The sequence below is a fragment of the Oppia nitens genome, unplaced genomic scaffold, assembly GCF_028296485.1.
Source record: "Oppia nitens isolate AA-2021 unplaced genomic scaffold, nextdenovo-longstitch-racon4-pilon3 scaffold3_pilon_pilon_pilon, whole genome shotgun sequence".
Taxonomy (NCBI): domain Eukaryota; kingdom Metazoa; phylum Arthropoda; class Arachnida; order Sarcoptiformes; family Oppiidae; genus Oppia; species Oppia nitens.
The window spans coordinates 7,327,514-7,571,306 of record NW_026533221.1 but is presented as its reverse complement, the minus strand read 5'-3'; the positions used below and the strand labels follow the sequence as shown (position 1 = coordinate 7,571,306).

The following is a 243,793-nucleotide window of genomic DNA, read 5'->3' as shown; positions in this document are numbered from 1 at the left end:
TTGTCTAACAATATAATTAAATTTAATGAACAGCTAATTAGTCTCTACTCTAAATGTATATCCAATGTATAACTGTATATACATTACATCTAAAGTACACTTAAAAAGTGACTAAAATTTGAATACAAATATAAATTGTCAAACAACTATGATATATTAAGTATTTTCTAAAATATAATTCAAAAAATGTATATTTTAATAAAAATTTTCAATATTATATTTATTATAATTACATTATACATAACGATAAATAAATTTACATATAATGAGTATTTTGATCAATAATAAGCTTTAATATTCAATAATTTAACAAAAATACTAATATAATCTATATATAATATACTCTAAATATAACACAATTAGAAAATTAAAATTATTTACGTAAAGTGCCGCATAAATTAAAAATTAAATTTTTAGCCGAAAGTGGAGTTTTGCCAAATAATTAAATAATTTTGATATTTATATCTTTGAATGATATTGAGTAACACTACTAATAGTTGGCACAAACCATACATATATTACATATATATCTTTTGTCTACATTTCAACACAAGTATTGATTAGAAAGACATTGTTTCGTCTAATTTATTGAATGCTTTCACTTCATAAAGTCATCGCCCGTTATATTAATATCCGGTTTTTAATAGAAATAATTACCAAAAATGGACTAAAAAAGCTCAAAGAAATAATTATATTTTGAAACATCTATTTATATGTATTTGAATTTGTTATTACATACATGTATGAAATGAATCATTTATCTATTTTACAGTACAGTACTTCCAATTTTACAAAATATAATTATAGACTCCACTATTAATATGATGTAACAAATTATGATTAAATATAAAAAAATAAATTCTATAATAAAAAGTGTGTGTTTCTTGGATTGAAATTAAAATAAATTTACCCAAACTTTTGAATCGTTGATATGATAATTTAGTAATATAGTGTAGTATAATATAAACATTGATAGAATTGTCGCTCAGTTAGATAAGCTCAGGTAAATATAATATTACAAAAATTATAATATACTAACTAAAGCAACTATGATTAGAGAAATGTTTTATCATTTTTCTAGGAATTGTCCACATCATTGCTAATATTAATAAAATAATAAAAATAATTTTTTAAAATTTTTATTTTGGTATTTTTTATTAAACAAACGTAAATATTTTAATTATTTAAAAAAATAAAAAATACATATAAATTGGCACAACATCATAAATGAAACTTTACTTAAGAATGTATAAATATTTTTAATTTAATGTTTGAGCTAAAGTTATTAGAAATAAATTTTTAAATGGATATTAAATCAAAAATATTTATATTTTATAAATTATGAGAAGTAATATTTTTTAACAAATATTCACATTAATTTTTGACAATTACAAATTAATCGTATCATTACAATTAAAATTACAGTATTATTTAAAAATTATAAATGCATATTTATAAATACAATAAACTGTTAAAAATAATAAAATATTTTAAAAATAAAATGTATGAAACTATAATACAAATTGTTATGTATGTGAGTAATGAATAAAGTAATGCTAAATTAACATATTTTAAAATAACATTTCATTTTTATTTAATTTTAATGTTTTGTTTAAAATAAACAACTTTTTTTAAATAAAACGGCGAAAATATATTAACTATAATAAAAGATTGATTGACAGCTTAAATATTCATAACAATTCAAAGTGACTTCAAATGTCTAATTGGATTTAAAATGTTTAGAATTTATTTGCATAAGAATCTAATACTTAGAAAATCTAAACTATTGTTATTCAAAATATTAATTCAAAGCATTTTTTTCATTTAAAGTTTTGTCGATATATAAAATATTCTTTAATTTTGCAAAATAAAGCTCTATATTAAAGTCTTAAATGGAGTTAATATTAATATAATTTTTTAATTTTATTATATTTTTTTATTTAATAATATCAAAGTATGAATTAAACAAATGTGATAACAAACAGCAATAAATACATAGTATTATTACTGTAAATAGTAATTACATATAAAATTAACTAAAATATAATAATAAAACAATTTATACAAATTAGTTGATTAAAACAATTGTATAACAGATGACATCTATTGAAAATCACAATAAATATGACTTTTGTTCTAAAATATAAGTAATTTCGGCATTCAATAGATGGAAGTTTGCTCTCAAATCTATTTTTATTAAATTTCAATCGTAACAAACTTATAATGAAATAAATATTTATGAATATATAATAATTATAACATTACAAAATGATAAGTATTTTTAAACAATTATAATGAACTCAAAAATCATTATAATAGCATTTTTGATTTTTAAAAATTGATTATTTTTCAATAACTTTTTAAAGATATAATTTATATTCTTTAAGGAGTCTTTTAAAAAAATAAAATTATATAAAATTGAATATTTTTTAGAAATTATGAATTTCTTTAAAATCCATATTAAAACTATTTATAAAATTATTGCTAAAATCATGATTTCAATTATCTCTTTTTCTTTCCTAAAATATTAAAACTATCAAAAAAGCTGTCGCTTGAGGGGTCGTGTGGTACGGGTGTTGGCTTATATGGTGGCAAATGTACGCCTTTTATTATATCGGCCGCCTTTTCGGCGATCATAATAATGGGTGCATTAGTATTGCCGGACACAATCTTTGGCATTATAGAGCCGTCAACGACTCGTAAACCTTTAATACCTCCGAGTACTTTAAGCTCAGGGTCAACAACTGATGTGGGATCCCAGGGTGGGCCCATTTTTGCGGTACCCACCGGATGATAGATAGTTGCCGTATAGGTTCGGGCAACACAAGCCAAGTACTCGTCACTCCACATCTTATATATTTCACAGCCGGGAAAAACCGTTTCAAACAGACGGGCGCCTATATTCTGATAGGCGGGGGTCAGACCAACAGCTATTGATATCTTCATGGCGTCGACCATAGAAAGGATGTCATCCGGATGTGTCAAATATTTTGGGTCAATAATTGGTGGATCGTATGGATTAGATGAGCGAAGTTTGATGTAACCAATACTTTTTGGTCGCAACAGCACCGGATACATACTGAATGTATCATAAGGTAGATATGGCACATACACCTTCTCCCACATTTCACGGGTAAACCCCTGAACCCGACGAAATGTCTGTCCGTCGTCAGATGTCGGACCGCCGTTCAGCATATGAATCTCAAAGTCCGGGTAGTCGTCAGATTGATTAACATATTTAGTTTTTATGAAACCCAATCCCTCAACGCCTCCCAGTGCTGTCATTGGACCTATAATTAATGTAAATTAATTAATTTTTAGAAACAATTTTCTAAACTAACTATTAGAAAGCTAAAGCAATATAATGTAATTTATAATTTACATATACATTACAATACAATATAATACAAAATACATATACTTAAATATTTTAGATATAAATTGATTTTTAAAAAATAAAATGTGTTAAGATAAATATAAATGTTTTTTCTTATTATTTATTTATAATAAAACAATTATTTTTTCTAAAATTAATTTTTAAATATATGTAAGAAAATAATTAAAAGATGTATATCATTTTGAAAGTTATTTCTAAAAATTTTTAAAATATAAGTCAAAGTCATTCAACAAATTTAACAAAATCTACTCAACCAAAACGTTTTGCTCTAATTTTTGTCAAATTTGTATTTTAATGTTTTTATTAATACAATATTTATGTAATAGTCATTATTTTGTAATTAATATGAAAATACAAATGTTTTAATATTAAATGAGATTTAAAATGAGTTTATTATATAAAAATAATATTAAACAATATTGAATCTCATAAAACAAATGTATTTTTATATTAAGCTATTTAAATATTTATTAAATGTCAAATGCTATTAATATTTTTTATAAGAAAAATATATTCAAATTTATAGTAATGCTATTTAGAAAAAATAGATAATATAATAATAACATATTTGAATCATGACGTAAACAACTATTTTTGAAATTTATTAATAAATTAGCTTTTAATATATATATCTAATTTTATACTAAATTTTAATTCAAATTCAATTATTATTATAGTTTATAATTAAAAATAATTAAATCGTTTACCTCTTCCGGCAGAGAAATATGAGATAACATTAGGAAGTGATACAATTCTTCGTTGAATTAGTGAATATTTTCCGTCACACGTGAAGTGTACGCCTCCGGGATATATGTGGTCCTGAAGATTGAGACCAACCGGAAGATCAGCCAATACGGGAATTCCGTTCTCTGTTAAGTGATCTTTAGGTCCGATCCCGGACAACATTAAGAGTTGAGCCGAATTTATAGATCCGGCCGATAGTATTATCTCTTTTCGGGCATAAACTATATGAGTGAGTGAGAAGCGATCAAATTGGATGGCCTGTGCTCTCTTAAACTCATTGAATAATATTTTAGTCACGTATGCAAATGTAACGACATGTAGGTTTGGTCGATGTCTAGCACTTTGTAGGAAAGCCTTAGAAGTTGAACACCGGGCGCCTCTTCTAATGGTGCCCTGAGGTATGGCAAACCCCGTGTTTGTCGGACCATTTAAGTCTATATTGGGATATCCCAACTGTTTACCCGCTTCGGGAAATGCTGTGGCTATTGGACTGGCATCTGGAGGACTCGATACTGTTAGGTATCCACCTGTACCATGGTACCCTATTTAAGATAATTATATATTTACTATTTTAAATTCAAATATTTTCTGCATTTTTAAGTGATTTGCTAAACTTTTATTTTTGTTTATATACATATAAATTTATCAATAAAAATATTTGTCAAATATATTAATATGTAATAGTAGTCTACTTTATTGATAAACTTTATTTTAAATACTATAATAACATAAAATTGATTTTAAATAAATCATTTTTGTAAATATTTATAGGGAAAATATAACAATAGATTATTTTCAAACATGTTTGTGTTCAAACATTTTACGATTGGTTATTATCCGTGAAAAATAATTTATTTGTGTTTGTAATCAAACAGAAATATTGTGAGAATTGACTTCACATGTCGTTTGTAATGTTTTTCAATTATTAATTGATTGACTCTCCATCTCATATCAAATCAAAAGTATATTTAGAAATACCTTTAATAATGAGTACATCGAGAAAAGGATCTACAGATCTATGGCTCAGTTATTGTGTATTTGTGTTGTAGTTTTGATTTATACTATTTGTCACACTTATTAAGCTTCAAATCGATTTTGATAGCAATACTATTTTTGATGAATAGTCCTCTTTTAATATAACTATTTGTATGGCTATAAATAGAGAGTAGAGCACAGGGTCTTCAAAAATACAGGAGAGTCGACAAAAATTGCTCAGCACTTACATTCAACTTTGAAAATTAGATCAATGTTACCATCACATCACCTAAACACTTGTGTGTCAATAAACAATAGACTAAATAGGGGTTGTCATAGGGCTCACCAACAATGCAATACAATAGAAAGGATGGCAAAAAATCAGTCAAAAGTGACCATAAATTGTGATTTAAATCTTTTTTTTGTAACTTAACTTAAAAAATGAGAGAAACTAATAACTCAACGAAAAGTTAATATTAGTTATATAATAAACTAATTTCATTTTACTGATCTGACGCCTACATTATATGTGCACTCCATGTGCTCTCTATTATATATGTTATAAGACGTTCCCATTCACATGGACTTCGTATCTCATTTACTATAGTTAACTAATTTTCATTTAGTTAATATTAAAATATCATTTCTTTTATACATATTATTGATAAAAAAAATATTTTGGTTTCATTACATATAAACTAAAAATAAGACATAGATTTTATAGTTTACCATTGTATGCGATACCCGGGTCGCGGTTATCCTCTGACTTTATAAAATATGGCAACACCTCCTCCCACGACCACCCGTACGCACCGTAATCTCGGACCCAACCATCATAATCACGACTATTGCCTCTAATATATAGCATATAGTTAAGGACCGATGAGCCGCCGAGTACTCGACCCCGAGGCCAACGACTTCGCTGTTCAATAAAAAATTGTTTTGAAAACTTTTAATTAAAAATAATATGTAAATAGTTAATTAACTTAACTAATTAGTCGTAAAATCATTATATGATAAATGTCAACTTAGTATATGTTACATGACTTTTCAATACATAAATTTTGTTTTTATTTATTATTTATTAAATTTAATATTATTTTCATTAAACAAAACCAAATGCTTGTAAAGTTAATTATATTAATAAATTTACAGAAGTTTATATATATATAGTCGGGTATTAAAAATTAATTGAATTTTTACAGAACATTGCATTCATGTGTTATGTAATAGATTTTAATTTTGTGTTTAATCTGAGATTACTAATAAAAGTATTATTATTATTATTGACGACTCACGCGATTAATGAGTCCAAAACAGGAGGCTTCTTGAGGTTCCGTTTGATAGGCCCAGTCTATTGGTGTCATCTGTAGAGTAGCCGCTGCTATCGGTATATCGCTAAATACATTTTCAGACCCTCCGGCCTCTAAAAGTAACACTTTTATTGCCGGGTCTTCAGATAATCGATTAGCCATTACAGCGCCAGCAGATCCAGCACCAACTGTTTGTTTTATATGACAACAAAAAGTGTTAAATCATAATAATAATAATAAAGTAATAAATAATATTTTATTAGAAATTATGATTTGGGAAAAAAGAGAAAATAGTACACAATATAAAAAATGACACAAACATTATAAACATTATGTTTAAGGTCAGGGTTGGTATTGATGTTGTTTAGGTCTCCTATTTTTAGATATGTTTTGCCACAACTCTGGCTATAATTATTGTTAGACTGTTTGCCGCATTTTTGCACAATTTTTTTTCACAATCATTGCTATTCTTAGTGTGAATATTACTAAAACTATTAACCATTTAATATATAATACTGAATAGCATTATATTATTAAAGTACTTGTCATTCATTTTTTAATTTAATAATAATTGAACAAATTTTTCAATTGTCTTTTTTTCGTTAATAAAAAATATTTTTACGATTGAATTAATTATAGATGCACTCCTCCCCTCTTATTGTGACCCAAATTAAAATAAAACAAAACTATTATATATTTTGAAAATTCTTGTAATAAAAAGTCATATTTGTTTATAAAAAAACATTTTGTATGAATTATTTAATAAGAAAAATAGTTTTTATTATTGTCGTTAACTTTTATCTGTAAAACGAAACAGCATTTTACGCTTAATAACGAATAATAGGTAAAAGGATATCAAAAAGGATAAAAGATTATTATATTTGTGTTTTCAAATGGATAGACGACAATAACTTTTGTATTAAATATATCTTTAAATATTTATAAATTTGACTAAAATTGATAAATTAGGTCAAAAAATATTAAAAATTTAGGAATTTTATACAAAAACTTTCATTTTATTTTAAAACAAACATCACGTATGCATTGCTTGTAATTCACTGCATGTCTAATGACCCGATTTGTTGATGACTTTCCCCACAAAATAGAAAATCCTATAATTAACTCAATTTAACGCAAAATTGCAGTATATTTAGTTTACTTGCAAATAACTATTAATTTAAATTTAATTTAGTATAAATGCTAATACAAAAAAAAATAATTGTATACTTTACTTCAAATAACAAACAACTGTACATATAATCATAAAACATTAAATACTAAATGATAAAAATTAATAAAACAAATAAATTAAATGATATGACTTACCAATTATATAATCATATTCTTGATCCCAGTTATTACGAGATATAGATATTGAATGATCGGCCGCTCGTATCCATAAAAGTGTGGCCAACGGTACTAATGCTGGTAACAGTGCGGGCACTATATTAGTGACCATTGTCTTAATGGCGGCACAATTAAAATATAATTGATTTATAATAAAAAAAATAAAATAAAAACAGGTGTCATTAAAATACTCTCACTTTAATATTTGAACATTTATGCAAACTGATATTTAAGCAAACAAACAACTACTATATTTATTTTATATATTTATCTACACATTAGTATATAAAAGTTTTATGGTTATTCTGACACATAATTTAAATTAAAAATGATACTGAGTAAATATAAAAGTATAACATTTAATATTAGCACAAAGATATAGTAGCAGTTTGTGCTTTAAAATTAACATTTTCATCAAAAGTAACGATTGAATGTATTTAAGGCATTTTATAATTTGAGTCAACTGTAAGGCCATAGGATATACGCTATAGAGTTAAGCTGCGTTCACACTAATGCTTATCCAAGTAGACTTGACTTGAACTCAAGTCAAGTTTCAAGTAACATGTGTTCACATTGCTACACTTAAGTTTATCTAATTTTATAAAAATTAATCAAATTATTGAAATTATTTTATTAATTTTGATGTTAATTATAAAAATTATACAAAAATAATTAATTTTTATTTATTAAACAATTTAAATGTAATATTTTTGCTAGACAGCTAAGCAGGCATTTAAAACGTAATAATATTTACATATTATACTTAACACTGATTGGCTAAGTTTATAAGTCTCGTGTGTTCACACTGTACTTAATGAAGTAAACTTACTTAAGAAGGGGTCACTACTGTACTTGAGTTAAGTCAAGGTAACTCAAGTAAGTACATGTGTGAACACCAAAACTTAAGTCAAGTCTACTTAGATTTTGTCCGTGTGAACGCAGCTTTAGGGATGCACTTGACTGACTGAAACAGGTTTTTAACTGTATGTGTCTTATGAAATTCATAGTCAATTTCACACTATTTCACAGATAACTGTATAACTGTATTAATTTTAAGCACCAATACCAATACCACCACTACTACTACTAATACTACTACTACCGAGGTCATATGTCTACTTAAATACTAATAAATAAAGACTATATTTAAATACTATATAAAAACATATTAAATAATGAATTTTCTTTAACTTTCTACTATATAGATCAAGTATTTTTACATGTCCCGTTTATAACTAGCTCACTTAAGTTTTATGATAGCCAAATAAATTAGCCAGTTAGATTATTTTGTTAAAAGTACCATAATCAATTTTATTTAAAATACTACTAAATATTTTTTATTCATTAAAAAATTGTTTATTTGTTGGAATTTGCGTAAAAAATGTTTGATATTTATTCTATGGATTATAGGTTTACCCTACATATGTTTATCCTAGATATTAAACTTATTAGAATTTAATTTAGCCGTCTAATAAAATATACTAGCTTAAATATTTTAGCAATACTCATATACTGTATTTAATTGACAAAATATGTTATATATCATAGAAATTATAATACAGTACATTATTGATAATAAATTGCAAACACTAAACTACCTAAACTTAGCTCACATTATAAAAAATAATATTAGTTTAAATAATATATTTATTTAATAATAAATTAACAATTTAACAATTAAATATTTTTTATATATTAATAGATAATAATTTATTATAAAACAAATTATTGAATCTTAATTTTGTGTTTTAACATGCACAATTCTTAACTTTTAAATAATAAAAATTAAAGTATTTTTTATATCACAGCTACTAAATTTTATAAATAACCCAGATGAAAATACTATATAGCATTACCAAAACAAACATTTATAAAGTATATCTAATTGTTGTATCTGAACAGTCTATCTTATACACACTTTATTTTTAACCCATTCATTAACTTAAAAGATGGTATCACCATTTGCCACAACTTATTACTTAAAAAATATACCCACCTACTCACCCACTCACCCACTTTATTAAAAAAAATTATTTTTAAATTTAAAACATATTTCTTTAAAACAGGATATTAATTTTTCAGTCAATTTTAATGACACTAAAGACACTAAAATTAATTCAAATAATTAACTATAAATTTATAAAAAAATGTTTATTTAATTAATTATATATAATATTAAAGTATTTTTTTAGTACTTCTAGTTTTATTTTTCTAAACAGTATTTTATATTTTCTGATATATTCATATACCATGTAATTTATGTTATATAAAATAGTCACACAAATTTAATTTTTAAAATAAAATTATTAATATTTAGTAAACAATAGTTATTTAACAATAAATATTGTAATAAATAAGAGATTATTAGAATAAAAATAAATTATAAATATTGATATTAGGAAAAACTATACACATTTTATAGTAAATATTAATTAATTCATTTATAATTTATGAAAATGTTTCTCTTACTTTAAAATTGTATATCAATTGTAAAACTAAAGGTAGACTACAATGTTAAAGTATCAGGAATAATTTTATAAATTGTTAATAAATTAAGTAGTTTACTATATGTTAATATATTTTTGACTTGTTTTTCATGTTTATTATAAAAATTTCACAATTATAAAACATTATGTTGCTAAATTTTATTTAGTAAATATTTTTTTTTAATTTATAAAAATTAAAAGTATAGATTGTACCCATAATATTAATATATATAAAATTCTAACCAAGAAACTAAAAACCTAAAGCRTAAAAAACTGTAAAAACTCAATTGTTAATATTAAAATCACAACCAGATAATTATAGTATGACTACAATATTAGTTTATTTTGTATTAGTTAATATTAGTTAATCAATGTTATTTTAATGAGTTTTATACTAATTTTAAAATTTAAAGTAAACCAAAACCTATAAATTAAATCAAAAATGTTTGACTGTTTTTGGTTAGTCTTTCTGAACTCTTGTTTAATTTATTTGTTTTTATTTGTTTACATTATTTTTAATGAAATATCATTATATATTTATAAAGTGTAGATAAAATAAAAACTTTGCTAACTCGAGACTAATTAAATCTATTAAAAAAGATTTTTGTATTTACTTTTCATAGTTTTATGTTTATTTATATATCATATATCAAATTGTTATTTTTTAAAATTAGATTCTTTTATTTAATTTAAATCATAATTAAAAATAACTATAATAATTAAAATTTATTAATTTTAGTATAGTTGTTTTTTGTGGTCACAATCAATATTAAATACAAGTAATTTACAACAATTTTTATGAACTTCAAACATTTATCATATTTTATAGAATTTTTCCGAAACTTACATTTAATATACTTAACGCTTAAGATTAAAAATTGATGTTTTACTCATTGAATTACAGGCTTTTTTGTAATGTAATGTATAATAAATAAAAAGCTAAAGTTTATTTCTTTAAATTAATAATAATATTTATTACAATTATCAATGTCAATTTATTGTGCTTAATTTAACAATTTTTTAGTGTTATTATTATCATTATATAATATAAAAATAAAAACAAAAATCTTTTTATTGATAAGAGAAAATAGATTATTATTATTTTATATTAATAAAGTATTTTTATTTTCTTGGAAATTGAAAAGAATTTATTTAATAATATTTCTCTGGGAAGTTATTTAAACTTTAATTAAATTAATCTTAACTTTAATACAAATAAATATATATTACATTTAGCTAATACATTTTGTTATTTATAAATTTATATTTTTTATTGTAAACACTTTGTAATAGATTTAATAATTCAAAACTCATTATGTGTTAATCAAATATTTCTAATTTTAAAAAACGTGTACCAAATGTCTGATTTTATATATAATTGAGTACTGAAATTACAGGTATATAAAGAATACAATGAGAGAATAGGGACAGTTATGTAAAGAGGAGAGGGATATGTAATAATTAGGCAAATGTGAATCATTAATGTTTTGTAATAGTCCGACAAAACACCAAATTTAGCTCAAATTCGTGTCTCAATTTGACTAATTAGTAATAGTAATAATAATATTGTAGTATTTTTTATTTAAATAGTTTTATTGTATAACTTATAACTACGTGAATAAAGTAGAAGTAATAGTTTTGTTATACAGTATATGTTAACAACACCTACGCCTGTGTTGTCATATAAAACTCAAACCTTTTCTCTCTCTCCTACCTATCAATAAGGTTATACCTATCAGTGGACTGCGTTTAGTCATAGAATGCCATCCCATCCCTATTCTCGCACACTCTCCTAACGATGACTTTTCTCTCAATATTCAAACCATACTTTTTTAGTAACAAATAAAATGCAATATTTGTCTTATTTCTCTACTCTTTCTCTTACTTTCACTCAAAGAGATTAATAAATGAATCTTTAGATTTCATGTTAAGTTTGCTTCAAAATAACTCAAATAGTTTTAAAAATCTTTACTATTAATAAAAAAGTTTATAAAAAGTAAAAATCATTATTTCTTGAATATATTTCTAACATAAATATAAACTATCACTTAATATTTTAAACTTATTATTAAATATTGATATTGTTATTTTGCTATTTTCATCATTAGTTAAAAAAATAATAATAAAATAGATTAAATAGTAATATTTGATAGAAATTGATGAAACTATGAAATCATTTATATTCACAAAGGCTTCAAACGTTTATAAAATAAATGTAATTATTGTATTAATTTGTTGTATAAGAATCTGCAAACCAAACACGTTGTTTGATTTGCTGACCACCGATGGCTTGGCCTCCGATAAATACGGACTTCACTCACTTTTTGAGAAAAACAACAATAACTTTAGTATAGAAGCCGAGGATCAGCGCCAACAAATGGACAAAGAATGGTTCCGACGATTACCGATCAGACCGGGAATGGTTCAGTTTTCGGCTAAAAAGCCCAATCATTTGCCACGACTTGACCCGACGGTAACGCACGCGCGCCGCAGTAAACGCAAATCGGAACGCTTTATGACTGAACTCGTTCAGGATGTTTGTCCGTCGGTTTCCGATTGGGTCGCCCGTCAGGAAGCACTCGACCCCTACGGTAATCGTCTAACTATTGTTCAAAGAATTCCCATTAATGGCACTGTTATTAATCAATACTTCTTTGAGACTTTTTGCTCTCATAATCTCGAAAATAACCAAAATATTGAAAATAATAATCTCGACTATAATTATGGCTTTTATAATAATTATCAAAACAACTTTAATATCCTTAATAATCAATACAATCCTCTAACTCAATGTCGCGGAATTGATAAAAAGGTATTATTAAAAAATTGTTTTAAAGTATTAATTTTTAATTTAATTATAACCGAATTTATATAATAAGACAAATAAAATAATATACTAAAAATTTATTTTTATATATTTACAAATATATTTAATGATGCAATTATTTAATAGTAGCCTTTGGTATATACTGTATCATTAACTATTATTTATTAATTATATAGTGTATCTATATATAAATTTATGTATAATATATACAGTATATATTATATATTTATGTATACATGATATTGTACAATCATCTAGATCAATATTTACATTAACTATTGAATTTTGTTAAGATAAACTGCAAAAAGCTTTCAATTCTATTGTTTATTAGAAAACATTGTTATAATAATTACAAATATTTAATCAATAGTATTATTATTAAATTGTTTGCTTTATATTTTCGATGCCATAAGACTTATGACATCAATTCATACGTAAAATAATTGACAAATTAATTTAAAATATAGTCTTTGATAAATTAGTAAAACAATTGATTAATAATCAAAATTACACTAAATTATATACATCTATATTTGTATTGTTTATTTAAAGTTAATGTTTATACAATAACTATATTATATTTAATTTATATTTATAGTTACTATTGTCTAGTCTATTTTAATTACATTGTGATAATTTTGTTACAGCTATTTATCATTATTTCTTACTAATAATAAACATATTTTACATTATATTTAGTAATTTATTGTCCATAACAAAAATAATATTTTATTTTGATGTTTTGTAGTAATCATTATTGTCAGAAAGTTAATTAAATATTGTTATTTTGTATATTAGTAGTATAAATATATATTAATACCTCTATATACCATATAATATTTGTATATTGAAGATAACAATAATTTCAAGCTACTGAAATGACATTATATCATCAATAAATCATTTTTGTTAATAATAATGATAATAATATATTAGTATTATTATAATGTATTACATTAGAAAATGACACTAACTTAGATATCATTAAAATTTATAAATTATAAGCTAACTATAGAGTATATTGTAAATAGTTAATGTATTTTGTTATTAATGGTATTAATATATAAAATTTAATTTCAAATATGATTATTAATGAATTCAAGCAAACCTATCTAATATCTTGAGTATTATCTATATAAATAATTTTGAAAGACTAAAATTACTGGATTATTATAATATATATGTACTGTATATACAATATTTAACTTATTTACTGTGGATTCTTATTAAATTATAAATTAAATATTTATAAATTAGTTAACTACATGACTTAAATGCCACGAATTATCTTAATAATAATATTTAAATTTGATTTTGCATTTAATCATTAATAATCGATGTTGTAATTTGCATATAATCTAGATCTATAGTTAAATTTACTTAAAGTATATTAATTTCCTTATTATTATTTTATAATAACACAATTGAAACATAATTGAAAACAATTAATTAAATTATAATTTAGTTAATTAATAATGGTTTCCCCGACAATTGAAACTAATAAAACATTAATCTAGTTAATACCTATATTATGAATATTATGATATATTGTATTATTTCTACAAAAAGTTTTAGTTGTTATTTATATTCTGATAGATTTATATTCTGTTTGTTATATAATTTCGTATAAAACAAACTTAATAATAAATYATCTAATAGCTAAAATATAAAAATGAAAATTATTAATTTAAATAAAGTGTATGATATAAATATAATTATTATTGTTGTTTTTTTAAATAAAATTATTAGAGGTAAATATTAAATATTTATAATTTTAGAAAATTTCTATTAAAAATTGTATAAAATATAATATCCATTTTTGTAACATTATATTATAAATAGAATAATAACTTTTAACACGATTAGTAGTATATTTTATAAATGTTAATTATATTAATTTAATATAAATGTAAACTAATATGTTTATTATTCAGGTTTTATTAATTCAGTCAAATGTCAAATATCATAATAAACTAAAGTAAAACAAAAGCTATAATCAAAATTATTTTACATAATGTAGTCAGAGTTACTTCATTTTGTTGTAATAATAAAATATGTAATTGAATTTATATTTTTAGTTTATATAGTTTAGACATTTGTTTATATTGTCTAATTAGAGGAAAATTATAAATTGTGAATAATATTATTTTAATTCTTAATTAATTTGAGTTTTTTCCTCTAAATTTAATATATTTCATATTGTCATTCATTAACTTATATTAACATTATTGTATAATTTATTTCTTGAACGACAGTATTGTGAATTTAAGTATTTAAATAATACAAATACTTATTTATTTCATTATATGAATCTAATAATGAGTTTATTTACTATATGTTGAGATAATATTCTAATAAATTTCCCTAAGAATGTTTCTAGTAAATTTTTCAAGAATAAATTTCTAAGTTTTACTTTATTATTATACTATGTGATCTCAATATCTATTATAATACTACTGTAGGTATATTATACACTACACTACTATACAAATGCGATCTCTATATTTAAAATTAATATAATTATCTAATTATAATTAGTTTTGTAAAATTTTATTCATCATACAATTATATTTTAAATTTAATGTATTTAAATAGATTTATAATAATTTTGAAAATTAATTAAAATACTAATAATAGTTAGTTATTATTTGTAAATATTACGCATAATTAAAAAACAACAAATATAGATATACCAAAATTAGCATGGACAAAATTTTTTTTTAGAAATCTCTCTTTTTTGCCAACTCTAACTATATGTCAGTTATAAATATTGATTGTGTGAATATATTGTATATACTGTAACTATATTATATAAAATTGTCTTATAATCTTTTTAAATATTAATGATATTCAATTAAATGCAAGTTTTGATTTTAATATAAATAAAGTAATAAATATATAATTTTGATAAATTATGTATAAAATGAATTGTTTATAGATGTGGTCGTCTCGATGTCGGGAGAACTACATCTGGACATACGGTAAAGTGATAACTAGTACGGGAGATATCGGTTGGTCTGTGATTGCTATACGTGGGTCCTGTAGTTGTGCTATTTGGCCGAAAACCAATGATGTGGTCAATGGTAGGGGAAGGAGAGTCAGTCCAAAACATGTCAACAAAGAAGATAATCATTTATTAACGGATCCATTCTTTTGATGTGCTTTTTTGTCTTACTTTAATAACTTATAAAACCACATATAAAACCTCATAAAAGATTGTAAACAACTTTCTCTAACTTTCACTCATAAAATTACACTAAAAATATCTGCTATTTAATTATAATAAACATTATATTACTTTTTAGTTTATTGGAGTCTATAGTTTTAGCGATTTTGTCATTAAATTCATAATTTAATGAAATTTTGCTAAAACTAATGTTTATTTATTTTATAGTAGATGAGTATTGTTTTTGATAAAATCATTAAAATAAAATTATTTAATACAAACGTTAAGACGTTTAAATTAATTTACAAATATATTATGAAATTATTTGTTAAGTTTGTCGTAATTAAACAATTTAATAATTTATTTATTATTTTATAAATATTTAATGTTTGTTGTATATGATATAAGTTAAATATATCTTTAAAATGTTATATAAATTTTAGTGTTTGATTATATGGTTTTATTATATGATTAAAATAAAAGTGATTTTTTAAGAAGTTTAACAAAAACACAAATATTTAATTTTCAATGTAATAATTCTATATAATTAATTATTTTAATATAATTAAAACATTGAACAAAAATACATTATTAATATTGTATGGATAAATTGAATTAAAATTCATTTGATATTTAATAATTACAATATTGTTGATTATTTATTAATTAAAAACTATTTATTACTTTATATTGTGTTTTAAAACACTTCATAAGTATTTTAAATTTAAAAAATTAACTAAAGTAAGTCTTCACATAAAGTTATTTGATTTGTGTGAAAAAGCTACAAAATGATAGTGCATTGTAAGTACATTGTAATTAATATTTAAAGTAACTATAAATATTATAATTAATATATTGTGAAGTTTTAAAGTTTTAAATATTGTATAAATTTTTTCTTTAGCTAACATCAAACAATTGCTTTAATTGCATCAAACAATTTATAAGAATAGATCAAAATAATAATAATAGTTTTAATATTTAGAATTTTAACAATATTGTGATACAAAAAAAATAAAAAAATTCACTAAAATAATTGAATTTATGCAACTTTTATTTAAATAAAATGCATAATTTATAATACAAAAATTATGTTTTTAGTATATTTTAGACATTTTAAAAATATATTTTTTATAATTATAATTTTTAAATATTTTTTTATGTACTTAAGTAATAAAATTTTACAATTATATTTTTTAAAAAGAAAACTAAATAGTATATTTAGCTAAAAGATTACTAAACATCAACATAAAAATATAAACAAAAATTTAATGCATTTTTTAATTGATACTAATTGCAATAAAACTTTAGTATTAAAATGATCAATTGTGTGATGACAATGATCTAAAATAAATTAACAAAATTAAGTATAATGTACTGTATTATTATAACACTATCATATAGTAAAGTAAAATAAAGTACAATTTATATTAATTACTATAATGCACTAAAACGGGATAAAAATCAATAATATATAAAATACATTATAATGTTTTGTAACGTTTGGATATCAAGCCTTAGGTTATAAGATATTAATTAAATGTTATTAGAGACACATTGAATATAATAATTTGTGGTATAATTAATCTGATGTTTGTTTTGATAAACACTTTTTTTTAAATAAGACTCGTCTAAAAATAATCATAAAATATATACAGTATTTAAATAAAGTATTTATGGAATATATATATAACACCAAATAATTATCAAATAAATATTAACATCTTATTCAAACATTATAATCAATATATAAATTAATTACTATATTACTATTATAACACATTTATTTATTTAATGATGTATGACAATATTGTATGTAAATTTTAAATAAATAATATTTTAATGTTTAAAAATAAAATTATTAATTTTAATTAATCTTATACAAATATTACTTAAACTATTATATACTAATATATTAACCTAATAGCATATAAAAAATAACAATAAAATAAAACTATCAAAATATTTATTACGATTAATTTTTATGTTTTAAGTTTATTATTTATAAATAATTTACTGTATCTTTATATTAACTTTATAGTGACAGATATATAACAAAATACCATCGATTAACACATTTTACATTAATTGTATATTTGTTTTACATTAATAATGCTAAACAATAAGTTAAACAAAATGGTTTATATGTATGAAATAATAATTAATGCATAATAATAATAATATTTAATGGTTTGCATAGTATAAATAAAAATTTTAATAATGAATACAATATAATAGTGAAAACAATGTTTTCTATGATTTATTGGAAAATCATGCCTTTATTTACAATAATGTTAACAATTTTGAGGACAGTTTTCTCAATGGATTTTCATTTATTTGGATTGTGTGTACTCTTTAGAGAAATGCTTTTCATATTTTTTGATGAATGAATTATTTGTAAATTACTTTAATTAGAGATTTTGTTGTAATATATTTCTAGAGCCATCAAGAAGTCAAATAAAAATATGATGACCAAGGTAACTTATTTTATATATTATTATTGTTTTAATAACTATTTTATCATTTTATAAATGTCTAATAAAACACAATTAATGAAAATATATTGTTTTTGATGTCTTGATTATCATTGAATTAAGAGAATTGTATTTTATAGTATTTTATGGATTATAAAAATATACAAATCACACGTAACACAAATATTATACATTATATGAATAATAATATAAAAATATCAATATTAGTATAATAATAGTTACTGTTTTTTACAATAAAATTACGCATAAAATATGGTTACTATAATTTAGCAAAAATAATCTATTTTATTGTCGTATACTAAAATAATGAGGGACAGTTTTACAATTAATAATTTTTGTCTTAATTTTTACATTAATATAAAAACTGTCAAAAACAGTAGTAATGATTTATAATTAAAAGTTGAAAAAATATTTTGTAAATAGTTTCAAATATTTAGATATAATATTTAGTAAAACTACTTAAATATTTATCTATAATTATAAAAATATAAGCTTTTTTAATTTAACAATCAAAAAATATATCGTAAAATCTTAATTATAAGTCGATCTGGTGTTTAGGTCACAAGTCGTTTATTGATAAAAAAATAATAATTTTGTTGAATAAGTCGCACAAATTTTTAATAAACTGTAACTCATGTCATATGTAGTCAATTGTTTGTATGCATCAAAAGTGTGTTGAATTGTAGCAATTGTTTGATATCATTAAACAAAATGTGAGACATTTTTACACAACAGCGAAGAAGTTGGAAGTGATTGCTTTTGCGGAGACGAACGATGACGGGAATAGAGGGGCTGAAAGACATTTCGGTATAAATGAGAAATTAGTCAGAGATTGGCGTAAAATTAAACCAATACTTATGGCAATGAATCCAAACAAAAGAAACCGAAGAGGAAAACAGTGTTTTTGGCCCGAAATCGAGAGAGAAATCAAGACCTGGGTCTTAGATCAAAGAAAACAAGGATTTCGTGTAACATTAGTCAACATTAAGTTAAAGGCCAAAGAGATTGCTATCAATAAGTCGATTACGGGTTTCAATGCCAGTGACTGCTGGTGTAACAGTTTTATGCGGAGAAACAAGTTATCGGTCAGAGCTGAGTCCAGTATTGGTCAGAAATTACCACAAAATTGGGAGCTAAAAATGGCTGAGTTAATGGCTTATATGAATAACAATAGAGATGGTGTTCAATACCAACACATCGGTAATATGGATGAAGTACCGGTTAGTTTCGATATTATTGGCAATTTCACAGTTGATTCTGTTGGTGCAAAAGAAGTTAAAATAAAATCAACCGGAAACGAGAAAAACTTTTTCACAGTTGTGTTGTATGTCACTGCCGATGGCGGAAAATGTGATCCTATGGTAATATTGAAACGTAAAACGATACCCAAAGAAGATTTTCCTAAAGGAATAATAGTGAAAGCAAACCCTAGCGGTTGGATGACTGAAGAAGTATTCATTGAGTGGTTGTCATTAGTTTGGAAACGAAGAAAAAACTCATTTTTCAATAAAAAAAATCGATTCTTATTTTCGACTCAATGACAGCTCATATCACCGAAAATTCGAAATCGGAGGCTAATATGTTGTCGACTTTGGCGGTCATACCGAAAGGATTAACTAAAAAGTTACAGCTATTAGACTTAACTATCAACCGGTCATTCAAATCAAAATTGAGAAAAGAGTGGGAGAAGTGGATGATTGAAGGCTATCATACATTCACTAAAAGTGGTTCAATGAGAAGAGATTCTTATTGTGAGATCTGTCGTTGGATTAAGAAGTGTTGGGACGCAGTGTCTGTTGATTGTATCAAAAATGGTTTCAAAAAGACCGGTATTTGTGATTACAATCATGACGTTACTCAAGAGGTGACAGACATCGTTTGACTTTAATTAGTATTAAATTATTAATATAAATGTATACTTAAGATAAATTGTTAAATTTAAGTAATAAGGCGTGGTTCACATATTACGTTCGCAATTGAGGGGAGGGGGGTTGGCCAAAGCGAACTTTTGCGAACGAAGGGGAGGGGAGTGGTATAGTCTTTAAGAACGTTCACATTTAGATATTTTATTTCTTGTGGTGGGGGGGGTAGCGGTTAGGGACATGCGAACGAAATTTTTTAAATGACTACATGCGAACAATTGCGAACATAGGGGAGGGAGGGGGTCTAGATTTCTTAAAAAGTGCAAACGTAATATGTGAACGACGCCTAATTGAGAAATAAATGATTTTTGATAGATTTAAAGTTCTGTTGAAATTATGATTTTTAAATATATAAAAATTATGTATTATATATTTTTTAAATATATTTTATGCATTTTATATTCATTTTATTTTAAGCATTAATGCTAAATGTATAAATAAAAATGTAAGTTAAAATACTATTACATTAATATAAATTTAGAAACATTTTAGTAAAACTAGCAATAATTTTATTTAAAAATATTAAATTTTTGTTAATAATTATTATTATTGAAAATATTGCACTTTCTTCACATTTATTATATATCAAATACTTGTCGACACATTTATTGTGTCAATCTTTAAGCTTAACATTAATTTAAACCTTTATATTTGTAATGACAAGTAGTGCACAAAACAATACATTAATTAACAATTATATTTTAACAATCATTTAAATTGTTTAATGAATGTATAATAATTAGTAAAGTGTTCATCAAATATACATCAGTCAAACCGAGTCAACAATTAAGTTATGAAATGATAAGATTGAATGAAAAAGTTTTTCTAGTATTATAATCTTTAAGTATAAAATAAAAATAATTTTATTATTAATTAACTATTATTTATTTATAATCAAAAATTATAATTTTTAAACAATTTTTGAGAATATTTTCTTGGGAGAATTTATTAGAGATATCTATTACCCATTTCTACTAATATTGGTTAAAATAAAATCAAAGTTTTATAAAAATAGCTGATAATTTATAACAATATTTAAAACTGATATTTGAATTATGATTGTCAATTTGTTTAATTACAATAAAATTATTTTAAAGTAAATAAATTAGTTGTTAAAAATATTCGTTAATTTTTAAAATTTTAGTTTATATTTAATTAAATTTATTCAGGTAAATATAATGTACTATATGTTATCTATAACATTATTTATTACTTATGAATATAATAAAATATAGGATAACTACAGTATTTATAAAACTATTTTTTATATAAAACTATAAGTGTATATCACATGAATTGTGTGGCAAATGTAATAATTTTAGTAATATTTTAGTCTTATTAGTAGTGATATCACATTTATTATAAAATTTCATATTCAATAACAATCTCTGGTAATCAGATTTAGCAGATTATTATTGATATAATGGTTAAAATAATACTCTAATTATTAATACAGTATTATACTATTTGTAATATTTAATATTATATATTGTATGGAAAATTTAAAAATAATTTTTAGATCAATTCAAAAAAAAAAATTGTCAAATGTAATAAAATTAAAGGTTTAAAAGAACAGCAAAAATTTATATATTTTTATATTATTTAAAGTCGTTTTATATAATTTTTAATTCAGTTTACTTAAAAATATATTGAAATAAATTTATTATATATTATAATACTGTAAATATATGTTGCAATCTTATAAATAATAAAATGTAATAAACAACTCCATTATTTATTTAATTAAATTTAGATATATATTAAATACATATACTATTATAAATAAAATATCATAATATTTATAGATAAAATAGATAAATTTTTATTAATAATTTAATAATATTATATAAAAATTAATAAATAAAAACCTATAAATTGCATAATTATAATTTTCATTATCTAAAAAATAATACAATATATTATTACTTCAATACATTATTTTCCTTAATATCTTTTATAAGTTTTTATAATTTTCTTCTTAAAAAACTAAACTATATTTTATATAAAAATGTTAGTAATTGATACTTCAACTATAATTTATAAATAATTATAAATAAAATCTTGAGTTTGAATTACTTTATTTTGACAAAACATCATTTTTAATCATGTTTTTTAATTAAGTATTATATTCTTTAAAAATGAATGCATTTATAAGAAATAATCTTTAATTAAAAATTCTAAAAATAATATATATTGAATGAAAAAATATTAACTATTGTAAGTAAATAATAAATTGTAAAATTGTACGATTTTTATTATTATTATATCGTAGTTATCTGATATTATACTGTATTTGATAACTAACAACAATTTAAAGATAAAACAAATAAATAATATGTTTTTCAATATTTTATAAATAATAAAATTCTTGTTTACTATTTGATAAAAAGACAATATATATATATATATTATAATATTCAATAATATCTATAATTTTATAAATTCTTTTTAAACTAAACGGATGTTATTTATATTTAACTATATATTAAATTAATGTCTCAAATGTCTAAAATAGAATTATATTTAATAAAAAATTTATATTGAATTCTAATAAAAGTAAATAATTTTTTATTTTTAACAATTCTTTATAACTAATAAATTAATTTAAAATTTAAAGTTATTTATAATAATTTTTTATGTTTATTATGCTATGGAAAATATTACTAATGAAAAAATTAGGTGTAAATATGCAACACTATAAATACTAATTGATTATATAAAAAGTAAATTTTATGAATATTTGTTTAATTATATAAAGAAATTGTAATTAAAAATAATTCAATAAAATTGTGATTTACTATTTATATTTAAAGTATAAATAAATTCTATATTACAATAAATTATTCAATAAGTTTTGCTCTAAACTAGAATTTGTTTAATTTGTAAAATTAATATTTTTTATAAATATATAATAAAAACTATTTTAATTATTCTAAAATATTTGAATTTATAAAATTATTTTGATTAAAAAATTATACTAAAATAACTTTCATATTAATTTATTATCTATTTTTTATAAATTAAAAATATGTTTAGTATATCAAATAGTCATTTAAATATTATATTTCTGCAATTTTACATAAATATTTAATGGTTATTATAAAATTGATATCAAGTCAATATTTAAATCTTATTGTATATATAATAATACGTTATTCGTAGTGTAATAAAAAACTAATAATATTTAAAAATACTGTTTGTATTAAATAAAATTTGTATTTATAATAAAATAATTAATAAATTAAAAATTACATGTTTAATATTTTTTTATAAATTCTATAAATATATAAATAGACATAAAAGTCTATATTAATTAATAATTCTCTAAATAAACTAATCATAAGTTTTTTATTATCAAAATAATAATGTGATTTATAGTTATTTTAAATAAAATTTAAAATCTAAAAATTCATTTTTTAATCAAAGTCGCGACAAAATGTTAAAAGTTATTCAATATATTAAATTAAATTTTAATATAAATACAATACAGTAAATGTATATTCAATAGTAATAAGACACACACAATGAGTCTCTTTTAAATATTATATGACTAAAAGTTATTTTAATTTATAAAACAATATTCAATTTAATAATTGAGTAAAAATTGAAGTGTATTATTATTAGATCAAGTGATGGAAACATCTTTTAAAAACTTTGTAGTTTTTAATCAAATATACTATTTTTATACACTATTAATTTAAATCAAAATCTAATTATTCATTAAGTTTACAATTTATATTTATTACAGTAATATTATTCATCTAAATCGGTAAATTAACTATTATTTAAAAATTTCAATAATTTTCAATATGTTTTGAGAAAAAATATTGATGTGAATATCTAATTTAGTCATAATATTTTCATGGTTATTATTATATCTTTTATAAAAACACAAATATTTTGATGTAATTCAAATGAAAATAAGGAAACATGTGTTTAAATTAAGCGATTTATCAATAATTGTATTGAAATGATATGAATATATTAATTGATTGGAAGCTTTAGTAAAGACTTTAGTGGGCTTTGAAAGGACTTCAAAGGATTCCTTATTTATTCAATTATTTAACGACAGTTGAAATGTATTGAGTCTTATGTTTAGACAGAGTTTGACACATAATAAGGAGATCTCATAAAACTAAAAAATAACTAATTTTATGAATAAAAAATATTATTCATTTTAGTTGTAATAACAGTGGGTTCTCTATTTGTTTTTTAAAAATATTAAATTCAAAACATCAAACAAATTTCAAATTTAACTAAAGTTAAATATTTAATTATTTTAAAACTGTTTTTAAACCATTTTGGATATTGTATTAGAATTTACTTAGAATTAATAATTATATTACAGTTACCTAAAACTGTTATTCATTATTATATAAATTTTTAATTTTCATTTACGATTTGTTTGTTAAATATAATAGAAATTAAATAAACATTCATCAAACCAATCCAAAACTAAAATTGTGTAACAAATTTAATCTTAAAGTTGATCACCTTAATTAATTGACGTCAAAACTGTTCAAATAATAATTTTAATGTATTTATTAAAATAAATATTATCAATTATTGCAAACAATATGATAATTACTTATATTATAGGATTACAGTATCTTATCATAGTTAATAATATACTATTATATTGAAAAATTGTTTATAAAAGTTTTGAGATTACAATTATAATACAAAAAGATTATGTAATACTAATTTAATGTATATTAAATATAATAAGTGTTAATAGATGTAAGAAATAACATAAAATAAATTTATTAATTTTTATACAATTATTAAATTAAGTATTATATACTTAAATTTTATATGAATTTCACTAATTATAAAATATAAATCTAACAAAAAACAAAACTTTTTATATTAAATAAGCCATTAGTTTATACTTTGATTAAACTAATTATAAAAATATATTCATAGACTAACAAAAAGTCTAATATAGACATCAAACCAACCTTTGATTTTAAAAAACTATTATTTTTAAAATTTAATTTTTAATTTAATTTAATTTAATTTAATTTAATTTAATTTAATTTAATTTAATTTAATTTAATTTAATTTAATTTAATTTAATTTAATTTAATTTAATTTAATTTAATTTAATTTAATTTAATTTAATTTAATTTAATTTAATTTAATTTAATTTAATTTAATTTAATAATAATAATAATAACAACTATAATAGTTTACTTTAAAAAATATATTTAATGAAATATAAGGTAATCAGTACATTGAAAATCCGGAACAATATTTTGTTGACTCATTTTTTGTATTTAAGTTTGTATGCAATGCTTTAAAAAATATTATTTTATTAATTATATTATTTGATTTGAATACATTTATATAAGTTTTATATGATATTCAACAAAAGCTAAACATAATTGAATTATCATTATCATTGTCATTGCCATTCAATTATTATTGTAAATTGCTTCAGGTTTAGACTATAATTATTATTTATATATTTTTAGATATGTTAATAATATTTTGTATAATGTTGTCAATTGATATATATTTTTATCGAAGTATTTTATTTGTGATATATATATGACTTTATATTTATTAATGTGAAAATTACAAATGAAATACTGTATATTACTGTATATTACTGTATATCTTTATATAAGGTTAATTCAATAGCATGTACTGTACTGTATATTATACTAACTTTTAAGCATTAATACTAAATTGTGTTTTTTTATTTTATATATTATAAACAACAGTCATTTATATCATATAAAATCAAATAAAAATGAATAATTCAATAAAGCAAATATTAATTTATAAACTAATTTAATTATACAATATATTAATTTTATATCTTCTTGTATTTTATCATACAGTAGTACAATACAGTACAATACAGTACAATACAGTACTATATAATTGGATAATCTTTGTTTGCATATATAGACCGTTAGAGGTATTTGTATTTAATATACAAACATTTTGAAGACAACACTTTGATGAGAAGGTTAGTACACTTACAATAAAATATGTATAAAAATTTAACCCAAAATTTGCGCACTTTTACACACAATAATAAAATTTTGTTAACTTTTTATTTAACGCACGTATTGTATGCTTATATTTGATGTAAACATATGATAAATTTAGTAATGAATTGGTATAACATTTAGTCCTAAACTTTCTCATCAAAGTATTCTCTTCAAAATATTGGTATATTTAATACAATAGCAGTCATACAGTATCTGAGATATAATAGCAATTCAAAGCATTGGAATATAGTTTAGTTTATTTATATATACATTAAATACAGTAATAATTGTATAATTATTGTTATGTTGCGAGGCTTACATCAGGTTTAGTTAATTATTGTATGATTAGTATAATGTATTATACTGTATATACTGTATATACTGTATATGTAGTATTAATTTTATGATTATATTGATGTAATGCCATCTATTGATTTCATACTTCGTGAATGTGAACCCCATTTACTCTATATAAGAGTCTATCAATTCATTTACTGATTATTAGAAAAATGGACACAAAATCACTAAAAGAAAATTGTGTGGATTGTGGGCGATATGTATTGTATATAATCAGAGATTTTTTTATTTGAAATAAAGGAAATGTCGTTTAAATGATTGAGTGGGTGTCATGACTTGGGTTTTAAAACTTAATCTAATTATATTCATTTAAAGCATTTTTTATAAACTTATATAAATTTAATTTAATTTTAGAAGTGGTTTAGTTAATACAGTTAATATAGTATTTTCATTGCGCTCTAATAAGCAATTTTAAACACACATTTAAAACTTTCATTATATTATTTAAAAATTTATTAAATATTTTACTTTAAAACTAGTTTACTTTATTTATTTTGTTTTCAAAAATTTAATAACTACAAAATATCGCTAAATCTAATTTAAACTTAAAAAATTAAATTGTAAATAAAATTATTTATAATATCTATAAAAACATTTTTATTATAGAAAATTATGAATTGTAAGCTTGTTAAAAATATAATAATATAATCACGCGATAAAATCTAATTAAATATCATAAATAAATTCAATATAAACCTAACCACTAAACACCCACTTATTTACCTTAAAAGCAAAAACATTTGAAAATCTATTGTATAATTTATTTATCAAATACAATACATATAATCTTAATACTTAATACAATTTATATTACATAGTATTAATATATAATCTATCAAATGCATAGTTGTTATGTTAAATACTGAATGTATGAAACAAATAATAAGTTATAAATCTTTATGTAAAATATGTTACGTAAAATAATTGTCATGTTATGCCAAGTAAATAATATTTTAATAAAAAATAGAGTTTTATATTTCTTAGTTATTTATTTTTAAAAATATTTGATATTATAATTAAAAAATTATTTTCATTGATTAATAAAGTTAATAAATACTGTATTAATATATTTTTTTGATTTTGTTTAAGTCTAAAATCTATGTATATTTTTGACTTCTATTTTAGGAAAATATTTAAATTGAGATAAAATCCCAAAAGAATTTTAAAGTTATGTAAGATTTTTTTGGAAATAAAATGATGAGATAATGCATTAGTAAGTGTAGTATTCATTTGCAAAATACAATACAATAACATTCAAATGGATTACATAGTTTGATCAGTAATGTCGTGTTATCCCATTTCGCCTATTTTGTGTTAACTGTTACAATATTATATGAAATAATAACAACAATTTATTAATTAACAATTATTATTATAGTTTAATAAATTATGACTCATAAATTAATTTGTAGCATTATTAATGAATGTTGTTTCATAATTAAAAATTAAATGTTTGCTAAGAAATAAATATTTTTAAATTAAAATTATGATAAAAATAATATAAGTGATGGTAAATTAACTTTTAACTCTATATAAGTTTATAGTAACTTGTTATATTCTTAAATTATAGTTTAATTTTTAATCTACTTTTTATATATGTTTATATATAATATACTAAATTACTGTATATAATGTAATTAGTGACACAAGAGATTTGAATCATATAACAAACAATATATATTAGGTTAGATGGGATAACATTGATTGCATAAAACAAGAAGATTAAACAGCAATATTATCTGTTAAGTGCATAAAATTTTACAATATTCAATGCAATATAAAAAATAATCAATAAATTTGATAAAACATTTTTTTATCAAAACTAATGCATATTTTCTCATAGTTTTTCTATATATAGCATTCTCATAGTTTTTCTCATAAGTTCTTTATTATATTATTAAAATAATTTTTTATGTCTATCTAATTATTCAAATTAATAATTAATAAAACAAACAATATGTTAACAAAAATTTTATTTTTAAGTGCTTTATATAGTATAACGTTGGCTGAAAATAGCGAACCATTGTTTGCATTTGAGGATTGCGGTCAGTTATTTATATTACATAATATAACTATTTTTTAACTATTGTATTATTTAATATATTGTTTTGTCCTACAAATTATTAGCTAAAAATGTGTTTGACAAAATTAATTTTAAATGTAGTTATTATAAAACTAACTAATATCAAATATCAAATTTATTTAGCAAATGTTAGTTTATTCAAATTAAAATACAGTACATTTACTGGCATAACATTACAGACATAAGTTAATAAAAGATAAAATTGGATATAAAAATGTAAAATAAAGTTGATTCACACTTTATCTTTAGTTATATGAATCAAATGTTTGAATTTGTAATTTAATATAAATTTATTATATATATTGTATTTAAAAATTCATTCAATATTAATTAGTGATATTTATTATTTTGATAATTTACAATAAAATATTATAAAAACTATTGAATTTTTATCTGACAAAATATGTTCACATAAATAGGTGGCACTCATCTAAAATTCAATAACATATCAATCAAACCGTTACCAATAAAATTGAGCAAAACTGACAAAATTTATTTGACGGCAAATGTTGATGTCATGAAAGACTTGCCATTGGATGCCATATCGGACTTACAATTGACAAAACTGGTAGATGTAGGCAACGATACGATGCCGATAGACATTCCCTGTTTGAATGACATGGGGTCGTGTAAGCTGCCGGTGTGTGACCTGTTTGCCAAATGGTATAATAGTGTCATTTGTCCATTTTTCACGCGCGCACACGTGCCGTGTGAATGTCCCGTACGGAAGACACACTTTGAGGGACAGGACATACAAGTGGAGGTGCCGTTTGATAAAATCAAAGGAATGATCGCTTATTTAGCTTCGGTTGGCATTTATTTTTAACAATTCATTTATCGCTATAAATAGAAACACATTTTTACAATACATTTGCTTTTATTATAGAAATTACTAAAATTATAGAAATTAATGTGTGTTTGAATTTGTATGAATTATGTGCAAATAAGTAGTCAGTCATTAATGTATAAATTATTAGATAATTAGTGCCAATGTTTTGCACTGTTATTTGATGGGCTCATGACTTAGTCATTAATCCAATTTAATCGGTTAGTTCCCAATGAATGTTATTATTAATAACTATCATTTAAAGTTTTGCATTATATATTACAAACATTTGTGTTTTAATCATATAAAGCAATAAAAAATATAATCAAAAAAACTAACAAATTAATAATATAAATTTTTATAGCAATTAATAATAAATAACATGTCATAAAATAAGTTTTAAACAGCAGTTATTATTGTAATTATAATAAATATTTTGACATTTTTAAAACATTTTTAAAACATTTTTAAAACATTTTTTAACATTGTTTTGCTGTCAATCTTTAGGGTCAATACAAAGTCGAGTACCGAATCACTGATGGACTGAAAAAAGTAAACTATTCTTGTCTTCACATCAGAGCCTACGTTGACGTCGAGAAACAGTAATTTAATTCAATACTAACACTACTTTATCTCTATTGTTAAAAACAAATCAAAAATTATCAAATTGTAATATAAATTAAATTGAATGAATGTATAAAGGTTTAAATTTTAATATTTTATATATTTTATATATTTTATATATTTTATATATTTTATATATTTTATATATTTTATATATTTTATATATTTTATATATTTTATATATTTTATATATTTTATATATTTTATATATTATATATTTTATATATTTTATATATTTTATATATTTTATATATTTTATATATTTTATATATTTTATATATTTTATATATTTTATATATTTTATATATTTTATATATTTTATATATTTTATATATTTTATATATTTTATATATTTTATATATTTTATATATTTTATATATTTTATATATTTTATATATTTTATATATTTTATATATTTTATATATATTTATATATTTTATATATTTTATATATTTTATATATTTTATATATTTTATATATTTTATATATTTTATATATTTTATATATTTTATATATTTTATATATTTTATATATTTTATATATTTTATATATTTTATATATTTTATATATTTTATATATTTTATATATTTTATATATTTTATATATTTTATATATTTTATATATTTTAATACAGTATATTTAACAGTTATTTTTGTTACAGTAGTTTATAATGAAAATCAAATAAAATTTTAAATACAATTTTAAACATTGATCAATGATCATTCATAAATTTTATTTTTTATTTAATATAAATAATTAAAATTTTATAAATTATTACATAATTTCAAGTATAAAAAAATATCAACACAACAGTATATTTAGCATTATTTATATTGTAATTAAATTACACAATATATATATATATTGAATATAATTATCTGCAAAATGAAACAATAAGCTATCAATAAATCAAATATAGTTTGACAAAATAAATATATTTGTTTTCCAATCGTATTTACTTAATGTCATTATATAAATAAAACAAAAAACCAGAGAAACTTCTAAAATAATCATTTGTTTCATATTATAATATTAATACAATATTAACAAATATATTGGGAAGTAAATACAAAAAGAAATCAATTATCAATTGGTAAACAAACAAAAATTTCAATAAATAATTGGCATTTTTATCTTTAATATATGAGTGAATCCATCAAAAGTGGCCGACATATGACTCGTATGAATCAAAATGGGCACAAATATGTCTAATTGGTATTTGTCTGCATTCAAAACAATACGGTCTTCTCCAATGTCTAATACAATTTGCTTTGTTTTGACTATAGAGGACAACATCACATGTGCCTCAAGACAATTGTCAAACACATTCAATGATAATTTATATCTTGGATTTAATGTTGTTGTTATTGTTGGCATCGATAAGTTGTCTCTAAGATGATAATCGTTTGATTCAAATTCATCTTCATTATGGCTAAAATAATATAAAAATGTTTTTAAATTATTAGAATTTAACATTTAAAAAATATTTTTCATTTAAAATGACAATGGATTAAAACACCAAATGCTTGACGTAAAGTAATAGATAATAGTATTAAATAAAAACTTATTATATAATGAGATAAAACTTACCCAAACAATCACAGGGATGAATATACTGAATATATGAATATGAATATATATATATATATAGTATATGTATTATTAAAAATATAGAAAATGATTGCTATAAATTGTTTTAAAAATATTATTATTTCAAATAAAAAATATTATTATATTATTCAAAATTCCATCATATTTTGATAGTATATTAGATAAAATAAAAATTTCCAATAATAAATATCAACATAGTTTGTAAATGTCAAATTAGTACCGTTTACTGTAATTACAAGTAATCTGATTGTAAAAATGATAATTATAGGAAAGTGATAATTTTATGTGACTAAAAAAACATGATTCAATTTACACTTAAATTTTTATATAATACGACAAATGTTTAATGAAAAATGACTTAACAGATATAACAAATCTACAATAAGTTTGCAAATATAGTAAAACTATTAGTAGATATAAATAAAAAAAATAAAATTGATAGAAATTATATACTATGGATAATTGTTTGTCTATTATAATTTCTCATTTGTTATTTTGTGAATAAACTGTCAAAAAACATGGTTTGATAAAAACATATAAATTTAAGTCTAGCTTAGATTTTAGGCTAAATCTAACCTAATCTATGTTAACCTTAATCAAACCTAACAACTTTTTTCAATTGAATTATCCTAATCTGACAACTTTTATAAAAATATTTGATTATAGTTAAGTCAATAGACTTGTTGCCGCTTAATTGGGTCGTATGTGCGGACCTTTCCGTGTGTATGAATCCCAACATGAGTTTACAGGATGTGGGCGCTTGTTATAAATTTATATATAGTTATATACAGTATATATTTGCAAATGATATGCGAGTGCAGGTACTGTAACGCGTATTGTGTGTTTGTCAATGAGTGAGTGAGTGTATGTATGTGTGTGTGAATGTAGTCAACTGCATATCATTGCATTTATTGTGTATTTCTATGTATGTGTATATACTAGTTATAGACAGGTGTGTGCATACATAGGGAAAGGTGTTTTGAGTGCCATTTTTAAACCTCCTTTGGAAGGAGGCTATCGTTCCAGTGTTTGGATTAGTCTAAACATTAACTAAAAACAACAAACACTATGAAAATGCATAACTTGAATATTGTGTCATATATTATACTAATAGCAATCATAAGCCAAAGTTATACAGTGGCTGTCGATTACTTCAAATATGAGTCTACAGCCCGACAGTCCAGAGTTGATAACGATAGCCATCGGACACCGTTAGCCATTCATGAGAAACGATCAGCTAATGTCTATAACATTAAGTGTCCAAAACAAGAGTATATTCATCCCTGTGATTGTTTGGGTAAGTTTTATCTCATTATATAATAAGTTTTTATTTAATACTATTATCTATTACTTTATGTCAAAGAACTCGATAAGAGAGTCGAGTCAGAGCTTGAAAGCAGTGGTGACGGCGAGTCTGACACCGGGACAACCGGCACACCTACTCTTGACCTAACAATTGATGATAATATTCATCCGGATTTGATAGAAACGGTGGCCTTTTGTAAAAATATTAGGAATGTCCAGGTCTTGACTGATGCCATCAAAGGATTTCAAGGTATAAACAACTCTTAAATACTTGTTTTCAAAGTCATTGAAATATTATATTAAATTTATAATATTTTTTTTTAAAAACACAAAATTGTCATCTAATTCAAGGCCATCGAATAAATTACTTTGTTCTGGACGGTTGCAAATTACCTCCCTTTCCCAACAGGTATTGTCAATAATAACAACATTAGATAGTCATATAGTATTTACTAAAATGTCATTTTGATAATTTCAAGTTAAAGTAATTGTAAAAACATTATCATATGATAAGATTTTTAACATTAGAGAAAAACTAATTGTTTTTGTATTGTTTTCAGTCTCTTCAATGATGTAAACATACTGTGGATGGAAATACTGAACTCTACCCTTCAGTTCCACGAGAATTACTTCAATACAAATCACTGTCCATAGCATAGGACTAACACTTATGTCAGAGACATTATAAGTCATATGAGAAGTACAATCAGTGACTGAAACTAATTAACACAAAAAACCGTTTTTTGACCAAATATTTAATTTAACTAACAAAATGCTACAACTATTAACTTATTTTTAAAAATGCCTTAAAAGCATAATCACAAGTAATCATAACATATATTACTGTATAATCATAACATACCTATTATTATTGCCAATGATTTTAGTTTTCGGTCGTTTATAACCACTGTCTTTTGTGGTATCGGATTTGTGGCCAATGTCTTCACTTTTATTTGTATTATTAACATATTGAATGAGTTTATTATTATTAACACTAGTTTTAACAAATTCATAATTTAATTGTTTGTTATCATCAATTTCATTACCATTATTAATAACATTACTATTTAAGAGAGCACTCAAATCATTAATTTCATCACCTATTTTATCGTAATTAATATCCATTTTATTACTAATTTTCTGATATTTTTTGTTTTTAAGTAAAATCCAATTATTTTTCTCGATTTGTATTTTATGTTTGCTTTCAATTGTCTCTAAAGTAACAGTAATTAAAAATGTCTGAAATAGTTTGCTATTTCTAATCTTATTTTTATAAAACTCTGTATTTATAATAACATCTAACACTTGTGCTTTGGATCCGCTCTTATCTAACGATGGTTTAAATTGTGTTAAAATGAGTGGAATTGTGAAACTGTCGGCTTCTTCGGTGGCCAACAATTGTTGTAATTCTTCTTCATTTAAGTCTAACGTCGGAGTCTTCATCTAAACAAAAGAAATAATTACAATATTTTTTCAAATAATTGAGAAAAGCGTTTAAAATTACAAATCATTAAAATAATTAAACCATTAGTTTAAAAAATGTATAGTATTTAAAATGAATTTTAAATATATTTATATAACGGCTGTTGTATAGTATAGCTGCCACTTGTTGTTCACGCGATTAATATTTAATACAATTTTAAAGTTAAATATACAAATATCGCGTTAATTACAATAGATTTTATTAAATATAAATATATTATTATGAAATAATATTTTACATTGCAAATTAATATATATATACCTGTATATACTGTAATTAAAATTACATTAAAGGGTTGTATAATTGTTTTATACAATCAATAAAAAAAATAAAATTATCTAAATTGTTGTGAAGTACGTGTCGGCGCCAAAGATATTCGGCTAAATGTAGATAAAGGTTATCTTGTGGTATACCCCCTCTTAAAAGATATATATATATATACCGGTATGTGATTGACAAACTCTTTCGAATGATACAGTAAAATGGACAAAACCTAAAAATTAAAAAATTAATTAACTTAATAATATGTTTTATCTATCATTTATACCATTGTCTGTTAGTCTATAATATCCAGCCCAACAGTCAGACACAATAGTTGTCCCAATTTTTACATGCTTACGTATCAAAGGTAAAAGAGTGTCGGCATCTCTTTTATTTAGGGGACATATTTCTAAACGAAATCTACCTCCACGTCGACAATTAGCTCCTATTTGAATCTCAACTAAACCTAAAATCCACGTCCCATCAACTAGTCGACCTCTATTGTACTTTCTTTTACCAACTTTTGTTTCGTCAATTTCTACGACAACTCCTGAATTAAAAGTTATCAAAATATTATCATTATAATTAGGTTTAGGTTGCGGTCGGAACTCCAGGTTAGGTAACAGAGCAAACACTAATACACTATCAGTTTGGTATTACCATTATAATTAGGTTTAGGTTGCGGTCGGAACTCCAGGTTAGGTAACAGAGCAAACACTAATACACTATCAGTTTGGTATTACCATTATAATTAGGTTTAGGTTGCGGTCGGAACTCCAGGTTAGGTAACAGAGCAAACACTAATACACTATCAGTTTGGTATTACCATTATAATTAGGTTTAGGTTGCGGTCGGAACTCCAGGTTAGGTAACAGAGCAAACACTAATACACTATCAGTTTGGTATTACCATTATAATTAGGTTTAGGTTGCGGTCGGAACTCCAGGTTAGGTAACAGAGCAAACACTAATACACTATCAGTTTGGTATTACCATTATAATTAGGTTTAGGTAACGTGCATAATTAAATATGTATCATATACTACCTTCTCCTCCTAAGAGATCAACTGATTGATATTTTTCGACCCAATCAAATACCACTTCTCGACAAAAGTTAAGCCAATCACTTATAGTGTTATGAGATGTTGTTTTAGTTAAATCACTTGTTTCTCGTTTAATGTCCTCATATTTTGTTGTGTCGACCGAAAACAGGTACGTCAAGATTATTATGTTTTCAATGCTAAACTTTGATCCAGAAAACCACGTATTATTCAAAGCACTTAGTCTATAATCATGAGGTTGTCCATGCTTTTGGTGGCACCGGTACGATAATTGTTTGACAATTATCTTCTATGAAAATAATTTTTTAATGTATTTTTTTGCAAATTAATTATTTACCATTTCGTTGTCACAAATGGGACACTTTTTAGTTGCTAATAATAAACCCATTGTTATACACCAGTTAATCATTGTCTCCTGTGAGACAAGTATTAGTCTAAATAATGTCTTTAGATTAATCATTTTGTTCACTAAATTTAAGTCATAGCTTTCAAAAGAAACATAACTTTCAAGAAAAACTTAACAAAGAAAATATTCTCTAATTTACAATAAAATTAATAGTAATTCACGAGACATTCATATATTTATCTTTAAAATTGTATTAAATATTAATCGCGTGAACAACAAGTGGCAGCTATACTATACAATACCCTATATAACTATAAACAAAAAATATAATTTATATTTATATACAAGATTTTAAATTATGTTTTATGGCTTAAGTAAGTCTCGTGTAAAATGTTTTTGAAATTATATATACAATATTATATATATATATATATATATAAATATATATTAAATAAAATTGTATTTTTAGTAAAATCATTGAATTTGAATGTTTTACTGTTTATAATATAGTGTATAAAAAATCTTAATAATAATAAATCATTTTAGTCTAAAATCATTGAAATGTTAAGAAAATAAACAAATGTTTAAAATATAACATAAAAGTTGAGTTAAATTTGAAAAAAGTAATAAAAATAGTAAATTGATATCAATATCAATGAATACCATCGATGAATGACAAAAATTAATAAATATTTTCTCTCCGGTCGTCAGGTCTCTGGTCTTCAAACAAAATGCCGGATCCTTTGAGTCTTCAATTTCTTGTTGTGTCTCAGTTCGCAACCATTTGTCATCTGATAAGATCTGTTAGCAAAACAATAGTATAAATAGTTATCATTAAATCAATTGTCAATTAAAAATCAATCATTAATTTAATACCCGTTTAAACACCGACTCAAAGAGTCTATCATTTCTTTTACTGTCATTTATCTCCAGATAGTTGTCTGACTGTCCGCTCATAATAGCCGTATAAATGTCACTACAATTTGACCACAAATTTATCGATAAATATATTATTTATAACAACTAAATGACACATAAATAGTAATAATAATAATAAATGTTTGTTTGAAATACTCTATAAATGTAAACACAATTATAAGTCACGTGTTTTAGTAATGTTTTAATGCATTGCAAGTCTAATAGGAGACGACTGTTTAGGTATGCATTCAATTCAATAGTTTTATAATACATTACATGTATTACATGATATTTTTAATAAAACTTATGATTTTCAACTTTTTAAAGATTTGTTTGTATTAACATTTTCAGTGCATAGATAAACAAACATAAAAAATACATATAATTTTAAAATGTTTGTTTCATTCAATAATAAGAAGAAAAGCAAAACAATAAATATTAATAAAAGTTTAAATATAAAGTTTATTTTGAAACGATTTTAACGAAATGTATTTTTAAAAAAGAAAACTAGATTTTTAATATAATTATCATAACATACATAAGTGTTTACTCTTTATTTTATTTTAATGTTTTGATTTAATGCATATATGATGTACATATACAGTACTGTATATAATTTACTATATATGCAAATTATATTTATAATATTTTGATAATAAATTTAACTTTCAATTGAATACTTGTTAACACAGTAACAAATAATAGAAAAACATTATTCATATATTAAATATTAATATGATATATAAATCAAACAATAGTTTACTAAACAACTTGTCTTATAAACCATTTTGGATAACATAGATGATATTAATATAATTAAATGTTAAATAAATTAAGTCATAATTTAAAATTTATAGTTGTAATATAATTTTCTTTCAATAATAATTGCAAATTTGTGAAAATCTATTATATAATAAAGCGTAAACTATATCTAACATTATACATGTAGATTACCAGTTGAGAATGCTAGAAATCATTACATATAATAAACTTTAATTATATAAATTACTCCACACATGCATTACTAAAATTAAATAGTCGTTTAAATCATTATATTTTAAATATTTATACTATTTTTTAGTTAGTATTCGTCAAAATATTCTTTGCTGATAACCTTTAGTCAACATTAGTCTTATTATAGATTACATTACATTTTAAAAATCAATTGTTATATTTAGAAAACAGTATTATTACCATATTTATGAAAACATAGATAAGTACTATAATAGACAATTATATTCTATATTTTTATGTTCGATCATGTTTTATATGAATTCAAAGTAAAAATTCAAAAATGATTTATTTTATATTTTGGACGCCATTTTGTTCATGTTCCTGATGAGATATGTAATTATTTATACTGATCCGCAATACATTATTTTTGATGTTCTAACTTAATTCTAAATAAGAATGTCTAAATTCGCAAATGGAAATGCGATACATGTACGGACACACACACACAGACACATACATACATTCCAGAAAACAAACTTTGAAAAAGTTTGTTTGAAAAATATAATAAATATTTTTTTTACTATTTTAAACAATTTATTAGTAAAAACTTTTATTAAAAACATGTTTATTATGAAAATGTGGTCTACTTTTTAAAAGGCGTTAAATTTTTATTCAAAATTAATATTTACTACAAATTTTCTTCTTTTTCTTCTAAAAGTATATTTTTTCTGATTACTAATGCATTGATTGTTAAGTTGTTTTGCATCAGATTTATTATATATTATTTATATTTGATTAAAAAATAAAATATTGTTTTATAATATAATATAAATGCATAATTTTCATACAAAAATGGGTAAGTGATTTATAGTAATGTTTAAAATAAATTTTATTTATTTATATAAATTAGTATAAAATTAGTATATTTTAGTTGCGAATGACTGTTAATTAAATTTAATTTGAGATCTTTAGTGTTGTTAAGATTTAGCACTTATATGTTTAGCCTTATATCATATAACCTGATGACCTAATCTACAGTTTTATAAATGAAGACAAATATGTCATAAAAGGATTATTTTTGAAAAAGTGATTGCATTTCAATTTTTTTTTTATTCAAACATTCATCGCTTTATATTTATTTTTGTAACACATACTGTACGGTACATTAAATACAATATTTTATTTAATAATATTATACTTCATATAAAATTTTTAGTTTCAAAAATATCAATTTCAATTATTTGTTGTCTTCAATCAAGCAAACAATATTTAATACTCACCACAAACAGCATTAATATGAGTACCTGTAATGCTATTTGTAAACTACAATATAAATTATATAAAATATAGTTGATTTATGTAATTAGATATCTAAACTTAAAAATTAAAAACAATAATTTAAAACTTTGTCCCAAAAAAAAGATATCTAATTACATAAATAATATAGTTATAGTTATGTGAATAAATATAGATAGATAATCTTTTTTATAAAAACATATTTATATAATTTATTTATCAATAAATAACAATATATAATGCAAAATATTGCTATCGATGTACTCTAATATTGTATTATTAACTTTACTGCAGTTTGTAGTCAGTGATTGAAAGTTTGTAATATTGTATTATTAACTTTACTGCAGTTTGTAGTCAGTGATTGAAAGTTTGTAATATTGTATTATTAACTTTACTGCAGTTTGTAGTCAGTGATTGAAAGTTTGTTAGTTTGACGACAAAAATAGAAAAATATACATTTAATTTATTATTTTTCTAAAAAATATTTTATATAATCACAAATAATTAAGATTGTAATATCGATTATTTATATTACAACAATTAATTGAAAATAGTAAATTTTGATAGTTTTATAATTATGAAATTTAGTTTATAAAATATAGTCATAAGTACATCGTTTAGTATTTTTTAAAATATAAATGATTCATAAAATACAAATAATATAATATGTTTATCTTTTTCATGACTTATAAATCAAGGTTAAGCAAGGTTTTAGATTTTAGGGGAGTGGTATAGGGGGTCAAATGACAAAAATCTTGAGCGAGAATATAGAGTGGGGGCGTAAACTTTTATTGCATTTTTAAACAGCAAATCAAGGGGGTCAAGAAAAAATTGCATATAAATGGGAAGATATTTCAAGGAAATAGATATATATTTCCAATAAATTCCGTTATTTCTCTAAATATTTTTTATAATTAATAAAAACTTAGATTTTAGCTAAATTTGTTTTAAAAATATAATAATTCTGCATTTTAAAATTAAAAATAATCAATAAAACATTAATATATACACTATGAGTTAATAGCATAAATCTTTAAATAATATTTTACCTGTTAATGTTTAAGTTTTTAGTTACATATTTTTATTTTACAGAATACTAATAATTTGACTTAGTTTTAGTTAAAGTTTTAATTCAAGTAATTATAAAATAAATAATACTTATATATTTTTAACTAAAAATTTAAAAAATTGTTAATAAAAACAGTATTGCATACAATATATATGGTTTTATTAACTTTAATTATCTTAAAATCATATTATAATTGTAGTATAATTAAATTAATTCATCAAATAGTTAATTTTTAATTGCATATTCTAATGAAAATAATTTTATATTTAGATTTGTTTTAACTTAGTTTTAATCATTTTCACTCAATAATTACATTTATATAAGTTATAAAAACATAATAACACTTAATAAAATATTATTAATTAAAATTATAATTTTGATAAACTTTAAAATGAGATTCAAAATTTTAGGGGGGCTATTTCTCATCGTTACTAAGCAACAATTTTATCAAATTGGCCAAAAAATTGAGGGGTAAAATCACAAAAATCTCGATCTTAGAGGGATCATTTATCTTGACCCCCCTTACTTAACCTTGATTTATATGTCCTTATTATTGTACAACTTTATATTAAAATGATATTGATAAATATTTGAAAACACAGTTGAATTTTGTATATTTAAATAATAAATAAAGTTTTTTTTACTTTAATATATTTATGTGATTTCAAACGTTGAACAAAATAGTTAACAAATTTTTTAATTTTATATTTACAACATTCTTTAGATAATTTTGTTATTAATTTATACAAAATACAATATTATGTATTTTTGTATTTCTATTAATGTGATAAACTATTTGTTTTAATACTTGTTAAGCAAACAAAAAGTTTGTTTAAATAATAATTTATTCCGAGTCATGATTTATATACAGTTATATTTTTTCTATAACTTTATGTATAAATAATATATTTTCATGTATTATATAAATACAGTAGTTTTAATTTAGCTGTTGTTATAATTTTTATAAAATATAACTCGAAATTAAAACATTTTTTAATAAGTGAAATAAATTAAGTACAAGTAGTTTATGTAGTAGTAATAGTAAGTTGGTTGATAAAAAATAAATTTTAATTCAAATACAGGTAATAATAATAGTAATATTTTAAGAGAGTTAATAAAACCATTAACAAAACAAAGTTGCAAACATTTTTTATTTAGGTTTATTCAACTTAATATGATATTTAACTTTAATATTTTCATCGGTGTAAAAACTAATGCATTATAAATGAATGTTTAGTCAAAAATATCACGATTTGGTGGGAACGGAATGTAACGGCTTTATAATGAAATTTGTTTTTTAAACTGTTTTTATTATCATTTTTATTATTATACATCATTTATATATTAAGTAGTACTACATGTATATATATATAAATTTATTATAACATCGATAAAAGATAATCGATTACTTGTGTATTAGAAATTAATTACATTTAAATAAACATTATATACAGGAGTTATGATTATACAATATATATATATATATATATATATTATATATACAGTATAATAAATTCTGTTGATATTTCTAACAAAAACTTTATTGGTTATAATAATAATGAATAGTTATAAAACATTTTACTTAAAATTATTAAATATTATCATTAAGTTATCATTTATTTAGAGTAATCTGTAAGTGTAATGAATTAATAAAATGAGTGATAAAATTAAGTTTAGAAATCTTTTTGAGTTATAATTTAAAGATATACAGATTTATAACGTATATCTCTAATAATAGTTTTTTAATTTAAAGTTAAATTTTATTTTTAGGCAAACTGAAGATTACATTGTATTTTTCCTATAAATCATTACAATATATACTACAGTATTTATTATCATCAATTATAAAATATAAATATTTATAGTTATTTATACTTTTATAAAAATACAGTAGTATTGTATTAATTATTAATATTGATATTATTATTTATCTTTCAATTGGTGATCCAAATACCTTATTATTAAACAAACTGTTAATATTATATTACTCATCATGAAATTTATGTATTAAATAGATATCAATCTCTATTGAAATATTAAACAAACTGTAAAAGTTATTAAACTTAAGCTACATTTAATCAAAAGTATGGATACCTGTTATATACTAGTAATATATAAATATAAGACACAAAAAATAAGTTATAGGACTTATAGGACTTTCAAGTTCTCGATCAGTGTTTCACTGGAGTACTGGACTATCTATTTATAAACCATTAGGAATCCAGTATTTTCTCAAATAAATTCCTTATATAATATACGATATATACAATAGTATATATTGTAAATCAAATATACTGTATATTATATTACATAATAAACGTAGAATTTATTGAGCCTTTTATATGTTTGGATATACTCTCTAAAGATAACTCTCATTCACAACCAAATTGACGACCTTTTTGTTCCCAATTTTCTTTACATCACTTAAAGGCTCTGTATTTTTGCCAAACATCGAGACCACAACTACAGCAGTACTCTTGTTGTGTCCTAAATATAAAGACTTTTCACAGATTTTCATCCAAAATAATATATATTCCTATTTATCGCTCTCTAAACAACATTCAGTTTCAACATTCAAGTTCAACAAACATTTTGTGCTTAAAATTTTGGTAATCAATACATAGTTTAACATTATTAAGATATAACAGTCTGTCATCGAAATCACTATCAATTAAAATAGTATCAAATCGTATTCCCGTTCACTTATTTTCTATGTATAATATTTATAAAAAATATTTGAATCAAATAAGTTTGTCATTAATTCACTGATTTTCAATTAGTGGGAGAAAGCATTGCCTTAATTTGTTTAAATTGATGAATTAATTTTATAAATGTTTTTTTTAATTATTGGTTACAAATGAATATATTTGTAATACTCGTGTATCTCTTTTATCTTAAAAAATAAAATAATTAGTTATTGTGAATGTTTTGTTGTTTTTGGACAAACGTTTATGAATTGAAAATATATTAAGAAGACACCGATAATGATGTTTGAAAAGACAATTGCAATGTTGCCGGCAATTGTGCCGACACTTATGTTTCTCATGTTTAAGGGATATCACCGACAAATCCCATTCACTACCGAACATATTGACAAAGAGTACGACTATATCGTAGGTAAGATATTTGATACAAAAATCACTTTATTTTAAAATATATTCAAAAAAAATTTAGTTTTTTAAGTACAACATATTTATTATTTTATAAACTTTATTTTATCTAATTGTAATGTAAAGAATTATTTTTATAAAAATAAATAGACTTTAAATAAAATATTTTCAAAACATAAAATTTTTAATCCGTCTTTAAATAACATTTATTGAATGAACAATTATTTTTCTTTAAAATTATATATTATTATAAAACAAGTGATTTATTATTAATTGACAAATTTATTTCATTTGATTTTTGTTTAAATAATTATGTTAACAACATTTATAACAATTTCTTTTAAAATCATGAGTTTAATAACCTCTTTAAGGATTTTATGTTTTTATTTAAATTATTAAAAAAAAGTCATTCACTAATTTTTATGTAAGATTATATTGCTGAGCAAATAATTTTATTTGTTTTATAATTTTGATTACATTTGTATTTAAAAATTGCCAGTGGGTGCCGGTTCGGCCGGTGCAGTGGTGGCCAGTCGTCTAAGTGAAGATCCTCACGTAAAAGTGTTATTACTGGAGGCTGGAGGTCATGAAGTCTGGCAAAGCGAGATACCAATGTTGGCGGCCCGGCTGCAGATGTCTGAATATGACTGGCAATACAGGACTGAACCGCAAAAGTACGCGTGTCAGGGCATGAAAGAGCACCGATCAAATTGGCCGCGCGGTAAAATATTAGGCGGGTGCTCATCTATTAACTATATGTTATATGTTCGCGGAAATAAACGAGATTATGACCACTGGGCCAGTCTTGGCAATTATGGTTGGGATCATAACTCAGTGTTTCCTTATTTTATAAAATCTGAGGACAATCGCGATCCCGATATATTGAAAAATGGATACCATGGTACGATTGTATTTATTTTTTCTAATTATATTTTGTTATGTATACTGTATATTGAATTACATTTTTAAATCATATACTTTTTATTTATACCTTACTCTATATTAATAAAGTTAATTAGGAAATAAAGTTTTTTAATATCTTAATTGATGAGACACTTACTACTGTATAATTAATGTGGTTTCAGTATAAAATAGTAGTGTTTAAGTGTATGTATAAACAGATATCAATTCAAAATCAATTGGCATATATGTTGTTATTTTTAAGGTCACGGCGGGCACCTAACTGTGTCAACAACTCATTATACCACTCCAATCGGCGGTGCTTTCCTACAGGCGGCCAAAATGTTTGGTTATCCTAATATTGATATAAACGGTGTCCAACAAACTGGTTTTGCCGTTCCTCAGGGAAACATACGCCGAGGCGCCCGATGTTCGACATCAAAGGCATTCATACGTGATGTCCGCGGACGACACAACTTTCACGTTGTAATCTACTCACACGTAACCAAAGTATTGTTCAACAAATACAAGAAAGCTGTTGCCGTCGAGTTTGACCACAAGGTTAGTCCCAACAACACCACTGGCACTAAACATAATATCTTTAACATACCATATAATTATGTCATTTATTATATGTTATATAACAGTATTATCATTAATCTTATTGTTACTGTTATTGGCTTCTAAATAATATTTAAAAGTTAATTGAATGTTATTATTAAAATAAACATTAAATATTTATTTTGATTTTACTATTGAATATTGAAAAATATTAGAACATTTAATGAAAATTATATTTAGATTTCTATTTATGACCCAATTTTTTCGCAAAATAAACATTTAATATTTAGTTAGAGAGAAATAATTATTATTGCAATTTAGTGTTACTCTCGTTTCTCTTTAATAAAAGATATCTTTTATATCAAATCTTTTATTATTTTTGAAATTTATTAATGAAAGCGTTCGAAAATCTTATTCAATATTTATTTAGAAAATCTATATTCACTTTAAAATATTTATCTAAAATAAATTGTAAACCAAATAACTAGTATTAAGAAAATTTTAAGAAAAAATTGCTTTTAATGTTTAATAATAAAGAACAACTTAAATATTGATTTCAACAATCAAACTATTGTATTGAGTTTTTATTATACTATAATATTTTACTATTGATATAACTTTAAAAAGCAATATTATATTTATATCTAGTATTATACTTAAATAATATTTAACTAACTTAACAAAAGATGTATTTATTTATTTATAAATCAAACAAAGGGTTTAAAACATATTGCATACGCTCGTCGAGAGATAATATTATCTGCCGGTGCTATAAATTCACCGCAACTACTGATGTTGTCAGGCATTGGCCCGCGATATGATTTAGAAGAGTTGGGAATTCCGGTTATAGTTGACGCCCCCGGTGTCGGTCAGAATTTGCAGGATCACATTGGAGTGGGAGGCTTGCAATTTCATGTGAACGCACCGGTATCTGTTGTACAACCGAGAGTATTTGTGGCCAAATCATTCACACAATGGAGTACTTTAGGTATCGGACCGTTGACTATGTTAGGAGGTTTAGATGGCATTGGTTTCATAAAAACCAAATATGCCAATCAAAGTGATGACTGGCCCGACGTTGAAATACATTTCATACCTTCCTGTGCGTCATCTGATGGCGGAGAGACTATCCGTAAAGCTATGAACCTTAAGGACGAACTGTTCCGCAAAATATATGAACCCTTTCTATATGACGATTCATACGCTTATTATCCGGTTTTGTTAAGACCAAGAAGTGTCGGTTGGATGAAATTACGGTCAGCCAATCCATACGATCAGCCTATCCTACAACCTAACTGTATGTCACTATTGCATCAAATTTATTGTTTTTTATTGTCATTTGATTTTTTAGTATACAATACAATACAAAATTACATTCAATAAAATTCATGAAATGATTTATATTTTATGATTCAATATTAGATATATATATATATATATATATAACAATATACTGTATATAATAGTAAAATAAAGTAATTACCAAAAAATTGTTACAAAACTTTGTCCTAATGTTCGTGACCCTCAACTTAACATAAATTACTATTTTTATGATTACTTAAAATGACAGCAATTTTACAAAACTTCTTTAGAGAATTTCTTTAAATAAAACAAACAAATATTTCAAGTTTTTTAAAACTAATTTTTTTGTTTACACACATTTTGAATTTCAATTGAACTTATTTGTTTATTTTCCAATTTATTTATATAATTTACAGTACATATAGTTATAGATACAGTATATTTAATTAGGTATATCCCAAAATTATTGAAGACAATATAAAATAGAAATATTTATAAAACAATAAATTTTATTAAATTCTCTTACAATAAAATTTAAAATTATTATTAATTTATTAGTTTTATAAAATATGATATATTATTATGCTATAAATACATTTAAAACTAATAAAAACATGCATTTATTAACAGATCTTAAGGATCCATACGATACTAAAGTATTAGTAGATTCTCTAAAGTTATCAATAAAGATGGCTCTATCGGAACCATTTAAGAAGTTTAAGACAAGAATTTGGTCGCAAACGTGGTATGGATGTGAACAACACAAGCCATATAGTGATGGATATTTAGAGTGTCTGACCCGTTCATATACGGCCACAATCTATCATCCCGTCGGTACCGCCAAAATGGGCACCAAAGACGACCCAATGGCTGTCGTTGACCCTCAGCTCAGAGTTTATGGCGTGTCTGGTCTGAGGGTAATTGACGGCTCAATTATGCCGACAATAGTTTCAGGCAATACTAACGCACCAATTATTATGATCGGAGAGAAGGGCGCCGACATGATTAAGGGTGTTCTCAAATCACCCCCAATAAAGCCCGGAGAGGCAGCCATTCCTTATTATTTAACACTTCCCCCAAAACAACAAAAAGAGTACGCAAGGGGTCCTATGAGTCAAATCGGGAAAATATTTGGAAAATTGGGAATTAGTTGAATATTTTAACACAATTTTATTTCATTTTACTACTCATTATTTTTATACATTAATTAAATTTATACATCATTTGTACATTTTTCAAATTACTATTAAATTATAAATATAAATTTAATTTGTTATTTTGTTTGTTTATTAAGTGTAAATTATTTCACTTATGATTTTTATTGTATATAATTATATTTTAATTTTTAATCTAATAATTAAAATAAAATAAAATAATAATTTTTGACATAAAGTAATCTAAATTTATGATACATTATAATCGATTTCAATCTATGTGTTTATACCACAATTTAATGCTGTAATTAAATTTAAATCAATTTTTATTACATAACTACTATGTGACCCAAATTGAATCAATTTTTATAAATGATAAAACATGGGTCACTCTTTTGACAACAAAATTACTGTTTTTATATATTTTGATTATATTTTATTATTTACACTGAAGGGTATATTTATTGTATATACACTGCATATACTGGTATATATCTATTGTTTGTTTAAATCACAATAAATTTTGCTAATATTTATAAATGTAATGTTATGGCCTATAACTTATGGGTCATATCTTAATCGTCGAGCTTTTAAATATAAAATACAGAAATATCTATTTTTATTAACAATTTTTGTATAAAAATTGATGTAATGATAAAATTGAGTAAGAGATTGACAAATGATAATATTATATATTTAAAAAAAATAATAATTAATAATCTAGAGAGCAATTTAAAGAAACTAATTAATGTCAATGCAATATATAGAAACTTTATGATTTAAAAAAATTAATTACATTATGTTTTTAATTTATGTTTTAAATGAACACATTATATAAATAAAAACTTAATTACTCACACAATTTGTAACATAAATTTTATTGACTTTTTGTGCCTTAAATGTGGAAAAATTATTAAAATACTTGTTTCCGATAGCATTTGTCTTCAACAATATTTGTCAATATTAGTGATAGAAATGGGCAAATAGAAAGTTTCTAATAAATTTCCCTCAGAAATTTAACTTTATTGTTATACTATGGGATCAACATATCTATAGCTATTGTAATACTATAAATATATTAATGAGACATAATACTATACATATAATATTATACTATATAATGTAGATTACTGTATAATACTATTATACAAATGGGATACATATATAAATAATTATAATTATTTAATAATAATCAGTTTTGTAAAAAAAATTTCATAATTTTATTATATCATAGTTTAATATAATTAAATAAATTAATTTTTTATTTTAATTAATAATTAAAATACTAATAATAATATTTAATTATTACTTGTAAAAACAATGTAAAAGATAACAAATATCGAGAAAACAAAATTAAAATGGGGATCCCATAAATAAAAATTTCTTTTAGAAACTTTCTAGAAATTTTTCTATTATTTTATGAATTTCTCTGAAAAACATTGAAAACAATTTTAGTGTAAAAATAATTTTTGAATAATTATTTCATTAACATAATATACCATTATAAATATATAAATACATTATATATTACATATATATAATATACCATAATATGGTTCAATACAATTATGTGGTATTTAACAATTTTACAGATATGAGATTAATATTTGTAAATTACAAAACATTTTGAATTAATATAATTTAATTTTTAAGCTAATCCAATATGAAAACAAGTTATATCATATACTGTATAATATTATGAAAGTATGTTAATTAATTTAATAATGTAATTGATACTGTATTAATATTTTTAAATTTTAAGTTAAATCATAATTTTAAATTTAGTTTACAAGTTTAATATATTTATTGATTAAAACAATAGTTTATTAAAAAGAAAATACATATTTTATGATTTTTATTATACTGTATTCAATTAACAGTTATTCGTTTAGATTTTCATGTAATAAATTTTTCAATAAAATCATTTTTTTTATTAATAACATTATAGTTTCATTTCATTTATTATTAATGTAAACAAATAATAAAATATATACTTTTATTATTTAACTATAAAGAAATGAAATAAAAGCTATTTTAAATAAAAAATGATTTTTACTTAAACGAATAAATTATTACATAAAATTACAATAGATTGATAAGACAATTATTTTTTTAAATTTTATATTTGTTTTATACTTTTTCTATCCTATTTATTCTATAGTTATTGCAAATTAAACTTTTGTTTTGTATTTGATACTGGGCAGTTTTTAAAATAATAAATACTGAAAAACATGTGTCTGAAAAATATCAATTATAATTTAATATCTCTTTTAATATTAAAAAAAATTTAGTGAACACATTAAAGATAAAAATATTATATTTTATACAATATTATACATTACATGAAATATAATATAATATTTATTTTTAATTAATTAATTAATAATTACTATAGTAAATAGCATAAATAGAAATCTACAATATATTCTGTACACATTTTAGTTAACTTGCTCAAATATAACTTTTTTTGTACAGTATATATTTATATTATAAAACAGATAATTAATTTAACAATTTGTACTATTTTTTATTTTTATAACATTTTTAATAAATAATAAAATCAGATAATGTGTTAATATGTTTAAACACATTATGTTATTAATATTTGTGAAGATATTTGCTTTTTTGGTGACTTCATAAATAGAAAATAGTTTGAAAACTTTTTGATTTATAATTATGTTAAATAAATAAATTTATTGATTGTTCAGTGATTTTCCTATCAAATTAATTTTTAAATATTAATAACAATTACATGAAATATAAATATATATATATATATATATATATATATATATATATATCTTACCATAAAATTTGATGAATCGGTTTATTAATTAAAAATAAATTGTCAATATATAATAAATATAAGATTTATATTAATTGTCAAATAATTAACAATATTATAGACCATTAATAATATTAATAACCATTTTATTTATATTTCTAAATAAAAGAAAAATTAATTAAATAATTATTGTTGAGGTAATTCACTTTTAATATATTTATATATAAATATTTAAAAATTATATACAATTTAGATTTTAAATAAAAATTAATTAAATATGAATTTAAATTCATTATTTAATATTATAAACTCTAAATACATTTAATTAAAACTTGGCTTATATAATAATCAACTTTGACTAAAAAATTATGTTTTATATAATTAATATCTTTATAGTATATAATACTATTTAATTTTTAACTTTTATAATATATAAATTTATTTAAACTTAAATTTTTAGTAAAATTTTTTAAAAAATCAATATATATATTTTTAATTACTTTTAATAATACCGGTAATAATAATGTTTTTCTTTAATCTTTAAACTATATTTGTACACTATACTGTATATCATATATTATCTATGTTTTATTTTACAACACTAACAATATAAATTTAAATTGCAATCAATTTAATGCAATGTTTAGTCACATAATTTACTTAAATTATAAAAATTTTTATATCTGTAATAATAAAAATTATAAATAAAATAACAAAACTGAATATATTTACAAATAATAAAATTATAACCAATTTGCTAAAAAAAGTTATATAAAAAGTTAGATATAATAAAATACTTATAAAAGCAGGTCTCAGATTAAATGTTTTGATAAAAAGTTTGTAAATCTGTTTGTTTTAAAATCTGAATATAAAATTCGTAAAAATGGGAATTATTTTATAAATGTTGATTATATATGAGATAAATTGCAAAATTACGACAATCTTAATGAGCAATGTTTAGCAACTTTTTTGCACAGTTTTCCGGAAAATATTTTGTTTGGAGAGATTAAGTGATGGCGAGGTTGACATCAATGAGGATGTGATGCCATTGGACTTATTGGTGATGTGTTGAGAACTGTGCAAATAATTGGGATAACGGCTCTTAATTGGTTCAGATGTTGGTCTGGGAGGGGTTGGAGTGGGAGTAGTAGGTAATGAGCTATCCGTATGTGAGCCGATGCCAGCTATGGATGCCCTATGAGTTAGCACTGGTTTACGGCCAGTGGTCGCCTCAGAGGCTCGCCGTCGCCTTCGAGTTGTTGGCATCATTGATGTTGAATTGCCGTTACAACCGGCCGATGATGAACTATAGCCACTGGATGTGCTCATCCATGGCTCGGGACTCGACAATGAACTGCGACGACTGACTGGTGTTGAGCTGATATATCTACCAAATGTTGGTGTATTGGGGGATACAGTGGTTTGTGCTGTACTGACTAGTGGTGCATAACTACGGCGACGGGCACTCACACTAACGGTTCGCGTCTCCATAGGTAACAAATCGGCGGCAGATATCTCTTGATTAGGATCTCCTCCGTGACGCTCAAGAAAATGACTGAGTGTTGTCCACCCACCTGTCCATACAATTATAAATTATATTAATAATATAAATATAATCTACAAATATAACAAATAATACCAATTCATTTTAAATTAAATATATTATTTTGTTTATAAAAATACTATTCATAACTTAATTTATTTGTTTTATATTCATATCATTCACTATTTAACTAAATATATAAATAATTCTAAAAATATATTTAAATAATTAAAATTAATTTCATCATAAAGTGTATTAGCCTCTCAGTGTAATCTCGATTAAAAATCTATTTTATTTTTAATTTAAATTAAAATTATTGCAATAAAATAGCAACTATAACTATAAATATATATTACAAAAATGTCACATAATTTTAATACTACATATTTCTAACTAAAGTATAAAAAGTTTTCATCACTAAAATTATAACCACTATTATTTTGTTTTGTGTAATAATTTTGATAAATTTTTGAGAATTTATTGAACTCAATAGTGTAAACAAATAAATTGTTATTCATATTTATAATTATTTGTTTTCAACTACACTATAGTTTTGAAAAAATAACTATAATCTTAAATGTACCCAAATTTGATGATTAGTGTATGATTTTATGGGAAATATGTTTAATATGTTTCTCAAACACTTGAACTGAGTTTTTTAAAATATTGGTATCATTTGTCATATATATATATTTATAAATACGGGCCATACCTCCTACTCTAACCATAACGTGACGGGCTTTGAGTAGCTGTAAATAAAAGTTAGTAATAATTATTAATAATATATCATAAATTTTATATATACATCATTTAAATTAAAATACTATTTATTTTAAAGACAAATAGATAATTTTAAAAATTATAGAAATAATAATAATAATACTGTAATAATAAATTTTTAACAAAAAGTGATGTTTATTCATGAATAACAATCTTTAACAATATTTTATATTTATGAATGTGTAATTAACTGCCTAATAGGGGAAAGGGAGGAATGGTATACACAGGAAACGACAGGACATAACTTAGTTTAAATGACTAACAATAAAGATAAAAATGATACACAATTAAGTCTTTTTTATTATTACTTAATTGTATTTTATTTGTTTGTTATATAGATTTTGTAACTATTATACACTTTGATTAATTAAGTTTTTATAACAATAGGCTAACATTTTGTTTTACTTTATAATTAATTGAAAATAAAAACAATCAACAATTGAGATCTTTTTTTTTGTTATAAGTAATGATGTGTGCAAATGAATTGACACAATCATAAAAATATCTTTAAACTAACAACTTATGACTTTAAATAAATATTAAGCTATTTATGAAATAAAACATTTAATTTAATTTATGTATAGTTGATTTAATTTATAAATAAATAATAATTTACATAAAACTATATACTATTTTAAAAAACAATGTTTGTCATATATTATTAAATTACTTATCCTATTTTTATCAATAATTTTGTTACATTAATACTAGTAGTTATCTAAGCTAATAGAAATTAAGATAAGAGTCATCATTTATAATCATTTTTTATGAATATATATATATATATATATATATATATATATATATATGTCTTTTATTCAAATATAAATCAAAAATTGTCTAAAACTTATATAAGGTTATCATATATTTGCAAAATTACTAACAGATAATAGGATTAGTAGTTCTAAAGACTATACAATATTCAAATTATACGAATGAATATGACTAATAAATAGCTGGTGAGGAACCAGGAGGTGAACCCGAGTAAACCCAAACCCCGTTAGATAGTTAATGAGGGATATCTGACTGATTGTCAGTCGCTTTTGAGACTTTATGTGTGTGTTAACTATAAAGTGCCGATAATAACAAATACAATACGGAAGTTACTATTTATAATACCAGACAATACAATGTAGCAATAATATGACTGTAGTATGACTATCAATATATTAGTTAGTCTAATAGTTATGCTAAAGGGTCATACATTTTTGCACCTACATTACAGTTAAAAACAGTTTACCCGTAAAAACTATTTTTCATTACAATAGCTATAACGTTTGTAACTGTATTACCAATTGAAAACATGCAAAAAACAATCATTTTACTTATAAACGCAACATTACAATGATATAAATGCCTTTAAGTGTATTCCCATTATTGCTAAATCAAAGTTAATAAATGCTTTTAAATATCATCTCTCTCTCTCTCTCTCTCTCTCTCTCTCATCTAAAAATATAAATATAAACTGACAATTCAGACAAACGGCAATCTGTTAGTACTGTAGTTTGTATTTATTTAGTTAGCATTTATTAATTTAGTGTATCATATATATTGTGTTTCCCGATTTAGTTTTTTAAAAACATATAATCCCATTATTGTGAAAACCATTAATACAGTGTTATTACTATTCATTCACTCATTTCTTTAAATAATAATAATAAATTAAATAATAAAAAATATTACTGATAATAATTTTTTGCAACAATTACAGTATACAATAGAATGCGAAATTAATAATAGGATTGAAATGTAATTTTAGCAAATAAAGAAGCTTTAAATTATTAATATAATACAATATATTCAAATATTAGTATAATAAGATTGTATTTTAATATATAAGTTTGTTTTGATTATTTGCAAGTAGAGAAAGAAAGAAAGAAAGAAAGAAAGAAAGAGAGAGAGAGAGAGAGAGAGAGAGAGAGAGAGAGAGAGAGAGAGAGAGAGAGAGAGAGAGAAATCTAATATTTAAAATATTTAAGAAAAATGTATAATAAAATATATTTGTGTTATTTTACATATAATATATTAATATATTAATATGGGTTAAACTGTAGGGCAATGGCATTCTGGCATTTATGGTATCGACATATGTGTAGTGAAACCTTAAGAGAAAAACTGGATATTTATGTGCAAAAAGAAGGCGTTTCACAACTAAATACAAACATTTTCAAAAAAAACTTTGAAAAAGTTTTGTTTTCTGAACTATACGAGCCTTTTTGTGTGTGTGTGTGTGTGTGTGTGTGTGCGTAGCATTTTTTTTGCGAATTTTGAAATTCTGACTTCAGATTCGGTTAGAGGACTACTAATAATGTATTGAAAAGTTTAATTAAAATTTTGATATCTCTTCGGGAACATAGACAAAATGGCGGCCAAAGTACAGAATTTTTTTTAAAAAAAATTTTAAGTATAGATTTGTATAAAGCATCAAAAACAAGCATAAAATATATGCATTAAAATTTTGATATCTCTTCAGGAACATAGACAAAATGGCGGCCAAAGTACAGAATTTTTTTTTAAAAAAATTTTAAGTATAGATTTGTATAAAGCATCAAAAACAAGCATAAAATATATGCATTAAAATTTTGATATCTCTTCAGGAACATAGACAAAATGGCGGCCAAAGTACAGAATTTTTTTTTAAAAAAATTTTAAGTATAGATTTGTATAAAGCATCAAAAACAAGCATAAAATATATGCATTAAAATTTTGATATCTCTTCAGGAACATAAACAAAATGACGGATTAATAAAAAATACTAATAAAATCATAAATATTTTATTGTTTAAGATACAAAAATAGAAAATTTTTTATAATTTATTTACTAACATACAAAATATAATAATGGTAACTTTGTACCTTATTGAAAAATAAGGTAAATATCCGACAAATCTATTTTTTAATAAACCTAAAATTAGAAATTGTTTATAACTCAGCCATAAACAGATATCTAATGTTTATATCAGTTAATATTATGTCAATATTAATAATTGAGAACATTAATAATTGAGTCAACATTAATAATTGTCAACATTAATAATTGAGTCAACATTAATAATTGAGTCAACATTAATAATTGAGTCAACATTAATAATTGAGTCAACATTAATAATTGAGTCAACATTAATAATTGAGTCAACATTAATAATTGAGTCAACATTAATAATTGAGTCAACATTAATAATTGAGTCAACATTAATAATTGAGTCAACATTAATAATTGAGTCAACATTAATAATTGAGTCAACATTAATAATTGAGTCAACATTAATAATTGAGTCAACATTAATAATTGAGTCAACATTAATAATTGAGTCAACATTAATAATTGAGTCAACATTAATAATTGAGTCAACATTAATAATTGAGTCAACATTAATAATTGAGTCAACATTAATAATTGAGTCAACATTAATAATTGCGTCAACATTTAATACCTTATATAAAGTGAAATTATTATTTCAAGCCTCAGTTCAAGTCGAGCCATCGAAGAGACAACATGTAAGTCAAATTAATTTTTTACTTACATTTAATTATTTCTAATACATAATATTAATTTTTTATTTGTTGTTTGTGAACTTAATAATTGCGTCAACATTAATAATTGCGTCAACATTTAATACCTTATATAAAGTGAAATTATTATTTCAAGCCTCAGTTCAAGTCGAGTTAACATTAGAAGAAGTACACAATCTTCAAAGAGACGAAAAGTTATCATTAATAAGACGTGACCCTGTAACTTCAAGCAGATATTTTGAACACAGATATCGAAATTTCTTCAATTTAATCATAAAGCCTGGAGTAGCATTTGGAAATAAACGTGTTATCAAAAGTTATTATCGCGTTGAATTTCAGCATAGAGGTTCGCCACATATTCACGGTCTTCTTTGGCTATCTGATGGACCAAAATATGATAAAATTAATGATAACAGCGAAGATGTAATTAATTTTATTGATGAAATCACATCAACATCCACAACAGCTTATTATGAAACGGAAAACGAAGAAGATACACAATGTGTTGATGAGGATACAACAAATCTCATTAATACGTTGCAAATACATCGACATAAAGAAAATTGTCTTAAAGTAAAGAACACTTGTCGTTATCGATTTCCTATGCCGCCAATGAACAAAACAAATATATTGAAACCATTGGATGAAAATACTTTAGATAAAGACCTAAAGAAACATAAAGATAACTTTAATTCTATTCAAAAATTAATACTATCATTTGATGAAAAAGAAAACAAAAATATTATTAATTACATGTCTTTTGATGATTTTCTTAAAATGTCCAATTTGTCATATTCTGATTACATTGATGCCATAAGATCTTCTATCAATCGCGAAGAGATATTTTTAAAACGTCTGCCTAATGCTGTTAATATTAACGCATACAATAAAATTTGGCTTAACTTATGGCGTGCTAATATAGATATACAATATTGTCTTCATCCATATGCTTGTGTTAAATATTTATGTGCCTATATAAGTAAATCAATGCGTGGTATGTCGCTATTATTAAAACAAGCATCAGAAGAAGCAAAGAAAGGCAACAAAACAATTCAAGAACAAGTACGACATTTAGCAAACACTTTAGTTAATGGAACAGAAATATCAGCTCAAGAAGCGGTTTATCACGCTTTAAGTATGGATATATCTCGGATGTCAAGAGTTACAATATTTATAAATAATGGCCCACCAAATGAAAGATTTCAAATGTTGAAATCCCGAAAAGAATTAGAAGAACTGCCGAATGATTCAAAAGATATATCAATTAAAGGACTTATAGATCATTATATGGCAAGACCAGTTTATATTGATCGAGTTAATAATTTGTGTTTAGCTGAATTTGCAGCATCATATAACTATTGCAAGTCAATATCTTCAAAAATACTCGAATCAGATAAAATTGACTTGATTGATGATGAAGAATCTAGCGATGAAAGTGATATCAAAAGTTCATTACCTAATATTATAACTCTTGAAAATAATATTGGATTTATGAAAAAAAGACAAAAAATGAAAATCATTCGTTACAAAAAATATAATAAACAAAATGATCCAAGTAATTATTATCGCTCAATGGTTATGTTGTATTTTCCTTGGAATGATGAAGAAAATGATCTTCAAGAAGAGAAATGCAAAGAAATATACGAATCAAATATCGAAATAATAAAAGAAAATTTAAAACTATTTGATCCACAATTATTAGAAACAGAATTATTTGACGCCATCAATGCTAATGAAAAAGAAAATGATGAAAATGATAAAAATGAAAGATCAAATGAAGAAGAAATATCTAAAGAACATGATATTTTAAATATTAGATCTCCTATTGCTAACATTTTTGATGAAACAGACAAATCAAAAGAAAACACATCCAAATCTTATATTGAAAAGATCTCTGTTCCAAAAATAATAGATGAAGAAGAATATAGAAAAATGATGAGATCATTAAATATTGAACAACGCAATATTACTATGGATATTCTACATCGCTTTAAAACGGGAAAAATTCCATTTAAGATAATATTAATGCGATCTGCTGGTGTTGGTAAAAGCCATGTTCTCAAATGCATTTATCAATCAATACTTCGTTTTATAAACACAATACCTGGAACAGATTTGGATTCAATTAAAATATTGATAACAGCATACACTGGTAAAGCAGCATGGAATGTTGATGGAATAACATTACATGCGGCATTGGCTTTTCCACATCAACAGATATCTGGTGGAAATTTAAATAAATTGTCTGCCGATGCTGCAAATACAATGCGCTACAAACTAAAAGAATTAAAGCTTTTAATTATAGACGAAATAAGTCTTTGTAGTAATAAAATTTTTAATTGGATCGACAAAAGATTAAAAGAAATATTTCAAAATACGTTGCCATTTGGAGGAATTTCTATACTTTTAATTGGAGATTTACATCAAGCAAAGCCTGTTGGTGGTGGATGGCCATTTAAAGAATCAAAAGATGGCTATAACGCAATAATCGGTCCTTATTTATGGAGAGAATTCAAATCTTATGAATTATCAATAGTGATGAGACAAAAAAATGACATTGATTTTGTTGATTGTTTAAATAGACTTGCAAAAGCTGATTTAATTGAAAATGATATCATTTTACTTAAATCTCGTTTTAATATTAAAGATTCTTACAAAAATGAATCAGTTTGTCTATATTATACTAATAATGAAGTTGCATTGCATAATACAAAAGCAATCGAAGAAAAAGCTGGCGAATTACTTAATAATAAAGCTAATGATGACATAAGAGGATATAACAATATAAGTGATAGACAAAAAATTGTTGAGAAAATTGAAAAAATGACATATCAAGATTCAAATGGGTTAATGAGTGATATAAATTTCAAAATTGGATTAAAATATATGATTACATGCAATGTTGATGTCTCTGATGGCTTATTTAATGGTGCTTATGGTACATTAATGAGAATTGATAAAGATAAATACACTGCAAATATTAAAACAATATGGATACAATTTCCAAAAAATTCTGGATTTGAAATTCGCCGAAAGTACAAGGAATATATGAAACAAAATTTTATTCCAGAGACTTGGACACCGATTGAACAAATAAAGAAAGATTTTCAAATGGGTGGATTCCTTAATGTAAACGTAACTCGTACACAATTCCCATTAGTGTGTTGTGAAGCCATGACAATACATAAAAGTCAGGGATCAACATTTGAACGAGTTATTGTTAATTTAACTAAACATTTGCCTCGAGAATTAATTTATACAGCATGTTCTCGAGTAACATCAATTAATGGATTATACTTGGATGGAGATTTTAAATTAATTGAAAATCTGAAGCCAAAACAAAGTGATAGAGAAATCTTCAATGAAATACAAAGATTACAAACAGAAGCAAAACTTCAATTAATAATTAAACCTTTATCTCTATCAGTACGAAATGATTATGCAATTTCTTACCTAAATGTTCAGTCATTTAGAAAAAACCATTTAGATTTACAAAGTGATGACAACATATTGGCATCTGATTTGTTAATTTTAGTAGAAACAAGAAAAAAGTCAATACAATTTATTACCTAATATTGGAGAACTGTCAGCTATAAGCCATGTTTATTCAGATACTTCTACAATTGCAAATGGTGGCGTTGCTATATATGCTAAGAAGTCTATTAATGCAGCAGTTTTATGCTCACTCATGGATAGTAATGACAAATCCATTTGGCATTATGAAATCTCTTGTGTCAAATTTAATAACATTGCAGTTGTTGGAGTGTATTTATCATCTCGTCTTCCATTTGATACGCTCAAAAATATACTTAATAATATTGCTAATAAGACATCTAATTTTCAACATATAATAATATGTGGCGATTTCAATATTGACTACTCAACTAAAAGCGGACAAACATTAGTTAATTTAACTAATAAAACATATAATTGGACATATTTAATACCAGATGATATGGTTACAACTAATTATAGAAATCAAATTGATTATATTTTTACAAGTAATAAAAATGATAAAATCTATCATTATGACTTTTATGGAAGCTATCACATACCATTTTGGATAGATGTTTGCAATAACAAATGTGTTACTGACGTTAGTTCTCAATCAAGTTACTCATCAAATAATGAAGAAAATGATCTTAACACTACATTAAAACCAGTATCACAACAAAGTCATTTTGTTGCTAGATTTGAAGACATTCAATTAGATGATATCAAAGAGTCTTCAGTACTTCTTACAAAACTATCTCAAGAAACAATTGAAGATTATTTGAAAGTGAAAGATACAAAAGTAACTGCTTTAAGACTATCTCAAGAAGATATAGAGAAGCACACACAATTACAAGATTATCAAATTCATCATAATATTTGGCTTTCAAAGACAAATTATAATTATTTACATGAAGATCTTGTAACAGGTGATATAAGATTACTTGATGGATCGGAAAACAGTGGTTGGCTAAATGATTCACTAATTACAAATGGAATGTCTGTCATTTTTAATAATCAAGCAAATAATAATAATTTACTCAATTTTCAAACTTCTTATCGGTTTCAACAAAATTATCCATATTTAAAACCTAAGTATTATTTTACTAATGTTGGACAAGAATTACATCATATTGTTAACACTAGTAATCATTGGATTTACATCAATGTTCAATATACATCATCTACAACAATTACTTGTAATGTTTATGATTCGGTTAACGCATTAACAGTTAGCGAATTAATTGTACGCGTCGCAAGTGCACATATAAGACAACTCGACATAACACCTCAATTAAATTATCAATTTTGGCGAGTAACCAAACAGCCAAATTCTAATGATTGTGGAGTTCATGCTTTAATGAATATGGCATTAAATATTTCTGGTATTAATCCAAGTTCAAGAAGACTAACTGAAAATAGTTTCAATTTGCGTCAAAGATTACAAAGATGGTATGAATCTGGACAAATTTCAAATTTACACCAATCCAATTACACGAAATACCGAAGCAAAATCCAAATACATAACAATACCAACTCTACATTGTTTGTGTTCAAAATCATTTAATAATAATATGATTCGCTGTATACAATGTGGTGAAAGATTTCATCAAAATTGTCAACCGGATAATAACACAATACAAAGCAACTTTGTTTGCACAAAATGCGTTGAACCAAATCAAGATATTTACGATGTTTTATAAATTATATGTATTACATTTATTATATCATTATTAAAAATAATAATTTTGTATTTAATATTCGATTTTTTAAATAAAATTTAAATTTTATATAAATGAGTTTTTTATTTTTTATAAATAGTTTTTTCTTTGCGAACATAAGATTTCATAACGTCAAAGTTTTTTTTCTGATAATGCTTTCTAGCATTCTTAACTGGTTTTTAACTAACTTTCTCTCATCTCTTTCTCTCTGAAAATATTTTACAAAAGTTTAAACAACATTAATAAGAGTTTGATTTCAATCTACAAACATATATCTGTTTGATCTAACATTTGAGGCGTGCAATAAATATATTTATTATTATTATTAATTAAAAATTTATTAAAATTACTATAAAATAAAATATTAAAAATAAAAACATGTTTTAAATACTTACTCTTACAAATACTATGCGATTTGCAATACGATATTTGCCTGAAACATGAAAATATTACATTAGATCTCAATAATAAAATAAATGATATAAATATAATTTAAGGTTTGAATTATAAATTAGCAATAAAAGCAATTATTGATTTTTTTAAATAGTTTTAATTACAGTACTCTTAAAATATAATGTAAGTACAATCCTTTATTATCTTTTTATAGTATTCAGTAACAAACAAAATACCGGATTTATTATATTTAATAAATATAAATGTTTATGATATTTATTTGCTATATAATTAAAAAAATCTTTAATAAAGTTATTTTTAAATAAGCGAAAATTTATGGATAACTTTCCACATAACAAACTAGATTTTTATTTTTTATTTATTTTTTGAATTTCTAATATTTAGCACAAGTTAGTAATGTTTCAAATACTGTATATCTATCTATATATAACAATACTGTATTAGCAATAAAATAATAGTAGAATAAATTAAACAAAATAGCAAAAAAATTAAATTAATAATTGTTATTTCTGTTATATAAAACAAAACTTAATTATAAGAAAATAGTGTTTTGAAAAAACAATAATGTATAATAGTAATAGTTTTTTTCGTGATATCCTAACCAAAAATATTAAAATATAAAGTATTTAAGCCATTTTGTTAATATTTTTGAAAATTTTTATCATTAAATTTATGTTATTGTTTTTAACATTATTTTTTAAAAATTAATAATTAAATTGAATGTAATCAATAAAATTTTGTCTTATTACTGGTAATAGTTTTTTAAGTATAAATTTTATTAGATAAAAATTATAAACTTTGATATTCAACTAAATTTTTTTAAAAGAATAAATATTACAATATATAAACTTTTTTCTTTTTGGTTTTCTATAAAATATATTATTTTTTTAGTTTTAGTAATAAATTTATATTTTTTTAATCTGTAATTTTTAAGTCTGTAAAAGATTAATTATATAATATAAATAAAATAAAATAAAATTTGTGAAAATATATTTCCTTTTAAGTTATTGTATAAAAATTTAAATAAAATAAATAACTGATAATTCATGTTTGACTTTTTAAAATGTTTGAATTATTTAAAATACTAACTCTATTTATAATAATAATATAAAAATGTTTGCTTTTATATAAATAAAAAATTAAATTAATATACCTTCAGATAGACGTTGAATGCCTTGATGTGCTTCCCTTCCGTAATAGGATTTTGCAATTAACATAACCTATTGATTGATATATAGACATATAAATATAAAACAATATATTATGCATTCTAGTAAAAGTAAAATATATTAATGTTTTAAACCAAATGTTTAATATTTTATCAAATATTATTGACATATTTAATAGTACAGTAAAATATAATATGAATATATTATATACACCTATATATAAACTGAGATATAAATTTAGATTTCTCTTACTTATCATTTCAATAAATAGTTTTTTCTAAGATATGAATGAATAATGAAATTTCAACCTTTTTTCATAAGAGTATTCAAGTGATACAAAACTATTGCTATTGATTTGTATGGGTTTAGTAAAAGTCTTTTGAATGAAAAGACAGCTGTAGTACAGGTATTGGGAAATAATAATAATAATAATACTAATCGTATAAATAGAGAGTATGTGTGACATTGTGTGCACCTTATGATCCAATTCAGATGTCATCAGTTTTGTTGGTGTTGTCGATGCATTTGTACTGTTGACCGATGAGCTGCTGTTACTGCTATTGAGAGAGGAAACAGATGCCATACGAGGTGTACTACTATTGCCTTCAATTTCATTGGCAGGTGTGTCCGTATCGCTTCTATAGCTTATATTACACTCGTGTGATATTGACGACACAGACCAGCCATCGATGGTTTCATTTTCCAATTCATCGATCTCTTGCTCGAACTGAACCAAACCGGGCGCCGGACTGAAGGAGTGTTTAGTACATGCGATTCGTGCGATTTCTAACAAACACAGGACTACATTGCGAGGATTCACGTGTGACACCAGGTCTTCACTAAAATAATACATAAATCAATGAAAGTAACAAAATTTTAATATAATTATATGTATATATAATTTATATTTAAAAAACAATTATCATTTGAATTTTAAAAACTGCAAGAGAGCGCTCCGTTACCTTTCAAATAGTAGGGCATCTCTGACCCCAAACTTTCGACACCATTTGATAAAATTGGAGACATTGTCGCGCGCGTAAAACGACTGACTCTTCGCATTTTCCCAACATTTTGTTGTCACCGCTGATGACTGTCTTATAAAGCCCTTAAAATTGACTCCATTTATGGGAATTTCCTGAGGGAAACATATATCAAGTGATATAAAAACAAAAAAACTTGATTCAGTCAAGTGTTGACTCGACTCATAAAAAGTATGGATCCAATATAAAGTGCCATATAATCTAATATCAATATATACAGTACAGTACTGTATATACAACAATATATTTATATATCTATTATCATTTAAAATAAGTATATTTTCTAATATATTATTTTAAAAAACATTTGCAAGTTTCTCCCGTTAGACTAATTCATTGAGTGATTGAATGGCTCAGTTAGCTTAAGGCATAACTTCATTAGCAAATTAAATAAAGCATAAAGTTTTCTAACCTCTTCTAAGGCAAGACTTAGTTTGCCATTAAATGCTTGTTGTGTGGCATCACATCTATCCTGAATCAATTTGGCTAATTTGCATACAATCACACCGTTGTCCAAACGGGTCATAAAGTTATCGGCTGTTATATCATTAGTATCTATATTAGCAACGATTTGAAAAATTACAAAATTAAAACATTAATAATGAGAAATATATATTAATTAAAGATAATAAAAAGTTTTCAGTAATCTATAGTTTTAATGTGTTTTTAAGAAAAACTGTATTCTATATATTATATAGTAGTTATCAAAAACCTAAATCAATTGATGCATAACATCGTGAAAACGGATTTTTAAAATAAAAAACGCTTTGTTAAGTGACAAAATCGTTACTATTGTTGTTTTTTTAAGTCAAAAACCATATAAAAAATATTTCAAAAATTTATCAAACTTTGAGGACCTGTTAATAAATTATATACAAAGAGTTTATTGTTATCCACAATGTAACATAATGTTATAACAATAAATAATTTTCTAAACTATTTGTATGGAAAAAATATCATAAAAAGCCGTTTGGGATAAAATAAATATTTTCGAAAATATTTTAATTTGTTTAACATTTAATAATAAAAGTTTTCATTCAATGCACATTAAGTTACTTAAAAGCTAAACGTCAAATAAATTCAATATAAGATTTTTAAGTGTCGACAAAAATTTATAATAGTAGTCTAAATAAAAAGCAATAGAAAACATAAATTGAGTTAACAAAACGTGAGTCTAAATCTCAGTATACAAATGATTTTAATGAGGAAATTGATGTAATGATGTTATAATATACATATGAATATACTGTACTGTATGTATAAAATATTCAAAATTTTGCTTAATATCTATGCGGTTGGCAATCATTATTACTACACAACAATAGAAAGTCATTTTTTGTCGACAGGTTTGTCATATCTAATAGATGTATAGAATGTATTGAATATAAAAATTATTTTCGATATATAAATTTATATATAACAACAATTATTTGTTAAATCTAATGATTGAAAGTTCATAAAATAATTATTATAAAATTGTTACATAAAAAATATAAGAAATTGATAGATTAAAAATTACATATAATATTAATATTTAACGTATGTATGTATGTATGTATGTATGTATGTATGTATGTATGTATGTATGTATGTATGTATGTATGTATGTATGTATGTATGTATGTATGTATGTATGTATGTATGTATGTATGTATGTATGTATGTATGTATGTATGTATGTATGTATGTATGTATGTATGTATGTATGTATGTATGTATGTATGTATGTATGTATGTATGTATGTATGTATGTATGTATGTATGTATGTATGTATGTATGTATGTATGTATGTATGTATGTATGTATGTATGTATGTATGTATGTATGTATGTATGTATGTATGTATGTATGTATGTATGTATGTATGTATGTATGTATGTATGTATGTATGTATGTATGTATGTATGTATGTATGTATGTATGTATGTATGTGTGTGTGTGTGTGTGTGTGTGTGTGTGTGTGTGTGTGTGTGTGTGTGTGTGTGTGTGTGTGTGTGTGTGTGCAAAGAGAGGGAGATAGAGGATGACCGGAACAATTGATGTAATTATTACTTCTTAATCATTAATATATAATCATATTTTCAAACTAGACGTGTGAATCAAAATGTTTTTATTTCATAACAATTGCCATTTTATAATAACTATTGCCTTTTATTATTGTTGTGAATGACAGCAATAACTTACAAATCTTACAAATATATAATCAGTTAACTAACACATTGTTATTATTTATAAATCATAGGTTTTGCCAAAAATCTCATTTCAAACTATTCTTATTTTTTTATTTATTTCTTAATTCTCACAACAATCAAAATTTCAAATTTAATATTTAATAGTATGTTAATGTAATGTTGTTGTTGTTGTATTTATATAAACTAATCCCTTATTATAGTAATACTAAAAATATAAACACAGCCCACATATGCTCTTTCATGTCTTAATTTTATGATTAATTAAATGCAATGATATTTAAAAGTAAAAGAAAACTTTCACAGTTTTTGTCATTTAAATTAATAAATATATTTAACTGTAAATATATGTCAGAACTTGTCTATCATAAAAAATAATTTTTAATAAAAAAAAGTACACATAGTTTTTATATAACCAATACAAAAAACTTTACAATTGTAAGTCTGATAGATATATATAATATAAGTTCAATAAATTATTAAAAACTTCCCGATTTTCTATCACTTCCTTTAACAGAATATTTGTAAACTACGATAACATATAATTGTAATGATTGCTGCATAGGTTACATAAAAAATAGTGTTATAACAATAGATATAACAAAATTGAACACCAATTATTGATTAAATTATAAAATTGCTATTCAAAATATACAATATAATATAAAATCAGGCAATCTTTAGGCAAAAATTAAATTTTACCTTTTAATTGCACGCATGAGTTAAATTATATGTAAAAATACTAAATTTAAAAATAGTCCAAAAATATTCATTATTATTTCTATTAGTTTTATTAATTTAATAATTATTAACATTATTTTGATAAATTTTGTAAATATTGTAGTATTAATAACAACATTAATATATAAACATTATTCATGTTATGGCAATTAAATTAAATAATTTAAAATACACACTGAAATTGTTTATTGATTGGATCGAAACCTATGCTATAATATTAAAAATAAATGTTTTGAAGCGCTTCAATAATTGTTATAATGTTTTGCATAATTATAATTTTAAATTTTCTCTTAAACTTTCTTTTCATTTCATAATCTCATATAAAAAACAAACTACATTATATTAATTCATTAATTTATTTTGTTTTTTTTTTCAATTTTTAAAAAGTAAATATCAATTTTGCGTGTTATGTTTGCTATATTTATTTTAGACATTACTATTATTACCTGTAATATCTATTTCTAAAAGATTTTTTATTTTTGTAAATGATAATGACAAATTTTCATATATATTAATAATTGAAATTATTATTATATCTTTATATTTATTCAATTATTTTTTATTAATTTTATTAAATATTATATATTTAAAATACAACTATTTAAAAATATCATTTTAACATAAAATTGTATTCAACTATCAATAATATCTGATCAGTTTTTTATGATAAGTTTATAAAATTTAATAATAATTTATAAGATTGCTGTCAAAAGCCGTGTTTCAATCAAAACTACTGTCTGTTTTGACTTCATAATAATATTTATTATATAAATGTTTTGAGATTTAAATTTCCTGTTTTAACTAAAAATAGTTATTTTTTGTGTAATTAATATAAAATAGTGAAAGAGGATTAAAAATAGTGGAAGTATGAGTCAAATATAATTTAAAATTAGTTTTTGATTACATAACCACATAAAACACACATATTTTATATGTATTATCAAAATTAGAATTATTTTTAAAAAATAATTAATTGTTATTAAAGTCAGGTTTTATATCTCATTATTCCTCTCTTAAAATAAATATATCATTAAACATATGGTTTTGCTATTAATATAACATTTTTTACGGATTACACCATTTATAGTTTAAATTATTTTTGAAATTTCTAAGTGGGAACTTTTTATTATTACAGTAAAAATAATAATTTAAATAAATAACAAGTGTTTGATAATAAAATAAATTAATGTTGTCAATCAAATACTTTGTTTCTTTATATAAAATTTTCTATACAATATACCGTAAATACTACTGTATAGTATAGTATAGTAACTATATATTAAATAAAATATTAAACAAACTTAAACAACAAAATCTATTAGTGTACTCTAAATAATGAGAAAAATTCAATTTATTATTTTGACAATAAATTATTTAATGAGAACTAATTGAAGACATAATTGCAATGACAATACATTGTATTAAATATGAATACATGACTTAATGACTTAATGACTTAATGACTTACCCAGTATTCTGTTGAGCCAATCTGTCATTTGGCAAAATAACAAACAAATCAAAACATTAATCAAATTTTTATTAAATCATTTTCAATGACATTCAAATATATTTATATCTTTTTGTAATGTCATGTCTGACACTCACCGGACAGATCTTCCTTTAACGGTATCAGACTTTCTGACTGTAATCTTGCGATACGATCGGCATATTCTTCCTCAGTCTTCGGCGAATAACAATTAATATCGTTTGTCTCCTCGACAGCCATATTATGGCACTAATAATAATAATAATAATAGTTTTAATCACAAAATATTAATATTAATAATAATAAGTTAAAGTAAATAAGGAAAAACATGACAATGACTTTCAAATATAAATATCAATATATAAATTAATGAATGACTTGATAGAAGTGTTGCTTTTATTATTATTATTTAATGACTTAATTCAATGCTATGAATAAATTATTTTTGTTGTTTTGCTTTTAGTACTATTTATCATTGAAATTGTATAAGTAATTTGTGATTAATTTTATTTAATGACTATTTTTTACCTTCAAGTATGAAAAACGCTGACAAAATAGGACTTTAATTGTTTTAATTAAAGAATAGGTGTCTATAGACTATAGTATAGTGTTTGAGACCTAACTGTTCTAATTAGGGATTAATCTATTTCTTGTTTTTTTCAAAAAATGTTTATAAAATATTTAGATTATATTATATACAATGTATAATATTAAGTATATATCAGTGTGTATAGTATACACTCTATACAATACTTTGTTGACACTTTTTACAACCAATTATATAATTATTTCGTAATATTATAAAATTTATTTAAAATTATAACAAAGTTTAAACATTTAGCTTATTATATAATATAAATGCATATCATGTGAATTGCGTGAAGAAAGTCTTAGTTGTGAAAACTAGAAATTAGGACACAATTTTCAAAGTGGTTTTTAAGAGCAAATGTTCAAACATTAATTAATACTCTATTGTATTGTATGTATTATATATTATCGATATATGTGTTTACTATTTAGTTAGTAGTGTTATAACACATGCCTTTGATATCATACATAAGCTTCAAATATAAACACACAAAACATAGTATTAAAATTTAATATTTAACATAAAATAATATTTAACATAAAATAATATAATTTTATTTGGAATTTATAATTTGTAAAAAATAAGTTAACAACTATTTTGTTAAATCTAAACTTACTTGTAATGCAAAATTCAATGTGTATTGCAATTTGTAAATAGTTTTGTTGGGCACAACCTTTCAAATAAATTGATCCCAAAAAACAACATCAATAATAAACACCCAATAATTGTTAGATTCTTTATAACATTTTGTTATTATTATTAATTTGATAAAAAATAAAAACAATACCCAGATTGCTTAATATTGATTATTTATTATCATTTAATATATTTATAAACTTTATTGATACTATTTATCACTGTATTATAAAACAATGAGTTATTTTATAGTTAAGTCATATTGAAATAAAAATAATTTTAAAAGCGATGATTATATTAATCACATTTATGAAGATAAAAGATTTTTTGAATTGTATTATATTATATCATAGTTTGGGTGATGTCTGTTACGGCAATAATAACAATAAATAAAAGTAAAACAAAAATAATAAAACAAAACGTTGCTCTCATTTATCTCTCATTGAATGTGTCTATCAGTTATTGATGGCTTAAGGGGAGGAAAACACAACAAAAATTAATCGATACATAGATTTTGAATAAATTAATAGTATATTTATAATGTTGAAAATTATGACATATTATCACATATATTGGAAATAACAGCACACATAACACTCTGGCCCTACATTTATATTACCAGCCATTCCTCCCCTAAACAAAACATTTTGTCTCAACAAACATGTGTTAGTTTTTGAATTTATACCATTTATATATTATTTGTATATATATGCTTGAAATACCAGTAATATTACTGAACGGAAAACTAGGAGAGAGAGAGAGAGAGAGAGAGAGAGAGAGAGAGAGAGAGAGAGAGAGAGAGAGAGAGAGAGGAAAGCAATAGATAAAAACTGGGGAACTATTGAAACAGTTAGTGAATGCTGGGATGGGGTCCTCCTCTTATGAGTTTCAACACAAATCTTAAGGAGAGAGCGATACCCTTCCCAATGCATGTAATGTTGTGTATGTAGTATATACTGTACTCTACTTTTCATATTATAACATAAGATTTGTGTTGAGTGTAACATAAATATAGACTTTCATTGAGTATTGAGTTTTTAGCAAATACTACACTAAATATATTTTAAATTGAATACAGAAAACAACTTTTTGTATGTTTATCTTTAAGAAAAATCTATTAATTTTATTTGGGTTTAAGCTAAACATTTTAAGATATGATAAGCAGCTGATAGTATGTTTGATGTTAGGACTGATGTAAGGGCTGGTTGTTTGCCTCCCATTTCATGTTCAATCGTGATCCTTAACTAACATTTGCATTGCACTGACATTAAGGTTAACCCTCTTTTCACTGTTGCATCAAATTAACCACTAATTTAAGTTTTTAATGAATTTAATGTAAGAAAAATAAATACATATTGTATGAAAATTTACAAAAAATTAGTACATAAGTTATGTAACTTAACATTTGTTTTATTAATACTCTCTCTCTCTCTCTCTCTCTCTCTCTCTCTCTCTCTCTCTCTTCAATGAATTGCTATTGATTGAGTAAATTAAATAATAGTTTTTTACTAATGAAACGTGATGTGAGAGGACAGACATATAAATTACACCATATGTTTTTCGTGTGTAAAATGATCCCTATTTTGTGGCACAAAATTTGATTATCTGTTATACAGTCATAGAGTGAGTCATACAATAGTTATAGAGTGAAACTAAAACCAAAATTTTATGTTTAATTTTGCTATCATTAAAATGTTGATTAAACCAAACACTTGCATGTTATCAATGATAACTCATATGACCAGATGTTTGCTAATAAAAATATTGTATAGAAATAGCTTTTATAAAAATTTGCTGTTATTTTCCCAAAGTTGTCGATATCTCGTGTGAACTCTACTCTCAGTTCATTCAATAGCTAAATGTAAACTAAATATTCATTATCTACGATAAAATTGAAATAAATTAATAATTGGTCTATTGAATGACACAATTTAAAAACATTAACTATATTTTAATTATTATATTTTTTCAATATATCTTCGGCCAAACCTAACATTAAGACACTTTGCTTTATATGAAATATAGATTTATTATACTGTACTGTATATATGGCACACACATATCACATTAAAATTGTACTTATATTCAAAACATCAAATTATTTGATTACACGCAATGTGTTGTAATGCCTCAAAAAACACCACTAACCCTGAATACCTTGATTATAGTTTAATTGTTTATTGAGGTACACAAGTATATAATATTAGGCATTCATATCTTGCACTTAATATGATGGATGTTGTCGTACCAAACGGATAATACAGTATAATAATAATATAGTAGTAATATTAGCATTGGGTTAGGGTTTGGGTCATTGTATAACTTAATGAAGGATAACTACATCAACCAAATGAAACTTTTTTGTTCAAATATTTTGTTGCGAACAAAATATTAATACAAACGTTAAAAAATAATTAAAATATTTTATACAAAATATAATCTTTTATATAAATGGTATATAATCTCAAGTGATTTACAAATAATATATTTTTTATATATGATATTTATATGTGTATAAAGCAGTGAATACAATTTTTTCGTATATAAAATCAAAAAATAATTATGTCTTATAAGATCATTAATAAGGAAAATACTGTAAATATATTTTCATTGAAACATAGTTTCTCATAAATATTAACTAAAATATTTTTTAGTTTGTAGCTTTACATTATATATAAGATAAATTACATTGTATAATATATATATTTAATTTCAACATATGTTTGCTATAACTTACCTAAAATTAATGTATTAAATATTAAATTATAATATATATATATATATATATAACAATAGTAGTGAAGGCACTGTTGAGTTATTAAGTTAAATATGTTGTGGTATTTCACCGAAAGTAAGTTTACGTCAAATGATTATTACATTGAGATAATGACATCTCTGTCCACATTAATGACATTTCATGTATTATTCAAATTATTAATATTTTCAGTAGTTTTATTACATTAAGACATGTTTTTATAGCTTGTATGGTATGTATGATCATAGTTAGGGAAACACATAACAAATAACAAGAGACAACTGATGCCAATACCACAAGTGCTGCACAACTGCTCTCTGATGATGCAGTGATGACAATACTGTTAGAGCGTTGGGATCTCTGAGCACTGAATCTCACTTTCAAAATATATATCATAGACGATAGTGTACTACAAATAACTGTCTCGAGTTGAAGGAACTGTAGTGTCGGTGAAGAGTAACATAAATAAACTGAAGATTTTGTTATTATTTATATTTTTGACGAACAGTTATTTGATAATTGACTGAACACTACAAAACATAAGAGCTCTGGTTGTATGGCTCAGGCATTGAGGCATACAATGCATGCGAGTGTCTCACTATGTGTGTGTGTGTCTGTGTCTGTGCACACATTGGAACTGGAGTTTTAACGGTGAGAGCAGAGACACACATCTGATTGCATCGAGTCTTGTATTCTTTGCTTCGTCGGCTCACGAGTTAAGGGAACAGTTGTTTGAGGAAAGAGAGGCTAAGGCGTGGTTAAGCTTTTATGCATTACTATTGACTACAACTAAGCTAAATGTGTGTCTTATCGTGTTTAAGCATTGCATTGTTAACTATACAGCACTGACACCGTTAGCTTTACTATTGTCGCTCCAATGTCTTGGAATACCAGAGCTATTGCTTTAACATTTATATTGTTAACTATGAGGTTGTGATCATATTTGTCTCAACACTCTATCGATGCCCTCTATGTGAGAGTTGGCATACAATGTGATTGATTGGTTAGGTATTGATGATGGAGAGAGTTAGGTTGAGATCTATATTCATAGTGCTAGAGATGGTCTTAATTTAAGTCTACTGTTTTGTGAGCAGATCTGTAGATCAGTTTTACAGCCAATTCAAACTATTCTCCATTTGAAACCATTGACTACTGAGCACTGGTAGAGCACTAGCGTAGTGACAGTAAATTGTGAGGAACGGCAGTCAAATAATACACAAATATGATACAAGTGATGATGAGAAGGGCTGTCTCCACAACTAATACAGTGACTTTACAATTGCTTTTCAGACATACATATATACCAATTGATACACTACTGTACGGCATATAATATCACTGATATCGATGGTTTCACTAGTTCTCAACCAATAATATTAATTGTATTACATATGTGGCGGCTGTCAAACAAGTGATACCATTGCACCAGTTGTTGGATTTACTATTGTATTATACATTCATACAGTCTATTATAACTACTGCTATCTAATAGTTGGTTAAGCTTTGTATAAAAGACTCATTACCTCAAAATAAATTTATTAACAATAATAACTTACTGTCTATTATTTAATCAATTATATAACTATTAATCTATTTGTTGATTATTATATAAATATAGTATGTTATGTGAATCTTAATGTTATGTTATGTTAAGTCATCGAATTGTTTTTCTCATAATCACATCAATACTAACAATAATATAAATACAATGTATTTATCAGAATCAACAAAAAATTAGGAAATATTTTTCGGTATTAATTTATTAAGATGTTCAACAAAACTACATAACAATAAACACTATTATCTCTCATGAATCTCTCTAAGAGGAGAATTTATTTCCATTTAATTGGCTTTTATAATAATAATGGATAAAAATGATATCATAACTGATAACATCATAGACAACAATGAAGAGGATGACAATGAGAGAACTAAGATCTCATTTCCCAATTCAAGTGATGGCAACAACAAGAATCATAAGAAACCATTGACTAAATCCTCAGGTGGTATCAAATCATGTCAGGTATGTATGTATTATAAGCATAATGTATGTAATCTTTTGGGTAAACATTTATTTTAATTATTTTAGTTTTTCGTTTTCTTGCATTTTTTCGTGCAGTAGTTTCTCTCTCTCTCTCTCTCTCTCTCTCTCTCTCTCTCTCTCTCTCTCTCTCTCTCTCTCTCTCTCTGTGTGTGTGTGTGTGTGTGTGTGTATGTGTGTGTTTTACTTTGGTTTTATCACATGAGTTACTGTAATATTTTGAGTACATATAATACAGTATTATATAATAATATTGTTGTAGAATAATTTGTAACAAATCAAATACTGAAATAATATTGTAAAATAAAATGTTTGAATTAAGTTAAAAATAATCTAATTTTATTATATTATTTAAATTATTGGTAGTAATAGTTATTTGTTGGCCTAAAAGCCTTAAACTCAACTAATCGTTTATTTTAGATACAATATATGATAATATACAGTATAACAATACAACGTTTTACATTAATTATAGACATAGAGACAGAATATTCTTATAAAACATAAAAATATTGATCGCATTATAATAACAATAATTTTATTACTATTTATATTATAATAATTTTAATATTAATAAAATACTAGAAATGGGAACAAAATAAGTAAATATTTATTTAAATGTCATATATTAAGTATATATAAAATTAATAATTGATTGCATTTTCATTATATGATATATTTTTATAAATCAACGTTCAGTTGGATTATTTGGTGCATCCATTGGACAGGAATATTGCCGGAATTTTTATACTCACCCTTTTCTTTACATTATTGGCAATAATAAGTGGTGTACCAATAGTTTTATGTCTATTTGTTTTGGTGCCGTTGACTGTCCTCATCAAGCGGTTCAGTGCTTGTGATGTGGTGTCTGATGAAAAATATCAAAAGATAGCACCAATTGATTCATTTTGGCTCAATTCAGGACACATCACACATTGCCTTCTTTATATCGATAAGGGCTTATCCGTCGATCAATTACGGGATGTCATTTCAACACGACTTCTTAGTCGACCAGAGCTCAGCCGATTCAAATCAAAGCTGGTTTATAGAGGCATTTCTCGGACACCTTATTGGAAAATTAGCAACAATTCAGACACATTAGAGGAAAATATTGTTGAAGACGAGCCAATTGTCGATCGAAAGTGTTTACGACAACGACTGATCCAATTGATGTCTCAAACTCTACCATCAGATAAGCCTTTGTGGCAAATCCGCTATGCATTCGCCCAATACTGCAATCAAGTTGTGCTTATCATTCGCGTTCATCAGTCTCTATCGCAGTCAGGTTTAGTCACAATACTCGTACAATACCTGTCCGATACACCGCCTCCACAATCCAACATAAAAGCACGTTTTGGTGGTTCCACGCTATCAATCAATATATTCAGAGCAGTCATCGTAGGTCCGCTCACTTTCTTCTTATGGATCATTTGGGCGTTTACTCGAAGACATAATAATTATCTTAAAAAACATAAAAACAAGTCATTTAAGTCCGTTTATTGGACAACCATTGATTTGCCACGAATTAATCGAGTCAAACAAGTGACCAGAAGGTATGACCGCTATTTTCTCACACATATTTCAATTACAATTTAAAAAAAATATTTTTATTTATTAATTATGTTATTTAACATCATATATAACTTATTTTATTATATTATATATTGATACTATCATATAATACATTTTAACAACTCGTTAACATTTTATTTATACTTTTATTACAATTTTTATTTGTTTATATCGTTTGAATTTATTTTTTAAATCTTCAAACCTTTTTTTCTTTTTAATATTGCAAATGACCTGAAGCTATATTTTTGTTAAAACTATTTTATTAATAAGATTTGAACAATAAGTAACAATAAAATTTTATTAAATTATATAATAATACAATTATTATATAGTACATTGAATGATTTGTTGATATCAACAATATCGGGATCAATACGAGCTTATTTAACTACCGGAGCCAGAATCTTGAACCCACCCGATCTCAATATATCGATGCCAATAGACATTTGTCCAAATAATCACACGGAGTCCAGTCTTGTTGGTGTTAACTATGTTTTAGGTATTAAAACATTTCATTTTTTCATATATCGTTTGATATTTTTTTTAAATTATGTAAACCTATAGAAAGTCAACTTTGAATGACTTCTCATTAAAATTTGAAATTAAATTTTATTTGAATAAATTTTATACAAAATGCTTTTAAAACTAATATATATATTCATTTCAATCTATCCCTTCTCAACAATTTATGAAATCAGTCACATCTCCGATACCAACAAATACTGAAGGTTTGTGTGCATTGAACTCATTTAATATGCATTTTGCTCTCAATTTATTTATATTTAATATTTATTTTTTAAGTTATATGAGTGTATATATATATATATATATATATGTGTGTGTGTGTGTGTGTGAACATATTTTTTGACTATATTTCAAATCATTTAAATAAAATTAAAAAAGAATTGAATATTTATTTAATTAATTAAAAATTTGATGCTTTAAAATATGCTATAAATATATTGAAAATTTTAATTTTTAATTTTAAGGAGCTATACCCCGACTGTGGGAAGTAAGACATCTGATGGAAGAGCTCAAGACATCAGCTGATACAGCCGTTATGTATGGTATGTTGAAAATGAATTAAATGATTAAATAATAGTATGTATTTGTTGACCATTGAAGACCATTGAAATGTTTGTTCCTTATAATAGGTGCACACTATTTATTTAGTCGTTTACTTCCACTATCAATATATAGGTTTTTAGTAAATATAGTGAATAGGAATTCCTCATTATATGTGAGTAATATTAGTGGTCCGGACACTAACCTAAGCATCGGGTCCTACCGTCTCAACAAAGTTTTATATTTCATGTCTGCGCCGTCTTATTGTTCACTTGTATTCAATGTATTTTCATTCAATGGTAAACTCTATGTATCGATTAGCTCGACTTCACAACTCATACCAAGTGCTAAACGATTGGCTAAACTTTTCAAAGCACAGCTCAACCGACTGTCGGGTTTGTTAAGTCGTCGAAGAGTTCCGGGAGAGTCAAGACGTCGTCGAAAGAGTCACATTCCATACGAATCACCGCTTTATATCAACAATCCATCGCCCGATGGTGTCATCGACTTAACCAACAAATTACATGAAGTACAATACGAATTGCATAAATTGTCTGAACAGTTCAGTTCAGGTGAACCAACTTTCATCAAAAGATATGAAGAACTCAAAGATGAATTCACAGGTCTTTTGTTTGAAATGAGAAGAAGAAAGTCGATTGCAGACAAAGGCACTAATATTCTCATTAATATTGAGGTTTGATTACTGATTTAAATTACCGGTAATTATTGATTTCAAATACTATAATAATCTATGATTTAGGACGAAGACGATGACGACAACGACGGCGAACTACGCCCACCACCGCCCCGACGGTTCTCAGTTGTCAGTTATGGTCGCAGAGCGAGTGCTAGCTTTGTCTCATCGCTGCCAACTTCATCATCTCGAGTGACGCCACCAATTCTGTCCCGTCGAGCGATGGCCACTTCACCGGAACCGCCGAGTAGTCCTGAGGTTGCGTTCAAAAGTGAAACTGAATGTTAATGTTGTTAATTCAATTGATTTTTTAATAAGTGATACTAATTATATGTCAGTCATTTAAACGTCTAATAATAACTCTATTTGCAATTAAACACATATTTTTTATTAATTTTGATCAAAAACACAAATGTATTTGTTATTTAAATTAATTCTTAATAATTATTGTACAAATTAATATTAATATATATATAACTTAAATATTTAACAATTAAAATATTTTGATGTCGAATAAATATTACAAAAAACGTTATTGTTATAAATTGTATACATAATTGATTCACTTAATAATTATCATAATATAAATTTAATGTTCAAATATAAATAGCACTCTTATGGCAAAAAAACCGTTTTCTAATTTCCTTATAATAAGCCTTCATTTGATGTGCATATTATAGGGGAAAATAAAATCATTACAAGTAATAATAATAATATTAATAAATAGCTAACATATAATCAATAAATAAGATCTATCAATAAAAATACATTATAATAATGATGTTGAGCCATCAAAATGATGAAACGGTAGGTTTAGTTCAACATAGTGTGCTTGTCGTAGATGTTCTTACGCTGTTCCTGAACCTGTTTCTTCCATCTGGTCTGTTGCTGACCCACTCTATTCAGCATATTCTTGGGCGGCGGTCCTCCAGAACTCGTTGGACTTCTAAATGACATTAAATAAAAACTCATCAAAAATTCAATTTTCGATAATACTGTAATAAAAATAATCATAATGATAATAATAATTTTTATCATAACAATTACGTTATTGCAGTTATTTATACATTTGACTTAATAATAATAATATATATCTAATAATAAATTCTGGAAAAAATAAGTCATTGAAACAGAATAATGACTTTTCTATTGCTTAATAATATTGACAATCATTTAATATAACGATCAGCTTATTATTATAAGTGATAAATTGTAAAATAATTTAATATTAATAGTAATAACAGTAATAATAGTAATTGTTTTATTAGTCTCACATGACAGGAGTGGTGGCGGCTCTCCTTCGGGTCACACCATCGCTGTCCGACACTATCTGTTCATCCATTGACACCTCTTCGTCGATGTGTTGTTCATAATTACGAGTGACAGCTGTTAATGATAGACTCATATAATTAATTGATTCATTTACTCAACATTTTCATTATTTATTACAAGTTATTATTCAAACAAATTTCGTAATTTAATTATAAAGTTAAACATAATATCATATAATTAATTATTAACTAAAACTAAATATCATAAATCAATTTGGACTACAAATTATACATATAGTACATGTAGTACTGTATATGAATAACCAAAATATATTGTATATAAATGTAAAGCTATTATAAATTAAATATCAAACTTTTTAATGCATTAAAAATATTTTCAAAACTAAATAAATTTATAAAAAATATTTTTAAATAAGTTTTATTTTATATTATAAAATGATATGAAAAATGTTTAAAAATGTTGACAAAAATAACTTTAAATAATGAAATCATTAATTTAATAAAAATAATTAAGTATTGCTTACAATGTTTGTGAATCAATGGATCCAATAGTGACAAGAAGGCCATATAGACGACGAGGAATGAGATGATACCGATGATGAATATGACGACAAATCTGATGGTCGATGTATTTCTTGATTCATACTTACATTCACAACGCGGACAAAACTCTTTGGCCTTGTCCTGCATTGTTGCGTCCAATTGCGGTAATACAACGTAATCACAATTACATCGATTCGGACTAATGTTCTTAATATAAAGTTTTCGGTTCGACGCCTGAGACCCGTTGTTGACCACTCCGGTCGACGGACACACACACTTGCATCGGAAGTCTTCGTATTCACACAAACATGAAGACAACATCACCGCTAATACGACAATCACTCTGAATGAGGTCATCGACAACTCAGACACCACACAACATGTCTTTGTTTCCGACATTATGTCCACTAATTGAAAGCAATTATTAATAATTTAATTATTGTCTTAAAGTAAACACAAACCAAATGATTGTTTAGTCAAACACTTGACTGACATTTAATTTGTTCCCTAAATGTGATGATTGTATGCAATTGTATACAAATTCTATATTATTTTCATTCATTTAATAGACACTATCGTTCAATAAGCGTAACGTTGTATGCGAGCGACTCATTAATTAAATAGGAGTTTTGTGACAACAATTGTATTGCGTTTTTGATATTAATAACACAAATCATACAAATATAACGTTATATTATTGTATTAAATGCGACAATAATTCCATCTATTGTTCAAAAATAACACATAATTTCGAACTTTTATTCGAACTTTTAATATAATAATTGAATACATAGTTAGTGTTGATTACTGACTGAACTGTGAGTCATATATACTGAAGAAAGATATGTAAAAAACAATTGTTTAAAACAATAGTGTTTTAAATGTCATGTTATTTGTCATCAACTGATTGATTGACTGATCCCAAGACATCTGTGACCACAATGACAGACAATAAACTCAACGATCAGTTTTTTAATGTAAAATGTGTTGAATTGAACAACGAGTTGATGATTGGTGTGACAGCACTACACCTATCGGTGATGAAGAATGAGATGAATCAAACCAAACGATTGTTGAGATCCGGCGCTGATATCAATCTTAAGACTGGATCAGTGTCTACAAAGACGAGTCAAAAAATGATGAAAGAGTTGTCACTCGAAGGACACAATATTATCCGATACTCACCGTTACATTTGGCTGTTATTATAGGTTCGCAACCAATGATTCAATTACTTATTGACCGCAAAGCAGACATCGAGGCCACTGACCATAACTGGTTGCGACCGATTGAACTAAGTGTGAGTCTAAAGAAGCCGAAAGTGACCGCTTTGCTCATCAAAAATAATGCTCAATACAAGAGTTCATACTATAATCACTGGCCACTACTGTTCCGAGCAATTGATTCACAGGACCGCCATTTGGTTGCATTGTTTGGCCGATTACAGACACGAAGTCTTTACTATAAGAACGAGACACCCATTGAATACGCGATGAAAGTATTTCCCGAATGTGTGACAATTCTTATTGATTTTGGACGACAATTGCATTTTCCGAATGACACGACTGGAGAAACACCGCTTCACTTAGCAGTTCGTTACAAACGTGACGATTGGGTGAAAGAGCTTTGCTATAATACATGTAACCCGAATGTGGCCAACAATGATGGCGATCGTCCGCTACATTTAGCCGTCAAATTTAGATGCGACTCTCAAATGCTATTAATATTACTCGGTTTCGGTGCGGATCCAAACTTCAGAAATTATTGCAATCATACAGCACTGAGTTTGGCCATCGAGTTGAACAACACTGAAGCCATTAGTTTGTTATTAAGATATCGAAGCAATTGGTCGCCACTAAAGTCAAAATTGTCTGAATTGGAGCATTCAATTAGATTCCATTATTTTAATATTACTTTTGATATACTGAAGACTATTAATCAAAAGATAAACAAACTCTTTGAAGACGAACCGCTCATTTGGTTCTTTCTTAAGCATTGTGTTAACGCTGTTGACAACGAAATTATGGTAAATATCATTAAAAGAATAATTGAAATGACAGACGATATCAATACTTTGCATTGTATTTGGGGAACACCTCTTCATTATTTAATTTACGCCAACATTTGTAAACCTAATACTCTGTATTTGAAATTATTCAAAGAGTTGATGGCATCACAAAAGTGTGACATAAATCAAAATTTTAAACCAAAGGATGCCATTTATAATGGAGAGACTGTAGAAGTAGACAGAATTATGGCGAGTGGTTCACCACTTTCTTTTGCATTGCAAATGAATAAATGCGGTGACTTTGCTGTCTATCTGATCAAAATGGGAGCTAATTATGAAGATATTGATTGGGAGAACATCTACTTCGCTCCGGACAACACAATGGCATTCAAAATGTTAATAACAATGAACTGCAAATTCCCAAAAAATTTTAGTACTTATTCTGATCCGCGTCACGACGAGTCCGTACCCGACGATGAATATGATTATTATATTGAAATGTTTGATAAATTTATCAAATGGATGAATAAACGGCTTTCTAAACCATTGACACTAAAAGAAATAACTCGTAATTTTATACGTAAACAATTTGAGACCGAAAAGTGTCGACAACTTATGACAAACAGTGATCGACTGTTTGCAAACCAATTACCAAAATCATTGATAAATTATCTCAAGTTTTTTAATGACGATATAAACTAATTATATAAATTGTCAACACTTTTATAATTATTTCATATCATTTTAATAAATATCATTTGGTTTTTTAATTTTTTCTACTAATTTTAATTATAATTAATGTTCATAATTGTAAAAAGTATTGATTTTTTATGATATTTATCAATACTGTATGCATTCTTCATATTATAAATCTATTATTATTTATTTTAATACAATATATTATGTAAATTATATTATTATACTTAATTTATAATAAAAACTGTTTGTTTGATTTTATGAAAATATTTGTATCATTTTTAATATATTAATATTAAATTAATTAATAATTTAATATATTAAGTACGGTATTTAACGGCAATTTATTTAATACTTATTGAATCCGTTATGTGTCAGCTTAACAATCAATATACAGTATTTACAATAAATAGCAATCAATAAAATAGATTATAATTATAGTACTAATTTGTTATATTGTAGTCAATTATTACATAGTATTTAAGTAATATACAGTATTATAAAAATATAATTAATTTTTTAAACTGTTTGAATAGCAATTTGTTTTCAAAATCTAATTATAACTTATAAATCAGTAATTGATGTAACTATTAATTAACAAGTCGTTGGCATTGTTTACGGAAATATTTATATAATTATATATAAACTAATGATAAATACTGTATATGAGAAACCATGAAATATAATAATGTATTAAAAAAATAATATTTTCCGGTCTTTTGAAAAAAATATTTGGTAAGAATTATGTTTACAAAGATATGTCTTTTATAGAGATTTCACTAATGATTTGAGTTTTAAAAAGATTTGATATTTTCAACAAAACAAGTGATCGTTGAGATTATGATATGTTTAGCATATTTAGACAAAACAATAAACATTTTCTTAATCTATTATATTATCTAAATTTTATATTGCATAATATATCACTTAAATTTTCGTAAATATAGTAATTTTATAATTTTATTTATTTTTTTTTGTACATTTTAAATATATTGAAATTTTTACAAGTTTATACTAATTTTAATTAGTTTGAAGTATAACTTATATTTTTTTAAAAATATATATTGGATATATTTGTGATAATTTAATTATTTTTTATTTGTTGCATATTTTTCAATTTCTATTTTATGGATTGCTTTTCAATTATTTTCTTTTTAATTTTTATTTTATAAAAATGATATTTATGTACCAAAAAGTGTGAGCAATTGTTAAAAGTGTATCCAAAAGCTAATCAATTAAATTGGATGTTATGTATAGTACAGTATTTGAATACATTTAGGCCACAAATGTTTTCCTCAGTTCTACTGTTTTAGACTAATATTTATAAAGTTTTTTGAAGATATATTTGAATTGAAATGAGAAATATTAGTCATATTTTAAAGATTAAGACGTGTTTCCCACGATCTGACGGTGCGATTCAACTTATGGTTAAGCCGTCAACTGGTTTGCAGGCGGAGACCATTGAGACCTTAATTTGTGATTCATATATGACTTTCTGTTTGAGCCCACAGTCTATATGGCAAACAGGTATATGACCTTAACATCACTGCCCATATCTCTCTTATCTATAAAAAACATAAATCATTTTTAAGCAAATGTCATAAATATTCAAAAGTTTTACTAAATATGTTATATAAAAGAAACAATTTGTTTACAACAAGAAAAGTGAAATATGTTTTTTGTAAATAAAAAAAATCTTATGTAATGTCATTCTTAAGAATTGTATGTTATTTACTAATAAAATACAGATTCAAATACATGTATAATAAATAATATAAATAGATATAGTATTAGGAATTTATGTTATCTCTAAAAACAAGTTGTCTATTGAAACGGTTGTCAAAAGGCAAAACAAAATAGTCTGGATTATTTTATCAATACATAATATATCTCACATTTTTTGACATATGCTAACTTATTATTTTATCCATAAACGTTATTTAAAACATTTTTAAAAACATATACAGTATATACCGTATAATAGTTATATATATGATATACTATAGATATGAACATAAATATTAATAATTAATATTACATAATAGCATACAGTATATAGCAATAAATATCTCATTATAGGCAAGAAATTGCAAGAATCCAGAGTTGAATAACTATTACAGTATTGTTGAGATTTAGCTATAATTGTGTGATATTGAGAGATAGATAGAAATTGTGTGATAAAAAAACATTCATTAACTACTGTATGACTTTTACTATTTGGTTATTTTTATATATAGTTGTCATAAATGAGTTGCAATTATTATAGCGACAAAACCCTACATTCATTGATGTACTTCAATAATAGTCTTACATTGCATTCAAATCTTTGTGTCAATAATTTCTTTTCTTTGCTTTAATTTACTGTCTCTTCTTCTTACTGTTCATTCTTTACCAAAAATCTTCTCAAAAAGTAAAATCAATAACTTATAGATTCAGTTATTTTGATATAATAGAAGAGAGAGAGAGAGAGAGAGAGAGAGAGAGAGAGAGAGAGAGAGAGAGAGAGAGTATAGGATAACATAGTTATGTGTTGTTATATAAAATTATGTCACTTTTGTCTCTTGTGTTTTATATTTTCATACGACAAATAAATATTGTAAATTGAAAATATAAAAAACAAACAAAACAATCATATAATAACAATATATATATATAATATTTCTTTACATTGTTTACGAACTTTAACATAATAATCTATTTTTATTTCTTAGTTTAAAATAAATGTTTATAACATTCAATTAAAAATATAATATACTATTACCTCTTACTCTATGATAAATATAAGTTATATATATTGTAAGTATAGTAATTATAGTATTACACAATACATATATTTATTATTAATTTTATCAATTGACTAGAGTAAGTATTAAAAAAAATAATTACAGAAATGAATGCACTAAAATATAATTTTTTATATAAGTTTAACCAAAATTTTCTTATTAATAAAATGTAAAATTTTTAGTTACTAATTTATTGTAAAAATGTTAAAATTGATTAAATTTTTATAAAACTATATTTGATTATTTATGAGTTATCAAAAACTTTTAAAAAACTAATAATTGTTTAATTGTAAACTACAGTAAGTTATGATATAAATGAATATATCATGAATTGATGTATAGTTTGTTAGCCATTAACTCATTGTTTGGATAGTAGGGTTGGTGTGATGTCTGAATCTCCACTTTGAAGTTCATAGAAAAATCGGGTGCCATTGTATGGGTGTTCACTATAACAGACGCCGTCATCAAAAAATGTCGGATGCATTACCTCTGGAATCCATTGCAGACTTGGATCACATTTCATTTGATTGTCTATTGTTGTGTCCATTAATATTAGTCAAGCAAAAGACATTTGAATAGATAATAAATTTTTGCATTAATTTTTGTTAAATATTACAACAGATTTTCAAAACTTACTGTCGACCCATAGTTCGTGCAATTGATGCCAAACATTGACAAAACACTTGTAGTTTAAAGTTTTCAATGAATTGCTGTCGAGTCTTAGTTTTGTGAGAGAAGGCATTCCCGTGAAAAAGTCTTCTTCAATATTAGTGATCTGATTATAGCTTAAGTCAATGGACCAGAGCTGAGGTAGTGTTTGTGAAAACCACTGTCTATTAAGTTGTTTAATGTTATTATAAGCCAATGAAATCATTTTCAAATTTACCCATTTGTTAATAACATTGCTATTTATTGACTCGATTTGACAGTTTATAAGAGAAAATGTTATAATTTCTTTGCTAATATCAGATTCGTCTTTATTAACATAATTTACATATATTTTGGAACTAATGAATGAATCCCAACACTTCATATAGAAATCAGTTAATCGGAACAGTTGTCTAAACACTGGGCCCCAGTTTTTATCATTTTTAACATATACATCAATCAACTTTATTGATAGCAATGAGTCTTTTTTATTAATAATATCATATATTGTATTAATTGACATCAGGTTTAATGTTAAATGACTTAATTTTGAGATATCATTCAAATATTGTTCAATATTTTCAAGTCTTTGTAAACAATTTTGTTCGTCACACTCTTCAACCATAGATCCATCACATCTGATCTCTAAGATTTTGGTTTTTTAATATATGAGATAAAAATAAACATAAATTATCTATTTATTATTTAAACAATTAAATATAACAATTTTATATTATTTAATAAATAAAAAGAGTAAATAATTAAATAGTATAATTGTATTTATGTGTTTTATAAGCTTTATAAAGCAAAATTAAAAACACTATTATCACAATTAAGATTGAATTTAGTTTTTAAAGTTAAAGTAATTCATAATTAATTTAACATTGTATATCATTTTTCCAAAAAATATTTTGTCATGTAAACAACTACTGTATCTAAACAATTGTATTGTAAATTATAACCATTGTTCTGATAATAATAAATTAAAAAGTTTTTATTTTTCCAAAATTTATTTAATTTAGACAATGTATTCAAGGATTTCTAAGTTTTTAAAAAGTCATTTTAGTTGCGATAAAAATAAACCATTTATTCTTTACTTAATAATAAATGTTTACAGACCATCAAAATATTATTTTTATACTTTAAATCATATAAAAAAAATTAACTGTTGGCCACTCCCTATCTTAAACTATCTCTTTAGAAATATACATATTATTATATTTGAAGAGATTTTTTATTTGATGCATGACTTTCAACATTATTTTATAATTTTCAATATATTAAAGTTATTATTTAAATAAACATACCTTCAATGGTTTGACCGACAGTGCATTCGTAGCAATAATTAGGGCATTTAGTTTGTTGTGTAGACTCTATGTAAACCAATAGACATATAATTGTGTAATAATTATAATAACTACACATTTTTAGTGAATATAATTAAATTATGCCAAATAAAATTTTGATTTAAAAATTAAATTTAATGCTACAATTTTTTCTAAAAAATTTTATGACTTAATTTTAAAATATTTTCAAAACAATATTAATATTTATGAAAATCACAATCTATTTCTCTTCCTATTTATTTTGAAGACCTCAAGTAATGTCTTACGCGATATTTCTCAGCAAATGTGACATTAAATATATATATATATCTTAAATATATTACTTATGTATATCAGAAGTTCACACAAGACTTTTTTTGAAAACAGTTATCTAATTATGTTTAGACCATTGACTGTATATTTACATCAATTAAATAAGTTATGCCTGACGAGTCAATTTCACATATTATATTATACTATATTAAAGTATTTGTAAAATGTTTTTTAGCAGCAAATATTAATAATAATTATTTATTAAAATAAAATATCTAATACTGACAACATATGTTTGTTAAATTAATTTTTGTATTTTTTTCGAGAGTTTATCAAATGGTTTATAAGTTTATGTTCAATAAAATTGATAACAATCTATTATTTCTAATTAAATATAAAAATATAGACATAATTTGATCGTAAAAGATATTGCTAGTATAATACTTAATCACATATAATACTGTATATTGTTATAATAATAGAAATAAATATTTTATTCATAATAAAATCAATAAATAACAAATACTGTGAGTATAAATCCAATAGAGAGCTAAGCAAACATTAAAAAACAAAAATTGTTTTATTAAAAAATTATATCTTTTACCACATAATAATCTCATATGTAAATTAAGTAAAACTATAAGCAATCAAATCAGTCTAATCCAATAAAATTGAAGGGCAACTTTGATTTAAAAAAATAAATTATAATTTTTATAAAACTATTTTTCATGTAGTTATTTCGTGGATAATACATGTACTCAAAACAAATTATTGTTATTTTTAAATCACGAAATTTATCAATTTCAGACATAACAAATATTAGCATTTATAATATAAATTTTATATTATGTTAGACTTACACTAAAAATAACAACATAATTTACATATAATATAATCATTTAATAATTTTTTCTAAAAAATAAATATTTAATTTTATTAATTTTAATCGTAAATATAAATTTATCATTTAAAGAAAAATAAATATAATCAATTTATTTACAATAATAATTATTAAATTTTTATTTATTGTTTATTTTTTAATAACATTACATTGATAGATTATTAATATTTAATGTGTACAGAATTTTTAAAAATTATAAAATTCATTAACAAAATATTATATTTTAAACAATATTTAATTAACTTGTGATCAATGTTGTAAATAAAAAAATATTTTATTAATAAAATAAAATTAATAAAAAAGTAATTATTTAAACTTATTTATATTTTGTGATATTTGTTGGCACATTGCATTAAATGAGATTTTATTACTTTAAATAACTATTATTTATTATTATTTAATGTTTTTGTGATGTTATTTAAAAATCATGACATTTTAAAAAAATAATGATTGCAATAGATTTTTATTTAGCTCAAGGATTACCAATAAAGACATGAGATTTTGAAATACATATATCGCAGGGATTTCTGAAAGCAAAAGGTTTTTTAAAAAGGTTTTCTTAAATCTTAGATTACTATACTATATATTGTTATGTTATGTCGTGAGAAATAATTACATGTATTTTGATCTATAACTGACAAATATATCATAAATTTTCTTATAAATAAAAATAAAACACTTTTAAATAATAAAAATAATTATAATATTTCTAAGTTTTGTAAACAATTTTTAAACAAAGTATAAATAAAATGATTAAAATTTTTGTCAACATAATAAATGATTAGAAAGTAATTATAGTTTAATACAATTTATAAAGGCTTTAGTTATTTATTATTAAGTATAGACATAATAAATTGCAATTGAAACTTATTTAATGTCATATTAAGAAAAAAAGTTTAAGTCCTTTTTATTAATGTAAAATACCTTAAAGTTAAAAAATGAGATTTTCAAATAAAGTTATAAATGAAAGCATAAACAACATGAAAACATAATTGAATTTAAAGGTTGTTTTCACTAAATTAGATTGAAAGTCATTGAAACCTGAAAACAATAGGACTTTAATTATAGGAGTATTTTAATAGTAGGATAGGGATGAAAACTAGAAAAAATATGGTAATTATTTTCAAATATATATATTCATATATTTATAATACAATATATATGCATATCATAGGCATACAGATCAGTCAAGGTTTAGCTGACTAAACAAAGTAACAATAGTTTACATTACAAGATATCTGTTTTCATGTAATTAGAGTATGTAATGAATATTAAATAGGTTTAACATTTTATTGACAATATGATTGACAACACATAACGTGTACTATATTTGCTTCACATAGCTTTCACTAAAAAATATGTCTCGATATTGGATTTAATAATAAATTTAATATAATTAAAATATGTTTAGAGTGTTGATTGACTTTAACATTAGCATTGATTATCTATTATCCTATAGAGATGTATTGCTCATAGATTCAGATGAAATTGTCGATACACTGGTAGAAGTGGTCGGTGTGACTGATGGTGTACTGCTGTGGTATTGATAGTGATTGTATGGCACAGTACTGGATAATGAATAAAGTTTGTCGTAATCACTAACTTCAACATTAGTTATGTGTTGGAAAAGACAGGGAGAAGAGATATCACACTTTTTCGGTAATTTATATATCGTGGAGTTGGATGTGCTCACAGACTTCTTGAGAAAATTTAATTTTTTGCCCGACTTTTTAGGTCCGGTCAGTGCTATATTTAACGGATCAGCTGTCAGTGTTTCGATGTGTTCGTGGAACTGATTGGCCGCATAGGGAGAGTCAAAGCTAAGTCCAGCCATTCTTCGGTGATCACATGACAAGTATAGTGTATGAAAGCACGGGTGATGTGCAGAATAATCGCTCAAATTATCGATTATGTCTTTCCATAACACAAAACCCGTTCCCTTTTCAGCCAAACAGATCTGTAGTTGTCTTTTGTCACGAGCTCTAGTCTCTCCCTTATCAAAGATAATCACCGGAACACCTGTTCTCGAGAGTTCCCACTCATGTATTCGGGGTTTTGAATTGCGGCCGCCGTTAATGAGATCTGTTTTAGTAAAATACAGATTTACGAGACAACGGCCTACATATACATGTGTTTTATGGGCGCGAAAAAAGTTTTCAATTTGTGAGCTCTCACTTTCACTCAAGAGGTTTGTTGTTTCATATGTGGGTGCAGTCGTCAGATTACCCAACGATTTGGATGATCTAAGAGCTGTTTGATGGTAATGACTGGATTGGATTCTCATGTTTTGGTTATTATTATTATTGTGATAATACACAGGTGTGTCATATTTGTCGTTGAAATGTGATATCATGGCCTTCCTCAGGACAGTTGGCTCGTCGTAATCACATTTAATATTTGTATTCATTTTTAAAAGAAATATTTATTAAAATCACTCATTAAATCATTAAATTATTAGATTTAGCAAAATATTTGTTGTAATTTCCGGAGATTATTCTCTCTGATCACTTGTACGTCACGTTTCTGTCACAACAGGGATGTAATAGTTGATGATCTCTAAGAAAATAGGATATAAAATACAACACATAAATTAGTATATAATGATAGATACAAACAAGTCATAAATCATATTTAATAATAAGGTTTAAATAACTTTTTTTGTATTGTCTAGTAATATGATCTCAAGTTTTATAAAGCATTTTAAAAATATTTAAAAGTGAAAGTATATTTCCATAAAAAGGATTAGTTTTATTAAAATTTATAAATTTGTTATCAAATTTTATGATACCAAAAAATCGTGAGTGCAATAACTGGTTGCCCAACAAATATAATACTATATACCAGTAAAATATATTCAAATAAAACGACTGCATATTCAAATTTATATTTCAAAAAATCCTCAACAGATAATATCTAAATATAGATAAATATCTTAGTTTAACTAAACATAACATAAAAATATAAAGATAAAAAATAACACAACATATAAAAATTTATAGCAAAAAAATACAAAATAACAACAAAAATTTTAAAAAAATTTCCAAATATGAATAATATATTATCTATTACAAGGAAATTGACACAAAAAGTGAATCATTCTATTATTAAATAACTAATTCAATGAAATACCTGTATTATTGTCACTAATATTAAATAAAAAATTATTTTATTATAATACAATGATGTTATTTTTAATTGTTGTATTTTTTACTTTTTTAATACTTTATTATTTTACATAACTTTTGTATCACGACTTAAAACATAACAAACAAATCAATTAAATAGTAATCATCATATCATAGAATATGTTAGCAATTAAAATAGTTATAATAATTAATAAATATAATTTATAATTGCAATATAAAGATAATTCAAGGATATTGTTATTAAACTAATTATTTATAAAATTGAATCAAATATTCTAAACATGAGTTAGTATTAGTAGTTAACTATGTATTTTCATCCACATTATTTATCAATCATATTTAATAAGATTTATTTTTTAAACGTGAAATTCATTGATGCAATTCAGTTATTAATTTGTTGCCTTATTATTAAAATACTATTTAATCTATTTTGTTGTTAAAAATACAAATTTTTAATACATTAGCCGTCAGTCAAAATGTAAGTCACATTAACTACTAGTCGTGTCAGTGGTTGTGATGGTGTGGTGTCAGTGGTCACGGATGAGGTGTCTGACACCGGAAGGAACTCCAATGGCGTACAAAACGCAACACAAAACATACTTTTTATCTATTTATCTCAACTCCTATTCTACTCTATTATTGTTTAATATTATTATTATAGATGAGTATATTTTTATGATCTCCAGCAAAATTTTTTAATAATATATAAAATTGTTTTAATATAAATAGAAATACTTAAATGACTTATTGTATTGTTTGTAATGAGTTTTTAGAACTTACATAACTATATACTATAAAATGATTGATATCTCACAAAAAATGACTAAATTATTGGTTAAAGTATTATAATAAATGAATACTAAAAATAATAGCACTTTTGCTGAACTGACGACAATATCTTAAACTAAAACTAAACACCAACTGAGCTCTCAGTCGACGACTCTTTCGTTTTATTTTATAACAAACTATCGCTTTTCGCACAAACAATCTTTAGTTATTTGCCGATTGAAAACAAATAAATAATAAAAAATTATAAAACTTTTTACAATACAAACCATTCATTTTGTAAAAAAGGTAATTCTCATAAAAACATAGACAAAGTGTACTCAACTTTTTATTTGCAATGTATTTATTGCTTCAACTTTTTTTGTTATCATTAAATACAATCACATCTCACGACACAATAAAAAATTACTTTAATTTTTTTCCCACTTTAAAGTCTTTATCAATTTTATAAAATAATTGAAAACTTATCATTTTGTAGTTTAATCTTAGCATTATATCTAAATTTATACAATGTCTGACAAATATATTTTATTTTAAGTAATAAAAATCAATTTTAAATCGATGAACGCTTATAAAACATCCCACACATTAACACTCATTTATTATTATTTATATTTATAAATATAATAATTATAATTGGTTTGTTTCAGACAATATTGTTTGGCATAAAAATACACAAAATTAATTAAATGTTGACAATTATTTGTATTTTTAAATGAATTAATTTAGTATAAAACAAACAATTTAGCGTTTTATGTAAATCAAGTGAATAATGTAAACTACAAGTCATTTATGTAGTAATTCAGTGTAATTAAGTATTAATTATTTAAAATTAAATAATACTATCAAATATTTTTCGATGTAATTAATCAAATAAGGTTAGTAATAATAAAATATTTTGAAATGTTTGAAGTTATAAATTTAGATCAAAGTATAAAAATTGAAATTAAATTGTTTTGAAATCTTTTGCCTTATTTTTATTGTAAAAGTATCGGCAGTTTAAATAATAACTGACAGTAAAATATAACATTAGTATGTTTTTATAAAAGCAATTACTTTACTTAAAAGTTTCATCTCTTAATGGTTTATTGTATTATTATATGAGAGGCGGTTATCATGTTTATGGTGACTGGTGTGTGATCTGCAATAGACTGCAAGTGAGGTCAGGGCTAATATATAATGAATTTATGTGTGACTTCATTATATTACATGGATTTTCATTTAAAAATTCAAATACTCTTTAACTCTTGAAATCCCACCTTTGAATCTCAAAACAACTAAATACTAGACATTCCTATGCTATGAGTTGGACAACCATTTGAAAATCACATGCAATTGTAATGATGACAGTCATGCAATAGTTGGCAATCAAATATACAGTACCAGTATCTCAAAGTGCTGTTTGCAAACCATTATATTATATAGTATTATGTATTGTAAAGTAGGGTTAATAAAGAATACAATAAAATACAATATAATAATAATTTCAATGACTTTTCTAGTTTTAATCTTTTGCTCAAAAATACAATATTATAAACCAATGTTTCGGCTGAACTCTCTTTTTAAGTCACTTTTTTCATTCATATAATTTATATTAAAATCACGCAACTCTTCAGTGTTTTTTATGAGTTATATTATTAGTTTTATAGCCACTGAATATATTTACTTTTTTTATTAATTACATCATCGTTTGTATTGCCAATTGTGTGAAAGATCATAAATTATGGGCTTATGTTTTACTGAGAAAAATCATCAAAAAATAAAATAGGGAGAGTTTGAATAAATATTTTATTAGTGTTTACCTCATAGTGTGTCAAAATAGCAATTGTTTAATACATGTGAAATTTCCAGACATATAGTATACAATTATACAATTTTTTATTAATATAAATTTCAAGGATAATATTGTATAACATATTGACTACATTTTTTATTTATCATATAAGTGCTAATAAATATATACTCATACAAAACATTTTAAAAGTGTGAAAAACTATTTTGTTTAAATATAATAATAGTTTACTATGTTATTGATAAACAGTAAAAACAATTTTAAATTATTCAATTTTGTACTTTTCAAACCTCAAATTTGTATAATAACTTAATAAAAAATAATTTATTGTAAATACTTACAAATACTTAATTAATATGCAAAATTATCAATAATTTAATTAAGTCAGTTAAATACTATTACATTATTTTTTATTAAATAGTTTAAAACTAAAAATAACTTCAAATAAATAATTGTAATATATGTAAGATATAATATATGTTAGTAAAACTGTCAAATAATAAAGTTTTACTTAAATTGAAAAGTTTTATAGTTTCTTTATAATTAAAAAATAATGTGAAACTAAAATTAAATAATTATTCTAATTTTCAAAAATTAATACTTGTTTAGCTATTATAATAATATATTTCTAAATAATAATTAAATTTTAAATATTATTATTATTACTATTAAAACATAAAATATACATAATTGATTTTATTTATTGTTGTGATTATTATATTATAATATCATAATGAAATTTTCATATAAAAAATAATTAAATTTTAGTTATAATTTATTGTTGTCCTATTTAACAATCATTCATATATTCATTCACTTATATGTGAAATATAGTGTATTTATCAACTGTTAACTCATGTTACGTGTATTTGTTGTTAGACTTACATAAGTATATAATAATAACAAATAATAATAAAACTACAAAATATCTCTGGATTTCATTTATCGTCAAAATAAGGAAAACTTTTCAACAAATGTCTGAACAGAGGATTATATAGAAAATTAATGAATGAATGTATTATTTCTCTCATTCATTGACTCAAATAAAAAGTTTTATCACGAAATTATAATTTAATTTTTTTCAAAAAACCACCGAATCTTTTTTATTTATAAAATAACAAAATTAAAAAAACATAAAAATTGTTTTTTTAGTCAAATATTAATCAAATATCTAACTAATACTGTAAATAATATACAATTTTATTGTTGTGCTTAATTACAAAAGACACCCAAAAAGCACTTTCATTTATTTAACTTTTTACAAAAATTTATATTTTGTTATAAATTAAAGAGAATATACAATAAAAAATTATTTTTTCTATACATTGTCTGTAATGTATTTTATTTTTTATGTATTTAAAAATTATATAGTATTCAAACTATAAATATATTGCTATTATATCAAAATATTTTTTTTATATAAGTTTTATATGAATTATTATACTATATATATATTATATGAGACAATAATTTAAACTTTTTTATTAATATATTAATGGACAAAATAACATAAATATGTACTTAAAATTGTTGAGAAGTTTAATATCAATAACGTTTTATATTATTTTTGTGTGTATAATATTATATCATAAATAGGTTTCTTCCGCATAATTTTATTAAACCCATTTTTGCTGATGTTTTTTATCTCAATAATAAAAGATATGTTTTGGCGCACGACTTGCTGGTAATTATCGTCTCATATAATTAATGATATATTTTGCAAGATTTAATTGACTACTTTTATTTATAATATCAATAATAAACAAAATATTTTTTTAAGTTAAAAACATTTTTTATAAAATGATTTAATATAGATATCTAATAAATCAATTACATAATAATGTTAACCCATACCTATCGGTTATCCTCTCTCTCTCTCTCTCTCTCTCTCTCTCTCTCTCTCTCTCTCTCAGCCTAAAGATGTTTACTAATATTTAATATATTATTAAATAATTGACAAACAAATCTTTAAATAAACTCAAGTGAGTTAAATAAGAGAATTGCTGAATGATTTAATTTTATATTTATAATATTAAATAAAAAATGCAATTATTTAAAAATAGCTGATTTGTCAAATACAGGCTTTTTTGACCCATACCTCGGAGTCAAATAATTTTTATGAACACAAACACACAAACATTCACTTAAAGATTATTGACAAAAAGTATTTCTAATACTGTATAACTAGTTTTATAAAAATATGATAAATAAACAGTTAATAGTTTTGTGAATCTCTTTTACTGGATATCCATAATCTCATTCCCAAAAATTCATTGCACTCACACTTATATAACATTAGAATTATTAATTGCTTTCTCTATATAAAAGGTAATAATTTTTAAATAAATGCTTTTAAAAATAAATTAAAAGCAATGAACTTTAATGTATTTTGGAAAAAGTGATTTACAAAAATAAATATTATTAGACAAGTATTATATAAAGTATGATTTCTACAATACCTCAAAATGATCTCAATTTTTTTTAAGTATAGATTATTTATGAAGTGATAATTATTGATTACTAAGATTATCCATTCATACACTAATAAATAAGTATTGTATAACTCGATTAAGTTTTATTATCGAAAACAAATTATGCATTTGTTTTGTTTAATAACCATTAAGTGGTTTTCATTTTATTTTTTTACAAAAAATGATGCCCTCATAATAATATTTGAGTAAAGATTGCCTTAATATTAAACAACGAAATTGTGTTGTGTTTTGTAATTTTATTTTTATTACATTTTCCTAAATTTCACACAAAACACAGCATTTAGTAAATGGTTTATAAACTCAAAAATCAATTATTATATAATTATTTTATCACTTTTTTATATTTTTATTACTCACTAGTTATTTATCATAAGTTATTATTTTTAGTTTTAATTTTTATTTAATCAATATATTTATTTTTATTATGATAAATTGGTATATAAATATACTAAATTTGTAATAAATATTAAATCGTGAATAAAATAATTGAATATTAAATTTGTTTGTTTAAAATTATTTCTATAAGTTATGTATTGCATATATAAGTTAATAATCTAAAATTGAATGTATGAATATTTTTTTAGATTAATCATTGCTTAGTAATATTAGTTATTAAAAAAATATTTTTCGCTCCTATAATTAGCTATTTATTCACGTTTTTATAATAATAGTTAAAATTAAAATAGCGTATTGATGAATAACAAAATATTAATCTATAATTACTACAATAATATTGTATATTATTATTATAACAAACTGTGTGTACATATGATGGGAAAACAGGATGTCATTGAATAGATATTTTTATTTCATATATCATTTTATTTCTCAGTTTATAATAAGCAAATATTTGTTAGCATTCAAAACTATTTATATATAGTTTGAAGTTGATTTTCAATATACAAATACAAATTATATAATTAAATCGCCTATTTATTTAAAAACAATAAAAAAGGCTTATTTAATAAAATATTTGAAACAAATAATCGACATTTGGTTTACTCCCAACTTTCATAGACTATAAAACAAAATTAATTTCATTATATATACATAGTATAAAAATGATTTTTTTAAAATGACTAGTATTTGATAAAATTATAAATGCAAAAACTATTAATGTAAATATTGATTGGTTTTGATTATACGTCGTTATAAAGTATTGCAAGTCAGCACTTAATATATCAATTTTTAATTTTATTTTAATATTTACTATTTTTATAAATACGAAAACCCCTATAAATTAAACTACTAAATAATATTTCGATAAGTAAAAATTTTCCATATACTAAATTATTAAAAAACAGTTTATAAATAAAAAATGATGATTAAAATCAAAGCATTATAAGATTTATTAAACTGGGATTTCTTACACTTTATTATAAACATTTAAACACTAAATTAAAGTTTTTATTTTAAATTAAATATATATATAAATCTCAGGGTTTTTCATCTATAGAAAGATGAGGTCATTTCATGATAACTTAAGACAATTTCATTAATTATTTGACTTTATTTTATTGTTAGTCTTTAAATAAGTATTTATTTAGATTAAGATAATTAATTGCCTCAAAACATCTAAACATAATATTTGTTTGACTAACTAATTTAAAATTCTGTATATTGCTTATCTATTGCATCATATATTTGGCACTTTTATTTTATCATTATCACATTTGAAATCACATTTTTATATATTATTATACAATTTATTAAATAGCAATTCATATTTTTCAAAAAACTATCGATTGTATCAATACATTAATTATTGTCTGACATATAGCCTTACATAATATTTTTTCAAAATAGACTATCAATTATTTACAACATTCATAGATTGGTCAATAGCTAATGTACAGTACACTCAATGATGCGTTATTTAACTAATATTATAAAAACACAATTTAGTTTATTATCAAATATATACTTCAATAAAGCAATTAGTTTATTAAAATCATATTTATAATGTCTTTTAATGTATATTTTTATTTAAGATGTATTAATAAACAAACAAATACAGTATAAATAAATTATCGTTGGGTATTGTATAAATAAAATAAATTATAAAATTTTAATTAAATTAAATAAATTCAAATTATTGGAAAATAGTATTATTATAATAATTATTAAATTAATTTCTGATTTTTAAAATAATGACATTTTAAATTGAAAAACTTTAAATAAAACTCAATTCATCTGAAAAAAGGATTTGATATTTAACATACAATAATTAAAACTTAATATAGCTATAGATAAATCCTTTTTTTAAATTATAACTAAAAAAATTTGTTTAACAATAGGAATTATATTTTGTAATATATTATATTTACAAATTCAACAAAAAGTTTGAATTCTATAATTAATGTAAATATTAATTATATAATTTTTCAAAATGACAAAATCTTGATCAAAATTTTAATATGAAATATAAGGTAATTAACCATTTAATTATTATTATTGTTTAAAAATAACTTTTTTTATGATATGACATAAATTCCGATTAACATTAGTAAATATGGTTAAATAAATAATTGTTAATTACTTATTAACTAAAAATAGTACTTTTTTCTATTTATAATGAAAACAAAATCTTATTATAATAATTTGATTATATTTATAAATTATACTATTTGGTATAATATAATATACATTAATTATTTTTATGTAAATATAAAATAACAAAATTAAGGTAATCTTAATTATTGGTTAGATTAGGTACAGTATTTAAACTGTTTATTAAGTTAAAATATAAGTTAAATATTATAATTTTTAATATAATTAAGATATTTATTACTATTATAATAATAACTAATTATGGGTGATTCACATATTTCGTTCGCACTTGAGGGGAGGGGGTCGGCCAAAGTGAACTTTTGAGAACCAGAGGATGGGAGGGGTAGAGACCTTAAGAACTTTCGTATTTAGATATTTTAATTCTTAGCGGTCGGAGACTAGCGGTTATGAGATGTGAACGTAATTTGAGAAAAGTGAGAAAATAGTGGAGAGAGGGTCTAGATTTCTTAAAAGGTTCGAACGTAATATGTGAATCGCCCCTTTATTGAAATAAAATAATAATTTGATGTATTTAACTTATAGTAAACTTAATTATAATTAATTAATGATAATTCCATAGCAACTAAATATTAAATATTTTACTATTATATAATGGATGAGAATTACATAAACAATTTATAGCATCGCATTGTATTGTAAATAAAAAAAATCTATAAATTGATATTTTAATACTTCATTTTGATTGATTTTAATTATTCAAATAAAAAAATCTAATGTAAAAACAAAAAATAAATTCCTTAAATAAATAAAACTATGTTGACTTATAAGTATAGTATAATTTTTAATATTATTAAAAAAATTACACCCGCAAATTATAACTAAATACATAAAGTACAGTATATTACACAAACTATATATATATATTATATTAATAATTTAAAAATACTGTAAGTGCTGGTAAAAGACCCTCATTTCAAATTGTTTATTTCAAATATAATAATACAATTTGACCAATAATTTGCTAAACTTTCAATTGTTTTAAAACAAAATAAAACACAAACTTAATAAATATTTTGCTGACATTTTGCTTTTGGTTTATATAAAATGACATTAATTGCTCCGGAATTCAACAATAGACTAATTAGTTTTTGACCCAATTTTAAACATTATTATTATAATATATTTAAATGTATATTTGTTTGTAGCCATTGTTTTAATATTAATTTATTTATATATTTACACCAATGAACTCAAACAAATCCTTTACGGTTTGTATGATTACCACTAAAACAACACCAAAAGGCACTAAAATTTATATTTAAAAATATGTAATCAAATATTTATAGATTTTATGTTTTAAAAATTATTATATAATTTTTTTTGAGAAAAATCTTACCTTTAAATTTATAATCAATCATTTTATAGTAATACAAATGACAATCACAAGTTAACATAAAAGAGTAATTTATGTCAATTAAAATTATTATTTATTTATTTTGTAAATTCAATATTTTAATAACAAAGATAATACAGTAATAACTCGTTTTAACAGTAGTAACATAAAAAACAAAAAATGTAATTTTCATCCTTATTATTACATAATCATACGTATATCTCAATAATAATTTCACATAAATTATAGGATTGAAGACAAATGTTTAGCTAAACCACAATTAAAAGTCCAAAATCGAGTATAAATTTTATCAATAATTAGCACAAATATTTTTATATAATGCTATAATAAGATACATATTTATAGTATACTATAATTAAATAATAATTTAAAACTTTTAATTTATCATAAAATATAAACTCAAATTTTAAAACAGAGTTAAATCTTAAATCCTTAATCACTTTAAAAATATATCGATAATTTGTAATGTGTATTAATATTTAATTAAATATAATATGAAATAATTTTATTTAATAATTAAAAAAAAATAAATTGCATTATGTATTACAGTTATTTGTTTTTAACTAACTGGAAAATGCATTTTTATTATATTTTTTACTATTAAATGTATAAAGTATAATGATTAACAAAATTGTATGTAAAAATTAATTATTATAATAATAAAGTTATGATTTTCTACTATTATTATTATTATTATACAGTATTGTATTGAAATAAATTCAATTTAGTATTACCTCATAGAAACTAAATTTATATAATTACTGTTTTAATAATAATAATTTAAACAAATCACTGACTTTGTAATATATTTATGAATATATATTCATTCAATTAAAATAAATATAAAAATTAATAGGTGTTTAAAGTCTGAAATTTGCAAAATAATAATAAAATACAAATGATGCTAATTTATAAAATGTAAAAATCATTTTAATTAAATGTAAATTTTTCTACATATCTAATAATCTCTATTGTTAGTTTTTTATAACCTATTAATAAATTTGTTTAATTCAATATTTTCTAATCAATTGTATGCATAATATGATAATTGTTATTATTATTATTACATCTTAAACTAATTTTATTGGTAATGTTAAGATAGAAATTAATATAAACAATTGAGGATACAGTAAGAAATTATTGAAATATAAATAAATGAAAACATAGCTTAAAACCTGATAATCATTTAAATTTTATTGAGTTTTAACAATCAATTGTTAGTAAAATCTTTCTTTTTTGAGGTTATGTTTTGAATTTAAAACTTTCAAATTATTGGAATAAATAACAAATACTTTTTTCCTATTTTATTAAAAGGTTTCAATTAAATAGCCATTAAATTTATTATAATTTTAAAGATAAATAATATAATTGTTTGCAAATCATGAATAAAGAAGTTAAAGTAATATTTATTTAATATAATTTATTTTTCTCCCCAATCTATTTAGACATTAAATTAGTGAATTATTGAACAAATTATACAATTAATAATTAGTATAAATGATAAACTATATGTTAATAAAGTCATAAATCTAAGTTTAAACAAATGTGTCTTCAATTTATTGTTACAAATAAATATAATAATTCTAATAATAAAAATTATTGCAATATTTAGTTAGATAATAATTATAATTATTAGAATAAATATTTAAAATTATCAACCTGTTATTAATTAGAAAGTTAAAATTAAAATTTTTCGATATATTTTCATACGTAATAAAAAAAATTATTTTCCCTAAATATTTAAGTTTATATTAAAACTTTTATTAAATATTTAAATAACTAGAAATAATTTTAATATTAATGATCACTTAATAATAATTTATTTGTATTTGCAAACATTTGAGACAATATAATTTATTTGTCTTACCTTTGGATTTTGTATTAAATTAAATTTAAATTAAAGTATTAACCAATTATTTTTACAGATAATTTGATATAAATGTTGGCCCAAACACGAGATAATGTTCACACAAATAGCATAATACTGTTTAAGACAATAATATAAGTTAAGTTTTAAAAAGTTTTTTTTTAATATATGAAATCAGTTAATAGTTAAGTCTTTAAACGATTACTTGTTATACGATATAATTTATATGTATAATACACTTATTAATGATAACTAAATCTTTGTTGTTGTTATTTGAGTTGAATTAGATCTCATGGATTGTAAACTGGTATATCATATAAACCAAGTAAAATGTGATTTTTTAGATAAATTTTTTTTTGAGACATAAAAAGCACGTTTTGCTATATTTCACTATTTTTTCAATAACTTTCGTTCAAAAGTTTATTAACACTTTTCACTTTTGACGCTAACAACTATTATAACTTTGAAATTCATTTATTTATTGCATTCAAATAACAATTTATTGAAAGAGTTGTTGTATTCAATAGTTATGAATTGATTTACAAACTTTATGTATACTGTATAACAAATAGATTGAGTGATAATATTATTGCATTAATGCGTGCAATCAATAATTAACACATGTATTCATCGGATACACTGTTTGTCATATAAATGCTTACAAATACCAGTATCTATGATATGATAGACATTTGATTACTACGACCACAACAACTACACTACCAGTTTTGAACAGGTCTTACACCTCAATGATGAACAGCAACAGTAAGTTTGTCTGCAATACCATAAATGCTTAATATTTTATATGTATATTAATTATACTGAAGAAACTACTCTACAACCGGTTTTATAGTTAATGTGTCGCCAATAGCTCTGTAACCACCGGTGCCACTAAAAAGTAGTTATTTTTCAAATAACGTTCAATTCATTACTCAAAATCACAAACAACTTTACAAACAGCAGAATATTTCTCAGAATTTATAAAATAAGACTAAATTTATTACATATTTTTGTTATTTATTTTAAGTAATTTACTATTTGAAACAAATCCAAAAATAATAGATTAAAACAATTTTTCAATAATTGACTGGAAATATAAAAGATGCTTATAATAGAATTTAACATTAAAATATAATTTAAATTTGTTTTAATTTATAAATTTATAATTTTAATAATATTAATAAGTTTTTAATAATTATGATTACAATTTTTTGTTATAAAAATTTTCAATAGACAATACACTATCAATCATAATATTGAATAATTTTATTTATTAACTAACAAATTAATATAAAAAGAGTGACAAATATTAATCAAAAGTTTTTAATGAAAGTTAAAAAATATATAATCAAAGAAAAACAATAATAATATTTGCAATTTGGTATCCTTTATAAACTTATTTTTCTTTAATTTAGTATTAAATACAAAAATAAATTTTTAATTTAAAAACATATTCGGCTATGAAATAAATATTACTAGCAATGTATACCAAAAATATTTGTTTTAATAAATTTAATAAAAATAATTAAATATGATTAACGTTATTATTTATTAATAGCCTCTATATTATTCATCTAAATTTAAAACACAAATATTATGAATTACTCTCTCTATTATGAATTGAAATGTAATATTTATAATTGTTTCACAAACACTGATATTGTCGTCAGTTAAATAATTTTTTAATTACACCGTATTTTCATAACAAATATATGAATAAACATTATTATTATTAAATGTTTTATTATATGAAGTGATTCACTCTTTTATTAAACAAATTCAAAATAAAATATTTGCTTCCTTTAATATTTTAAATAAAATCTGTATATAATTTATAATAAACATATGCAATATATGCTAACAATATACTGGTTTATATATAGAGATTAATAGAGTACTTAACATCAATTAAAATAATAAACTCAAAATTGATATTTTAAATAATTAGAATAATTTAAGAATTATAATGAATTATAATTATGAATTTCTTATCTTAAAATAGTTTAATAATTATACTATAAATATAACAAATTGCATTTGCAAAACATATTGCATAATAGAAGATGATCATGCTAAATATTTAATATTTACTTTAAAAATGATCATTTAAAACTTTTTGCAATTTTACAATTTTCTAATTAAAAAATATTGTTGTTTTTCTGAAAATAAATACTGAAAAACAATATTTAATATGATTTTGTGTTTATGTTAAATATTAAATAAAAAAGTTAATTAATAATAATATAATTTAAACCACAATAATTTTAATCATAGTATAGTTATGTATTGTTGTCTGAAATACAGTATAACACAAATAGTTTTTGAGACACAAAATTTTAAGTTTATATATTAATATATTGAAAGTTAATTCTATATAAACTTACCGTAAAATCGTGTTTTATTTCACATATGAAATTTTAAAAAAATGAAAAATAACATTTTCATACAGTAAAAAACTTGAATTTTTTACCACCCCTAATAAATTAAACGAGTCAGTAGGGAAAAGTAAAATTGGGAAATAGGAAACTGTAATGACCGGTAATTAATTAATTAGTTATAACAGTGTTTAACAATAAATGACATTTGTATACATTTACAGTATTTTCATATACTATAAATCGGTAAATAGATAGCATATTCAAAGAGTTTGAAACAACTAGAGACGTCCAAATACAAGGGGTGGGAAATTATTATTCAAAGTAAAAAACTATATTTTTCATGATACAAAACTCGCATTATTCCCCATGACTTTGATATTTCCATATGGGAGAGAAAACACAATTTAACGGTATATTTTTTTTTTAATACTTATATTTTAATAACTACATGTGTATAACTACTGTATGTTACAAAAAGTTATTTTAATAATTTTGATTCAATTTACTTCACAATATTTGCGTGTATTGAATGTCATATTCAATATATTAAATTATTTGATTTAATAAAAGATAATTATAATTTTTAAAACATTTCAAATGTAAGAAAAGATATTTAATTTCCATAAAATTAATAATAAGTTTTTATTTTTAATTTATACTTATTTTCATAATTAAGATAAGTCATTTATTTAAAATAAATATACATTAATAATTTACGTATAGATTTTTTTTAAATTAAAAAATATCAATAACAATACTGTAAATAAAATAGTTAATTTATTGTAAACAAAATTGTAAACATTGTAAATCAAAAATAAAATTACTTAAAGATATTAAAAATTAATTTATAAGTTTTCATTGCATTAATTATTTACACTTTTTGTGAAATTATTTATTAAAATAAAGTTTAATCAAAATGACAATAAATATACACAATTTTATTATAACATAATTATTGAGGACAACTACTTTAGGCTTTATCCTCGTTTATTAATTGGCTATTTTACATGTCATAAACTATTTGTTATATTATAATAATTTATTATAACTTTTGTAAAAATTATTTATCAAACTAAGCCCTCAGACTTTTTTTTTATTAAATACATATTTAATATATAAACTATCATTTGAACGAAACATTTTTTTTTAAGTCACAACTTATTATAATATTAAAGAACTGTTGTAATAATTATTATTATAAATGTTATTGAAAATTACAGTATTTATTGTAGAAATTTATACAATATAATTGTGTTTAATTAACAATTGATATACAAAATTATTTTACAATTAATTACTTCAACTTTTTATAAAACTTGAATAAAAATAATGTCAAGAATGGCATTTAGTGAGCATTTAATGGTCATTGATATCAATATGTCTGAAGGCTTTGTATTTTTTGTTTATTAGATAATGGCCTCAAACGGACTAATTTTGTCAGAAAAATATAAAATAAATAATTTTGTTTATGTCTGGAATTTAAGTCAAATTATATTATAATTTACAAATATATTATTTAAATTACATAAATATATTAAATAAAGTTGTACTCTATAGAAAAGATACTATTTATTGAAAAAAGTCAAAAAGTATATTATATTATGTGTTAAGCAATCAAATATTTGCTGAGAATTTCTAGTAAAATATTTAATGCAATAATATTAATACCAAACAGTATTTGTGATAAATTTTAAATCAAACAACACTTTTATTGTGTTTATATAAAACTAGGAAACAATAAATAAAATTAACTGGGATTTGCATAATAATTATATTATACAGTATAATCGTATCGTTTATATTGTTTTATTGTATATTACATTCAATTGCATCGTCTATATATTAATACAGTATAATTGTAGGACAATAAAACTTATAATTATAACCATAGAAACACTTAAGCAAACAGTTACAGCTAATTATCTCATGTTATTACAGTTTATTATTTTAATATAATTTATAATACTTTTATAAACTTTTATTTAAATATCTTTAGAATAAAAACTACTTTTAAAATCATCAAAAACAATATTGTTTTATAAATTCACATTTATAGCCATATTATATACTTATATAATGTAAATATTTAAAAAACTTTGTTAATTACTGATAATAAAACTTTAAAAACATGAACTATTTTTAATTGTACCAAGTGTATTTAGATAAATACAAATTGTCATTTATTATTTATTTATTTATTATGTCAAAATTTGTTATATAATTTGTTAATAATATTCATTTCGTAATTTACAAAATCACAATTTTTAATTTAAAAATTTAATGTCTATTTTAATTAATAAATTTGTTAAAATTTATGAATAAATTTAAATAAAAATTAATTGTTAAATACATATCAAATTAATCAAATTAAAATATCAAATAAGTGCTTATTTGTTTGTAACATTTACTAAAATTTTATTAATGTGTTTGTTATAAATGAGTAAATTAAATTATTTGGAAATAATTGTGGGCGGATTATACTATCTATAGATTATTTCAATTTATTAAAAATGGTTAACAATTTTTATTTATTCAACATTATATGAAATGAAATAAACATTTATTACATAACATATATGTATATGAATTTAATATTTCTTATTTAATATCACATTTTTATTTATTTAATACAGCAACAATTTTAATTAAATTTATTTAAATACATAAAAACAAAAACAAACATTTAAAATTATTTTATAAATAGATAAATTAAAAATTAAACTAATTTATGCATTAATTATTGTTAATTATGATATAAGTGTTATTACACTATAATAATAGCAACAACAAATGTGATAATATTTAAAATATTAAAAATAATTATAATACAATTTTTGAAGTTACTTACATTTTACATTTATTTATTATTAATCACACATTTTTAATTAATTATGGATAACTATTTCACTAAAATAATTTTATAATATTTAAAAATTTCTAACACATTACAATAATATTTTATCACTTTAATCTAAAAATTGTTTCGATATTTTAATTTGTATTACAAAAGTGCTAAACTATTTGAAACAAATGTTTATTATAGAATTTATTTATGTTTAAATCATATGTAAAAATATATAATAAATTAAAAATTAATGTTTGGGTTTGAGTTTGAGTTTTAAATACAATGTGAATAATTTTAATATATTGAATAGATATTTGAATTGTTCACTAATTTGGTTAATCAAACATAAATTGTTTAAATGTGTAGTTTTGTCTCAAATTATTTTAGAATATATATATTATATAAATATGTAATTTAAATGATGTTTAACCCCATCTGAAAAGCAATTTTTGTGACTAAAATTAATATTAATAAATAATTTATTATTATTATTAGTGTTGTCAATAATAACAAGTTTGCAATTAATGTATAATAGATTATCTCATTTCAGTTTACAAAAAAAAATTCTGAAAATTTGATGCTTCGTCAGGTGCTGATGATGATGATGATCATGGTGATGATGATCATGGTGATGATGATCATGGTGATGATGATCATGGTCAGTTTATTGTCAATTTATTGTTAACTAACCCTAATGTCAATTTACAATAGGGGCTATCAAAATATATGATATACTACCCTGTTTATATACTGTAATTTATTTATTGTGCAAAAATCAATTGGACATCTACATATTATAATGTGTAGATAAGTGAATTGTCTTAAAACAAATTAGTTTTATTTAACATTTGTTAAACAGTAAATTAGACAAATAAGTTATATATTAATAAAAATGACAATGGTACTCTATTGTTTATGTTGTTGATTTATATAACTTTGCTCATGGTCACTTTTATAACATATATGGTTGACCAATTATTGTTATGATTATTTTAACAAAATGTTATATTTTATGTAAATATTATAATAAAATTGTATAAAATTAAATTTTTTATGTTATACATTTAAAGAGAACTAGTAATTGTATTATTTTATTAGTGTATTGCAAACTTTAGTATCATTGATAAGACTAGTTATTTAAAAAAAATTAGTTGTATTACCTTTGAAGTAAACCTATGCGTTTGCACCGACAGTTTGTACCTAAAATATATTTTAAAAAATAAATTTGTATTATATTCTACACAACATATTATTCCGTATAATACAGTACTACTAATAAATTTGATTGAATTATTATATTGTTTATTAAATTTATTGATTATATTGTATTGAACTATAATATGATTGACTGACTGACTGACTGACCCCATAGATTACATCGACATAAAGCACTGGAACAGCAATCATCAGGTCTGTGATCACAAGACATCCCTCTTTTTAAACATCTCTTTGAAAATCTCGATCGTCTGATAATTAGACTTTTGGTTAAAAATATATAGTTTTTAATATAATTATATAATTTTATAAATATTAACTTACTTTGGGTTACTATAAAAGTTGCGAACAAGACTATCGGTGTAATCATTTAGTAATTCAGTTGCGATGTCGTTGTCTATCAATATTATAAATTGTTTCAATCATTTACATTAGATTTATAATATTAAGCATTTAGTAATATTATAATTATAAGTAATATTTATTTTACTTATATTTATAATTACTTTTGTTATTTATTTTAAATAACTTCAATCGATAACTATAAAAGTATTTCCACACTACTATACATTTCTATAGTACTGTAGTAATATTTTTGTATTCAGTAATAATTATTTGCATAAATATAATAAATATTAAAATCTTTAGAATTAAAATATAAGAATTAATAAAATATTATTTTACGTATACTGAAAAATTAATAAACTAAATGTAAATTAGTCAATTTAATATTATAGTAATTTACAATAGTCGCTAAACTTAATTTAATTATTAAAACAATAACACACTTATTGATTATAACCTATTCATTAGCCACTAGTTATTTGATTATTATACTGTATTTAAATGCTATATTGTTTATACTTATATAGAAAACTCATACGTTTTCTATTCTAAATTTAGATCTAAATCTAATTTAGATTTTAATATTTACTAGGGTTGGAAAAAATATAAGGTATTGAATTGTGACTTTGTATAATAAAATATAATACAATGTATTGCATGTATTATATATTTTAAAAACTTATTTATATTATGTTAAAAATTATTTAATGTTAATATAATTGTTAGAAAACTCGTTATTTTTATATTAATAGTTGTTTTCTACGAATAAAAATAAAATAAATTAAGATAAAAAAATTATATCATATATAAATTTATTATACAACATGTTTATTTTTGCTTATATCAATGGTTTTGATACTAGGTGGCGCTACTTTTGTATTGTATGGAAATGTTGGTCATGTATTATACATTCTAAAATTATGTATAATACACTTTGTATTATACAAAAATGTCTCTGCCAACACTAACATTTAGTTTACATTATATAGTACAGTATAATATTTAAATATATAATTATATACATTATATTAGATTTTTAATTAAACTGTTTAAAATATAAATATAAATTATATTTGACAATAAATGATTTTTAAAAATGTACTTAAATTTATTATTTTATTAAGATTAATAATAAAATATATATAATATTATAATTTATAGAAAAATAAAATATAATATATTTAATTTATAATGATTTTTCGAAAGTTTATTTTATTATAATTTTGATTGCATCATAGTTGTATAATTAATTATAGATAGGTTATTTAGTAAATAGGTATTTTATAGGTAATATCGTATTTATTTCACCATTTATTTGTTTTTATTTATCTGATTATAAATATTAAATATATTTTATATAAAAATATCATTTTTATTTTGTATAATTAATTATATAACTTTTAACGATTATATAACATGCAAATATTAATAAACTGAATTAAGTAAATAAAGTACTGTAGAGTACATAATAACTTAAAAGTAAATAATTAAAGCATTATTTGATTATCACTTACCACTTGTACTGTAATATCTAATAGCATATGCTTTGAATGACATTAATATCAACAACAATGCCATCACTAGTAGTATAGTATTGGTTGACTTCTTAGTATTCGTTGATATTGTTAATGATATTACTTTTAATGGCAATTCAAACGCAACCATTTCTCTATACTTATAGAGAGTCATCTAATTATTTTCACTTTTAAATTTTATCTATAAAAAAGTTAATTAAATATTCAAGTATTGTATTTCAATTAAAATTGATAAGATCTAAAACAATTAAAAGATTTTTTAATTATTGTAATTTAAGTTATTGTTGTGTAAACTTATTTTTGTTATTTTACTCTCATTTACCAGTATAATATTTATTATTATATATTATATATAATACCGCCTTGTATAGTTTTAATTATTGAAATATACTAACTTATATTAATAAAAAAATCATTTTATTGATTTATTTGACTAATATAATTGAAATCAATATTTTCAAAGTTTTCTTTATAATTTATTCAAATTATATTCTTAAGTTAATTAAATTATTTTATTTTTAATATTTTACAAATTATTTAAATTTAATTTATCTATACTTTAAATTATTCACAAAAAAATAATATTTATATTATCATATATTAAAAATATTATAGACTATTTATTAATGAAAAATTTATAAATTCTACAAATTAAAATACATAAATAAATCTTATATTTGGCATTTGAAATATTAACTTATTAATAATTTGAAAAATAATAATTAAAAAAAACTAAAAACATTTTATTAGTAAAAATAGATATCATAGATAATAATATATAATAGAAATCAGTAATAATTAATATATATAAATACTGTAATATAATATATATTATTATTGTATTGAAGAAAAAAAATTTATAGAGAAATATTAAATCAATTATTTCGTAAAAATAAAGTAGAAATACTAAAATTAGTATTATTTATTATCGTATAATTTTTCATATTTTAATTAATAATTTATGTCATAAATTAATTAAACTAAATATTAAGTTTCAATATTTATATATACGTATAATTGAAATATTTTTGTATAACTAGACAATAAACTTATGCAAAAATTTGTATTTGTTTTATACAAATATCCAATAATTTACAACAAATGTTAAGTATTTTAATTTAGTATTAATAATAATTTATTTCAATAATATTCAAGTATTGTAATATTTCTTGTTTTACTCGATTTAAAATTATTTTATAACATTTATATTTTAAAATAAAAATCAATATATAATAATATAGCTTTTCATTTGTAAAATATTTTAAAGATATATTATAGCTATATTTTGTTGAATTTTATTTAATAAAAATTTAATAATTATAACTACTTTAATACTGTTTATGATATATAAAGAGACGTTTCATTAATCTGTGACGACGTATATTTTGAATAACTCAAAACTAAAAGAGATCATTTAATTCTGTAAAAACTATATTAAAGTAATATATTTGTGTGTTTTTATATATCTTATCAACAGATTTTGATCACATGATACAAGAAACATCGAGACATTTTCAATGATCTACATATCAAACAAATGCAATGTATTGATGACAATACAAAATTTTAGACAGAGTAGTAGTTTAATATAAAAAGTATAATCAAAATCGAATTAGTATTCTTATGGTTTGATAAATTTGTAAAAATCACATTTAAAGTCAAAAATAAAATTGACGTTATTTATGAAAGTATGAAATATACACGTCATAGATTAATGAAACGCTTCTTTAAATTACATAAATTATTTGTATAGTACTTAATAGTTAAGAGATTTATTTAAAAGGTATCTTAAAATAAATTGCAAAATCTGGTTAAATCTATTAATGCTTTCTATATTATATTTCACATACCTTTGCTTCAAAAAAATAAATTTTATTAATTATTTTATTAAACAATTTCAAAAAATGATGTAATATTTTATATTTCAGAAACTTATATAAATCTATTTTATTAAAACCAGATGTTTATAATGAAATTTACATTTAGATTAAAATATAGTTTATTAAGTTATAAAAACATAGATTATTGTGATTCTTATCAAATTTAAACTATTATCCAAACACTGATAAATAACAAGTTAAGTTTATCAGTATTATATATTAATAATTTAAGTATTTAAATAAATTATTTATTAATTAAATATTTAAAATTTAGTTTAATTTGTAAATTAAATTTTATCACAAAGTCGTCAATAAATTTGTTTGTGTCTTTTAAGTTTTTTTTTATTTTTTGTTTTAAAATTAAATTTGGATATAGTATCAAAAAATAGAATAGGAATTAAAAAATTAAAATTTTATATAGAATTTTGCTGTAATTTAACTTTTTATTTTCAACCAATTTCTAATTTTTAAATTAATTTTAAAGCTTAACTCAATTTTTTATTCTGAATGTAATTTCAATAATAAAACAATTAACATTAATTATTAAGTGTTATTATAAAATGTCAAAATATAAAACTAAATTAAGTTTAATTCATAGTTAAGTACATATAAACATTAATTTAATAATAATAATAATATAAAGTTCATACAATTTAAAAATAATTGTTTTTCTTTAAATAATTCACAAAAATTTGCCAAATTAAATTAAGTCAAAAATAAATTTAAGTTTAATATTTTGTTTTTGTAAATCTGTAATAATTTACACCATTTAAGCACAAATATCATATTTAATAAATTTACTTTTTTATTTACAGATAAACCTATACAGTACTCAAAAACAAATTATATGTTTTTATTGTTATAGAAATAGTTATTATCAAAAATAAATAAAGTCTAAAAGTTTAAAGTTATGTATGAATATACTGTATATCATTGAAAATATTTTTTTTTTGTAAAAGTTTGAATTTTAAATTATCTCAAAAATTGGTTTAGCACTTATTTCAAATTTTTCTTATCACATATAATGCAAACGTTATATATTTTAACAGTTTTTGAGTTATATATATATAAATTTATATATATATTAGTGATGTGTTAACAACATTTGATGTCTGTTTGCAACTGATTTGAACTGAAGTATTGCTAACATTAAATTGAAATAAAGTTTTGATTTATGAGAAATAAACATTTAAAAAATTAATCATCAATATTACTTACATAATAATATTAAAAATATTATTTGTATTTTATACTGTATATATTTAGTGTATAAACTATTTGATACAATTTACGAACATTAGTTTCCATTAAAATGACTAAACTAATATTTTAAGTCCAAGTTATATTATATGTCCATTAAAATTTATGTATACATACCAGAATAATTTTTAATGTGATTTATATAAATTATATTTGGTTGAATCACTTTTAATAATAAGCAATAATCAAGAAAATTAATTATACAAAATATCTCAATTAACAAAACACAGTTCAATTAACAATGTTTTTGAAATAATTTTGTTATATATTTTTTAAATATTATTTAACAAAACTTTAAAATCAAAACAAAAGTTTGCAAACTATTTTCACACAAATAATTGTCTTTTTAGATATAATGTGTTGTTATAGAGTAGTATATAATATACTATTGATTATACAATATTACGGTTTATATAAAAATCAACGCTTCAGTGCTTTTTACTGCCGGTGCCCGATGTGTGGCAGAGAAGTACTATAAGACATGTATGAAATCAATGAATTTTTGGCGCATTCCTCGGAATAACGCATGACTGCAATGCAACCCATTGTATGACAACCAGTGTATGACTGTATGACTGTATGACAAACCACTGCAAGAATATTCTGAATGTGAAAGTCTTGAATCGAGGCTTTAGTTAAATAAATTTCGTTGATTTTGTGGCACCGATTAGTTGGGCTAATAAACTCTACATTTAATAACTCAGATTATCAACAATTTTATACATTTATTAGTATTTATAGTTATTATGAATTAAGAATTTTTCAAATTTGCTATAATTTAGTTCAAAGTTATCTTAATCCCACTGAACATAATAAGAATTGATATAAATATAATATAATTTTTTTGACATTTAATATAAATATAAAATTGTAACAAAATGAAAATTAACAGAAATATTTGGATATTTACTATTTTGTTAGTAATTGCGACAATATCTCACGCTAATGAAGGTTAGTTCAAATTCAAACATTAATTATCTATATTTTATAAATATTATTTTCTTATATATTATAAATGTATTATATTGGTGCAATGGTATAATGTGATAATATATTTACATTCAGTATTATTGATTTTAATACAATTATTTCAAAACTACATATATATTCTAATGATTGTCAATCTTATTATGCAATACTATATAACTTAAAAATCATAACAAATTTATTAAAGCATAATTAACACGCTATCAAAATGTGTAACATATGTTACGTTTCTTATAGTTGCTAATGTTTGACGATTGCAATGAAATCATTATATTCAAACAAATTATTATTACATTAATTTTTTGATTTCATTTATTGTAATAAATATGTTGTATTAATTAATGTTACTAAATTATTAGAATTATTACGGCTAAAATATTTTTGTAAATTAGAAATTATTATTTTTTGGTTATAGCCTATAACTTATAGGTAATTATTTTTTTTATAAACTGACTATAAATAATAATAATAATAATAATAATAATAATAATAATAATAATAATAATAATAATAATAATAATATAATAATAATATGTACTAAGTATTATAATTTACGCGTATGATATAACATTAGATTGATATAAAAATAATTATTTATCACTTATAAATTAATTTACATAATAACTAAATGAATAAATAAGGGGATGATTGTGTAACATATTGTACATTGATTTAAAATGTAATATAATATACTGTATAATATAAAATATAATACAATGAATATAATGTTCACAAAAAGCACGAAAAAGCTTTTATGAGAATTCAGCAAATATTTGATTAGAAATTGATCGACATTTTCAACAGTTTGTTATATATTGAACTAAACATTCATTGAATACAATGAAAAACAATTATAGGTTACAAAACTTGTTGGTTATAATACAACAGTCCTTTTGAATTAATATTTGGTTTTCATTTACTACTTTCTATTTTACTGACACTTTATTGTCAATTTTCTTATTGATTATATGTTAGTTTAAGTAAATTATTTTTTAAATAAAATATCTGTTAAATATTGATGTCTACAGAGTCAGACTCAATGGATGACTATTACGGCTCAGTCATTGAAAACATGATTCAAAGTCAGCCTAATATCGCAAATGATAAGCGAAGTTGTATCCGACGCAACCTATCGTGCGATCACAGGCCTAATGATTGTTGTCCCCGTTCAGGTATATACACTATTAGCATATGATAAACAATAACCCTTGACCTTTGATCTCAGTGTGTAGATGTAACCTTTGGGGTACAAACTGTCGCTGTCAAAGATTGGGATTATTTCAGGTTTGTATTCAAATTACTCATACAATCTATAGTATATATATATATATATATATATATATCATGTTATTTACTATAATTCGTTTGCAATGAAAAAAATGCAAATTTTTATTCAAAATCGTTATTTTCTAATTTTTACCAGAAATGGGGAAAACGTTAGGAAAATCTGCTATTATTTTCATTAAGAAATTCAATTATCTGTTTATTTATATCAAGAAAATGGTTTCTGAGCTCAAAACTATTGATTGTTATTTGTATTATAATATATTTATTATGTTTTAAATTTATTTTTATTATTTAAAAAACTAATTTTGTTCGTAAAAAAGTCTTAATCCTAATATATAAGAATATTCTTTATTAAATATTTTAGTTTGTATTTTACGCTATCTTAATATCAAAGATATTATTTAATGTTAATGTATATAAAAATCTTTTTGGTGGTTTTTATATTTCATTTAATAAAATTATGTTAAATTGGTATAAATTATATATATATTTATATATTTATAAATCGGACGTCTTGCCAATTAAATCTTACGTACAAATGTATTTTTTAAAATTAAACAATTTTTTTTAACTTTTACTATTATTAAGATAATTTACTTAAATTTTAAGAAAACATTTCACAAATATTAAATTATATACAGTATTTATTATCAGCTTAATATCAGATGCAAATTGTTTAACAATATACAGTAAATGTAATGATAATACAGAAATTATGTGAATATTAAATAACAAATTAACAATTGATAATTAATAATAATTATTATTATAAATTTTTAATTTATAGATAACATCTAAATGTATAATTTATTTTAAAAGATTTCTAATATAAAATAATATTATGTTAATTATGTGTAGATTTTAATTTAATTACATATTTTGCTATATTGACAAATCCCAAAATATTCTATCAAATTATGTTACTATTGTTAAAATGTCAATTGTGGCAAATATGCTGTCATTGGTAATAAATGTCTATAATTATTTAATATATATAGCATTGTAGTATATTATTCAATATATTTATATGTGTGATGATATTAATTTCATAAACAATTAATTAAAATATCAATTTCATTCAGTATTACAAAATAATACCGGTATTTGAATTATATGACAAAATTGCAAAATTTAAATGTTTTTATAATTAAAATAAATTGAAATCTATATTATATTATAATTTATATTTTAGTGTATTTACTTATATAATTGTGATAACTTACTGCTTTTACCGTTTATAAAATATTGTCACAAATATGTATACTATAAAACGTTAAATAACATCTTAACTAAATTATTATATTTTAATATTATTTTAATGATAAATATATTACTTGTTGTTTTCAATTTACTGTAATTTTGTGTAAAAATAAAACAAACTTATAATGCATTCAAGTGTTGTTTTTATTCTTTTAAATCATTTATATAAATGTATAGATTTTATTAAATTGCTAAATGTAAGTATTTTTATCTTAAATTTAATGTTTTATTTAATATATATATACTGTATTTATTATTGTAATTAGATAACAACATATTGTAGATTTGACAAAATAACAAATTATTTATATCTACAAAATATTTAGTTTTATTATTAAAAATATACACAACTCATGATTTTGTTCATATACTGTATAAAATGTTGTTTATATCTAGAGGTTTTATATCTATAGATCACTAAGAAAAATAATTTTTTTAAAAGTTCATAAAATTTTTTTAAAATATCCGAGTCATGAATCAATAAAAAAACATTTTACTTAAACTAAAATTTTTAATAAAATTAATTTATATTTCTGAGATACCATAATATTAATATATACCATACAATATAATAATAAAGTAAACATTCTATTATATAAAGATTTTATCAAATAATTTGTTAAAATATTTTAAGAAATTTGTTATTTGACTTTTTTAATTGTATAAACAGTCAATTAAAATACATTGATTATGCAATTTGTACTTACAGTATATAAGGAAAAATCTAAATTATAAATTAATTATTTAAGAAAAATTAAAATCAAAATTTATGTATTTTATTTTATTAAACAAATTACTTTTATATTGAGAACAAAAACTTTTGTCAGTATACAGTATAATCTCAATATAATGAATATGAAATTTATTATATAATGACAAAAGCGTTTTTCCCAATTTACAAGTAATCTGTTTAATATATTGTATGGAAAAATTATCAAGCTGATAATATAGAATAGAATCGATTGGTTTACAAAATACCAAGATGTTTTTTATTATCATTCATTATATTCAAAGTTTTAAAATTTAGATATATTTGTATTTTTATTCAAAAAGTAAAAGATTTTCTAAAAAATCCTAAAACACGTGTCCAATGAATTTGTACCTAGTATATTTTACAATTATTTCTAGTTTGATATCTTTTATAGTTTTCCAGGTTTCTCATCAAATTTTTAATGATTGTCTCAATTATTTGTTGAAATATTTAACAAAAACCAGTTCACACCATTCTGTCAAAGACTTTATTTATATATAATTATTTGTAAAAATTAATATATTTTATAATTAATTACTTCACTATCTATTAAAAATTTATTTATTTAAACAAACTTATTTATTAAAAATTTTATATTAATGTAAAAATTTAACAATAAATAATTACATGAGTTTACTTGTATTATAACTTATATACAATATGTACAATATATAATAGTAAAACTGTATAACTAACTAAAATAATACTAACATATAATAATATTTGTATAAATTATATAATATATAGGTTTTTCCACATGAAACAACGTATTTTACATAGAAATTTATAATTTGCATTATAAGTCATCAATTTTTGAAAATTAATATTAATTAGAGTAAATTAAATTTCAATCTAATTATAATCACATAAGTTGGTCCTACTTTTCAAATAAATTTAAATCATTGTATAATTCAAACTTTGTACATACGTTCTTAAACGTAATAAATTGTTAATATTATTTAATTAATATTAATTAAACCAATCTAAAATTCAAACTAGTTAATATTTAATATGTTAATTTAACATGTCTACTTTATTAAAAAAAATAAAATTAAAATGTATTATACATAGATTACTATCCATAATCACTCTTTTAAATTGTACGCCAAAAAACGTCGATTCATATGAAAATGTTTATTAAATGCTAAATGTCTTATAAAAATATTTTTACGGTAATTAGGAATCTATAAAAAATTTTGATGTACTATATATTTAAAAAATATTAAATACTGTTGTATTAAAGTATTGAATAAACATAAACTCTTATATTTGATATTAAATAAAGTATCAAATCTTATATATTGATTACTGAAGACAACTTTGTTAATGAAAATAAAAAGACGTAAAATTTATGCCTTAATTGAAATTTCAAAATATTGAATCAATTTGACATTACATTTGTCTTTAAGTAAACATCAAATCTATCACACATTTGACAATATCGACTAAATTTGATCAATATTTGCTATATTTGCAGTTTTCCGACCATTATTTTAATATACAGTTATTTCTTTTATACAATTTTTTCTAATAAATTTTTGTGTCATTTTTAATTAAATATAGTACTTATTAAAAAGTTTGTTATCTATAAATTAAGTAATATTTAGTATAATTTATTTTTATTATCTTAAATATTAATTTAAACAATAATATTTAACAAATAAAAATATTTTGCTATAAAATTCTATAATTATTTTATTTAATAAAATTTTATATTTAACAAAAATTAAGAATAATATAAATTAAAAAAATTGAACTTAATTTAGAAACTTATTTAAACTAATGAAAGTAATTTTGAATTACATTAATCTCACAAATGATAGATTTGTGTTAAACAAGTAGTGGCAGTAAATGTAACAGAATTGACATTTAATTCATTTATAAGACTACTAACAGTAAATTCATTCATTAATGTAATGCTTTAGTGTTATGTAATTATCAAAAAATAATATGAAAGCAACTTTGAGGTATACCTTATACAGTATATACTTATTTAATGTCATAAAAGTATATCTCTAAGCGATCATTATTATAAAGAAGTGATGGGATTTAGGTTTGAATATTATCACAAACTGACACAACATTAGCCTTCAAATGTATGCCCAATAATATTATGGTATACCGTATTATAGCACTATATTTATATAAATAATATAACAAAATATAACAAAAAAGTATATATAATAAGAGTTTGATATTAATTTTATAAATGATATGAAATTTCTTTAATATACTGTATAGTAAATTACTATTAGTAATACCTGTAGTTTATCATATGATCTTTGTTTACTCATATACTAGAAATCAAAATTAATATTATTTATATTAATACCATTACAATAAACTTACCGTAATATATATATAAGTAAATTATATTGCCATAAATACCGTATATTAGATAATATAATGATACCTTTATAATATTATCCATATATATCGCAATATACTAAATATATCATATAATGTCACTTAAATAAAATGTTAGAATAGTTATGACAAATATTTGAATATAATTTATTTTATGAGATTTGTAAATATATCGTAAATGTATTTTATTTTATTTTTTATAAATATAACACAAAAATATTTACTTAATATCATAAATCTTGTTGAACATTGTTCATTTACATTATTATATAATACAATATCAAAGATATACTTAATTAAATATTAAACAATTTTAATAAAATATGTGTAAATTAAATGTTTTGCGTTAAATAATTAAATGTACTATTTTTGCTATAAGAAAAATAAATATTTAATGTATATTATTAATAATGATAACAATAACTTTACTATTAATTTAATACAATAGTTGTATACAACTTAATACAGTTTAGTATCAATATGAAATAAATTTTAATATATATTTTTATTTGATCTAAAATATATCAATTAATTAAACTTATTTTTTGCTTATATGATGATAATATTTTGTAAATACCTGTATATTATCACTATATATATATATTACTAAATACATTCTGTAGATATGTATTTTTAAATAAATATATTATACTATTTATAAGCATATGTTATGTATATTTATATAAATATTGTAGTTTAATGTATTGGATGTTATTTTATTATTAATAAAATCACAATAATTATGAATAATAATAAATGTCATCAATATTTTGCTGTATATGTTATAAATGATTTGATTATAATATTAAACAATATTAGTTAATACAGTAAATTAATTGTATTAATAATTATGAAATATATAGTGATAACCATTTAATGCCATCTATTGATGTCTAACGTAATGATCAAACTTATGGCGATTTCAACAAATCTAATGTCTTTAACAAACAAATAGTTTTTGATTGAAATGTGTTTACAAATAATTGTTTTATTCATTCAAATGATTGATTGGTCACTAATTTAGTGAACAAATCAATTGATTATTATTTTATTAAAGCATTTGTTGATTATTTTGGTTTAAATATATATAGTGTTTGTGTTAAGACAAGTGTCATAAATGTTAAGATTATATAACCATTAATGGGCTCTCATTTGAGCAAAAATCCAGAGACTTATCAAAACAGAAGTAAAGCCGACCTCAAGATCAACACTCATACCAATAGCCGACGTAAGAGTTCGGTCGACTCGGTGTCCACTCCCGACTTCATCACATCGCAACACATCAAAGCAATTGGCGGCCAATCAGACCAAAGACAACAACAAATTGTTGGACACAAAAGTGAAGCAAAGATTTGGATTCCCGCCGAGATTGTGGTCGTATCGGACGCACCAACTGATAGTGAAGATATTATTACATTTCCGCCGACATTTAAACCATTGATTCCCATTGGATACGAGTCATTGTCTCAATCATATCCACAATTAAAGCCCGAGTTTATCATCAATTTAGGTCTCATTCTTGAGAAACATCTTAAGACAAAAGCCGAGTTTGTTGCTCGAGAACAGCTAAAACTGATTGATTGTGTCAAAGACTTGGACTCAAAGGTCTCATATCTGTCCAATCAATTCATTGTTGAGCGACAAAAACGACTCATCAAAGTGTCAGAAAACTTGTCAAAAGTGACTGAAATTTCTTCATTGATTGAGAAGATTGACAAAGATTTAGATATTTGTGTGAAGAGTTTAGATAAACTCAACAACTTTTTACCCCAAACTCTTCAGTTAGAAAAACTTGAGTTAAATCAGACGACAGTCTATTCTTAAAGACTTAATTTGTTTAGTGTTTAAAATATTTTAGTTTTTAATATCAATCATTACATCCATAATGTCGAGTCCATCTCCCGGACCACTGGCCAGTGGGCAGTCATTAATAGGTTCTGTTCCGACACGAAGAGTGAACAATAATAGCTTTGGGGGACTGTCATCACTGGGCCAGAGTGTGGGTCAACCAACAGGACCAGTGACACCACCGCTGCCACAGCATTCACAACACTCTCCCAATTCATTTTTAGCTGGATTTTCATCGCGACTCATATCAAATCGTAACCGAATGCCTGATCTCATGGACATTACCGGTGGCGGCACTTTCACCAACAATACGAGTCTACTAGGAATGAGTAATAGAAATTCAATGCATACTTTTGGTGTGGTTGGAGGTTCAGTTGGGGGTCCGCCCGCACCTTCATTAGACATGACTGAGTTTCCTACACTTGGAGGAAGCAATTCCAACAGTGTATGGCATTTGTAATTATTTATAAGTGATTTTGTGTTAATTGTTTGTTTATTTTGCAATAACTTATAGCTTATAACCCAAAACTCATCCTCTTCTCGACAACCCTATGTAGGGATGGTTAAGGACAATGTGACCAACAATTCAACATCAAATGAATTTAATATACAGAGTGAAGACTTCCCAGCGCTGCCCGGATCTAATCCAAGCATCCATTTTGGAAGCAATCATAACGACGATTCTTCATTAAGTAGTGCGTCCACAGCTATGTCTTTAGGAGCAAATAATATGCAAAATATGGGCCGAACTTCGGGAGGTATCATCAGTAGCAACGGTTCAGGAGATGCGAGTATGAGATATAAAAAGGGAATTCAGACCAACAAAGAGGGTCGAGTCAGTAATATTCCTCATGGAATGGTTACCGACCAGTTCGGGATGGTTGGTCTCTTGACTTTTATACGCGCCGCTGAGGCCGACCAAAGCTTAGTTTCATTAGCGTTAGGAACAGATCTAACGACTCTCGGACTTAATCTCAATTCAAACGAGTAATTATTATATTGTTTTTTATAAATATAATATCTTAATTGTAAATTAAATTAATATTAATAAACGTTTTTATTGATTTAGACCGTTGTATCAGACATTTGCTGGTCCCTGGAGTGATCAACCTCTTAAACCCCCTGAAATTGGTTTAGTAATTCATTTTTTTTTTCATTAATATTAAATAGCAATTAACAAGTTGTACTCAATTGTAGACTATCCCGTTCCCACTGAATACTTGATAAATGCGTCGATCAGAGACAAGTTAGCACCACTTAAGCTCAACCGTTACGGTGACGACCTTTTATTTTTCCTCTTCTATATGTATGCCGGAGATATTATTCAAATTTTAGCCGCTAGTGAACTGTAAGATAATTATAACATTTAAAAAATGAAATTTATTTAAAAAACATATAATAATGTTATAGTTATGTTCGCGACTGGAGATATCATAAAGACGAAAGAGTTTGGATAACACGGGCTCCGGGAATGTTACCATCAGATAAACAGCCGACTTATGAAAGGGGAACCTATTATTTCTTTGATCCACACAATTGGCGTAAAGTAGCGAAAGAATTTCATTTAGAGTACGAGCGGCTCGAGAACAGGCCGGCCGCCGCCGCCTTTTCTAACGCACCGCTTAACTCATAAAATTGAAATTGCGATAAGTTTTCAATCATTATTATTATTATTATTATTATAATGTATTTAAAATATTCATTTTGAATAAAATTTTTAACTATTATTATTTTTTATTTATGATAATTGTATTTTTTATTTTATTGAAACGATTGATATAAAATAATTTGTTTGAATTTATGGACAAAATTTTTTGAGATCAAACTTGTATTCTCTCAGCTCTTTGTTGATAGTCTTTAACAATGGACTCATTATATGGCAACAAATGCCGTTAAAGTCATCCAAATCAAGTGCCCAAATCATAGCACCGCCTAAATTGTTGTTTTTAATAAAATCAGTTTTTTGTATGATATGATCTCTATCATCGTAACCGACCCACTGATTGCTTGTATAAGAATAAGGACCAGTTATCAAAGGGTTTCCTCTTAAGACATAAGAATCCGTACGCTTAGCCCAACCCTTTTGAAGGATATTCGCACAAATCTCATAATAGGCAATAAATCCATTTTCTTTAGTATAGATGCCCTGATCTCCCGTTCCATTAACTGGTGAACCAAAATCATTAATCTCAGAATCAACTAATTTAAATGTACGTCCATAGAAAGGAATGCCTAAAATGATTTTATGAGAAGGAAAACCTTTTTTGATCCAATAGTTGACTGAAAAGTTTGCATTCAACACCTTATTGTCCATATCTTTAGCGTTTGGATGACTATATAGTTGAGAGTGATGTGCAGCTATAGGACTACCGGTAGTGTAATAATCATAAGACATCAGATTTATGAAATCCAAGTTAACCATTAATGAGTTAATTTCATAGGCGTTGTCAACAATATGTTTGGCCGCACCCACAGCTGCTGTTAATAATAATGGTTTTGGTTGTCTATTGAAGGCTGTCCTCAACTCTCTAATGAATTTAGCAAAATTTAATTTATCAGACGGTGTCCCTGCACTACAATCCGATTGCCAACATTGAGGATACTCCCAATCTAAGTCCAGACCATCAAAGTTATGTTGTCTTATGAATTCAATGGCTCTCTCAATAAAATTCATGCGATTTGTATAATTTCTTACAAGTCTAGAGTATTTGTCACCTTCACTATCAACCCAACCGCCCAAAGCAATTAAAACTTTGAGTTTTGGATTTTTTTCTTTTAAATCAGTCACTCGTTGATAAAATCTATTGTCAATATCCGTACATTTATCCGATGACTTCATGGTTAGGGTTTTATTATCGAGAATAGCAAAGGCATATATAATATGAGTACATAAAAATGGGTTTATATTATTTGGTGTATATTTTGCTAAATCTGACCGATAACGGGACCAATTGGTGAAATAACAAACAATTTTATAAAAATCAGTTATTTTTGACATATCATTAGATTTATAGTTTGATAAAACCGTGTGAAGTCCCGCAACACTATCTTCAACAACACACGATTCTGTACTCTCAGTATTTGTCGATATATATGTCGATTCCGTAACTGTTGTTTCAGTCAATGTTTCATTTTGAAGGATTGTCTCTAAAACTGGTAATACTATACTATCAATAGTTGTTGGTATTACTGAAGACAATGTTATCGATTCAATGTTTTTAATTGTTGTCATTTCTAAAGGAACTTCTGTTGTTGTTATGATTGTCGTTGGACTGGTTGTGGCAATAGTTGTAGTGATTATAGGAATAGTTTCATTGTCTTTGTCTTCTTCATATATAACGAAAGAATTATTCAATGGTTTTATAAATCTTTCTTCGTATTCAACAAATGATTTGTTAAGTCTTGGTTTACTTTCTTCTTCGTATTCAACAAAAGATTTGTTAAGTCTTGGTTTACTTTCTTCTTCATATTCAACAAACGAATCATTTATGATAATCGAGTGATGTTTTACAACTCGTAAAGATCTTTCATTTTTGGGATCAGAAGTTTCATTAGAAGGGGTTATAGTGATGTCTGTGTCGACATTATGTGGAGTCTCTGTGTTTTCAATGTCATGTGTTGTATCATAGGTCGGAATGAAGACCCGACTTTGTCGAAACAAATATGGATCGACTTGTAATGGGACTGCTTTTGGTAACTCATATCTGGGCTCTTCTATACTGATAGATGAGGGACTAGTAGTCATCTCGAGTGTGGCTGAGTTATGACAATTCACATACTTTGGGTCATCACATGATTTAGTTATATCATTAAATACTTTTCCTTCACTACATGTAAATCTATGAGTGATTTTGCCATTTGAACAGCGAATCATTTTAGCACAATCTGATTGATCTCTAAAATATCCATTTCCTATATTTTAATAGAAAAGTCATAATAAAGTTAATTATACTCATTAATGACAATTAATAACAATAAAAATGTTTTAATTTTTAATGGTCTCTAAAAGACTTATAATTAGTGATTATAAAACATATAATTAGAAACGTGTTTTCAAAATATAATTTAAAAAAACTTCCGCAAACTGATTGTGAATTTAATATTTTACTTTCACTTTGATATATAAAAATAAATTTTACAAAGTCTTCAAAAAAAATTTAATTTACAATACCTGTGCATTCAAAACACATGATGCAAGAAATTAGAGAAGAAAATAAAATAATTTTATACATTTTTATAAAAAAAATTCACTATAATTTCATGAATTGTATTTAAATAAATAAAATAATTGACACAACAAATTGATAGACAAATTGACAACAAATTTACTTTAAAATTAAAGACTAATACTTAGAGACAACACTTTTGGCAATAAACGAAATGACAAATGCGAGTAATTTATTATTTATTTGCTATTAGTGTTTAACTTTTATTAACGACAACTTCAAGCATATGTAAGATTTGTCGGTCTCTTTGAGTGTTGGCCTCAATAATACAGTTATTGGCAGCTATGCTATGACCACAACCACCACTGCCTCCACAACCAACCCCTTCAACCTGTTAATCAATGGTGACCTCAATCAATGCTATCAACAATGTTTTAATTAATACTCTATACATATTTGAATATAAATAGATATAGTATAAGTCATCTTATTTATGATGATTTTATTTTTAATTGTTTTTATATAATTAAAAATTAGTTTTATATAAAATTACATTCATTTGTATGCTATTTACAGTAGTATACTGTATAAACTAATTGTTATATTTTCAAAATACCATTTCCTAAACACCTACTTATTTTTAAAATAAATAATATATTTATTAAATTATAAATTATGATTATTTCAAAAGATTGTTTTAAATATTGACATTGTAGATAAAATTAAAATCAGTATATTATATAAATATTATATAAATAAACATCTTGGTTATTGCTATTCAAATACAAATATAAACAAAATCATTTACTACTAGTAATACATACAAATTATTTGACTAAATTTATTAGAATATATTAAAATTGAAATTATATCTAAAATAAATTGCTTTTAAAAATAATTAACAGATTTGGCAAACTTACATAATATAACAAAATAATAGTAATTAATATTTTTATTTTTAAAACAAATAATTTATTTTCAACAATTTCGATTAAAACATTAAAATAATTATAGCTTATATTATTAATTTATATATTAACTAGTGTTAAAATTAATTGATTTATATTGTATCCAGACTAATCTCTTTAAGTAACATTATTAATAAAATAAGTTATGTTAGATATTTTGCATACAATTTGAATGTTGATTAATACAGTATGTTTAATTACTATTAGGATTATATTATTTAGTTCAAATTTTTTATATACCGTATTTCAAGTGTCGATATATAAAAATTTACAAAATATTTATGTAATTTAATCACTTATTAAACAATCGGTAATTATTGTGAAATTACATTTGTGTCTCATTATAATTTATTAGTTATTTGTATTCAATATTAATTAAATCAATAATATTTTTTTAATTATAAACTAATTTTGTAAATATCTAAAATTCTCAAATAAATTAAGAAATTATAATTAATATGAAATTTGTTTTATTTTAAATATATATATATACTGTATATAATATATATTTAAATTAATAGTGACTAAGATGATTATTATTTATTATATTCAAATATTAAATACATAATTTTTTATCACTGATTTTATGTTATTAACTTTGTTATAGTATTTTTTATTTCAGTCATTATCAGTGCTATAATTACAGATTAACTGATAAATAGCTATTATAATTGCATAATATATATATATATATGATGTAAAATTGATTTATATTTATAAAAATTAATTGTTTATTTATAAATATATCTATTATTAATTCATTTTATACTACTGTACTATACATTTGTTTTTTATATTCCGTGTCAATTCAAACAAGGATTCATTGATTTAATAGTTTGATAAGTTTTGTTTCAAAACTAATTTCAACATAATTACGAAATTATCATCTAATGAATTGTTTATCTTATTTTAACAAAATTATATTTCAAACATAATGTATTGTTTTATTAACAATTACTATACAAATGATTTAGTTTTATAGTCATTGATATACTGTATTATTATAAAGTTTATAAATTAATTTGTATGCCGGGATAATTGTCCCATTTGTCATTAAAATTGTTTTCGTAATATAGTTTTAATTAATTTACTTTAATAATTAAAAGACCTTCAAATTAAAGATTTAAAATCAAATAAATTACATTTGTTGAGAAATCCTGTTTTAAAAAATCATTAAAATTATTATTAAGTTTATGATATATCAATCGTACGGTACATTAACTATCAATTTGATATTAAATTGAGATAATTAGTTATACACATAATGTTATTATAAATCCATTTATTTTAATTAAAAATTTCATTAAAGTGTTTACAATTACATCAAATTTTACACTAATTTATCAAACATTTTAAGTGAGTGTCTCATCAATTAAAATATAAATACATTATTATATAATTATAAATATGTAGTAAATTAAATAAATAGTCGTATAAATAGTTGATCACAAAGTGCTTATATTATTGATAGTAATAATAATAATAATAACTAATAAATAATAGTTAATTAAGATTTTCATAATAAAAGATGAGGTCATCGATGGTTAGCGTTGACATTGGCTTCGAGTGAAGCCATTCGTGTGAAGAGTATTTGTTGTCTAGACTTGAGGTCAACCAAAGCCGTCATAACTTCTTGTTGTGGCAAACCATTCAACAGCTGCTGATCCACCAAAACAGTGTCCACTGATGTCTCACTGTTGGCCTTATTGTTGGCCTTATTGTTGTCGTAAATGAGTGGCATTTCATACATATTTGTTGACAAAATAACTGATTTATTGAAGTGTTTGCCATAAATATTGGGTAATTCATAAAATTTAATATAACTGTAAATATCGTTAATTATATTCATTGCAAAAACAATTGTCTAATCAATTGATTTCCAATTACTTTATAATGAAAAACGTGTTCAAAGTATTGACGCAATAACTCAATCAATGAATAATACATTTCATTACAATTCAATACAACATACAGTACTCTACAATACAATGTATACAATGCTTTTGCGCCAATAGACTATACATTTAGTGATGTACCGATTGCAAAATGCGCAATTGCATTGGTCGGAAATTGCATGAAATTGCCGCAATTGCAAAAAGCTCGATTGCGAAAATCGCAATTGTAACATAGAACAATTTATAATTTTTTAAAAATTAACAAAATTTGAATTGTAAAGCAATATGAATAAAAACATAAATTAATTATATAAATTTTAATTATTTTATCATAAAATGTTGCCATCTAAAAACCATGTAAAAATAATAATAAATTAGTAAATTATCTTAATCTATAGGAAAACAAATTTTTAACGTTGTCAAGGTTAATTTTTATACATTCCCTCATGCGCGCAATTTCACCCAATTTTCCGAAATTGCGGCAATCGAAAATTGAATTGCGAAAAATTACCAACACTATATACATTTAATAATTTACGTTTACTACACATAATTTTCCCATCACTTAGTATACGATATTATATGATATGATTGATATTAAAAATTGTTTAATTGATTGCATAAAAACTATATTATTACAAATTGATTATTACATTTGAATGTTATGTAAAAACATTTATTATTGTATTATAATATTAAATGTAAATAATAATAAAAAAAGAAATTTGATATAAAATACGGGATCGGGAATCGGGAATCACACGAATCACGAATCAATGCTTAATAAGTTACTATTACTAACATAAGTGTGACTCTCTATCTGTTGAAAAGCATGCCTTCATTCACATAACAAGTGATAAAAATGAATACATTTATGTAAACAAAGTTATCAAACAATTATTGTCTGAAGAAATGGCAAATCATGTGTTAAATGTATTGTCTTTACAAAAGAGGATCAATATATTGTCAAACAATATTTGTCTTCGACTAATACGCTATAATTCAACCCAAAGTCAGACCAATGAAGACAAACACAACTCTGAATTGACATCCGATAAGAAAGAGAAGACAGACTTTTTACCACTAAATCTGATGCCACAGAAAATGTCCGCAAGGATTGAAAGAAAGAGCTATTTTGGAGAGGTTTGCACCACAAGACAAGTTTAATGACATTTACTTATTGATTATTATATGAACAGATCCGAAGTCCTAGATATAAGAAAATGAAGACGAATCAAAAGTGGTCAGACGTATGGCCTGCGGCCAGAGTTTTTCATCCGTCAACTGTTCCGTTGCCTTTACATATGGGATATACGAATCGAAACTCAGGGGAAGTGCCGAGTGGTAAATACCACAATCCGGAACTATTAAAAATACCCAACTTTTTGCATTTGACTCCACCGGTCATACAAAAACAATGCGAAGCATTGAAACGTTTTTGTACCGAATGGCCAAAAGGTCTCGAAACGGATGAAAAGTGTGACAAACATTTCCCGATTCAAATCAAGACGAAAGAGTTTGTATTCAGCGGAACATCTATTCGATGGCCAGACTATCGTATCGTTGAATTGCAAGTAAAGATGTCTGCATTGCCTCTCGATTATCATTTAAAAGACAAAATGAAACGATTATTAACTGAAAGATATGATGAAAAAACAGACACCATTACCATAACTGCATCCAAATGTCCTCTAAGAAAACAGAACTATGAATACGCCTTATATTTATTGACTGCCGTCTACTTTGAGTCATTGGTTTGTTGTTTGAAATTATAGTAAAAGTTATATTAAATGATTAATTGATTGCAGAAAGTAGAAGAATGGGAGACAGAAATAGCAGAATCTGATTGGGAAAAGTATTATTGGAATCAAAGCAAATCCAAAGAATCGATTGTCTCATACATGAAACGAGTCAAACCTGATCTCAAAGAGGAAGACATTCTTAACGACCAAAAGGTTAAATCATTTGCGGAATCAGTTTGTAAATTGTTTGACGAGAAAAAAGTGAAACAAAAGAAAACAAATACAGATAATTATAAGCAAAACGTTTTACAACTATTGTTCTGAAATTCATTTCAGTAACCGATGTCTTCATTAACTTTTTATTGTAATAATTGGTTATAATTTTTTTTTTGACAATTTGTATATAAAGTAAATAAATTAGTGATAAATTTAGTTTATATTTAGATTATTATTATTATTAAAAATTAATAAATAATAAATAATTTTGTGAATTATATTTACAGTACAGTACTGTATGCTCTATATTATGAGTCTATAACCTCCCGGAGCTATACATATGATGACGTTATTGATGACAAATATTTAATGACTCAGTTGATCGCCATTTTGGTAAACAATCGGCACTAAAGTGTTGACCAAACAAACAATAAGACAAACATTTATTTAGTCCATTGTTTATAAATTAATACAATTGTTTTACTACTGACCACTAATGGGACGCAAAAAGAAGAAGCCGTCAAAGCCGTGGTGTTGGTATGTCTTTGAAATGCATTGTTGTTAACAATTGTTAATACTTTGTTGTTGTTGTTGTTGTTGTTATTGACAGGTATTGTAACCGTGAGTTTGACGACGAGAAGATACTTATTCAGCACCAAAAAGCCAAACACTTCAAGTGTCACATTTGCCACAAAAAGCTGTATACGGGTCCCGGTTTGGCCATTCATTGTATGCAAGTTCACAAAGAGACGATCGATAAGATACCAAATGCATTACCGAATCGAAACAATGTTGACATTGAGATCTATGGTATGGAAGGCATACCAGAAGCAGATATTAAAGAGCACGAGAGGTCCAAAGGAAATGACTTTAAACCACAAAACGATTCAAAACCTATGCCTTCTGTGTCGACATCAATGGCACCGATGATACCAATACCGGGTGCCGTTACGGCTCCCATTCCAGGTGTTATGGCAATGCCAGGAATGCATTTTGGTTTACCACCAAATCCACAACAATACGCTAATTATGCGCCTAATATGGTAGCCACTAGTCATCCACCATTAGGTCCGTACGGTACTGCAATACCTCCGCCACCATCATTAGCTCCTCCACATACAATAGTTGGTGCCGCCCGTACACAACCACCGGGTGCACTAACATTGCCTCATCATAGACCTCTATTTCCATCTGTTAGTTCAGCGCCAACAACAAACCACAACTCATTAGTTGGTGCAGACTTCAGACCATTAGGTTATAATATGAGTGCTTATATGACAACCCATACGAACTCAACCAATGCTACAGTCAGTGCTTCGGCCGTTATATCAAAGCCGGCCTCGTCTGCCATTATCGGGACATTGAGTGGTACATCACGTATAATACATCCAGAAGAAGATATTTCTTTAGAAGAGTTGAGAGCTCGTCAAATGAAATACAAACTGATTGCCGGTATTTCCCAGCAGTTGCCGCAAACAATGAATGGTTTAAATCCAAGTGCTGCCGTTTATTCTACACCAATGCCTCCCAATATGTCATTACCTCCACCGCCGCCACCAATGATGGCGCCCAACCCTATGTCCACTCATCCCTCATTTCAACCAACTTTTCGTTCGGCCTTTTGATGAGACAAGTTGTGAGATAAGTCTTTTAGTAAAAACAAATAAATTTTCGTTTAGTTGTCATTTAATTAATTATTATTATAATTGTCTGTTAATATTATTGATTGACTTTGAATTAATTCAGAGAATCAATGACTCCTCAAAAATGTAGGCTTTAATTGAAAAGTCAGGTATTTTATCGGTTAGTCTTAATCTCACTTTTAATGTTTTTATATAATATATTTTGTATAATTATTTTGTTAACAATTTATTTTCAATTAACTAACATTTATTATTTAAATGAACTTTAAGTTTGAGATTTCAATAGCGACTATTAAATGACATAATAAATAGTAAGTAATCTATCGATTGGTAAGTAATTTAATTAATTATCTGTCAATTAAATCATGAAATGTATATAAATTTATACCACTTATTGAGTGACAAAATGTTAATTATTTCTATACTACTTGTATCACAAAGATAAGTAATATGAATTGTATTATAAAATTTATTATTATTTATAAGATATTTGATTATTATCTTAAAATTGATTTATTTAACAATCGAAACAATCTGTAAGTACTTATCATTCGAGCGATTATTTTGTTATTTATTATTGTTTATAAAGATTGTAATTAAACAAAAAAATCTTTGTGTCATTTGATTTGTTTTTTTATCGAAATTAACAATTCCTTACTTTTAGGAAGTTTTCAGACGAAAAATCCGATTCTTAATATAAAATTGCAATTCTTTTAAATTTCTCTGAAATGGATTTAAGATAAGTTGGGATTCAATTCATTAAATTAAATATCGGATAAAATTCAGACAAATATATTTTATTAAATATAATTATAAATCACATGTTTTATGTTGTTTATCAAATATATTGTAAAAATTCAGATCATATATGTATTGAGAAAATTCATTAAAATTATTACTTTCTGGCGACTAAATAGTTTTGTTTAAACCATTGAACGGTCTCTTTAATGCCGATTTCTATTGGCGTGAACTCAAAGTTCGGTAAATATTTGCGAAGTTTTGCATTATTAGCTGTTTTCTTGTATTGTCCGTCGCTATAATTAATATCAAAATCGAGTTCAAGTTTGATTTCATCGGAGAAGGCATTGGCCACCAATTGAGCCGCATTTCCAATACTGATCTCTTCTTCTTCGCCAACACTCAATATAATTGGTTCTCTTTCTTCATAGACCTTCAGAGTCCATACAATAAGTTTTGCCAAATCTTTTGAATATATAAACTGACGCATCGGTGTACCGCTTCCGTAGACCATTAGCTTTGCACTGTTAGCTCCTGTTTGCAAATATATTATTCAAATTATGGTTATTAATCTAATTGTTGTCATTGAGGTAACTATACCTTTATGTTTGGCTTCTCTAACGGCATTAAATGCTTTAACAATAAGGCCGGGAATGACGTGCGAGTGTTCAATGTTGAAGTTGTCATACTTGCCGAAGACATTGGTGGGAACCACTGCCGTAAACAGAGTTGAATTATTGGCACTACTATTGTATGCCTTATTGAGGACATCAATCATCCTTTTGGCGTATGAATAGCCAAAGTTTGAATCGTGCTATCAATCAATCAGTTGATTCAGAAAATGATTTATCACTTGAAAGTAAAGACATACTAACCGGTGGTCCCAAATGAATCATTGTCTCGTCTATCGGGTAAGTCGTATGGTTCGGGAAAATACAAGTCGACAGACATGATATACATTTCTTTACTTTCATCTCGTGAGACATCAACAGAACATTATCATTGATTTGTAAATTTATCCGCAAAAACATAAGATTGTTATTTTGGTTATGGAAGAGACCGCCGACCATTGCGGCCAAATGTATCACATAATTGGGTCTAATCTTTTCAAATAAGGCTCGAGTTTCATATAAATTTGAGAGATCCGACTCTTGGGAACCAATAAACACAAACTTATATGAAGACAATTCATCGCAATTTTCATTGACAACCGATTCAATAGCTCGACCCACAAGACCAGTACCGCCGGTAACCAAAACTATCTGTTTGTCGGACATTACTTCAATTGATTGTAACAAACGTTTCACAGTATTAATCAATTGTACATAAAATGTCTTAAATATAACTAAATGTAAAAATAAAACCTCTGTTTTCGTTAAGTTTTATAAATCATTTGACATTTTATTTGACTATTGCCTTAAAATAAGTATTTATAGGTTTTTTGATAAGTAATTGGTTTATAGTATAAACTTTATACAGTATTTGTTGATATTAATAGATATTAATAGATATTAATAGATATTAATAGATATTAATAGATATTAATAGATATTAATAGATATGTTAATTATTTAAAAATAAATTGATAACAAAGCTATAAATATATCATTTTCAGACATTTTTAATCATAGTTTCTATTAATTAGTAATTTAATATTAATTTAATTTTAAAAACAGTTTAATAGTTAAAACGTATTGAAAAAAGTTAGCCATAATTAGCGGATTATTTCAAAAATTGATTTAAAGAGAAAAAACAAGACTTACGAAAATTATATTTTTATCAAACAATTTATATGAATTTCATATGTGTTTGTTTTTTTTAAAAATTATTTATGTATTATATTATGTGATATTACCGGTAATATTGTAATATAAATATAAATTTACTGTACTTTATATTATTTTTATTCAATCAAATGACAATTTTCTATAAATACTGGAATAATACTAAAAAGTTTTAAAAATGTTTACTAAAATTTACTCAAATACAGTATTGTTTTTCTTAATCATATTTCTAATAGAAATTTATCTAAAATACTAAACAAATATTATAACAAACCCTAACTACCGGTAATTTATGCATATTTTGTGCGCAAGTCTTTACACTTTTAAAAGTATGGGGTTTTTAAATATTTTATTTGAAAATACGATACAATAAAAGTTAGAAAAAAAATTGTATTATAAACAAAATGTTTGATTAAATACTTAAATGACAAACTAATTCGGTCTCAGTTTTATCAATAGTTGCTATAAATGCCAACAAATTATCTTTATTTAGATAATCAATATTAGGCACAAAATAGACTCCTTGTCTATAATGTCGGTTCCAATTGACATACTTTCCACACACTATAGGTTCCATAGGTCCCGAACTCTCCACTAATTTATCAGTTAAATAGAAATCAATCCAAAAAACAATTGCTATATATTTTGTGTTTAATTTTGGTAAATGATTACTAATATCAAACTTAACGAAAGCTTTGGCAACATTTAGACTATCAATTGGTTGATTGAAATTAAATGAAAACAATTCATAAGGTTTCTCAGCGATTGCTTTTCCCGGATATTCCCAAAGAGATTGCGATTCAATGGATGAGTCGCTCATAACTTTTGCTTCTTTAATCAATTGGTCGTAAATACTTAAATCAAAACCCTCGACATTATCTCCAACTTCGGCATTGATTTTCCATAAATTGTCGAATTCTATTGGAATCGCTTTAATAACAGCTTTGTTGGGCATAATAACGACATCATGAGTTAAGATGTTTTTGGGAATATTATGGATCAGATGCCAGAAAGTCAAGTGATTCCACGGTAAATCACTTTTGTTAAAATATGGTTCACCTAATACCAAACCAACGCTATCGTCTTCAATACAATCAAAATCATGGATCAGTTCAATCTTATCTTCACATCCGTTAGTCTTTGAATAACATGTAATAAAGTCGTCGGTTTGTTGATCTCTCGCTAAACAGAAAACTTTTTTAATTTTCTTGTGTTTTGTGGCAACAATTGGCAAATGACTGAAATCGCCAATAAATAAAGCATTCGTTGATTCAGTTTTTAAATTGTTATTAATTTCTTCAATGGACTGATTGTAAAGTTTTAGACGTGAGATATCGTTAATCATCGATATTCTGGTTCGGCTTAAATACATATGAACTCCACATTTGCAGAACTTGTTAGACTTGTCTTCTTCATTATAATCGCTAAACCAAAGACTATACTCATCGCGATTGGCATTCAATTTAAATATTTCATTGATTTTTATATCATAGACTTTCTTGTCTGCTGACAAATAATACACGGATTGCATCCAATGGTCTCTCCACGGAATGTTCTTTGCCGTCACTGTATTGTCTTTGTATGTCCAATAAGGACCACAACTCAAGACAATTTCTCCATCAAAATCCATATCCAAATCCCACCAAACAAATAGCACAAGTGAACCATTTATATCACAAATTGGTTTAAATTCAATTGTTTTACTAACATTAGATTCAAGAGTTGTTATATCATTGAAATTAAATTCAAACACTACTTCAGGCTCTGTTACAATAATAAAGTCATCGTTTGGTTTTAATTCATTAATTTGAATGTCGTGTAAGACATTAGTTCCGGCACAAGATTTAATGTTTTGTGGCGAAACAATAGTAATATCGTCATTAACCTTCATTTCATTACTAAACTGATGATAAGAAAACAACTTATCCGACTCAACCAATTGGCAATAAATACGAGCTCTCGATGGCACCAGAAGTGCTTCCGGAGATAACAAGTGTTGAACGGCATGTCTGTACACACCTATAGCTCCTTCGCCTATCAATTCGGTGTCAAACAGTTCTGCAACCAATAAGTCTGCTTTTGTGTGCAAATCGCTAGTTTGAGTCCCAATTGTCAAATCAGATGAATGTTTATTAATGACTTTTATTTGATCGGAAAAGCCATTCTTGTGGATAATATTTTGGGCGCATTTGACAATCGGTTCTGAGATATCACACGCTTTATAAACAATGAAAATAATTATTGTCTTAAATTATTGACAATTATTGACAATTTTACCAACAACTCGATGAGCGCCACTCTTGATGGCCATCATTGAAAGCAGACCAGTACCGGTGCCGATGTCCAGACCGAGTATCTCTTTGTTACAACTTTTCAATTGGTTGACTGTCTTTTGTATGGCCTTATAGTACAATTGATTTCGATGGCCATCGTTGACCATATCGGCGAATGCACTTCTGGCCAAATCCTGCCAATAATCAAATGATTGCATTGATTTCTTCTGCCATTCAAATTGACCACTCATTGCATTGTATTTCTGAACAAACTGTATGTTGTTTGTGTCGGTTATCATATTATTATTAACGGTTGACATCAATCGGATCAATGTCTTAGATCTCATGTAATTAAGTCAAACAACTTTATCAATCATTTAATTATTGTTTACATTAATAGAGAGCACGTGTTTTGTTGAATAACTCGATAACAATTCTATTGCTTTAAGTCAACACTGTTTTAATAGTTATATAAATAGTTTAATATTTATACAGTAGTATTGTATACACACTGTATATAAAAGCATTATACAGTACAGTATGTGTTATCAATTAGTAAATTTTACAATTTATTTAATCACATTTTTCATTGATTGAATTAATATCATAATTAATTTAGTTAATGTATAGTATTCATAATATAACTTACAGTTAGGGTATAATTTTTAACTAATATATCATAATTATTTTGAAGTCATTTGGGCTTTAAATAAATGAGCATGATCAAAATAAGTTATACAATTATAAAGTCAATCATTTAGTTTTATATTAAATAGATGTAATACTGTATATCAATAATATTAGTAATATAACCATAACTACTGTACAATAGTTAAATTAATAACAAATTAAAATTAATTTTTGTTGATAAATAAAATTTATATAAAATATTTTATAACGAATAATAAAATTATAGAAAACTATAGTAATATTGTTAATACAATAATATTAAATATTTAGTAAGGATTGAGTCGTTTCTTATCCTTTCTTATAATTTTAGACTTTCCTGTTGTCTCTGGTTTTTCCCTTTTATTTGTTCCGGTGGTTAACAATCGATTCCACACACAAATACAACTGTCTTCACCACCAGAATATAACACATCATTATCACTATCTTTAACTATAGTCCGAACCATTTTGTTGTGTCCATCGCTAAGAATTTGAGAATAAGGATACGATCGGAGGTCACACTTGTATTAATGTCAAACATTTTGATACAATGACCGCTATCTCCAACACAGACAACTCCTTCATTACCTAATGTGCCGACAATATAATCAAAACCAGAATTTAATGACAAAGAATTGAAATTTGATTTAAGAAGTATGTCATCGATATTCCACAACTGAATACTTTCTTCACGAGTTAAACAAATCAAATCGTTTTCGTCAGATTTAGTCCAATGAATCCGATCGACGACTGATTCGACATTTAATGTGGATATTAATGCCTCGTCCTCTTCAGTTTCATTCAAATCAAATAAGTTAATCAGTTCATCACAACCTCCCGAACAAATCAGATGTCTTTTTTGTGGATGAAATGCCACATCTGTCACATCATTTGTATGCGACTCATAATAAGCGCCTAAAACTAGTGCCGGTCTTCGGATGTCCCAAAACAAGAGGTAACTGTTTTTATCTTTTTCTGATACTTCAGTTCCAGCGCACAGATATGTGAAGTCACAGTTTGTGTCAAAACATGTCAAATGAATATCAGAGATGTCAAACAATCTGTCGCCGCTTTCTTGAGATATATTAGCAATAAATTGTTTTAAACTCTTGTGACACTTGTCTCTTACATCATACAAGTGAACCGCTTCTGCCGTACAAACCATCAATTGGTTCTTCTCTCGTGAAGAGTATTTAATCAATGAATTCATTGAATCCAAGTCTTTAAGCTCTTGTATTGTCTGAAGTGTCTTCGCGTCGATTATTTCTATCGATTTGTTGCACAAATTGACCGCCAATTGGTTTTTGACACAATTGAGGTCCAAATCTATAACAAAACAATCATTTCTTGTATCAAAATGTCGTGTATTTGCCAAATGATATGTCATTGTTGTCACTATCACTGAATCGCATCCAATAGTCACTCAGTATTGCATCCAATCATTGAATTTAATGTAAACATCGGTTTATTTTCAAAGTGACGCCACTTTCTAACTAAACCTTAAGCCTGAGTCTGGGCTAACAATTGGGGGTTTGAATACAATTTTGTTGATATCATACCTTATATTCAATCAAATGCCAACCCGTGGCCACATATTGTTCATACAGTAGTGTATAAATAGTATCAAATGTTTAGTGCCTTTTTGCATAATTCAGTTTATTATTATAAAAATTTAAATATTAAAATCATTTAATTTATATAAGTTTAGTAAAATTATTTAATCTAATCTAATACTGTATCAAATCTATATTACCATAAATATAGTAAAATTATGTAATTTTAGTCAAATATTATAATTTATTTTTAATTTATACACATTATTGTATAAAACAGTCATTATATGAAACGGCATTACAGTATAGCAATAGATTATATTTCACAGTATTTATGCTTTTATTTCTATTTATTTGATATTACGATAGCTTTAAGTCAGTTATAGTCACGTGTATTGAACAACAGTTTTAATTGAAAATCAGTGATAAACTAATAATAAAGTTATTGTTATACTGTAGAAGACATCACCATTTAGTTGGTCCACATATATCATGAGTAAACGTCAGACTCCTAGTGAGTTCTTGAAGCAAATCATTGGTCGACCGGTTGTCGTCAAACTCAACTCTGGTGTTGATTACAGAGGTTTGTGTTTTTTGTTGTTATGGTTGGACTATATATGACATGATATGATCTTCAGGAGTGTTGGCGTGTCTCGATGGCTATATGAACATTGCATTGGAACAAACTGAAGAGTATGTCAACGGACAACTCAAGAATAAATATGGCGACGCTTTCATCAGAGGAAACAATGGTATGTCTTGTGATTAAGAAATTCTTACGATTAATAATACAATATATTATCAGTTCTTTACATAAGTACACAAAAGAGAAGAATCCAAAAGTGAAACAATCATTCATTACTTGAAAATTTTGTCACAAATCGATATCATTTAATAACATTTAATAACATTTTTATTTAAATTATAAAATGATTAAAACATTACTTTTTATATAATTATTCTTATTATTAAATGTTATATTTCTTTGACTGATTCATTGTATTTCTCTTTAATCTAACAATAATGATAACATCTTTTATAATTTCAATTTTTTCGATGTCCTCGTCATTGACATTAATGGCACGTTTGACATCGTCTTCTGTCCAATCGTTGAGTTGACTTCGAGAAACTTTAATGCTATCACTCGTTACATGTCTACCATTTTTATCGGTGTATGTAAAGAGTAATTTGTGTTGAAACGATTGGTCATCAATTTCAGGCCACTTCTGTTCAAACACTGATTTTGTTAAATCATATTCTTGAGAACAGTTCGCATGAGAAGTAAATCCCTGCCAACATTCCTGTGCAAAGTGTGGAACAAATGGTGATATCATTATGAGAAGAGCTGCCAAACATCTTTCGTATTCAATAGTTTTGACAACATTTGTACGAAAATACTTTCGCATTGCTTTTATCAGAATAAATATAGCCATTGTTGAACTCTTGAGGTTATAGTTATATTCAACATTATATATCACTCTTTCAATCGATTCATTTCTTGTCTGAAGTAACTCTCTCTTCGCTTTCTCTATTGATTTGTTGTCTAACTCTTTGACTTTATTATTATTTATAACAGTTTTTCCAGATTTTATATCACGAAACTCTTCGATTGTCAGTAGAACTCTATGAAAAAATATAATAGACGGAGAAAACTCTTTTTCTTCGGTGTCCCAAAATCTTTCTTTATCAGTGGTTCCATCAGCTATGAGTGTCCATCGAGTTGCATCTGATCCATATTTATCTACTAAATCTTTTGGATTGACACCATTTCCTTTTGATTTAGACATCTTTTCGTACTCAATGATAACATTACTATAATTTTTAGCTTCATTTACATCGATATATTTGCCGTTTAATTTATAAGTCTTTCCTTTGACTATCGACTGCATTAATAATCGATCAAATGGTTCTCTGAAGGGACACAAACCCTTTTGATGGAGAAAATGTGTTATAAATCGGGAGTAAAGGAGATGAAGTGCCGCGTGTTCTTTGCCGCCTACGTAACAAAATGTTGGCAAAACAGATGTAGAGTCAAATGGTTTGTCTAACAATGGTTTCGACGCATATCTCAAGAAATACCACGAAGAGTCAAAAAATGTGTCACATGTCTCTGTTTCTCGTAGAGCATCATTTGAACCACAATTAGGACATTTAGTGTATAACCTGGTATTGAAAAAAGATAAAAAAAAATTAGTTTAAATTATTTAAGTCGATAATATAGTTAGAGATATATATAACAAACCAATCATTTGGAGCACTATTTTTTATAGGATCTGATATATCACTAGATTCTGTAGATTGCATTTCAAATGATGTCAAAGATGGCAAACGTACGGGTAATTCACTTTCAGAGATGGGTTGTATTCCACATGACTTACAATAAACAATAGGTATCGGTGTTCCCCAATATCTCTGTCTTGATATAAGCCAATCTCTAAAAGTGGATGAAGTAAAATATCCACCGATTCCTAATTCTTGTGATTTATTTAAAATATTATTTCTGATCTCATTATTTTCAAATGTTTCTCTCATAACAAGTAATGTCGCCTGAGTTGACTCAGGTAGCTGTATATTGTCAATAATCTGGACATTCATGTGTTTATTGGTAAAAGGGTTTAAAACTTTGAGATCATTCATATAACTATTATTTAAGACTAACCAATGTTTTGGTGAAATAGCAATAAATGCTTTATCACTTGTAAACAGTTCTGGATATCGAGTAAACACTTGTATGATATCATTACTATTAGAAAATCTCAAATAAAACAAATATCCATTTGGTTTCTTCATCCAATTCCTTTGATAGGCCAGTATTTGACCCCAATGTCCACTGTTTTCAATATCAGACCCTTTGTATAACTCATTTACTAAAGAATTAGTTTTAATAAACCATTGTTTATGGAAACGTTTCTCAACTTTGGCACCACTTCTCCAGCTTTTTCCTTCACTATCGACCTGTTCATCGGCTAAAACTGTTTTATCAATTGGATCCCAATTAACAAATCCCATGCTTTTGTATGCGAGACCAGACTTGTATAACTGAAGAAATAGCCATTGAGTCCACTTATAATAGGTATCATCACTGGTACTCTCGCGCCAATTGAATTGAAACCCCATTTCATCTAATTGTTGTCTCATTTGATTTATATTAGTTTTGGTCCAAACATTTGGTTCAATGGAGTGTTCTTTGGCCGCATTCTCTGCCGGCAAACCAAATGAGTCAAAACCCATCGGATGTATTGTTGAATATCCCTGAAGATGACTCATACGATATATGACATCTGATGTCGTGTAGATCCTGACATGACCTTCAAAATCGATATTAAAACATAAGTTAAGATCAGATATGACAACAATTGTGGTTAAGACAACTGCAACCTAAATGTAAGGATCCGCTTGAATAGGGAAACATTGATAAAACATAACGACTTGTCTTTCGATGACAACTCGTTGATATCACTTCTCTCCAGTATTTGTCAACAAATGGTTTCCATTCGGTCTCAATATTCTTGAGAATTGGTGGCAGATATGTGTGACTTATTTGTTCAACAATACGTACTCTTTGACTCTTTGCGCTGAAGACCGACTCTTTGCGACAAAAATTTTTATTTATTAAATAAATACTTGTTTTACGTCTGAATAATATAACAAACATTTGTTCAATATATGAGTGACCTATTCATCTGATAATCAACTAAGACATGAAACTTTCAAAAGACAAGACACAAGTCATGTGTTGACATCTAAATAAACAGTTTGTCAACAAAAACATGTGTTTTGTGTTAACACGTGATTCACGTATTGTTTATTGAAATCTTATTTAAAGTACTTTACAATCACTTTAGTATCACTTTATTGATTGATCCGTTAAATTAGTTATATTTTGTGATACATATTAATAAAAGAAATGTCTTTAATGTCGGTTATTAGTGAAGGCGAGAGAAAATATATCTGCGGCGGTATTGATGTTAACATGAGATCCGACGGTCGGAGTTGCGATGACTATCAGCTGATCACTATTGAGAGGGATGTGACCAACAATTGTGATGGTTCTGCACATATCAGATGTGGTAATAATGATGTTTTAGTTGGCATTAAATTGGAGATTGAATCGGTTATAAAGACACAAGAATGGGATCAAAGAGGAAGAATTGACTTTTCTGCTGATATCACAGCAAACGCTTCACCGATGTTTGAGGGAAAACAAGGCGAAGATATGACCAATATTTTAGTGAATCTATTCTCGGAGTCCATTCCACACTATATTGATCTGAAATCGCTGGTTGTGGTGCCTAACAGATCCTTTTGGGTCATTCATATAGATATTGTGGTTCTCGAGTGTGGATCTCTTCCGTCTCTTATTGATTGTGCGGCCTTTGGCATCAAAGCTGCTCTTTTTGATACAAAGTATGTCCACAATTAAGTTTTAAGAGTTTTATTGTGATATCCATTATATTATACTCAGAATACCAAAAGTGAGTATAGTTTCGGACGATTCCAATGATTTTGTCGTATCTGAAGATGAATTTGAATCGACAAAACTGGATGTCACACGAGTGCCATTGTTTGTGTCGGTGTCCAGAATCAGTACCCGATATGTGGTAGACGTTACTCGTGAAGAGGAAGAAGCCAGTATTGCCAGCATATCATATGCAATAAACTCATTTGAAGGAATTGTTTATATGAAGAAACTCAAGTCTGGAAGTCTACATCCGGAACCGATTAAAGATATTTTTGAGGTTTAACTCATTTAGCGGTAATAATATGTCTGAGTTTTAAATAATAATTTTATTTATTACTTACAGAAAGTTCAAAATATTGGTCACTCACTAAATGAATGTCTTATCTCTAAGTTAACTGATTCACAAAATAAGGGAAAAATTAGTTTTTTAATGAATTGATATCAAACATAATACCAATTGACTCATTATTAATAATATCATTCATTAAATATTCATTAGTAAATTATTTTTTAAATATTCATTGAATTATTTTATTATATTATCAATACAATTATCAAATCAAATAGATAAATCCCATATATAAAAACAAATTAACTAATAATCTAATTAATCTATTAAATGAATAACAAATTATTTACCGGTAATCAGATTAATAAGTGGTTATAAATAAATAAGTAAATGAAAAAATCAAAATGAAACATTTTTTATATACATATCACCGAAACATTTATTGCTTTATAGTTATGTTTGAAATATTTATTCAGATTACCGGTAGATAAGAAAATATTTATTATTTAATTTTTATTAATCATTTCTTTAATGAAATTCTGTCCAAAAATATTTGCTTCTGTTTTAAATTGAAATCAATAATCATTTGACAATCAGTTGCTTTACAATCCATTTGATAATCTAATTGATGTAAAGAGACGAGTGGTGTCTTGCGATGAATAGTCCAAACATTGCTAAAGAATCGGTTACCAATTGCTTCTGCCATTAGATAATCATATGAATCAATAGATGAGTTATCTGTTGGCAAAAAGACTGAAACTAAAAGACATTTCTTATTATTCTTTTGCCGGCAATTGTTAGCAGTATTGATGAGAAGGGCTGACAATTCTGCCATCAATTCTTTGTAGTCTTTGTTATGGCTTTTGTGTCGTTTATTACGTGGTTCGTTGTCTTCACTTTTTTCAATTTGTTGATTATATTGTTTGACGAAATGAAAGATATTGTCGACAACTATAGCTATCGGTGAAAGTTTTGACGATTGAATACCTAACAAATGGTTGACCAGTGAGTCGTAAGTGTCTAAGTAGTAGATCTTAAGGAAATTAAGAGCTGATCCATTAGTAGTATCAATGATAGGCATATCATTGATAGCAATTGGTATTTCAGTAATGACTGTATTTGTGATATAATGGACTTCTTCATAATGATTGGTCACAACAGATACCATGAGTTGAAAAACAATACTTGATTTGCATCGCATGTGATTTGATATCAACAATAGACTATTGATGTCGTTGTTGTTACCATCGATGACATCACTTGTTTTGGTGATCGACTTAATGGGAAATACGAGTGAAAGCATTGTCAACACATGGGATCAACTCTTGATTTATAAGTCAATCATAAGGCAAACGTTGTCTATGAGTCACTCAATCAATGCATACAATGCTTCACATTTGGCGCACATTTAATACAATACTTAAACACAAATCATATGTTTGTTTGCATTTAAAGCTATAATAAACACAACAATCACTATAAATGCAATCACTTGTCAAAAGTGTATCTCATTGTGTAATACATTATATTTACGATATCTTTATTGTTATCTATGTTTTAATTAATTTATATAAATATCTAAATAAACAATTTTTATCTGTTAATATCTAATAAAAAGTTTTTATATATTGTGTTTAACCAGTGATTTATTAAATATTTACAGATTATTGTTATAATATATATTAATGTATGTATGGTATAATTGATCACAAAATAAATACATATATTTTATTATAAACCTATAATTTGTTATTTTTTAACTACTGTATAACAATTTAATTATATATTAAACTTAAATATTTTAAAAATAAGTTATTGATATATAGTTTTATTGAATATTATAGGATCATTGAAAATGCAATTAAAAATACTATTAATTCTATATATTATAGAGTATATCACATAAAAAATACTTTACTATATAAACAACAAAAAGCTATAATTTATTGATTAATAATTATATGACAGTAGAAGTCTTAGTACTGTATAGTATAGCATATATTATATTTAAAATTCAAAGTCTTATTATTGATATGAATGTCAACTGAATAAAAAAATATTAGAAATTGAAAAATATTTTTAAAAATAAATTTAAAAATTAAATGTTTTTAATTAAAAAAGTATCTTGGCAAAATAGTATAATAATTAAAGTGACTTGTGTTTTTTATTAAATATTTTTTACAAATGTTTCAATTTATTGTTATATATAAATATATATAATATATACATAAATAATATGTATATAAAGTGAAATAATAATAGCAGTAAACTTGAAAGTCAAATATAATGAATGAAATGATATATTTATCATATAATTGTATGAATAGACTATTAATGAAAGTAAAAGCAATGTTACTCTTATAATAAAAAATAATAATAATATTAATACAGTAATAATTGCTCTGTCATTAAGCTATACGGCAAATGTCGCCGCAATTGTCATAAAATGTAATGAATTAATCAAATGATAAAATGGTTGGTCTCCTGAATCTCAGACATAAAAAATTTGTGTTATTTTGATAAATCATTTTGTTTTTGTAATACAAAGTCAATATAATTAAGTATTTTTGTTTTAATATTCAAAATATTCTTACAAATGCTTGTAATGATTCAATATTCAAAGCAATCAATTAATGCATTTATTGGCCAACTTTTCCTAATAATTGACTTTATTATGAAAATGATTTTTATATTTTAACATAAGTATCAAATAAATGAAATCAAAATTTCATTAAAACAAATGTTTGAATTATTTCCATTGTTTTAATCATAAAAGGAAACAAATTTTTGATTTAAATATATATATATTACTGTTATATACACTTTACTGATAAAATTGATGAATAAATCATCAAACTATTTGTAAAAATGTCATTAATGAGTGCATTAGATAGGGGTACGGCTTCTATAGGTATGTGCTATTCATTTATTATACTGTATATTATATATATATATTTTATTAATAAAATTTTGTGTTAAAGATTGGTGTGAATCAAACTACCGATACTCTCCAATAATCGCCGAATTTATAAATACTGTACGATATATCCTATAATTAATGTTTATAAAGTTTTAAAATATGAATTCAATTACAATTTTATTAAACCTATGTTTTATCAATAATATTAACAATAGGTTACAAATATATTATTTCTTGTATTTCCTGCACTATTGAGCCAACTGTTCAAACAATACGCCCAAACCGTTAACCGAGGAGTTTATGTCATTTGGTTTTTGTTTGCAACGGTAGGCATCTGTTCGGCCTATTTTCACGCAACTCTTAGTCTTGTGGGACAATTGCTCGACGAGTTGGCCATTCTATGGCTAATGGCGGCCGCTTTTGGCATGTGGTTACCCCGTAGACATTACCCGTTATGGCTAAACAGAGACAGGTATCTCTATAATGATTTACTCAATAAATTGCAAATAACATGTTTTTATTGATAACTTGCAGAAAGCAATTTCAATACCTAATGTTTAGTCTAAGTTTGTTTGGGTCAATGATATCGTGTTTGTATCCCTGGTTTAACTGTATAGCACTCATGTGTTTAGGAATCCCCGCATTTGTATTCTTGGGGATGGAATTAAAAGAGTAATAATTGTTAAAATTAATATAACATGAGTTGGATGTATTTGGTCTCTATTTGTCGACCTACAGGTGCCGTAACTCAAGAGTAAAAAGGTTAGGACTGCGATGTTTCCTCTGTTGGATCTTTGCAATGTTCAGTTGGATATTTGATCGACTATTTTGTGATGTATGGTCTGCCGTCAACTTTCCATATCTTCACGGCTTATGGCATATATTGATAGCCATCACCTCATATACGATATGCGTTTTATTCGCCTATTTTGATGCCATTAAAGAACACGAAGAGAAACAGCCGGTTCTCATGTTTTGGCCGCGAAATGAGTTCCAATTAGGCGTTCCTTATGTGGTCCTCAAGAATGCCAATTGATTTACTTATTATATTCAAGTCTTCCTCTAATATACAACTAGTCTTAAAGCAATTCCATTACTGATTATACAATATTAGTGACAATTAATATATTACTACGATATGACTGACAGTTATTAATCATTTCCTTATTAGACATTAAGTGAGATATTTAATAAAGGATTTACTGTTTATTATTATTTTAATAGAGATATATAATGTTATATTAATAATTGGTTAACAAATTAGATATTTTAATATTCATTAAAAATAATTTTTAATATAATACAAAATAGATTAACTTTTATTAGAATTTAGTATAAATATATTAATTTATAGTTTATATGATCTGAATTAACTCTCAACTATTATAGCAATACTAAAAATAACTAGTTTAGTCATTAATGCCGGTATTGTTATTATGTATAATATGTATCAAATTTAAACATCAAAACAACGACATTTTATGCACTTTTGAACAAATTGTTAATTTATAAAATTAATTTATCTAGAATTTAAAGGTAATAATCGGACAAATAATTTATCTGATTTGTTGTAGATAACTATAGATAATATATTTTAATTTCCGTCCAAATGTTTTCAAATAAAATACTTTTAATTTTAACTTTGTAAATCATAATTAAAATGATAGCAAATAAAGCAATATTTCAAACTATAGTTTTTTAAAAATTATTACTAACTTAAATATGGGTCGTATTATTGCACCGATAAATTAATTACCGGTAATTAATTATTAAAAATAAACATGGTCAAATAAATCATTAATGCTTATAAAATTTTTTATTAGAGTAAAAGATAATTTGAACAATGATTTTTAAAATACAAATATATATTTTTAGCAAATTATGAATTATCTTTTAGTGATTCAAAATTAGATGCTTTGTATAATAATCAACTATTGGGCACATTATTAAAGCTTTAACCTTTTAATTCAAAAATATTTTTATCAAAACTCAATCATTTTAGACCCAAAAAAGAGTACCGTTAATTGTTTGGTATAATTGTAAAACTAATAAAAGAAATTTTAAATCTAAATATGATTAATATATGGCGTAATATATATATAAATATCATAAATATAAGTATTTTTTGATTTGTTTTGCGTGTGTGTTACTATTGCATCACATTATGGCACACCTTTCCTGAGCTCCCTGGCCATCCACCTTACAATAAAAATTAATATTATTAATAAGAGTAATCAATTTACAGTCAAAACCGTTTAGTGTGAACAAGCTTCGGGTGAATACTCACAAAATGACACATTTTGTACATTTCATAGGTTTAACATATGGACATAATTAACATTTTTAAACGATTTTTATGGGAAAAGAAAAGCTAACATTTTTAAAAATGTGATACAATATATTAGTTCACAATAAGCGGGTTTTACTGTACTTACTTCTAATCAATACTGGATTATTAGCAAACCTGTTGTGATCTCAGATAACCCTCTGAGGAGCGTTGGGCTGAAGCACTGACCAGTCGTTTAGATGTCTTGCGAGTCGCCATTTCCTGGATAAATCAAATGTCAATCATTAATACCTAAATAATTAACAATTTTTCTTTAACTAAAACCTCTCCATTATTATTAAGTAAAGTTGTTTGCATAGCATCTGATGTAAACCATGTCTGACCCTTCATTACGATATCATTTGGTGGACTATGAGCTGCATTGCTGTCCGAACTCCACACAGTGATGGTTGTATTGGGTTTAATAACAATCGATCGGTGAAACTTGAAGTGTGTGTCCAAATCACCGGCATTTCGAATGAGTTGCCAACCGCTGAGAGAAACTTCTTTATCTCCTTTATTGAATAACTTGACGTATTTGCCCTCATAGTCGTGATCTGATATCTCAACATCAGATTTCGAGTTCGAATTAACCACAATATCCACTGTATTTTCCTCTTCTTGTAGATAAACAGTTCGCTTTCTTTTAGCACTTCTAGGTGTGTAAGTGCGCGGAGAAACTACTCGACTACCAGAGCTGATCACTGGTGATGATTGAGGAGTAGATATATTAAGGCGACTTTCTTCTCCTTCCAATAATTTTCTATACGCACTAATTTCCATATCCAATGCAATCTTAATGTCCAATAAGTCGTGGTAATCATTTAACATACTTTTTGTTTCATCTCTTAATTGTTTGATTTGATCGTCTTTAGCTTTCAATGCATTTTCTTTCCATTCCCTTTCCTGTTCAATAAGTCGTTCCAAGTCTTTAATTCGGTTATTAAGCGATTGATTAACAGACTCGAGTTGAGTCAATTTAGACACATTTGTCTCCAATTTGGTCTTTAATTGTGTCAATTCATTGTTCAACGCATTTGATGCGTTCATTTTGTTGTCCAAAGCATTCTTCAGATCTTGAAATTGCAGGTCATATCTGCGTTCAATGTCTTCTCTATTCATCCTAAGCTGTGAGTCGTTCTCTTCTCTTAATTCTTTGAGTTCATCAGCTAATCGTTGTTCGTATTGTTCTCTGATCTGGTCGTTAACCATTTCAGTAATTTCTGTCTCCTGAGTCACTTTCGTCTCTTCCAATTCTCTTTCATGAATCTGTTGCTTGAATTGCATCTCTTCTTTCATACTTTGAATACGATTCTCAAAGTCAACTCTCAAAAGTGTTTCTTCTTGTAGTTGTTTGCGAATCGCTTCCAATTGGTTCTCCATTCGATTGATATCGGCTTTAGCTTCTTTAAGGTCATCTTCGGCTCGTTTACGATCAGAAACTGCTTGATTAAGTCGAGCCTTCAATTCGTCAACATTTGACTCCAGATTATTGATTCTTTTATCAGCGTTTGATAATTCCTTATCTTTTTTATTAAGCCTAAAGTGTGACAAAAAATATAAAAAAAATTTATATCATGTATTTCACTATAAATTGTTTAAATGATGACATCACAAGAATGTGTCGATTCAATGATAAGCTCTGCTAATAATTACAATAGTAATAGTAATTACTTTATATATTTGAAAATAACTGAGATTTGAGGCCTAAAATGTGCTTTAAATGGCAATACAAATACTTTACAAACAATTCAATCAAAGTTATTATTATTAATATCATATATTAATAGTAGAAATGCATGTTTGAGTACAATTCACAACACTATTGTTAACATTATTATTAAAACTATTTTAAAAACCACTAAATCTCATAAACTACTAAATGTCTAAATCTGTCAATAATTATGATTAATAATAAACCATTAAAATAATCAATTTTACCGATTGTTAATTACCGTAAATGAAATGGTATTACAAATAACATTAATAAAAATAAAATATATTAGAAATAATATTAATATTAATATGAAAAACAATAATAAAGATGTATTACTTGAGAGAAACATCTTCGACATCGTTCTGCAATTTGTTTGCCTCAATCTGAAGCCGAGCCTTGTCTTTGGCGGTCTCGTCAAGCAATCGTCGGGCGTCTGCGATCTCCTTCTCGTATAATGTCTTAATAGAGTATACTTCTCGAGTGACCGTCTCTTGACTGGACTGGACCTGAACGGACAGTCGACTGTTTTCCGACTCTAGATGTCTGACTCTTTCAATATAATTGGCCAATCGGTCATTCAGTCCTTGGAGTTCAGTCTTTTCCTGAAGTCTTGATAATCTCGATGGCGATTGAGGACTGACAGGTCTTTCACTAGAGCTCACCTGTTCTCCCGAAGAAGTGGTGATTGTTGTGGTGGCCAAAGACTTCTTATGTGATTTAGTCGCCATTTGTGGTCAACTAATGATAGATATTAAGTAATTAACTATAAAATCGATGCAAATTTAATGTTAATACATATAAAAGCAATGAAATACCGGTTATTATAGTATTAAATGTTTGATTGAAACACAACTCAATGCTGTTGTCAAACACCGCACCCAATGGACACCCAATGGACGCCCCATTCATACCCTTTAACACCGATTGCAGCGCCCATTGGATCACTACATGTATCACACTTTTAGCGCTATTTTTAATTCAATACAATACAGTGTATAATACAATGTATAATACAATGTATAATACAATGTATAATACAATGTATAATATGTGTATAATATGTGTACCGGTATATCATATTTATCTGACATTTCAATTAACTGTAAATTAGTTTTGTTTGATTATTATTATTATATAAATTCTTTTAAAAATTATTATTTTTTAAAATAAATTTTCTGAATAGTTTAATATTATTATTAAATATCAAATATACAGTATTTGTTATACAAAATATCAATTATACTTATTATACAGTATTAATTAATTAATAAAAATAATTATAAAAAATAATAAGTGAACTTATATTATTTAAAATAATATTTATAAAAAATTATTTTTGAATCGATATAAAAGTTAAGTAATCGGTCATTTGTTAAATAAATTTATATTTATTACATATTATATATTTATTATTATTAAATTTTGTTATCTAATTAATACACTAATAAAACATTTTATTAACAATAATAAGTAAAAAATATGTTTTTATAAGTAATTTGCAATTTCATAATTTTTTGTAATAAGTATGTAAATAGTAAATAGCAGTAAATACAATATTTTTTGTTGCAATTCATTTATGATATAAAATGAATTGACAAATATATTAAATAATAACTGCAGTACTTTAATATTATTATGAGAATCATTATATCTTATATTCAAAGATAACAAAAATCGGAAAATACTAAAAATAATTCCTAGTGTATATATTAATGTTTTTATTGATTAACTTTATATACAGAATTTTTAAAATTTTAGTTAAAATTTAAGTTTTTATTAATTTTAAAAAATATTTCTGGGAATATTTACCTATTTTCCTGGGAATTTACATGGGAATTTTAAGAAATTTACATGGAATTGTAGGAAATTTACATGAGAATATTCGTGAATTTTCTATTGATTTTGGATTTTAGAATAAATTGCCGATTAAAAATACAATAAAAGTATACACTCACTTTATATCTCCCCAAGATTTTTCGAAATTTTTGTCATTTGACCCCCCCCCTAGACCCCCCTAAAATTAAAAAGTTTACTTAAGTAAATTTAAAACAATTTTTGAAAAATAAATAAATTTTAAATAATAAGTTAAGTATAATATTATTTTTTAGTTAAATATAACTAGAATATTTGACTATTAATTAAGAGAAATATTTTTTAAAAAATTTAATATAACAAAATAAAGTTGTAAAATAATTACAATAATAAATTAAAACAAAAATTATATTTTTAATTTGTTTTGATTTTCTCAGTTTTCCCTAAATCTATGAGTTATAACAATAATGATCGTAATCTCATATTATTATCATTAATATATCGCTTGCATTGTATTGTATTGTTTTGTAATAATTATTTCCAATATTCTTGATGTGAGTCAGCATTTGATCTTAAAATAAGAAAACATTTTTATTATTGAATTAGTTAAACATTGAATTTAATTAAAATTATAATATAATTATATTATCTTCTTATAATCTATAATTAATATATAAAAATATATTTTATTTTATAAAACAATAAATTAATAATTTTAATAGAATATATCAATATATATATATTAATATATAAAAAAACACAGTCAATAATTTACATACTGTATAAATATTTTGTGTATTTTTAATATATTTCATATTAAGTACATTACACTGATGTATAATAAGATATACATTGTATATATATACAGGTAATTTATATATCGATATGATGAATATATAATAAAATAAGTGTTATTATAAAAGTTATATTTAATTAGTTATATTACAAATAGATTAAATGCAAAAGTTTTAATATATATAATAAAAGAGAATCTTTATATTTATTGAGGAAATGTTATGTGAGTTGTATTACTCGGCATATTATGCATCGACACATTTGCTTAGGTTTATCGCCAATATGTTTGCCAATTCACGCACTGACTGTCTGTGATATCAGCAAAAAATAAAACATAGAAAAATGCATTTCATTTCATTTATAATTTATATAAAATAATGTGTATATAGAGAGATATATATGAAATATTGTTATTTTACTGAATTTGACACAAACTGCTTCGTCACCTACAATGAAATGATATATTTTTGTAGATATTATCTCAATATATGTTACTTTACTTTGTTTTCATTTGAATTAAGTTATAAAAAACAAATGACAACTTACTTCACATCAAATACTCAGTTGATTGCATTCATTGAATTCATATGGGAATTGATTTTATAGTATTTATTTAGATATTTACTAATGCTATTGTATTGCTATTGTATTAAATTTAGAAAAATCAAACTTAAAACTATATTATTAGTTGTTTCGTAATTTTCATTATATTCGTTGGTTTGCAAAACAAAAAAAGTCACTTTCAAAGTAAGTAATATCATGATATATTTTTGATATATTTTTTTGAATATTTATATAATTTATTATATTATTTTAATAACTAATTATTAAAAATTTTATTAGAAATATAAATATTATTAATTTAAATGTAATTTTATACAATATAACATTAATTCGAAATAATAAATATATTTACAATACTAATAATCAATATTTTCACACATTTTGAATTTTCTGAAAATTATGTTTTATAATTATATTTTATATTTTATAAACTTTACTTTTAGATTATTAATATTCTTACTATTAGATTTTACATTTGCAAATACTATTGTATAAATAATTTAGTAATTGTGCAATTTATTTTTTTTATTTAGTACATTGTTTAAAATAACATATTACCGTATTTTTATGCTAGATTAATAAAAATATGTTAAACGTTTAGTTTTGTTAGTCACAAATAATTTTTAAATTATTGTTAAATATCAGACAAATATACAGTATATATATATACCTGTATATATATATATATTTATTTATATTTATATTATATAATTGATTGACTTTTTGACGGTCAACGACATCGCGACAACATTTAAAACATTAGTTTAAATTCAATCGATTTTTAGACCAGTTCTTGAGGTTTTAACATTTATTTAATACAAAAATATCTAATTTTTTTGCATGTATTATCGATATATAAATTTAAATTATTTTTGTTTATGATAAAATAAAAATGATTTTATAATATACAGGTATTTTTGTATTTATTTACATATAATATATATACTGTAAATATTGTTTTTGATGTTAACTTTTATAAACTTTTAACTCAATATAAAACTTTTATCTGAACTAAATTTTATTAAAGCTTTATCTAATAAAAATTATACAAACTTAACAGTCTAACAAATATGTTTAATGATAATATTTATATTTATAGTGTATTTTTATATGTTGTCTTTTAGTAAATATAAACAAATTATATTATGTGTAATACACATTGTGTATTATAAAAATATATTAAATAGTAATTGATTTAATATTTAGTACTAAATTAGGAGGAAATGTAATTTTAATTTAAATATAAAATAATTTTGTTTGTCTGGTCTTTTATTTCTCTAATAAGATTGTTTAAAATTATTTTTACATGCAATATAAGTTAGTATAAAACCACTTGAATATATATACTGTATATAGTATGTCGTACAATGTGGAGGGCACAGGTAGGAGCACAGGTGCACGTATGACATGCTTTTCATTTACTGCAAGTGCTTTTGAGATTCATCATTATATATAGTATACTAACTTATATATATATATATATACCGTACAGTATATCTATTGAAGCAAATATTGTTGTATACGACTTAAGTTAAATAGATTTAAGACTATATAACAACTTTAAGGTCAATCAGATTTTTCTCAGCCTTTCAGTAGTCATCTCTATCTTTCTCTCTCAAAGCCCTTCATTGAACTGAGAGAGAGAAGAGAGTCATACTATGTGTTAACTATTATACAGTATTTAGTGATTTTGATGGCAGAAAATATTTAAAGAGCAAACTGGTTATGAAAATGTTTGATAGAAAAAAAAAGTTTATTTATTACTAAATGAGGCAAAAACATTAAAAAGTTGTTACCACTAATCACTAATAATACTAAAGATGGTTAAAATTCTCGATTTTTCTCATTTTCTGTAAAATGAGTATCAATTTTAACATAAATGTAATGTAATGTTTGATATAATGTTTAGTAAATTATTTAAATGTTTTTACTTATAAATTAATTTTATAATAGTATACATATAGTTATAAATTTCTAAACTTTTCTTTATGTAACAATAAGTTAACTTAGTTTGTGAAACTGCTTTTATTGTTTACAAAATTTAGATTATTATTTGTGCCAACAATTAAAATAATTGTTTGGAGAGTTGGGGCCAATGTCTGAGTGTCTCAGCGGGTGTGCGGCGATTGACTGACTGAGTGGTGAGTTTGTATCCACATATTTAGCTCCCAATTCAATATTTATTTATCATTGTCTTTCTTATTGTCTATTTATAAGTACAACATTGTGTATATTACCTACAGAAACATATAGGAAACATCTAAAACTGTTTTATAATATCAATGTATTTTTAACTTAAGATATATTTTCATATTTTATTTAATTTAAATTAATAAGTTTAAAAAATAAACAACAAAATTATTAATATTATTTAATCGTATTAATTACTAACAAAAAATATTAAAACTTCATAGAAATATACATAAATCAATGATATATTGTAGTGCAGAGAAGATAAAGTCCTAAAGTTTAGTATGAGTCCCAAGTTTGGCGATGAATTGCTTGGGGCGCCGGTGCGCGGGCTGTGCTAACTATGGCCTCAGTCATCGGAATGCAGTCTGGACCACATGCCATACCATATCATACCATTCCACTACAGGGCCCGATATACTGGTTCTGCGCTCTACACACTGCACACCCGTATTAGTGACTTGAATGTAGACTTAGAGTCACTGTTAACTCGAAAGTCTACTTTGATATAATCTTTTGGTTAAAGGCTCTCTCATTTATGGGACAGGTATTTGAATTTCTGATAGAATCGCCAATCTTTTAGCTTATGAGCGCACATCACTTCAATACATGCCTGTGCTGTGTATGCCCATCGTCTTTATACCTGTGCACTCAATACTCTGCCAAAACCTTTGAATGAAAGTGAATGCTATACTTTCAGTCGAAGTCATATATATTTAAATATATAGAAAAATAAGTTATTTATTATTAATAATTAGTTATTTATAAATGTGCAACTTTTTCATCTATTTATAACAATATATATTCTAAATCAATATTTGATTATATTATCAAATTGTTGTTCAATTAACTTTACAATTGAAAATAATGAAATGTTTTGTAGTTATAAATTATTTTTTAAAAATAAATAGTTACTAATTTATGAAAAGTTAAGCAAAGCATCGACTCGAAGGGCAAGTATTTGTATTTTTCCTTTAATTTAAAAAATTGTTAATTTCTATAACATTCATATAACAAATGTTGAAATACCTGTAAATTGAGTGTTACTATCATTGATGGTGTGCTTGAATTCCACAATATATTTGATGAACAAATATTTAGACACAAACATCAATGTGTTGCTTGTTTTATGTAATATATTTATCATTTAAATTGTGTATTTGATATACAGTATTAATAATATTAATGAAAATGTTTATAGATTTCTTTGTACATAAAGTGTACCAATAGTTTCAAATTTAAAATATTGATAACACTGTTGATGTATACTTATTACACGAGATTACAATTTGGACTCATTTTGAAATAAGTATTGAATGGTGTGGTATGTATCTCGGAATAAAATAATTATAACTTTATTGGCATTATTTAAAATCTACAATTTATAATATACAGTTATATTGTATTTATATGGTTATAAAACAGAGTCTATGATATTAAAAATAAAACTATTAATTAAGTTCTAGCCGTCTGTATATTAACATTATATTTGATATCAAAAACCTTTTGAAACTATCACTTATATCTCATATTTAAAAGATTTTAAATAAACGCCTTTTTTCTTTGATTACATGGTTTATGGTCTGAGAAATATAATATGATTTTATATTATAAGTACACTATTATATGTTTGTATTATTTTACTGTTTGTTTCTGTTTTCCCACAGAATAATTGGCTTTAAAAAAATCATAATTCAAGCATTTATGTGAAAATTTGCAAATATTTCATAAAATGGTTGGATTTTCGACCTTTGATTTTGTTTAATAAACTTATACGCAATATATTGTATTTTAAAATACTGTATATATCTACTAAATATATTAGTTATAAATTGTCAATTGAGGAGTTGTTATTTTCTTTGGTTATCTAGCTGTATGAGTATATATGTCGACATCATAAAGCTAGGTTACCAAAGTTAACAACAATTCTCAACTCATCCCTCATAATAATACCTATAATACCGGTGCCATTCATACTATTTAAATCAACATTTAAGTCAATCATTTAACAACAATATTACCATTTTTTGTTGTTTATTACTTTATATGTAAGTTTAATCATCACTTACTCATACATACCATTAATGGTAATAAATGATATGTTAAAGTATGTGAGTATATGGTGTTAATATAGTATAATAAATAATTATTATATTTTAAATATATTGTCATTTCAAATTAAGTTTATATATTAGACATAAATATATACATACTGTAGTTATGCAATTGGCCGGTATAATATAAATAACTATATATATATATAAATTATGTTATATGTGTTTATAATTTAGTAATTTTTTAATTTGTAGAATTGTAATGTAATATGTAAAATGTAAATAACTATTTTTTATTTAATAATATAAATATATATAATCTAAAAATTTAATTTAATATACTTTAAATCCTGGTCTCAATGGAGAATCGGGTCATAGATTTTGTATTCTAATTAAAGGAAAATATTATATAACTTAATAATATTTTGCATATTATTCCTTAAGCGAGTGATAAAATGAGACAAATATTTACAATCGTTTTTTAACCAAAAACTTGTTTTTAAGTAATAAATTATTTTATTTTATAGATATGCGACAACAAAATAAAAATTCAAAAGTTAGTAAAATAAGTTTTGACCAAAAAAGTGATAATATATAAATCATACATAATTTGTTGATATTTTAATATTTCAAAACTCGTTGTTTGATAATTTATATTTATATAACTAGTGGTTTGTATAAATTTATACTGTAAATTATACACTATGTATTAATTGTGATATTCACTAAACATAATTACAACATTATACTTGTATCAACAAAAGTTGATCTCAAAATTGCAAAATAAAAAATATTATGATAAATGATAAAAACAAAAAAAAAAATCTAAATAATTGTATTTTAAAAATTATCTAAAAATTATTTCTAAATATGTAAACTTTATATTATTATTTTATATTACTTTACGATTTCAGTACATTATATACTTTTTAAAAGTGATAAAAACTTGCATTACTTATAATTTAAAAAATTTATTGAAAAACTTAATTAAGTGGTTAAATCAGGAAATGCTTGTAAATATTAATATATAGTGAGAAGTGAGATTAAATATGTCAATATAATTTATTATTTTAAATAAATAAAAAATTTAATAAATAAGTTTTTACCCAAAGTTCATTGATGCTATTATTAATAATGTTTTTATAGTTGTTTATATTAATTAAACATTTAGTTCATATTATTTTAGTAAAAATTAAATTTAAAAATAAATGTTTTCCAAATTTATTTCCTTATTTATTTTACTATTATAATATATCATACAAAATGTTATAACAATGTGATATTAATTAAAATTAATAAAAATTTCAAAAATACAATATAACGTTAAACAAATATCTACGAATTTTATTATATAACAAATAATGAATTTAAATATAAATTATTTTAAACTTATTTAATAAATAGCTTTGCAAATAAACAATCATAAGATGCGATGTCTATCAGTGAAACTTATTGTACCCGAAGTGGTCGATCCAATATCTTGAGCCGTATTATTCAGTTCATCCATAAATGATTTAAAATTATGAACAGTAGTTCCACCCAAAAGTATTTTTACTCCACTAAATGTTCGGTTGAGTTCATTAACAACACACGATTCCTCATAAGTAGTGCCGCCGATCATAAAAACGATAATCTCTTGAGGTTTATCTCGTAATTGAATTGTTCCCAAATATGGATATAAAACTTCTTTAAGTTTTCCTTTTATCAGATCTTCGAGAATCTCTTTGAGTACCGGCGAGTGCTGTGTATATATGTTTTCCACACCTTTTAAACCTTTTATCATCTTTTTGGTAAAAGACTTGACGTGTTCTGTACTCAACAGTTCTGTGGCACTAATAGTTGTCTGACGTTTAGTTCCGATAAAGTTTAATATGTGAGACACCAACTGTTCATTTAAAATATCAATTATACAATCAATTTATATTTAAATAAAATTAAAATAATATAAATATTACTTTTATTTGCTTATCACTAATCCCTTTCCTTTTAAGCAAATGAGTAATTTCTTGAATATCTTCACTATTCTTCTCAAATCGTATGGCAAACAACATCGCAAGTCTCATAGCATCCAAATCACGGATTTTCTCACTGGATATTAATCTTTTGACTTTCTATGCATTTAAATAATTAAAATATTTGTGTCTATTATAAATAAATTATTTTTTAGAAATTTACTTTTAAAGATTCCGATCGATCAGATTGACAAACCAACTCTTGTTCAGCTTCTGATACTTCAAAAATATTATGAAGTGAAACCAATCTAAAGAGTTCATCGATTAGAGTCACATGTTTTGTAACAGTTCCAGACATCTTCTTAAACTGTGGATACGTCTCAATGAAAGACTTCATGTCTGCTATTGACTCAACTTTTTTCTGGCTTTTCGTTTTAATTTGAAATTCATCCATCAATTGCTTAATATTAGCACAAATTTCACCATAATTTAGATACATATTCTGTAAATTAAATTATTTGTCAATTAAGTTAATTAAACTTATTTAATAAATAAATGGTATATAATGTGTACTTTTTGGTAGAAGTCGTCGTGTTCTTGAGATAAAACCACTTCTTTGATATCTTTAACTCCGGGAACATTGGAAAGATTGATGCGATTGTTGTTAATGTTCAGCAATTCATGTAACTGTGCCTCATATGTCCACTAAATATAATCAATTTGTTAGTATAAGTAAAACATACAAAAAAAGCTTAAATACTTGATTAAGACATGGAGTGATTGGATCCAATTTTCGATCCAAAATCAGTAAAACTGGTGGAACTGTCGGTTCATAAGTATTGGAATGATTTAATGAACTCTTTCTAAAGTCAAACAATAGTCCCTCTCTTGCAATGGTTTGTCGTATACTTTCGGCCAATCGTTTACATAATTCACTGTTTGATTGGTATCTTATCGTTGGATTTCTCTTCAATGCTAACAAAACACTGATAATGGCTTCAGAACTGCGCTGAAGAGCTGTTTGGTTCCAACTCTTCCATCCGTGATATGTATTGTTAATATTAATGGAGAACAAGTGAGGACTAATAGCCAAGAAATCGCAATAATATTCGTTGACATCTTTTACTACTTCGCACTCATCGGCTTCGGCTAAACACTTGATATCTGTTTTGCTGATAATGTTGGAGAAAAATATGTGGTATTGACCGAAATGTGGTCGACTTAGCTCTTGTCGCAACAAATCAATATTCACTTGTGTTGGTCTCACAAATGTAATGCACTTCAAGTACTTCATCGGTTCCGACAATCGGCTTAAGTTATCCAATGTCTCAAACAAGTAAACCTCTTTTTGTAACATTTCTGATTGTAAATATACTAAACTTACGATTGATATCTTCGGAGGCAAACAAAGTAGACATCAATTATATATCATATTTCTATAACTTATTAATCACTTACTGTTTGTCTATCCATAAGAAGTACTTTGAGTCCAATACCACATTCTTCAACCATACGATTCAAGTAAAGCTTAACCGCTGCGATCACATCCATTGTCATCAATGATAATATCTTTCAAATCTATTTACCATTAAATCGATGACAGAAGTGATGACTGAGTTATGCATCGAAAACACAATAACGTCAACACAAACATTGCTGAAGACATAAGCAATGTATTAATTATTATAACTATTTTTAAGTTTTATTATCACTTTATTATCTCTTTAATAACCATTAAGTTTAACATTTAATTAAAACCATTTTATATAATTAATTAGTATTTGAATAATATTTGTCATAATTAACACAAAATTGTGATTACAATTAAATGCAAATTTAAATTAATTCATAACATTATTGATGACAAACACTATTATTAATGCATTAAAATCTTTTAATGTGTTATTAATTTAATACTCAATATATTTGTTTATCAATTGATTGTCAATTGTTTGCAAAATCATTATTTGATTATTTATTTATCAAACTATCAAACAATACATAACAAGTTTTACATCATTGGTTATAATCACTTGTTTTGAGGTAAGGTCTCTACTATTGAATTGTATTATAAATATAATATATTTAATGATAATTACTTTATCACATATTTATACAAATATTTATGTAAATAAATTGAATATAAATTAATTGTTTAATACTATACTACAGTACAGTATTAATATTGATATTACTATACATTAATGACTTAACAAACAATTTTGTCAAATCATATCCTTTGCAATCATACAAACCTTTTTCATACAATACTTAACATCACTAATGAAATTAGTGTCCATTAATGGGATTGAATTCATCGAAAGCTATGGAAGTTAATGATTCAGTGAAGAAGTTTGTCGACTCTGTTATATCGGACAACAAAGTTGTGGTCTTCTCAAAGATTTACTGTCCTTTTTGTTCAAAAGCCAAGAAGGTATTAGAAAAGTATCCCATTCTTGACAATCAATATGTTGTCCTCGAGATTGAAGATAGAGACGATTGCAATCAAATTCAAGAGTATTTAAGACAATTAACCGGTGCTTCTTCGGTATGATATGTTTGCCCATAAAGTTGGTGACAATATATTAGTTTATACTGTATGTCTTAATAGGTTCCCCGAGTCTTTATCAATGGTAATTTCATCGGTGGTGGCGACGATACGGTCAGACTGGACTCAAGCGGAGAACTCGGTAAAAGACTGGAGGAATGTCAGGCTTTGAAACAAAAGTTATGAATTCAATAGACGTTTGGTTTTAATATTTTGAATTTCTCAGTAGTTTTCATTTTTTAAATTTTATTGTAACAAAATTTTAATATCTATACAAATTATAATTACGGTAAATATACTATTACGGTAATAAAAAAGTTTTTCAACAGTTTTTAGTAAAAATTAAATTCAATATTTACAGTAAGTTTTTGCTTACTTTTATGGTTGAAAACACTTATCAATCACTAAAATAGTGAATGTGAACAATAGTTTAGTTATTGATATGTGTTTTCAACCATAAAAGTAAGCAAAAACTTACTGTAAATTTTATTAAAATTGTGAAAACAACTAAAAAGTTATGAGAAATTCAATATTTTTATATTAACAATGTATTAGTTTAATAGTTAGTAAAAAATATAACTCATATATTACTGTAGTATCAGTCATGTATTTTGTCAGTCTATAACTTATTTATTTAATTTACACAAAGATTTTGTAATTGTCTACAAATATTAATTAATAAATTTTATTAAAATAATGTTAGCAATTATTTATACAAAACTAATTTATTGGAAAATATGTAGATATTTTGTATATTTATCAATATCTTTACACAGTTTTTTAAATAAAATGACCATACTCTTATTTTACTAAAGTAAATACTGTATTTATATTATGAATTTTAATGTTAATAATTTTAGAGTAAAATAACACGATTTATAATTAATGTTTTGATTTCAAACTAAAAAAATAATTTGTTGTTTCAACGCTTTAGTTGACACTTAGTATATCCACTGATAGACGTTTAATCAAATGGACTCTATTCCCGTAGTTTTATTATAAGTATAAATAACTATTTGATGGGTTAGCAAAAATACAAAATATTAATTACAAAAATTATATACTGTAATACTATAAAATGTTTTTAATTCATATTATTTTTTGTTTACAAGATAACAATAATTTGTATATTTGTGTACATTTTCTTTGTAAATATTATGAAAAAGTATAAATAATAAGTTTTATCTCATTTGCAAATATTTAAAAAATGAATAACTATTTCAATAACTATTTGACTTTTTTTAGGCTACTATTATAAAAACTAATAACATATTTTTTCTAAATTAAAAAATATAAAGCCTAAGATTTTATGAAAAAATTAAAATATTATTTTAACCTCCAAACTAATCTAAATTAATGTAATTATTTGCAAATTAAAAAAATAAATAACTATTTGAATAACTATTTAGCTTTTTTAAAGAAACTATTATAACCACTATTTTATACTGTTTAAATAATTAATAATCAATACATTACTTATAATAATATGATAAATGTCTTTTTAGTCAATAAAATTATAGAAAATGATTACAGGTCAATTTTAATATTTCAATAAATAATAATTCAAATAAAGGTTTTTAGTGTTATATACTGTATAGTCAATGATATTATTAATATATATATATATAAAATAATAATAAATGCTAATATTTTAACAAAACTATAATCAATAAATTAGTTTAAATGTTTTTTTTTGTCCAAAATTTATGAATATTTGTTTATTTTGATTCAAATGACTATACAATACATAACTTAGTATTCTTAATCTATTGAAAGATTTTGATAAATAATATTCAATACTTAAATATTTTGAATGTTTCTAGTTTTTACAAAACTTTTGAAAAAATGATATATTAAAATATAATATTAACTTGTGTTAAATTAAGATAATAAATTAAATTTAATTCATGTACTTTAAATTCTACTAAATTTATTTCATTAAATCTATTTTAATCTTTAATAAATTATAATATATTACATAACTTATCGTATGGACAGAAAACAGACTACTAGTAAAAAAAATTTTATGAATTAGAAAAATATTTTGTTTTTATTAATTTATAATCTATTATATATTATGGATCTATAAATAATTTTAAAATATCTTTTATAATTTAATTATTACAATCTTATATAATCAAAAATTTAAATAGTTTTAAATAGTTCAAATAGTATTTACCACTATAGTACTGGTAAATTATTTTTACAAATCTATTATCGTATTTATATATATTTAAAACATTTATTAATACCAAAAACTGCATCAATATTATTTGTACCTTGAATTATCATTATTAAAATTTTTAACGCAATACAAAATCTATATAATTAATATATAAAAGGTATAACTAATACAATCATTATTTTAATAAAATAAAATAAATATATTGATTTATGTAATGTCTAAATTCCAGTTTAATTTGCAATTAATATATTTTATATGTCTGTTGATTAGTATAAAGTGCCATTGATTTGAGGTATTATTGCTATGACTTAAAGACAATTGTTGTTTAATAAAAATCTTTTCGGACTCTTTTAGTTGAGTCGACTCATTTGCAAACCATTGATCAATGGAAACTAAAATAAATCTTCTGTGAATAAATAGTGATTCCTGATCCGTATATAAGACCAGCAAATCGTTTAATAATTTCAACTCTTGTTTAAGAAGTTTATGATAATTGCTTTTCACTTCATTGGACACAACACCAGAATTGTTGTCAGTAATCGAAATGAAGTGTTTGTGAATGTATTGAAACAAGTATTGTCTGTATTGATAACAACTATAGTCAGAAACATGACTTTCTAACCAACATTTGGTTATCATTAGTTCACAGTTTAATTTCTAAAAAATACAGTAATATATAATTTTTTAAAAATATAAATTAAATATAAAATGTAAAGTATTTACATCAAGTGAATTATTAAACAAATTTTCAATAATCCAAATACGATGACTCCATGAATGATAATTTCGATGATAACGACTGGAAGTGTCTAAAGTGACTCTTAACTCATTTGTTATCAATTCATCGGAAAGCGTTTCAGATTTCATAAAATATTTTAAAAGCCATTGACTAAAAATTATAAATGTCTTAATAAATTAAATTATTGATTAAACTGCAAAATACCAACCGATGGGCAAAATTATCAGCCGATTTGGGTTTTCTGGTCAGTAATACTTCAGAAAATCTTAATTCAGTTAACACTTTAATGAAACCATTTTCTATCAATTCTTTGCTATTATTAAAGTAAAACAAAATAAAATCAATTAAATACCAATAATAATGACATTTACCGCGCGCTCCAAACAGTCGTCAGATCGGGATTTAGTAGAAGTAGTGTTCGCGTCCATTCATTTATTTGGTCGTGACCTACAAGTAAAATAAATTTCGGTAAATATTACTATTAATTGAACTACCATTTGGTTACCAATTCGGTTGTTGGCTGTCCTCAAGTCGACAAACTTATGATAAATGTATTGATATAGATGTCGGACACACCAACTTTCGAGACCCAATCGGTGATCGACGTGAATGACTGGACTCTTGTTGGACACCGAGTCCTCAATAGGGATGATATCAAACTCTAAACTATCAACAATTAAAACCAAAACATTACCATAATTTCAATTATCATATGTCTTAAGCAATGTATCCATACATTTGTGGATCTCTTTTAAATATGACATTCAAGTCGTGCAAAATTCGTTGACATAACGACTCGTTGGTCGCAGACATCACCGCAAAAGTGGTCACTCAATAGCTAGTGGTTCACATAAATGCAAACAATTTGACTATAATTTTAAAATGCATTTAAATATTAATATCCTTTCATTGGCTTTACTATCATATACTGTAGTCTACAGTACTGTGAATATCATTGAATTAAATGTATTAAAAATTTTAATATAAATAACAACAAATCAAATGAGGGATCGATTAATCAATGCAAACATTATTTGTTTTTAATTAGTTTTTGTTTCATACAAATGTCAATCAATTTTATTTATATTACAATAATTTTAATTATTATTGAAGTTAAATCAAAAAGTTATGTTAAATAAATAGTAATTTTCATTTTATTTGATTTAAAAATTATATTTCTATATTAACTGATAACTGATTTATATAAACAATAATATGTTTGAATACTAATTGATTACTTTATATCCAATTTAATTGAATTATTATTAATTTATTAATATTGTTATAAAATTAAACTATAATATTGTTTTAATAAATATAATATCAATGAATACAAATAGTTTACGATTAGATTTGGAGAAATTTATCAATTGGTTTGACAGTCAATACAATTACATTCATTTTAATCATCAAAGCGATGACCAATTGGAGACCAATCAATGCAAACACCATTTAAGTGATAATCTGAAAGACTTTGAGACAACTAAAAGACAGAAGAAAAACAAAGCTGTGGTCAATATTAACCACTTTAGGATACAATTGCAATCATTTTTGAAACTGTTGTCTCAATTCAAGAATTTGTTAAATGAATTAAACACTTGTATTGATTGTGAAGACGACAATAAATGGTTATCATTAGTGAATGAACTGAACCAACAAAAGATAGTAATAAGTGACCAATTGGTGACAATTAATCAAATGATTCCCAATGTTAAGTATAAAATTAATAAAAACCGAAGAAAAAGACAGCGAAAGTCAAAGGAAAAAGAGATACTGAAAAATATGAAAATTGATATAAATATTAATAGGAATCAAATTATTGGTGAATGGATCCAATCGTTGAACAATTCAAACGAGAAGTCAGATGATTACGAAAATGACTTAAAAAGAGAGGCAAACAAAGCCTTAAATGATGTGAAAAACAAAATAATGTCAACAAAAAAATATTTAAAAAGAGTGAATGCTTTAGAAAGACTAAGAAATGCACTGAAGAATAGATATCAACAACAAAGTGGTAAAGAAATGACTCCTCAAAGTGAAGAACTATTTATTAAAGAAATGAATCGATTAAAACATTTATTAAAAGATAGACTTGAAATGTATCGAAAAGAAGATCGAAGAATAAAATCAATGGTTGAACAACAAGAATGTGTTGAACAACAAAAAGATAATAAAAGTTTGTCTAAAAGTGAACTTTATTTATATGAATGTCTATTTGGCAACCAATCTATACATGACTTGAAAAGTGGATCTCAAAGCTTACAGAATATGATTAATATAAGGAATCGTTGGGACAATTATATTGATATACAATCGGGAACTCATATACCCATACATTGGGTAATACCTAATTGCAGTTCAAATGATGATTGGATTAAATATCAAATTCATTAATATCTTTAATTATAATACAATTCAAATATATTTGCAATCAATTGATTTATTCGTTGATTTTTATTGAAAACACATAAATTAAAGTTACAAATATTGTTCAAAAAACACATTTAACACAATAAATAATATATATTCATAATATACGTGTATTTGTTAAAACAATTTTTAAGTAAAATAATACAAAATTAAATAAATTTACTAAAAATGAAAACTTATTACAAAAAAAGATTGTCTAAAATGTATAAATAAATTGAATATTTATTATTAATTAAACTGTAATACAATATATAGACAGTCCCTTATGTTTGTTGATATAGTGAGCCATTGATATGAATTGTATGTAAATTATGATTCAATTGATTGACTGATTGATTGTTTACATGAATAACATTTCATCGATTTGACAGAAATGCCGGAAAAGAAAAGCAAAAGTGAGTCCAACGGCTCTGTTAACCAAACAATCGCCGATAAATGCAAAGTCAACGGTGAGACCAATTGTGGTCACAATTCAGGAAACACTTTAGTATTGAATCACGAAAGAGGAAGAAGTGCTTTCTCTCCCTATCGGGTATTGATTTGTTTATTATTAAATTTAATGAATCAATTGGTTCAGTGATTATAATTAAGTTTTATATGTCAGCCCTCAACTGTATTAACAAATCTTCAGCGCGGAAACATCCAAACGCAGACACCGACCAATTGGCCCGAAAGGACTATTCATGAGTTGGCAGCGATGGGAGAGTTGTTTGTTCAAAGTTTAGGTCAGAAATTATTTTATATTATTATATATATCTATAAGTAAATGAATGTCGTGTTTAAGATATATTTAATTATTAACTAAATTAAAAATTGTTGACATTTTTGATGTCATATGGCTTATGATAGGATCCTATGGATGTGCTATATATGGCCCGACTATGATATAAAAATGTCAACAATTGTTTAATTTACTTAATAATTAAAATTATTTTTTATTTACTGTTTCTTAATCACGACATTCACTCCTATCATAGATTAATATGATATCTGATTATCAAACAATAGACGGTGTGGTCATAGATGAGTTGGATGATCAAGGATTTAGTCCACTGCTTTGGGCCGCATCTTATGGTCAGTTGACGACAGTTAAGCTGTTGATATCAAAAGGAGCCGATATTAACATTTGTGGCAAACATGGAGAGACTGCTCTACTATTATCTGTGGCTAACGGACACATCCACGTACTTAAAGAGTTGATTAACAATGGAGTTAATATCAATGACACCGATGAGGTTTGACATTGAGGTTCAACTTATTTAAGAGGTTTCATAATATAATTAATTTGTTGTAAAGGATGGCAACTCAGGCCTTATGTTTGCTGCCTTTGGAAACCACGCTCTCTGTGCTAATGAACTTTTGAAAGCCGGCGCCGATATTACTGTTGAAAACAGCTTTTTGGACACAGCTTTCACTATTGCCATCAAAAAGAAGAGCAAACAGGGTTTGAATTATTTTAAACAATATATACAGTACTTTGACTTTATTTTCAATAATATATTATTTATTTATTTTTAGTTCAATTGATTCTTGAAAAACATATTCTTCAGCTCTTCAATTAAGTTCAACCGATATTTAATGTATTTTATTTTATAAATTTTAATTTATTATAAGTTATATTATTATTTTTACAATAATTGTAATATTAATATTAATCATTTTACCTATTATTGTTATACACTGTATAATACAATACTGTATTTATAATATTATAATTATTAATTGTTTTGGTAAGTAATGTAAGATAATATAATTAAATAAATAAATTGATACAAACATAGCATTCCTTACTGTATGTTAATTATTATTGTTTAATCTTTTAATCACCAAATAAGACAATTGAATGATGGTATTTATAGAAGAAATCATTAATACAACAATTGGCTAAATTCTAGTATACGATCCATTCAATGGTCCATTGATTAAATGCAGTTTTTAGTAACGAATGTCATTTAATTATAGTCAAAATAGTTTTTAACCATAAAATTTGATTAAAAGTAACATTAAAACTAATCATTTGATAGTTTCATTTCCATTATAATTAGGTTTAGTTTGTTGAGGCCAATACCAAGTTAAGTAACGCTGCGGTAAATATACGACTAGTTCTAGTATTAATTAAATTCAACATAATTTACAAAATTTAATTTAATAAATACAAAAATAAAATTATTTTTGATTAAATAATATAGTTGACTATAAATAAATGATCTTGATGCTAAAAAAACATTTATTAATGAAGCGTTTATTAGAGTAAAGGCCAATAATTAGTAGTAATATATTATACCAAATATTTGGCAAATACTGTATAATAAAAATTATTTCATTAATTATTGAATCTTTTAAAAATAATATTATTATTATTAACATTTATTTTTCATAACTAAAAGACAATTCATTATCAATGAGATAATCAATCAAATGATGAGATAATAATATTAATCAAAAGTTTGATTCAAAACTGTATTTCCAATTAAACAGTTATGCACTTAATATGCAACCCCTCAATGTTTAGTGTTGTTTGCATTGATTGTTAAAATATGAAAGTCAATGTATTTAAGGAATTGTGTTAATAAGGAATGGATTTATAAAACAATTAATTATTTGTTTATTTGTTAATCAATTTTTGTCATCAATAGCTCATCAGTGAGCTATTGATATGCCCTCTAATAAACAATTGTTAAATTAGTCAAAAAATTTGGCGCAAAAACACAATTTAGTCACAACTAAGACAACCACCGGATCAACACAATTGGGAACGAAATCAACGGTAAGTTTAATTACATTTAATAATTATATTAACAATTAATTAAATATTATTTTATTTTTTATCATTAGATTAGACATCAGTGGACACATTGACGACAACAATGGCTTCAAATAAGGTTTGAATTGTTTTTTATTTAATTTAGTAATCAATGGTTTACTGATTTGCTATTAAGGAATGCATTAGTAAACCATTGATTCACACATTTTTAAACATAAATAATGTAATAATAATATAATTTATTATAAAATAAAATAAATTAATTTATTATAAAATAAAATAAATTAATTTATTATAAAATAAAATAAATTAATTTATTATAAAATAAAAAAAATAATTTATTATAAAATAAAAAAAAAATTAATTTATTATAAAATAAAAAAATATAATTTATCATAAAATAAAAAATAATAATTAATACCGTATTACCAACAAATAATATATTTTTTCAATTATAATGTGTTTTTCCAATATGTACCGTAATACCAACACATATTATGTGTTTTTTCAATTATAATGTGTTTTTCCAATATGTACCGTAATACCAACACATATTATGTGTTTTTTCAATTATAATGTGTTTTTCCCATATGTACCGTAATACCAACACATATTATGTGTTTTTTCAATTATAATGTGTTTTTCCCATATGTACCGTATTACCAACACATATGTGTTTTTTCAATTATAATGTGTTTTTCCAATATGTACTGTATTTTGGTAATACGGTACGTTTATATATTTAATAGTTATTTTAATTAAAATATTTTATTTAAAAAAATTTTTATTTGAGGTAATACGGTATCATTTTTATATTTATTTTAATAAAAATATTATATTTTTTTAAAATTTTATTTGAGGTAATACGGTATCATTTTTATATTTATTTTAATAAAAATATTATATTTTTTAAAAATTTTATTTGAGGTAATACGGTATTTTTAGTTTATAAAATATTTTTTATAATAATATATTATTTAATAATATAAAACAATATATTAAATATTACTAATTATTTATTTTTTTAGTCACGTTATTGATGTCCATTTTGGTTGATATTAGTATTTTCTATTCTTTATATTAAAATTAATTCATTCCTTAAATACATTGTTTAACATAGTTGCTATAAATTGAATGTTTAATTAAATGAATAATTAATAAAAAGTGTAACAATTGGTGACAATTAAGTTATAATAATAAGCAATAAATAATTGTAATTAAAGTTACAATCAATTTGATGCCATAAGTCATGCGACTAACTGTCCGACTATTAGCCAGTTATTCAAAACTACCGAAGCGTTTCTCTAATTTTCCCGAAAGATATGTCAAAAAGCAGACAGAGTTTATAGAGTGGCGGACACCGCGACTAATAAACTATAATCCGAGGACAGTTCGGTGGCGGAAACGTGCCTATTATGATATGTCGAGGCCGTGGACCGATGAGTTTCAGCAATTGAATGCACCAAATGTGGACATTCCCACCATTTTTGTTGAACCCATCAAAAAGTTTTATATATTCAGAGGAGATAGGGTTGAGATATTGGTCGGTAAAGATAAGGGCAAACACGGAATTGTCAACTATGTGGTCAATGAACGCAATTGGGTTTGTGTCGAGGGTTTAAATCTTAAGTTTGAATACCAGAGTAGAGATGATAATTACTACGGAGCACTTCTTTCCATTGAACAACCATTACTTGTTCCCAGAGATGTAGCTCTTGTAGACCCGTCTGACCACAAACCGACTAAAATTGAATGGCGTTTTGATGAAGAGGGCAATGAAGTTCGTGTCTCAACCCGTACGGGACGTATTATACCGATTCCCGGGTTGGCCGAAGAAACTCGGGATTACAAAACACCGACCACTTATCTAGAACAGGACAAAGACACCCGACCCGACCAACTGAAGAAAACTACTTTTGTTCCCAAAGTAAAGACATTTGAAATGGATATTATGGACGATATGGCCATCGAAGACGATAGAGTTCCATATCCTATGTTTTGGTATTAGTTTTACACATAAAGTCATTGTATTTGTAGTCATTAATTATGGTAATAAATATTCAAAATAATATTATTCAATAGTAAATACATTTGTATTTATTGATTCATCAAAATATGTTTAATTTATTAACCACACAATAACACAATTTACAAATAATTGATTTGTAATACGAGGTTAATAATAATACACTATATTTTAGTTTTAATAATTATTTTCTAAAGTGTTTTAAATTATTTCTACAAATATTTACAATAACTTCAGAATCTTTTAAAAGCATATAATTTAAACAATAAAATAAAACTAAAGATTTGCAATAAATTTACTTTCGATACCACATCTGGTTGTGATTCATACGTTTGATTTTCTTCTGTAACTGTAATATACCATAAAAGAGCGCTTCTGCAGATGGAGGACAACCTATTGGTGATAATATTAATTAAAGGATATGAATACATAAAACAATTCATCGGATGAATACCCGGCACATAAATATCTACGGGAATAATTCGGTCGCAGCCGCGGACCACTGAATACGAATAATGATAATAACCGCCGCCATTGGCACAACTACCCATCGATATGACCCATCGGGGTTCGAGCATCTGGTCGTAAACACGTCTCAATGCGGGCGCCATCTTATTGGTCAGAGTTCCGGCCACAATGATAACGTCTGCCTGACGCGGACTCGCTCTGAAAACGACGCCAAACCTGTCCATATCATAACGGGGGGCTGCGATGTGCATCATTTCGACAGCACAACAGGCCAGACCAAACGTGAGTGGCCATAAACTGTTTTTTCGGGCCCAATTCAACAAGTCGTCCACTCGGGCCAATGCAAACTCCGCTTTAGACGTCGGCTTTGGGAACGGAGAGTATTTGCCTTTTCTATCCAAAGGAAGTGTTGACGGATTCTTTCTGATCTCTTCCAGATCTTGTGACTCAATATTTCGGACCTGAGTTGTGGTCAAAACCAAAGAGTTTTGTTTGCATTCAAACAAAGCCCGAGTAAGTGAACGACCGATTCGACCGAAACTCACTGATTGGACAAAACAGTTGATGACATTCAAAGACATATCAATCATTTAAAAGTGTTATCAAATTGAGTGACAAAACTCACCTAAATTTGCCATTTCTTGGTCTTCACTGATATTATGATATCTTTTGATGAATTTATTGTAAACAATGTTTGCTTTGAAATCAATTTCAACACAAATAATGACTAAAATATGTTTCAATAGTTAAAGCATTAAATGATTGGAAAACATGTGCTATAAGTGGATGTCTTGTGAAGACATCAATTGATTATTACATCTATTATTGAATTTAATTATTAATACAATGATGAAGAAGAGGAAGTCAAACACATTTATCATCACTGATATGACTGACAATGAATGTCATAATAAAGTGGTAAATGAAGAACTAAAACAAATGACTGAAAAGCCAAACGTTGAGAAATCTTTGCAAAAACCAAACAAATCACAGAAAACGAAGAAAAGACAATCTGGTGACCAAAGTCTGGACATTAAACAGACAGAAAATAGTCGTTTAGAAAAACCGTTTAAAATAAATAAATTTTGGGAGAAATGTATGGAAAAACGCAAAGAAAAAGGTTTTACAATTTTGCCGCAAAAAATTGAAACGAAGATATATCTGATGAAAAAAGCTTTGAGACGTAAAAATCTATCCGAAGATGAAATCAGAGATATTGTACGCAAAAGACGTCGTGATGAAGAAATGAAGTTTGCGAAGAACTCGAAGGTATGCTTCAAATGTCGACGATCTGGACATATGGTCGCTGAATGTCCACAAAACAACTCTCCGGATGTGATCAATATATGCTACCGTTGCGGTTCAACGGAACACAATTTGTCTGAATGTCGTCAAAGTGGTGAACATTTGCCGTACGCCATGTGTTTCAAATGTAAAGAGACGGGACATATATCTCGTGATTGTCCACAAAACGAAAGGGGTATTTACCCGAAGGGTGGCTCATGTAAGGCCTGTGGATCTGTCAATCACTTAATCAAAGATTGTCCGATGAATGAAAAAGGTTTGTATGATAACTAAATTTAATTATATTTATTTTAATTAAAAATCTTTATTGATTCAGATAAAAAACTTGAACAAGAGATCACTTTAAGTACATTAGACACTCATCAGAGTCTCGACGCAGACTTATTGGATGTGAAACCTTTGGACATTAAAATGGAAAAGAAAAAAGTGGTTTCATTTTAAATAAATAAATAATATTTTAGTTTATTTTTATAGAAAATTTTATTTTATTTATATTCAATAAATTGTAAACTCTTTGAAACAAATACAGTATAAAATGATTAATTGTATCTCAAAAAATGCAAAAATTTAGTAATAATAATACTGTATAATGACATTACTGTTAGTTTGTTAGTAATGGATATAATGATTTGAATATTACGATTAATATTTATGACATATTTTTCATACGATAATAAAATAATGACAAACTGATTGATTCCCATTTGATAATTAAACATCTCATGACATTTTATTATCAAATTTATAAAAGATTTTAATTAATTATGAGGTATATTATAGGTTTATTTGATGGTCAAATTGAAACAATTGCATTACCGGAATTTTTAATTTAATTGTACTATTTTTAATTTATTATATTATAGGGTAGTATTATAACTAAATTTGATATTTTTTGCATTTTTATGAGAGACACTCTTTCAATATACATAGTGTTAGGTTATAATTAAATTATTAATATTTATAATAACAAATTAAACTTATAATAAATATTTGTACATAAGTATCAACATTGTTTTAATTAATGTATACTAAAAAATGATGATCATATTGTGCATCCCTTATATTATATATACAATATATTAAATATTTTAAATACTGTAAATTGATTTATCAAAAGATTGCATAAATTCATAAAAATATATATCAATTGAATTTTGTGTTTAAATAAGACGACGGCATTTGTGCGGCGTTTGGCTCAAACTGACAAACAGATTGCCAATTGTGGCCATTATTGCAACAGTCGGTCTCAAATAGGGAACAACAGACACACTCGGCGGTCGGTTTGTGAGAGTCGTCCACATAATGACAGCACTGATTGGGCTGACAGTCGACTTCCAGTTGCTGTTGTTTATCAAACATTGTATTCGGAAGGCTATACCTATGGGGCGACTCATTGGGCGATTCCAATGCATCCCTTCCTTTCATATCAATAATTAGCGTTTGCTTTGCATTTGTCTTACATTTTCTATTTTTGTGGACAATTGAATAGTAATCAGAGATTTCCGGTTTAGGAATCGACACGTATTTATATTTAGTGTCTTCTTTGCATTGGAAGGAAGTTGTCATCGATTCCGTGCTTTTGTTGAAAGCCTTAATTCTCAAGTGATCTTCAGTAGAGTTAAGACTTGTCATTTCAGCTGAGGTCATATCCATTGGTTCAGAAATTCGTTTACCATTTTTGTTAGTATGAATTAGTGCTACTTTTCTAAATATATTATCCGTATGTCCCGGAGTACGATCTTCAGCGGTATTTTGATTGAATCTCTTTTGCATTGCTTTATATAGTATAAAGACGGCCAAAATGCCGGCCAATAGCAGTATTACAGATATAACAACAGTGAACACAATAGGAACCACTTCGTTCTCTTCACTGACATTGTTGTCCAAATGTTCAACTGCTATGTGAACCGGTGAGTGACCTGATATATGGTAAACATTGTTTGGTAAGCCATAGGGATCGATATCATACTCAACAGCTGTAGTTCCGGCGCTATTCTTCATAATTACTTTAATTTTATAGTTTTTATTTGGTTTAAATTCACTGATAATAGCTGTTTCAAGAACTGAATTAACAAATAAAAGATTCCATTGATTTGTTTCCATTGGTTTCCACTGAACGATGGGATGTGAAGTGTACGGACATCCGCCGTCCTTCCAGATGTTGAGATTAAGCTTAACTGAAGTCGAGTTAATGCGATTTACGAATGACTTATATGGCGGTGATATCGGTTCCCTTCCAAGTGTCCGCACGTTTAGTATGTCTGATGGACTACTTTTACCATAACTATTGACATTAATCACATATATTTGATACAGATTTCCACACAACAAGTGCTCGATTGAAAACGTCTTATTGTTGTTTAGGTTCTCATCAGTTATGATATAATATTTCCATTCTTTACTTACACTACTTCTAAAGTATACCTCATGAGCCTTAACGGGTAGCACTTCCTGACCCCTTAATACCCATTTAATGATTATAGAACTGGTGGTAATGTTAACCACTTCAACAATTGGAGACAATGGATAATTAGAATTGGAATCTCTTCTAATGTTAAGCTCATAAGTGATTGCATCAAAACCATGAATATTGGATACAAGACACGAATAATTTCCGGAATCGTTAAGAGTTGTATTGGATATTCTTAAGGAGCCATTCATCAAATGTTGAAGTCTTGGATTTTTTGTATGACTAGTCATTTCAAACACAATACCATTTACTTTCCATTTAATTTCTGGTTCAGGAATACCAACTGATTTACAGAATAGTTCTACATTTTGTCCAATGGTTTCTTCAATTTGATCATCAAATGAGACTATTCTTGCAGAAACTTATAAGAATACAAAGTTAGTTAGATATTGATAAACATTATTCAAGAAATCTTACTTTTAGTGGCCATAATCACACTAACAATAGTACTGCTTCCTCCTTCACCAACAGATGTCCAGGCGGTGACCCAAAAGTTATATCTATAACCTCTTATTAAATTTGAAGTCTTATGGTAATTGAGATGTGAAGGCACTGTAAAACTATTGACCTCCTCTTCATTCGAGCTCTTCCTATAAATGGCATACTTTCTAATGACACCATTTGGTTGTTTTGGTGGTTTCCAACTAACGACAACAGAGTCGGGTCCCGATTGAAATGCTTTGATAGTGTCAACTAAAGCGGGCAAATCTTCTTGAGTCTTACAGAATACTGTGGTCGACGGCGAATCTCCGACATTATTGAAGGCAATGACAGACAGCGAATAATTTGTAAACTTTCTTAACCCATAAAGTGTTAGTTTGTTTTGTTGAGCCGTTACTTCATTTTTCATTAAATCTTTGGTATCAGAATCAGTTGGTCTATAATAAACTCTAAATCCCTTCAAAACTCCATTAATGTATTCGTCGGGCAAACTGTTCCACGATATAGATATACTTTGAGGTGAAAATGAATCACATGAGACACCTGTCAGAGCACTCGATGGTATACTTTCTCCGGTTCGCACAGTTATCTCATCAGATCGGGGACCGGCGCCCACATTATTATACGCCTGAACTATCACTAATTACATCCATATATAAAGTAAATAAAGGAATTAATTTTATATTATTATCACATTGAATGCAATCACAAATATAAATAAGTTTTAATGGGAAATGCTATTTGATTTAATGCTTATTAAAAGGTTTGTCCATTAAATAGATACCTGAATAGTATGTGTAAGGCCTCAATCCCTGTAATATTAGTGAGAAAGCATTGCCTAAATCCGGATTGCCTTTTATTTGAACAGTTTTATAGATAAACGGATCGTTTGTATTGAGAGCTTTATATCCGATATAAAATCCTTTCAGCTCTCCATTGATTTGATGTATTGGTGGTGAAAACCAGTCAACCTTAATGCTGTTGGCATCGATTGCCATCAATTGGACGCGTGTTGGAGGACCTGATGGCGACTCTTCTTCTGTTTGAAACTTAATTTCTTTTGATGGTCTACTTTTGCCAACACTATTAATACCATACATTACAATAGTATAGTGAGTGGACGGTTGAAGACCTCTAAGAACAGTTGAGCTAATGTTGCCAAAGATACTGTGATTATGCAATCGATGTAATGTTTCATTATCTGTATTCACATATTGTATCACATATTCACGTATCTCATCGTTTCCATCATAAGGCCGTTTCCACGACAGTGCTATTGTTTGGCTTGATTTAGATATAATGCTAATATCTTGAGGCGCTTCCGGAGGCTCTTTGACTATCACTCGAAATGTTTTGACGACTGGACTTTTCAAATATTCATTAATAACAATACATTTATAGATTCCTGAATTACTGTGCGATACGGACTTCAATTGTAACATTGAAATGACTCCCTCTTTATTCACTTCGTCTTTGATTAAATAATCAGAATTATGTGATAATATTTTGTGATTATTGAAAGTCCATTCAACGCTTATTGGATGATCTCCTATAATATTAGACACCAATTCAAGTGGATGTTCTTGAATGACACTTATATTTGTTAAATCTGACGACTCTTTGAATTTGGCCGGAATGTGAACAAACAGTTTGACTAAAGTACTCAAACCGGAACCGATGCCATTAGATCCTTGACATAGATATTGACCTTCATCTGCTTCTTCAACATTTGCTATCCTGCAAAACCAATTCAAAGTTTTTTAATATAAACTTATAATCGATTTTAGCTAATTATAACATTAATTAATACTGTATCATCCTATTAATGTCAGTTTTTAATTTTAGAAAAAATGTTATCAAAAATTAAACTTAAAATGAAAATTATATTATAATTTGATTAATAGTTAATAAGATTATGATTACAATTTTAAATTAAGTTAAGCTTATAATAATAAGATATTTATTGTTTAGAAGATGTTTATTGATGTAACAATGAATTGTATTTTTAGTGATTTATAAATATTACGATTAAACATAGTATATATATATTAAAAACCAATAAACTAATATCTAAGAGATCAAAGTAACAGACAATACATTAAACATTAATTATTTTTTATATTTGTTGGATAAGTTGATGGTATGGTATATAACTTACTTAAGCGATCCATTTTGGAAAACTTGATATTTAGGTCCACTCCTTATCAGGAGATACTGTTGATGGACTGCCATTGTGTTGGTTTCACCATTAAACGAGTCTTGCAGTCGTTTCCAAGTGATCTGAACAATGGGAAAGCCATCAGCAGAACAGTCTATTCTAACAGCATTTCCTTCAACTGTGTCAGTATTTTTTGGTTCAATTATCCACTTCGGAGGCACTGATAATACAAACGATTAAACATTAGTTTTTCAATAAAGAAAATACAATACACAGTCTCATCATCTAATGGTATGACTTGTAATGCATTGTAATTGTTATGAACTTTATTTTGTATTTCAATAACGTTTCTTAATCTATAAGAATGTGTAATTTTCAACAATATTTTTCAATTTCTAGTATTGAAATCTCAACTAACATTCATTTGAATATAGTTTACATTTGAGAATTGCATACAAATTTATTTGACAAGTTTGACGGCAATATAAGTCAATGGTTTACTATTAATAAAAAATATTATATAGAGAATAGTGGTTGATATACAATATATTTTTATATTATAAATATATTAGATCTACAAAAATTGGTTCAATTTTTCTAAACTGCATTTCAATTGGCAATGTTTTAATATAAACTTACAGAAAAAGTGAATTTAAAATTCACAGTATATTTCAATATTTTGTGAATATTTTTTATGTTTTATATAATATAGTATAACATGTTAAATGTGCATTCAATTGTAAACGCTATACTCTGTAATATTAAAATGTACTGTATCATATGTAATACTTATATATATATATAATCTACAATATACAGTATAACTGATGTTAATAATAATAATAAAAGATATATCAAATAAAAATGTCTGAAAAGTAATTGAATTAAACTATATATAGATTTTAGTGTAAAACTATAAGTAGAAATTCATAAATTTTGAGATATCTGAAAATTGATAAAATATCTTTTATAAAATTTTCATCAAATTATTTGATTTAAATAAAAGTGACATGGTCAACTAAAAAATTAATGATACTTAATGTTGTTTTTACATTTATATTTCTACATACACATTAGACTTCTTATAATTATAGATTGTAGTATAGATTTTTAGATTATAAGTTTTATAGATTTTTCAAAGTAACTAATCAATGTTACTTTATTAAATTAATTACAAATTATCTAAAAATAACTAATTATTGTTTGATTATTATTATATTAACACATAATATTTAGAATATATATATATATATATATATTAGATAATAAAATTTAAATAATTTATCAAATTTGAATTTTGTTCAAATATTTGTCAAATATAAATAATGTTATAATGAAATAGTATTTATATTATTAATTTTATAATAATTTGTTTTCATTTCATTAATTAATTCTCAAGTGTTTTGAATACAAATAAGAGATTGAATTGTAGTGAACTTGAAATCTTATAAATTTAATTATAGCTCTCAAAACATTTTAACAAGAGATCAATGTTTTTCTAATATTATAAAAGCATACAAAACTTAATTAGATATAAACTGTCAAAACTTTATATTATATATAAATTTTATATTATAGATATGGGCAGCAAAATAATGGATATAACAAAATAGCTCTTAACATAAAATAGGCTTATTATATCATATTAATAATTCATAGTAAATATAATAATTTTAAATAAAAAATAATATTAATTAGCATAATTATTATAAAGGAAATTTAATTTAAATATTAATTAATATTATTTTTGCTATTTGAAGTATTGTCTCAATTAATTTTAAACAAATGAACTGCAATTATGAATTAAAACATAAAAATTATTAATATTAATATTATTATTATTTGGTAAAATTTAGAAGTAAAAAGCTATAAAATAACATATTTTATTAAACGTTTTACTAATACTATATTACATAAAACTAATCAATAAAACGTTTTCTCAATTGTATTCAAAAATATATAGCAATTTTGTCAATATTCTCATTATTACTCTTTATTATGTATGCAAACATTTTTATATATAATAAGATATACATTTTTAAATGTATTAAAATCAATTTTTTCTATTTTCTTCAAATATATCTGTTTTTCATATTTGGTATATATATGTATGAAATGAAATATTATTGATATATAAATCTGCACCAAATAAGACTTATATGACTTTTTATATCAAACTTAAATATCGGGTTTTCAGCACATAAAGTATTGTACATTATATTATTGTATTGACTATTTGGTAAAAATATGAGAAATCACTTGAAATATAGTGTGAATTCAAATCAAATTCTTTTAGCGTTTATTTTATTCATTTGAGTGCAAAAATAAATAGTGAAATACAGTGAAAGTTTCAATACTTCGGCACAAAATAAACGAAAGTTCAAAATAATTTCAAACTTTTGTTGACTTTATATAAAAACACACAGAGAGTGAAATCCATGAATTTCATCAAATTTAGATTAAAATTTAATGTATAACTCATTTAATGTGTGTTCAGAGAAAAAGGAAAATATATTTTAGAAAACTAATCATTTGACAAATATATGATATAATTTTTTAAGTAAAAATATTTAATATTCTAAACTAAACTTTAAATTTTCATTTATTTTTATATATCACACATAGAAATACTTTATCTGTATATCATTTTATCAAATAAAATAAATGCATAATAAAATATAGATAGAGATAAATAATGTTTTGAAACTTACCATTGACTACAAGATATGAATTGTAGCTAACAGTGGCCGCTTCATTGGATGCCACACAACTGTATTGATTTATATTATATATAAAATTTAAAAATGATTAACAGTTATATATATTATATATATATTCAGTATACTGTATATAATTAGTTAAAAAAATTAATTTTTATATAAAATTCATCAGTAAATGAGTCAAAATAATAGACATTAATGTTTGTCATATATTACTGTAATATATGATTGCTATGTTATTCTGAAATTATTTATAGTTAAATTAGTTTTGCGTTTTAGTGTTTCGTTTAACTTTAAATGCATAAAAGGTTGAAAATCATAAGCTATGATTAGGGTATAAAAAATAGACTATAAGTGTATTCAAATGTGACGAATGGGATGACAGGTTTAAACCTAAATTATAGTACCAGTGGTTAAGTCTTTTAATGCCTTACCTATAATTCCCATTATGTATGGCTGAAAGGTTTGCTATGGCGAGTGACAAGGAATAGGGATCCACTTCTTGAACAGTTATGCCATCATCTCGAGCACCAGTAGATAATAACTGTTCATCTTTATAGAACTTTATGCTAACCGGCTGATCTCCCTGTGCAACATTACAGTAGATCCTAGTTCTCATTCCAGCCTCTAATTTATTATTAAAACTAAAGCCCTCAATGACAGGCGGTACTAATGAGAACAACAAAAATTGATTTTTCAATTTAATTTATAAATATATTAGTTTTACTGAGAAATCATAAATATTTTAAACAAATAATATTTGAATGCATCGCAAAAATAAATAACATTTATCTAAACAAACCTTTAACTTTCATTTTGAACGACTGCTTCACAATATCGGAGTTTTTCTCACCGAAAGCAATGCACGTATATATGCCTTCAAAACAAACATTTGGGAAAAAGAGTTTAACATGAATTTTACGGCTAATTTATTTTGGACACAAAAGTATAAACATTTATATAGTTTTTATAGTTTTTGGTTGACAATTACCGGAATCACTTTTGTCCAAATGTTGGATCTCAAGAGTTCCGTTTGCCTGAACTCGATGGCGATGATTAAGCGGCAGTTTTTTGTCATCTATAGGTATTTACAATAATATTTTTAAATATAATTTTAATGTTAAATTCAAAAATTATATATAAATAAATAATAATAATAAAACTTGTTTTATAATAAAATTATAATAACTTGTTTTGTATATCGAAACTCCACATTTAGTACAGTATTGTATTATATATAATATAATCCTGTATACTATGTATACAAAAAACTAAATGAATGAATGAATAAAAATGTGAATAATTTGAATGAATAGCTTTGAATTTCAAATAAAAATACAGTAACTTATAAATTGCATTAAAATTTCTCTCTCTCTCTCTCTCTCTCTCTGATCCAACATTTCTTTTTAAGAAAAATACCACAAATTAGAGTCAAATTTGACGTTTCATTTATTATAGTCTAACGTTCATTGAATGCAATTCTCATCTCATTTACAGATAGCGAAAAGATATAAATATAAAATTTAGCGAACAATACAAAAGATTTTATAAAAATGGAAAACAAATGCTTTTAAAAAGATAACAATTTTAAGATTTATTTGTTGACAACTAATACAAATGCTTTAAAACAATTATTAATTGCAACGATTTTGGTTAAGATATTAAACATTGTAAAAATGATATCTTTATTCACAAGTTTTTTCATCTTTTTCTACTAAAAAACAATGAAGTTTTAGTAATATTTAACTTTTAAACAATTAAAACACATTTGTGTACATTTATTTAATATTTAGTATCTAATAGTATAAAATATGCAAACACTTATTTTTTAAATATCTTCAAAAAATATCTTTAAATTATTTATAATAATCATTATAATAATTTTTATAGAGCTTGTGATTTTAAAAAATAATAATATTTAAATTAACTTAATTTAATAAAGTACTCAATAGTTATTATTAAATACACTTCAAATAAATTAGATTGTTAAATTTTTCAATAGTTATCAACATAATTTTAATTTATAATATAAACTATGATAGAAAGAATATTTAATTTTATATAACTAATTTGATTATATCATACTTTTAAATACTTAATTAATTGAATTTTTATATTAAAAATATTTTCTGTATTTCTTGACTCTAATTATATCTAAGAAATGTTTAATAATTCATTATTAAAATGTAAATTAATTTTAATTGAGTTATTTAAGAAAAACGTGTTTTGAGATAGATTTTATACTTCATAATTAAATATAACTAAATTATCTAAAAGTCATTTCAATTTTTAAATTAATTTCTTTTAACACAAATTATTTTTGTATTAAATCTTTTAAAAACTTTAATAGTGGGTAATTGATTATATATTTTTAAAAAATTTTGATAAAATTTTTTATTTACATTATATAGAATACTGTATATTGCAAAACAATACTCAATAATAACTTTTATTTTTAAGCATATTTCTTCTAAAGATTGCCTTTCACTTTGAGTTTAATTTTTTACTTTTATTTTTTTAACAAAAACTATTATTTTTTCCAATCTATAAATAAAAACTATACTTTTTAAGAATTTAAAAAAATAAATGTTAAGAAAGATAGTATAGACTTCAAAATCAATCACAAATTATTGGAATTTATGTAAGTTTTGGATGACTTCTCATGGCTTCTCATCCATCAATTTAACAACAAAACGGACCTCAAAATCAAATTTAAAAATATGGATAAAAAAGAAATGAATTTAAAAATTTTTGAAAAATCATCAATTGGTTTAATGTATTCAATAAAACATCAACAAAGTATATATAATATTATTAATTTATTAAATTCAATGATTTTTTTACTTCAAAATATCTTTTTTATTTAAATGTTTACATCATTTAAAACTCGAGTTTGTTATAATAAAATGTCTACATTTTGCATATTAAGTGTTGTGTGAATTATAATACATTCTGTAACACATTTTTTCTTAACATTTTTTTACACAAAATATTAAATCAACAAATATGTAAAATAATGTTTAGTTTTTAAAATAATATTTTAAAAAATAATTTGCCTAAAATTAAATTAAAAAGTTCATTTACTGCATTTGTCGTTAACTACACATTTTTTTATATTATAGTTATAATAAATTAAAAATTAAAAAAATTATAGTTTTTATTTAATATACGGTATAATGGGTGCTGTTTTTTACACTTTATTTAATTAAAATAAATTTCTCGTTTAGTTTTAAAAAGTGAAAATCATTTAAAATGACACGAATTTCAAAAAATTTCATCAATTAAATATTTTTTCTTTTATAATAACCATTAATATTGTAGCTGTTTATTTTGATAGTTATAAAAAATATTGTGTAACATATAAATCACTTAAAATTAATGTTTGTATTGATTTCTAAACTGTTTTATGATAAGTCAGTTAAGTTATAACAATGCAAAACAATAATATTGCAAACCTTTATGCCATTCAATGAGTTTGGGTTCATCACCGACTGTCGGACAATTAAGTTTGATATCAGTCATTGCCGTTAAGTTTTTGTTATACATGGGTCTTATTTTTGTAGGTCCGGCTACTCTTATGTTGGCTGAGTGTCGGGTGACACCAGCTTTGTTACTGAGGACACATTGATAGGTTCCCCCGTCAAACACTGATTGGACAGTAATGTTTAAATAACTAACAATCCTATTTCTCTCGACGATATATTCATCAAACTAATAAATTGGAAAATAAAATACTTATTAACTAATATAATAAAAACAAATTATATATTTAACGAGTTAGTGAGTAAAAGTAATAGCAATCAATCAATCAATAAATTTAGTTACCAGTGCTTTATGTAGAGTATATGGTTCTTGTTTTCTATTGTCGAGTTCAGTATTATCGACAAACCATGTAATCATTGGGATTGGATGTCCTGTGCCGACACACTTGAGAGATATCTTATCGTCAATTCTAACGTTGTGATCGTCAAACAGTTCAATAAAATAGGGTCGAAGTAGACCTATATATTGATGGGTTTGTGGGATGGATGTAGTGGTAGGGATAAAGATGTCTAAGTAATGAGTTTTAAATAACATTTACTGCAATACCATACCATCCATACCATCAACAATTAATTGAGTGCTATCTATAGCCGACTCTTCACCAGAATTTAATGCCAAACACTGCCAAATGCCTAAACAAGAAATATATATTATAGCAAACAATCTAATGATTGCCTATTTATTTAATGGCAAAACAAAATCAATGTTTTTCTTATTACAATAACTACAGTAATACTACAGTAATATCACTAATATATTAATTGTAATTTATGTCTTAAAATATATCATTTATTAATGTTAACAGAATGTCATAAACTAGTATTATAATAATAAAAAGTTTTATAGACTGTGATTATTGATTTTATTTGACATTAATATCTTTTTAAAAATATAATTGCAGTACATAACAAATTATGTTATTATATTATATATCATAGTTTGCATTGCATATACTGTAATTGTAACTGATATGTGATTAATATAATTAATTGTTAGGATTATATAAACAATCACATGTAAGACCATTTTCAGGAGCCTTATAATCATCCCGTGGGACAACCTATGCCTTATATCTTGAACCTAACTGTGCCACTCATATACGGCTAATCCCTAATAAAAATCCAAATAAAATGTGTAACTAAGCAATGATGTGCAGCAATACCACAGTCAGGATTGAGTTTGAAATGTTGATCATCTTTGAATTACTTCAATAGACTAACGGTGTCAATGCATTGGCAATAATAGTGTAAATGTCAGATACAACTACTATTAAGTTGATATATACTTGAAATGCACTCTATATATATACAGTGATGCTGTGAGGGCACACATCATAAGCTTTTGATAGAGAAACGTATGATTGTTTGGTGTACCCATTCATGGCATTCACATCACTATAATACCATTTACTCCATCAATGTCTATACTATGCTGTTTATACCGTACTATCAATATCTACACACAACACACACACACACACACACACACACACAAGCTCTCACTCACTCCTAGCTATCAATACTTGTATAACAATTTACTCCTTTTCCCAATAGGATAACTATTTATGTAATAAAACTAAATGTAAAGTAATGTTGGCTAATGTCGGACCTTATGCTTTGCCTTTTAAGCTAATAAACATGTAAAGCATTAGATGTTTATAAGTCATACACACCCACCCATTCATTTATTGCTATCATTTTTATCCAATTTTTTGTTGTATCATTTCTACTGATAACACAAATGTTGTTTCAAAGCAATACAATGCAATAACTATTAAATGCCAACTCTCTCTCTCTCTCTCTCTCTCTCTCTCTCTCTCTCTCTATTACTTGCTCACTCACTCACTCACTCACTTATTTATTTGCTGACTCACTCACTCACTCCCTCTCTCACTAGAACTTTTCATTGCATTCATTTTGATTAATAATAGTTGCGTGAATTGACAATTTTGTATAAAAAAGTGTTTGATGACATACCCTCACACATATATACTAAGTTACTATCTATTGATATGTCGTTTTGTATTAAAAAAAAAATTTCAAATGAGATTTTTAGCGTATGTTTATTACAATTGAAGCATTAATTAAGATTTAAATGATTGCTTTGAAAGTTTCAGTAAACGAGAAGTTTTATGCAAAAAAATAATACAAAAGAATTGAATTGAAAGAATCGATTGAATTAAAGTAATCAACAAAAGGCTTACAGTTATAGCCAAATGCCGTCACTTTTTACCGAAGGCTTTATTCTAATTAATTTACGACAAAATATATGCATTTAATTCTACTATCTATACAATGGTCTACACTATACTATATATGTATAAATTTTATTGAAACATAATATGTTGTCATATATTGGCAAACGATGAGAATAACAAAGACCCGGTTCACGAATATACATCATATATAGTATATATGCTTATTGTATATTATATGCTATCTATAAGTTATATAAAATTTAGTATATATTATACTTAATATGTGAAATCCATGAGCCGTAACTATACATCTCCTTTGTGTACATCTCTATTACGACCATTTTTCTGATTAACTATTATTAGTCAACAAAACACATGAATCACATTATAATAGAGTGAGTGAATTACATACAACTGTTGTACATATATTGCACTAAATTCATCAGATATGACTGTCTATTATGAATATTTACTCATATATGTTATATAATATAAAGTATAATATATAAATGAACATAATTGAAATGTTGCTCTATATTGCATATAAAAAGCCAGTCATATCCATCAGGTTCACTGCCTAACCCCTAAAATTCATAAATATCTTATCAAACTCAGGGCATAAACTTTGATATTATCTTTTAAAAGGGCATAAAATTCTAATATATATTCCCCAAAGCTGTAATATTTAATATATATAAAAATATATATATAAACTTAAATATATAATATTTTAACTTAATTGATAAATTTATTAAATATATTTTTATTAGTTATGAATAATAGATATAAAAATAGTAAATAAATTTAGACAAAAATCCCTTTAATATAACTTATAATATACTTAATCTTTTATTAAATTTAATCAATCAGACACATCACTTAGTATATCATCTATTAATTTCAATATTAGTACACTCTATATATATATATATATATACCTGTATAATACAGTATAAGATTAAAATTAATAGTTAATAAAAGTTAGTAAATTGTGTTTGTGTGAGAATAAACAAATATTTAATATTATTAGTTAGTTTTAACAAACAATAGAATAATAAAATGGTTTATAATATGAAAACTTGAAATTTGTTAGAAAATTGTAGAGTTGTTGAGTGATTTGAATTCAGATCACATGAGGAACTCCTAACATCAATGATTGTCTATTTCAGTCCTCACTTGTCACACATTTTTCCCTTTATAATCAATTGGATGTCTTTATCTATCTGTGCCAATACTATTCAATAACTGTGTTTTTTGTTGTTTTTTCTTTCTCTAACTCTATTATAATGTTTATACGTATGTATTAACAGTTATTTCTCAAACAATTTATTAGACAAAAGTTAACAGTTATTCATAGATCGTCTTATAGTTTATATTTGGTGAACATTTTGGAGCCATAGTAATGGCATGAAGTGTCAAATATTAATATTATAGTTGACTTTCTCATTAAAAGCCATAGAAAATGCTGAGTAAACAAAGACACACTTTGTGTAACAAATACTAATATTACATATAGTGACCGTTTTTGAGACCCGTTATGTAATAAATGTGTTTTACTGTAAAAATAACTGAATGTTAGCTAAATATATGTCTTTTTTCATTGACATTCATTGTGTATAAAAAAACTAAACAAACACAATATCAGAGCTAAAATATACTGTACTTTATTTGAGTCTATAAACAACTATACTGTATATATTGTAAATACAATACAAAACATTTATACTGTTATAAAAAAGTATACACAGTATTGTCCTAAATCAGCACTTTTTGGACCAACAAATACAATACACATTTTCTCCATTACCTATTTGGGTGATAAATCTCAGATACGATTGTCTCTTCAAACTCAATGATAGACAATATACAGTATGATATGTCTGTATATAAACGGTATAAATCAATGTATATACAGTATTATGCAGTAGTATGCAATATGTACTGTATATAAGACTGTGTTTTTTAAATCATATCTCAATTTCTCATTTATTTTCAATACACATTACTCTGTATTATATTGATTTCTATGAAAATTGAATGAAAATATATCTTTTTATGTTTTAAAAATTATATACTATTGCCTCAAATATTATACGCTAAAAACGTTTTTTAGACATTTTGATAATGCAGAGGACGGTCGGGTCTTGAGAGTGACGTTTCCATCAAAGTGTTATCAGTGAAAAATTATCGGTTTGCCTCAACTCACTAACAAAACGTGTTTGCATCGTATAGTCAGTCGTACACAACCAAAGATATAATAGTCATCCCTTTCCCCACACTTTTCAGACTAACAGACAATATATTATAATATTGCATATAATATAGCAGTTATCCTCAGAATGCATATCACTTTATAAACTGTTTTACAAAGAAATCAATGCCTTACTATATAAATAATATTATTGAATCATTTAGACAACAACTTAAATGTTTTTTTCGTTTTATTATATATTTTCAAATATATATATATAACAACATTTGCATAATTTTCTTTAAATATTCTCTGCATTTCTCACTATAAGCTTAATGTCATATAGTATTTGGTTCAATGCAAATCCAATATAACATATTAAGTATGTATATGAAATCAGTGACAAAATAGGAGGCAATAATTTTTTAGTAATAACTTCTCTGTTAAATGGAATATAATAAAAGTATTTTAGTCTTAATTGTGGTTTTTGCATCAATACATTGTTATATAATGATTGAAAATACCGGTATGATAAGTCAAGGATGTATTACACTATCAAAAACTATGAAATAATTAAATTATATAATCGGAAAAATATATTTGTTAACAAAATGAATAAATATGTGTATTGGTAATTTAAAAATTTAATAATTTAACGAAAAAAAAAATAAAAATGATCTCGATCATAAATAAATAGTGTATTTAACATAAAACAACTTATTTATTTAATATTATTTAGAATATTAGAAATAATTATTTTCTTTGTAATAATTGTCAGTTATTATAATTAAGATCATTAAATATAATAAATATTATTTAATGAATAATTATAAGAGTAGTTAATTATCGAAAAATCATTTTTGCCTATTTTGAATCAAATGTTATTGTATTGATTGTATGTACTGTATATACAGTATGTATTGCATAACTTGATATCCATAGTACAGTATAATCATATATTTGAAACATTGAATGCAAACTACTTGTTCTATTGCAGTAAAGTGTCATTTCAGGTGTCGGTGCCCTTAGACTACATTGACTTTTGTTAACTTTGCGTTTATTATACTGTAATACTCTATACTTATTCCTTACTATTCACTTAACTTTGATGTCTAACAATATTAATGCAATAGACGTTAATGTATACAACAATATTGCAAAATATATAAGTTGTTAGTTACTAATGTACAAAATGTATGTTTTACTGTAAATGTCTTAAAAATAATACTAATATTTAAATTGAAAATTCTAAATATAATCCAGACTACTGTTTGTGATAATAATAAAATATCAATAATTATTTTTATTGCAAATGTCTAACAATTGATGACAAACACAATGTTTTTACTGATCCATTCATGGATCTGCTTTTTAATCGACTCATATGTCCATTTGGTAACTAAGTTACTTACAATACAAATATTAATTTAATAATACAATATACAGATATTCACATTATATATCAAATAATACAGATTATGGTCTGTTTGTTGAAAGAGTTGGTATTATATGTTTGAATATGACATTAATTGAAGTTAGTATTAGTAATAGAGAAAAACAAATGGGGAATAATGTATAATTCAAATTTCACACACACACACATACATACATACACACACACACACACACACACACACACATACACATACACACACACACACACACACACACACACACACACACACACACACACACACACACACACACACACACACATACAYACACACACATACACACACACACATACACACATACACACATACACACACACACACACACACACACATACACATACACATACACATACACAATTATATAACTTACCAAAATAATTGTATTAATACATTTTTTTATTTATTTCTAATGTAATTAATTATAAATTTTATACACAATTATTTATGTCACTTTACATATAATTTTTGATGACTTATCAGAGTTTTAAATTACATTTTTCGCTAACTCTATACTAATATTTTTTTTAATAATTTATGTGTGTATGTGGGAAAAGCTTAAATTTATTAATTTAAATAATAATTATTAGCTAATTGATATTAAATATTTACCAGTAGCATAAATAGTATGGGGAACAATATAAAATTAATAATTTTAATGTAATCATAATTTATTTAAAAATATAAAATAAATATTTTAAGACAAATACTATAATACAAACCATTATATTGGGCGGTAATATAGAGAAGAGATAAAATAAGCATAAATATCTTATAAATATTATAATAATAATAGACACAACATTTGTGACACATTTTTATATATGTATTTTTGGTTTATAGCAAAAAATCAAGAAACGTATATTTATGTAATCTTATATTATATCAATATTATTTTTTTTATAATTTTGTAAAATACATTTTTGAAAATAAATTTGCACTAAAAAATAAATACTTTAATATCTATTTGTTTGTTATGCATATAATATTATTCTCACATTTAGAAAGTGAATTTAAAAACAAAGAGTTATAAATTTAAATTTTTAATATAATATTGAATATAAACGGTTATCCCAGTGCTTAACCCACAGTTTTCTCATATAAATATCACGAATGCTGAACTCATAGTCCCATTACTCTTGATTCTGTCCGTCCTCTATATCTGTTGCAGATTTACACAGGTATGTCACTTGTATGCCACTTGTATGCCACTTGTATGACACTTATATGACATTGGTCATCTACAATAACACATGTGATACACGTTTGATTCATAAATTTTTGCGACAAAATTATATGACACATAAAACAGTAAAATAATACTAAAAAATAGTATATATTATTATATGTTTACGCAAACTGTGAGTACCGTTGGCTTTGAGATCAGAACAGTGTGTGTTTGTTAGGATGAATGGGAATCGTTAGTAACGATACAATCAGTAAATACTAGACTACAGTCAACTGTAATGTCGAGTGCGCTGACTCTCTGATGATGTGTGAGATGACTGCTTATATCACATACCGATTCTCTTATTGCCTTAAAAGCAAAGTATACCAACTGTTCTTATGGTAAACCATATCTAAAATAATACTGTTATGAAAACTAGATATCAAAAAATGCCGTTATGGCCCAAACTCTAACCCAGGCCTTAATCATAAATAATCATCCCTACCATTACATCACTGAAGGTCTAAAATTTAGTTTTATATATTTAAACTTTATATTTTATATTTATTAGTTACTAAGGATAAATTAAAATTATACTTTTTTATTTGTAATTTTAAAAATTATACTGAAATTTTGATCCAATGATGATTCAATTGTTATGTCTGGTTTTAAAAACATAACTATAAATTATATATTTTTACAAATAATATCATGTTTATTATAAATAGACAATTATTTAATTAAATGTTAATTAATTATTATTATGCTAATTATAAATTTATATAAAAGTCATAGTTTCTTATCAAAATATTAATGTTATTAGATTTGATATAAAAGTGAATTTTTTATTGATAAATCTTTTAATTATTTAATATTAGTACAATAATGGTTAACATTTATATTTATAATATATCTTTGTAAAAAACATTAATATATAGTTTTTTAATCCTAATAATTCGACACTATTTTGTAAATTATGAAAATAAATAGCATTAAGACTATTTAAAAAATATATTTATGTTTAAAGTACAAAGAAATTTAATTAAGTAAACATTATAATTATAAATAATTGAATAAAAATATTTCATAATAAGTTTATAAAGGCATTAAGTTGAGTGTTATATGAATTGTGTATAAATAAGATGATTGTATAACAAAAATGATATACAATTTCTATATATATATATAAAAGTGTAATAATGGGTGACTTGCTATTGACTAAAGCCCTTAATAACAAAGATATTATATTAAATGTTAAGAAAAGTCATTTGAGAGTCTCGTTAGACTTATTTGACACAATCTTTTGCTCAAAACAGTTGCAATACTCATAGACATTGAGTTTAGATAACGAGTAACTCACTAATGGCCACATGTTCTGACACTGTTCCACAAACAGCACATATACTATAACCTAACTGTGCGACTGTGGCCACACTATGAATTGAAAACACAAATTTGTATATAAATGGCATTAAGAGATACACAACATTTCGATAGAAGAATGCATTGGTTTACGTAAATTTGATGATTATTTGTAGGGATTTAATAAATGACTACAAGATATGCACATTCATTGGTCTTCACTTTCATTGATTTTATTGAATTAATTCTTTAATTCTCTCGATTCTGTGATTTACTAAATTACTTGATTTACTGATATCACTAAATTCAAGTAAATTACTTGAAATGCCAATACAATTAACTAATAATATTAATAATATAAATACAACACAACTAATATTATGTTTATTTTACGCTCATATTTGTGTCATTACATTGAATGCTAAAGAAAATGATTATAAAGAGAAATGAATGAATGAGTGACTGAAGGCATAGACCTCATAGTGAGACAGTGGTTGAGCCGATCACTGATGCAGAATATGTGATACCATCCGCACAGTCATCTCAACCATCAATGATTCTAAGTCTCTCTCTCTCTCTCTCTCTYTCTCTCTCTCTTTCTCTCTCTCTCTTCTCTCTCTCTCTCTCTCTCTCTCTCTCTCTYTCTCTCTCTTTCTCTCTCTCTTTCTCTCTCTCTTTCTCTCTCTCTTTCTCTCTTTCTGGTTAAATACAGTCAAAATTGTATCGGTCTTTTGTTACACTCTTTATTTATACCAAAATAAACTATACTTTGCTGTTAAATGAAGGCTTCAAAGAAAGCCATAATATATATATAGTTTACATATATGGCATTTGAGGAGTGAATATAGACATGAGATGATGGCGTTAAATAAAAGGCATCACAACTGCAATATAATGGCATCTTTGCAGTGATGTGGCAGTCGTCAGAAAAATGATCGCCCGATAGGCCTACTTATCACTCGATGAAACACCACTTCTAACCAATTCATAACTCTCTTTACTTGATCTTCTCATTCATGAATCGCTGAAAACCAAAGCCTTTTTCAACAATCAAATTGAAAGCAAACCATAAAAACATTTATATTTTATATTATATATTACACACATATGATATATAATATAAGAATAAAAAATATAAGTTTATAAATGAAAGATTTCATTGCTTTTAACGCATTCATAGTTATTCATCAAAAGTAATATTTTTATTTGTGAATACTGATTATATCATATTATATTATCTCATAAATCATTAAATCGCTATTATTAAACCATCAAATAGTATAAACATCAACTTTTATAAATTTAACACATATTGTTTTCAAATTTATATATTTAGGTTTTTTTTATATTCTGGATATCTATGATTTTTAAAGCGATAATAACTAACATAAATGATTTAATTATATTAGTTGTTTGATTAAAAAAAGGTTTCTCATGCCATCTGATTGTTGTCATATGACTAGTGCTTTAAGATTATTAAAAGTGTTCAAAACAAACAAACAATGAAAAAGTAAAGACTAAGTTACAGACAATAATTGAAAGCACATCTAAAATATCAACAGAGTTTGTGAACAATAATTTGTCATTTGGTCCATAATCCTCCAGAGAGTCCAAAAAGGAAAGGCATTATATGTTATGTTGAAATGCTGTACAACACCACTAAATGATGTGTCGTTAGTTATAGGCGGATGACTTCTCATCTTTCAGGCATTACATCACTGAATGAACACATAGATAACAGCTTTCTATACAGCTTCTCTCTCTCCCTCCCTCTCCCTCTCTCCCTCTCCCACTCACTCACTCTCTTCTCAATATAAAACTAAGCAATTCCTCTAATAATAGGCAGAAATGTGAATGAGAGAGAAGAAAAATAATCATAACTTTTTTTTATCTCACTTTTATCTTTACCTTTAAAATGAGTCAAACAAAATAAAAGATATTGTATATCAAAAAAAAATCTTATTTTCTCATTCATCACATAAATTCTAATTTTTCATTTAGATTTAGATAATTTAGTTGACTTCAATATGAATCAATAGGCATTCAATCCAATTCAAATAAAATTTACTACAAAATAATGAAATAAAATACTGTACATACAGTAAAATACAACATTTACAAATAAAAATTGAGTTTTCAAAGTAAACATTAATATATTTGAACTGCAAGTTTACATAAGTATTTGTTAGTCAAATATATTCAGTTAAAATGGTTAATTTTTAATAATTCAAAATTTTCAATTTACTTATTACTTATTACATTATATAATATATATTATCTAGTAATTATAATTTTGTGTAAATACAGTATTATTGTAACATTTTGACAACACATGTGATATTGATATACAGTATATATATATTTATTTTATCAGCTATACATATGTATATTATAATTATTAATGTTTAAATAATAAATTCAGTTAAAACTATAATAAATTATATAAAAATAAACACTAAAATGATTTTGTATGTAATGCAAGATATATAATTTATTTAATATATTTGTGATAAAAAATTAATTAATAATGAAAAAATAATATCCGAGAAAAGTTAATGGGTTTTAAGTGTATTATTGCACTGTATTATATCAATTAAATGAAAACATTTGTAATACTATAGTAAAATGCATTAGTAGTGTATATTACATAAGCTTAATATTGGATATAACAAAATTTAATTTTATGTTTTATCAAATATAATAAATATTGTTAAAATATAATTGATTATAAAATATAATTTTGTAACAAATTTTTCTAAATATGTCACCAAAATTTGATGGTTGAAGTACTAATGTGTAGTTTAAATGTTATTTTAAATGTTGACAACATTTTTATTGCATTATTTCCTGTGGCTATAATTCACTAAATCACTCATATTATATCATATATATTTATAGTAGATATTTATAATAATAATTTATATACAGTAGATATGCAGCTCAAGATCCTGTCCAAAGGGAAGGGATTTAAAGTTAAGTAAAAGACGACACATATTTGAAACTCAAAAACAGAGACTCTGTTCTCTCTGTTATTACTATTGATTTATAAACTATTGATTTATGAATTATCACAACAATTGTTGTAATTTTTATATTTGAAAGTAATCTGAAAATAACTGCAGTTATGCCGATATTACATTAAATGACAAATGTACTTAACTTAAGCCATCAAATAATTATAAATTATTGTTTTTAAGGTTAAACTATGAGTTGTAAGAAAACAATTTTTAATTATAATATTTAATTATATATATATAATATAGGGACAAAATAGGCGGAACTAATATTTTTGTTATATCTCAAAAACTAAAAGACCTAGGACAAAGATATTCAATATGATACTATGGCCTCATGGAACCTACAAAATAGTGTGACCAAATTTTTTATAAAATTTTTAAGATAGAAATGATCAAAATAATTTCATAACATAAAATCTATAGTAGATAATGATGATCTATTAAATGTATAATTAACTAGATAAAATATAACTTGACATGTGTTTCAGTAGTTTTTATAAATTTTTGAAAGAAAAAAATAAACTACTTTAATTAAATATAAAAAATATAATATAATATTTTACAAATAATATATTACTTTTCTCTTTCAAAAATTGATACTAACTTTATTAATTATTTTTTTGAAAATTGCTGAAACACGTATTAAATTAATTTTTATCTAGTTTATTATACATTTTATAGATTTTCATTATCTATTATAGATTTTGTGATATGACATATTTTTATCATTTCTATTTTAGTAATTTTATAAAAAATTTGGTCTCACCATTTTGTACGTTCCAAGAAACCATAGTTGTTTATTAAATATCTTTGTCCTAGGTCTTTTAGTTTTTGAGATATAATAAAAATATTAGTTCCGCCTATTTTGTCCCTGATTTTATATATCAGTGGACAGGACGGGAGCTAACATTACTATTTGATAAAAAATTTTAAGACTAATATAAAGTTTACTCTATATTATATTTTATTTTACAATATAATCATTTTTGTGACTATTGCCCATATTTTATAGTGAATTACTTTAGCAAAACTAATTTTTAACTTTAAAAATATATAATTTTGGCAATTGTATTGGCAATAAAAATGAAGGAATCGATGTTATAGCAAAACATGAGTTTTTTGAAGTATTATTTGTGCATATCTTACGTTAGCCAATAATTCAGGAAATATTATGCTATAAAAACTGATTTATAGTCTATAAAATATAACAAGTTTTGAACAAATGTCAAAATTGAAAAATATATAAACCTTATAATAATAATATACTGTATGTGTTTTTCTACATTTTGCTTAATATTATAAGAGTTACACTAATATTAGTGATATTAAACAAAATAAACGATTGTTTTAACTGACCTTTTGTTTGAAAATATGGTATTTAACAGACATTTGTACTTAAGTTATTAAATATACTCTTATTTTATTTAAGTCAAAATCTGTATCAAAAGCAATAAAAGCATATTATGGAGTCTTTAATAAAATGGATTTTTATGGGGAGACAGAAATATAGTAAAAGAAATAGTAATAATAGTGTTGTAGACGCTATCCCTTGCATTGTTATGAATCGTATGATAGGATAAAATGTGATACATATAAGTGTTGAGATAGTCTACTGTATAGTCTATAAATTGAAAGTTAGTCTCTATTTCTAACATCTTCTAAGTTTATCCTTCTATGTGTATCACTATTAGCCGGGAGCTGATCCTAATATTTTGTGTTAACTTTAATACTGAATGTTCATTGAGTTGGATAACAACGAAAAATATTTGACGCTTTTCTGCCTTTTAGCCCATTCTCTACACTCTTTCATAAAACATGAGTTTCAATAAAAAAGTTTTCAATATTTTTTCTCTTTTTATACTGTTTTACTGAATCGTCAATTTACCGATCGTTTCACTTATGCTCCCTTTCCCTTTCACTCCTACATCCTGTAGAGTGAAACAATCATTGTATGTATTTTATATTATGTATTAAAATTTAAATTAAATTTTTTTCATTAACAACATGTGGAATTTATTTTTTAAAATAAGATAATACTTTGTATAATATTGATTATTTTCTAATACATTCGTTACTTAAACTAAGCCTATTTTTCAATCAATTTATATATATATATATATATATATATATATATATACCGTACATATATTAATAAAAAAATGCATTTACCATAAAGTTTATTGCAATATATTATTTAAATAATTATTTTATGAATTATAGTAAAGTTAGAGTGAAAAAGAAAACAAACGATTAATAATTGATTGCCATTGAGTTCAACGAAATGCAAAACAACTAAATGGCTTAAAGCAAATGTATTCAATACATTCATATAGCGTTTAACATGGCTTTCATATGGCGTTATGATATTTGATGCAATTGTGTTGAATGTAGTATTAGCTCAATATATTTAGGATGGCATCGATTGGTTAGTCCGGAGACCGGCTGTCCCTAACATAAGGCAATGCCAGCAATCGATCACTTGTGAAGTCTGATATTTAACGCATTCAATGTTTACTGATTTGGAAAAAATCATCGATTAAATGATTTTTGAAACTTTTTTCAATTAATAATAGAGCCATAAATTATATTTTTTGAAACGTTGGTCACTCTATCATATTATTGATTGTATAAAATGTCTATAAATAGTCCTTTTATCGAACAAATGAGAGTAGAGTTGACATTACATTTCAAATGTATTATTTAAATTATATTACATTTAATAAATGTCGACAAAAGATAGCATCGGATGCATAACAATAAAAGCATTAATTAGTGAAATTCACTTTTAATGGTTTGTTTGATATAACTATTGTTGGAAATATAGTGCAAATAATAATATACAGTAATGTATTGCATTATTATATGTTATGATTGTTTTATTTTCATTATATATATGACTAAGTTTTATGACATAAAATACTTATGTTGTATTATAGAAGTTGTATATCAATGAACAGCTATGATTCAACTGTAGTGGTGCTGATCTCCTCTCAACTATACTCTTGAAGAGCCTATCGTTTTGGGACTATTTATTGCAAACAATTTATTGTCAACACTAGAGAGTTGAGTGCTCTCTTTGCCTCTCTTTCTCATCCAAAGAGTGCACAAATGATAAAAAGATTATTTATGAGCGCCGATAGATAGGGAATCGGCATTTCAACTCACATTTATAGTATATAACACACTCTTTGTATCTTATGGTATATGTTTGTAGTAAATGTGCCAAAGAAATGAAGATAACATATGTTTCTATGGTATATACATCTATACTATACTATATATATATATACAATATATGAACAAATTTTGGATTTTCATTTGTGTCCAACAAATCTATAATTTCTAGGATTTCATATTTTCAATGCTTTTCATTATATGAATTTAGACTCATTTTCCACTTTTTGCTTTCCACTCTTGTGACTCCTATAGATTTTGATGTATGTCCTCATTGCTGTACATATAATAAATTGAAACGATTGTAAAGTTATTTTATTGGGAAATCCGAGAAATATGAAATAAAATAAAAAATGTAATTATTATTAGAATCGATGCACACATTTTCACTACAAATTTATTTCATAGGCTTTCAAAAGTGTTAATAACATTATTGTTTTCGAGAATAAGATTTCTCTATGTTTTAAAACAACTTTTATTATTACATAAAGTTAGAGAAAATAAGAAATTGGTAAATAAGATAATTTATAGCTACTATAAGCGTAACGGTCCTCAATCTAATAGGGAGTCAGTGAGTGAGTGAGTGAGAGATGTTGTGTATGTGTGTTGTTATAGTAGATTCACTACTACTTACAGTTCCTACTAGTGGTGTGTCGACCGCATCGATCGTTAGTGGAGTTGAGTTAACTGCAGTGTAAGACTCATAGCTAGTGTTTAATGTGAGTCTACAATACACTGCAGTCACTAACGTATTCATCTAATGATTTTCAATGTAAAGTTATTTTTGCAAAAATGTGATATTTTCTCAATTTTTAACCGATTATCATTTGATATGACTCTAAAGTTTTAACACTTTATTTTAATCTGGTTTATAAAACTCATAAAACTTAATACACTGTCATTTATAATATTATATATTTATTATTTTAGGTTTATATATAAATATATACAGTATTGACTAAATTACTTCATTAAAGAATCAGAATATTCTCTATATATTTCAAGAGACTACTCTACATATGTCATTATATCTGTTTTATTATTATTTTATATTATATATTATATATTTTCTATTTTATGTATTTGGTTATATTTTATTACCGTATAATTATAATTATATTCTTATATAAAATAAAATGTTATTCAAAATTTTTATATATATAACAAAATAACAAATTGATTGAAGAATATAAAAACTAATAGCCTTAACCAAACCCATATTTTTCGGTAGTCTGAATAAACTTAATGTTAGTAAATATATGGCAATATTGGGATTCATTTAACTTTGGGATCATTTCTGAATGTTTACATAGTTGTCTCATAAGAGAAAACCGTTACTATAGTACGGCAATCACCCAAACATTGCTTGTTAAATGCCGGGATCACACACACAAATAGAGAGAGAGAGAGAGAGAGAGAGAGAGAGAGAGAGAGAGAGAGAGAGAGAGAGAGCAAATATCGGGTCATTTCAGTCTATATTTTGTATCGATTTCTAAATCTACACTCTTTAGACTATTAGCTCATAGAATAATGTTATGTGTTTTACTAATATATTTCTAAATAGTGTACATCACTATTGATGCTGTGATACAACATTAGCTGTTGAAATAATGTTATATTTTTCTCTTTATTTTCTCTCACTTTTTCAAATATGCAGCTATTATTGTATGAACTCAACAAATATATATATATATATAACTATTCATTAAATATAATTCAAAAAAGACTAACGAAAATTACTTTAAATGCAATTCATTATGAATTCTCATCTTTATTTTGAGACTTAATTATTTCATTTTAAACCATAATATAATAATAATTTAGTTTAATAATATTAAATAATATAAAAACATAATTATAATTATAATAATTTCTGAGTTTTTAAAATCTTTATTATTAAAATGATAAAATAATTTAAAAATTACTTCAGTAATAATATTTAATTAAAATACTTAGAAATATCAATATTTATTTATTAAAAGAGATTTGCAAAAATAATTAAATGCTTCAGTTCTTTAAATTAAATGTTTTTTTTAAAATTATTTAATCAATTCTGTGATTACTTTAGATAATTTTTACAAAACACTGATTATAATTAACAGTTAATTTAGCATTCAGTTTGTATAATTAACACAAATATAAACTGAAATAAACAAATACTAACAAATTGTAGTTTGCATGCAATAATATAAATTCATGTTTTATAACTATATATATTCAATACAACTTTAAACTAACTAAATATTTAAACATAACACTGATTTTAATAAAGTTTTTATACATTCAAAAAACATGACTAAAACTCAAATAGACATTATATTTTGTATATAAAATAAGGCAATGTTTAGATAGTGAAGTGTCGGTCCAATAACAAGTTTCTCAAGAGATTTGTATATTTGGTATGTATTGATAGTATGTGTTTTAAACGATGACAAAAATGCTATAAAATAATTCAGACAAATATTTTAGTAAATTCAAAAACTTTGAAAATATTTATCAAAAATTGTGATTTGAGTAGAAATGTAGGCAAACGTTATATAAAATTTCCCAAAGGTTTATACAATACCTCTATATATCTATTATGTTGTTTGAAAATCATGAAGAAAGCCATCTCTTGTTTTGTCTCTTTAGGGCTTTTTATTAACAAATTTATGATTAAGAAGTGTATACTCTATACACGTATATATTGTTTTTATAATAAAGATTACAATTGATTATATGATTGATCTGTAGATAACATTGTGAATCTCAAATAATTTTGTTTAATATTTATCAAATAATATTAGGTGAATAACATTTATTATTTGTTTTAATATAACGATTTTTGTACAAAAAATATTACCAATAAATTCTAATAACAGCTTTCATTAGCATTATATGAGTTGTCTTTTGCTATGAGAAATGTATCGATTATTTGCCATTTTATTACCAAAAAAGTCTCCCATATTTTATATATCATTTTAGCAGCATATTCAACATTATTGAACATTATTAAATGTGTGCAATATTGTGTAATACTGTGTTATTATACTTACCCTAAAAAAGTCACATTTTTATTTTTATAACAAAAATATCATTAATGGTTGTGTCAAATGATAAAGAAATGTTATAAAGCATGTTTAAAAACAAATTAATTTTAATATATAGTATATAATTTATAATTTAATTTTAATATTTAATTTTTATTAAGTAATATAAACTATTTATAATATACATATAATTTATGCATCTTTTAAAACTTAAATATTTAATATAACAATATCAAATTTTAAATTGCCAACAAATTACACAATTTTAATAACCATATAAATTAATTTAAATATTGGTTAAAACTATATATATAATTTATAAATGATTTTTTCTTGATATTTATTAATATTATAATCATTAGTTGGGATATAACTTATATTATATTATTAAACATATAATATAAGTTAAAATTAACATTAATTTCTATAAATTTTATATATGTAAACATAAGTATGATTTTTTCATTTTGCAAATTATGTAATTTGTTATACGAATAATAATAAAATTATTGTATTTATAATAATAATGAATCAACTGTTGAGTGCATACATTGAAATGATATAAAACTAATATTTAGTTAATTCCAAGAAAACTATTCATCAAAAGGCACTCTCAGGTATTGTTATCTCATATCTAACATGTAATAAATGATGGGAAGTCATAATTTCATGAGTCAGTTGAGATCATTTCCGATACCAAATATCACATCAAAAAGCAATATTGCAAGTGTTATGCAGTACACCATATATACAAACATTGAATATATCTATATATATATATATATGTGTGTGTGTAGTATATACAGTATAGATATATATCAAAGTATACAAGATTTATATTATATAACATTTTCAAGCTGTGACTCATTTTGAGGTTATATAAGACAAAAGTGACAAAACCTCATAATATAAGGACTTTTGCATTCAAAACAGTTATGATTGTTATCTTTAAGGTATTATCAAATAACTATATGACTGTCCCCCATAGCAACTCTTGTAGCATATAATTCATTGCTAACTAAATCTCTTATTTAATCTCTTTTGATCGCAAATCAAAACTTTTTATATAAGATGAGAAAGTATTCGCATCAGTGATCATAACAATGCTTTTTGAGGCATCCCTTTGAGTAAAGACATTAAAAGTTGTCTTCTCAGAGAGTACTCAAACATTTATAAACTAAATTATAATTTTTGATTTTTGTTCACTTCAATCAAATATTAAATATTGTTTATCATTTAGTTATTATTTTTATTTAAATAAGCCACTGATAAATGTGTATTTGACTCTTAACTAAAACGTTTGTCATCACACATATCATTGTCGTAATCCACAAATCATTATCTTTTTATTTATAGTTTTTTGCTTCAACTCATGCCATCTCCCTCTCAAATGCAGACAATCTTATCATTATTTTTCTTAAAAACTAATGATTTACTTAACGTACAAATAAGTAATGTAAATGCCATTTAAGTGCACACATATTATCAAATATTAGCAAATTGTAATCATAAATTAAAAATATTCTTTATTTTTAATAATAACTTATATCACTAAATTTTTAATTATATTTTAATTATATTGATTCAAATGAGGATAAATTTTCAATTATTTTAAGTATATATCAATATGTTATGACCTAAATCTCATTGCAAATGAGTGTAATGTCAGTGATGTTCGTTAGCACTGTCTGTATGTCTGTATATTGTATTATAAGAATTCATTTCGAGAATTTCATTATAAATATTATATAAAAATCGCTAAAATTCTGGAATTCAATGAATAACTTGCAAATCAATCGATTCCTATCAACCCCTATAATATAAGTCATACACACATACACATACACATACACATACACATACACATACACATACACATACACATACACATACACATACACATACACATACACATACACATACACATACACATACACATACACATACACATACACATACACATACACATACACATACACATACACATACACATACACATACACATACACATACACATACACATACACATACACATACACATACACATACACATACACATACACATACACATACACATACACATACACATACACATACACATACACATACACATACACATACACATACACATACACATACACATACACATTATTTATATTAGCATACAATATATATTGTTTATAATATAAATTTTAATATATGGTATATATGTTGAACTCTTTTGTTCAATGAGATGACATTTAATCCAATGAATAGTATATATATTATATAATATATGAATAACTGAATCATCACATAATATGAATGCTTGAATAAATTCAAATCAAATTAGTCAACTAAATAATAACTCAATTGTTTTAATAATTTTAATTCACATACAATTTATTTTTCATATATCAAAGCATTTCTAGTTATATGAACTTTCGTTATCATTAAGACTTATACTAAAGCTTTTAAAGCGTATAATAATATAATTAAAAATATTGTATTATTAATAAATAGATAATTAATGAATCAGTGATTAAAATTCAATGTATAATGTCTTCAATAAGACTTCATATGACATGACATGAAATCAATGAATCGGTTGTTAATGTATTCACTATTCATATGTTACTAAAGGTTTGATTTTATTAATAAACTGTAAATCATATGAATATTATAAGTCTAGTAAGGATTGCCAACTCTCTAATATTTTACACATATTTTTATTTTTTAAATATAACAAATCAAACAAATTAATAAAATAACAAATAAAATATGTTATGATTTAGTATTAGATTTAAAGTTTAATATCTGTTAAAAATTTAAATTATATAATATATTATTTATTATATTTTAATTATATTATCAAATAATTGATAGCAAATTGAGGACAAACCTTGAAAATGAAGAGTATTTGTCAACCCTTAGAGTCCAGTGTTTGACTCAATATATGTTTTGTCACTATTTGTATGACTTCTTCATTACAAATGGATATTCAAAGAGATCTCATAGACTTCAGTGATAACCACATGAATACATCAATGAATAGTTCAGTGAATACATCAATGAATACCTCACTAACACAGACATTGATGGACAATGAAGTTAGACGTCCTTATAGTTCACATAATTTCAAAATAAAAAGACAATCAATTGGTGGCAATGATGAACACAAAGACACAAATTGTGGTCAAATGGATAATGAATTGGTTGATGACATTCATATGGACACTACTGAAGATACGTTAGAGTCGTTTGTCAAATGGTGTTCACTCTCTGACAATACTAATGATAATAATGAAGACAAGTGTTTGGTTCACAAACAACACTCAAATTTGATGTTTAGTTCTTCACACGAATCGCATGAAATGGGATTCAATGAAATGGTCACCAAATATGCAGATGTCATCAAAACAGGTATGAGAAGACCTAAAGTGTGTCATCAGACAGTTGTTTCGCAATTATGTCCGACATATCGTCTTAGAAGACCAAAAACAACGGAACAATTGGTTATTAACTCAAATAACAATTCAAATAAATAAACAAATCGTATGATTTCAAAGTTAATTAATTATTAATTCATTATTAATCTTAAACTTTAATTAATTAGATTTTTTTTGAAATGAAATCGGTTTTAAATATCATTTATAATTATAATCTTTAAAAATATTTATAAAAACTGAAAACTATTTTAAATTTATGTGCGAATATACTTTGAATGTAATCACATATTTTTATTTACATTATCAATAGATACTAATAATTAGAATTTAACATGATACATTATTTATCTTATGCTAAAATTATTATTACCATAATATAAAAAGTTATAATATATTTACCAAATAATATAGATATATAAGATTTTTTGTGTGTATATTAACACTTACAGAATACTACAGTATATGTAATTTAATTTGATTTCAATGATTTTACACAATATGATAATAATATGCTATATTACTCACTATAAATACAATAGATTTTAATTCATTATAATTTGTTAATTGAGCCAATGATAAACTTATGTTTGAATGGTATGCATACTATTGATATACCAATTGAAATATAAATAAAATAGTGGTTACATTCAAAACATATCTAATTTTAGTGTTATTATGGATTTAAGTAAAAGAGCGACTAATTATAATATGTTTTAATAATATTGACTTTACTATACTTTTCCTTAATTCTGAAAATATAATCTCTAAATATTTAATGATTTGTTTAATAAAAATATTTTTTAATAATTATCTGATTGTTTTATATCATTAATAAATAAGTAAAAATAATAACTATTTATTGTTAATAAATGTTTTGATAAATTCAATAAATATTTTAAAATATGTAACAAATGTTGGAAACATGCTTTTTAATGATATTTGATATGATAATAATATGATTATTATTGTCATTATATATAAATATATTATATTATTATATACTTATATAATATATTGAAGCAATGATTTATTGATAACAACACATACATTGAGTTAATTTAAACAAATGGATCGATATTTAATAGAAAAGACTACTAAAGACTTAGTGAAGAAGTGGTTTAATGAAGCGATTAAGGGTTGTATCAAATAGTCATTGAATTGAGTTTAAACCCAATGATTGACTCAAAATAAATGAATTTCTTTTAAATTAATAAATTCAGAAACACTTCAAATCTTAATTTGGATCAGTTCTACAAATTAGACAAACAATCGACTCAAACAAAATGTTTTTATTATCTTATTTTACTAGTTTTCAAATAAACAAAACAATTAAATGAAACACAAATATTTGTAAAAGAATATTCTGTATAAATTTTAGAAATAAATTCAGTTTTAATTTGCAATCAATTTATTAAACAACATATTTGCTATAATACACAAAGAATTGACATTTATTTGAAACACAATTATTATCAAATTTTTATATCAAATTACATTACGGTTTAATGCATTTATTGTGTAGCACTCGTCTGTAATATAAAACGATTTGCAAAAATAAATTAAAATTAATATAAGATAAATGAACAAAAAAATGAACAAAAAATGATTTTCTAAAAATAGTTTTAGTACAACAAAGTCACACTTAAATCAAATATAAGACATAATCATAAATAATAGTTAAATCATATAATCATTTGGTGAACATTAATCACATATCAAGTGAAAACATCAATAATAGATGTGATCATTGAGTAGTTATAAATCATTGGTTATTGAGTGGCGGCTCCAGTGGTCAGTGAGGCGTTGAGAGCAGCCTTTGCCGCTTCCATCTTCTTCTCTGCCGCGTTGGCCGCAGCTGTCGATCGGCTAAAGTCGGCCACAATCAAGAAATAAGACGCAACCGCTGCTATTGTCTGTTAGTTTATAACAATAAAATTTGATTAACATTTCATTTCAATGACATTACTTATAACAAACAAATGCTTACATTAGAAATGCTTGCATTTGTTATAACAAACAGATCGAGACATGAATAGCCAATAGTTGGTCCTCTCACTCGATGCAAAAATGTTGACATCTTTCAAAAATATATAACAATTTATTATTTTATATAAGATATAAGTTTCAGTAAAAATCTATTCTCTAATCCTTTTGTATTAAAAATAAATAAATATATATAAAGATTACATTGACTTCCAAATCAATGGGTAATTGAAGCAGAGATAGAGTATGTAATGCAGTGTATGGACTGTGAGCCTAAATATAAGATAAACACGGATTAGTTAATAATTTAAAGCTATAATCATTAAAATTTATTTAAAACAAAACAAGTCTTTTACTTCAGCGGACACATCAGCCGCTGATAAAGAAATAAATCCAAGAAATAGCAAAGTATGAAGAAATACAGTCCACGTGACAATTGCCAAGAGATCATCAAATTCAGCAAAGAATAGGTTATAAAGAGCATAACAATTGCAAGGGATGTGACACATGTAGTTGAAGAATATAAAGGACTGCCAAAAATTATTAGACTCGTCCACCAGTTCACAGATCTCATTGTGTTCATAATAAAGAGTAGACAACGCGTTATTTTTGCTGCCAACTGGTCCCGGATCTGATTCAGCCAATGCCTCAATGTCTTTGCAAACTTGTTTGAAACGATTACTCAAAATGAGACAAATTAGGTTGAAGTAAGTCATTGTAAACATATTAATGCCAGACATGTAAAACACCCAAAGAGTTTGGATACCAATCCATGGTATAAACAGTTGGAATGAAGACATTTCCATGTTTTCCCAGGCAGTCATCACATAGAGAGCGCCCACCAAACCTGTCGACAGCAATACTATTAAGTTATTGATAACAATTGTAATCTTTGTCCTTTTTTCGTGATTATTTGTATCATATTTAGCGGTTCGCGCGTTATTACTCTGAAGCTGTTTGACTGAGACAAACGGCACGAGCCAAGCCAACTGTCCATTCAATGATAGACAACGTATAAGATAATGATTTTGTAAAAAACAATTATTATAAGTAAAAGAAGACATACTTCCTGTTCATTTCTGACGAAAATAGTTGCAGTGATAGCACTCTGAAGAGCGTAATAAAGGGTTGGCATTAAGTAATACATTCGGTAGTCATTCCAAAAGCCAGAGATATCGCCTAACATTAATTGAATCTCTCGATCGCCGATAAACATCAACACAAACGATCGGATCGCAAAAAACCATAAAATGGCACAAATTAGTTGACAATAGAGTCTCTTTAAGTTTGCAGAAGTCCTGTCCTGTTTTATCGGTCCATATCTCTGTCCAAAGTCCAGTCCCGTTGATATAAGTCTGAAAAAACATAAACAAAACAAAAACTTAACATATTTTACGCTAAATTTATTTTTAAGGGATTACTAATATTTTTTTTTATTTTACCCAAAGATTTTGAAATAGAAATCATAAGAGATTTTGGGGCCATTTTCATAGCTAACAGTATTAGCTGCCGGAGGGTTGAAGTTTTTACGGCTTTCCATTTGGTGCTGCATTTTGACCACAAATATATCCGATTAAATGTAAAATATTTTCAATATATTAGTTTTATAATATAAATGAATCGTATAGTTTTGCAATAGTTTTATTAAAGCAATCTATTTTGAATATATTTTTATCGTTAAAAGGTCGCTAAATATTAATTTTTTAAATATAATACTGTATTTTACATATCGTGACAAACTAATGACATTTTTCAAGAAAAATAGTCTTAATTTGCGTGATATTTATGCTCTCTCTCTCTCTCTCTCTCTCTCTCTATATATATATATATATATATATATACAGTATATTCTTTCTTTTTCTATTTTTTCTCTCATTACTTAAATATATAATTTTTATGCAATGAAGATAGACTTAAAGTCATAACTAATATTATTAAATTAAAATTTATTGATTATATAATTTGAATTATTGCTAAAAACATTATTATTATACTGTATTATTTCTAAATAAGTTTATTCAATTGTCAGTTTTTGTCTCACTATATCTATTACTTAATTTATATGATCCATAATTATCGATATTTCAACTATAAACTAATATTTAAGTTAATATAGTAGTAAAACAATTTTTATATGTTTGTTATTTTTATATTAAATATATAAATTATTTTTTAGATACTAAACACAAATACAATAATTAATAATTTTTTAATTAGGTATCTAATAATAATTTGATTAACTAATTAAAATATTTTAGAAAATAGAGAAAACTTTTTAAAAAATAATTTGTTTTGTTTATTACTAAATATAAAAATGATTATTTGCTTCAAATAAATTGAAACATCACATAAAAATTCAAGACATACTTCTAATAAATAGTTAGGTTTATTGAGTTTACAATCAATTATTTGTAACATCATTTATAGTACATTGTTATTGCAAAAGTGTATACAAACTAATAAACTAATTCACATATCTCAGGCAAAGTTATTAAATTTTAAAAATCAATTTTTCTAAATATCAATATATTAAACAATAATATTTACTAAAATAAATTATTTATAAAGTTATGAAGTTTATATACATTAATATTATACTAATGTAATTTCTATTGCATTGCAAACTATTGCTTGATCATTTAATAATATTAATATAACAATCATATTTCATAATATAATAGTAAAACAATTTTTCATATCATTTATTTGAAATTTTTAATAAAATCATTTTATTTGTAAATTTTCATAACATACATGATTTAAGACAAATTTTGCACATTTATTTAAATTTATTGATTGTTTGCAATGTATATGATTTTAGTGAAACAAAATATTTTTACTCAAAATATAAATCAAAAGAGTCGACTGAAAAAACAGTTTCAAAGATTAGTTCTTATATTATGATCTAAAAGCAAAACAAATGGCAATTCATATATACATCGCTTGTATTATATGTTTGTCGAGAAAATCATAAGAATTAATCAAATGTTAAATTCTTTGCTTTTAAAACAAATACTTTTTTCGTTTATAATTTATAACTATATTTAAAGAGTCGTTTAACACATTTTCCAAATTTCATATCAAATATCATTTATTATAAATAATTGCAGTGAAAGTCGCTTCAAATTAAATGGTTAATCGATTAATAAGATTCTTGAAAATTGTATTATTGTTATTATATTCATAAACGACAGCTAAATGAGAATTTTTGCAATAAATTCATTGAATATAAAAGATTTTGAAATAACTATTTTAGAGAAAACAACACTTTTATAAGCAATTGATTAAAGTCGAGAAGCAATTTATTTATATATAATATAAGGAAAAATCATTGGCCCATAAAAAACATTGACAGCAAATGGATAGACACTGAAAACACAATAGAGAGTTATGTCATTGTATGCCATTAATTATAGTGTATTGCAAACTAATCAAACATAAAACCAAAATTATTCACATTTTCGGTCATATAATAACAGTCACCGAAAAGGACAGACATTTACAACAATTTTAAAATTAAAGTCAAGTAAAGCAATCATTATATTCAGTTATAACACTATTTTATTACATTTTCAAGTTTGGCATTCAATGATTTATTATAATGAACTTCTATTTCAATATACTGTATATAAATATAAATTTAAGTAATACTTATATACATTTTTAATAATAATAATACTTTTTAATAACTCATATATGATAATAATCAACAAAAAATGATAATATAAACACATTAAACTATCATTTGATTATTTTTTAAAGATCTTTAAAATATTGATTATTTAACTAACTATGAGTTTGAATTTCATAATTTTCAATATCTGTCTATAATTATATAAAACGTGAGTTAATTAAATGTTGATTATATAATGATTATTTTGGTACAGAAATAGTCGATTACTTTTTTTTCAAATAAAACAAGTATTTGTTGAGAGCTAACCCATGTTTGCCATTTGGTGTCACAAATTAGAGATCGAGAAATATAGGATCGGGTTATGGATACAAATTAACATTCAATTGGATTTAATTATAGATTTGAAATGAGATCAACAATTATATTAAATTAATATTTATTATAAAATGTATGAATATTTTGTTCACAAAACTTTAATTTTGATGCAAAGTTCAACCCATAAGAAATTATAATATTTATGTACTGTATATGTATTACAGTATTAATTAATTGCATACAATTATACTGTATTTATCACAATCAGTCTTATTGTATTTACTCACAGATTATTTTAATTTAAAAATAGTTTTTAAAATTAAATGTTATAAGTAATAAATATTTATAAAATTATTTAAAAATTTAAGTAATAAGAGCCTAATATAGAAATGTATAAAGAAATGAGTATTTTTTCTTAATAATATCGGTTCGGGTAATAAAATGTTGAATAGATTGACATTTCTATGAGACAATCGACCAGAAATTAGAGCCGACTGTAGACGAGTGACACAATTGTTAGCATTAAATGTGAGAAACTGTGATAAACTGTGTGATCGATGTTTGATTCAAATAATCACACTTTTCCTCATTCATTAAGTGTACACACATTTGTTGGCTTATTATTTATATTATATGTCAAGTACTCTACTCTATATACTATTTATTAAATTGAATCAACAAAAATATTTGTATGTCAAACAATTTTTGTTATAAAATTTAATATTTATTTGTTTTTCAGCGACTAAAATATTATCATAATTATCATATTATTAAAAAATTATTTATAAAAATTAGTTTATTTTAATAATTATTAAAAAATTATCTTATATATTGTTTTGTATAATTTACTAATATTATAAAATGAATTTTAGTGACAAAAATTAATAAATTCATGAATAATGATAAAAAACTTTGCAAAATGTTTGCATTTATTAGTAACTATCGATTGATTTGATAATTATATCTAAAAAGTTAATGAATTTACAAATTATAGGAAAAATCGATAAAACAATAGTTTTGTTGAGTTTATAGCGCTTTCAATGCCATCTGTTGTGTGAAAAGCGAGTCATTTGTCATATAATGAGATGACATGTGTTTGGCGTTTGAAATACATTTCAATTGATTTGATGTCTTGTTTTGGATCAGTTAGGGATTACTTAGGATTCAATTAATGTGATGTCATATCCTGTAAGTCATAAGACTGTTGTTATATTAGATGAAAGCAACTATTTTTTGGAGACGAGTTGTGACCTGACGTTTGATTTCGATGTCATCAATAGAAGTCGTCAGCCGTCGGGAATCATCCCTTTATGTCCAATAAGTAAGACATTGTGGACCTGTTGTGTTGAAGCCATCGCTGAATATTGTCGCATAGTTTGGGATATTTTCCCAAATGGCGAGCGACTCATCCGTTTGGTTGTTTGCGGACCCGAATCGGCCACTCATTTGAATGACTGGAATCCCGAAGTTCAGTCTTTGCAGAATTGTATGCAATGGTTGGCCAAATGCGGGACAATTGCACACTTGAAGGCCAATCAATACAAACCATTAGAAAATTGTCAAATTATTAATGGCTTTCATAAGGCTATAGAAGCGCTTTCAATGCCAACACAACTTCAACAATCAAAAGAGTCGTCTAAAGAGTGGCCAAATAAGGGCCGAATTGTCTGTATTTCTGCTTTTTCTAACGATTCACACATCAAATCTGTTGTAGAATCAGTTAAAGACATAATTATCGAAAACAATGAATTAATTTCAAAACAAAGAAGTGTTGACACAAATTGTCAGTTAATGCCAATAACTAACTGTGAGTTAGTCTTTATTAACACGTTTCCAATTGAAGACCAGTCGGCGATATCGAAGATAATTGAAATACCGAAACATCAATTGAATGCTTATATTTCATCGGAAGTTCATTCGGTAAAATCTGGTCGCTTTCTGGCCGCTAAGCTCTCATATTTAGTGTTAAATCACTATGACTTGGCCTCGACTACAGTGAGTGGTATACCAATGAAAGAGGAACAGAATGCAAGTTCTTCAGCCAATTATGACGTCGAGATTGTCCACTCAACCGAAGCACATACAGACTCATTCAGATCTGGTCTTATAAGTGACGGAATTTGTAACAAAACATATCGCGAGGGCTTTACATACGATACAATTAGTCTTAAATGGTGTACTCCGAGGACTAATGCAGTAGAGCTTCACTACTGTACCGGTGCTTTTCGGTTCACTTCAGTTGATGTCAATAGTCGTCCATCCAGTTGTCTCACAAATTTCCTATTGAGTGGACGGACTGTAATGTTAGAAATGCCGAGAGCGAGAAACTCCAAACTAATGTCACATATGTTATCGAGTCATTGCGGGGAACTATACATTCATACATTAGGCACCGGTAGATCAACTCTAGAAGATCCTCCTTCGATTAGTGAGGGAAGTGGTGGCCGAGTCACTGATTACCGAATTAATGATTTCGGAGAAATGATGAAAAAGAATCGATTAGTTCCGTGTCGTGTCATTCAAAGTAATAATAAGGATGTCTTAATGCCCATTGAAAAAGCAAAACAATCTTTGGTTAAACAAACTATTTATTGGCCACTTGTCATCGGTCACACCATTCTATTTAATATTCAAATGCAATTCCCGTCATTCCTTAGTTTAATACCCAAAGAACACTTGACTGAAGAAGAAGTACTTGAATGCAAGAAAGCAATCTATCATTTGATGGGAATGGAAAATAAAGGCACTAATCTTCCGGTGCCTACAATTGGTATCAAAGGAAAAGGACCGAAAAGAGAAGAATTATATAGAATGTTATGGAATGAAATGGAGTTTTTTGTCCGAAGCTATTGTGTGACTCCCGAACATCAATCGGTTCTTTCGTGTTTACTCGAGTGCCGATCGGGTTCTCTCAAATCAGACACTCACTTAAACTCCGCTTCAGTCACCCGAACGACCAATTCTGAAACAAATGAAGAGTTGACTAAAAAACCGACAAATGGTGTCAAAAGTAGTGTCGATAGTGAGTGGGCTTTCAAAGAGTTGAATTGGGCCCGACATGAACTCAAACTTATGAGTGAAAACCAAACTACTAATAGTAAGGCTTCAGAACCACATTTGAAAAAGTTTAAGTCAAATGTCATGGACTCGACTACTAATGGTTCCCTATCTTTGCTAAGCATTTGGACGAATAAACTGAATGAAGAAAACTCAAAGAAACGTTTGGAATTCGCCGGTCGGACTAATTGTGACTCAAATATTGCCAAACTTTATGTAAATTTAAACGAAAGTAAAAATGATAATCAATAATAACATCTCTTTCTAATAATTATGGCATTGTTTTAGCTTTCATTTTTGCTTAAAATATTTTATTTCATTAATATATATAAATCATTGGATATATCATTAATATTTTTATTATTATCATCATATCTATTAATACAACATGTAATACAAAAAATAGTTTTGAAATTAAAAAAATATATATTTTATGATCATTTCAAATATTTCAAACTTTCATATAAGGGGTTGTTTTGTTGGCAAATAACCATTGGATTTGTTTTCAATAATGAATTGTAGTTTTCAAGTTTGAGAAATAAAGAGAAGACTGAAATAATGAAGTTATTAAAAGGGAGTCAAACGATAGGGAAGGGAAGGCAATGGTAATGGGCTGTCATATTGCTAGTGCTTTGAATCAATATGTGGAGAATTTTCTCAAAACAAGTTTCAGATGAAAATACAGTAATAAAGTAATAATGAAGACGAAGATGGAGTCAATAGTAATGGTATTACTGTATAACTAATTGATAGCCTAAGGGATTGGGTGTGTGTTTGTCAGTGACGGCGTTGCCAGCGGTGCCTCCAATGAACACAACATTGCTATCAATTGAAGCGATTCGTCAAATCCGGGATCGCATCGACTCTTATATATTATTTGAATGCATTTGTTGTGATCAACACGTCTTTGATAACATACATTAATAGCTGATCCAAGGAGTGAGGGGTGGACTCAATAACGATCTATAGTTTATAATTATTCGTTGATTTATGAACTCATGAATAAAGAGAAACATTTTTGATAACAATTTATAGGCAAGTCTTTCATAATAATGGGCAACAATTTTGCAGTAAATTAGTTAATTAACTTAAGATCTTTGATATTATAATATAATAATTTATTAATCTTTAATATATTTTTACATAAAACACAGTAATTTGTATTAAAATTCTGTACACTATATGACAAAAAAATGAAATAAAATTGAATTTTATGTTACTTTTTGTTAATTATATATAAATAAATAAAATATTTTTACAATTCTTTGTTTGAGTGACCCTAAAGTTATAAATAAATTGATGAGAACTAGAATTATGGGAATGAAAGATAATTTATGTAAAATCACAGTTAAGAAGATATTAATTGAGATATTAATTCATTATTTAATATTTTATTGATTGTTTGGCATCTCTTTTGCTCATATGATTCAAACGTTGTATTTATTCTTCAATTGCATATCTGACATGTTTTGCTTCATTTTTATTGACTTTACAATTATTGATATTTTAAATACCAATAAATATTTGTCAATCATATCAGTTATAAATATTTCATTGATGGCACTCTTGATAATTGATTACTCAATTTTGCATTCAAATCAATTTTAAAAATATCCAAACTTTGGATTCAATTAATAAAATAATTAAATTTAAAAATTCATTAAAAAAGTAAGTGATATATTAATGGAAACATTTGATGAGGATTTCGTTAATTACTATATAGTATATACACAATATTCACAAATAAACACATTTCCTATAATTATTATTAAATGTTTTCATGTTTACTCATATTTAATATATAAATACAAGTATTGTTTTTTTCTAAATAATTCAATTTTTAAAACTATTCTTTGGTTATTATTATACAAAAGCACAGTTAGATTTACAATCAAACAGTGTGTTTAGAGTTCATTCATTTACCGTATATTCACAGTGGATATGGCGGATAATGTCAAGAGTGGCGGAACAATTGAGTATTAGTCCAAATACAACAGTTTCTTTTTGAGATCTGTTTTTTGTTATTTTCCAATTATACCACTCCTTTTGTAACGATATTTATGATGTAATGCATATTTGAAGTAATTATATAGAATAATGTTATATATAAATGTACATTATTGCTATTAGATATATTTTATCATTATAGGCATTGTATAACATTAACAATGCTATGTATATCAGTGATCACATTTTTCGCCAGGAGTGGCGGAAAAATTGAATATCTTGACCATAACAATTTGGGGTGGCCGATTAAATGGGCATATACGGTATTTATAAATTCACGCATATATATATTCCTATATATGATATATTAATATTATTAATATCACAGCAATTAATAAATAGATTATTTAATCCAAAAACGAGTGTATAAATCAATATTCAAAGTTTTTAATTAATGACCAGATTTGAGCACAAATTTCAGGAATCGACTGTTTCTTTGTTAACAAACAGTGTATCCAATCGACAAATAATCACTTTTCAAGAAAACCGACTTTCATTGGAAACATCGTTGGAATGACTTTTTGTTTTACATTTCTATTAAAAGTAATACATAATAATTGATAATATCATGACATTTAAATAAATAATAAAATACATACATCTTGTCTGTCGTGCCACGACTTCATTGTTTGTTTGTATTTCTCAAACTCGTGACACCATTCAGAATATGCTTTCTTGAATTCACTATCTGTCGGTGCATTACATGTTTCTGGTGTTGTAATTATAATAACAATTAGTAATAATAATAATAATAAATAATAAATAAAGACATACTCGGATCAACAGAAATAGTATAACTATAGAGAGTATTAAATCCTAATTTACAATCGTATCGACCATTTTCTCGATCAGTAATGCCAAGAATGACGAGTCCGTAATCAGAAGTGTGAACAAATCGGTCTCTTCGTGCAAAAACTTCATAACCACTCGAGCGATCACTTCTATAGTATAACCATTTAATTGGTCCCACTTTTGAATTAAGACTTTCAATATCTGGTATTTGGATCGGACAGGAAAGGTGTATACTTTGTCCCCAATTTGCTTTAATTTGCTTGTGATGGACACTATTGTCACAATTGCCTGGAGTGGCATTTGTTATGTCTTGGATAAGGCTGTCATTAAAATACATGTACCGGTAATTATAATATATATAATATTTTGACAAATTGATGACTGAATACATACCCAATAACATATGGTTTACACTCAGAGTGATCCCTATCCCATCCACAGTATGGGTCTTGAATACAACGGACACAGTTTTCATATCTCGATTTACACATCAAGAGATCAAACTGACGCACCATTGAATCGGATGATACATAAAGTGATTTATGTTTTCCCGATATTTCCATAGCTCTGATGGGTTCGGAAACTGTAGCTTCAAAGACGTCAACTAAATTAGAGTGAACTTCACCCGACCGGTCATACCATTCGACCACTTTATATACGACTCCAATATTAGAACCGGCAAAATATACAGTGTATTCAATACCGTCGACTTCAAGTCTGTCCACAACTATTCGTGTGAATATAATATCACGTTTATAAAAAACAGGTCTTCCGTTATCATGAGATACGGCTGAATCCATCAATGGATGACCACGAAGAAAGTTGAGCACAGAATCTGGAAGAACCTGCGTATCGTTGACACATGTGCCCGGACGTGGCTCTGGTACTTTACTAGTGAGCACCGGTAGCCACGCCGATGATGAAGTAGATTGTTCTTTAAATTTTCCTAAAAAGACTTCTTCTATTCTGTTGAGATTAAACGTACAAATGGCTGATCCAATCAATCCATTCATTGATGTCGAGAAGACGGCATAAAACTTTTTGTTATCGTCTGGATGTTTGTAAATGCTTTCTGTTATTTATAAATAGATTAATATTATCGATAATCAAAATAGTATGCAATATGTAATTAATATTAAATAGCATTAAATATATAAATAAATACTAACGAATTTCATTGAAGTAAAACGGGAATTCCCCGGGAATTGAACAATTAAGTCTTGCCTTTACAAAAGTGGCCCAATTCTTGTTCAATATATTTTTTCCTCCCGTATCGCGCTATGTATGTAAACAAAAGTGTTAGTAAAAGTATAATCAATTTATTTATAAATTAATAACTAAATTGAACTTTACTTTGCAAACCCTAGCGACGCGGGAATAGATATTTTTGCCGCAATTTATATACTCGACAGCACTCTCACGGAAAAAGAAATAAACGTATTCTCCGATATCAAAGGATCCGACAAAATTGGGTTCTATTAGTATTAGATAAACATAAATATAAAACATCATTAAGTGGTTATTCAATAATATAGGACATACTGTCGAGCCATTTGGAGTCATATTTGATGGTCCGCTTAAATGGTTGTACTTTTTGTCCATTCGTCAAATTATATAAATCTGTGCGAAATATAACGGTATCTGCTTTTGTAAATTCAGCAACAGATCCACTGTAAAGACCGGGCAGTCCATCAGGGTTTCCGTGTTCAACCCAAGTTGCAGTTGCATTATCGTCCGGATCAAATGGACATTTAGCTATACCGGTGCCGATTCCGGGAAATGATTCGTGTGATGACAGTAATGTTAAATTTGCCTAAAAATATAAATATTAAATCTATATTCTGTCATATAATTTATATTTTGCTAAATAATGCATTTGTGATTAATTTATCATAAAATAATTGATTAATCTATAAAAATTGAATTATAAATGCAAACATAAATAATAGAAATGTATTAATACTTACATTAATGACCCAATCTTTAGGGTTATGAGCATTAGTACCACAAATATATAAGTTATTGCTATCACTTCCTATCGGTTGAATCACCCGAATATGATTTCTACAATCATAAAGCTGTACACATAGACAGATAAAATATATTTATTTATATAAATTCAGTTCAAATGATAATACAAATAACATATAAACTCAAAACATTTCTTACAATAGAATAAATAAATATAAAACACACAAATAATAACATAATATATTTTAGTAAATAAAATAAAGAAGTAAAAAGTTGATTGAAGTTAAACAAAAATAAATCAATAAAATATTTTGAAATATTTTGAAATATGATTTTTAAGCAAAAAAAAAGTGATGACAATGTCTAAGCAAATGGTAATAAAACAAACCTCTGATTTTCCTTTGGAGACACACGAGGCCACGTTGTTTGGCTCCAATGATAACGAATCACTCTATAAATCATTAAAATCAACATTTCATTCATCAATAATACCAATGATAACAATATCACTTTATTTATAGTCACTATATATTGCAAACTCAAATAACTTATGTTTGTTTCCAGTGATGGCTATAGTTTAGGCTATAGCTTAGCCTATAGTATAGCCGCTATAAACTATGTATTCAATAGTTTGTTCAACAGATTGTAGAGTTAATCAAAATTTTTAATTAATGTTGACATTTACTTTAATGTTAGTTATTATTTTTATGTACTTTATATAGTGCAAGTTTGACAGCAAACATCACTATTAGCACAACTTTTGTAACTTTAATTTAATTAATTCAAAATTTTTTTTACTTCAAATATGATATAATTTCTTTTAAAAAGATATTTAAGATTAAGTTTTTATATGAAGATTCAATTTAAAAAATATGTGACTAAAATATGTCATTTTAAAGATTTGATTTACATATCAATCAAAAGCTATTAAACACTAAACACTATCTGTAAAAATGTTTTTTTTTTATAAGAAAAACTTTATATTAAATTTGATTGAAAACCGAAAGATAAGGCTAAGAATTGACTATTAAAATGTAGATAAATTATCAATAATATTAATTGAATAACTTATTCAAATAAAATTCAATTTATCACCGATTTTAACCAAATTTATATTATTGATAGAAAAAATTGTAATATAAAAATTTTGTTTGTTATTAAAAAAATGTAAATTTACTTTACCTCACATCTAGTTTTGTTTATGTTATTTAAATTTAATCGATATATTCTATCCCTAAATAATTGGAAATAAAACAAAGCATTAGTTTTAAACACAAATATCCGATTAAAACAATTAATAGTGATTTAGATGACACTCACATCGCACCGACATATAGGGTATCCCTATTAATGTTCAAATAAAAAGTCCTGTAATGAAATCGACCGCAACTGAAGTCTCGGACGTGTTCTGTAAAAAATCAAATATCAATTATTATAACTTTTCTTTCAACTAAAATATACTAAATTCATGGCTAAAATATATAGTTTATATAATAATAGCACTTATGTATTGCAAAGTTATGTTAGCAAAAGAGGGGTCATATACGCAGGGGTTCCCACTTTTGGCAAAATATACTCTCAAACAAGTTTTGGATTTTGTTAGTTAACATTAGACACATTAAAATGCTTACATATATTATATAATGTCTTTATATAAAGATAGGACTCGTTTGCACAAAATTAAGTCATCAAAACTTCTAATTATATATAAGCAAACAAAACAATCATAAAAAAGTGATTTTCATTTATAAAACATCACTCATTGCTTTTCAACCATTTTCAAAATAACCAAAAAAGACAATTAAATGGGTTTCAAAATAAAATAGTTTATATACTTATTTTACGCAAACAAAATAATTAATATATATATTAATACTTATTTTACTCAAACAAAATAATTAATAATGGATTAGTCGAGTGTTTTATAATATCTGGTAATATCTAGTAATACCTCTATGATGTCTAACAGTGTGTTGTGTCTCACTATTGTATTGATTCCAGTGTTGTCTAAATCCATAGGAAAAGCTGCAAAAGTGAGACATCGTTGCAATCATTGTAATGAAAAATGTTTGTCTTAAGCACTGATAGGTCGTCTGTGAGACACACATATAGCACATAATCCTCATATTTACAAATTATTTATAATTGTATTGTTTTTGTTTATATTATTCAATCGTTGTGTCAATTGTTTACAAACTATAGTAAATATTCACAAAAATAAAAAATCAATGGTTTGCATGTGTTGTGTCTATTGTGGACAACAACTCACTGTCTGTTTAATGTCATATCAATCATATGTCTATTATGATACCATCAAATGTATTATTAATGTCTTAATTGTCACCAAAATCACAACAAATACAAACAAATTAGTCAATTGATTAAAAAACAAATGAAAAGCAATTTCAAACACAAGCGATAAGTTGTTTGAAGCAATGCTTATATACTTATGCTATACATGTAGTTATGGCTTCATTGAGTCGTTGACTGCAATGCATTACAGGACTCATACTATTAACAAACACTGAGACTCACTATTGATGCTTACATTTACACTATAGAGACCCACATCTATTTACATCACTTTATAATTATTTCTTAATTTTAAATAATAAATTAACTAAAAGATTATAACAAAATTATAATTTAATTTATATATTACTAAATCTCATATAAAACTATTATAAAGATATTATTGTGATAATTATGTGAATGGGTTTCAAATAGTTTTCAATCGGGTCTCTAGTAATCAAATCGATTGTACTTTTAGTGCTATATATATAGGACTATATACCAATTCCCTCCATCGTTTTATCTTCCCTGCTCATTGGGAATTCCAGGGAATTTATTTCCTTGTGCTATCATTTTTGAATACTAAACAAATTTTATTATGATGTTTGAAAAACTAATGTATATTAAACAGTAAATTATTTTGAGTGGTATTGATAAGCAGTACCAGTAAATATAAATTTATTTTTAAATATTTTAATTGAATTTTATGCAAAATATTTAAGTTTAGTACTATTTATTGTAATAATTAAAAATATGTGTCCTTTTCTAATGATAAAAGGGAGAGAAATAAAATATTTAAGGCAAAAATTAGAGGGATTTTATTAGAAAACTTCCTTCCCTTCCTAAGTTGTCCCAACTCTTTATATATGAGACATGCGGTGAACTCTATGATTGTTAAGTCAAATGATTGTAAGCATTGAAACAAAACATAATATTTTATATTAAATGTAAAGTTAATACTGTATTAAAGTTATTGTTACTATTTATTAAATATAATTTTATCAAAGTTTTTAAAAAAATATATTGTTATTATGACTACTATTCATTTATACCGTCTATTTTGTTAATGATGTCAATTATATTTTGTATGTCTAATGCAAGGCTATTATTACTTAATAGTAAGTAATTCACGTTTAAGTTAATTGTCATTCAATTGTTTTTTTATTTAAAGTTCATTACAATGACTGACACAATGACTAAAAAAGTGAAATATATTGGACACCACTTGAGTCCAATCCGGACCCTATGAACAACATTTTATGGACTATTAGTGTCACTAAATAGTGGTCTATTGTCGATGTCTTGGATTAAATGATAAAAAGTAATTCACAAAACATCACTCAATGCTTTTCAACCATTTTAATGCTAACCAAAAAAGACAATTAAATAGGTTTCAAGCAAATCATTTTAATATATGATATATATATATAATATCATATATTATTTATTTTACTCAAACAAAATAATTAATAATGGATTAGTCGAGTGTTTTATAATATCTGGTAATATCTGATAATATCTGGTAATACCTCTATGATGTCCGACAGCGGGTTGTGTCTCACTATTGTATTGATTCCAGTGTTGTCTAAATCCATAGGAAAAGCTACAGAAGTGAGACATCGTTGCAATCATTGTAATGAAAAATGTTTGTCTTAAGCACTGATAGGTTGTCTGTGAGACACACATATAGCACATAATCCTCATATTTACAAATTATTTATAATTGTATTGTTTTTGTTTATATTATTCAATCGTTGTTTCAATTGTTTACAAACTATAGTAAATATTCACAAAAACAAAACAATCAAAACGTTAATAACTATATCATCAATGGTTTGCATGTGTTGTCTATTGTGGACAACAATTCACTGTCTGTTTAATGTCATATCAATCATATGTCTGTTACGATATCATCAAATGTATTATTAATGTCTTAATTGTCACCAAAATCACAACAAATACAAACAAATTAGTCAATTGATTAAAAAACAAATGAAAAGCAATTTCAAACACAAGCGATAAGTTGTTTGAAGCAATGCTTATATACTTATGCTATACATGTAGTTATGGCTTCATTGAGTCGTTGACTGCAATGCATTACAGGACTCATACTATTAACAAACACTGAGACTCACTATTGATGCTTACATTTACACTATAGAGACCCACATCTATTTACATCACTTTATAATTATTTCTTAATTTTAAATAATAAATTAACTAAAAGATTATAACAAAATTATAATTTAATTTATATATTACTAAATCTCATATAAAACTATTATAAAGATATTATTGTGATAATTATGTGAATGGGTTTCAAATGTTTTTTTCAATCGGGTCTCTAGTAATCAAACAAATTGTTATTTTAGTGCTATATATGAGACATGCGGTGAAGTCTATGATTGTTGACTCAAATGATTGAAACAAAACATTTGCTTTACGTTTAAGTTATTTGTAATTCAATTGTCATTCAATTAAAATTGATTTCATTGACTGACACAATGACTGAAGAAAAAAGTGAAATATATTGGACACCACTTGAGTCCAATCCGGACGCTATGAACAAGTTTTTATGGACTATTGGTGTCCCTAAAGAGTGGTCTATTGTCGATGTCTACGGTTTAGATGAAGAGTTGTTACAATTCATTGAAGGACCAGTTGTGGCACTAATCCTATTATATCCTGATAGTGCTCACAAACACGTACTAAGTATAACTCAAGACATCGATACCATGGATGACGACAACCGACAAAATGTTTTTTTCATGAAACAAACCATTCGTAACGCCTGTGGAACCGTTGCGCTCATTCATTCAGTGGCTAACAATTGTCACCAAATTGCTCTTCAAGACAATTCAAGTCTAAAGAATTATATCGATAAGAGTCGAGAGTTGGCACCTGAAGAAAGAGGTCGGCTATTGGAGGGTAACAAAGATATCTGTAATGCTCATCACGTGTGCGCCAGTGAGGGTCAGACAACTACACCGGCACCCGATGCCAATGTTAGCGGGCATTTCGTGGCAATGGTTCATAATAACGGCTATCTATATCATTTGGATGGCAGTCAAATACAACCCATAAAACACTGTCAAACTAGTGATGAGACCTTTCTGTTAGATGCGGCCCGAGTTATACGACAATTCGTGGACAAAGACCCGAGTAATTTGAATTTCACTGTCGTTGCACTGAGTCATCAAAATCAAGACCTAATGTGATATGATATGCAAACATTTTTTCTGCTAATTAATTTAAAACATAAATTGACACACATTTCAATACATTGTTATTTTTATGGGTGTATTTATTTTGTAAATTAAAAAATAAAATAAAAATTACTTTTAAATGTTTAATTTAATAATTATGATAAAATGAATTAAACATCTGACTAATCATTTGATAGTTAAAATGATTTGAATATTGGTTACAATTGTGGGTCAAAATAATAATATCTTAGTTATGAATCATAACTAATGTCTTCTTCGTTCACGTTTCCTAAATGGTGTATAAAATAATTTAAATATAATATTACGGTATATATTTAAAAATGTGATAATTATTAATACTTAAGATGTGGTCCTTTAACAAAACACCAATTCACATGAATGGTTTGTCCTAAAATATCTGATCCATTGAGTGCTTCGAGTGCCGCATTGGCCGACTTATAAGTCTCGTATTCAACTAAAGCGTATCCCTAATGATATTAACGGTAAGTATATATTTACCAGTAATCATAAGTTTTAAAAGAAATAAAGAAATTTAAAGTAAAAAGACTGTTAAATAAGTGCTTAAATCAATGATACCTTAAGAAAACCTGTTCTTCGGTCGAGATTTAAGTGCAAATTCTTAATTTCGCCAAATTCTGCAAATTTGTCGTAAATGTCCTCTTCTTGTGCTTCTTCATGAACACCAGTTATGAATAAAATCCATCCCTCAACAGCTGTTCCCAAGAAATTATTATAATAATCTGATAAAATTAAAATCAAACAAATTATACATTTTTGAGGACCGGGCGAATCATTGTGTCCGTCGCCGATATCCATTGCCTCATAAACTTTTATATCTTCGCGAGCAGTTCCCTCTAAAACAAAAATAATAAATTAATTCAATTCAACAAAATCTCATATAATGTCCAAAACCGGGTCCAAAGCCGCGTCCTTTACGACGAGTGGCCTTCTCTTTCATTTTGATGACACTCTCTGATAGATAATTAAATAACAATTAATATACATATCTTTGACACAACAACTGAATTGTCGACAAAGAGTACAACTCTTTAATAATATAAATAATAATATAAATGCTATTATCATATCATCTTTGGATGTGCTCTTTGCCGACATTCAGTTTCAATCGGTAAACATATAAACAAAATGTCAAACTATACCATCGCCCTCATCATACTCTTCGTCATCAAACTCTTTATCTGCATCTCCGGCGCCTAAAACCAATTCATCCGCCATTAGTTGATATTTGGTATCAATTGGTCACAAAATGATTGTTATTATCAAACAATTGAATCAAATTATTTCAAATGTGTTTACAATTCAAGACAAACAATGGTCGCAATGATTACAATTTCTACACAAATATCGATTACTATTATAATTATAAAGGGTTTGTGTGTTATTGCAACAAATGTAACGTTGTTTTTGATATTAAAAATATTGATTTTCAATTGAAACAAATAAATGTTTGCATTATTTTTAGTTAAATATACAAATATATCGTAACATTTGGGATAAGTTTATATACTTTTCATTAATTTTAGTTAACTGTTAAACAAATAACATATTTGTTGTATTAGTCATGAAATGAGTTGAAAAACAATTAAATAACAGTTTGATTGCAATTAAGTATTATATGATATTTGCCATCAATTGTCTTCATTGGTCTTAATTTTGGTGATATTTTACCACAATTTGCTGTTATCTTTACGATGACTGATCCACGACTTAATCAAATGAGAATAAAAACAGGAATTTTAAAGAGGTATTCAATTGTATTAATCTTTACTTTATATTGACATTTGATATGATCTGTTGATTACCATAGAGTGACAAAAGAGAAGACTGTGTACGAGAAAGAAGTGGACAATGAGAGGAAGCGATTGGAAACTATGAAGAGTCAAAACAAAGACGACTATGAGATCAGGAAACAAGTATTGAATTTATTGATTAATAGCAACATTCAAATGACAGATAATTTTATGAATTGTTTATTAGGAGGAAGTGATCAATGAGTCGCTGATGATGTTACCGGACACCATGACTCGTATTCAACAAGCATTCAATGATTTGAATAATATTATACAAGTATTTAATGATTTTAAATTTGTTAAATTATATTACTTTACATAAGTTTGAATTTGTTATGAATAGGAAACACAAACAGAGTTATCGGAGACAACAGAGTTTCAAACGGCCAAGACTTTGGTCCAAGAAGTGCAACAACTGTTCCAATAAGTGTTAAACTCTATGTGTTGTATAAACGATAATCATATATCACTTATATTTTCTATTACTTTACATCGAGGATTAATTTTTATAAATTCTAATTTAATCATTAAATTTAATTTTATTACCGATTATCTACATTAAGGCTTTCATAACTAAAATTACTTAATGATTTCATTTTTAAAAATAAGATCATAAACCACTTTAGGCATCATATGTGATAAAAAAACTCAAATAATAAAACGTTAATTACCAGTAAATCAAAATTGTTAAAAAATTAAGCAAAATAATAAATATTTCATATATTTAAAACCAGTGAGCAATCTATCAACAAATAGTTATGTTTAACAGTATCATTTGATAAACTGATATTTTTATTATTTATTATCATTAAAAATTAAATTTAAAAAATTATATGATTTGATATTAAATATGTCTAATCAATAGGTAGTATTTTTCGTCCTCCTGGACCTCTGGGTTCAGTAACATTATGTTTGTGTTTCATATGCTTAAAAATATTACCACTACACCGGCATCGGTAGTTACATTCGGGCCACGAGCAGGCATAAGGCTTGACATTATTGTGGACATTGATATGGTCTCTCATATTTTGAATCAATCGGAACTGTCGACCACAATGAGGCCATTCACAGATATAAGGTTTTTCTCCGGTGTGTAGATTCTTATGAGACTTCATAGTATATGAATTAGACTTGTAATCACATCCGGGCCAATCACACGACACAATATTGTTAAGTGTAATACGTTTCATGTTGTGAACGGCCGATCTATGTCTTGTAATCTCATTATCACTAAAAAACAGTTTATTGCAGCCATCAGTTCCACACATAAGTGTCGGTTCGCTTTTATGCAAAGCCGAGTGTCTCATCAATTGTGAGTTTAATTTGAAAGAGCGGTTACAGTCAACAAAACTACAAACAAATTTAAACTCTGTTTCATGATATCTGATATGTCTTTGCCAATTGAATTCATTTTTAAATACTTTATTACAATCTTTATAATTACAAACAAAAGTTTTATGTATTGTCTGATGACATATCAATTCATTTTGAGTAAGACATCCAAAGTGACATTCATCGTAATCACATTTGAATGTCATTTCTTTTTGATGATCTAATAAATGTTGCTTCAATTGTTCAAAATCTTTGAAAACTTGTCGACAGTCCGTGTGATGACAGGTTGTTTTATCCGAGTGATACTTCATATGATTATAAAACTGTGAATAAGTTGGACACGATTTTCGACAACAGATTTCCGGACAAATATATGTATTGGTTGTGCTATTAAAACAACTCATTAGTTGAAGATATTTGTGTCGTTTATCTTGTAGTGCAATATTGTCTTCATGTGATTCAGTCATATGCCTCTTAAGTTGCGATTCTTGTGGTGCACTAAAATGACAATTATTATAATGACATTTAAATATATTGTAATCGCTGTGAACTAATTTGAGATGACTTTTAAGTGAAGACTTCGTAAGAAATATTTGGCCACAACTCGACTCTTTACACACAAACCGTTTGCCAACCGTTGAGGACATCATTCGTGTTTTAAATTGTTTGGTATTCAATGAACAGATACTATCACTTCTCTTATTAACTAAACTATTATTTGTGATAATCTTTGTGGACATAGTTGTGATATTACTTTGATGACTAAAATTGTGATCACAAGTGGTCATCGCATGTTTGTCTTCACCAATCCCTTCACTTTTCTTTAGTGTTTCTCTTGTAATCACTTCTTGCAATAATTGAAACTCATGTCTGTCTTCTTCATCAATAAGTGATCCATACTTTTGATATAATTTGTCCAAATGTTTCTTCAATTTGTTGGCAAACGATAACTCATTGTTTAGTCTTTTAATTTCATCTCTTAATTCATCAAATATGTCATTAACTTTGATGACAATCGGTGTCCAACATTTGGGTGAAGTCATCCTCAAGAGACCAATTAATACAAGTCTTGTCTTACATTAAATAATCATTAAATTAGTTGACAAACAATAAACTCATTACATTTGATAACATATCTCAATAATAACGTCAATCCTATTGTTAAACAAGTGATGTAATAATTATTGACATTTGTTTTAATTAATTTAATTATATTTTATTAAAATGTTTATTATGTTTATTAAATGACAAATATATGGCATATGTTTTATAAACATTTGATTCAATTTTAATTAATGTCTTTAAACAATTAAATACAGTACTAATATATACATTAAGTAAATTGATAATAATTATAATTATTATATTAATTATATTGAATTAACTGTTAATTTGTTAAATTTATACATGTATTTAGTTTACCTTTAAATGTTGCAATCAGTGTTCACATACATTGGTATTCAAATAATAGATTATTTAAAGCTATGTCTGAGAGTCTTAAACAGTGATAAATTAATTGTTATATTTATTATTTACTAATAAAAATTAATTCATTGATTAAAATAAATTTAATAAAATGCTTTACAAAAATTTTTAAATATAACAGTTTTAATATTATACATAATTTAAAGAAATAGATATAATTGTTAAAAACTTGATGCTATTAACTTTAAATATGATAAGATTGCTATAGAAATAAATAATATATGATATATACTTACATTTAATATACATTCAGATAAGAATACGAATGCAATATATCTCATAAACTCTCATTAGTTATGTTATGATATGGAATATACAGTATAATACAGAATCTGTTTTACATATTTACCGTATAATGTGTTATCAAAATATTTTGATTACCAAAAAAATTTTAACCAATTAACCAAACAAATAACAAATTAAATATAAATAATTCAGTATATTATAAAGTGTCAATTTATATATTTTCTAAAAGTTATCTTTAAATATTCAGTATTTTAAACAAATAAAAAATATATTTATGTTAATCTAATAGGTCAAAAAAATTATGAGGTATTCCCATACATTACATTTTCAATTATAAATTGATATTCTTTATAAAATAGTTATAATATATATTATAAAAATTAAATCAATTCTTAAATAAAATTATCTAATGGAAAATCTTATTTAGATAATTAACAATATATTATAATAGTAATAATAGATTTAAATCTCTAGTATCATAGTCTATGATTATGATATTGCTTTTGTCACAACTATGATAAACTAATTACCTATTTTAAGATCTGAAACATAAAATGTGATTATATTTTATAATATCATCGGTTTCTAAATTGCATGTTTCTCATAAAAAATATTTAATTTAGAGTATATCATATTAATTATTTTAATTATAGTAAATAATAAATAATTTAATTATGTGAATATATTTAATTTAAAATTAATATTTCAGTTTTATTTTAGATGCATATAAAAAATTTATTGAAAAATATAAAAATGAGTATGATTAATTGAATCAATTAGTACATAATCATTAAAAAATGTAATTATTAAAAAATGATAGTATTTATTGGGAATTATATGCAATATATATTTATTTTATAATGAAAATTATATTTATCATATAATTTTTGTATTATACACTGTATAATATACAGTATAATAATAAATTAGATATTAAATTAATCACTAAATACATCCTAATACACTAAATAATAAGTATTATCTGGATTGATTAATTAAGATAATAAATAATTTTATTTAAATACAATATATTATATTTAAAAAACAATAGTTGAAAAAATAGTTCAAAATAATTTTGTTTAACTTGAAAACAACAACATTGATAGTGTAAAGTGTAAGAAACAGTTTTGAATATTTAGAATTGTAAATCAATACTACACTAAACACTAAAACTGTAATTTCAAACAAATATAACTTGAATTTGTGTTTTATATAAATTTGAATTTATTTGTATACAAATTATATATTTTTATAGAGTTGATAATTTAATGGATTGTTAATATGAAAGATATTAATTTTATAGATTTATGAATGTATTATAATAATATAGTGCCAAAAGTTTTCAATTTTACTAAAGTTGTTCAAAGGAATGACTGATATTAAGAAAGAGTTTGAGAATCTTTGATGTAAAATATAAATCAATTCAAAGTAAAGACTAATCGATATAAAGGTTTGATCAAAAAAGTGCTGAAAAACATTGAAATAGTGAGTTAAGATAGACATAGATTTATAATGTATACGATATGTGTGTCTGTATGCTTGAGATGTGATGTCGTAGTCTAAGTTTGGGTATCAAAATCTATTTGATAAATAGGCTGTTCTTGTGATGAAAACTGTGGGGAATTGGATGAGTGAAAGATGGAGAGAAGCTCTTAACGACATTTTGTTTGTTTTTGATATACAACTATTAGTTATATATATATATATATATATAGACTATATATAGCTATATAAACATTTACCGTATAACTACTAAACATATACGACATATTAAATGTTTAAATGAATTGTTTTGATGATGAATTCAAAACTTAATTATAATCCAAAAGAGTTGATGACTAGTATAATACACAAGTATAGTATAGTATATTATATATATATATGTAGAGCAATGGCAACGAATGGATTCAACAAACAGTTGTCATTTGGCTTCACTTTATATACAGTATATGATTCCTGTCTTTCCATCGAAATGGTCCGGAAAAGACATCCATAGGGACGAGGATTGGATGCATTAAAGTTTCACTAAGGCTTCCACGCATTGCTATGACTTTCAGTGATAAATGACAGCTATAGAGATACAGCGTTATTGTCACTCCACTCCCTGCCATATCATACTATACACCATAAAACACAAAATTTTAGCTATTTTTGCCTTATATCTCATGTTTTAAAGCTTTAATGTTAGTCTGATTTTCAATAAATAATATTTTTGCATTATAATTTTTAGCTATAATATTATACATCTGTTAGCATTTATTTAATGATAACATATATTGTAATAATAATTATAATAATTACTGAAAATATTAAACGCATGATTACAAATTGCAAATGATTTAAAATTTGATATTTAAACTCAAATTACATTTATAGCAATTTTTAACCTTTTAATATTGTAAGTTAAATTAAAAATGAGTGTCAATGCATAAGTTTATTAATAAATAGAGTATTTGTTAAATTTTTAGAGATGTGATTGTATTATATGAATATATTGAGAGTATATGATATAAAGTGTAACATATAGTGAAATGAAGTGCTTTTACATATGTCACGTCACACATATAGCTCCTCATTATAGCTGTAGTATTGACTGCATTGCTATTATTAAGTATAGTATTTTGATATTAAGTCACAAATATTTAGAATTCTCGTATGGATTCTATGGTATCCATAGGAAAGATAAATGAGAAGAGAATTTGTGAATTCCTCTCAATTATTCCCTCGTCAGTCGATTCCGTTATTTATGTCACAAATTTTCTGTCAACTCCTAAATCTGAGCCATTGCTCACACACTTACTCTAACTTTGGTCTCTACTCTCTAATATTGACTTTTTAAGCATTATATTAAAAGCATCCAAAACTCAAGGCTCTGTCATCTTTTAGTTTTATGTTATGTGTTATCAAAGGAATGGGAGGAACGGTATCGACAAAGGCGTGGAATAATGCGGTTTATGTCTTAACGCAAGCGTTCTCTCAGTTAATTGTAAGCAAACTCTTTGTATTAAAGCTTTAATCTAATGTTTTAGAGACACTGTATGTTGTGTTTGATATGTTTTCCAATCGACTTCCGATTGTCACTAAAACTATGGCTATGAATAAAAACCCGGTGCCGGAAATTGCCGGTACATCTGTATATCAATGATGGCTAAACAATATACAGTATATATCCAAACATTGCACGCTATACCCGCGTTTAATATCCATTTACTATTGAATGTATTATCGCTTTAAATGCATCTTTCATTCAATAGTCAATAATATAACAGCAAATTTCATGAATACTTTTAATCATTTGCAAAATTGTTTTTCTATAGAACTCTATTTATTTAATGCTTTTACAAGTCATTAAATAATTACAATATTTGTTTTATTAAAATATTTATAAATATAATATTACTATTAAATGTTTATTTAAATTTTAATTAAACTTGTAATATTAATGTATATATAATATGTTATTTTTACAATAAATATATTTTGTTATTATAATTTTATTAAAAAATCTTAGTATTTTTTAACATTTAAAAATAATATTTAATTTATTTACAAAAATGAAACAAGTATAAATACTTATAAATTTATTTTAATTATTAATTGTTTTTAATTGCTGTTAGTCTCATACACTTAATTAAGTTTATTAACATTGTAACACATTGGCTAGATTTTTGTTTGTTTTACAAGTAAATTTATTTTTAATTAAGATATAGATGATACTTATATTAATTATTGTTTATAATTATTTATTTATTTATATATTATTGTATTTAATAAGTATTGTACTGTATTTTAAACACTATTACAACAATTATATATATAAATATAAAGTGTTTTTTAATTTTTATTGTCAGCGCCTTAAAAGCTACTTCACACACACTTTCCTAATATCGTTATAAAGGCTATACATCTAAATACTGTATAATTTACAATATGCTGTACACTATTTAACCAGTGATTGAAATTATAAATAATCTTTTTAATTATAATTTATGGAATGAACCTTGATAAAATTAAAACACACATATAAACTGGGTATTTGGTATTATTATATTTGCAAATATGGTTAGAATAAATATCATTAGATTATTAAATGAAAAAATAACATTAATAACACTTAATCACTTTTGTGTACTATTGCTTACAATATTTAAAGTAATATAAGTACAAAAAATATTAAATATTTACAAATATTAGTCTAAATTTTAAACTATAAAATTTTGTTTGAGGTTTTTAATATAAATAGTTGTTTATAAATAATAAATTATATTGTTATTAAAAGAACAATTAAGTTATTAATTGTTTACAACAAAATCTTTATATCATATAAATAATTTTAGTCAATATATTAAATTAAATTAAATTAACTTATTTTATTTCACAAGTATATGTCATTAATATTATAGTAATTTATGTGATATGTTATAGATTTTTATTAAAGATAAGTTAAATTAATGGTCATGTTATCTAAACATAATACAGTATTATTATATACCTGTATGTATTATTTGTAATTTTTATTTGTTCATTAATTGGTTATTTAAAATTTGCAATAATTGCTAAAATAAATTAATTTGATTTTATATTGTAAATAATATATAACTAAAATATTTAAATTTAACATAAAATATTCAAATATCTATAAATTTATAAAATGATATACATTTTAAGCAATTTATTGTATAAATAACACTTTAAAAGGTTTTTATATTTTGTTTGAAGCGATTTACTTATAGTGTCACAAATGTATTGATTTGTTTGGTGTAAGAAAGTTGTTTTGAGTCCTATTGGTTTTGATTGTATTGTGAAACGATATAAAGTGATGCTCAGGGAATTGTGAGTCCTCTTTGGATATATTACTGCAAAGATATTAAGTTTGAAAATGCTTTTCATATAGATATCAAATGAATGAATATCACATATTTAGGTCTATGTATTGAATTTATTATGTGTTTTACTTTACTTTTGTTTTCACTATGCAGTACAAAGTGTTATATCTATTTTATCCATTTTGTAACTATTGTTGTATTTTTATTATTTCAATAGATATACTATAGTATATCTAGTATAATATAGAGATGATCAGCCATTTGATACCAGAGCTCATTACGCAAAACAATGTGACCATAATATGAGTTGACAGCTTTATCATGGTTTTGGCCTCACATATATTTTTATTAACTATCTTACTATCACACCAATACCAATGATACCAGTGCTGGCAATTTTATTTGATAGCAATAATAAAGTATTGCAATCGTGAGCTTAACTCTCCTGTCGTTTCTGGAGAACCACTAACTGAACTACACTTCATATCAAAGTTAAATGCATTAAATGAATATAATATAATTTAGCGCTTTTCAAATCTAATGAATCAAAATCTTAATAATATAATACTTAATAGTCAAACGTTTTACATTTAATTTGCCATTTATTTATCTTATACACTAATCATTTAATTCATTACTAAATAATTTATTACAAACAACTTATTACTCAATTTATTAGTGTAATCAATAAATGACTCAACAAATATTCATTTAATTTAAAACATGTATTTAATTTGTATGTTTATTATTTATATATATTTTTAATTTTTATTTTAAGAACAAATAAAAATTTAATAAAAATATTTCATTTAAGCTATTTTTAAAAAAGAAACAAATTTAACATTACATTAATACTGTAGTAAATAATACTATTATACATATGTAACAAATATAATAGTAAAGTAAATGTAGGCTAAAATGTAATAACAGTTGACTATTGATGTATATATTATATTATGAATCAAATATGTGATAGTCTGACGTCTCCACAGGTTTGCTCCGACGGATGTATAGTCTCAGTGATTGTGTAATAAAGTGAAAGCGAAAACAAGAGTCGATAAAACTAATAAAAGTTATTTCCCGTTCATTACAGATCACAATCGATAGCAAACCATTTCATTAATCGTTGCGGGAATCGGATGTGGGCTTAGTTTATATGGTTTATAAGGCAACACCATTTAGTCCTATCCTAATCCTTACAATAGTTCACGTGCACACTGCACGTGCTCTATATTAAACTGTGCACGTGAGGCTTCAATATTAAAAATATTTGAGATAGATTTGCATTAAAATTGCAATTTTATATTACAAACTACACCGGCGTTGTCGCGGCACTGGTAGGCAATATTGATGACTCTATTTATTTAAATCTATTCTACTTTATATTAGCTATGTTTTCAATTAAACATATTGTAAAAGTGTTCCGATTAAGCATTTGTAGAATAGTGTGCAATAGTCTATGCATTACAGGTCAGACAATCTGTAGACAAAAGGTTTTTGACACCAAACAAACTGATTAACTACTAAACTGACCAAAACTTTTTCTAACATTTCCTGTATTTACATATAATTTTTTAATGCCAAACATTTAATCAAAGTTGGAAAATAAAAACAATTTTAATGTCTAATATAAATAAAATAGTCAATTAAGCTTTTAAATACAATTGAATCTATAAAAATTTATTTACAAGTATGGAATGGATAAAAAATATAATATCAAATAATCCACCAATAATTTTCAAATAATATCATTTAAAATTACAAAATAATTGTATTTTCAAAATTGATTTAATTTTATAGCGTTTTATGGGTACAACAATTACTGTACATTTGGTGAGTCTGATTATATGCACAATACAAGAGCATAGGCAGCATAATGCTAGACAATAAGCGCCAGTGTATAAGTTGCGACTCTCTGTGAGCCCACCTGAAGGTGCAGTTGCCTGAAGGCATTGGGAGGAACAGAGCGCAGTTGACTGACAGCTGAAGGAGTGGTTTTTAAACTCATACTCTATGCTAGAGATGGGCTTTTGAATGGCAAGTGCGGCCAATCAGAGAACTAGTATAAGAAGGTCGGGTGTTTCCCTAAATGACAGGCTATGTATACAAGTGATGGTGATTACGGCCAGTCGGCTGAAAGGTGGCCAGTCGGCGGTAAAGTTAGTTGTTTTGAACATATATATATGAGTATACATTAAATAAAAATAATTTTATATTAAAATATAAACAATTCTTCATCGAAATAGTGTCTCCAGAGTTGTCATTCAAGAGTTCCTCAAACTTGACTTAAATGAAAACTCATGAAAAATAACTATTGGTTTATTGTGTTATGTCTGCAAAAGATTTGCTGCAATCAGTTATTAAACTGATTTACAAACAGTTTTAAGTGTTGGCAATATTCGAAAAATTATAACTTTCAGGACTTCCCTATTACTTACCCGAGTATTATACATACAGTGGATGATCTGAAACAGGATTCCGTGATCAATAAGTCTATTTTCATGGACATCCAGCAACAGGCAGCAGCTGCGGGACTCATTATGCCGCACCATCAGGCAAACAGTTCCATCAGTAGGTCTTATTCACCTCATGAGGCATTTGGTGGACAACAGCGATCATTAGGTGCTTACTCTTTTGCTGCTATGAATAACTCACAGATTCATAACACATACTCTCATCATACCGGACACCCATATCTCAGCACTTATCCAACAAATCTAACTACATGTCCATCACCTCCAAGAGACGGTATGTTACTTTTGTTTGATATTTTATGAGTTTACTATATTAGTTGTCTATTATATAATATAATGCAAACTAGTTTAATGCAATTTCTTAAATATCATTTCAAATATATAAAATAATAGCTTATAAACACTTTGACAGGTATTTAAACTCTATTATATAATCATTTGTTTTCTATATACTATATTAGACAAAAGTAATACTAATGAAACAAAAATTAATGAATTAAAATAAAATAGTAGACAAGTTTAACAATTTTCTACATTTATTTTTTAAAAGTAGGGAAAGTCGATCCCAACAATGAGGCCTCAAATACATTGAAAACTACAAACGGCTCGACCGGTAGCTTACTTGGCAATAGCAGTGCACACCATCAACTTCAACATCTTCTTCAACAACAACTTCATTCACATCATAACTCAAAAAATAACATTCAGTTTTTGGGAGAGAACGGACATAATAGCACTTCCAATCATATAACGAGCACACCATCTGAAAACTCATCAGCACTGGTAGTAAGTGTCTCGCAGTCTAATAACAATACCAATGATGGCAATTCCCATCATCAGACCATAAGTAACCATTCAAGTCAAGACAAACCTAGCAAACAGAAGAGACATCGGACCCGATTCACACCGGCACAGCTACAGGAGCTCGAGAGAAGTTTTGGTAAAACTCATTATCCAGACATCTTCATGAGGGAAGAGCTAGCCATGAGAATCGGTCTGACGGAGTCTCGCGTTCAGGTTTGGCCTAATTGGCATTTTTAACACTTTCTTGTTTACTATACTTATTGTTAATATCATGAGTTTATCTTAAACTTCATTTTCATACATATAAAGTCATAAACCTATGGGAAAGTGATATAAACCACTATAAAATCTTTTAAAGTTACTAAATACTGACTGTATGTTAATTATAATACCAATGAGATGAATGATATTTGTGTCAATTTTCTCGTTGTGTGGGCTTATGTCTCAAAACAACGGCACCACAAATATATTGTTGTCTTTTTTTCTATTACTATAAATGCCGCTCTTATGACCCATTTTTCCAACAAAACAAACGGTGTTTTATTTATTATAACTTTTCATAAAATTTATTTTTGAAAATCACTTGTTAAAGGAGTAAAAGTGTAATAAAATTGAATGTATTGAATATTGTTTGTTAAAATATGAAAACATTATCTGTGTTTTATGTATCATATATATTGTAAGTATAATACAGTATAATGTGTTTCTATCCATGCAATTGACTTTAAATGTGTGGGAAAACTAAATTTTGCATTTCAAACATATATATATACATTAACTGTATTGTATTACTTTATATTGCATTTAGGTATTTTACTATCAATGATTATTTTTACACGTATAAATCTATTTAATTAAATAAATTTTTATTTTATTTATTTATTAGCGTAATAATGCTATTATTTAGCTATTAACTTTGTTTGTAAACTAAACTATAAGCAATTTGTTATTTTAATCATTTTCACATTTGTATTGATATATTATATTGAATGGTATATTTGTTTTATCAATAGATTGATTTTTTAAAATTCTAAGTGCAAATATATTTATATATCTATAAAATAATTATCATAATTATCGTTATGTACTGTATATAGTATGATATGACTTTTTATTTAAGTATAAGTATAAAATGTATTTGTCAACAATATTGTTTCTAAATATATTTTTTTCAATTTGATTTTTGCTAATCTAAAAATTTATATATTATTGCCATTTTATATGAACATATTATATGCATTATATGATATGTTTTAGGGTATCCTTTGGGAACTGTATTTCATTCAAATCATAGCAGTTGTGCTCTACCACTACCACTACTACTACCACTATATTATAGAAAGTCAGTCTTATTATTATTAGCCCATAGTTTATAAATTATCCAAAAGATAGTATTTTCTATAGAGTATTGCGATCATCACTGACTCATACATATATCACTGTAAGTAGTGATGTACCGATTGCAAAATGCGCAATTGCATTGCTCGGAAATTGCGTGAAATTGCCGCAATTGCAAAAAGCTCGATTGCGAAAATCGCAATTGTAACATAGAAAAATTTATAATTTTTAAAAAATTAACAAAATTTAAATGGCAAAGCAATATGAATAAAAACATAAATTAATTTTATAAAATTTAATTATTTTATCATAAAATGTTGCCATCTAAAAACCATGTAAAAATAATAATAAATTAGTAAATTCTCTTAATCTATTGTAAACAAAATTTTTAACGTTGTCAAAGTTAATTTTTATACATTCCCTCATGCGCGCAATTTCAAGCAATTTCACGCAATTTTCCGCAATTGCGGCAATCGAAAATTGAATTGCGAAAAATTACCAACACTAACTGTAAGGCTTCTCTCCAAAGTTGACTACAGTATAGCTGTCATGCATTTAATGCCTGAGCTCTCTCTCTCACTCTTTTTTGTTGTCCTCCAATATGTGCATCACTTTTACGTTCTTATACTATATTTAATGTTTACTACAAATTTATATATCTATATACTGTAGTACTGTATATACAGTACAATATAATACATATAATGGTATATAATAGTGAAACCTTGTCTATGTGTCTCTTAATATATGGTGAGATGTGCCGCAATCTCACTAAATAGTCTAACACATACACACACTACCAATGCTGCAAAAATGACTGACTGAGTGCTAGAGAGAGAGAGAGAGAGAGAGAGAGAGAGAGAGAGAATGGCGTCGAGGGAGTCTCTGGTAGTTTGTTAGTGACAACAAATATACATTTGATATTAATGTGGTTTTGCTGTCCCATTAAAAAGTAATCCGTCCCATTGAGGCCATACATTGAGTAAAATGGGGGACAAAACAAAATGATTGCATTGATATGTATGCTATCGTTTCATATTATAGACACTAACTCTATAGTGTTATATCATTTCAATGTCTATTGAGAGGCTTTGCTAACAATGATTTCGATCTCACAAATGATTATTATTATTACTAAATAACTATCAGATATTACAAACAGAGGGTCTATATATGTAACTAAAATTTATTGTTAGCTCATGTAATATATTAGTCATAAATATTCAGCGGATAGAAAAAACCAATTTTATGTATCATAAAAATGCATTGCAATTAATAAAGTAAGCAAAATATGTAGATAACAAAAAATTAATAATATACTAAAATATATAGCATTATTTTTAAACTAAAATTTACAATATTAAATATAGGATACATCCAAACAAAATTATAGTGTTATTACATTTTTGAATTAAATTTTATTGAATATACACTGTAGTATTTGATATGTACATTAAAAAACATTAAATTCAATTTTAGTCATAATTTAATTAATTTCAAGTGTTATCACATTTATATTATTTCAATATCATCCTAATTAGTATCATTTATTTTCTATTAATAAAGAAGTATTAGTAACAATGAAAACATGCAAAATTTGCAAATATTTTTACAATATATCTAATTTTATTATAAATTTATTGACACTATTATCCTATTTAGTAATAATTAACTTATGGCCTATAAACTATATAAAATCCTAAATAGTTTTATTTATATATAATTTATTCAAATATTCATCATAACTATTATCCTAATTTATAATGATGAATTGAACAATAACTACAATTTATATAATTGAATGTCATATATTTATTTGTGTAACTATTAAATAAATAAGAATTATTCATGACTTATTATTTATTTGGTTTAAAATCATATATTAATAAATAATTTGTTTTTTTAATTATAGGTTTGGTTTCAAAATAGGAGGTAGTATTTAAATAATAAAAATATATTGAATTTTGGATTTAATATAATTTTTTTGTTGAATTTAGAGCCAAATGGAAGAAACGAAAGAAGACAACGAATGTATTCCGAAGTCCGGGAGCTTTACTTCCATCTCATCCTTTGCCACCATTTGGTTCATCAACTGATAGTTTGT

General features: G+C 24.6%; 43 protein-coding genes across 48 annotated transcripts in view; 23 read left to right on the top strand and 20 right to left on the bottom strand.

Annotated features, from left to right (window-relative positions):
- Positions 1–2,411: 2,411 nt before the first annotated feature.
- On the bottom strand, positions 2,412–8,157 carry LOC128958676 (glucose dehydrogenase [FAD, quinone]-like). Its single transcript, XM_054304578.1, has 5 exons — positions 7,756–8,157; positions 6,415–6,617; positions 5,846–6,038; positions 4,105–4,683; positions 2,412–3,290 (listed from the first exon to the last, which is right to left on the bottom strand). Exons 1-5 carry the CDS (start codon positions 7,886–7,888, stop codon positions 2,503–2,505), a joined length of 1,896 nt encoding a protein of 631 aa, XP_054160553.1. The 5' UTR covers positions 7,889–8,157; the 3' UTR covers positions 2,412–2,502.
- A 4,272-nt stretch (positions 8,158–12,429) lies between these two features.
- Positions 12,430–16,246, top strand: LOC128958071 (venom nerve growth factor 2-like). The gene is made up of 2 exons (XM_054303887.1): positions 12,430–13,074; positions 16,028–16,246. The coding sequence occupies exons 1-2, from the start codon at positions 12,430–12,432 to the stop codon at positions 16,244–16,246; spliced, it is 864 nt and encodes a 287-aa protein (XP_054159862.1).
- Positions 16,247–28,969: 12,723 nt separating this feature from the next.
- LOC128958460 (ganglioside GM2 activator-like) lies at positions 28,970–30,598 on the top strand. The gene is made up of 3 exons (XM_054304317.1): positions 28,970–29,076; positions 29,534–29,922; positions 30,448–30,598. The coding sequence occupies exons 1-3, from the start codon at positions 28,989–28,991 to the stop codon at positions 30,544–30,546; spliced, it is 576 nt and encodes a 191-aa protein (XP_054160292.1). The 5' UTR covers positions 28,970–28,988; the 3' UTR covers positions 30,547–30,598.
- A 1,046-nt stretch (positions 30,599–31,644) lies between these two features.
- LOC128957372 (PIH1 domain-containing protein 1-like) lies at positions 31,645–37,693 on the bottom strand. 2 transcript variants are annotated; one of them, XM_054303119.1, is made up of 5 exons: positions 37,507–37,693; positions 37,294–37,431; positions 36,622–36,699; positions 36,270–36,573; positions 35,461–35,774 (listed from the first exon to the last, which is right to left on the bottom strand). In XM_054303119.1, the coding sequence occupies exons 1-5, from the start codon at positions 37,585–37,587 to the stop codon at positions 35,494–35,496; spliced, it is 882 nt and encodes a 293-aa protein (XP_054159094.1). In that variant the 5' UTR covers positions 37,588–37,693; the 3' UTR covers positions 35,461–35,493. The 2 variants fall into 2 exon arrangements, with proteins under 2 accessions (XP_054159093.1, XP_054159094.1); XM_054303118.1 differs by lacking the exons at positions 35,461–35,774; positions 36,270–36,573; positions 36,622–36,699 and adding exons at positions 31,645–31,996; positions 34,343–34,923.
- On the top strand, positions 32,948–34,332 carry LOC128957374 (uncharacterized). The gene is made up of 4 exons (XM_054303120.1): positions 32,948–33,472; positions 33,539–33,730; positions 33,832–33,889; positions 34,041–34,332. Exons 1-4 carry the CDS (start codon positions 33,244–33,246, stop codon positions 34,132–34,134), a joined length of 573 nt encoding a protein of 190 aa, XP_054159095.1. The 5' UTR covers positions 32,948–33,243; the 3' UTR covers positions 34,135–34,332.
- A 6,161-nt stretch (positions 37,694–43,854) lies between the features above and the next one.
- On the top strand, positions 43,855–47,894 carry LOC128958070 (glucose dehydrogenase [FAD, quinone]-like). Its single transcript, XM_054303886.1, has 5 exons — positions 43,855–43,984; positions 44,477–44,878; positions 45,143–45,438; positions 46,156–46,735; positions 47,371–47,894. The coding sequence occupies exons 1-5, from the start codon at positions 43,855–43,857 to the stop codon at positions 47,892–47,894; spliced, it is 1,932 nt and encodes a 643-aa protein (XP_054159861.1).
- Positions 47,895–51,626: 3,732 nt separating this feature from the next.
- On the bottom strand, positions 51,627–69,008 carry LOC128958069 (GAS2-like protein 3). The gene is made up of 9 exons (XM_054303885.1): positions 68,888–69,008; positions 68,751–68,771; positions 64,764–64,906; positions 64,274–64,446; positions 63,787–64,150; positions 63,296–63,362; positions 62,124–62,161; positions 52,935–52,971; positions 51,627–52,253 (listed from the first exon to the last, which is right to left on the bottom strand). The coding sequence occupies exons 1-9, from the start codon at positions 69,006–69,008 to the stop codon at positions 51,637–51,639; spliced, it is 1,581 nt and encodes a 526-aa protein (XP_054159860.1). The 3' UTR covers positions 51,627–51,636.
- A 5,604-nt stretch (positions 69,009–74,612) lies between these two features.
- LOC128958068 (uncharacterized) lies at positions 74,613–78,408 on the top strand. The gene is made up of 7 exons (XM_054303884.1): positions 74,613–74,771; positions 75,489–76,342; positions 76,694–76,860; positions 77,060–77,089; positions 77,351–77,428; positions 77,516–78,120; positions 78,187–78,408. Exons 1-7 carry the CDS (start codon positions 74,613–74,615, stop codon positions 78,406–78,408), a joined length of 2,115 nt encoding a protein of 704 aa, XP_054159859.1.
- A 349-nt stretch (positions 78,409–78,757) lies between these two features.
- Positions 78,758–80,470, bottom strand: LOC128957675 (proton-transporting V-type ATPase complex assembly regulator TMEM9-like). Its single transcript, XM_054303479.1, has 4 exons — positions 80,417–80,470; positions 79,937–80,362; positions 79,395–79,506; positions 78,758–79,066 (listed from the first exon to the last, which is right to left on the bottom strand). Exons 1-4 carry the CDS (start codon positions 80,448–80,450, stop codon positions 78,934–78,936), a joined length of 705 nt encoding a protein of 234 aa, XP_054159454.1. The 5' UTR covers positions 80,451–80,470; the 3' UTR covers positions 78,758–78,933.
- A 426-nt stretch (positions 80,471–80,896) lies between these two features.
- LOC128958067 (ankyrin-1-like) lies at positions 80,897–82,663 on the top strand. The gene has a single exon (XM_054303883.1). It carries the CDS (start codon positions 80,897–80,899, stop codon positions 82,661–82,663), a length of 1,767 nt encoding a protein of 588 aa, XP_054159858.1.
- Positions 82,664–85,798: 3,135 nt separating this feature from the next.
- On the bottom strand, positions 85,799–86,478 carry LOC128958066 (uncharacterized). Its single transcript, XM_054303881.1, has 3 exons — positions 86,327–86,478; positions 86,077–86,273; positions 85,799–85,971 (listed from the first exon to the last, which is right to left on the bottom strand). The coding sequence occupies exons 1-3, from the start codon at positions 86,341–86,343 to the stop codon at positions 85,799–85,801; spliced, it is 387 nt and encodes a 128-aa protein (XP_054159856.1). The 5' UTR covers positions 86,344–86,478.
- Positions 86,479–89,951: 3,473 nt separating this feature from the next.
- On the bottom strand, positions 89,952–102,630 carry LOC128957574 (uncharacterized). Its single transcript, XM_054303364.1, has 2 exons — positions 102,596–102,630; positions 89,952–91,143 (listed from the first exon to the last, which is right to left on the bottom strand). Exon 2 carries the CDS (start codon positions 90,992–90,994, stop codon positions 90,041–90,043), a length of 954 nt encoding a protein of 317 aa, XP_054159339.1. The 5' UTR covers positions 90,995–91,143; positions 102,596–102,630; the 3' UTR covers positions 89,952–90,040.
- Positions 102,631–121,592: 18,962 nt separating this feature from the next.
- On the top strand, positions 121,593–122,596 carry LOC128958452 (BLOC-1-related complex subunit 5-like). The gene has a single exon (XM_054304310.1). It carries the CDS (start codon positions 121,846–121,848, stop codon positions 122,527–122,529), a length of 684 nt encoding a protein of 227 aa, XP_054160285.1. The 5' UTR covers positions 121,593–121,845; the 3' UTR covers positions 122,530–122,596.
- Positions 122,519–124,198, top strand: LOC128958447 (CCR4-NOT transcription complex subunit 2-like). The gene is made up of 5 exons (XM_054304304.1): positions 122,519–122,998; positions 123,068–123,540; positions 123,623–123,684; positions 123,751–123,901; positions 123,964–124,198. The coding sequence occupies exons 1-5, from the start codon at positions 122,591–122,593 to the stop codon at positions 124,184–124,186; spliced, it is 1,317 nt and encodes a 438-aa protein (XP_054160279.1). The 5' UTR covers positions 122,519–122,590; the 3' UTR covers positions 124,187–124,198.
- A 153-nt stretch (positions 124,199–124,351) lies between these two features.
- LOC128958065 (uncharacterized) lies at positions 124,352–129,437 on the bottom strand. Its single transcript, XM_054303880.1, has 3 exons — positions 129,243–129,437; positions 126,981–127,110; positions 124,352–126,465 (listed from the first exon to the last, which is right to left on the bottom strand). Exons 1-3 carry the CDS (start codon positions 129,435–129,437, stop codon positions 124,352–124,354), a joined length of 2,439 nt encoding a protein of 812 aa, XP_054159855.1.
- Positions 129,438–130,370: 933 nt separating this feature from the next.
- On the top strand, positions 130,371–131,712 carry LOC128958450 (28S ribosomal protein S35, mitochondrial-like). The gene is made up of 3 exons (XM_054304306.1): positions 130,371–130,725; positions 130,782–131,336; positions 131,391–131,712. The coding sequence occupies exons 1-3, from the start codon at positions 130,495–130,497 to the stop codon at positions 131,646–131,648; spliced, it is 1,044 nt and encodes a 347-aa protein (XP_054160281.1). The 5' UTR covers positions 130,371–130,494; the 3' UTR covers positions 131,649–131,712.
- A 165-nt stretch (positions 131,713–131,877) lies between these two features.
- LOC128958449 (BUB3-interacting and GLEBS motif-containing protein ZNF207-like) lies at positions 131,878–133,248 on the top strand. Its single transcript, XM_054304305.1, has 2 exons — positions 131,878–132,077; positions 132,151–133,248. The coding sequence occupies exons 1-2, from the start codon at positions 132,037–132,039 to the stop codon at positions 133,163–133,165; spliced, it is 1,056 nt and encodes a 351-aa protein (XP_054160280.1). The 5' UTR covers positions 131,878–132,036; the 3' UTR covers positions 133,166–133,248.
- A 599-nt stretch (positions 133,249–133,847) lies between these two features.
- On the bottom strand, positions 133,848–135,769 carry LOC128958451 (GDP-L-fucose synthase-like). Of its 2 annotated transcripts, XM_054304309.1 has the most exons (4): positions 135,685–135,769; positions 134,797–135,200; positions 134,522–134,735; positions 133,848–134,455 (listed from the first exon to the last, which is right to left on the bottom strand). In XM_054304309.1, exons 2-4 carry the CDS (start codon positions 135,196–135,198, stop codon positions 134,079–134,081), a joined length of 993 nt encoding a protein of 330 aa, XP_054160284.1. In that variant the 5' UTR covers positions 135,199–135,200; positions 135,685–135,769; the 3' UTR covers positions 133,848–134,078. The 2 variants fall into 2 exon arrangements, with proteins under 2 accessions (XP_054160284.1, XP_054160282.1); XM_054304307.1 differs by lacking the exon at positions 135,685–135,769 and having other exon boundaries at positions 134,797–135,361.
- Positions 135,770–136,043: 274 nt separating this feature from the next.
- LOC128958446 (protein arginine N-methyltransferase 7-like) lies at positions 136,044–138,410 on the bottom strand. The gene is made up of 2 exons (XM_054304303.1): positions 137,983–138,410; positions 136,044–137,922 (listed from the first exon to the last, which is right to left on the bottom strand). The coding sequence occupies exons 1-2, from the start codon at positions 138,323–138,325 to the stop codon at positions 136,118–136,120; spliced, it is 2,148 nt and encodes a 715-aa protein (XP_054160278.1). The 5' UTR covers positions 138,326–138,410; the 3' UTR covers positions 136,044–136,117.
- Positions 138,411–138,956: 546 nt separating this feature from the next.
- LOC128958307 (WD repeat-containing protein 89-like) lies at positions 138,957–140,177 on the bottom strand. Its single transcript, XM_054304145.1, has one exon. The coding sequence runs from the start codon at positions 140,032–140,034 to the stop codon at positions 139,099–139,101; it is 936 nt and encodes a 311-aa protein (XP_054160120.1). The 5' UTR covers positions 140,035–140,177; the 3' UTR covers positions 138,957–139,098.
- Positions 140,178–140,533: 356 nt separating this feature from the next.
- On the top strand, positions 140,534–141,159 carry LOC128957712 (U6 snRNA-associated Sm-like protein LSm6). Its single transcript, XM_054303519.1, has 3 exons — positions 140,534–140,783; positions 140,839–140,952; positions 141,006–141,159. The coding sequence occupies exons 1-3, from the start codon at positions 140,693–140,695 to the stop codon at positions 141,044–141,046; spliced, it is 246 nt and encodes an 81-aa protein (XP_054159494.1). The 5' UTR covers positions 140,534–140,692; the 3' UTR covers positions 141,047–141,159.
- Positions 141,160–141,168: 9 nt separating this feature from the next.
- On the bottom strand, positions 141,169–143,842 carry LOC128958064 (leucine--tRNA ligase, mitochondrial-like). The gene is made up of 3 exons (XM_054303879.1): positions 143,579–143,842; positions 142,443–143,508; positions 141,169–142,363 (listed from the first exon to the last, which is right to left on the bottom strand). The coding sequence occupies exons 1-3, from the start codon at positions 143,610–143,612 to the stop codon at positions 141,169–141,171; spliced, it is 2,295 nt and encodes a 764-aa protein (XP_054159854.1). The 5' UTR covers positions 143,613–143,842.
- A 17-nt stretch (positions 143,843–143,859) lies between these two features.
- Positions 143,860–145,121, top strand: LOC128958671 (exosome complex exonuclease RRP42-like). The gene is made up of 3 exons (XM_054304572.1): positions 143,860–144,607; positions 144,666–144,939; positions 145,006–145,121. The coding sequence occupies exons 1-3, from the start codon at positions 144,108–144,110 to the stop codon at positions 145,099–145,101; spliced, it is 870 nt and encodes a 289-aa protein (XP_054160547.1). The 5' UTR covers positions 143,860–144,107; the 3' UTR covers positions 145,102–145,121.
- Positions 145,122–147,819: 2,698 nt separating this feature from the next.
- On the top strand, positions 147,820–149,010 carry LOC128958328 (alkaline ceramidase-like). Its single transcript, XM_054304169.1, has 5 exons — positions 147,820–147,862; positions 147,933–147,988; positions 148,087–148,343; positions 148,406–148,543; positions 148,610–149,010. The coding sequence occupies exons 1-5, from the start codon at positions 147,820–147,822 to the stop codon at positions 148,905–148,907; spliced, it is 792 nt and encodes a 263-aa protein (XP_054160144.1). The 3' UTR covers positions 148,908–149,010.
- A 934-nt stretch (positions 149,011–149,944) lies between these two features.
- Positions 149,945–152,864, bottom strand: LOC128958854 (lamin Dm0-like). 2 transcript variants are annotated; one of them, XM_054304805.1, is made up of 5 exons: positions 152,710–152,864; positions 152,251–152,652; positions 150,483–151,737; positions 150,336–150,419; positions 149,945–150,070 (listed from the first exon to the last, which is right to left on the bottom strand). In XM_054304805.1, exons 2-5 carry the CDS (start codon positions 152,640–152,642, stop codon positions 150,029–150,031), a joined length of 1,773 nt encoding a protein of 590 aa, XP_054160780.1. In that variant the 5' UTR covers positions 152,643–152,652; positions 152,710–152,864; the 3' UTR covers positions 149,945–150,028. The 2 variants fall into 2 exon arrangements, with proteins under 2 accessions (XP_054160780.1, XP_054160779.1); XM_054304804.1 differs by having other exon boundaries at positions 152,730–152,864.
- Positions 152,865–160,736: 7,872 nt separating this feature from the next.
- Positions 160,737–162,945, bottom strand: LOC128958862 (vacuolar protein sorting-associated protein 45-like). The gene is made up of 6 exons (XM_054304817.1): positions 162,740–162,945; positions 162,042–162,674; positions 161,855–161,986; positions 161,505–161,783; positions 161,285–161,440; positions 160,737–161,214 (listed from the first exon to the last, which is right to left on the bottom strand). Exons 1-6 carry the CDS (start codon positions 162,836–162,838, stop codon positions 160,750–160,752), a joined length of 1,764 nt encoding a protein of 587 aa, XP_054160792.1. The 5' UTR covers positions 162,839–162,945; the 3' UTR covers positions 160,737–160,749.
- A 238-nt stretch (positions 162,946–163,183) lies between these two features.
- On the top strand, positions 163,184–164,116 carry LOC128957525 (glutaredoxin-1-like). The gene is made up of 3 exons (XM_054303296.1): positions 163,184–163,324; positions 163,575–163,829; positions 163,893–164,116. The coding sequence occupies exons 2-3, from the start codon at positions 163,584–163,586 to the stop codon at positions 164,013–164,015; spliced, it is 369 nt and encodes a 122-aa protein (XP_054159271.1). The 5' UTR covers positions 163,184–163,324; positions 163,575–163,583; the 3' UTR covers positions 164,016–164,116.
- A 2,105-nt stretch (positions 164,117–166,221) lies between these two features.
- Positions 166,222–167,704, bottom strand: LOC128958062 (protein prenyltransferase alpha subunit repeat-containing protein 1-B-like). Its single transcript, XM_054303878.1, has 6 exons — positions 167,490–167,704; positions 167,259–167,419; positions 167,125–167,200; positions 166,962–167,066; positions 166,738–166,903; positions 166,222–166,671 (listed from the first exon to the last, which is right to left on the bottom strand). The coding sequence occupies exons 1-6, from the start codon at positions 167,564–167,566 to the stop codon at positions 166,222–166,224; spliced, it is 1,035 nt and encodes a 344-aa protein (XP_054159853.1). The 5' UTR covers positions 167,567–167,704.
- A 375-nt stretch (positions 167,705–168,079) lies between these two features.
- Positions 168,080–169,147, top strand: LOC128958061 (programmed cell death protein 7-like). Its single transcript, XM_054303877.1, has one exon. The coding sequence runs from the start codon at positions 168,080–168,082 to the stop codon at positions 169,145–169,147; it is 1,068 nt and encodes a 355-aa protein (XP_054159852.1).
- Positions 169,148–169,419: 272 nt separating this feature from the next.
- Positions 169,420–170,859, top strand: LOC128957731 (ankyrin repeat family A protein 2-like). Of its 2 annotated transcripts, XM_054303544.1 has the most exons (6): positions 169,420–169,483; positions 169,555–169,715; positions 169,788–169,908; positions 170,192–170,418; positions 170,480–170,627; positions 170,702–170,859. In XM_054303544.1, the coding sequence occupies exons 2-6, from the start codon at positions 169,557–169,559 to the stop codon at positions 170,743–170,745; spliced, it is 699 nt and encodes a 232-aa protein (XP_054159519.1). In that variant the 5' UTR covers positions 169,420–169,483; positions 169,555–169,556; the 3' UTR covers positions 170,746–170,859. The 2 variants fall into 2 exon arrangements, with proteins under 2 accessions (XP_054159519.1, XP_054159516.1); XM_054303541.1 differs by having other exon boundaries at positions 169,420–169,715.
- An 840-nt stretch (positions 170,860–171,699) lies between these two features.
- On the top strand, positions 171,700–174,014 carry LOC128957508 (probable 39S ribosomal protein L24, mitochondrial). The gene is made up of 3 exons (XM_054303276.1): positions 171,700–171,950; positions 172,019–172,065; positions 172,976–174,014. Exon 3 carries the CDS (start codon positions 173,197–173,199, stop codon positions 173,953–173,955), a length of 759 nt encoding a protein of 252 aa, XP_054159251.1. The 5' UTR covers positions 171,700–171,950; positions 172,019–172,065; positions 172,976–173,196; the 3' UTR covers positions 173,956–174,014.
- Positions 174,015–174,248: 234 nt separating this feature from the next.
- On the bottom strand, positions 174,249–175,153 carry LOC128958910 (NADH-quinone oxidoreductase subunit B-like). Its single transcript, XM_054304871.1, has 3 exons — positions 175,067–175,153; positions 174,428–174,985; positions 174,249–174,366 (listed from the first exon to the last, which is right to left on the bottom strand). Exons 1-3 carry the CDS (start codon positions 175,077–175,079, stop codon positions 174,269–174,271), a joined length of 669 nt encoding a protein of 222 aa, XP_054160846.1. The 5' UTR covers positions 175,080–175,153; the 3' UTR covers positions 174,249–174,268.
- Positions 175,154–175,268: 115 nt separating this feature from the next.
- LOC128958060 (zinc finger CCHC domain-containing protein 9-like) lies at positions 175,269–176,187 on the top strand. The gene is made up of 2 exons (XM_054303876.1): positions 175,269–176,002; positions 176,063–176,187. The coding sequence occupies exons 1-2, from the start codon at positions 175,288–175,290 to the stop codon at positions 176,185–176,187; spliced, it is 840 nt and encodes a 279-aa protein (XP_054159851.1). The 5' UTR covers positions 175,269–175,287.
- Positions 176,188–176,807: 620 nt separating this feature from the next.
- Positions 176,808–187,639, bottom strand: LOC128958574 (cell adhesion molecule DSCAM-like). The gene is made up of 11 exons (XM_054304451.1): positions 187,630–187,639; positions 187,361–187,536; positions 186,991–187,246; positions 184,527–184,613; positions 184,338–184,412; positions 183,970–184,204; positions 183,527–183,585; positions 180,816–181,035; positions 179,442–180,394; positions 178,634–179,296; positions 176,808–178,577 (listed from the first exon to the last, which is right to left on the bottom strand). Exons 1-11 carry the CDS (start codon positions 187,634–187,636, stop codon positions 176,890–176,892), a joined length of 4,419 nt encoding a protein of 1,472 aa, XP_054160426.1. The 5' UTR covers positions 187,637–187,639; the 3' UTR covers positions 176,808–176,889.
- Positions 187,640–207,229: 19,590 nt separating this feature from the next.
- On the top strand, positions 207,230–208,194 carry LOC128958059 (uncharacterized). Its single transcript, XM_054303875.1, has 2 exons — positions 207,230–207,289; positions 207,533–208,194. Exon 2 carries the CDS (start codon positions 207,622–207,624, stop codon positions 208,192–208,194), a length of 573 nt encoding a protein of 190 aa, XP_054159850.1. The 5' UTR covers positions 207,230–207,289; positions 207,533–207,621.
- A 1,670-nt stretch (positions 208,195–209,864) lies between these two features.
- On the bottom strand, positions 209,865–211,658 carry LOC128958058 (uncharacterized). The gene is made up of 6 exons (XM_054303874.1): positions 211,521–211,658; positions 211,145–211,433; positions 210,435–211,067; positions 210,283–210,351; positions 210,083–210,172; positions 209,865–210,008 (listed from the first exon to the last, which is right to left on the bottom strand). Exons 1-6 carry the CDS (start codon positions 211,628–211,630, stop codon positions 209,865–209,867), a joined length of 1,335 nt encoding a protein of 444 aa, XP_054159849.1. The 5' UTR covers positions 211,631–211,658.
- Positions 211,659–215,061: 3,403 nt separating this feature from the next.
- On the top strand, positions 215,062–217,362 carry LOC128958789 (integrator complex subunit 13-like). Its single transcript, XM_054304722.1, has one exon. The coding sequence runs from the start codon at positions 215,204–215,206 to the stop codon at positions 217,334–217,336; it is 2,133 nt and encodes a 710-aa protein (XP_054160697.1). The 5' UTR covers positions 215,062–215,203; the 3' UTR covers positions 217,337–217,362.
- Positions 217,363–219,386: 2,024 nt separating this feature from the next.
- On the bottom strand, positions 219,387–226,319 carry LOC128958788 (semaphorin-2A-like). Of its 2 annotated transcripts, none has more exons than XM_054304721.1 (12): positions 225,676–226,319; positions 223,175–223,262; positions 223,037–223,088; positions 222,243–222,305; positions 221,851–221,961; positions 221,426–221,696; positions 221,237–221,358; positions 221,053–221,161; positions 220,277–220,955; positions 219,866–220,203; positions 219,691–219,800; positions 219,387–219,625 (listed from the first exon to the last, which is right to left on the bottom strand). In XM_054304721.1, the coding sequence occupies exons 1-12, from the start codon at positions 225,848–225,850 to the stop codon at positions 219,569–219,571; spliced, it is 2,175 nt and encodes a 724-aa protein (XP_054160696.1). In that variant the 5' UTR covers positions 225,851–226,319; the 3' UTR covers positions 219,387–219,568. The 2 variants fall into 2 exon arrangements, with proteins under 2 accessions (XP_054160696.1, XP_054160695.1); XM_054304720.1 differs by lacking the exon at positions 225,676–226,319 and adding an exon at positions 223,806–224,427.
- Positions 226,320–226,495: 176 nt separating this feature from the next.
- Positions 226,496–227,435, top strand: LOC128958860 (ubiquitin carboxyl-terminal hydrolase isozyme L3-like). The gene has a single exon (XM_054304815.1). The coding sequence runs from the start codon at positions 226,651–226,653 to the stop codon at positions 227,362–227,364; it is 714 nt and encodes a 237-aa protein (XP_054160790.1). The 5' UTR covers positions 226,496–226,650; the 3' UTR covers positions 227,365–227,435.
- On the bottom strand, positions 227,436–228,741 carry LOC128958861 (RNA-binding protein 8A-like). The gene is made up of 6 exons (XM_054304816.1): positions 228,534–228,741; positions 228,286–228,345; positions 228,144–228,227; positions 227,950–228,086; positions 227,713–227,840; positions 227,436–227,641 (listed from the first exon to the last, which is right to left on the bottom strand). Exons 1-6 carry the CDS (start codon positions 228,607–228,609, stop codon positions 227,617–227,619), a joined length of 510 nt encoding a protein of 169 aa, XP_054160791.1. The 5' UTR covers positions 228,610–228,741; the 3' UTR covers positions 227,436–227,616.
- A 199-nt stretch (positions 228,742–228,940) lies between these two features.
- Positions 228,941–229,919, top strand: LOC128958296 (tubulin-specific chaperone A-like). The gene is made up of 4 exons (XM_054304112.1): positions 228,941–229,138; positions 229,202–229,307; positions 229,372–229,461; positions 229,528–229,919. The coding sequence occupies exons 1-4, from the start codon at positions 229,086–229,088 to the stop codon at positions 229,609–229,611; spliced, it is 333 nt and encodes a 110-aa protein (XP_054160087.1). The 5' UTR covers positions 228,941–229,085; the 3' UTR covers positions 229,612–229,919.
- A 119-nt stretch (positions 229,920–230,038) lies between these two features.
- On the bottom strand, positions 230,039–231,647 carry LOC128958057 (zinc finger protein 534-like). The gene has a single exon (XM_054303873.1). The coding sequence runs from the start codon at positions 231,557–231,559 to the stop codon at positions 230,039–230,041; it is 1,521 nt and encodes a 506-aa protein (XP_054159848.1). The 5' UTR covers positions 231,560–231,647.
- Positions 231,648–239,480: 7,833 nt separating this feature from the next.
- Positions 239,481–243,793, top strand: part of LOC128958056 (homeobox protein orthopedia-like) — a 4,444-nt gene continuing 131 nt past the window's right edge. The window contains exons 1-4 of the mRNA XM_054303872.1: positions 239,481–239,821; positions 240,098–240,564; positions 243,602–243,621; positions 243,687–243,793. The exon at positions 243,687–243,793 is cut by the window's right edge and continues 131 nt beyond it. Of these exons, the coding sequence (XP_054159847.1) occupies positions 239,575–239,821; positions 240,098–240,564; positions 243,602–243,621; positions 243,687–243,793 (841 nt within the window). The 5' untranslated portion in view covers positions 239,481–239,574. The remainder of the gene's footprint in view (positions 239,822–240,097; positions 240,565–243,601; positions 243,622–243,686) is intronic.

Coding starts and splice junctions, on each gene's coding strand:
- LOC128958676 (XM_054304578.1), bottom strand. CDS start 7,888: ATGGTCACTAATATAGTGCCCGCACTGTTACCAGCATTAGTACCGTTG. Junction 6,039..6,414: donor GTTTTGGACTCATTAATCGC/GTGAGTCGTCAA, acceptor TTTATTGAACAG/CGAAGTCGTTGGCCTCGGGG. Junction 4,684..5,845: donor CCCGGGTATCGCATACAATG/GTAAACTATAAA, acceptor TATCTTAAATAG/GGTACCATGGTACAGGTGGA.
- LOC128958071 (XM_054303887.1), top strand. CDS start 12,430: ATGAAATCATTTATATTCACAAAGGCTTCAAACGTTTATAAAATAAAT. Junction 13,075..16,027: donor GTCGCGGAATTGATAAAAAG/GTATTATTAAAA, acceptor AATTGTTTATAG/ATGTGGTCGTCTCGATGTCG.
- LOC128958460 (XM_054304317.1), top strand. CDS start 28,989: ATGTTAACAAAAATTTTATTTTTAAGTGCTTTATATAGTATAACGTTG. Junction 29,077..29,533: donor GTTTGCATTTGAGGATTGCG/GTCAGTTATTTA, acceptor TCACATAAATAG/GTGGCACTCATCTAAAATTC. Junction 29,923..30,447: donor TGATCGCTTATTTAGCTTCG/GTTGGCATTTAT, acceptor GTCAATCTTTAG/GGTCAATACAAAGTCGAGTA.
- LOC128957374 (XM_054303120.1), top strand. CDS start 33,244: ATGAAAATGCATAACTTGAATATTGTGTCATATATTATACTAATAGCA. Junction 33,473..33,538: donor TCATCCCTGTGATTGTTTGG/GTAAGTTTTATC, acceptor TTTATGTCAAAG/AACTCGATAAGAGAGTCGAG. Junction 33,731..33,831: donor TGCCATCAAAGGATTTCAAG/GTATAAACAACT, acceptor ATCTAATTCAAG/GCCATCGAATAAATTACTTT.
- LOC128957372 (XM_054303118.1), bottom strand. CDS start 37,587: ATGAGCGGACAGTCAGACAACTATCTGGAGATAAATGACAGTAAAAGA. Junction 37,432..37,506: donor TTGAGTCGGTGTTTAAACGG/GTATTAAATTAA, acceptor TTTTGCTAACAG/ATCTTATCAGATGACAAATG. Junction 31,997..34,342: donor ATCATTGGCAATAATAATAG/GTATGTTATGAT, acceptor ATATTATTTTAG/CCATAATGAAGATGAATTTG.
- LOC128958070 (XM_054303886.1), top strand. CDS start 43,855: ATGTTTGAAAAGACAATTGCAATGTTGCCGGCAATTGTGCCGACACTT. Junction 43,985..44,476: donor AGAGTACGACTATATCGTAG/GTAAGATATTTG, acceptor AAAAATTGCCAG/TGGGTGCCGGTTCGGCCGGT. Junction 44,879..45,142: donor ATTGAAAAATGGATACCATG/GTACGATTGTAT, acceptor GTTATTTTTAAG/GTCACGGCGGGCACCTAACT.
- LOC128958069 (XM_054303885.1), bottom strand. CDS start 69,008: ATGGCTGTCGAGGAGACAAACGATATTAATTGTTATTCGCCGAAGACT. Junction 64,907..68,750: donor TTGGCTCAACAGAATACTGG/GTAAGTCATTAA, acceptor TTGCTAATATAG/ATACTAATGATATAACAGCC. Junction 52,254..52,934: donor CGTTATGGTTAGAGTAGGAG/GTATGGCCCGTA, acceptor TTGTATGGACAG/GTGGGTGGACAACACTCAGT.
- LOC128958068 (XM_054303884.1), top strand. CDS start 74,613: ATGGATAAAAATGATATCATAACTGATAACATCATAGACAACAATGAA. Junction 76,343..76,693: donor GTCAAACAAGTGACCAGAAG/GTATGACCGCTA, acceptor ATTATTATATAG/TACATTGAATGATTTGTTGA. Junction 76,861..77,059: donor TGGTGTTAACTATGTTTTAG/GTATTAAAACAT, acceptor TTATGAAATCAG/TCACATCTCCGATACCAACA.
- LOC128957675 (XM_054303479.1), bottom strand. CDS start 80,450: ATGTCAGTCAAGTGTTTGACTAAACAATCATTTG. Junction 80,363..80,416: donor TTTGACTAAACAATCATTTG/GTTTGTGTTTAC, acceptor GCTTTCAATTAG/TGGACATAATGTCGGAAACA. Junction 79,067..79,394: donor GCCGCCACCACTCCTGTCAT/GTGAGACTAATA, acceptor AATGTCATTTAG/AAGTCCAACGAGTTCTGGAG.
- LOC128958067 (XM_054303883.1), top strand. CDS start 80,897: ATGACAGACAATAAACTCAACGATCAGTTTTTTAATGTAAAATGTGTT.
- LOC128958066 (XM_054303881.1), bottom strand. Junction 85,972..86,076: donor GCACGAACTATGGGTCGACA/GTAAGTTTTGAA, acceptor ACACAACAATAG/ACAATCAAATGAAATGTGAT.
- LOC128957574 (XM_054303364.1), bottom strand. CDS start 90,994: ATGAATACAAATATTAAATGTGATTACGACGAGCCAACTGTCCTGAGG.
- LOC128958452 (XM_054304310.1), top strand. CDS start 121,846: ATGGGCTCTCATTTGAGCAAAAATCCAGAGACTTATCAAAACAGAAGT.
- LOC128958447 (XM_054304304.1), top strand. CDS start 122,591: ATGTCGAGTCCATCTCCCGGACCACTGGCCAGTGGGCAGTCATTAATA. Junction 122,999..123,067: donor GAGGAAGCAATTCCAACAGT/GTATGGCATTTG, acceptor AATAACTTATAG/CTTATAACCCAAAACTCATC. Junction 123,685..123,750: donor TCTTAAACCCCCTGAAATTG/GTTTAGTAATTC, acceptor ACTCAATTGTAG/ACTATCCCGTTCCCACTGAA.
- LOC128958065 (XM_054303880.1), bottom strand. CDS start 129,437: ATGTATGAAATGCCACTCATTTACGACAACAATAAGGCCAACAATAAG. Junction 127,111..129,242: donor TGGCTTCACTCGAAGCCAAT/GTCAACGCTAAC, acceptor ATTGATTAACAG/GTTGAAGGGGTTGGTTGTGG. Junction 126,466..126,980: donor TGAAGTTGTCGTTAATAAAA/GTTAAACACTAA, acceptor ATTAAAATATAG/GAAATGGATATTTTAGAGAT.
- LOC128958450 (XM_054304306.1), top strand. CDS start 130,495: ATGGCAAATCATGTGTTAAATGTATTGTCTTTACAAAAGAGGATCAAT. Junction 130,726..130,781: donor GAAAGAGCTATTTTGGAGAG/GTTTGCACCACA, acceptor TTATATGAACAG/ATCCGAAGTCCTAGATATAA. Junction 131,337..131,390: donor CCGTCTACTTTGAGTCATTG/GTTTGTTGTTTG, acceptor AATTGATTGCAG/AAAGTAGAAGAATGGGAGAC.
- LOC128958449 (XM_054304305.1), top strand. CDS start 132,037: ATGGGACGCAAAAAGAAGAAGCCGTCAAAGCCGTGGTGTTG. Junction 132,078..132,150: donor CCGTCAAAGCCGTGGTGTTG/GTATGTCTTTGA, acceptor TGTTATTGACAG/GTATTGTAACCGTGAGTTTG.
- LOC128958451 (XM_054304309.1), bottom strand. CDS start 135,198: ATGTCCGACAAACAGATAGTTTTGGTTACCGGCGGTACTGGTCTTGTG. Junction 134,736..134,796: donor TGATTCATTTGGGACCACCG/GTTAGTATGTCT, acceptor ATTGATTGATAG/CACGATTCAAACTTTGGCTA. Junction 134,456..134,521: donor TAGAGAAGCCAAACATAAAG/GTATAGTTACCT, acceptor ATTTGCAAACAG/GAGCTAACAGTGCAAAGCTA.
- LOC128958446 (XM_054304303.1), bottom strand. CDS start 138,325: ATGAGATCTAAGACATTGATCCGATTGATGTCAACCGTTAATAATAAT. Junction 137,923..137,982: donor TGGCGCTCATCGAGTTGTTG/GTAAAATTGTCA, acceptor TTGTTTATAAAG/CGTGTGATATCTCAGAACCG.
- LOC128958307 (XM_054304145.1), bottom strand. CDS start 140,034: ATGACATATCATTTGGCAAATACACGACATTTTGATACAAGAAATGAT.
- LOC128957712 (XM_054303519.1), top strand. CDS start 140,693: ATGAGTAAACGTCAGACTCCTAGTGAGTTCTTGAAGCAAATCATTGGT. Junction 140,784..140,838: donor CTCTGGTGTTGATTACAGAG/GTTTGTGTTTTT, acceptor TATGATCTTCAG/GAGTGTTGGCGTGTCTCGAT. Junction 140,953..141,005: donor TTTCATCAGAGGAAACAATG/GTATGTCTTGTG, acceptor ATATATTATCAG/TTCTTTACATAAGTACACAA.
- LOC128958064 (XM_054303879.1), bottom strand. CDS start 143,612: ATGTTTCCCTATTCAAGCGGATCCTTACATTTAG. Junction 143,509..143,578: donor AAGCGGATCCTTACATTTAG/GTTGCAGTTGTC, acceptor TCGATTTTGAAG/GTCATGTCAGGATCTACACG. Junction 142,364..142,442: donor AATAGTGCTCCAAATGATTG/GTTTGTTATATA, acceptor TTTCAATACCAG/GTTATACACTAAATGTCCTA.
- LOC128958671 (XM_054304572.1), top strand. CDS start 144,108: ATGTCTTTAATGTCGGTTATTAGTGAAGGCGAGAGAAAATATATCTGC. Junction 144,608..144,665: donor GCTGCTCTTTTTGATACAAA/GTATGTCCACAA, acceptor TATTATACTCAG/AATACCAAAAGTGAGTATAG. Junction 144,940..145,005: donor CGATTAAAGATATTTTTGAG/GTTTAACTCATT, acceptor TATTACTTACAG/AAAGTTCAAAATATTGGTCA.
- LOC128958328 (XM_054304169.1), top strand. CDS start 147,820: ATGTCATTAATGAGTGCATTAGATAGGGGTACGGCTTCTATAG. Junction 148,344..148,405: donor TTATGGCTAAACAGAGACAG/GTATCTCTATAA, acceptor GATAACTTGCAG/AAAGCAATTTCAATACCTAA. Junction 148,544..148,609: donor TTGGGGATGGAATTAAAAGA/GTAATAATTGTT, acceptor GTCGACCTACAG/GTGCCGTAACTCAAGAGTAA.
- LOC128958854 (XM_054304805.1), bottom strand. CDS start 152,642: ATGGCGACTAAATCACATAAGAAGTCTTTGGCCACCACAACAATCACC. Junction 151,738..152,250: donor GTCGAAGATGTTTCTCTCAA/GTAATACATCTT, acceptor GTCACACTTTAG/GCTTAATAAAAAAGATAAGG. Junction 150,420..150,482: donor TACTTAATAATAATGGAGAG/GTTTTAGTTAAA, acceptor TGATTTATCCAG/GAAATGGCGACTCGCAAGAC.
- LOC128958862 (XM_054304817.1), bottom strand. CDS start 162,838: ATGACAATGGATGTGATCGCAGCGGTTAAGCTTTACTTGAATCGTATG. Junction 161,784..161,854: donor ACGACGACTTCTACCAAAAA/GTACACATTATA, acceptor TTTAATTTACAG/AATATGTATCTAAATTATGG. Junction 161,441..161,504: donor ATCGATCGGAATCTTTAAAA/GTAAATTTCTAA, acceptor TTAAATGCATAG/AAAGTCAAAAGATTAATATC.
- LOC128957525 (XM_054303296.1), top strand. CDS start 163,584: ATGGGATTGAATTCATCGAAAGCTATGGAAGTTAATGATTCAGTGAAG. Junction 163,830..163,892: donor AATTAACCGGTGCTTCTTCG/GTATGATATGTT, acceptor ATGTCTTAATAG/GTTCCCCGAGTCTTTATCAA.
- LOC128958062 (XM_054303878.1), bottom strand. CDS start 167,566: ATGTCTGCGACCAACGAGTCGTTATGTCAACGAATTTTGCACGACTTG. Junction 167,201..167,258: donor GACAGCCAACAACCGAATTG/GTAACCAAATGG, acceptor TTTTACTTGTAG/GTCACGACCAAATAAATGAA. Junction 167,067..167,124: donor ACGACTGTTTGGAGCGCGCG/GTAAATGTCATT, acceptor CTTTAATAATAG/CAAAGAATTGATAGAAAATG.
- LOC128958061 (XM_054303877.1), top strand. CDS start 168,080: ATGAATACAAATAGTTTACGATTAGATTTGGAGAAATTTATCAATTGG.
- LOC128957731 (XM_054303544.1), top strand. CDS start 169,557: ATGCCGGAAAAGAAAAGCAAAAGTGAGTCCAACGGCTCTGTTAACCAA. Junction 169,909..170,191: donor GTTGTTTGTTCAAAGTTTAG/GTCAGAAATTAT, acceptor ATCAAACAATAG/ACGGTGTGGTCATAGATGAG. Junction 170,628..170,701: donor CAAAAAGAAGAGCAAACAGG/GTTTGAATTATT, acceptor ATTTATTTTTAG/TTCAATTGATTCTTGAAAAA.
- LOC128957508 (XM_054303276.1), top strand. CDS start 173,197: ATGCGACTAACTGTCCGACTATTAGCCAGTTATTCAAAACTACCGAAG.
- LOC128958910 (XM_054304871.1), bottom strand. Junction 174,367..174,427: donor CGTAGATATTTATGTGCCGG/GTATTCATCCGA, acceptor TATCACCAATAG/GTTGTCCTCCATCTGCAGAA.
- LOC128958060 (XM_054303876.1), top strand. CDS start 175,288: ATGATGAAGAAGAGGAAGTCAAACACATTTATCATCACTGATATGACT. Junction 176,003..176,062: donor TTGTCCGATGAATGAAAAAG/GTTTGTATGATA, acceptor TTATTGATTCAG/ATAAAAAACTTGAACAAGAG.
- LOC128958574 (XM_054304451.1), bottom strand. Junction 187,247..187,360: donor ATACTCTACATAAAGCACTG/GTAACTAAATTT, acceptor CCAATTTATTAG/TTTGATGAATATATCGTCGA. Junction 184,614..186,990: donor ACTCATTGAATGGCATAAAG/GTTTGCAATATT, acceptor AAATACCTATAG/ATGACAAAAAACTGCCGCTT.
- LOC128958059 (XM_054303875.1), top strand. CDS start 207,622: ATGACTTCTTCATTACAAATGGATATTCAAAGAGATCTCATAGACTTC.
- LOC128958058 (XM_054303874.1), bottom strand. CDS start 211,630: ATGCAGCACCAAATGGAAAGCCGTAAAAACTTCAACCCTCCGGCAGCT. Junction 210,173..210,282: donor CCATTGATTTGGAAGTCAAT/GTAATCTTTATA, acceptor TATTTTTGAAAG/ATGTCAACATTTTTGCATCG. Junction 210,009..210,082: donor CAAATGCAAGCATTTCTAAT/GTAAGCATTTGT, acceptor ATAAACTAACAG/ACAATAGCAGCGGTTGCGTC.
- LOC128958789 (XM_054304722.1), top strand. CDS start 215,204: ATGTCATATCCTGTAAGTCATAAGACTGTTGTTATATTAGATGAAAGC.
- LOC128958788 (XM_054304721.1), bottom strand. CDS start 225,850: ATGAGGATTATGTGCTATATGTGTGTCTCACAGACAACCTATCAGTGC. Junction 223,263..225,675: donor CGCTGTCGGACATCATAGAG/GTATTACCAGAT, acceptor GATTTTTTACAG/AACACGTCCGAGACTTCAGT. Junction 223,089..223,174: donor ACCCTATATGTCGGTGCGAT/GTGAGTGTCATC, acceptor CCAATTATTTAG/GGATAGAATATATCGATTAA.
- LOC128958860 (XM_054304815.1), top strand. CDS start 226,651: ATGACTGAAGAAAAAAGTGAAATATATTGGACACCACTTGAGTCCAAT.
- LOC128958861 (XM_054304816.1), bottom strand. CDS start 228,609: ATGGCGGATGAATTGGTTTTAGGCGCCGGAGATGCAGATAAAGAGTTT. Junction 228,228..228,285: donor AGGACGCGGCTTTGGACCCG/GTTTTGGACATT, acceptor TTTTTGTTTTAG/AGGGAACTGCTCGCGAAGAT. Junction 227,841..227,949: donor GAAGAACAGGTTTTCTTAAG/GTATCATTGATT, acceptor TAATATCATTAG/GGATACGCTTTAGTTGAATA.
- LOC128958296 (XM_054304112.1), top strand. CDS start 229,086: ATGACTGATCCACGACTTAATCAAATGAGAATAAAAACAGGAATTTTA. Junction 229,139..229,201: donor AAAACAGGAATTTTAAAGAG/GTATTCAATTGT, acceptor TGATTACCATAG/AGTGACAAAAGAGAAGACTG. Junction 229,308..229,371: donor ACTATGAGATCAGGAAACAA/GTATTGAATTTA, acceptor ATTGTTTATTAG/GAGGAAGTGATCAATGAGTC.
- LOC128958057 (XM_054303873.1), bottom strand. CDS start 231,559: ATGACTTCACCCAAATGTTGGACACCGATTGTCATCAAAGTTAATGAC.